General features: G+C 44.0%; 2 protein-coding genes across 5 annotated transcripts; both read right to left on the bottom strand.

Annotated features, from left to right (window-relative positions):
- Positions 1-65,564: 65,564 nt before the first annotated feature.
- Positions 65,565-149,295, bottom strand: CDK5RAP2 (CDK5 regulatory subunit associated protein 2). 4 transcript variants are annotated; one of them, XM_026059597.1, is made up of 39 exons: positions 149,014-149,295; positions 148,741-148,808; positions 146,691-146,758; positions 141,943-142,053; positions 140,278-140,354; positions 138,645-138,768; positions 136,719-136,870; positions 134,469-134,631; positions 133,792-133,845; positions 133,252-133,371; positions 132,973-133,093; positions 132,569-132,684; positions 130,593-130,811; positions 124,681-124,851; positions 121,902-122,075; positions 115,062-115,159; positions 112,009-112,139; positions 110,289-110,404; positions 108,686-108,814; positions 103,294-103,389; positions 102,492-102,551; positions 101,669-101,859; positions 99,022-99,487; positions 96,582-96,849; positions 94,977-95,093; positions 91,820-92,429; positions 89,650-89,882; positions 87,121-87,169; positions 86,119-86,306; positions 84,824-84,949; positions 80,460-80,576; positions 78,401-78,590; positions 78,061-78,182; positions 76,449-76,697; positions 74,259-74,518; positions 71,775-71,921; positions 69,638-69,776; positions 67,110-67,156; positions 65,565-66,236 (listed from the first exon to the last, which is right to left on the bottom strand). In XM_026059597.1, exons 1-39 carry the CDS (start codon positions 149,064-149,066, stop codon positions 66,177-66,179), a joined length of 6,000 nt encoding a protein of 1,999 aa, XP_025915382.1. In that variant the 5' UTR covers positions 149,067-149,295; the 3' UTR covers positions 65,565-66,176. The 4 variants fall into 4 exon arrangements, with proteins under 4 accessions (XP_025915382.1, XP_025915383.1, XP_025915385.1 ...); XM_026059598.1 differs by lacking the exon at positions 132,973-133,093 and adding an exon at positions 120,079-120,123 and having other exon boundaries at positions 132,569-132,661; positions 149,014-149,294; XM_026059600.1 differs by lacking the exon at positions 121,902-122,075.
- A 9,226-nt stretch (positions 149,296-158,521) lies between these two features.
- Positions 158,522-185,635, bottom strand: MEGF9 (multiple EGF like domains 9). Its single transcript, XM_026059781.1, has 6 exons — positions 185,530-185,635; positions 178,920-179,115; positions 169,115-169,254; positions 165,097-165,240; positions 163,870-164,142; positions 158,522-159,455 (listed from the first exon to the last, which is right to left on the bottom strand). Exons 1-6 carry the CDS (start codon positions 185,633-185,635, stop codon positions 159,001-159,003), a joined length of 1,314 nt encoding a protein of 437 aa, XP_025915566.1. The 3' UTR covers positions 158,522-159,000.
- Positions 185,636-209,627: the final 23,992 nt, after the last annotated feature.

The following is a 209,627-nucleotide window of genomic DNA, read 5'->3' as shown; positions in this document are numbered from 1 at the left end:
GTGCATGGGGTTATTCCTCCCCAGGTGCAGGACCCTGCACTTCCCTTTGTTGAATTTCATGAGGTTCCTCTCTGCCCACCTCTCCAGCCTGTCCAGGTCTCTTTGAATGGCAGCACAGCCCTCTGGTGTATCGGCCACTCCTCCCAGTTTTGTATCATCAGCAAACTTGCTGAGTGTGCACTCTGTGCCTTCATCCAGGTCATTGATGAAGAAGTTGAACAAGACTGGACCCAGTACTGACCCCACAGGCCTTTGTTAATTTGTTCTAAGAAGTTTCTCTCCGTGCTTCTCTCCAGAATGTGACTTCTCTCCTTGTTTCTTTTGTCAAACATCACCATAACTATATTTCATTTTTAGACCCCCTCCACGTGGTTTTACAGATGCCAGTATCACCTGTGCTATCTTCACAGATGGAAAAACAGGCAAAATTTACACTAAATTTGCCTAGTGCCACTCAGCAAGCCCACAGGAGATGTAAAGTAGAAACAGGTCTTTGGTTTGCTATGCCCAGGCAGTGGTGAGATGAAGCAAATGCGTTTTGAATCGAATAAAGTCTGAACAGGTGGGTGAATTTCCTTGTAGGAACCAACCGCCAGCGGCTCACCTGTATCTTCCCCCAGCAGCCAGATACACTTCGGTTGAGCAGGAATAGCGAGGAACAATATAACTCAACTGTGCTTGCAGCCATTTTCTGCCAATCTTGCTCTCAAACCTGAGCACGGCACACTTGGCTTACCCTGCTGCCCGGTCAGGCACACGGAGCTGGAATAACAGGAGGGGGGAAAGCACAGGTAGTGCATCTAAATGGCAAATTGCTTCTGAGCTGTTGAACGTGCTGTCACTCAGGCGTCTTGCCGTGACGGCTGCCTCAGGCCTGTGCACTGCCTGCGGCGCTGAGCCGAGAGCCCATGGGGACTCTGCAATGTGTCTTCTGTCCTTGAGCAGGAAGGAGGGTTGGCTTTACAGGTGGGGACCGAGGCAGGAGAATAAGTTGACTAATAACAAGTAGAGCCAAAAATGTTGTTTAAAGGAGCACTCTGGAAATTATGGTACAGTCAGACCATCACAAGGCGTAGCGTGTTGAAGGCGTTACTGCCTCTATAGCTGGAAGCTGCCACTTCTTGGCTGGAAGGGTAATGGCTGTCTATGTGTCATCTTCACCGGCACCTTGTAGGAACATGGGCAAAGAGTGCTTGTGCAGACAGTTATCACTTCTCACCTGAGAAGGGCCATAACTGTTTTTAACTACTCTCATTTGATTGCTCTTGAAGGTCTGTCTATCTCCTTAGGGCAGAGCTCAGGAATGGCAGCCCAGCACAGCAGGGTCAATAGAGGACTCTACCTCTAAAGTGGCTTCAAGCGGGATGTAGGAAGCGCATTGTCCTTATGTACACGAAGTTTCATTTTGTGCAAGTTCTCTGAACCTTGCATTTATTCAGTTTGATTGGAAATCCTGTGAGAACAGGCCATCTTTGCGAGATGTTGAGCACCCCTCCCATCCTTGCCTGCATGATGTCTTTTTAAGTGTGGTATTCTACCATGCCAGGATGAGATTTGAAGGGCGTACTTCCAAATGGCCTCACAACTGGGAAATGTTCATGTAGCCGGAGTATGTTACAAGCTAATCTTTCTCTTCCAACAGGAGCCTTCTGTCTGAAACTAGTCCCCTCTGTGTTATGTCTGGCCCCACTACGTGACAGCGTTATGCAACAGATCTAGTAGCTATTTATTGTTTGTGACTGAATCCGGCTGCCCTGGTGCCACTGTCTTGCATGTTGCTGGGCTGGAATTTGTTTTTTTGCTGATGCTAGGAAACCATGATACTTTGTTCTAGTATTTTACTTCTCAGCCTGTCTCCATTGCTCAGCCTGCCCTTTACCGTGTATTCCCCTTGTTGCCTAAGGGTCGCCAAGGCACGGTGAGAAGGCCAGAAGTTTTGTACAATTTAAAATGTCACATCAAAGCAAGGAGTTCGTCCTAGCCCAAAGACACAGGCTTGGGACTGCTTATACCTCACTCTTGATTATCTCTGAGGTCAAGGTCACTGCTTGCAGGAATAGCATTTACAGGCTTTAGAAAGCTCCTTGGGTTCTGCCTCTGCCACTGACCTTCTCTGCAGCCTGAGGCAAGTCACTTCATTCCTCAAGATTTTTGCTTCCCCTTGCACCTTTCCTTCATTTGTTTGAATAGCATGTGCTTGAGGCCAGGCAATATTTCTAAGCATGTATATCTTGCCTAGAGCAACAGACCCCTGATTTCATCTGGGGCCTGAGCTACTGTAACACAAAGAAGAAGGAACTCATTCCTGCCTCTGTTGCTTTGTCAAGCGCTTTGACATCAGAATTAAATGCCATTTAATGAGCAGATGACACTGTCTTGCAGTCAGTGTAACAGGAGAATAAGGGACATGGTGTGCCTCCTTAGCAGGTGTGCCTTTCAGTTAATGTGCATGAAGTCTATATTTTTGGAAGAAAAGAAGGAGGGCTCTAGTCCAGAGTCCCCAGGTGTTCATATAGCAGCAGAGCCTGTAGTCCATGGGTCTGTTTGAGCACCCTGCAATAATAGTTTGAGCAGTAATAGGCATGAGAGCATGCTGGGAAAAGCAGGATTAATGGAACCCGGTGGGAGAGAAGTTGCATCGTTATCTGTTGATGACATGATCAGGACTTTTCAGCAGAGGCATAGGCATGTTCCAAGGGGGCTCATCATCTGGTTTAGGTTCTAACCAGTGTTCAATAATAAAATATCTTGGGGTGTTGCCTGGTAGAAAATAGAAGTTTTTTAAGGAAAGATTTTAAAATAGTTTGAGCACTCTTAGAGGACAGTGAATACAGAGGAAGGTCATGCTAATTGTTGAAATCGAGCTGATCTCAAGCCATTTGGAAAAAAGCTCACAGTCCCATTCTGCAGTCCCTTTTATCACAGCAAGACCCAGAAGTCCTGCTCACAAAGCATTAAACCATGCACCAGTTCATGTAGCCATCTCTAAAAAGGATGCTTCAAGACACACGCTGCATTATAAATTGATGCCCACAGGAACATGCATTACCACTCCCTGCAGTAAATGCAAACCTGTTTTGTTAATGATTCCTGGCAACATTCTTCTCTTTCCTTTCTGAAACCAAGGAAGAAATCGGGTTATGTATAATAGGGAAAAAACCAAAAGTTAGATTTAGCCTTAATACAGTGTTTCCTTGAACCCATATGCTTCGTATCACCTAATGCTGAGAGGGTGAATGATACACATTTACCTAATAGAATTTGTGATACTTGCACATTTTAATAGGTAGTGAAGTGTGAATGGGAGTTGTGCAAAGAAAGACCTATTTTATCAGAAGGTTAAATACTGTGATAGCTTAACCAAAACAGCACTGRCAAAACCCAGACTTTCTGACCTGCAACTTGTGACTGAATTAATTCAACAGACTGGAACAAGCCTAGGTTTGGTGTGTTTGTTGTGKTTTTTTTCTCTCCTCTTGCAGCAGTACAATTTGTAAGTAAAGACCAGGGCAGTTCTCTGGAAGAGTGACCACTCTTTTCCCTCCATGGAAGATAATGGCTCATCTACCAATTCAGCAGGAGTCAGGAGATAGTCATCTTACTGTAATCTCTTTTGTCTTTCTCCCCGGACACCTCAYTGATGGGCAATTTTTCTAAACAACAGCAAAATTGCAGTGCCTGCTTCTCTGTCAATAAATTCCATTATTTCACATGGAGGTTGGTAGCACAGCTAGAAAATGCCAAAGTGATTACATTGAGGAACTACAGATCTGTGGTCTGAGCACTCTATAAATCTATGGACAAAGTTTGATAAAGCACATTGATACTTTATCTGACAAGAGCCTGTCTAGATTTACAGGGCTCAAAGCTGTTAGCACTGTCATCCTTGATTCAATTAATGCAACTGCAGTTCTCATGCTCACACTTCTTTCTTGTTGGATGAAATGTGATCTTGACGCTCCCTCCCCCCTTAATGAGTAAAATATAATGTGATGGAATCAGCCAAAGAATAATAGCATAACTCTGGAGCTGGTAGGATAATGCAATCAAGCTCTTTCAGGTTAATGTGCAGAGTGATCCACGGAGGATTTGCTTCAGTGTTGGGGTACCATCAGTTTTTCACTTAATCTTTTGTAGTCTTAATGATGAGCAGCAAAATCAGATGAAACTGTGGCAGGTTTAAATAATGCTGTACTTTACTTTTTCATCTGTTTTAAAGTTGCTGGGATTGAGACACAGATGCAGAGAGAAAGAGCAGAGTTCACTCTGTTTTAGTACAACCAGGATGAAGCTTGGGGGAGAGGATCTTGTGTTACAGTACCCGGGAAAAATTATGTTGTTATTTTGCTTTTGTTTTCTGGGAATGATAATATGATGGAAGAATAAGTTTGCTTCAAAGGTCATCCTGGGTGCATTTTTTGAGGAAATACTGGTAAAACCTTGATTTGTGAGGACAAAGGACTTTTGTATGAGAGGCATGTTGCCGTGTGGTTTGGCAAAGTGTAGGGTTATCGCAGCCTCTGCATCTTGCCATCTCTTTACCACAGATAGCTGCAATAAGATACTCCTGTAATTTGCTCTAGTTTTAATTATCTTGATTTGCTTTATTACAGGAAAGGCATGTGTTTAATTCTTGCTGTTGCCCTGATGTCTCAGATCCGCTTTTATTTAAAGCCCCAAAATCAGGACTGTTGCCTTGTATTCCAGTTGGGCTACAGTTTAGGAAGTGTTGGAGTTGGACAGGATATTTGGCATTGGAGTACACAGTAGTTTTGTGCAGAAGTAATATCGTGGCATGGAGAAATCATGTAAAGCAATTGACCTGGTGGATTAGAATGGTGTGTTGTGATTTCTGTCCCAGAACAGCTTCTCCTGACTGGGCCTCACTGGAGACCGAGGACCAAAGTGAGACCTCAGAAGTGCATGGGCTTCATGCTGACCCTTGGGACAGGGACAGATTCACCCTGCAGTGTCTCTGCCATACTGTGGAGRTTGCTTGCTTTCCCTTGACATCGTGTAACTCCTCTCTGCTCCCTGACAGGAATACAATTTACTGCAATTTACTATAAATCCTCATAAAAACCCTTCTCTTGTGACACACTCAGTCAGAAACCCTAAAAATGACTGACAGGCTCTTCATAAATATTTATGATCTCTAAAAAAAGCTGTTGGAAGAAAGAGAAGTTGCCTTCTTCCCTTAGCAAAGTTTGCTGGCGGAGATTTTTCTGCCGTGGCCAGGTCTGCCCTTGCCCTGGCGTGAGCTCCGGGAGCAGGGACTGGTGCAGGAGGGATTCCTGTTGCCAAAAGTAGGCAAAGCTCCTTTCGTGAGTGCCTTTGCAGAGGGCTGCTACTCTTAGTCACTTCTACTCTTTTCACCATGGGGAAGGCAATCATGATCCAAACATGGTCCTTCAAGGACACATCTCCCAGGAGAAATTAGCTATGTGCATTTGAGCCCGTCCATTAAATCCTATGGGGCTGATTAAGAGTTTATATCCATTTTATTTTGCCACTTTGACTTCTGCTCTTTTTTAGTTTATAAATAGTTTTGACATTTTACTGCTTTTAGTTTGGGAGGAAAAAGACAGGATAGGTTTGAACCAAGCAAAATATCGGTCTTTGCGATGCAGAGTCAAGCCAGGAAAGAAAATGTGAATACGGTAAATTAAGAGAATGTTCCTCAGATGAAACTGTCTCCCAATCATAAGTCATGTGACAATAAATTTCAGCTGAGTGACAACAATATTAACAAACTGAAAATAAGATTGATGTACATCACAGGTCCATGAATGCAAAATAAAAGGGAAAGGCTTGCTAGCCTGTGATAGGCAAAGTATAAATATGTATCGCTTGGTTCTAAAGTGAGTTATGATTACATTTTCCTACTTGTACCTGAAATCTGTAGAGGTTATTCATCTTATCCCTATATCAGCCATGACAGTTATAGCCATGCAGTGCATACGGTATAGATACCTGCTCAACAGATAAATCAGCAAGCATGAAGGGACCTGTTGTTATCAATTTGATCTTCAGAATAAATATACAAATATGTGTACAGTATTGTTGTCACTGAGAACAATTTCCTTTCTTCTTGCCGATACATTTTTAAGACGCTGTTCCAAGAGCCACTTTCCAACAATGCCAGAGGGAGATGGAGGAAAGCAATGATCAAGCAGGAGAACCAGATTTATGGACTGTTGTCTGTTTTCTTAAATAAAAAAAAAAAAAAACTTCCTTCYAGCACCGCTTCTCCTCCAAGCACAGTGCTGGCTACCTCGTACTGATGCAGCGGGTGAGGGCAGGGAAGAGAGAGATGACTGGGACAGTTACGGTCAGTGAGCATTTGTAAAAGGAAACCATTCCTGATGAGGCTGAGAGTGGTGTTGCCTCTCAACTGGCGCTAAAGAGCTAAAGGTTTTATGGTGCAGTGGAGACTGTAGTTTAATCCTGATTTACCACGGCAGTTCAGCACGGAGGTGAATAGCATGCAGGACTCGGGCAGCTCAGGGACCAACGGGACCTGCTTGCTGCGTGCAAGGCAGAGGAGCTGGGGAGAGAGRCGGGGAAGATTTCCTCCTCCTCACTTGCAAGGCAGAGCACAGCGACAGGCGCAAGGACAGGGAAACACCGGGGCCATGCGACTGTATCGCGCAGTGAAGCATCGGAGCAGGGGGGAAACAAGGTCACGTTCAACTCTGAGTGCAGCAGTAGAGGAACGCTGCTCAGAGGAGTCCTCCCTCCCCAAGTGCCCCCTTCGGCCAGGCTGCTCATCCAAACCATACCCAGATGCCAGTGCTGGGGATGGGATGGGAGAAAGCACTTCACAGCCCGGCTGCTTTGGGCTGGAATGACCTTGCAGAGGTGCCACCGTGAGAGGCAATATCATGKCCTGGCATGACAGAGAGAGAAGGCAACTTCTCGCAGCATCCGGGTCCTGGAGGATCCTAGCCAAGCAAGGCAGGGAGAATAAGTCCAGTGCTGCGAAAAGACTTCTGCTGTTTGCCACGCCGCTTGTGAGCGTCTGAGCCGAGTTTTGTGGCCCAGGCTATGAAGGCACGACCAGTTAGAAATGCCGASAGGTAGGAAAATTAAGATGCTCAATTCACCTTCTGCCTTCCTTGTGAAGATCTCTAAGCRTGCATTGCTCCAGTTTTGCAGATGAGGAAATGGAGGCTCTGAACATGTGCCTGCTCGAAGTCTCACCAAGATGCAAAGGCAGGACCTGACACACAGCCAGTCCCTTGCTCTCATTTCATACATGCCACCAAATATCCGTGAAGACGATGACAATATAAAATAGCTACTGTCTTTTACAGCTGCTTTCTGCCCTCTTACTTCTTGTAAATCTGGAGGGAACGAGAGTTGCTTGGTATAGTTGCAATTTCCAGGTATGTGTGGATGCAATCTCCTGGTGGCSTCTGAGTCGGTAACCTGGGGGAAAAGGCTTGTGCCCGAACTGTTTTGTTTTCTAAATGTTGTCTCTTTTGGGGAGGGGCTTCTGTTAATTAATTAGTGTTGCTCATTTAGCTTATATTACARCTGTGCTCTAGCCTCCAGGAAAAATCGAGCCCAGGTTTGCCAGAAGGTTACAAATATTTTTTTCCAAATAAAGTATTACTTGAATAGGTCTCTGATAGTTACAAATCAYAACCTTCTGGCGCCGTCCCATCTTACAAAGCTTATCATCTTGAATTCGCTGTCAGGCAACCTTGTGTTATAAGGCTGTAACATTCATAGCAAGATGCCAGACTGTTACTGTAGATACGCTGTGGCTTGGTACACACCCAGGTTATAAAGTTTTCTGACCTTCTGTCCTTGAGCTACAAAACCAAGATTGCACTTCCATTTCTACCAGCTGTGAATATTTCTTGAAGAATGGCAGGGTTTTGGTTTTATTTCTCCTCCTGGATTTACTCAGGGAAGTCAGAGGTTCATAAAGAGGTGTCTGATTTGGAAATGAGATGACAACGTGGAAGTTTTGGGAGTCTGAGAAATGAGGAAGGCAGCAAAATTGACTCTGAAGACGTCTGAGAACATCACCTGCCAGGAGTCTGAGACGCCACATGCTGAGTATGCTTAATGACATGTAGAGAGAGTAGATGAATTGGGCTGTTTTTTTCTAAACTATGATACTTTAAGGAAAAACAACTTCTGTCCTTCAGCCTTAAGAGCTATTCCTATTCTGGAACTGTGAAGGAGGAGGAGGGAGCAGGAAAATGCCACATGAAATTGTTAAGCTAAATTCAGAGACAGTACATTCTGGCCCACAAGAAAAATGTAACCGTATATCACAGCATTCTGTTAATGAGAATTCATTTTTAGCCCAGCTTGTCTGTATCGAAAACCCCTAACATTTAATTTTCATAAAGCTAGAATTAAGGTTGACTTTAACCTTAGCGTTCTCTACTCATTAGGTTTCTGCTGTGAGGTAAATCTCTCTGCTCAAATAGCAATATGGGAGCCATCCCCTTGCCATAATAAATGTGTAATGCCGATTCATAACTCATTATACAGCGTAATTCCAAACTGCAACTGTCTGGCTTCCATTGTTGGGAATACTACGRTTAAAAAGGTATCATTGCTTTAGGAAAGGATTTGTGAAAAGAAACTATTCCTCGCAAACAAAAACTTCTGTGTTTGTAGTAAAGCAGTGGTATAAAGGACGTAGGTAAATGCAGTTGTTTCATGTACATAACAAATGGAAAAATTCCATTTTCCCCTGAATTTATTTTCAACTACATTAGCAACTTACAATGCCATGGGAATTTAGGCACCTATTTGTGTTCTTCAGTACCAAAATACCTTTGAAAATTTAGATATTACAGTGACAGATATGCAGTTTAAGCCAAAGCAGTCAACTACCAAATGAGATGTAACGTGCAAATCCTGTATCCCTCTGACATTCAAGCGTGCCAATGTCACAGGGAAAAGTCACCACTTTCGCTCATCTGTGGAGTTCTTTTGCATCGGTGCAAAAAGACCCAGAATGACTGCAAATGAAAACAGCAAAAGTTAGCATCTACTTTGCCTTGATACAAATGAGTGAAAGTTGCAGAACAACACCTTGTTAGCTGTGTCCCCCTTTCATCCCCGCCAAATGAAGACACTCTGTCCTTCAAAGGATGGTCACGAGGTTTACCTCTCAAATGTTTGTGCTCAGAGGGTCTTGGATGGGAAACGCGCTAGAATTGTAAAGTATTGTTACACTAGGGCTGCCTGGAGAAATTAGGAATCGTAATGTTAATTAGAGCTGGGTGAATAATTCATAACCGATCATTTATTAAAAGAATGTTACCAGTTTTTTGTGTTTGCAAATTGTCCACAAGCAGATGGTGATTTTTTTTTTTTGGATTGCATTCATTATTCAGACCTATTTGCTAAATTATTTGGGGGAGTAAGCTCTGCTCTGCGTCTCGTTCAGGGGCAGTTAGCTGGGCATATTTAATGGTCAAAATCCACCAAGATCATGTTAGTTTTCATTGGACGTATTGATCACCTGGCGTGTTTCTGTTCCTGCCTGGATGTGTTAACGTTTAGAATAGGGACTCCAGCATGAATCCTCATATACTGTATTACGGTACCTTGTGCTCCCCCATCTGTATGCCATATCAACCCGCTGTCTCTCTGTTTAGAACTTGCCTATGCATAGAGTTTTTCAGAAATGTTTAAATCGGAATAATTATTCTTGAATAGCTCTCTCTGTGAACTCTCGTTCTATAATAAGAGTGCTGTGTACCAGTTTAGTTTAATCTGCTCGAAAGTGAACTAAACTAAACAGGAATAAGGCATGCCAACCGCAGAAGAAAAAAACGCCACAGAATTTAAATTCACAGCCTATCTCATTTTTTAAACATAAAATGCCGTCTCTGGGTCAAAGAGGCCCCTGCACTGCAAAGCAGGGGGAGCAGGAGGGTTGTAGCAGGGGAAGGATCACTCTGTAACACCCTGTACAAAGCATTCGCTGTTAGAAGGCACTAAAAGGGACCTTGAGCCTGACCCCCAACATCTGGTCTTAGGTTATCGAAATTAATTCCCAAGTGTAGGCAAACCTTTCGGCTCAAGTTTTCCCTCTGTTTTGAGGGTGTGCAGCTCCTAGCACAACGGTGCCTGGCTCCCTGATGCACGGAGGGATTCACAAGTCAGCTGGCAAGGGCAGAATTGGGATTAGATGCCAAGATCCCACCACGTCCACCTGCAACTGTCCGTTTCTCGCCTCTGAATAATATTGCCTCTCAGTGGAGGAAAACAGAAAGAAATAGGCTATCAAAACATTGGTGGATAAATATTACTTCTCCACTGCAAGCTGTTGCTTGCAGCTAGTATTTTTTTGGTAATGAGTTGCTTTTAGATTTTCTCTGAGACGTATATTCCATCTCTTTGACACTGTCTCAGCCTTATCTCTGCTCCTTTTTTTTTTTCTTCCTTAAATCTCTTTCTTTGCCTCTGAAATGCTCTTTTCCCCAGCAGTTACAGACATATCACTGCTGTTGTGCCCTTAGCGTGCAGCTGAACAAGGCAGAAAGCAGAGGGAGGCCCCTCGGTGCCCTCTGCGTGCCAGGCACCGTCCGGGCACCGGGCACAGGTGACCCTCTGCCTGCGGCACCACTGAGCGCAGCGGCACTGCCCTCACCCATCACCGAAGTGACATGGGGCCAGAAACTAGCAGCAGGACACCACTTTTATAAAGGAGCTTAAAAATAATAATAATAATAATAATAATAAAAAGATGAGAAAGCTTATCAGAAAGAGTCTTTGTAAGTCAAAAATAAGGATTTCATTTCCTCGGACTCAGCGGGAAGGCTACCCGTGCAATCGTAGGTGGGATTTTTCACAAGTGCTTAAAGTAGTTACGTTTCGGTAGGAGCTGGGCATCTAACTTTCACAGTAATGCTGAGTGTGGTGCATCTCTCCTAGCTTTAGTTGCTTAATTTTGATATCTAGCTTCACCTGGTCAGCTAAGCTCCGTATGCAGCCAGAGGGGAGAGAGGGGAATTATCAGACGGACGCCTCAGCGAGAAGATATTAATCGCTCTCTCCTGCGGCAACAAATCTGCGTTAAATGCCCTAGCAAGGCCCACAGGAATATGGACTGCAGGAGGAAAGACATGACGAAAATGGGGAAGGCTGTACAGAAATGTGTAGAAAAAGATGCTGGACATACCCATAAATAATAGGAGATTCATCCGGCGCCTTCGGAGCGCTCGGTTTCCCAGGGGCAATGGGCAGGGTAGTGATTAAGGAGAGTAAGGAAAGCCCAGAGGAGCTCACAGATGCTTCCGAGTCAGTCTTTACTGCAGACGGGGTCGTGAAGATACGGGCGGGGGGCTGCAGTTTTAGAAATAACAGGTGTTCTCAGAGATAAGATGCCCAAAGTGATGCTGGAATTAAATAAACTTAAGAGCAACAAATCGCAAAGACCCTCGGGAGACCTTTTGCCTTCGTTTCCTCGGCGAGAAGCCGGGCAGGCTGGGCTCGAAGCGGAGCGCGGGAGCCCGGTCGTCGCTCGGGGAGGAGGAGGTGGCGAGGACCCTTGGCTAGGACGTGCCCCGGGCATCCCCTTCCCGCTGCTCCTAAAGGCTCCTCGCCCCACGCCTTTCCGCGCAGCGGGCGAACGGCTCCGAAACGCCGAAGCCCCGCGAAGGCGCCGGTGTAAAGCACCCGCATGACGCGAGGCTTCGCGCCGACGCTCCGGGCGGAGAAGGCGGCGACGTTTCACCCAGCGGCATCGCGAACGGTTGAGAAAACGCCTCCCCGCAGACCGTGGCCTTTCCCGGCGGTGCCTTTTCAGCAGGGTATTTCCAGGCTGCAACAGGGAGTTAAAAACGAAGTTGTGCAGGTCACTTGCCAGCCTTCCCACCGCCGAGTCCATAAAGAATCGCGGCTCATGTTTCTTCTGTGCTTGCATTTCCTGGGAAGGGTATCTTAATGCAGCCTGCCTTTATTATCCTATCTGAAAAGATATTTCATTTTACCCGTTTTTACTACGCAATCTCAATAACTGGAACTTGTTTAAAGGCTCACTGCTCCAGCAAAAYGCATTACGTCCTGGCTTTTAAATCCGCCAGCTCCCGTTTATTGGTATTAATAATGCATTGGGAAAGCTGTTCTTTTTATTTTATTTTGCTCCTCTGTTTTGGGATTTTGGGGGGAGGGGGAGGGGTTTGGTAGCTCTTAAATCAAATATTTAAAAAAAGAACATGTTTGCAAACAGCACTTCTGTATCCTGGAGGTTACGRCTCTCTGCAGCCCATTAAGAAGTCTTTTGCAGAGGTGGGGAAAGGGGAAGGGAAAAAGAAAGTATGAAACAAAACTGTTTCATAACCATTCACAAGCCCAAAGCATCCAGGGAAAAACTTTTTCATAATAAAGAAAATACCCAAATTAGTTTCCATTTAAAGTTTCGGCGTCTTTAATTTATAAACACCATTTAAGCAGAGAAATTTTGATGAGGGCTAGAGTAATTATTTGCATAAGTGGAAATGCAGAATTTTGATGCTTCTAAATAGTTTATTCTGCTTCTGCTAACTCCACTGAGCTTTTTTTTAAGCTCAGCTCACCCAGGGAATTGCCGTCTGCATGTTTATGTATTTACTTTAGAAGATACCTTCTTTTTTTTTTTTTTTTTTGCCAAGCTAGCATAGACTTTTTAATCTTTCACTCGTTTCAGCATTGCTTTTGTGAAGGAGGATATTAATGGTCAGACACTTCCCCCAGTTACACTGGTGTAAAATCAGAGTAAATCAGCTGAAGTCCATGGAACTGCTCCACATCTAAGCCACAGTCTGGGTAAATGACATTTGAATACAACTCCCAGGGCTCGAAGGATCTGGTAACCTCGGATCACCCAGTGTTTACCTTCATCCCTTTCCTACTACGCTAATCAAAATGGGAGAGAGAAAGTTTGGCCAATAGCAATTTTTTTCCTGTGCTGTATAAATGCAATCCCTGCATTATTATTCTGAAGCTGGGAACCTCTAAGCAATTACTTCCCAGCACACTAGTGTCCATGTACTAAATGCTAAAGTGTTTATTCAGTGCATTGCAGGATCAGGTTATTGCTGAGTCTGTCCATCATGCCAAGAAATTATTGCTATAAGTGCTTTAAGAGCCTGGCCAGTACAATGGAGATATAACCAAGCTGAAGGACTGCAATACTGCTGCTCGGCRGAGGGAGGTCAGGCACTTTATTTAGAGAAAAGAAAAAGAGAGAGAGAGAGGAAAAAAAAAAAGGAAGCTGCAAAAGTGTTCAGATGCACAAAATCTCATCATCAAATGCACATTGCAGTGGGAATCAAAAAAAAAAAAAGACACAAACAGCTTTATACTGAAATTGAGTGCAAATTGGAATAGCGAAGGAAATACGCTTTCTTTTTCAATTCCAGATACTCATGCAGTCTTTTGGCTGGGATTAAGAGGTCACTTATTGCAGCCTTAAAGGATAAGGACTGGGCTAAATAGGAGAATCAGCAGCTGTTTATTCTCTAACTGTTTGAATATGAATCAGGTCTTCCTTTTCAGTGCTTTGCTTATTACTTTTATTTACCAGGATAATATCAGAAGTCTAATTAATTCTCTCCACCTCTCTCAATTCTCAGTGTCTCAGTGCTTCAGCAAAGCTGGAACCCTTTAGAGCTTTCTATCTATTGAATGAAATATCCTTGTTTATAAGGATGGCTATGTCTTTATCTTTTCGGTTGAGATTGCCTTAAAATGTACTGGTGCAGAGCACACAGATAATGCTGGGGGAATAATCATCTCCCTTTTTTTTTGCATTTGGTTATCAACTGGTGGTTTATTTCTGTTATCGTCTTTATCAGAGTCCTTGCTGCTCTGTGGTTAATATTCAAGAATAATTCTTCTCTCTTTCAAAAGTTGAAAATATCAGCCTCTGCGAGACAAACTGAGGCATTAAGTGACTTGTCCAGAATCACACAGGGAAGGATTTTAAGGGCAGGATTCAACAGACCTGAATTTGACATTCGAAGCGTTGGTGCCTAGTCCTCGAGTACTCACACAAGCTCTTCCTGGGGTGAATCGCCGCTGTCTGGGGGCATCTCTGGAAACAGCTGCTTAGAGTAAACACGCAGCATTTACAGAGCTAAAGTTAAGTGTAATAAACCCATATCCGGACTTCTGCTCCAACGATTGAGCCAGACAACTTGATTTTAGCTAAAACGCAGGCCTGCACTGGGCAGGCCTTTGCATTTGCTTTATCTTGCCCGTTTTCAGCCCATTCCCCATCACCACCTGCCAGAGGCCAAGTGGGAGAAGAGCAGTTCCCAAGGGCACCCCGCATCCACGGCGCCCGCAGCAGACCCCGGGACCCCTGTGCCGCGCGGGGACGGCGCCGGGGGTCCCCCGGGGCTGGGCAGAGCCCCCAGGAGGAAGGGGAGGAGGAGGAGGAGGGTGGCCCGGCCGATGCTGGCGGAAGGTGCGCCCCGCTTTCCCGCGTCGGGCGGAGGGTGCCGCTGTCACCTTGAGCAAGGCGCGAGCGCTTCCCGGCGCGGCGGTGACGGCCCCTCCTCTGAGGCCGTGTCGGTTTTGACAGTAAGCTCTTTAAGCGGGTCCCTCTTGTAATACTTGCACATCCTGTCCTAGAAAGCTGCCACAGCAGAGGCCCTTATCTTGATGAGGGACTCAGTGTGCTGCTCTAGTGCATCGTAATAACAATATCGGTTAAAAAGTTCCCTCGTAGCATCCAGCCCAAGGACAAACGAGATCTCCCTCTGTGCTAATTCAAYACGGATTTTGTTTATTCTTGATTATTTCTCTTGGTGACACTCGTATTACCGGAGTTCGTTCTGTTTGCTCACAGCACTCTCTCCGCTGTTAAATCCGTTCTTCTTTTGCTTTTGACCTAAATGTTTCCAGTTTTAAAACGCTTAGGTAATTCTTCTTTGAGTAATGCCTCTTGCTTTTAAAGAAGGTTTCTTCCTTCTAATGTACCCCCAAAATACTTGTTCAGTAAAAGAGCTTGTAATAATATTGCGGCTAAATGAGGTGCACAAGGGGACCAGCCATTTCCTAAACACTTCGCTTGGAAGCTCTGTGTTGATTACGCATTCGTTATTGATAATTATTAATTATATGCTGGTTATTACTAGCTCTCTCTTGTTTTATTGGTGTGCCATGCATCTTACAGAGGCAAAAGCCATTCTAAGAGAAATGGGCGATGTTAGCTCAGCGCAATGATTAGTAACTTTGTGGTAATTATGTATATGTACTTAACATTGAGCTCTGACACACCAGAAAGTCCTATGCAAGCTTGCTCATGCACTGCACGTGACACGAGGGGATGACTCTGCTGTTGAGATGGGGCTACTTCTAGGGTCAAAAGAGGGAGCCGTTAATTAGTCCCCATTAATTAATCGAGGTTGGCTTGGCTTGAGCCTTCTGGATTTTTGCAAAGTGATTTTACACTTGGATTTTCAAGGGAATTTAAGGATGCATCTAATTATATGTACCCCACTGGGCTTCCTTGAGCAGGCCTGGTGTCCAAGAAATGTAAAATAAGGAAAATTGGGTCCCTTTCCCAGTGTCTAAAGTTTGACAACCAAAAGAGTTACCTCTGGAAATCTTGACCCCGCTGCTCCTCTCTCCCTTCGACCACTTCAGCCCTGGGAACAACGTGGGAGCAGGCAGGTCCCACAACGGCTCCAGCAGGCAGGTTCACCCTGCTTTAGCCCAACTTTGCCTCCAGCAGTCTGGACTGGGGAGGGCACAGGGACAGTCCGGATCCGCTCAGACATGCCACTGAGAGATGCCTTTAGGTGAATGGAATCGCTCAAGATTTACACCAGAGCCACCAGGATCAGCATCCTTCCCTTAACATTTCTTCAACTTTGACTCTGCTGAGCCTGTATCTGTTTTGATTTGCAACCTCAGTGTTATTTGAAGGTACAGTAGCCTCTTGCTGGCAAGCAGGAGAGGCTGATAGGTTCTGAAATCCATATTCTATCCTTGTGATAACAAAAAAACAAATTTTTTACGTCTTGGGGAAACAAAGTGACAGGCTGTTATAGGAGGAAATCAAGATATATGCAAGCACGTGTCCCTGTCCCTCCACTTGGGACACAATCATTTCTCCAAGCAGGGTGATGGAAACTTCTCATTTCCCAGAGAGAGGACAGGAGGGAGGGGGGACCTTGGCAGTGGGGATGGATTGATTTCTCTCTGCAGGAGCAATTACACGTCCAAAGGGGCAAAAAAAAAATAAAAATAAATGAGTAATAAACACTCCATTTAAATCTTTAAATGAATATCGGATTTTAATTATAAAGGTTTAATTTTCAGAATGAAAAAGCCACTTTTTGCACACATTACTGTGTGCAACTTTTAATTAACTTTCAAGAACTTTCTCTTACTTAAAAAAAATCTAATTAATAATACTTAGGGAACTATTAGCATAAAATAAGTCATGGAAAGCAGCAGAGAAATATAAAACAAATATATATTGTACAAAATTACTTGGAAAAAGAGACTTGCTAATTCTGAAAACAAAGTCAAAGCTTCTAGCTTTCCTAATTCTGACCTATAAGGAGCTTTTTGCAGAATGAAAGCATGAGAAAGACATGGGAATGATAGGATTTAGAACAGAAAGTAATGTTATGTTAATCAGCTGTTACAAAAACCTGTAAGACTAGGAGAGATGGTATGTTTTACCAGCCAAGGTTTTCCATATTTTTAGAAAATATGATGCTGGTAGATAAGGTGCTTCCAGGGAGACAGTGAATGGAGGGGGAAGGAATGGGTTGGAAACCCGCACGATTGCTACCTAAAGAGCCTTAAACCCAGCTACCAAAGAGAGCAGAGCGAGCCAGCCCCGATCAGCTGGTAGCTGGTACTCGCCCGCCTGGGAAGCGCGGAGGAGATGAGCGGGGTGCTGGGTGGCCGGGGAGGACAGGAGACCCTCTGCAGTGTGAGGAGCAGCCAAGGCTGGGCAGGAGGCTCGTAAAGCCTGGCTGAGAGAGAGCGTGGGTTTTTTGCAAGCCATCCTGAGCTTAGGAAGCAAAATCACTGGCAAGAGAGGTGGAACAGGAACCTAGCTGAGCTGACGCGCAGCCCTCCGGGAGGAAGGCTAGAGGGACGTCATATGCAAAATGGACCAAAGAAAGCAGGCGTGGAGCAGAAGGGAGAGCACTGGGGTCACGTTCTGGAGTAGAAGTATATTACTGCAGGAACCAAGAGGGAAATTAAGTCAGGAGGACACAAGGGGGGCAACCTGTAATGAAACCTGTTGCTTCACTAATGGAACAAAGCAAGTGAGAGTCACTTCCCAATAATATTTCATCCAGGCCTTGTTCCAGCTGGGTTTTAAATTAACCAGTAGATTCAGCTGTCAGCATTTCTTGTGTGAGATTGCACCAACACAAGAAATCCTCCATGGTCTAAGCAGCATGTTTTAAAATATCTGTGTTTGAGTTTTGAGTGTATAAAGGAGGTTGAAGCTGTCTAATCTAGCACTCTGCCAGCATGACTAACTCAACTAAATGTACCCTGAATTAAACTGATGCCGAAAACTCCGGGACATCAAGTCCTTTATGCTCAGTGCCACCAGAGATAGCTTCCACCTTCATCTGCTCCAGGGAGGGGAGAACGGATGTGTTACCAAAGACTTGAAGCATTTCTTTTAATGGAGGGGAGGAGAAAAAATAATGTTTCCAGCCCCTTTTCCTAATGAGGGAAATGTTCTCTGGCCAACATAACTGAAAAAGAAATCAATGAACAGGAACAAAGTACCTGCCCCCCACATCTGCAATACAGAGCTTCATGACCTCTGAAAGAGCCTCTACATGGCTTTGTGCACAGCTTTGCCACAACACCAGCCAACACTTAGCTAAATCTAGAACAGAAACAGTAAAACTTTAATTTGGGGATCTGCCTGAAAATCCCAAGGGCAGCTCAGAAATGCCCTGCTTCTTGCACGTCATTTTTGCAGCAAGCCCCCAGGCTGTGCCTAGGCTGCTCCCAGAGAGCAGCTGGGACCATGGCACGTGTTGGGTCCTCTGGCCACCCTCTTCCCTGTCGCCTGGCCAGCGGACAGCCTCTAGGCAGACTATTAACCTCTCAAGCATGCCCAACAGGATCCAAGCTGGCATACTGAGCTCAGGCAGGCCAGGTCCTGTATCAGCTGGCTGGTGGCCTCTGGGTTTGTCTGAAGCATCATTGTCACATTTTCTGGCTGGATTAGACCATGAGTCTGGTTTTGAGTATATAACCCTGTGGGTATAGAGAGAAACCCTCCATCTGTTCTGTCATATTGGTGGAAACCCATAGTTTTTGGCTACGGTTTCTTTACTGTGGTCCAGTCTACTAGGTGTTGCTATCCCAGCTCCTGTAATGCATCCCACATTAGACGATGCATTTGTTGCAGTGTCTGGGCACCAGATTTCTTCTCTTTGCTTTCCCCTGCTCTTGCAGATTAGAGGGTCTGTCTTTGAGGGCTAGTTGGAGAAATGAAAAAAGCCCCAGAGAAGGTAGCTGTAGGCATGAGGATCTGTTGTGTTACAGCCATGAGGAGAGGCCTGAGAGCACGCTGTGCTTGGCTCCTTGTGCTCACGCCAGAAGAAACCCAGAAAGCTGAAAATCCAGCAAGTCCTAAAGGCACACCTGCGGTCGCAGTAGCTCACGCGAACTTACTAGAACCAACTTTAAACCAATGTAGCTCAGGCTTTGTTGGCAGCTTTTTGGATTGTTTTGCTGCCTGTATTGAGTGCCCTAACCCAGTGTGGGGTAATTCAAAGCTTACTCAGGTGCATCTGCCCCTTTCTATGCAAGCTACAGTCAGGGAAGTGACTGTAGTGCGTGCATGCCCTACAGCCCCAAAGAAAGTTCACGTTCAAGCACAAGTTCACATTTAAGTCAGTATAAAAAAATGGCGTGATCCAGGGTCCATGAGTCCACGGTGCATGTGCTGGACCACACTTACCTCCCCGCTCTTCTGATGGTCTAGGAACTGGAAGATATGCTTTCTTCTGGAGCTATGGAAACATGTCCCAAAATCTGCTTCTTTTGTATTCCAAGTAATTTTACTTTGCGAGAAAAAAACACCCTAAGCTCTTGAAAAACAACTGCCACAACAACAACAACAAAAAACAAAAAAATGAATAACACCCAAATGAGTTTAGATTCTCACATCCCTGCTAGGATGTTCCAAATATAACCACAAAACGCAGTTCTTAAGCCCATATTTATTACTATACAAATCTAGTTTAAAAACAGCTCTACAGGGGTTTGTGTTTAGCTGTAGCACTAGATCAGAGTAAAAAGGACATCTTGTTCCAGATAAAACTGTAATGCTGCACTGACCTCCAGTGGAATTTGAAGAAATACTTCAATTGCAGAGGCTTCTTGCAGTCCTCTGGAGCCAAACCTGCTCTATTTTAAAGCTTTATTGGGAGTATCAAATTCCTTGGGAATCAGAGAACTTATAGCAGATTACCATACACTTAGGCTAAAGATATTAAAAGACTATACAATGGGTTTTTTGAAATAACATTTACAGTCTAAATCTAGCCTCAGGAAATTTAATTTTAAACATGCATGTATTAAACAAAGCTTTCCAAAATCAATTGGATTGAGGGGGGCTTAATTGATCCAAAACAATGCATGGATTTTTTTTCCCYGCTTTTCTATTGCAGAGAAGGGAAAAAAAAGGTTAATTTTGGTTTACCCGTAGAAAAACCTCATGATATTTCAGTTTGGTCACCGAACCAAGAAACTCTAATGATAGTAGCTACGTGACATTTCCTCTCAGCACTTAGTAGCTTTTCAAGGTCAGGCAGAGGTGATTAAACAACCCAGTGCCGCTTCTCAATCTGTACGTGAGTGACTGATTGCCCTGATCAGATATTAGAGTAGCACTAGGTGACATTTGGTGTCCTTTGATGTCCCGATCAAAGAAAAAAAGAAGTGTATAATATGCCCAAGATATTCTCCAGGGTGCCCTAATTGAGCCGTGCCAAGGTCGGCTGAAGGAAAACATGGCATCTTTCTGCTGGCAATGCGCAGCCGTGTGAGCACGGAGAGGCTCCCCGTCCGTCGTGCTAGGAGCTGCACGTACCCGAAATAAAAGGGCTGTCACTGACTCAAATAGCTCACGCTCTGAGTATTAGGACACCAGTTCAGCTTCAGTTTTAAAAGACAGCCTTTTCTGAAAAAGGTCCCTTTCCCCTGAAACAGCTAGAGGGCCCTTCCAAGTTGTTCAGGAGTTTTCTCTGAAGAGCAATTAGAGAACTATTGTTCAAAGTGTGCTCAACAAGGAGGCAAGGAGGACTTCAAAGAAAAGAGGCAGAGATGGATGAAGCCACTCGAGAACCAAGCGGGAGGAGTCAGACAGACAAGGGGGCCTAAAAGGAGAAGGAGAAAAAGAGAAAGGAAGACAGTGCACTGAGGGTTTTGGGTTTTTTTTTTTTTTAACAAGATGAAAATATTTCCAACCAAAATTTTCAAATTGAACTGAAACAAAACGTTTTGGCTTTGGGTTATTTAACCTTTYTAAAAGCCCTTCATTCCCAGTGTTCTTTAACCGTAGGCCACATTTTAAAGGAGAATTGCAGTTGAACAAGTTGAAGATTTTGATTTCCAAAATGTCCCGGGAGCTTAGGCCTCCCAGGTCCCTCACGGTGTTTGCTCTGTGCCCTCTGCGTACCCTGTGTGTGATGACAAGTAAGACGCAGGCGTGCAAGAGGCAGAAGGGCGCTGCATCCTTCACCCTCTCACTCCCCGTCAAACCAGCAGGATTTTGTTTGCACATAGGGTCATGTAATTTAGCATTTTCAAAAATCCCCCTCACTTTGCATGCCCTGTTCAGACTATAATTCATCTACAGCAGACACCGTTGTGTACGTGTTCATACGTTGCCTATTACAGCAGGTTTCGGCACCATAAATCACATTCCTGATTTCTACTCCAAGATTAACTTACCAGAATGCCAGGTGTATGTCTATACAATCACAAAAGTCCACACACACGCGGAAAGGCCAAAATTTCCATGCTGCAGTGGCAGAAGAAGAGCCGTATTTCCTTGTTCTGGTTCTGGGAACACACTGAACTGCATTTGTTGATATTTTAAAGCAGAAAGCAATCAGACACAAACCTTTCTCRAGAAGACTGACAGCAAGGAAAATTTCAGCCCGAGCGTTTAAAATTTGGCAAAATTGTAATCGACTATTGACAATGTTCTTATAATGGGAGGCRTCAGGCAATTTTAATAAGTATAATTGCCACTTCTCTGGATAATATATTGTGAATGCAATTCAAAATATATGCCAAACTCTATTTAAAAGCATAGTCATTCTGGTTTTGCGGAAGACACTGATCCGATGGCTTCTGCCTGTAATGGAATCTTCAGGGGATTTTTCCCCCYGCCGCTGTTCTACAAGCAATAAAAATTTCATATGAGATTTCTTGATATTAAAATATCACTGAGCAAAAGCATAATGCACAGCAGGGTGGAGAGATATTGTTTATGTAATATATTGCTTGCTTACCRGGACTTTTTTGTTTGACAGGCACTTTTTGTTATTGCAATGGGGTCAGCCCAGCAGTGGCTTTTCACAGAAATCTTTCCTGTACAGGCAGAGCATTCTGAAACACCTTCTCTTTCACTCTGGGTAGAAAAACGGCTATATTAGAARGTCCCCGTCGCTAGGTAAAGTCCTGTTGAATACTATAAAAGGGAGGTACCTGTGAATGTCTTTGGAAGCTGCCAAGTTTTAATGCCTGTGGTGTATTATTTCCTTGGGAATGAATGAAAAAATGTCAGCTAGTGAAGCAAGGAAATGGGATCTTAAGAAAAGAAAGGAAAGCAAAAGAAGAAAAAGACTTAATTTACCTTCTAACGACGATTCTTTGTGAAACTCCAGGGGTGCATAATTTCTGACTGAAGCCAAAAATGCATAAGCAACRTCTTTTGGGGTTAAGACTTAGCTCCGCGCAGAGCTGTGGTGCAAGGCAGAGGCAATCTGCCTCTTTTGAGACYCAGCACCGTTTTGGGGAGACCCGGGTGCTGGGTTGGTTTCTTTGCGGCGTGTTGGTAGCATGACTTCGTTCCGGGCTTTGCTTCTGCCCCGGCTGCGCGTGCAGCACCCACCGCGCTGGGGCTGCCGGTCTCAGGAGGGAGCAGGAATCRAAGGCATGGCTTCAGCTTCTCCCTGTTTTTCCAAAAGGAAAAAGGTTTCTGTTTTTTCTCTGTTGCTGTTCTTTTAGCTTCTACTTTCGCGCTAATTGTAATGCAGTGAGTGTAGCAGGTTTGTATAATCTATCATATCTTAATTAAAAGGTCTGCAACTTTCATTTGGACTTTGTTCATTTTGTTTTAGTATTACCAAACTGAAGTGATTGGACATTATTGAAAAAACATGTCTAGATGGCATTGAACCAAGACTCCTGACAAAAATGCTGGCAGAAAACTTCAGAAGTGTGACTGTTCATCATGCTTTGCAACAGTTATTTATTTCAAAATGTCAGAATTTTCCACAGACCAGAAATTCCAGTTCCTTTCTGTCTCTATTATAAAGTACCTTACACTACACCCAAACGCTCGATTGCCGAGTCTGTAGGAATGCATAGATCAGCAAGACATGTCAAGAACCATTGAAAGGGTAAACAAATTTGCTCAAGTAATTCTTACAAAGCAGAAAAATATGGATATAATTTTATAAAATTATTTGCTGAGTGCTGAACAATGAGACGAGTCCTCCAGCCCAAGTTTATAACATCTCAATTATGCAAACTCTGGATTCGTTATCCCCACTTTGATGTCATACTGCATAAAAGTATATTGCAGTGTAACTCTTCCTACCACATATATCATGCGGCATTACTTGCTAGTTCACTGTGGAAAACTGCATTTTTTTGGTAGAAACTCAACATGTCAATTAGAAGGACATAAGCAGGTTGTGAAAACGCGGCAGAAAACCAAGTTAAATAAATACTTTCTCCCTTCCTCAAAAGATACGTCAACTTTTGGAAAATAATTTTTCACTTGCTTTAGTTCATTAAAATCCCAGCTGTGTTTTCTTCCAGTGGCCCACTTATGTCTGTTGAATTGGGTTATAGAATACACTGTGTTCTCCACCAGTCCGTGGTCTTCAAATCCAAGGATGGGGGCGGTTTTTAAGAAATCCCTTGTTAAAGATTTGGTGTTGCTTCAGAGCTAGCTGGATGGTATTCGTACGATCTGTGTTATGCGGTYGGATGGGATTATCAGAAGAGCCCTTTGCAGTCTTAAGAGCACTTCTGGGAACTGGCAGAAGTGTTCACAGCCACAGTGACCCRTAGGAAGGCAGCAAAGACTATTTGCAGAAATGAAATTGCACAYGCATTCACATCAGAAATCTAATTCAGAGGATTAGATCGCCCAGTCAGAGCGCTAAAACAATATCCTGCCCCATAGGACCAATCAAGAGCAATCAGGGCAGCTCTGAATTTTGTGGCTGCTTATAACAAACTGCCCATAAACAAGCCACAGACCTAGCCAGGAACTTCAGATAACAAATGAATTTGAGCAAATCTCAGCAACAGCTCCTGGACAACTGGCGAACRGAGAGAGGAAACTAAATTAATCAGATAAATGATTTGCTCAGCTCTGGTAGAAAATGTCAAACACTTCAAAACTAACCTTTTGGCAGTGGGATTGCTCTTCCCGGATCTATTTAAGATTTCTGCCTTTTGCATTTGTCAACAGAGCTAGGAAGCAAGTGTATTTCAATAAGGGCAATGTGCCATTCTTAACACGTGGATACAGACGCTCTAGCTACCTTCAGCGAGCGTGCAAACACCACTGTACAGGCAGCGCTGGCTGGAAAGCCAGCTGCTGTTTCCTGGGCTAAGAGGAAAATCTTGTGAGTTAGCCTGCAGCTAGCTCTGCGTGGAATATTTCCTTTGGAATGGCTTTTTCACCCAAAAGCTTTGATTGCTGTTTTACTAAGGGATACTTCAATGAGATTTATCTGTTCTATCGAAATACTATTTTTTTTTATTTAAAAAAATAGGTGCAAAGTTAGATTTTTTTGGCTGGAAGCTGGAATGTTTTTATTCTACAAGGTTATTACAGTGCCTAGAGGAGTGACAGACAGTTCAGCTGGCGTGGTAACTGGTGTGTTACCTTTCCCGTCGGTAGTGGAGCTCCCCAGTCAAACCATAGCTCCCATCTCGCACGGCGACATGGGCCCCAGGGTACCCTGCCACCCTCTGCAGCTCTATAGGACACGTCACCCATCCAGAGACAGTCTTTCTGTTGGTGGTTCCCATTTTCCCCTAGAGCCCAACCACACTTGCTACAAACCACCATAGTAACACTTCCACCTGGAACAATTGTGGCTTTCAGCTAAAAAGAGACTACAACAAAAAAAAACCTCAGTATTGACAAATTCACTCTAAAAAAAGCTGTTTTACAAGAGGAGAAGCATTCATTAGTACACAGTCATTGCATATCTTGCTTCATTGCAAACGTCCTAATGCCCGCAGGGCAGCATCGCTCCTGAGACAGAGAATCAGCCTCRGCAGCACCAGATGCCCCTTCCTCCCGGGCGAGCGAGGGACGGGAGCGTGTGCTCAATTTTTTGCACGTGCTTAGGTTGCACTGAAGTTAGCGCTGTGCTGACTCAGAGCATTGATTCTTGCTCGCATGGTACATAGCCTCTTWCTGCTGTCTGCGCGGAGGTGGATTCACCATGACCACAGGTGAGGAGACCTCGTTACGTGCTGCACGCTGCCAAGTGTGCGCGGTATTGATTACTCGTAGGTAGGCTTGGAGTGGAGTTGTCTCCTTACTAGTTGAAGTACAGGGTGTTCAATGTTTATTGTGTTCTTAACAAAGTCTGTTATCAGCAAGTTTGAAGTTTGTTGCTATCTTCTAGCGTCTTAGACTAATCACAGTAATGAAGGCATTGAACGGAGCCCTTCTCAGGTGGCATTTACCATTGTTTGCTGCAGATAACATAAAGCTTTCTGATTACAGTTGGCTTTTATCACTTCAGAGCAAATCTACTCCACTGAAATGTGCTAATAAAACCCACGGAAGCAACAAACTGGAAAGAAGTGTTACAGCAATAAAGGAACATGAGGGAAAATGTACAGCTTTTGCCGCTGTTATCATTTTCAATTTATTAAGATCTAACCATTTTTGTAATATGGAGCTATTGCTGGGGGTTAATTTAATCTTCTCTAATACCAGGCTCAGGTCAGTTTTCAGCATCAATTTAGATGTAATGCATATTCCTAAGTTAGAATCAGAGAAACACCCTCCATGGCCCCATGACCATATGCTTTCAACAATCCAAGTGTAAATGTCCAGCACTTTACACGTCCATTTTATGAGATTAGCTCCAGCCCTTAAACACGCAAGTCCCAATAAAAATGTGTGGTTTTGTGGCTCCAAGGACAAAATGGGCTACTTGCTGCAATCAAGAAGCACTGAGTTATGACCTGTAGCAATCCATTCGCCTGCTGCCTACATTCCTCTCAGCCAACCATCTCATATTTATCCAGTGCCTTTCACTGTAAAGGGTCCCAGGAGCAGATTAGAAAACTGCTGGGCTAGATCCTGAGATCTTCATTCAATCTTTGCTGAAGACAGCAGTTGTTTTGCGTGTATAAGGACAATGTAAAATCCATTATAGATTTTATGCTGCCACCAGAGAGGCTGAAGGCAGCAGCCAGCCCAGCACCTGACATAAAATACAGACAAGGGAAAAGTGGATCCAAATATTTGGAGCAAGACATTAGTAGGACAATCAACATCTTCCTTGTCTGCRTACAGGAGACAGGATGACGGCTATTAAAACCTCATCTTTAAAATCACACAATGTAAATATCATCAAACTCCGTTTATCTGTTTTGCATGAGATAAGCTGAAYGGGCTAGGATTTCAGTATGTATCTTTCTGTTCAAGTTATCCCTTGCAAATCAAGGACATCAAGCCTCTTTCCATATCCTGCCTCCCTGATGGATACCCTCTTTAATTCAGTCCTGCTGTTCTATGACCTCTTTTGTTGTTGTCCTTAATGAAAGAATCAGCTCCTACTTTTTCTCTTTTGATGTGCTTTCATGTAGCTAATGCTTTCATCTCATAATAGGAGTTAGAGTAGAAAATCATGTTACTAGAATACTATTTCCTTCTTTGGAGCCTTGTAGACCTCTAGATTTCATCAAAAATTATACAAGCCTCATGGGCAGAGACTGCACACACTTGGACCAGCTAACATCTACATGCCTGTTGTGAGGGACATGTCTCACAACCTACCAGGGGTGAGACAAGTGAGTGAGAAATTCAGTGCCTCCTCCTGACCCACAATGGCCTCCTGTCTCTATTTTTCCACTCTTCTTTTTTCATTCATGCGGAGGGGATGCTTTAAAGAAGGGGAATGGACTGGGCATTAAAGAGGAGACAGTGGATCTCATAGAGATATAGGAATGTCAGAAAGAGCACGTCTCTCAAGAGACATTGGAGGGCTTAAGAAGAGGACTAAGAAAGAAGTGCTGGGCAGTAGGAAACACCAAGCCCAGGGACTTGACCTGTCGCAGCGCTGCCCTGCGTGCCTACTGATATTCAAAGAACAGAGTGCTCATGCTGTCCCAGTCCTCATTCAATCCTCACTCTGCCTGTGTCCAAGCACCTCGTGAACTTCAGTACGCTCAGCCTGACGTAACTTCCTCTCTCTTTCCTTATGGAGAAATTGAATCCTCAAAGGATCTGGTGATTTAACCAGAGCACATAAGTTTGAGTTTTTGTCTTTGAGTTTAAGTCTAAAGGATTCCCGTTCTTCTCTTACTCTCTCAGGACTCTGATGGGAGCCTCAAATGTGGAGCCGAGGATGTCAGAGCTACTAAGTGGAATCACAGAATCACCGAGATTGGAAGGGACCTCTGGAGATCATCTAGTCCAACCCCCCTGCTCAAGCAGGGTAACATATGGAAGGGCAACATATCTTCAGTATTTTGCCAAAATCCTTGCTCAGAGGTCACAAGAGGTTCTGATAACTCAGAGAGAGGCCATGAAGATCTAGCAGGCAATTAATGAGACTTTGAAGTCAGAGGGTAAATTAGGTGCCAGCAGAGAGCTCCGTGATCCAAAGAGAGCTTGGTGTGAATGAGAAGGCTGGCTGCAGGATTGCATGCTACTTCCCCTCGCCCCCTTCCTCACCACCACAGCTCCCAAAGCAAGCATCTACGGCCCTGTATTATTTAATCCCAGGAAATGCTGTAAGAAGCAGTTTGTATGGCTGGTGTGATAGCAAATAATGTACTGTGCGGGGTTGAACCGAATTACATTGGATTGTATTACACTGAAGTATGGTGAGGAAAACACCAATCATCCACGAATCACAATGATTGAGGTTGAGAGCAACCACAGAACGGCAGAGACTTTGAATGCCCTGCCTGTGAGGTTTTGTGCCTTGTTTAGAGCACGCTACAAGGTACTGCTTGTTGCTAAATCAAGATTTCCTCTTAAAGCCAGATATGGACTTAATTAACTCACCCTCAACATTTGTGTTACAAAACACAGGCCAGGAAGGCACACAGGGACTGGGCACAGTTGACCAAGCAGACGAAGCAGAAGAGTCCGTTCGCTCTTGTACCCTCTGAGTTCCCCAGCACGGGGTGGTTCAGAAGTTGCATCGTGAGCAACTAATGAGATTAATGCAAATGGGTATACTGAGTTATACAACATATATATGTCCTTCACACAATGACGGACACCTTCTGCTACAGTTTATTTTTCTAGCAATCATCAGTAGCACTAATAATAATTAAATCTCAGAGGCTGTGATGAATAATACATAGCAGCTTCTGTTAGAAAAATAAAAACACTTTAAAAGATTTTCTCCTAAGCTAACTTCAGTGCTTTTTTTTTTTGGAGTGATTTATTCTTTCTTTAACGTATTAGGCACCTTTAAAATTTGTAGTCTTGAAACATAGATAGTATTGAGTCATTGATGAAAAAAATTCCTGCATACAGTTTAAAGAAACACAGAAGCCACTAAGCTGATCATTTTTATTTGCATGTAAGCAGCAGAGAAGAGCAGCAGACACAGTTCAAGCTGAAACAATGGACAGGAACTTGGGGGGCTGCTGGGAGACTGAATAAAGCAGGAGACTGAATCCTTCTATCTGACCTTGGACAGATTGCTTAGGGGAGAAATTAATTTTTTCSCAAAGTTAGGCATCCAGTCTAGGCTAATCATCTAGGCTTCTCAACAGCCAAGGGAGAGGACAGCACCAGAGAACGGTTCCTTCCACTTTGAGTAGATACCCAGGACAGGCTCGGTGGTGCTTGGTGGCTAAGGTTAGGTGAAGTGATTCTAGGCCTTAGTTCTCCTGGGCCAGTGTTACCTACTTCGGCATCTAGAGGCATCAGTCAGGGTCCTGTATCCGCTGTTTGGCACAAGCCCTACTGCAGCTGCCGTCCCGCAAGCAAATAAAAGTCTTTTTGCCAAGATAGCATCCCCTGTTCCTGGAACTGCAAATGACATTGTGTTCCTTCTTACTGCTGCGTTTGCAGAGCTGCAGGAGAAAAATGTCCATGTCGAATGTCCCTAGTTACACCCTTGTGTAATGATTTGGTCACTCTCACAGGCCTCCAAAGAACCGTCACTTACAAAGTGGCTCTGTAATGCAGTCATTACTCAAGGACTAGAGTATCTGATGGCTGAGCCTATGGTAGATCTGGCCCTGAAAGGGTGTGAGCATCTGTCCCCCAACTGCACAGGTCACTCAGGCATTGCAAAATCCTGTGACAATGTGCATGGTACAGCTGGATTCACTCAGATTTAAATATCTTGTCTCTAGTATGCCATATAAGTAGGTACTGTGGGATGTAAGACAAGTAGGTACTGTGGGATGTAAGACACTCGGTAAACGAAGAGGTGAAAATGCCTGGCTGTATTTTCTTTTCAAGCACTGGAGGGGTTAATGCATTGCATACCTTTGTTGCGTGTGGATGTGCTACTATTTTACAAGTTGAAATTATCATGGTTCTCATAACCCACTAGATTCAAGTCCTATGAGGGTGACAGGTCTTGTCCTGTGGTATGCACGAGTACCAACGGGCAAAAGATCCACAGGCAAGGTTCAGAAATGGTTGGTTTCCTCCCTGAACTATAGCTGCGCTCTGCAGAAGACAGCAATGCCATTCAGATCACCATGGATGGATTTGGAGCTGGCAGCAAATGAATTTCAAAAATTCATGGCCTTAAATAACATATTCAGAAATCTCTGAGAAGAGGAAAGGCAGTGGCGAAAGAATAGCTAGCATGAGTCCTGATGCCAAAGAACACCAAAATAACGATAAATCTAATGCAGAATTGAAGAAAAGAAGAAAATGGTCAGAACCAGTGAGACCCAGCTCATAACTTCCACTATAGAAAGGCCAGTTCCGAGATGGAGATGGTACACGAGAGGCAGACCTCAACAGCACTGACAGGTCTTCACTGCTTATTCAACCACGTAGAAACTCTAAACCAGACTTCTTTGGTGGAATTACACTACCAGAGCATTTCACAGAATGTCAACCAAAAGAAAATATTAATGTGAATCTGATCTGAAGAGCAGAGCAGGGAGAGTTTTGTTTCTCTGATACTAGCTCAGACAATGAAACAGCCTACCAAAAGCAGCAATAGGAGCAACTAGTTTAATCAGTATGATCAGATATCACAGGGATAAGCACGAGATAAATAACCCGATACCACAGCTACGAGCACAGCATGAATAACGCAATACCCTAGCAATGAGCTCAACATAAATAACCCAATACCACGGCAGTGAGCTCAGTATAAATAATCCAATACCATGGTGATTAGCTTAGCATGAACACTGCGATACCACAGCAATTAGCCTGGCATAAATAACCCAAAATCCCGGCAATCAGCATGGCATGAATAATTGTATCCCATACCAACAAGCACGGCATAAATAAGGCAGAGAGAAGACAGGTAGGAAAGCAGTGAGAGGTGTTTATTAATACAGTTAGAGGTTTATATAGCAATATCAAGCTTTGGAGCGCTCTTCAGTTCCTCCCCATGACTATGCCTGCATGCCAGCTAAATTAACCCCTGCAGCCACCCTCAAGACCAGATCTGCAGGCCATGCACGCCATCTTTCTGGAGTGAAGGAAAACCAGTGAAGGAAATGAGGCAGCTTTTAGGAACCAATAGTAAAGGGAGGTCATTCCAGATGTGCACTATATCTTGAAGAGAGGAGGAAGAAGTAGAAACTGAGCCTAGGTGGAGACCTCCTATTTACATTTATCTACGTAAATAAGGAGGGCTCAAGAGCTTCTGGAGTTTCCATTAAATAGGGAGCTTAGAGCGACCGTTTCCTAACTTGGGTGTTTTAGAGCAGGTGGGATTCTCAAAAGCACTTGCTATATCTCTAATTCGGCTCCCAACAAAGTCAACGACAGGGCAACTAAATGACCCTGGTGAGAGCCATCACACCAGAGCTGAGCACTCTTGAGATATTGCCAGCAGCCCAACAGCATCAACGCTACTCTCTGAAGAGAGGGATGCAGCACGACGCAAGGGAACAAGCGGAGGAAAAGGAGGGACGGAGAGGAGCTGGGGCTGGCATCGCCTGCTCAGCAAGTTTTCAATCCATTCACGAACCAAGTCTGGGAAGCTCAGGTCTTTCTTATGGGGGGTCCATACTGCCACAAATCCTGCTGGCACTGCCAAGTCCTCCTCTGATTATGAATTTGGCAGTGTTACCACCAGGAGTCCACTTAATGTATGAATGTTCAATTTATATGTGAGTCACAAATACATCTTTTTATGCACTCTTAAATACCAGAAGCATAATTGCTAAGGTCAATATATAATGTTTATTTCCTTTATAATAGACATTATAATTTCACTTTAGGGAAAAGAAACTGTATGCATAAAAATAATGACAAATATTAAAGTCACCAAAATAATGGAACCAGATCACTCTACTAATCCTAAATTTAAATGCATTAACAATCCCTGTAACATTAAAGGTCTGATAAGCCAAATTAGGTTTCTTGTAAGCATAATTAATCTTCTTTTTCAATGAAGATATTACAAGGGAGTTAATTTGAATCCCAAAGGCATTTCTAAAATTGAATTATACAGATAAAGCAAATATTTGACCTTTTACTGATAATTACTATAAAAAAATCAACATGCAAATGAAGCTTATGGAAACCTCTTTTGAAAATAGTACTGGGGTAGTGAAATCCTCTATAGCCAAAAATAATAATTTACTGACTTAAAAGACAGACAGCCCCTACCCTCATTTATAATTTGGGAGCACTAAATTACAATAGTGGGGCCTGTGTTTATTAACAAATAATTGAACGGAATAAGACATAGATGATTATGCCAATTGCACAGATTATCTGATTTTATTCATAGGTCACTAAATTTAAAAGACTGCTAGTTTTGGTTCACCTTCTCTTCTGAAATGATTTTTTTCCTGTCATTAAATGATGGTAACATTTATTGAATTAAATTACCCTCTGATTGGAAGGTGGTTTTTCATACCACTGAAGCAGGATATTTTTTAAGAAATTTCCATTCGATTCAGTGAAAACTGCACTCACTCCTTTGTCACAAAGTGTAGCTCCTAAAATCTCACGCAGCTGGAGACTTGCTGCCAGACTAGTTTAGGCAGGATTCAGGCTCTTCTGAGGTGCCAGAGTATCGCTGATGGGGAGCCCGGTGCCCGCAGGCAGGACGGATTTGCAGAGCGAGGCAGGCTGGTGAGGGTCTGTAGGATTAAACTGCAGATCATCAAACAAGTGACAAGGTGACCTGGGGAAAGCTTTTTTTTTTTTGCCAAGCTCTTGCATTATAATGGAAGTTGCCAATGATCCCAGGCTCCACTTTCCAAGTGTTTGTACAGCACCTTGCACAGTGGCACCGGGTGCCGGGTGTTGGTCTAATGATTATTGCTACTGATAGTCAGTCACACATGCGTGTGTGGACCCTGAAGTGCAATAGTATAAATCCAGGGTAGGTTCTCTGAAGTCTCTGACATTCAGTCTAAATTCTGCTCCCAGGGGATTTACTGGCAATTCTGCTCTGAACCTTAAAAGCACGGTGGTGCGGCCCTGCTTTGGGCCTTTCGCTGGTGAAATTGAAATGACAAAACCTTGGCTGTGTGTCTCCTGGCACTTTTTCCCAGGGCTGAGCTTACATGACAGACAAGAATATTTCAAACAGTGGCAAACAAAGGCACCAAGACTGGGCAGGAGCAGCCGTAGGGAAACTCTGGGAGCTTTGGGACGATACTCCATCAAGGGTGCTGCCCCGCCGCTTGCTTTACACAGTGATATCACCCTTTTAGGCCCGATTTTAGTGTATTTAAGCCTCATTTGTACTGAGTCAAGACCAGTGGAGGATCCCACTGATTCCAGTGAGAGCTGTGCTCTCTGCCTTACCACCCTGGCTTTGCTCTTATCCTTAGCTAGGAAAGAGGTGGAGCAACAACATTTTTTCCTTAGTCTATCTGGACCACATATATCTGCATCCAGCATAGTGGACTAAAAGGCAGAGATTTATATCTACTCCCGTGGGTGCTGCTGTGCCCATGAAGTGCCTGTGGCATACCATAGCCCACCGCAAGGCTTCTGTCACCCAGAGTTGCCAGAGCAACTTAGAAACTCATTATATAATACCCATGAAAACTGGCACAAAGCATCAGTTTGGAAGGCCCTGTCATTTAGGACCAAACAGGACTTCAAATGGAAATATTTGTTAACTTCATCAGAAAGGCTGGCATGGGGGGGGAAAAAAAGTTGATGGCTCCAGAGTCTGAGCTCCCTGCATTCAGTGGGAAAGGGATGCATTCGGCGTTACTCATTTTTCATTCTTGAGCCCAGCTGCTTCTTGCCAGTAGGAGAATTTTTGTGCAAGGGCCAGGATCTTCTCTCTTCCTCTCCCTGGCAGATTTACACACTTCGGCTTGACAGTCATCATGTATAATGGCTTTGCCCTCTTGTCCTTGCTGGTGCATAAGCAAGACAGCCTCCCCTGCACGGCTCCTTAAGACATGGTGCTTGGGGAGCTGTCACGAGGAAAGGCTGGACAGGGAGAGGCGACAACGGGACTTCGTTGGGCGGCAGCAGAGAAGAAGCACGGAGCTTCTCACAGCAGGGTCACTAGTGTTGGCAGAGGTTTTTATTAGCTGCAAAAAGAAAGTACCAGAATAGCTCTTTGGTCATTAAAGAACCAGCTGATAACAACTGGGTTAAAATCAAACCTCTGTGACACCAGTAAAACCAGTAAGCTTCCTATTCGCCAACTTTTTGGTTCTTGGACAGCCCAGGAGGTAAAGGGAAATCTTTCCCACCCTTAAAGTTGCTCCATTCAGCCCAAATTTGAGCTCAGCAAAACGCTGGAATGGAACTAACTCTTGCACTGTAACTATTCTGCACCTGTTTTGCTGCTAAATTAAGGACGTCAGTCTCCAGCGCTATCAATCCAGGACCTCTCACAAGCAGAAAATTCTCTTTAAAAATGTATAAAGGGAGAGAAATGCTTCACTGACCCTGGCTGCACACGAGCGCAAGACGATGCATATTGTTATGAGTGTGGAAGTATTTCCAGTTGACGCTGAGGTGTGTTGTGATGAAACCGCTCCGAAGCGAGGCCGGCCCATTCGGGCTGCGTGCGCTGTGGGTAAACAAGCCGCTCTTCCCAAGGCCAACAACATGAATTTTACAGCTCAAACAGTAAGTGGTGTTACATCAAGGGAAAAGAGTGGTTGTGGAGCCGTGACTCCCAGAGTCTATTTCCAGCTGTGCCGCTGATTCATCAGCCAGCTCTGAGTCACTTAAATGTTCTGTTTCTCTGGGTTTCTCCGATCATTACAAATGATCCGGTAATTTGGCCCCTCCTGGATTTTTATTGTTGTTGAGTCAAACACAAGTACCCAGCAAGACACCCCTGGAGCTCTCAGCGTACATGCTGCTCTGCTGACACGGCATTTGGTGTGAATTTCTTTGTACTTCCAGAAGAGCAGCTAGACTGAACTGGTTGCTTTTACAAAACTTTGCCTCCAGACAGATCCTCTTTATGCTTGTGTGGCTCTAAGAGCCTGATCCCTGCTCAGAAACTCCAGGCACTAATGTAATACCAACAGAAACATTTCCAAAAAGGTCAGCACGCTTTGAGCGTCTGAGTACCGTCTTCAAACTTTTTGAACAGTTCAGTGTTAGGATTGAGTTATCATGAAATTCAAAGGAACGAGTGAAGCTCATGTAGATATACCTCAGCTCTCTTTAAACTAGCAAGGTTAGGTGCCCGCAGAAGTCTACCCAGTGCAGCGTGGTTTTCAGCACAGGCTCTAAAAGCCCCCTACACCCTTGCAGCAGCTTCATGTTGTCTCTGTCACACTGCTGCCAGCACCAAACAGGCTACCGATAGCAAGCCAAGAGATGTTGCAGACATGCTGGGATGGAAGGTTAGCCATGCTATCAAGCACTTCAGAGCCTGGGAGCCGACAAGGCTCCTCAATCATTTAGGCTCTTTTGAAACGTGCACCTAGGAATACATAATAATCTGCTCTTGTTCAGATCTGGGTCTGACTTAAGTAGCGCTGATGGAAGACACTCTCCACTACCACTTTTAATCTGTTCAAGGTCATCGGAAGCCCGCAGAGAAGGCGTCATTCCTTTATCAAGAGACTTTTCTGAGATGACATTAGCCAGTCTATTCTATCTCAGGCCCCTAGCCTTTAGATATAATTGCTTTATTAAATGTCACAAATGCTCATTTGACTTAGATGGTGTCTCTCGCTCTCTCTCAAAAAGAGAGAATGTTAATTTAGACACAGAAAATGGTCCATTTGCTGCCGAATTCAAAGCAAATACCCTGCCTCTGACTCTAAATGCAGTCTCTTCTGCTGGAGTGTTTGCAGTAAGGGACATTTAAATGGCCTGAAACAAAGTCATTTTCTTTGTCATTATTACACTGGAGTTTCTATCTCTCTGATTAGATTAGAATTGAATCTGGTTGAAAGAAATTGAATTTGTACATTTCCCTAATCATACAATCTTCAAACACTGAACCTTCTAGTGCCAATTAGTCTGTCCTGATCAGAACGAACCTTCAGAGATGTCCCTATTGATGGGAACAAGGAATGAAAAGCTGTTGATGAAAGTGATGATCAATTGATAAACTTCCACCTGCATAAACACTTTCATGCTCTTCTTTTCAGATGATTGCTTTTGTGGCATCTTCAGAGCCTCTCTGAAGTTGGTGACTACTGAAAAACACACTGCTCAACTCTACTGCTCTACTCTACTGCAGAGAAAATCTGCATCCTTCAGTCTCATGGTCATGATGGGCACAGACTTGCTGTGTCGTAATATCCCTAACTAGCCCATGGGTTGAATCTGGGTATTTTCTGCTGGCTGGTCTGGGCGGTAGGAATCTTGTTTAGCATGCTGGGTTTTGTAAATCCCTTTTGTAAACAGGTAACTGTCCCCATGCCTTGTGTATCTACCAATGCTTCATCCAGGATTCTCCTGGAATCTTACATTTAAGCACTGCAATACACATTTGTTACAATGCTTCTTTTCTGGACTTAGACCATGGTTTCCATCTGTCCCTGTTTCCAGCCTGAAAAAAACAACTTTTTTGTGTCCCCATGTATGCCAATTGTCTGTTTAGCCTGAGAGCTCTTTGCAGCAGGAACCATTTCTAATTTCAGATGCATACAATGGCTAGCAAAAATATATCAGCAAAGTTTTGGAAGACACAGCCAACTAAAGATGACAAGGACGATTCAGTCATGTGTCATCCCACAAGAAGCAGTGGTTACACGTGTGTCTGCATATGTGGACAGGTCAGCAACACACATGATAAAATTATCTTGAAAGACCTTTACTCAGTCTGTGGCCATCATCAGCTGTGACTCCACAACTGTGGGCGTCATCCAGAGTAGGAGAATGGACTGGGGAGGGCTGATGAAAGGACYAGGGTGGGGGGGGACTGCAAGATTGTTAGAGATTAGGGAGTTATCGATGGGAAGTTAATGGCAAGTATTCAAGGCAAAGGAGATGGTTTCTGACAGCCAACCAGAGTTAAATGACTCCCGAAGTGACATTAAATTAAGCTGTTTTTGACACAGATGCATTTACCTATATGTGAGCAGAGAATCACCTCACCGGGGCAGGGTTTTTTCAAGTGAAGAGTGGAGACATTAAGACAGTTTTAGTGACTGCTCAAATGGAATGTGTTTTTATATTGAGAATGGTTGTTTCAAGGAAACATCTATCAAAAGGGAAAAAAGAGATTTCAGCAAGCAGAAGCACTGTTAGAACCTGAGAGATGAAGTGCAGGATCATTGTTAGTGGAAGAGTAAAAATAAAATTGGAGAACTTCAGCTTTGAAACATTTGGTTTCATTACTCTTCATTTCCCAAACAATCAGAAGTGCCTCAGGTCATCTTCACACAGGTTTCCCCCCCCCCCCCCATTTTAAGGATTATTCTGCCATGGGAATCTCAACACTAACTCACATTTGTGCTGCCTTGTAAACCTTCCTGTAGATGTGAAGGCTGTATTTTAACTGTGTTTATCACCCTGCATCCTCTGTTTGCAAAACACTCCTGTGGCATACTGTGAGAAAATTATTCTAGATTCTCCTTTCCCCAGCAATGAGATGTAGCCCTGTCTGACCTGGCTTTTTGGCAGTGTATACAGTATTAAAAACAAAACGAAAAAAAAATTAGTTGTTCCAAGTAAAATCAGCAGTTAGAATCAACAGAAAGAGGGAAAGGCATTTCAAGGGAGTGACTCACCATGAGGTATGTCTAAGACAGGAGCGCTAAATGGACATGCCCCTGTCTCCACAGACCGTAGAGGAGCCTCGATCAGTGGCATAGCGGTAGATCACAAAAATGAGGTGAGATGGGTCCATTCAAAGTGGCTAATGACAGCATCTTTTCTAGATGGCTTGGGGCCATGAAAGTCCATGAAATTAGAGTTTGAGCAAGAAATCAGTGAGAGTGGTGAAGACCCTTTAGCTGCACAGCTCATGGAGGACAAGTGGCCCTCAGAGCAAAGCAGGGAGATGTGGGCTTCATAACAATTCGGGGGGCAGAAGGAGCCTCTGCTTCTCATGGAAGTCCCAGCACAGCCTTGGACAACGGCTAAGGTCTGCCTGGAGACTGCTAACGCAGATCACACCACAGCATCCAGCAGCAGACCTGCTGCTTTCTGCTGGTGAGCCCAGGCTCACCACCACGCCATGGGCTCCTCCTGTGGGTTTTACACAGAAGATCAAAGTTTCCAGCATCTGCTCCGGCTGATGCAGCAATGCAGTGTTCAGGCACCGAGAGTGGGTTTTGCCCGGCTCTCTGTGAAATGGCTTCTCACGTTCCTTGTCCGTCCTGCCCTTTCTTGGAGGGGATGTGACAGTACCCTCCTAAGGGAAGGTGAGGACAGCCTGTCCCATGTTGAACCTCGGTCACGTCTCTGCCTTGAGGCAAATGATCCCCATGAAGAGCACTCAGAGATGACAGGCAGCTCAGGGACGCCCCCCTCATAAGAAAATTACTGTGACATTCATTTTTAGCATCGAACGATGGCTTTTCAGAGCTCCATCTTGGAAGGTAATGAGTGCCCAGCCATAGGCAGTGGCTGTTTAAGGAAGTTATTTTGTGCCATCTGTTGGCAGTAGTTATTTTGTCTTTAATTGTGCATTCACATCCCTGTGTCTCACAACAATGGCTGCTGTGGAAATATGCAGAGTTTCTTGAATAATAAATGGTCCCTTAACAACCCTCTGCTCAGTTTTAGCAACCAGAAACCCCCTGATCTACTGTTGTCAGCTTTGGAAAATCTGGTACCTACCAACACATTCAGCATCCTTCTGAATAATGATAATTCATCTGTGTTCACTTCACTAAGCTATCATATTTTATGGAAGAAGTTAATTAAATGGTGATTTGCACTTCCGCTGAACGTTAAACATTTAATGCAGATGCTCCAGTCATTGCCTGAGCTCTAAACTGGGAAATGGCTTCAAAACTTCATATTTCCTTTAAAAGTTTAATGATGCTAGATCAGGCTATTTGCATACATACATATACAGGCATATTTTATACCAGCATTTATTGCAAACAAAACCAGCTTTCTTCTTATCATGTCTTCAAGAATATAAGGCAGGACGTCAAGATTGCAACTGAAGGGTTCTCTCTGGATGATTTGCCCCAGCCGCCATTAAATTAATGGGCTCATTAATGAGAGATTTTCTAGGAAGGCATTAGAAAGGAACAGTTATCTACAGCAGGTCGCCTCTCCTACAATTCAGAAGAAATTAACTGGTAATAAATTAAGAATTCTAAAAATTAATTCTTGTATAGCGGGAGTGGGGCTTATATACATTGCCTTCCGCGGAAGTGTCACACAGTAAATCCTTTCACAAAGTAAATAATTGTTGGGATGGGGGAGGAAGAAGAAATTCATATTGATGTGCATTGGAGGGGATGCCACAGAGGTGAAATGTAAGGCAGCCGTTGGATGGTGTGCAATGAATGTTCTTTCTTTCTGAAATATGAATCTTTGTAGGAGGTAGTAACATAAAACACAAGATACTGCTGGGTGTCTTCCATCCTTCATGCTCTGGGTGGCCCTGATAAATTACACCGCTCTTGTCCAGATGGTCCTGTCTGCGTAACAGGTCACACTGAGGGTCAGGCTTTTGCTTGCTAAGCAAATGGATGACAGTCAAACCTCATCTGGGTTTGTTTATGCAGGACTGCAATGGTTGTTTTTTCTTCCCTATTCCCCCCCTCCAAAAAAAATAAAATAAAAAACAAAACCCACATACACAACCTTATAAATGTTTCAGTTTTGGAATGAAATGAATGAAAATGGAATTGTTTTTCTGACTTTCTTTTTCATTCTTGCGGTTCCTTGTGAGGGAGAGCTGGGGAGGGATTGGAGATTTCAGTTCATCTTCAAAAACAAAGAAGTTTCATTTTCTCCATTCACCATAATCATTTCAAAAAGTAAAAGGCAAACATTTGCTTCAAGTTGTTCCATTTATACCACTGAAGCTTGTAATTGCCAAATTGCTTGGGTGTTTCCCACCCAAATTTGCCCAACCTCAGTTTGAAATATAAGAAGCTCTGATTTACCATTCTAACCAGGGATTTTCAGATCTAAACTTCTTTCAGCTACTGCACGATAATCTCTCTCTCTCTCTCAAAAAAAAAAAAAAAAACTTAAAGCAGTTATTGTTGCATATAATAAATGCACTTAGAGTACCAGCTATGCTTTAATGTACATTAATTTTAGATTTGCTGGCCCTCTTCCAACTAAGCCTGTGTCTAGAATTTTTTCAGACTATGAAAAATTATTCACAGATATGCCATGCATTAAGTTAGTAAATGAATATAGGTTTGAATTCAATTTGTTTTAGCAAACTACTGTTATAAAGAGTCTAGTGTAGCGTGAATTATTATCCAGATTTATGCTTAGCATCTGACAAAATGTTACGCTACTGTTTCAAGTATCCGCTAATTCTAAATAGAGGCGGGACCATGCCGTTCCTGCGTGGCAGTTCTCAATGCCAGCTTCATACTTCATCGCATTTTTAACTCAGTGCTGTTCCTGCCACTGATATCTCCCACTTCCAGGTGCTCCAGCACAGGCAGGATTTATTCAGAGACTGATCCGTACTGGSTAGTTGGTTTGGATAGAGGTAAGTGACTTTCAGTGTCAAATCAACTCATGGGCAAATTTTCCTCCACTCCTCCCACTTCCCACGCCAGTGTCGGGGCAAAGGGCCTGATCCCAAGTAGTGCTGAGCACACAGAAATCTCTGTAAAGGCACAGCATTTCTCAAAATAAAATGCTCTGCGGCATTTCGGCTGGGGGAATCGACCAGCTCTGGCTCTCGGATAGCATATGGGTATCGTATCAGACTGGACCACGACAGCGGATTACCTCAAAAGACACCAGGAGGAGCAAAGGAATAGATGGATGTTCCCCGGCATTTAGGGAGGGTAGGAGAGAGCGATACAACAGCTACCTCATTTCCACGGAAGTTATTCAGTGCTAAAAATTATTGTGTCTTACCAGACYCTTCCTCCACAGCAGGCGACAAAAGGAAAATGTCCGAGGAGGAAGATGGCCCCTTCCCAGCTAGGGGGGATGCTGCTGCCCCATAGCCACACAGCGACACCCAGCAGTCTGGTACCATCCTAAAACCAGGCAGGCTTAGGTGAACTTTGCTTCGAAAGTAGGGTTTTATCCCATTATACATGCATCTGCACTGTAAAATTTATGCTTGAATGTGAGTTTTAAGCTCTCCCAAATTGGAACTGGATGTGTCAGATGCAGGGATGGGGACAGGGTTGCCATCCATCCCCAGCTTTGAAAGGGGTGACTAGGCTCTTAGACACGTCTTTGCCGCATGAAGAGCAGGCATCTGACATGAGATGCCAGAAGAACTTTGTAAAGTGATGGCTAAGGTCCATATTCCCTTCCAGAGTTCAAGCTGTATGAGCAAAACTGGTTTACTATCCTACGTGTCCTGGCACCTAGGCAGTAGAAGACAGCCTTCATGGTTAATAGCTTCAATCCCTGCTTGTGACCCGTGAAGAGGACAGAAGCAGCCTTGCAATAGAGTTGTACTCTGGCCCTATACACGAGCCCATATCTTCATCTCCAGAAGTAAGCCAGACAGCAGCATAACACTACTCATGCACAATTCACACCATTAAACTGCTCCTATAGTGGGCCTGACATCTGATTAAACATTTGCCAGGCTCAGCTCCAGCCTCACCCTGGAAAGAAGCCACCAGCACATCACCCCAGCGCTGCAAGATTTACAAGGAGCAGATGAAGTCTGGTCCTACAATAGTTCATTATAATTAACAAAGCTGGAATTGCACTGGGCTTTGAGCTGTATATCAATGCTAAATATCTCATTACCAGTGTAAAATATTTATGTCTTATGGTCTTTATCACAAATGCAGGCTCGCAGTTAGTGTGGCATGGTCCAGAAGATGAATTCCAAGGAGAAAATGAACTGCTTGGATTAAAAGGCTGGCAGCCCCGCAGGATAAAATTCCTTACTGCATGTGGCCTCAGTGATGGAGTCAGAAAAGACAGCAATGAATGCACAGCCTGGGGCTGCAGAGTTATGGCCCACGTAGGAGAACACTCTTCACTTTTCCCCTTTGCTGTCTCCTTAGGGCCAGATCAATCCTGGGATTGGCACGGTTGATGGCAGTGTGTGCTTTTACTTTAGCAAGGGCTGACAAGCGCTTCTGGGTGCAGCTCAGGCTGCAGCGGCAATGGCTTGTGCACATGCGTCCGGGAGTCTGAAGACTTTGCCATAGCACATCCTGCTCTTCCCCCCCACAGCCGTAGCATGGTTCAGGGGACTTCCAGGTAGAGGAGAAATGGGACTGGGAAATGGGACTGGGAAATGGGACTGAACCACTTTTTCCCCAGCTAGAGAGAACTGCAGGGTGGTGGGGGTTTGCTGCACCCGGGGCTTCAGTGGCAGCTCCCTTTGGTTCTCCATTCGGTTCTCTGCTGGGAAGGATGCACCTCTGAGAGCATGGCTTTTGCTGGTCCCATCAGTACCCCATGTTCTCATTCCAGACTAGAGCAAGTCTTTAGAAGCACCGCTACCATATGTAAGGGAGAGATAAAAGTTAACTTTTGTTATTCTTTTTAATCTATTCATTAGGGAGCTAGGGTCAAGTCCTGGGCAAAGGCCCTAACAAATTTGTGTTGGCTCAGCAGTGCTTCACTGAGGACTTTTAAATAATTTCGGGGTGTAAATACTCACTGAGGACCTGGAAGAGCTGTTTCTCTCTCTGCCGCAGGGTGTCTGTGATCTTAGGCAAGTCTCTTAGCCTTGACTCAGTACCCCTCCTGCGAACGGAGGCTAATGAACCTCCTTTTCCCTCTTTGTAGCCTGGCCATCGGCACTGAGCTGCAGCAGGGCTGAGCAGGTACTGCCTTGTGCTCTGCATATGTTCAACAAAAAGAGCAGGCGAGCCCTGATCTCCACTGGGACCTCTGGGCTCCTCTGTAGTATGAATAACAATTTTCCTCTCTACTGCCTGTTACTCTAAATGTGTAAGTAACAGCCTGTGTCTGGGAAGCTCGGGCACGAAGGCTGAGCCACTCCAGAGACATAGCGCCAGCGTAGCATGCTGGCCAGAGTCTGAAACAGGGAGCCCCTGTTCCTCCCCTTGCCCATCTACCCAACAGGCAGAGCCAGGTTCGGTCTCATGCTGTCCCTGGTCCCCTCCAGCCTGCAGGTCCCTGTGCACCTTGCAAAGCTCACGGCTGAGCCAGTGGCCTCGCAGGACACTAAGTGAGCGCCACACCAGTGAGCGCTGGCTGGGAAGCTGCCAAGGAGGGGAATCAGCAGAAACACCAGGCTCATGTAGTCACATTGACATCTGCTAGTGGGCATAACTGGGTGGCATGAGCCAAGGTGGCACCTGCTGACGCAGAAGATGGAAGAAACCAGCTGAAGGGTCCTGACCTGGCTATGGCATCCTGCGAAGGAGGAGGGCAGGGTGAATGGGTGGCTTTGCCCGGACAAGCTTCCAAAAGCGAGTTGCTAAACTGTTCACCTCAGCTGCATTTTCATTTGCAAAAGCCAGCAGAGCTGTTGCCAATGTACTCCTAAAAATGGGGCAATTTTTTAAATTCCAATTAGCAGGTGAATGGTTTTTGATAGAGGGAAGCAGGGAGCAGGGAGGAACGTTTTGTATACTTATGACATTTATTTGTATACTTATGACATTTATTTGGGAGATTAGCACGTCCTAGTAAATAGGTATTAACTAAAATCTCTCTGAATTATGTTCCTAATTACTATTTCATTTACAGTGGTGTTGTATTTATTACAATAAGCTTCTTGTGTATTTACTGTATTATGTACTGGAGTGAGACTCAGGATGCTGAATGTATGTGCTAAATACAAAGGCTGATAAGTATTATAATAAGTATAACTGCAAAACCCTTGATAGAAGTCATTTTTTTCAAACCTTGGAACTTTTCTTCTGCATTAAATGCAAGAAATATTTTCGGTGCTCACCTGCAGTCCCATCTTTTCATGTGCTGCTCAGTCCCCTTGGCTTATTCTTTCTTTCTCTCATTTTCTAGCCTGTTGCCCCAAATGCCAATCCCAACTTTTTTTTGCCCAGTAAACTCTCTCTGTTGGAGGTGCAGTTAGAAGTTAGATTGCCGTATGCTTCTGCTGGAAGTCCTGGAGGACAGCTTTGCCCCTATTGTGTGAGGTGGACATTTCCTTCCACTGTTTGCAGGCTCAGGTAGGCTGTATTAATCCATGTTTCTAGTTTTGGTCACTGTTTTTAATGGTGGTATGATCCTCCAAAGCGGCTTGAGATACAGCTCTGGTTGGAGGTCTAACTCTAAGCAGCCCATTCCAGATTTAATGCTACAATACATTCCCTCATTACACAAAATTCACAGAACAAAGACAGCTATGAATTGTAGTTAGATGCTTGTGCATTTACTGTTTTTCATAAATGTATAAAGTTTGTCTTCAGAAGACTGTAATGAAGGAAAACAGACTGAAGGCAGGACATGTCTCCTTAACAGGTGATAGAAATGCTAATCAGGAGGATGTAACTAATTTCCCGTAAAGCTGAGTGAAGTTCTTGGAGCCAATCAGGAAGCAAAGGGCAAATTACTTAAAGGAGGAGGTGGGGAGAGCTCATTTTTCTCTGAGAGAGGGGCTGTTTGGGTGCTCTTGATGTCTTAGTTGCTCTAGGCATTTCCATCTGGTCTCCAGCTTTTGCTGTTGGCCTGGAGCATGGACCTGCCTGAAACCTGGCCTCAGCTCATGAAAACAGGTAATTCATGTCATGATTCTATGCTTCCTCATCAGAAAATTGAAGGTATCCATGCCCCCTCAGTCGGTGAAACTCTGCAAGAAATACTGATAAAACAAATAAAATATTTGAGAGCTCTTACTCAAGCAACTTCTGCTGAATACCCAGTCCCTCCTCTTCCTTTCTCTCCCAAGTCCTTCTCATTTCTGCTGTAATACAAAATAAAATTTTGACCTGTTYGTATGTTCTGCCCTATGTTGGCTACACTCTTTCTGGGTCAGATTGTGTGCCTGATCCTTGTTTGCAGAGTGCCAGCTAAGCTCATGGTGCTATAGAAGTGCTTTACAATAATAATAATGCTCTATGCCATTGACTCATTCTCACAGTATGTCTTTTAAGTTTCCATCACAGTGCCTGCCAAGTTCTCTGCGCTGCAGGAACTGCAGCACCCTCAACATGTAGCAGTGGCTAGGAGTGGTGTGTGCAGCTGCAGGGATACCTGTAACCCTCTGTGTCCTGCAAGTGGCCCTGCTATCTGCAGAGAAAGTGGATTGAGGACTCTGATTTCATTCCCTACCTCTAGGAATGGATAGAGTAGCACCAGCTGGTTTCTGCTTGATCTYGCAGAAGAGCTGCAAATGCATGCAACTACTCCAGGGATCCCAGTTAGAGCTTGCCTTGGTCTGAGTCCCCCTTTTAGGCTCTGAGCTAACAGGCTGCTGTGCGTTTCCCTGAATGGTCTTCTAACCTACTAAAAACAACCCAATGAAAGCTTCAAATTTTACACGGAAAATACCATCACTGTGTTTTAAACTTCCCTTTGTACAGAACTTTTTGTTTTGTCTTGTTTTTTTCCAGTGCAAAGAGTTTTTAGAGTTGTCTAAGTGGAATAGAAAGTTTGAGTTTAATCCCATTGGACTTAAGCACTTTCATTAACTATCACGTCTGGTTTGGATGCAAATTTCATCCTTGTTATTGTGCTCCGCATTCTGCACCTGAGACCTCAGCATTAGAGCGGACCAAAAATTTCCAGTCCATAGGGTTTTCTATTGAATATCACTCTTTTGACATCTGGGACTCTTTCACCTCAACAGGTTTGCAAGTATGAAGAGTTTTACTGGCTGATATTGCAGAAAAGAAGAAAATCTGCAAAATGGTGAGTCTGCAAACCAAACCTATCAAACCTGATTATTGCTAATTTGTGCCCAGAACCTGCGGCTTGTGGAAAGTTCTTGCTGTGGTTTGCTAGCAATTGTTGTTGTTTGTGTTTATTAGCTTGTATGCAACATAAGCTTAATGGCTCTTGTGCTCAATTTTTGCTGTAATTTTTTTTGTAAAAGGTTGTGGCCACAGCAGCTGCAGCCTATCTCTTCTTCTGCATGTTCTACTGACCTTCTTAGAAGAGGTCCCTTTTGTGACAGACTTTGAACTTCTGTCCTCCTTTCTGCTTCTTTATGCCTTTGTCCTCCAGACTGCTTTTGYCTGAATTACAAGGAAAAATATGGTAGTGAGGARAATGGTTACAGGGTGTCCTGACTCRGGGCTGATGGRATCAAGGCCAGATTTTTTTAAAGGAGGTCACTAGATATGATCAAGATTTGAGCAAGCAGGGAAAATATTCTAGCTAATCTAGAGCCAATGTAGAGGCTACTGCTCCCCATACTGGTGAAGACTGAGTTTGGGGTTGTTTTTTAACCTGGATCTCCTAGCAGGACTGGACTAGAGAACAGGCTAAGAGGTAGATGAACTGGAGAGATGTTGAGCTCTCAACCTGTCAAACTATAGCAGCTGGAACAGTTTGTATRATGAAACTCTGGATGTGGGACTGCAGAARGGAAGACATGCCCTTCAGGGATGATTTGGGAGGAATTCAGATACCCGCCTCCACACACAGATGCCTGAAAACCCTGTCCAGCTGCCCCCTATGCCTAGAGGTGCCTGAACTCCTTGATTGGGGCCTTGGCATTCCCATATCTCTCCTTCTCTAGAGAAATATAACTGCTTCCTTAGTCCTTGCACCCAATTGTAATCCAGAAACTACGTCTCTGTTTAAGTCTCTGAGGAGTCCAAGCTGGCTGGCATTTTTAGAGCATGCCTAACAAATTTAYGAGGAATTGGTGTTCCACAAAATGTGGTCTTTGTAGCCAGAGAAAAAGCTTATGGTGTGGCTCTCTTGGGAGAACCCGTGTCATAATGCAAGGGAGGACTTGAGGATTCACTGTGCAAAGGTGGCAAAGGAACTGGTGCCTTGCAAACCAGAACCTGGCTAAAGGCAGGACTCCTGCTCCCAGGACTGTCCATGTACCTTATCCGTTGACTGTTTCATACAAAGTGCAAAGAAAAAACTGGGGGTGGAAAACTAAATCGCTCCTCTTGTGTACCTTCTGACTCCCCTCCCAGTCATCCGGATTCCACCYGGGAGACTGGGTGCCTAGAAACTAGCTCTTATGCTTCTTAAACTGCRGGACTTTATTTGCAAAGAAGCAGAGCTGGTCAGGTTTCACCAGAGTGCTAGTTTAAAACGGTTTTGTCTTTGGGTGCACACTAGGTTCCCTCTACCTTATTCTTCATTTCTCCAGCACTTCTAATGCTRATTAGAGAGACCTCTCCTGTAATTCTGCTTGGCTGGTGCATCAGCTCTTCATGAGCGCTGACCATTTACAAACCCACCTGGAGTTGCTGACTGTATCTGACACTCAGGCCTAAAGGTTTGTCTCTAGTTGCGTTCCCAATAACAGAGTTGTCAAAACTCAGGCCCCTCACTCCTGAACACTGGCTGCCGCTTGACTCTGCTCTTACCAGGCTGGAGAAGAGCGATGCTCTCTGGCCTGGCCAGCTAGACCCGCAGGGACCCAAACTCCTCTGTCAGCGAGCCTTTCATGGCAATTGCAATAGCTGCTCTGTTCTCAACCAGAAAGCTGGTGTTTCTGCTCACGTTTTAAACTGAATCAGAAAGAAATGCAAACTATTGTTTCAGTGACTGYGTTTCTCTTACGGGGCTGGAGGAACGTTACCCTTGCTTAGCTGGTAGAATAGATATAGTCCATAAATCTTCGGGGAATTAATATTTGTGTTATTAACTTTAACATATTGCTCTCTGTTCCACATCTTTTTGGTTTAACAAGCAATTGCAGACTCAAAAATGATGAGCTGGGTTGAAAATGCTGTACCTCTCTTAGGGGTCTGGGGATTGGGTTTTACCAATTAAAGTGGAAATATGTTTGAACTGCACAGTGGAAAATCAACATCCAAATTAGTAGCATATAAGATTAAAAATACTGCGATAGGAGGATGTCATTGTGGAGGCAAGTGCCACCCCCCGCAAGGAGGCTGCCCAAGGGAAGGGGTGCTGCCTCAGGGGAGTTTGCTTTACCCCCGTCACGTAAGGCTTGTCCTCGGGGAAGCTTGTCACTCTGGGCCAGAGCGTTCCCTGGGCAGTGCTGCTGCCAGGGCAGCCCCGGTAGCCCTGGAGGAGAAGTTCTCCTATGGGATTGGTGTAGTGGGTCCATAGGTCAGCCTGGAACCACCACGCAGGATCAGGTCTAGGGGAAAGATAAACATCCCTGATCAGAGCGAGCTGAGCCGGTGGACAGAAATAGCAGCCCTCCAGCATCTCTTGCCAATACCTGCAGCCCATCCTGTGTGGTTTGTGTGTTGGGGTTTTTTTGTTTTGTTTTCCCTCCTGGTGAGCAAGAATGTTTTGGGACAGAGGTCCTGCAGGTGTGGTGACAGTCCCATAGTTTTGGGGGGGCCAAAGATACAGCTGCTCACTTTGCTGTGGGGTCGTTGCTGAAGGCTCCTGCCAGAGGCATTCACGAGAAACCACTCCTGAAACGGCTTTCCAACCTTCCAGCCCAACAGGTCACTCGGTGCCTCCTGTCCGCTGCTAGAAATGCAGCGTGTGATGTGCTGGGAACAGCCTTTAAACTGAAAGTGGTGATTAGAAAATGAGTCCCACACCTGTGCTGGGAGAGACCTGTGTGTGTGGGTGATCCTTTCCTGCCGCTCAAGTCCTCCCTCCCCGGGGTGGTCACCTCCTTGGAAGGATGCACTGCCCAGCGGGATGTAAGAATATACCTCTGACTTATTCCTCTTCTAAAGTTATTTGCACATGCTAATGCAGTTGCACGTTTTCCAGYCCTCTGTCCCTGTATGGAGTAATTTTTTCATGAACGTAGTACACAGTTAAGCTCTGGAAAGCTGTGGAGGCATCAGGCTTAAATATTGATGGGTTATTTATTAGAAGCATGCCATAAGCAATCAGGGATGAGTTAGAAGAACTTTTAAGCCTTTTAACGAGGAACCTATCAGGAATCTGCTTCTGGAATGTATTTGCTTGGATTTTCTACCTTAATCCCAAGTACTGCTAGCTTTTTCTTAATCTCTGGAAAGTGTGCTGGTATCAGTGATCTGAGCGTGATATGAATACCCAAGCACAAAGTGCTTTATTGAAATAAAAAATGGCCTAGCCTTTGAGCAAAGTATCCTGTTAGYCTTTGTAATAAAGGCGAATTTGTTTTGCCCTGGGTTGTCACGCAGCACTGCGTTCCGCAGCTATAGTCCACGTTGCATTTTTAAAACGTTTTCCCATCTATGAGCATGAAGTTGTAACTCTTCAGTCTCCTGGTGTCAGCACTGCTGTGAGCTTTTCTGTCCTGCTTTTATTAACCTTGAATGACTTTCACTTCAGAAGCCAATGTGCAGTCCCTTCTATCTCACCACCCATATGTATGCAATTGCATAAATAAAGAAATAATAAGCCTCTACACCATTAAATTCAGGGAACTGATGCATTTCAAATGCAGAAAACAGAAGCAACCGAGAGTCTTGCTAATTTTTACACTAATTTACACCAGAGGGAATAAGAAGTCTCTTAAATCAGATGCTAATTTTGTTTACTTAACTTCCTAGTCAGCACAATGACCTTTCATCCATGAGTACGAACAAATTAGTGCAGAAGTTCTTTGTGGGAGACTGGAGAACTTGCCTCAACCTGATACTGAATAATACCCAATTAAATCTACTTCTAAACAACTCTGCCTTCCCTCCTAGAAGGAAGTTTCAGATAAAAGAACAAAATGATATACTTTTTATTTGCCACTTTATAAAATCTCTTCACGTAATGCAAACAACCCTAACCCTAGTGTGTCTGATATAGGATTTGCAATGCTCTCGGTTATTGGTAAGAGGATAAGAAGCTTATTGCTGTTTATCAGGGAGAGGATAAAAGAGTCCCTGTTCCCCATGCTAGAAGGAGGATGGATTTCCATGTTTATCAACAATCAGGTAAAGCTGGGTGGGAGGGAGACATTTGGGTGACAAAGCCGTAAACACTAAAAAATATCTTTCTGGTTGGTTGAAAGAACAAGAGTTCTTCATATTTGGTAACAGGATAAGAGACACTGAGCATGCTCTTTGGTAAGATAAGAAGCTTATAGTGAAGAGAAAATGCTTCTTGGTATCAATATAGAGATTCAGAGGCCTCCTGATGATTAGGAAGCAGTTAAGCGGCTACCTGGGGATTTGTGAAGGGAGCAGAGGGGTTCTTGAGGCTTGGCGACGGCTCCGAGCCCGCGTGGCTGCGGCAGGGGTGGCTGGCCACCCGTGTCTCTCTGTGCTTGGACAGAGTCGGGTGTCCCCATGGGATGGGGACGGGAGCACCCGGGAACCCTGAGCCAAGGAGCTGCGGCTGTGGGAAAGCAAAGGAGAGGGCAGATACCAGCCGTGGCCTCTGGCAGCATGGACGTGGCACTGGTCAGCGTCTTGGCAATGTGGGAGAGGGAGGATTCACCATCTTCCTGGGGTCCTTCAGCAGGCCTGAGCCTTCCCGGGGCTAAGACGCTTCTTTAAACCTCCACCCGCATTTCCGAGGCACCGCTAATYCCCCATGCAATAGCTCAGGCGATGAAACGCGGCTCCCAAGGCCCCATGAGAACGCGAGGGCGGCCGTGAGGCGGCGGGTAGCAAACATCTGCAGATGTGGAGACATCTCTGACGTCAGCCGCGTTGCCACCTCCTGCTCTGCCCAGGCCCGCAAGGTCTTTTCCCCGGGACGAAATCGGGATTTTGGCATTCAGCATGGGAAACGAGGCGGGAGGGAAGGCAGCGATCCCAACCTGGTGCCAGGCCTGCAGAGGGAAGCTGGTCCCTTCCTCGCGCTGGAGCACGCCCTGCGCCGTGCTGTCATTGTTGGTTTGATGTAAATTTAATATCCCTGGGTTATAATGACAGAAAACCAAACAATTTCCCAGCATTTGTCACACAGTAAATGAAAGAGAGAATGCCGCCGAGCGCAGGACATTTGATTCAGCGAGCTGTAAAGGAAGGTGCCTGCAACACCCTGTTCGAGCACTTGTCTGGAAGAAAATTGAGTGAAGCAGCTGGCGGGAGGAGGAGTGTGATTACAGGCCTCTGACAGGGCTCGGTGCACCAGGTGTTGGCACGCTCGCAGGGGTGGTGGGTGTCAGAGGAAGGTTAAAAGCCAAGCGCGTTGAAACGTTAAGTCCGAAGCACGGGGAGCTGTGAAATGCCACGGCGGGGGGCCTGTGAGCAAGCCTGCCTGCCCCGCTCGGGTCCAGCACGGATTTATTTTTTCCGTAAATGCAGATGTAGGCATCACTCCCAGGTTGAGCCAGATGTGCAGTCAGCGGGGTCTCCTCCAGCTTGGCTGCACCTCCTTCTTCTGCATCTGGGCACAGCTGGTGTGAAATGCCATCGACCTCCTTTGGCGCGGCCGGGACTGTGCTCCCGGCTGCGCGGGCAGCCAGCAGAAAGGTGCTTCTCCTGCCCACCCCATGCCTTGCACTGAAATAGGAACTGCTGGCACCGGCTGGGAGCAAGAGTTCGGATTTTCAAAGAAACTGAGGCTATTAGCTCAACAGTCCTTTTGGCATTTAATGGGAGTGGGTGTCTAGTTCCTCTTTTGGCGCTTTTGTAAATCTCCGTCCAGGAGTCGGTCTCCGTTGCCTCTCTCTCCGACAGCCGCAGCATCCTCAGTCCATCTCTTCCCATCCCCGGAGCAATGAAGGGCCCCAGGTCGCAGTGGCAACGCAGGCTTTGGTTCACGCCAGGAGGGGGGGACCCGAGCAGAGCCGACGGTCAGGTCAGCTCCCGTTTCCCCTTCAAAGCAACTTTATCCGTGAACGTGTACATCGATAGCAATGCAAGTATCGTAGCGGTGGTGGTCTAACGACAGAAGTGAGACAAGGCTAGTGAGGAAGTTAATACTCTTTTTTTAATATCCACTAATGCCRTCGAGGGGAAGGAAAACAAGCTATCCGCTGCACAAACCTGTCGTCAAATGCACGGCGCGAGGCAGAGCAGCCTGTGCCACTTCTCCCCAAGCTCTACCAGAGACTCCCTCTTTTAGGGCTTTGTGTCGATCTACTTATACCCCTGCCGTGCTGTGCYGACATGGACAGGGTGTCTGCCTCCAGCTAAAATATCCCAGGAGGCTTCAGGGAAAAACAGTGCAGGGAGGGAGCGCCTGCTTTAATTTTTAATCAGCAGTTCAGCCAAGTGATTCTAATATCTCCTCTTTTGAGCAAGGGCTTTCAAGGTAGCAATAGCTGTCTTGGACTTTTTTGTGAAGGGGGGAAAAAAAACAGCCAGACTACCATCACTTTTAAAAAGTCAGGTTTTCACATACTTGTTAGTTTGGCAGCTTTACAGTCTGTCACTTACATTAAACTTTCACAGGTAGCCACTAACTGTGCCTTTATTTTCGGGCGTCCCTGGGGTCTAGCGCTCAGCAGAGCTGAGCACTTTGCAGCTGGCAGCAACTTGCGTTTCCCAGCGGAAGAGGCATAGGCTGGCTTGCGACTTAGGGGGAAAAGGCAAACAAAAGACCCCCAGGCGCGAGGGCTGTGGGGGGGCTGGTTCAGCTCGTGGGTAGTCACAGCTTCAGGCCCTCCCTGCAAAACAAAACTGGGCTTAAATCAGTCGCAGAGGAGGGGGGAAAAAAAAATCACGGTGAATTGTGTGGCAGAGATAAGAATGAGCAAAACTGGGGTCTCGTAGTCAGCATTCAGCATAATGTGACCGCTTGCAGAGCTCCTTTTTGGTCCCGGGGCAGAAGGCAGCGGCCAGGTGAGCTGTCCTCTCTCCAGGCTGCTTCTCCATCAGGACCTGGGCACCACCTGGAGAAGGGAGTTACGGTAAAGAGGAGGCTATTTTGCAGCAGGTGCAAGCTGCTCCTATCGCATTTTTATCTCCTTGCGGTTGTCTTTCTCCCGTGTCTGCGTGAGGAGCTTAGGAGCCGTCTGTCCACGCGCTGCACAGGCCACCGCGTTTCTTCCCTGCAGAAATATCCGCTTAATCCTTCCCGTTGCGGTAGGGCCAAGCAGCCAGCAGAGCCCGGCCCCCGTCGCGTGCATCCGATGAGCGGCCGCGCTCAGCCCAAAGAGCTCGGACTGAGGAGCTAAATCCGTCCTCGCGGCGCTGCCTCCCGCCGCGCTGCGGATCCGGGGCTCGGGCTGCCTCCGCTGCAGATGGGCAGGCCAGCAGGACGCTGCCGGGACGCGGAGCCAGCGCCCGGGTCTCCGCAGATAAGGATTTAGGTCTGGGCTCCTCTCCAGTCCGTGCGGGGAGCAGATTCGTGCCTCGCTCATCCTCCCCTTAGCAGCCCCTCCAGCGCGGCGGATAAGCGCGAAACGCAACCCGTTATCAAAGGCATCCAGATGCCAGCTAGCGGAGCGCGTCATCCGGCCAGGGCTGGCACCGCCGTTTGGCCTCGCCGAAGGATTTCGGAGCGGAGCGGCCGTCGTGGGATGCTCCTGGGGCTGGCGGGGGACCAGGCTGCCGGTGGGTTTATTCAGCGGCGGTGGAAACTTGTGCACCGAGCCTGTTGCAGAGCGCAGGCTCTTTCTCGTGGCTATTGCTGTGTGGATCAGGTGGGGGTGTTTATTATTTTTAGAGGCAGAAAATGCTCATCGTTGGTTTTAGGTAGTAGGGGAGAAAGAGGCTGTTCCCCTCGGAGTCAGTTCCCTGTTGCTGCACGCCAGCATTTTACTGTAAAACCCCCAAATCTTTAGGTTCTTGGTCTCCACATTAGAGCCTGAGGCCCTGCGGTGGGCTCCGTGCTGAAACAACACGGGGAAATCTGCTGCCCCAGCAAAGGGAGCAGGAGAAGGGAAAGGGAAAGGACTTTATACTGCTTTTTTCAAAAAAATAAGGGCAGTGTTTCCCTCCCACGCACACACCGTTGAATGCACCCACCAAGGCGCGTGCAGGGAAGGGAAACGGGAAGGTGCCCCGGGTCCAGCCCTTCGGCGAAGCCGTATCGCGCACGCGAGCCCTTCGCGGAGGCTTAAAAACTGCGGGTGAATTTTCCCCGCCTGCAGATCCTTGCAAGGGGCCGAGGTTCAGCCTCCCCGTCGCGCTTTGCAGCTGCCCGGCCGCTCGCCGGACCGTGATCGGCTGCGGGTGCAACTGGGGCTCGCCCGCGGGAGCGGGGCGAAAAATCACTGCGAGCCACTGCTCCGACCCCGCTCGCCGCGGCGGGTTTCCCTGCCCTCGCGCCGGCGGGCGGCCAGGGAGTTCGCGCATCCCGCTGCCAGCTGAATCGTTCTCTCCGGAGTTTAACTCCAGCAAAGGAATGATTTGCTCTTACAGCCTGTTAATGAATTTCTGAAATAAGGAATTAATTACCGTCTGTCTAAATTAGAGTTGTCCTATCCTTTGAGATCCATCTTTTTGATTCTAATTAATTTTAAAAATTACTTGTAGAGTCTTCAGTAGAGATTCTAATTTATTTTACTTTAATATTATTTCTCTGATAAGCAATTTAATTTTTAGATCGGAATCCACCTAATCTCAGATTTGTCACACAAACTCTGCTCTCTAAGATACTGTTTACTGCTTTTTGGAGATGACAGATCATGATGCAGAAATCGTTCTTTCTTCTTTTTCCTTTTTAAATACCTGAATGCGTGTGCTCAAAGGAGATTAATTGAAACCCTCTACTGTGCCTTCTTTAGGAAAAATGCTTGATATTTTAGAACCAAAACCAAATATTAGTTATAAAGCTTCTCTAATTGCACTTTTTTTTATGGAGAAAAATGCCTGTCTAACTTTCTTTTTTAAAAGAACATTTGCTTTATGGGTATTTGCTGGTGTTTGACACTTATTTAACTGGCTGTTTTTTATTAACTCGTGTTCCCCGCATCAAGTGCACTGGCAGGCGGGGAAAATTCAAATATCAGTTTTATGTTCTTATCAAAGCTGCCATCTCCCAGGCTGCAATAAACGGCACGGCAAGCTTCCTTCTGACTCCCGGATTCGTCCGTCCTGTTTTAGACTTCAGCGCATTATTTTTCCTTTCTTTTTTCGGCGATTACCGTGCCCCAGCTGAGCTCCCGGCCCCCCCCTCTGCCCACCGCTTCCTCCGCAGCGCCTTCGGGCAAAAGGCGGCCGAGGGCGAGCGCCGGGGCTCGTCCGCCACCGCCGGGCAGCGGTGCCCGCCTGGTCCCCGGCGAGGACGCGGGCAGGCGCTTGGTGCTTCGGAGGCGGTGGGGGGAAGCCGGTGCGAAGGCTGGGTCTCCGTCGCGCCGGGCTGCGCGTGGGCACGCGGCCCCTCCTCGGCGCAGGAGAGGATCGAGCCGGGCGGAGGGGGGAGCAGACGCGCGGCTTCGCCCTCCCTGCAGGTGTTTCTACCTCTTTCTGCCAAACGGGACTGCAGTTTGGTAAAAGGTTTAAAAAAAAGTTAGCGAGGAACAAAGACTTAGCGAAAATCTTGCAGTATCTGCAAAAATGCTTGCAAACGAAGCCCTGGAGAGTCGCGGAAGCCTTGCTGGTGGCTGCAGCGCAGTTTGGATCGTCCCATTGGATCCTGTTTGTGCAAAGGGGAAAGCACCCCGCTCCGCCGCTTCCCCGCCCGCTTCCGCGCGCCCCTTTCAGGCGTGTTCACAGGCCGCTTTCGGTCCTGGCACGTGCTGAAGAGCTCTGGTGGGACCAAGCTGAAGCCGTTGCTCGGCTGTGCGTCAGCTCACCACGCGGAGCGGCTCTCCTCCGCCAGGACCTCGCTTCCCTGAGCCGCGTTTGCATGCAAGCTACATATGAAACGCCTTAGTCATTTTGGACGATTTTGTATTATAGTTTGTTTGGGTTCTTAAGCTCCTTCTATTTGTATTTTTTAATTCCCACCTGTGTATGGTATGGATCTTGGATTCTAAGAATCCCAGATGCTTAGCAGATGGTTAGCTTGAAAAAATAATCAAAGAGGCAGCAAAATTTTGTGTTCATGAGCTCCTATTTATTTCAATCTGGTGTTTTGCCTCACAACAAGACTAATAAGCAATTACTCTAGCATCTCAAATGCTTATGCAGTGTAAATGCATCTGTCAACCAGATTCAACATCATCAATAAAGCTGCCAAAGCTGTTCATAATTCAATGATATATGCTTTGAGCATCTTTTTTGAATATAATTTAAAGATTGCAGTCCTATGATTCCGGCATTATTTTGTATGTGTTTAAAATACCTCCAGCTGGAAAGATCCCTGCCTTGCATCACATAATCACCTCTGCCTATGTGGACTAGTGGAGACTGTGCCATTTGGCTCGCGTGCCGCTCTTGCTTTCTGGCTAGTCTCTGACACGATTCCCACTAGGACTGCTGCGGCCGCAAAAGTCTTTCTGGGATTTGCAGCGTTTCTTTACCTCCTTTCTATTCTGGTGAAATTCACCCCTGTGCAAAACGCCATCAAAACGCTTCTGCGTCGGCAAGGTCTGCTAAAGCTGTAAGTGCTGCATGCGAGGAGAACTTTTGAATAGGGAAGGTGTGCTCAGCAATAGCTTTGTGCAGTAATATTTGTTTTAAACATCTTTTACGGCCTGATACCTTTAGGAAACAGGTTGATGCGATCGTTCTCTGCATGTATGTGCATACATATCTATCCCCTCTTAATTGCTTTTCTGGACTTCAACCCAATTTGGCAGAGAAGATGTCCCAAACATGACATTTTCATTAACACACATCAGCAAATTATGATGCCTTTCTGCAAACTGGCACCTTGCCTGCATTTTGAAATGACTTAGCACCAGGGTCCAGCATGGGCCGCGTTGCCCCGTGCTGCTCTCCTGCCCCCTTACACCCCCCTCCTCCCCCAAGTCCTTCACTCTGCACGGCTGCAAGCGTCGTGTACCATTGCACCCCACCAGAGCCCGCGGAAAAAAAGCAGAAAGATACAATATTTGTGCCTCAGCTGAAGGAAAAGCAGCCCCACAAGGTCAGCGGTTTATTGGATCCCAAAGTATCCACCTGGGAAAGCCCTTGTGGACGTTCCAGCTGCTGGAAAAGCTTCGCTTGGCCCTAGGACACAAATCCGTAGGCCAACAGCCTTCGCTAGCATCAGCGCTCATGACCAGTGCGGGTGGATTGTTGCCGTTTCCTTGTTTCCCAGCTCTGCTCCAGATGTCCGTGCCCGGCATCGTGCCGTCAGGGCGCTCTGGGTGACCTGCGTCTTCCCACCGGGCCGCCGGCGCGGGGCACGTCGCTCGCCAGCTTCGAGCGGAGCAGCTGCTCGGAGCAAAGCGGCGCTCGCGGCCGTTTGGCTCCTGCCTATCTCCGCTGCTGAGCTCACCCGGACCTTCCCGGGCACCTGCTTTTATTCCGGCTCTGCGGAGGGCTTGGCTCTTCCTCCCATCAGGATCATTTGGGGCGAGCCAAAGTCCTCCGGGTGCCTTGCCGCTGTTTGGGCTAATTTACTCCGCCGCTGCTGCCTAGCTGCCCGCCGGCGCGCGTCTCTCCTCGGCTCGGTTCTCGTTGTGCCTTATGCCCCAGTTAACGACGTACGGGTTTCCGAGCAAACAGATCCCAGTGATTTTTTAATTCCTTTTTAAGCCTCTGTGTGAATAAGGAGCCGAGGCCATCAATGCGGGAGGCAATCCTCCGCGGCTTGGTTTCTCTGCTCTCAGCCGTGTCCGTTCCCAAAGGAAAAAGAAAAAAAGAAAAGATGATAGTTAGGGCAACGCGCTAGGAGCAGTAGTCCGAGGTTAGAAAAAGGAAGCGTCGTAAAACCGGCTGTTTGGGAAAGATACGTCTCAGCTTCAGGCAGGATCAGCTGGTCCGGGCAGCGACRGCGGGAAGGGAGGAAGGGGGAACCGGACGCGGGGCACCGGGATCGCTCCCGCCGGCGAACGATGCTCCGCGCGAGCCTGGTCGCGTTGTACAAGCGCTACGTGTCTGTGCGTCCGTCCTGACGCCAGGGCCTCGGCGACCCGAAACCCGGGGGCGAATCGGTGGGACAGGGCAGGTTTTGTTATCCTCCCTGTAACATTTCCCTTTTTTGTGAGCTTTTGGAGCGGTTCAAGGCCCGAACACGAACCGGCAGCTCCGCGGAGGGGGCGCGCGGCTCCTTCCCGTTCCGGGCAAGGGAGCGTGGGCCTTTCGCCAAATAACTGGGGGAGCGAAACGCGCAAAGCGTGCGGTTTCCGTGGTTCGTCAGGTCGTTTCCGCCTCCCGGCAGGACCCGCTCCATCGGGCTCCCGGCTGTTCGGCCAACCTGGTTTTATAGCCGAGGCGCGCAGGGAAAAGAGATGGAAAAAATTAAAGCGTGCTCAAGTATTTTACAGGGAGCGATGTGGCATACCCGGGCTGGTTAACAGTGTGGTTTAAGTGTTTTACTGGCGCTTTTAAGGACTGCAATCGCCCCGCAAGCGCACGCTAATAAAACCAGTAATTGGCACCGCGTTACTCTGGTCTCTTGAGCCACCTCCGGCCGCCGTCTCTCAAGTGACCGGTTCCCGCAGCGGGGCTCCCTCGGGGACGGGGACGAGCCAAAGCCCCCCCGGCTGCCAGGGGCCTCCCGGGCACGGGCAGCAGGCGGAGCATCGCCCCTAAAACCGGGCAAGAGCCGCTGAATCGCTCCCGAAAAGCGGAGCCCGGCGGGAGAATCGGCACCGCGCAGGAGCCCTCCAGGGTTCACGAGGAGCAGATCGTTGCAAAGCTGCTCCGGGTGTATGAAGTTTTCATGCTGTCGCCTCGTTCCCTTGCGTCAAGTCTCAGCGCGAGTTCTGCGCCGTTTGCGGAGGTTTCCAGGCCAACGGATGTCGTGTTGGTCTTTCCAGCCGTGTTATCCTCAAACACAAGCAAAAGCAAGCGCGGAGCATGGGCGTGCAAGCCGGCGCGCAAGTGGACACAACTGCAAATACCCTTCCAGTTCTGCAGGGTGAATTCCATCAAACGTAATGTTTCGGAGGTGGAAGCGAGCTCGCATTTTTCCAAGGAGACGAGGTAGAAATGTCAGGTTTCGGGACCATATACATCTCTGCCTTGGCGCCAACGAAAACCAATCAGGCTCCAATCAAAACCTGTCCCCTGTTATCTTGACAGTTGCTGACGATGACGGATGGAGACAGGCTTGGGAGATCAAACGCGAGACAATCTGCATGGCGTTGCAAACCACCTTAGGCTTTTAAGTGCCAATATGACATCTGGTGGACTCAGCAGCACGAGGCACGTTTTCAAACACCTCCGCCGTCCCCAGCCCCCCCTATTTGCCATTGTTCTAAATTAATAGCTTTCTCCAAGATATTTTACCCTATTATTCCCACACGCTCGTTTTGTGTGTTTCTCTGTTAGGGATAGGCCATTGAGCGAAATTATAACTGCGTGATTCTTTTTTTTTTTTTTCTTCCCTGAACCACCAGTGGCTTGCTGGTTTTTATTATCTTTTACAATAGTTAAAATCAGCTCTCTGCCTGGAGGAGTTTTAGAACAAAGTCACTTTTGAAACGGCAGCGTTTCTGTAATACAATGCCTGGCGATCAGTTTATAAGATTATAAGTTTATTATGCTTTTGGAGGATATGAGTAAACCCATTTCTTAAAGATATTCCCGTCCGCAGCAAACATCCTAGCGGGGGCATTAGGCAGGCAGAGAAGTGATGGGGCTGGTCAGAGCGTCGGTGACAGCTCCTGGCCCGGGCAAGGCGGGTGCAAGGGGCGCAGCCTCTCCCGCGGTCCCTTCCATGCCTCGAGGGCAGGAGGACGCGAAAGGGCTGCAGGACCTGGCGGTTAATACTGAGCCATAGGAGGATCCTGTTGTATTTGTCAAATCGTGCCTTGGGATCGCAATGTGGATTTCACAGCAAGGGACACCGGAGCGAAATCGGGAGCAAATGGGCTCAGATTACGCTCAGGGGAGCAAAGCGCTTGCCTTTCCCGTGCCCAGCGAGAGCGGCGCACAACGGGGTTATTTCATTTCGTATTACGCGACTTTGGTAGGATGCGTAATTTGCTCCGATGACCGGAGGCAACGCGGGTTGGGTTTTCACCTCGCTGACGTCGTTCTCCGGAGGCTGCTGGCATCGCCGGCTGCCTCGAGGGTCGACGCGGAGCGGAGCAGGGGGCTGCGTGCGGGGCCCATGGGTGCAACGGGAGCCGTGGGCACCGGGGGCAGGGGAAGGGGCACCGGACATGGGCAAGCTGGAGCAAAAAAAAGGTCAATCAAGCATTTTTTTTTAAGTATTTATGAGCAGAAGGCAGTTTGCTGGCATTTGCTTCCACCTCCGGTGGAAAATCGGGCCAGGTAGGAACAAGCTCTCTAAAGGCAAATGCATCCCTAAGACTGGTGCAAAACAGGGCAAGGCATTGGGGTTTAAGCACGGAGGGAAATGGGTTTAATTTAGCTGATTTAGGGCCATGGAGAGGGTGGCTTCTATCCTGAAGTACTAACTGCCTTCCTGCACTTTGGGGCTCGCAGCACCTCCCTTGGGGCTTCACGTGCAAGGCTGAGGCTTTTGCAGAGCTTTATTTCTACATTTTAGAAACCCAACGCCAATCCCACGCCTTTCCGAGAAGCTTTTTTTACCCTCGTGTGAAAGCTGCCCCCGTCCCCAGGAAAACGCAATATTCCTCTGTGCTGCGCAGAGGGCAGTGAGAAGGGAGACGTGGCCTGCAGGCAGTTAACATTTTCCACTTTTCTGAGCATTAATATCATGATTACTCTGTCTAAATAATGTCCAGGCTCTGGCCTCCGTATTACCTAGCTTAAGTATGATTTACTGCCATAATAAATTAGCCCTTAAGGCAAAGAATTAAAAATAATTGGCCTTATGTCTTGGTCTCCATTTTATCCTCTGTTCCTTTTCACTTTCCATGTGTCCTTCCCTTTCTTTCTCTCCTTATTCATTCCCTGGCTTTTTTTTTCCCCCTTATTCCTCCTCAGCGGCCACCTTCTGATTCTTTTCCGCTCCTTCTGTTCTTCTTCGGATAAGCGGACCCGGTTTCTTGTCCTTCACTTTCTCCTCCCCAAAAAGCGCTCCACCAGCTGCTCCCGGCTGCCGGCCCATGAATTTAACCCCAAGGCTTTGAAGCAATGCTTAGCAGTATATGTCCTTACTCATTCGACCTTTCAATGTCACTAGCTCCCGTCGCGTCCCCACCGTGTCCCAAACCATCGGCTCCCACTGCAGTTGGCCAAGGACCCGGGCGACCTGCCCTTGGGAGGAGAAGGTGAAGGTGTTTGGGAGGGAGGATTAAGAAGGGTAGATCGGGCTAAAGGTCTCAAAGACATAGAAAATGTGGCCTTTGGGGCTGCCCCGTTTTTCACCCGTGCCCTGGCCAGGAGGTGCTGTGAAAGCTATTGCAGCACAAAGCGTGTGGAGAGGAGAGGCCAGGAAAGGCCTTATGCATCTCCTGACGTAAGGATGGGCTCAAAAATATATGGGCGCGTGCATTTGTATGGGTATGTACATACCCACACGTGCCCATACGGTATAAACGGGAGCAACCTGACTGCTCTTGCTGTTTAGCTGCTCCGCATAATCCCAAACAGAACAGCTTGAAAGAGTGGAAGTTTGGTGGTGTTTTTTTTTCCCTCGGTCCTTTAAATAAATGGGCAGCGCTTTTTTTTTGCCTTTTTTTTTTTTTTTTTTTTTTTTTTTTTTTTTTTTTTTTTTTTTTTTTTTTTGGAGTCGCTAATGCTCATTTTGCGTGCAGGCATGCGATTCCGATGCTGCCGGAGAGCGCACGCGGCGGAGTGCAAAAATAAAGATTGCATCTCATGCATGATGCATGCCCCAGCAAACGCTTTAATAAATCACCCAAGTAGCTCCCTCATCAGACGGGTTGGGGGGAGAAGGAGGAAAAAAATATATATGTATATAGGAACAAGTATCTTTCTTGAAGAAATGACAGGATAAACACATAGAAAACAGGCCCGCAGAGCTTTTTGCAAGAGGGGTTGACTCAAAACGAAAGCGAGAGGCTGAGCGGGAGCGCGGCACGGGGCGTCGCGGGCGCGCGGTGCTCTGCCCCGGGGGCGGCCGGGGAGCGCCCAGCGCTGCCTGCCCACACGTCCGCGGGCTTTATTTTGTCCTGGTGGGAACTTATTCCTGGAGTGACTTCCTGTATTGATCGATAGCCAGGAAAAGGGGGTATTTGCTTTGTGCGTTCACCGCTTTTTATCTGCTGGTTCGGAAAGACCCGTTGCAAGGCTGCGCTGGTGCTTCCAGCCAGATTTTTGTGCGTCTCCTCTGGCGACTGGAGTGAGCCGTGCGAAATGTCCATTTGATGTGCGGGAGGAAAGGTGGGAACGGGCCACTAAGATGTGAGTTTTTTATTTATTTTTATTTTTTTTTCCATTCGAGTAAATAAGCGAAGACCGAGGTCAGTAGGCCTTGCCTCCAAATCTCATCTTTTTTTTTAATGCTATTCACGCTAACGAGCCCAGGCCTTATCCGGCAGGGTTTGCTGGGGTTTATTGTAGTTTGGGGCAAGCAGGAGAGGCACGGGGCTGGCAGGAGGGTCCGGGCACGAGGGTTTTCGCGAGCGCAGCGCTGGGTTTTTTTCCCCCCCCTCTCCGGCAAGCGCAACTTGCTTTTGCCATCTAGTGGCTGTCCGAAAAAGGCTCAGAAATAGACCCAGGAAGCCAAGGTGGAGCAGGAGGAGGTCAGTAAGGGCGGGGGGGGACGGTCTGTGCTATTCAAGCACCTTGTTCCTAGCATTGCGGGTGAGGAAGGGGAGCGCGTCGTGCCTTGAAACCGAACTGCTGAGCACGGCTGCGCGGCGCTGGTGCACGTCCCAGGGCTTCGACGAGAGCAGAGCACAGGCTCGTTTTACCAGGGCTTGCTTTGGTGTCGGGTGGTCTTGGTCACGGCAGCGCCGTGAAGCTGCTTCCAGCAGCCGCTCGTGTCCGCAGGCGCCGGGGCTCGGCGAGCCCCAAGCCTTAACAGCAGCGGTCGCAGCGCGGCCGCTCTTAAATCAGGCGTTTGGTGTCAGCGGAGTTGCAAACAGCATTGCAGCTTTTTTTTTTTTAGTCTTTCTTTTCGCGGTGTCATTTCTGGTTGACTCGGAAAGTGAGGGCGGGATTTGCTTTCCTTCGAGGTCAGGAGTTTAAAACAGACCCCCAAAACGCAGCTCCGCTTTCCGGCACGCTGCGGTCAGCCGCTCCGGCGTGCTCGGCCGCATCCCGCCGCAGCCACGGCCCTGCTCCGAGGAGCCACGGGGCGAGAAAGCCCCCCCCCAAACCCCCCCCCGAACCCTGCTGCAAAGCGTCGCCGGAGCGCTCGCAAAAACGGAGTCGGCAGCCTCCTGTCTGCACTGAAATACCACCCAAATCATCTCCTGCGCTTTTGTTTCAAAATGCTTGCATGCATTAGCATTGATTGATTTTTTAATACAAGCAGCCACCTGTGATTTTGAATATCACTTTTATCTGTTTCCCTTTGGCAGCCGTAATTGCACCGTCACTCGCGGGCCGCGGCGCAGCCTCACGGTTCGGGGCTGCCGGCAGCCGTAAGCGCTTGGGGCAGCGAAGGGGCCGGGCTGTACGTGCAACGCGCCGCTCTGCCCCCGATGGCAGCAACCGATTCCCTTTATTCCGTGCTCACGCGTAGCTGCACGTGCTGCAAGGTCCTAGAGAGAAGGAAAAGGCTTTTTTTTCTTTTCCTTTTTTTCCTTTAACCGCAACAATCATGATTTTTCTATTGAGTGGACACCAAGCCTCCCTCACCCTACATGAGGGACGCAGAGGAGCCCGGCCTGCTGCCGAGTGCCTGCAGGCCTGGGAAAAGCGAGCGGGGAAGTTCAAGGTCGCCGGGAGAGACGGCGGAGCGCAGCTCTCCTGGTGCTTGCTCTGGCGCTCGTTCCTCCGAACCGCGCTCGCACCCGCGGTTCGAATCACCTTGCACGTAAAATGAACATACGGGCAGGAACTCGCTGAGCAAACGAGCCCCTCCTTTAATTCCATTTGCTTACGCAGCTTATTTTCCCCCTGCATAATTATTTCTGGTGGAAAATTTAATTTTGTTCAATGGCAACAAAGTTTAACACTCCATAAGCTTTGTCTTTTGCAGCCCTCCATCTGGTAAGCTTTTTTTTTTTTTCCTTCTTCCGTTAATTATTTTTAAACCAGCCCAGTAAATTGTGTGTGTTTAAGAGGCACTTCTCATTAAGATGAAATACTCTGATCTCACAGGATCATCTCTTTTTAAAGAGGTAATGATATATTACGATTTTTTCATCTGTTCCCCCCCCGGTGCACGCTCACACACCGGAGGAGATGCACACGTTACTGTAACGTGGATGCAGCTCGCACAGCTGATCAGAAAGAAAAAGGGGTCAGGAGAAGAGCTCTGAGAGGGCACAGCAGGGAACATTAAGAAATAAGTGGCAAATCATCCCAGGAAAGGGAAATATTTAATTTTTTTTTTTTTTTTTTTTTTTTTTTTTTAAGTACAGATGGTGTGGAAATAAAAAAAGGCTGTAAGAAGACCAAGAGACTTGGGTGCCTATATATAGATGTACAGCTGTTTCCTTCAGGTGTTATAACTCAAAAACGTAGGATGATTAATTTTGAAAGTTGAAATGTATAGCAGATTCTGATTACATCTGAGTGTCTATAATTTAGCTACTTAGTAAAATTAACTTGACGTCTTTAGTGAGCTATGAGGACAATAACGTGTGAAGAGACTGAAGTGCAAGTTTGACTGCATGCTCTTTCCTTACCTCCCCCCTTTTCAATTTGCAAAGTTTATTTTTAACTTTTTCATTTTTTCCAGCATCTTTCCTCTAATCTAGACAAATGAATTTGCTTCCCCCTGCTGCCAGCAAAGACGACAACATTTCATTTCTGAGCTTTCATTTCCCTTGATGGACTAGAGTTGCAAGTACTCAGCAGCCGTAATCTGGGACGGAGGCGCAGGACAGCTCAGGTGGGGACCGGAGGTTGGGGTTTCCAAGGCACCTAACATTTATCAGAGCACGAGACCCGTGGGAAGGCAGTGGGACCTCAGACTAAATCCATTTTCATACCGTTAAAGCCCATTTTTGTGAACCTCTGAAAAGCTGGCTGTACAAGGGATCATGGAAAGAGGCACCCTAAAAGTACACTGCCTTCATGTTGTTTTTCTTTAATAAAAATTCATTTACATGCACAACAGTTGCAGGGAAAACTTGTAGGAGTATGGAAAGGACAGGCCATCCTGCTAATCAGTACACACCAGATTATCTGCGACTCGTGCTGTACCTAGGTATTGCGCTGGCGATCACCCCAAGCTGGGCGTGCAGATCTGCCCCCAAGGAGAAAGGAACAGCCCCAACCAGTTAGCATCAGCTTCAAACAGAGAAGCAAAGGGATTAAGAGCGTCTTTGCAGTGTCCGGAGAATACTATATTTGAATATCAACAACCGTTTTGGAGATGTGCATAGAGGAGATGATAGTGGCTCTTACTATCTGTTGAAACCCAGGAACTGATTTGAACTAATCAAAGCTTCAGGGGGAAGAGGGGAGCTCCTAGGACTTGTCTTAGCCTCTGCATGGTGTGCACGGATTCAGCTGACTGTGCATCACCGGACCTGTCAGAATGACTCGTGGCTCTCAGCCAGCTCAATGGGTGTACGAGCTATCTATCTCCCCAACCACATTTCAAGAAACATAAATTCCTCTTCTACGAGGGAGGCTACGAGGCAGGTTGGTTATTCTCTAGAGAGCGATAGCCAAGAAGCCGATACAACTGCAACCCCGGGCTGAGATTTCCCAGACCTGGTGCAAATCTTCTTGGATGACTAGTGTATGTTATCTTGTATAACGGGGACATCATCAACTTGAAAAATCATGTTTTGTGTGAAATTCATTTATTTCAAGAGCGCCATGATTGCGCCATGAAGTCTACCTTTGTATCCAATAACCGCTTTCAGTTATGGTAGTCTTAGGGTTAAATGAGCCTGTTTTCCCAGTTCACTTTGTGCCACTGACAGCCCATTGCATACAGTCAGGTCTGACTGCGCCAGCAGCCAAGATTGAAGGTAAAACTGAAAAGGCCTGAGGCAGGACGAGCGGAGCAGACAGGGAGCACAACTAAGCATTTTTTATAATAATGTTCTCTGGCCTGGCCAAAATATTCCTATTATGTATATCAGCATGGGACATAAAAACCCATAATAAAAAGATTTCCTTAAATTCAAGAAACATTTTTACGTGTTTTTAGCAGAAAAATGGATTGCAGAACTGTCTGTGTCCCTCAAAATGATCTCCTTCCTAGCTGTACGGATCTCAGCAGGGTCTAACGTTTTGCCAATAGCAAAATACCTTTGGATCGTGACTTCTGGAAAGTAAGTTTCCAACACCCGCACTGAGTCATGACAAGCCCTTCTACCATACCTTAGAGATACTGCAGCGATGGGCCGGACTAACTGCAGTCACTCTCAGGAAACAAATGATCCACGCCAACCATTGCGAACATTGCAATCACTTGGCTGCTTTGTTCAGCAAGTGCTCAAATTTCAGAAGTTTTGAACAAAATAACACAAACAGATTTGTGGTTGTTTTTAATTTTAATTAATTGCCTGATTCTAAGTACCATTTTCAGACCTAGCATCAAATCTAAGCTTCTAAGAGGGTAATAAGAAAGCTCAGCATCAGGTTGCTTCCAGAAAAAATCTTCCAGGTCTATGTTTAAAATGCTTTAAAATACTGAACATTTCTCACAGTGCTACAAAACAATGACAATTGGCAGAACTAAGTATTTTTTTTAACTACATTCTTTGATTTCAGCAATATAGAAACAGTTGAGAGGTGGATCATGCTCTTGATTCTTTCATGACCTGTTTGACTATAACAAGAAAAGGTTTTCTAACACAAGTACAAATATAAAATTTTAAATGAGCCAACTCTAAAAAAAATCTCAATTTTTCTTCAATACTTCCAGTACCTGTTTCTGTAATAAATATTAAAAACCATCTTTTACATTACAGAAAATGTTAAATAAGTTATTTACCAAAAGGGTTTTTTTTGTTTTTTGTTTGTTTTTTTTAGACAAAGGCTGACTCCAATAAAAGAGCTAAATGAACGTTTTTACATCAATAAATAGTAAGGCACGAAGAAGCAAACAACAGGACCAGTCTTTATTAACGGACCTTTCTCCTTCAGAGAATCCTTTTTTTGTTGGTATAGGAAGCTGCTTTTTGATTCTCAGCTGGTTGAACCTGGTTAGAAAAGCAATAATTATTACTATTTTGCAGTACTTCAAATGCACACAATTTGTTCCTAGTGCTGGGCCATAATCCTGCAATAGGATCTGCAAATATGAACTGCTATGTTCAGCAGATCTTCAAATTAAAGTGATAATGTTTCTGTAAGCATAAAGACCTTTTTATGTCATCAACTTATAACTCAGGGAGGGATGAGACAAGAGTATAGCAGGTGCTTAAGGAAGAGTTTTGAGAAGGCACTGCTGACAAAGATAATGAAGGAAAGATTCACCGAAAATTTAAGGGGGAGCCGGGAAACGTACAATCATTCAGGGTGGAATGGTGCAAGGAGAAGGATGGGATTTAGGAGACAAGAAGTTTAGTACATCCTTCAGGAAGTAAAGTCTGAACCCTCTGGGAGAGATCAAATCTGAACAGTGAATCCTTAAACACTCAAACTAATTTAATACACTGCATTAGCAAATAGCTGTTTACAGAAGCTTTGCCTATTGGGTCTATGTTTAAAAAAGCAGCACCGGTTATTAACACATACAGAAGCTTTAAATAAGGATTCTTTTCGCAAGCTTAGTCAGTAGACAGTTTATTGGACCGTGACCTGCTGAAAATAAACTACTAGAAGAAGACGACAGACATATGAATATTAATCTAGGAAAGCATCAGAAAAGTTACTTGGTTACTTAACTAGTTACCTGTTCAGTCATAAAACTCTAATTTAAACGTCAAATATTATGGAATATTTATCAAGCTAAACTGCTATCACCTAGACTTGATCATAACATCATGCCTCAGTAGCAATCCCAAAGCAAATAGACTAACTCTAATGAATATATGCCACCAGCTTTAAATGCAAGCAGAAATTTTACTTACTTCCAGGTTTCCTCTAGCCTTCTTCAAGACATCATGAGTTAAAACCACTGGAAAGAAAGAGCAGATTAAACGGAATACTGCACAGTTTTTCTATAAACTTCTCTGTATTGCAGTCTTATGACCAAATATTAAATAACATATGCACTTTTTAAAGTGTTTCTCCCATAACAAGAACTATATATGTGAAAGTACGCATATCTCACCTCTACACTTAACATCACAGATGTGCACAGCCCCATGTGATACTGATGACCTGGATCCTTTGATCCAAGGTTATCAAAGGGAGACTTTCTGTCCATTTTAAGGAGAGATTGCGAATGATCTAACTACAATTTGATGTATTAGGTAGATTATTGACGGCGGGGGAGGAAGAGGGAAATGGTGGGATGGAGAGGTTTAGGAAAAGGATGGGATGGGAAGATGAGGACAGATGGCAAAACAAGTCAGCCAGCTCCTCCAGCAGTTCAAGGACAAAGCAACCTATGTATGCTTAGAGGAAAGCAGGAGTGGCTTGCTCTGAAGAGTTCCAAGTTTTCTTTATTCATGCAGCTAGTTAGCCTCTGTGGGGAGAGAAAGAGACCTGTGAATGGAGGAGGGATGCTTCTAAACAAAACTGATATTTAGAAATGTCAGGTTAAATATGTGATTCTCTAATCTGTGTCAGCTCCATAACCGCTGAAAAATACCATTCACAAGTACCAATTTAATATTCCAGTCTCAAAAATAAACAATTTAGCCACAATAAAGATTTTTCATTACAATAATAAGAACCCAACAACTCCAAGGGTATAGCTGTCATGAGATAATTATACCCTTGGCAGATTACTGCAATTTGGCACTGCATTGTTACATGTTCAGAGGTTCAGATGAGGTTTATAAGCAATGAGTTCTCTCTCCCGAAGAAAGCATACGGAAAACTCAGAGCCACAAGAATGTTCCAGTCTCTGCCTCTAAACAAATTTAGGAATGCTCAAGTAAATAACAGTGGGAGCCTGATTGTACTCCGTGGAGCTGCCCAGCTAACAGGAGGTTTGGAGAACGAAGGCAGGCAAGGTCACCTCCTGGGATGCCTGTGGTTTCTTACTAGCAAAAGGAGAAAGAAAGAAGGAAAAAGAAGTGTATGCATCGTAATAAAATTCAGCAGCTTCCTATGATTCACCAGTTTTGTTGTACACTTGGTCAGGAATTTGTGTACAGATGCAATTTAGAAACATTTCTGAAATTGGTCTTTAAGGCAAAGGTAACTTGACATCCATAATTCCCATAATCAATGAAACTTAAAGAAAATTGTAGCTAGGTCTTTCTGGGTAGCAGAGTGCTCTCTGCTCATAAAGATCTCTGCTAGTAAATTCATTTCACCTGGCAAACTAGATATTTCTAAATCAAAAATATCAAATTCAGTACACGAAGAGAATTCAGAGTATGTGACGCTAATAGTGAAGCTGCTACTAGCCAGGTAGTACTTTGCATTAAGAAGACTTCAGAAAAGGCAGGCTTCATTTTATTAGGACCTAATTACAAAGAGGTTGAATGTGCTGAAAAAGAGTGAGCAAAGTAAGAGGGAGATGTCCTGTTTTTGAAAGTGTGGGGGAGAGAGGGTGGGGTAGTGGCTGTGGGGATAAGATATTGGCCATTACGCCAAAATCTCTACCTATTTATGCTCTGCACAGCCTTACGGAAATTACCCAGCAAGTCTCCAAGAGATGTCACTGGAACATAAGAACTAACCAAACTAAATCAGTAAATCTATCCCAGGGATATTATTTGGGCAGACATATTAAAATAGCTTTGATTTTGATATGATAACTCCAAACTGAGCTATTTAACATTAAAACCTGAACAAAATATAACTTTGTATTTAATAAAAGTAACTTTTATGTCACTTGATACAACACCTCTGAAAGAAGTGACCAAAACCAGCCAATAAATACTAAATCAACAATCTTCAGGCAGAAGATACATGTAACATATATATAAAAATTGTAAGCTATGGAACAAGATAACATTAATAGCTCTATGTTTCATTTAAATGACTTGAGTAACTTATAGTATTATGGCCATTTTCTTTAATTTGTATGTTGTATAACACCTTACATTCCAAATTAATTACTCATGAGAACATGAATGCTATGCTTGCATAGACCAATGAGTCATTCAGTCCTATCTCTAAGAGAAGTTAATGATAGATTTTTTAAGAAGAAAAAGAAATCCACCTCTAGCAGTACACATATTGCCACAGCAATTGGGAAGGCAGAGGAAAGGTGTAGCTCCATTCAAATCTCTGCTGATGAACAGATCAAACTCTACAGCAGAAGCCTTCTATCTCAAGATTTTCATGTGTCTAGCACAACTAGAATATAGCCCACGTCATGCTTGTTTTCCTGTTTCCATATAATCTTTCAGATATGGCTGTTAAGAGTAAAACATCACGTCACAGCCTACAGTCATTTCCTTGCTTCTGATTTTAGCTAGGTAGCCATGAAGTACAAAATAATAAAATAAAAACCAGGAATGCAGCAATCACTAACATTGATCAATGATGACTTTCTCCATGTTTTCCTTCAGCTGGTTTGTGGAATGCAAACGTTTCACTGTGCTATGCAACTTCTTCTCTTGCTCAGACAGTTTCTTACGCAACCTAAATATTTCTGCTTTCATTCCTTCATCCTAAATTGAAAGAAGAAAATATTATATCAGAATTATTATAAAAACTACATTGTACATGGTTAATTGCTATATACTTTTGTACAAGAGCCCTCAAACTTCTACAGGGTACGGACAGCTCCTTAAAGGAGTGCCACATCACTCACTGCCTGTCCTCCAGCTTCACTTCCTCCTGCCATCTGCCACGAGGCAACCATCGTTTACAGAGAAAAGTGTTATAATGAATGAACTGATGTATTCTTAGCTGACTTTTATCACAATTAATTGTTATGATATTCTGAGAAAAGACTTAACACCAGTGTTTATTTTTGCTTTTAATCTTCCATTCCTTTCATTTCTTTTGCTTTCAGCTAGAAAACATAATGAAGGCCAGTGCTGTGGGACCAGCAAGTATCCCGTATGCCAGGTTCAAAACTTCCAGCTTCCTTCTCTAAGGCGCCTTTAACAGTGGATGCTAACTTAATCAAAGGGCTGAAAGGCATCTTACAAGTGACAGGAACAGTTTTATTGCAAAATTACTTGATAGCATCATTATTTAAGGTTCAGTTTTCACCACCACTTCCATCCAAGTTATGGTCAGTAGCTTGTGGAAAAGGACTACTAGTAGCCCTGACATAGTCTGCCAGTATTGCTGATCTGATCCTCATGCAAATTTAAACTTGTACATTTTTCTTGCTGTTGTGCCACTTGTTAAATAATAATGTCTTCTGGAATTCTCCCCTAGCATTTAGCTCTTCAGAAGAACTGATTACTCACAACTGCTGTGGGGCTGAACAGACGGCAGTGAATACTCAGTATCTTTTAGAATCAAACTTCAAGAGACATTCTTTCATAAACTGCATTTAAGACATCAGAAGCAATCAAATGTCCTTAAGATCTCAGCACATTGGGTAAGAAACTCTAGAAAAGATGCTATTAGCTTCTGATTAGGTTTGGTCTTGGAAACTGAGATCTCCAGCACTGGGTCAGATTTTCAGGGGTGACCGATCCAGATCAAGGTTTAGATCAGTAAGAATTAGATGCATCAGAGATATACTGAATCATATTTGTGCATCTGCGTGCTATGTTCAGATACTGCAATCCAGGCCAGCATATAGCTGTCTATATAAATTTTATATATATAAGGGTAGAAATGGAAGTGTACACACTTCTCAAGACATCCGAAATATGGAATTGAAATATGAGTGATCTGTATTAAACAGTACAGTTTATTCTTACTACTTTTGTGATTTTACACATTTAAGACCACTAGAAAATATTAACAAAAAATGTTATTAAAATGATATATTAAATGTTTGCTTTCCTAAACCTTTATTTTTTCAGCAATGTCCTGCTTCCCTGAAGAAATACACACAAAAACCTCAGGGAAAACATTTCAGATTTATTTTAAAGCCAGAGTTTGAAACAGTTTCATTGTTGAGTGGTAGTATTATGACAGTATAGATAATTCATTCCTCATTCGGTTTACTTTCATTCATTTGCATAGTGCAATCCTTTTTAGTTAAAATGTTATAAAACTTGTCTTGAGTTTTTGTCGCACTTTTAAAAAAACTTGCTATTTTACAGCTTACACATCAAAAACATAAAAGTAAAATGTAACTCAGATTATATCAAAGTTGCTGAAGTTTCTGTTGTCACCGGCATGTACATAATCAAATTGAGTTTGGTTTTTTTATAACAAGGGAGACCAACCCTTTTTTTGTTAAAATTGAATGGTTGCCACCTGCCTATGTCTTTTGACTATCACAAACCAGGCGTTACAGACTGCATCTTTACTATGAAGTCTGTTGTGAATAACTCCCCCAGCACACACTATGATCAGGACAGAAAACCAGCATGTGTTTGGCCTTAGTCCTCAGGGACTAGAGCTACCTAAATCTGGGTATCCTGGGTTCACGATCTTCAAAAGATTTCCCCAAGTGCCATGTTCCTAACTCACGCACCTTCCTCGACACGTTACAACAGTTCAAAAAACCCAAACAAAATAAAACGTAATAGTACCTGAGCGCCGTGAATAGTATTGTGTGCAGCTTTCAGTGGAAGGGAAACTCTCCAGAGAAGTTTCAATAAACGCGCAGCCTCTTCTAAAATCTGCTGTACTGTGTGAACATTTGCAGAAAAGCTATGCAGTGATGCCTGGTCTGGAACCTATATTGTAGGATTACAGATATGTTATATTTTGCCTTTAAAATATTATGAAATTGTCATCTTAATTAATAGTGTAAATCCAGTTAGTAAGATTTCATATTTAAGATGATGTACACAGCTAGTGGATGCCACAAAAAAACTAATTTATTAGTTTAAAAAGACTGTTGAATTATACATTATGTGAAAATTTGAGGGAGGAATAAGATTTATCCTAATCAATAACCATGATTAATAATAGGTTACATTTACTAGATTTGCTATGGAAATAGTTGGCAACTCTCTTCTTTCTCCATTTGCATTTTGTGTCATGGTATTTGAAAGTCAAATGACTACAGACATCAATTTAAGCAATATAGATGTTTCTTCCTTAGCAGACCCTTTAAACTGTTCCATTTAATGCTAAAATAACTATCAGGACACACATAAAATGTTTTCCTCTGCTGACAGATGAGAAAACCAAACTGAAGAAATTGCATAAATGTGAAATAAAAGAGAAAAAGGAGGGAAAGAATGCAAGGGGAGCAAATAAATTACAAATGCAATTTTGATAGAGAAGGGGGAGGGTAGTGAAAGAAAAGCATTCACGCTTCCTGCCCCCATCCAACATATCATCTGAATACTTATTTCGCATTCTTATCTAACCAGAATCCTCCTGTCACGTAAAACGTCCCATTTGCTAAGTAATCTAAAACTTCAGTGATGCAAAAGCTTCGTAGGAAACCGCAAATTGTGAAACTTACTGCTTTTATCTTTACACCAACAAAAAAAAAAGTTAAAATCTTACAGGGAGATGACTTTTTCAGGCATTATTAGTATTTTAACTAGGTCATTTGAATACGATACTTCAGAGAGTCTTAACTGTCATCCAGACGTCGTTTTACTGTGTGAGTACATGTGATACCACAAAAAGAATTTCAGAATAGTTGTAAACTGCATCTTCAATAGCTTTACTAATTATAACAATGAAAGGGAAACAGTGAAAATTTAACCATGCAGTTATCACCTTCTGGTTTTTAAAGACTCACGGGCACGGTTTTTACAATATTTATATGATCATAAAATTGTAAGGGTGAAAGGGACCTTAGTCGCCTAGTTCACCTTCCTGCTCCAAGGCAGGAAAACTCTATATGCAGTTTTTCAAAAACATTAATGTAACCTTTTCTTAAAAGAGTGTCTCCAGTGGTAGTTATTCAACAGTGTCCCTGAGCAGTCCCCATTCCAGCATTTCACTGTTTTTACCACTGACATATTTTTCAAATGTCTGATCTCAGCCTTCCCTGTTGCAATATAAGTTTCTTAGTTCGTTATTATCTGCCATAGACATGCACAAATCATTCCTTCCCTTTTGCTGAAGCTTGTAGTTAGATTTGTCTTATTCCATCCAACCCAAATACATTGCCAGGCCACTTACTGTATTCGGGAATTAACAGTAATAAGTAATAAAAGAATAACATAAGTGAATGTTATTTTTTCCTCTTCATTTTACAGGAAAAAATAAGTATCTGTTATATACTTCCTTTCGTATATTAGTCAATACGAGGCAAACATTTAATTGCTTTAAGAATTATTATGTTTAAGACTATAGCAGGAACAACATGACTTGATATTACTGTGTCACGTGTGATGCAGAAAGGAGCATACACTACGTCTAAAAGACAAGATTTGATCATTAATAAGATATTCAAATTGCCAGACTAGCTAAGATACTGCTAAAGTATTCAACCAATACCAGGAGGTAGAAAAATATGATACAGCCCTCATTACATCATACACGTACATCAATCATTAATGTACAGTTATTACACGGTGTTGCTAGAGGGCAGAATATAGGTAAGTGGGGTACTTATCAGCTGCATATTTTCAGCTGCATATTAGCTTTCCTCTAATTGTCTCGTATTTCCCAGGCTTATCCAAAACCTTCATTATAACAAGATTGCCTTAATTATTTTTATCCTTAGGTTACTGATACACACCCTCAGTTTAAACCCCTTCTAAGCATTTTAGAGGTTTATCTGTTTGGGGGGAGGGGGGGGTTAATCATTTTCAGTGTAACAACTACCGGTTTCCATAGTAAAAGCAAGTTGTTCCACCTTATTTTAAGTTGCAAGTGAGATTGCTTATTAAAGAACCAGAATGAACCGATCTACCCATAGCTTCATTAGCCCAAAATTACAAATAGGTGCCTGCATCTAGATGAGACTTGGACTGTCAAGGTTGAGGTGCCCTGACAGTTATTCAGAGAAGCCTGCTGCACCATTTGCCCGGTTCTTTGTGTAATCTATACACCTTGCATCTCTAGGCAAAATTCACCATCCTCTAACAGCTTTCGCTGTTTACCTTTGTTCCAGGCTCCTGCAGTTTCATACCAGTGACCTCTCTTAAAGAAATCTCCATTTCTGCTAAAACCTGCTGCCCTTCTGAAATCTGTTTCCGCAGAGCATTATAATCCTCAATCAAGCCAAGAACGTGGCGTCCATTTTTGTCTGCCCACATACGATGTCCAGGCACAAGACGAGGGATACACGCGGTACTAGAAGACGATGTGCTACTGCAGTGTGAAGTGCTGTCTAAGTCATCTTTAGATGCTAAGTGTGTGCCTAGGACAGAAAAAAAGTTGTTTTAACTTTTTCTAACCTTACATGAAGAGCAGATCAACACTAGACTTCTCTCAAACAGAAAGTCTGGGATAAAGAAGATATGCATGTTTAAGAGGCTTTTGGATGTACTTGTTTTTGCTAGTGACACGCACTGTCCACCAATATTTCTGCGAGCAGCAGGGCATCTGCAAAGATTTTCTATACATCAAAATGGGAAAGAGAAGAGTATCAGCAGAAGTGAACTTAAAGAATTAAAAAAAAAAAAAAAAAATCTTCCAAGCCCTGCTTCTGTTCCTTTTTTTTTGCTGATGTTACACTTGGGGTCAGGAAGCAGGGAGACACAGCTGGTTTTCTAGTACTGAGGGCATGTATCTGGCAGCATTTACTTACATTTATGTTTTTAGCATCTATCCAAAGCCCTAGATTTCTCTCAAAATCAGATTGTACTCAGAAAATCTAAAATACACCCTGAATGAAGATGATATAATCAACAAATATAAGCTTCCCATTAAGTCTCGACAAAAAGTATGACATTCTCCTCAGCTATACCATCCGTAAGACCGTAACTATAACCTCTCTCTTCGTCACTGTATCTATATCCTCTGCACCTTCCAAATTCCCAAAATACCTGTGAGAAAAAACACAGGGTAGGAAAAGTATCACAGTACATCTAGAAAGCTAACAAATTTGACTGTGGTGTTCCAAGGAGTCTTCCTGGTCCGTATCAAACCAAGCTATCAAACCTGTATCTCAATTTTCTCAAGGAAATAACTAGCTTCTCCAGCTCTTAACTACTTAACTTGATGTAGGTCAAGAGCAACATCTAGGACTCTATCTAGAAACTTATCAGGAACAAATGCAATTTGGGGATATTGGTGGTATATATTCCTTGCCTGATAGTCACTCCATATCTACTTGATCATGACTGGCCCTAAAGAAACACCTCCATATGAAGCACATGATTGTAGTTTAGTGTTCAAGTAGTAAGGGCACAGAGAATGATAGCAATCTTTACAATTTATCTGCCACGGTCAGCATCTCCCTTACTCGTACAGAGTGGCATGGAGTAGGTTCATTATATTTTTCACCTGAAGTATGATTCTGATCAGGCATGGTGGACCCTCCAGAGAAGTAAGGTGGTAAGAAACCCTGCTGTGTCTCATGAGCTCTCACACTGCTCCTCTGATTAGTGCAGCTTGCTCCGAGTGGTGCATTTGCTTAGATAGGCATATGTGGGCAAAGTGTACGGACACAAAAAGCTCCACTATTATTCCTTCACATAACATGACGTATACCTGTGCAGGCAGGAGGGCTGGCTTTATGCTCTAAGTACAGGAAGCTGTTACTATGCAGGGTACATTAGCTGCAAGGAAGAACATTTTTGTGCCCTTTGTATCCCATACACATCTATACTGGGGCCACAGTCTAACCCTGAGTGTAAACATCACATTTTCCCCGATTTGCTAAAATGATACCGCTTAACAGTGATTGAAATAAAGATAAAATATTCCTCAAGGGCATTGAGGGGACAACTGATTTATACAGAGACCATCTTGTGCACTTATTGATCATTCCTGAGTAATACATAGTCACCCCTAACAAATGCTGTAGAGCTGTGCATTAAAAAGAAGAATCCCCAGGTAAGCAAAATTTATGGCAATTTAATGTAGGCATCCTTCCATCCCAGATACTGTCTGCAAATGCCTTTCTTGAATGAAAAGCACCTGATAGTTGGAGACTATAACACAGCACAGTGTGCATTTCACCTCCAGATGCACTAATAGCTCTAACAGGAAAGCAATTTGAGAGGCTGATAGACAGCTCCCGAATCGCGCAGTTGATGTTGTATGAGGCTTTAAGAGAAAAGAAGCATCTTTAAAGAACAAGGCATAGGCTCAACAGTATAATAAAAGCATGTATGGCACAGTACCATTCATTCCTGCATAATGCTGAGATTCTTGTTTGAAAAGGTAGTTGATATTTGCAGCTGACATTGAGCCCACTTCCTCTCTCTTTTCTTTTGAAAGCTGTTCCTCTAATTTCTCATGCAAAGTCTTGTTTGTCTCTATGCTTCTTTCAAGCTGTATTCGCAAACTCTGTATTTCAGTCAATAGTTCATGTAAGTCAAGTGGATTATTTTGATCTTTTCGAAATTCTTCTGATGCATCATGTCTGGGATCTGAAAAAATTTTAACAGAAACACTTAACATCTTTAACAATTAAAATAATATTAGCCATTATCGGAATGCTGAGCAAGTAAATTATAGCCAGCTTTATCCTCAATATTAAGAATTAACTACAAACAGTATTGAGATAATGGTTTGACAAAAAAGCAAGCCTTAATTGCTTCTACCCTCAAAAGACTTAAAGAGCTGAAAATTATTTTCACTTTGTCCATAAAAGCTAGTAAGTCTCATGCCAAAAGCAAAATTATAATAATAAGAGAATGAAGAGGATTTACAAAATTTGAAGTGCATTAATACACAGTCTGGGGAAAGAAAAAGGAACAGGTAATCTTGGAGTGAGGAGGAGGGATTGAGTACATCTGGGAGTTTAATTTTATACACTGAAGGAAAAAGAGAACAGTGATCACTTGGCAACCAGAGGAACCAATCTGCTCAGAAAAGCAAGAGCTGTGTTCATCTTTTCATAGAAGGGAGTCAGTACAGAAACAATTGCATGTATTCTTTCACACTGAAATCAAACTGTTCTCCAGAGAGCAGGAAGAGGCTCACAACAGCAGAGGACGGTGCTGCTACTCTCTAATTATGTTATGAGTTCCGCAAGGAAACTTGCTTCTATCCCTGAGACAGCTTTGGCTTAAAGCCCTATGCCAACAAGTAGGAAGAAAAATTAGTTTCTACATGAACTCCTAATTGGAAATTTGCTGGATCCTATAGAAAGCATGCAGTAAAGACCATCTTTCTGGTCTGGTAAAGATGACACTTCTACCTAACCATAACACCAACTATGCGGTGGTGTAACTTCCTTAAAGGGGTAGGAAGAGTAGGAAGAACTCATATAAGTCTCATTTCTACCCCTCACCTTTAGTGAGGAAAACCACATGGGAAATGATTAAATGTCTCATTTAGAAAGCAGTGCCAGCACTTCTCTCCAGCCCTAAAGAGAAGACACTACTCCCATATTCAGTCTTAAGAGAAAGCACAAGCTAGCTGAGTAAGCACCAGCTGCGGGAATGGAACAGCATGTGTTTAGATGACAAGTAAATACTCAGTATCCCCATGAAGCTTATTCAACCTGAGCCACTGCCTCTTCAATACTGGCAGTTAGCTTAGCTAACAAGATAAAAGAAACGTTGGTGTGCCTACTCAGAACATAATTGCACAGCTCAACCTCACAGCTATACTCTTATGTAAAAAATAGCATTCTGTCCTCAACTTGTCACTTATACTTTCTCTAGCAGATATAGGTAGAAGCAAAGAAATACTGACCCAGCCCTACTGTCCTTTGACAAGATCATATTCAGAGAGGGAAGGGTTGCAAGGGCCAAGAACTGTATAGAAACAATCGTGCATTTATACCTGTCTTCCTTCTCCTTGCTTCTTCCAACTTTTCATAGACCTTGAGCTCAATTCGGAGTGACTGCAGTAATTTGTCATTCTCAGAGAGCTGATGTTGCTTTACATTCGCTTCTGTTTGCAACCTGTAATGTTCCAATGAACCACTAAGTTAAAAGTTAAATTCTTCTTATTCTTCATTTCAAAATCTAAAATCCATTCCCCTTTCTTCCATAATTTTTCCTTTGCCTTTTGAATATAGCTATGCACCTCATTAATGTTAATGGCCATGGCTAAGCACATGCATGTCACACTGACAATTTTCTTCTCTAAATGAATGTCTAAATGCGGACCGAATCAATACCTGTTTAATTCATTACGACTGCTGTAAATCTCACGCGTCAGATATCTGGTTTCATCCTCCTTTTTGCCAATTTGTTTTTGCAATCTTTCATTTTCTTTCTTGATGCATTCATAATCCTTGTGAAGATGCTCAATGACTGCATTCTTCTTAGAAAGGGATTCTCTTAACTTTTCATTTTCCTTTTGTTTATCTGCAACAAGAATAAATACAAGGTATTTGCAATGCCCACAACACACTGAAGCCATGCTTTTAAACAAAATCAGCTTTCTTAGAGATGGACAAAGTAACAGCTGCTCTTGTGAGCACAGGATTTCAGTATTTTGATTTTTTAACTATTTTTGGTAGATGCATTTTCTGTAACAGTACAACATTCAACCCCCAGGACTTCCAAAGGATTCAATAAACAAGCTCAATAAAAACCTGTGTACAACCTGATAAGGCAAATGCCCCCAACACCTCTTGAAATTGTTCAGAAGGACAGCATTCAAAAACTTGTGGCAGCATGTTCCCAAAGAGGTACATGAATTTTGCCTAGCCTCACCAAATAACAAATTCGACTTCTTTTTAGGAAGGAAAGAGCTGACTGGGGTTTTTCCCATCTCTTTGTCCCATAGCAACCCCTCCATCCTCTCCTTCCTTACCTGCTAACTCTGTCATACCAGTCCTTCTTTCCTTAGAAAAAGAGATTCCCCCAAACTGATTCAGTGGCAAAGAACTGTTGATAGGGACAACTGATGATATTGAGATATCTACTACCAGAGAGGCTTAAGGGACAAATAACCAAGTTTGTGACCCTAGGTTTAACACTGGAAAAGGAGGCGGCAACCTTGGCAAAGAAACAACAGAGAGGAATTGTTCCATTTCCTGACAGCTAGAAATTCACTCATCTTCAGCAGACTCGTCAAAAGTGTATGAACATGGTAATTCCCATGTGCTATTAAACATGTGCATCCCCAGCCTTTCACTACTGAAGAGGTCAAAGCTAAGACCAGACAGAAAGCACTTGAGACTAAAGCAAGCGGGAGATACTTAAGAGGCTTTTCTTTCTCCAGTGGGTCCAGGAAAAAAAAAAGGAAAAGAAGCCCACAAACTCCAGAGACACTGGCATTATTTTAAAACACAAGGGCAAGAATGCTTTATTCATCATGGTTCTTACACAAAGAAACCCTGATATTATCATATCATACATATCATATTGTCAAACATGAAAACAAACAAAAGCATTAACATCTTGTATTAATAAAAAAGTAGAACTTGAACAAACTGTTAAGCACCAAGAAGTGCTAAACAGATGAGAAAATGCATGACTCGAAGAAGCACAAGTACTTTTATGCAAATTGACTCTACATTGCCCTGAAAATATAGATACTTATAATCTAATTTTAGCTTAAGCTGCCTTTAAGAACTGCTAGTTGCTGGTTTTCTTGGGGGAAAAGAATAGGATAGACTTGTAATGATCTCTCTTCACAGTTGTGAAGATAAGGAAAGTTTAATGTTAATCTAAGAGATTACAAATACTTCTGAATTGTTTCCCTCAGTTCTGTTCTCTTGTAAAGTGCTTCCAAAAAGAAGATACTTAATCTGTCCAGTCAACCCTCTGCAGCAGACTCCTGAGCCTAGGAGTAATTAGTTTGTTTCCCTTTGCAAGTCTTCTGTATTGAATGGTTGCATTAACAAAAATAATTCTAGTCTATTTTCCATGTCTTTTTTTTTTTTTTTTTAAAGGACTTCAGGACAGAGGCATGGGGAAAAGGAAGCAGGAAAACAGTACTAAAAAGCACAGAGAGAAGAAAAAAAAGAACATATAAAGAGAAAGCAATGCAAAAAGAATGAAGAAATGAAAGCACATATAAAATTGAAAATGCTATGAATAAACAGAAAGAAGGAACATTGCTCCATCTCCTTCACTGTTAAACCCGTTTGAATGCTTTAAGTATGGAATTTCAGACGTGGGAAGAATAGGGAGGCCAATTTAATAAATGGACTCTAAATACATCACTGTTTGCTAATTTGGAATGAGTTGCAGTCTACTCTTGTAAAGCATAGTTTTACATTTTACCTCTGGATCCTTTTGCTAGCATTGCATTCAGAACTTGATTTTGCTTCCTCAGGAAATGAATTTCAGAAGTCAGGGAATTATGTTGCTCTGAGCCATGGATAAAAATGTTTGCTGAACCTATAAATATATACATAAAAATGATTTATGAGTCATCTCTAGGTCATTAAATATTAAACTTTCCAGACAAGAACAATTTAAAAAATTAAAGAAAAAACATGCTATGGAAGATATTTATCCCCTATATATTTTGAAGGTTATCACCACAAACTGAGAGGCAATTCAGGTTAATGCCAAGTGACTCAAAGCTCTGCATCAAAATACCTCCCATCACTGGTCAATCATTAAAAAATTGCAAAATCACCCCTAGTAGTTTTTACCTATCAGGCAAAAATGCAACAGGACAAAATGCAGGAGTATTTTCTAACACTGCTGTTCTTTTAAAATGATGTAAACTGTACAAAGGCCTACGGTATTCCATAAAATTCTTATTTCAGTATTCTGCTGTTCATACTCTGTTGTATTTAATGCTACCATTATAGAGGATAGCTAGATGATACAAACTAATCCACAGTGGGTAATGTAGGAATTAAAGGTAGTAAATCTGAGAACACATTTGCTACCATGCCAGTCTAGAACATAAAGCTGGAATCACGGTACTTGCCTCTGATTACCAACTGAGAACACATTTATGATCGCAGGGATGGAGGCTCATCAGTCTTAAATTTAGGTAACTAGGGCTTCTATCAATAGTCAATGGGAGAAACAGGCACGTCCAGAGAGTGACCCATCTGATGTAACCTCTGCACGCCTCTCTGCGGATGAGTTGCGCTGTCCTCTGAAGAGGCATGCTCCTCTCCAGTGCCACCAAGAGGAGCTCTGGGGAACCAGCACAGGTTTAGATGTCTGACTTCTTGAAATTTAAGGTGGATAAATCCTATTCTGAGGATCTTGTGGCACTAGTCACATGAATTTAACTGCTAAATTGAGTGTCCAGCTGGTCAAATTCCAGTCTGGGTATTGTATTTACGCTGTTCATCCCACAGCAATGTGTAATGTCACAGTGCATTCTGGAAACTGCCTTATTCCACTCTCAAGGTAGCTGCCTCTGAAATGCAAGTGCAGTAATTGTTATTGCCCCTTATAACCTATTTGTAGTCAGTAAAACACTTCAGGACCCACAGGAATTAACATTACTATTAAAAGTATTTTTCAGTTGATTGGTTGTCCCAGTACCTGCTATGCTTTAAAGCTTCAGATAACTATAAGTGTGTCAACTATTTGGTTGATAGAGAAGTAACTGGTTGGCAAAAAATTAGCTGAATATATGAGGAGGATGCCTTTCAGCTCTGGCAGTTCAGCTCAATTTGATGTGCTGCACTTCCTCTGAGTAATCTCATTTTATTGTAATCCCAATTGAGGCTTTTACTCACTACCTAACTGGGATGTAGTGTGCCATGATACGCACCTCTTGTCGTTACTGAAAGACTCAAAGGCTCTAGAAGCCTGGCACTAATGGCATTTTACTATCTATATGTTAAAGAGTTGAGGTAGCTACGTGAACTCAAAAGGTTTTTTCCTTTCAGTTTTTAACAAAGCAATTCAACTTGAAGTGGCAAAGCTTGATGGTCTCATCTTGATTCTAATTTAATTTATTGCCCATCACCCAGCTTTATCCTATTTGAAAAGTTATGCTATCACAGTCCTACTGAAAAGCTTTAGAATATAACTATTAGTTATCTTACATAATAAGGGATAATGTAGATCCAGTGGTAATAAGGCCACAATCCTGCAATCTGACCCACTACTGGGACTACTACTTCTGTGCAGAACCCTGCTGACATCAATTATACTCTCCATAGATGCAAAGGTCCAACTAACCAGAGCATCAGGACCTACAATTGCAGTACCCTGAGTTTCCATTATGTTACGTGCTGAAAAAGTGAGTGCTAAGGAAGTGTACCTTGAAGGTTTCAAAGGAAACACTGACTGAAGGACAGACACTGTAGAAAATCACAGCAAAGGGGAAGGAAATAAATATTCATTCCCAGATAAAGTAAAATAAAAAGGTACTAAAGCTGAAGATAAGTCTGAGTATATACATTAGTTACTTATGGGTTATAAAAAGCAAACAAAAAACCTTTTTAATGTTAACTGCTGTTAATAACATTTGAAACCAAGGAAACTCAAAATTAAACCTTTGATTTTATTTTGAAGTCTAACATTTGAAATGATTGAAGCAATTATTTTAGTTCTACTTGCACTTCAAATCTCAGCTCTATAGTAATGATGTAGTCATTACCAGCACTTTTGTCATTTATAGAATACTAGAAGCCAAGAGGCATTTAAATACTTAGAAAATCTAAACACCAGAAGCAGCATGGCAAAAATAGTGGGCAGATGTGTGCGTAGACATACAACATATAACAGAGAGACGGGAATAATTCTCTGTATTAAATTTTGTTGAACAAACAACTCAAAAGAAAATGAATTTAAGAGGCTCTCATTAACAATTAAGTATGTTACAACTCTGTTTTGCTTTTTAAAGGAAAACAAAGTAAGGATATTAAGTAAAAAGTAAAAAATTGTTTTTAAAGGTTATGTCTCAAGGCTAAGATCTGCTTCAGTATCACATAGGAGTTTCTTTTTACACTGGAAGTCAGTAACATTTAGCTACTTTTTCCCTTCTCCAAATTTTTCCTCCATGCATTGGTAGGTGTACTAAGGCAGCAAGAAGACAGATGGAAGGCTTAAGACAGTTTATAAAGAAAATATACTTTCACTGGATTAATGGATGCCCTTGCCAGAATCTTTACGAAGCTGTAAAAGAGTTGGAACTGTTTCAGTGTGGTTATTTCATGAGAACAGCATGCCCTTCCAGCAGCGTAAATACTTCATGAATGAAATGGATGCTTTTTATACACCTTTCCATCAGTGTAAATTATTCTTGAAAGCAAGCTGCCATTTGTAGGTAGTATCCATTTAAACAACAAGAGAAATGGATCGTGGAGATGATGTAAAACATAATGAATCTAATGTCAATATTAGTGAAATTGAGTAAGAGGAAAGCATGTATGTCTTTATTGCCTGCTTCCATTGTGAGTAATATTGCATATTAATCAATTGTCCTATGGGGGAGAGTGTGGGAAGGAGAACAAGAACAAAGCAAAGTGTGGGAAAGCAGGCCTGGTACTGTGTGCTTGAAAAGGTGCTGCGAAAGCCCCCTTAGTGAGAGCCTGGCTACCTTCTTGTGAAAAGTTTTAAATGTACCACAGAGCTTGGCTTTCAAAGATGTTAAATACCAACAACAGAGAGCAGTGACTCTGAATTTGCATTCCTATTTTTAGTCTTTTTCATCCACTGATGTATATTAGAGTTTGGAATGAAAACCATCTATGTTAAAATTTTCATCAGTTTCTGTCAGGTATTTTCATTAAAAAACTCACAGTGTTGTTTTGTGTAGCACACATTTATCACACCAATCAATTCAAATGACAAGCTGAATACCATGGCCTAGACTCTGTGTTCCATTAAGGCTATTTTGTCCCAGCATGTAAGCACCTATTTGCTTTAAAGCAGTCAGAAAATTCCAGAGGAGGAATCTCCAACAGGCCTGTTAGCAGCGGCAGTGTACTGATCATGCCTGATATAAAAGCAGAAGAGGTAAGAAAGCTAATTCCACAACATTCAAACTTTGTTTCAATAGTAACAATGTAATTTAGAGCAAAGCAACTTCTCCTCTACTTATACCAGGCCCAGGCCACACTGAAATTATCCTGATACCACTGGCTTCCTCACCTGCAACTGCCCCTGACCGGACATAGCAGAGAATTAAAATAAAACGACATCCTAAAAATCAGAACGCAAAACCTAAAATCAAAGTCTATTGTGATCTAATGAAATCCAAAAGACAAAAAATACATGCTGTTAGCTGATAACAGGACTAGAAGGATCTTTCAATTTTCTGGATGAAATTCAACCGTGGTATCATCAAATGGCATAAAACTACCTGATAACACTCAAGTCCTGCTCTCTAGGCAACCTGTGCAACTACAGGTGTGAGGGCACCTGGTGTACCTGTATCCCATAGAAGATTTGTGCATCAAAACTGGACACACTTCAAGCAATGGAGCCAAGGAAGGGGCACGTTAGATCTGTGTTTATGACACTCCACAGGCAGCGTGGAAAAGCTGCGCCTGCTGCCAGAACTCAAGATACAGCAGTATTCAGAGGAAAGCACCTCATTTTCCAACTGTAAAGGCGTGGGGTTTACTCAAAAAAAGCATACAAAGATTTCCAACAGATTTTGATCCTTTAGACTTCAAGCAGAAAAGGTAGATTTCATTCACAATGAAATAACTTCTTACCTTGATCTAGTTCTTTGTCTGTTACTTGTCTTTCAAGCTGCTTCCTCAGTCTCTCATTAGTTTTTATGGAGTCTTCTAAACGTTGTCTCAGGATTCGAATTTCTTGCAGATGCTCCATTAATAGCTCTAAATAAACCAAGAGACCACTTTTTATGTAGAGCGAATGACTGTATTCCTATCCACTGTGTACTCCCATCATACCTGATGTGTATTAGGACTAAAAAATGATACAGAACTGTTAAAAATGGCAGACATTAAATATCTGGCTCCACAACAGTATTTTTTCATATACTACACAAACCATGCCTTTAGTGAAATACGATGAAACAGTCTTGAAACTCCTGTTCTATGTTTTAACTTACATGAATGTCCTGTTTTAAGATTTTTTTTTTATTATTTCTTCTTCCTACAAAACTGTAGCAGATTATAATTTTGCTTAGTTAAAATTTTCCCTGTATCTGGAAGTGAATTCAAAGTTCTGAAATACAGCTTCGCATTTAGACTCAACGCACCAACTGCATACATTTTTCATTATAACAATGGGAAGCTTACTAGGGTAACTCAGATATAAATTTAACTTTGACTTACACAACGCACACCTTAATAAATAAATCTGTTCTATCAAGTTTCATTACAGTACCTTTTCCTTCTTGCTTTGCTGTTCCATGATTTTTGTTCCATCGGCTGTAAGTTTCGGCTTTACTCAGGAACTTATCTGTTCTAACTGTCACTACCTTATTTGTCAGTTTATCCATGTCATACACTCCTGGTTTAGTCTGCAATATTTTTCTCCTGAACAGTACGTGCTATCTCAGCTATTAAATTTTCATCACTGCCTATAACAAACTACCGCAAGCATCACTTGTGCTTAGCGAAACTATCCAGGTCAAACATGACACCACTTATTAATTATGCAGCACTTACAATTCTCAAGGAAACACAACACTGGCTTTTATAAAATTAGAAAAATTCTCTTTTTCAATGTAATAATCTCTTGACAATTGTCTATTTTCCCTCATAACTTGTCTGTTTAAAGACCGTCTGGAGTACTGTAAAAGATGATAGTCTAAAACAACAAAGATGCAAAATATCATAGTTAATTTTGTTTCAAACAGGAGGTAGTTCTAATCATTGTCATCTTTGTCTGCCTTATTACTGAAAATTGCAATGATTATGCAAAATAATGGAAAGCTGAAAAAGACAAACATTCCTCATTATTTCTTAATTAGTTCCCTTGTGTCTTATTTATCACATTTCCCCAATATCTAGTCAGTCTTCAGGGGGAAAAAAATTACCTGGAGGGAACTTGTTTGGCAGAAGTGCCAGTATGCCATGCTGTCCTTCTGCTAGGTCATGCTTGTGCTCCGGTGATCCAAGAGATGACTTTTCTGACATATCAAAGTCAGACAAGCTATGAAAAGCAGACGGGATAGGTGATTCATCCTTAAGTTGCTGGTACACTGTGGTGTTCTCCTCCTTACCCCTGTGTGCCAAACAAAACATTTTTAAACACAAAAATGATTTAATTACTTTGGAAGTACGATAAACAGAAAGAGCATGGTGTCAAATTTACAGGACACGGGTAAAGCAAGAGATTTATGAGACAGAGCATGAAAATCCTCTGTGCATCAGAGGTATGTATCGAGACTGAAATTCAGACCTCAATGAAGTCAGCAGGAATAATCAACGGACCTCAAGCCTAGCATTCACAATCCAGCCCTAGCCTATCTTAAGTCACCTTTGTGTCAAGGGGAGTGAAAGCTGCCTTGAACGGGCAGCTGAGGATTTCTGTAGCACCAGAGAATCCCAGGCTGGCATAAAACCAACACAGAGCAGCATAACAACACCTGCTCTCTTCACCTTCAGCATAAGGGGGTTTTGAGAAGGAAGCTAGACAGCACTGTACTTCAGCAATCCTGAGCCAGCTCCAAGGTCATGGAAACAGAAAGGTAGCTGACTGTCCCTTCTAGCAGCTGCAATTAGGATAAAGCCTAAATATACACACCAGTGTATCACAGCACACTAGTGAATGCTTTAGGTGCGCTAACGAAAGGAACAATCTTGGTAGCATGATGCCTCACTTCAGTATCTCAGTCGTTTGCCGAGATGTAGGGAAAAAAGCCTGAGTTTGTTTTCTATGAATATTTCATTAAAAAACGGATATTAATGAAACAGGCAACATATGAAAAAGCCCTCCCAAAAAGTAATACAGTTGAAGTTGTGCTACAGAACGTGGAGCATCCTTACCAACTTATCAAACAATAGTATATTTAACAAACATTCGGTAGTGCTCTTACCTTTGAGATAATTCATAAAGTTTAGTAACTTCAGTACCTATTGATTCTCCTGCAAAACAGAAATATCTGATTAAAAACAGATATTGAAATTAATATTTTTTCTCTTCCATCTTAAAAATTTTATTGAAATATATAGAGTAGTAAATAAAAGAGAATTTAGAGAAGTCAACAGATATTCAACGCAGCGTGTGTATTAATGCCAAATGCTGTACATGAGCAAAGCCATTTATAGCACAGTAACGAAGCAATAACTTGCCCTGGAGTTCAAAAAAATGATTAAGGATGACTATGTACCACATGTGCCAGATTTTACAGCCTTACTGTTTTAGTTAACATACAAATGTAAAACATTGTGCTGCATCATGAAAGAAGAATTAGGGGTACATACCATTACTTCTTCATTAAAACATACATAAAAAAACCAATTCCATCTCACTTGGATTTTGCCCACCTGCAGTCAGGCTAACCAACTGTCCTTAATAAACAGGCACACACGGGCGTTTGCCTGCAATACTCTCAGAGGCATAGCATGTGACCATAAGCACGATTCAGTGCTAGAGACCTGAACTCAGACACTAATTTGAATAAGGAAATAAGAATTTTGTGGTGTCACCTTCGTTCCCCGTACTGTAAAATTTTTCTGCAATTAAGCAAAAGTGGTAGGTAAGAGCTGCACAGCTGAAATTTCAGGGGAATGAACTGAAGGTCAGGATGGAAATGCAGAGACAGACGGTTGTTTATGCTTCTTCTTTACAGTCAATTCTTAGCAAGCTGAATGTTCTTTATAACCCTACAAACATCATTTTATTTTAATGTGTGATTCAATGCAACACCATTGTGTTAGATATATTGAATTGTCTCAGTTGTCAGTGACTTTTCATAGTATATAGGATACCATCTGTTGGTTTGGGGTTTTTTAAAGGCATTTAATGTTTATTCACTACACAATCTTCTTATTTGTAATGCAAAGAATCTCTGCAGCCACTGAAATCATTGAATAGACTCAATCTTTTATTATACTGCTATGACACACTAGCCATAATACCTTTTCCTCATATACAGCTCCTTTATATGAGCCAATCAAAACTGCAACATGCTGCCACTCTCTTTAAAGAAAGGCAGAATACGGACCACTGTATGCTGGGCCCTGAATGTTTCTGAACAAAGTGATCTTCTAGAACCAATTGCCGGAAGATATAGGAGTCAGGGTCCCTAAGTGTTTGACTGAAGATGTCAATTTTGCAGCTGACATCTGTGGAAGTATTGCCAGTAGTTTGGGTCAGAAAAGGTCACCCTTGTGAAAATAAGAAAAGGGTTTTCTTGCTGCATTTTACTTACGTTAGCATTTCTTTTCCATCGCTTTGCCACTAATTTTCTTCAAAATAAGGGGTGAAGGTAATATGCATGACCCTCTTTTTCCTCAGGGGAGAAATGTCAATTTTGATGACTATTTTATGACATATGGTGACATTTTAACTCTCTATTATGAAGGACATAAACCTCCCTTTTCTTAACCAGACAAGCCATTTGACAGCAAGGTCCAGGTCTCAGACAAAATAATTAAAAATGTAAGGAATAATAAAGCTCCTGAGATGGCTTCTTAGATATTTAAGGCTCTGCTATTCCAACTTAATGTTTTGCCCAGCAATAGGTACAAATTGCATTAAACAGTCAACAGGACAAGAGCATTTTCAGGTGTGTAAACTCCCATTTTCCAGACAATATGCAAATTCTCACTGATCGCTAAAAGGGCTTTACTTACTGACACGCATTACAATATGTCCCTTCTGGTGTATAGACTCCATTTAGCACTGGTAATTCTCTCCCACCAAGACAACACTTCCCGTGTTGGCTTCTCCTAGAACACCTGCTCATGAGGCTCCCATTCTATTATTTTGCCCTGCAGAAAGCCTCAGATAGACACTGATTTTCAGTACAACAGTTTCTTAATTTTATGAGCTGTTCAAAATTCTGAAAGGAAGTATTCTCCTCTGCCTCCAGACCAAACAGATTTTCCTCACTCCTACTCTGATCTTCTAGAGTGAGCAACTTGGGTGGGGTTCTCCATGAAGCCTAAGCCTCTTTTTCTTGGTGCATGCAGTGACAGATGATTTTCTACCTGCATACAATTCACTTCTGTTTTTTCTATGAGAATATCAAATAACATAGAAATCAGTACAGTATTGTCTTCATAACTGATCCTCCATAACTGTCCAGTGTAAGATTCCTGGTGGATTCTTCCAAAGCACTGGCCACAGAAAATTGGCTAGATGGACTACAATATGATAATTTCGTCTTTTGTTGGAAAAACGTAGCTCAGCTCTCTGCAGCATATTCACCTTTCTTGCAAGTGCCTGAACTACAGGGGAAAAACCTTCAGAAACCTGCAATTTTTCTTTTTAGTTAAACACAGATTGTGTTAAATACCAACTGTGAATTAAGCTAATGGAAAGACTTCAGTGGAAATACCTTGAAATTTTGAGACTGTTAATATACCTCAGACAAGAAGCCCAAAATACTGTTACTTACCATACAGGAATTTCCTTTCTAGCTTCTCAAACAATAGTACACTTTGATTCAGCTGTTCACGGAAGCCTTCAGCAACATAATAATCTACATCACTGGCTTGAAGCAGTTCCTCAAAAGCTTTAATAAGGCTGGTCAGATGTTGATGGTAAGTGACACAACTGCTGCGGATCTCTTTAATTTGTTGGCGTTGAAAGGAGAGTTCTCGAGCTTGTGAATGAACTAACGAATCATATCTGAGAAAAAGAAATTATCTTTGAAAGCAATTTTCTGACCATAAATAACATTTAAATATAAAGTGAATTAAAATTGTATTTCTAAGCTCTAATTTTATGTTACTCAATTTTCATTCAGAACGCTCTTACAGCCACAATGACAAATGTATTGTCTCTAACTGCTGAGTTTTCTATTTATGGGCATAACCTGTGGGTTATTATTCTTTACCTAACTGCTTCATTTATAAGATGGGCAGAAACTAGAATGATGAACTTGTTTGTTTGCCTGGAAATAACCTGGATGGCATGTAAAAGTGCTAAAGTAAAACAAATGAAAGTGAATACATGAAAAGAATTTTTAAGATTATACTTGTTCTTCCTAACTGGTTCTTTTGATTCATTACAGAAGAGCAGATGGAGCTGTCCATTCTTCTGAAACTTTATATACTGGCTACCAGGAGCCCACTATTGGACTTTCTGAGCTGATGGTTCATCCAGTCTGACAAATTCTAGACCTCTCTGTATGTTTATTACCAGAGACATGACCATGACATAGTATAGTCTTGTCTTTCACAAGCCAGGATATAAATTTCAACTCAAATCAACTGAATTCATTCTGCACTTGTGAACATACAGGTCCTCTTTATATTGCAACTGTCTGTGTCACTGATACACTTCTTTCTACAGAAGCATACACATTAGCGGAGGGAGAGAAAAAGGCAGAGGGTCTGAAAAAAGTGTGTGTGTGGGGGGAATTAAACAAAATATGGGGCATAAACAAGAACTACCACAGTGTGGGTTGTTATGGAATTCTTATTCTCATTTGTATAGGAAGAGATACATAACTCCTTTTTCAGTCAGTCACTTATGACTTATGCAGTTATCCCAGACAGTGGCAATAGAAACTTTGCAGCAATCCCTACTGTCTCATTCCTTAATTTATACAATTAGATCTTCTTTTGTAACACAGATGAGGTATATTTTCAAAGTATGTAAATTTATATGAACTACATATCAGGAGTGTACTTTACAATAGCAATACTAAAAGAGATATTGTTGTCCCTGGTGGTGGTTGCTCAATGTCTCCAAATATTTCTACTCAAGCATTCTGAAGAAAGCCAACGGGCTGAATACCATTCTCTTCCATTGTAAAGACCCTCAGGAAAGCAATGATACCAGAGCCAGAAAAGAAGTTTGGTACTATGCGACCACATTTAATGTCTGTGATTTATATATATGCTATCCAAATTGCTGCTCTCAGTCTTTCCATATGAAAAGCAAGACTGATACTTTCCAGCCTCACATGAATGATTTTCCAGCTTATGAATTTATGCTATAAAACTTCATTCATTAATTTCAATACATATCTACCTTCACATCCTTCAAAGGAAGGTACTACTTCACACAATGCAAAATAAATTATAACCAGAGTCTAAAATTCTTATTTTACACATAAAGTGTGGTCACACAAACAGAGGGGATAGCATGAATCTGTCAGTCAGTTGTCCACAGAAGTATTTCTGGTTTAGAATTGATGTTGAATTTTCTTATTTTTGTCACTAGCAAAAATAAATCTGAGTGATGCAAAACTGTAATGGACCGATTTTAGAGGTCATCCCTTCTCAGCCAGTAACCTGAAGAGAGCTGACTCAAGCTCAAGAGACCACATCTTGCAGCAAAGAAAGTTGTGGGTTTGGGGTGTGGGGAGAGACACATAAGTCTGGCATAGAATCATTATAGAGCAGGGGAGGACTTCTGTAGTAAGAAAAATAGTATTTTTTATTTCAAGGCATCTTTTAACTAAACATTTCAGTTGCTTTATGTTAATGTTAGTGAAATTTAGCCTTTACCGTAACAATGTGCTTGTATGTGAATAAAATGATCTTCACATTACCTTCCTATATTATTGCTGTTGCTGTTTACAAAAAGGAACCTGAAACAGTAATGACATTACTCACTTGGATGGTGATGCTTCTCTAAGTTTGTTTTGAAGACGATACACCTCATCAAGAAGATGCATATTTGCAATTTGCTCTTTTTCGAGTTCTGCCTCATTTGCTGATAGTACATCCTTAAGATTTTGTGTTGTCCATGTATCAGGTGTTTCTGAGGTCTGCGAATTCCTATTTTCTGTGTGGATCTCATAACCCATCTGCTGATGTACACTAGAATATGTTTTAGTTTCTTGCATAGCAGTAGCAGTATCTTGCAATTGTATAACTTGTTCTTCCACAGGCAAGGCTGTGTCACTCAGAACTATATTGGACATATCACTTGACAAAAGCTGGTTAGAGGTCTGTAAATGAACCACGAACATTTTGTACTTTTCAAGCTCAGACTTCATATTCTTAATTCTTTGTTTCAGTTCTTCTATATCATCTATGACTTCACAGTCATCAAGTGCATCTGTACTTGTTACACTTAATTTGAGAGAAAGCAGGCTCTTGGAACCTGAGTAAGTTGTGGCTGAGTCAATGTCCTCATGTTCCTTGGAATAAAACTCTTCATTTATCTCTTTTAATGAATGCTGGATATTCATGTTGCTTAGGTTATGATGATTTTCAATTTCTGAAAAACAGGAGGCTTGTGTGTGAACATTAATATTTATCTATCTGCCATTCTGTTCTTAACAGCACTAGAATGAACTCATTTGCTTCTATAATAACAGAGTAAAAATGTGGAATAATTATGAACTATACTATACTTGTTTTGGACTTCCAACCTCTTTCTATGATCTGCCCATTAATTCAACTTGTGCATCAAATGTTCCAACCCCCGATCAGCTTTCAAATAACCAATATTCAAAATATATCTCCTTTCCTTTCCTAAAAGATTTAAACTTACATTTGCTATATTCAGTCCTGAATCAGAGACACTGATGAAGTCCAGTCCTTTCCAGCCACAAAGATGAGAACCTCAAACATAAGGCATTGAGATTTAAAAGTAGACTCTATGACTTCAAATAGCTCTTCCTAAAAATTCTAATTAAATATTCTTTTTCTCCTCACTTCAAAAATCTGTACAAAACCAACTGGAACATAAAGCCAGCAGAAGTTTAAAAAGATTATCAACAAAAGAGTAAAACTTGAAAAAGAAGCTCTAATGGCTTCTTTTTAAAAAGTGTCCTAAACAAAATCCATAAAAAAGTTTGGTGTTAAAGGTTTTCCTGGCACTCACTTGGCACACACAGGACAGCTCCTAGTTGACTTTGCCATTCATAAGTAATGCAATCAACCCAGACTCAGACCAATAAAAGTTATATATTCCTACATATATTCTATGCTTATAGTTCTGTGTAAGTTGAGAGCTGTATGTGTAAGCATCTAAGAAAATGGTATTTTCTGGTTACCAGTAAATTAAATTCTCCTCTTCTCCTAACTCTGCAAGAGATCACTATGACTTAGAACCTCCCTTTTGGGATACTGCATTTTACATTTTGGGTCGATCAGCCATTTTGATGCTTTCATACGATGTATCTGTCTGCCCAGAAGTGCTGTACAAATTTATATATACTATTCTAAGATGGGAGTGCTCATTTCAAAGCAGCTTGAAGTAAGAAACTCTTTTGTAGAAAAATAACGTGACAAGAAATAAATTCTTGACAGATATAATGCCGTGTCTAGCCCCAATTACCCTAAAAACAAGACAGTCCAAAATATAGCTTCAGGGGAAAAAAAAGAAAAAAAATCTAAATCCTGAATTTTCTAACAGTAAAGAATTCTGAAAAGAAAAGGAAAAGATCAATTCTATTCATATGTAACAGTTTGTATCATGCTTAGAAGTCAATCTCAAACAATGCGATGTAAAGACCTAAACCTAATAACAAAATTAAAATAGTTTCATCTATTGTGAGGTAGCTTGGCAGTCACTGTTACTGATTTGGGGTTTTCTGCTCTTGAGTAAATATAGCCTAAAAGCAAGAAAAGATCGAAGTTGCGATACTGGGATATCAACATATTTGAAATTAAGGCAGGATGCTGTTCTATGCAATATATGGATTGCTGAATACCATTTTTCATGTCATTACGTCATTTCTGTTATGATAGAATCACAGGACAGAAATGCTTCCAAGCAAACTCCCCTGCATCAGAAATCAAGAAGATACACTGAATAAGAAAACATAACATTTAAGTTCATTATCTTCTCCTGCTTCTTCTCTATCTGAAAGGCATAATACTTTGACTTTGCAGCAGGTTGCTGCAGTAGAACAGATGTCACAGGTGGTTGTAGATTCAGATGAAAAAAGAAAAAAAAGAGAAAAAAAACAGATACTAGATGAACTCCTAAACTCCAGAATCCTGATTTCATGCAAATGTTCCTGATAAAACAAACAGAAAATAAAAACAGATACTAGGGAAGCAATGTTTCTGATTAGAATACTGGTTTAGTTTTTAATGAGACATTGCTCTTAATTAAAGAAGAACTAATAAGCTCTCTATGAATATATGTTTGCACACACACAAAGCGCACACATAAAACATGACTCTGCAAACCAAGTGACTGGCTTCAATGAAACTACTCACATGAGTAAAATTACTCATGTGACCAAGAACTACAAAATTGGCCGATTACTTTGTACTCCATATACATCAGCTTAACTACAAGATTCAAGCCATCCTAAAAAAGACTAATAGAAATGTAGAAACACATAACACAGTTCTAAGCCTATTTACATTTTCATTAAATGATTCCATTAGGTTTCAACCTAGTTCAATGCCTTCAAATAATTCAGATAAGCAAAATTCCATCATTCAATTGCTTCAGTCCAATAGTTCATAACTAGATGCAGAAGCATAAAGTAACAAAGATCTAATTCAGAGAAGAGTTCAGAAGTTAGGGCATTTGCAGTCTGGATCGGGGTTAGGCACAAAACTCATTATTTTTACTGGAAACAAGCCTCATAAATCCCTTTGATCCTTCTGAAAGCAAAACCTTTAAATGACTAACATTGGATACTTAGAGTAATTAATCTGCACTAGCTAAGTAAATGAGATTTAACACCCAGAAATAATGGTAAAGGAGACAATTACCCACACTAAATTATGTTTTTGCACAACTTAGAAGAAACCATAGTTTTAAAATCCTGTTTTATATTACACCATATAAATGCTCTACCTTGACAGTTTTGCTGATTTTTGCCCATCGCATATTCATTTTTGCCCCCGGTATCAGATGCAACATCTTGTGACTCCACCTGGACCTCACTGTTATCTGGTTTGATCAATGCATCAGCTGGAGAAAAAGGGGGGAACAGAAGGGTTCAGTAAGTGACTGAAAAAAGTAAGTGGGGATACTAAGAAAAAAAAACAAAACCTGATTCTGTGACAACTCAGAACAGGAAAATTATCTAAGGAAGAACAACTACATAAAAATAACACAAACAGTTCTGGTGGTGTCAAACAGCTTTTTCACTTATTTTTTAAATACATGAACTCCCTACAAGTATAACTGCTAAGAATGAGAATGGCAAAGGCTTCCTATCCAAAAGGAAGATCTTGCCACAAAATTTTAGTGTTGTGGCATCACTTGGTGAACATACGCAAGCCCCCTTTGTAATGTAACAGCTAATCAATTTTTAGTGCATTTTTAAAACCCTCGTGTTAAGCTAAGAGTAAAGACTAAAAAGTTTCGCCAGTGTTAGCAATGATCATAAACTAATCCTCTGCAATCCTCCATGGCGTCAAGTCTTGAAATTATTATATGTGCAGTACAGCTGTTTTCAACTTTGGGGTAGAGAAAGCAGTATGGAGAGGAAACGGCAGGGCTGCAGTCCTAAGGGCTTCCAGATCATTTCAGGATCCAGGTCAGAAGTACTTTCCCTCTCAGAATTCGCCATGGATTTTGCAACTACCAAAATTAATTGCTATAATCCTATCAACTTTAGTATTTACAATTAAGCGCTTGCCACATCTGCCCCTTACCACGAAGATGTTGCTGTTGAGAGCAAAACCTCTGCAACTGCTGCTTTTGACACTGGCTCACTCGATACTTGACTGCAACTTATTTCTTTACACCTCCTCTCTCCCCCACCTCTTCTTTACATCTCTACTCAGCTTTTAATCGTACTGCTAAACGCATTTTTTCACCACTCTGAATCTTTATGTAACACACATTGTTCTCTGCCTTGCAATTTGTCATACTTTGCTGATCCATATATTTTGACAACAACTGAGTTTAAATTAACCCAGTCGCACTGCAAACAGACATGGATGACTTGACTGATCAATGGATTATTGGAAAAACTTATTTATGCAGCATAAACAAATACAGTATTTCAATACTCTCCTGTCTCCATTAGAGGCAGTTTTCCATTAGACTTAGAATCCTATAAAGGAAATTTTTCATTTACCTAAACATTGATACACACACACACATATATATATATATACACATATGTGTGTGTGTGTTTATGTGTGTGCACGCGTGCACTGTGAAACTGTCATTTATTACACAATTTATGCAATGTATCCAATGTACTTTCAAATTCATACCAAGCTGTGTTATATTTTAGCTGGAAAGATATATTTGGCTAACAGGAAAAAAATCACTAAGTTTTTCAAGCTCGGTATATATTTGCCTCCCCAAGAAAATCGTAAGATTAAGCAGCATTGTACCTACGTAAAAGCGATCTGTTTTTACTTTCTACAAGAAAGGGAGCTAATATTTCAAGCAGCACTACAAGTTGTTATGCCTGCTCTTTAAATGAAATTGTTTATTTACCTCTCACCAATGTGCTTTCCTGTTCAGGCTCTTCTTGAAGGTTTTCAGCTACCAGCTCATTCACTAATAACTCTCCATTTGTTTGTGGCTGAAATTGTTTGTTTTGTACTTCACACGCTTTCAGACCTTCACAACGTGCCACCGTACGATGCCGCATTTGCGAATCTGACTTCTGCGTACAGGAGGTCAAAGGCGCGATTCCTAACGGTCTAGATGATTTTAACAGAACGGGCAGACGGGATTTCTTGGGCCGGTGTGTAGAATCAGTCTGAAAAAAGCATGGAATAAAATATGGGGCTGGTAGGTGGTACGCATTCAGGTTAAGGTAGTATGAAAAAGCATCCCAGGAAAAACAAAAATAAAAAATTTTCCAGTCAAATCAGTCAGCTGTCATATTACATAGTTTTGAAAATTAGATTGCAATACCCTTGTAACATGCAAAACAAACATTCAGAGAGGAAAACAGCTATCCCACTGGTTCAATTTTCTGGGAGTAAATAAATGCTGTTTATGTATCCACAGCCACACAGTTGTATGGTTTCCAGCCCATGAACTGAGACAGCAAATTCACCACCTAATAGCAAAGGCTTTAATCACTAGGTGTATCAGTCCAGCCTGAATTTGTGTGTGCCTTAGGAAAATATTTTCTTACCCAAACTGACTCATGAGTTATATCATAAAGGTTTGAGAGCTCGGTAGCTTTTATTATTATTATTATTACACGAGGATCCTCTTATCTCTTCACAAACTCCTGAATGTGTTTGCCTTGCTTCCGACAGGCCTTACTTCCTACCTGTCCTCCTTAATATCTCTGAGCAAATCAACACAGCTTTGCATCAACCACAGAGGAATTTTTTTTTACCATAGAGAGGTTGAATAAGAATAGCTTCTTCACTCATATACTCTATACATTGCTTCCACAGGGTTCCTATTTCCTACTGTAATCACAGAAGCACAGAGCAGTTGGGGTGGGCAAGGAGCTCTGGAGATCACCTGGTCCAACCCCTGCTCCAGCAGGGTCAGCTGGAGCAGGTTGCCCAGGGCCGCGTCCAGTCCGGTTTTGAGTATCTCCAAGGATGGAGACTCCACAGCCTCTCTGGGCAACCGGTTCCAATGTTCAACCACTCTCACAGGGAAGAAGTGTTTTCTTATGCTCAGGTGGAATTGCCTGTGTAATGGACAGCCCATCACTGGAGTTGGGGAGAGAAGTTAAATTTCTCTGTGGTAATCAGCACATTTTAGCCTCTCACCTTTTGAAGCCTTCACATAAAATAAATGTGTCCTTGTTTAAACCATACAGCATAAAACAGTGCTATCTCCAAAAACATAAAAAGTATGCTATATGTTGATGAGAGTTATGAAATTGTGTGTAATGATAATAAAAATCAATAATGGCGTGTTCAAATAGATTTCGTCTGCTCCTCTGCTGTTCATTTGCTCCACCAGTGTCATAAGTCCTGTAATTTCTTTTACCACCCAATGTATTCTGAAATACCTTTCCACATCCATTTCTTAGCAATTATAGTCTTTACACAATTTAAAATAATAAAATAGCAAGTTCCATTTTCCTAATGACATACTCAATTCCTTTTGTACATACATGAATACAATACCATTTGGAGGCTGAAAAATAAATCCAGTTGGGATGAACTTCCTCCTAGTGTTACTAAGAGGCACTAATAATGTTGAACAATTTCCAGCTCTCTTAGGACTGTTGTATAAACATACATGTTGTCCAGATTACCCAAAGTCCAGTTCAGCTAGCTATCTAAAATTATTTATAATAGCTATTCAGAAATAAAAGATTGACTGGATTTTTCCAAATAAGAAGGCAACTAGGAGATTGCATTGAGGTTGCATTTGGTAAAACTAGAGAGGAATCTGGAAAATAATGAATCAAAAGGGTATACTGAACCTTAACAAAATAGGTGAAAAACAAAAGGACAGGTGTGATTCTACTTTTTTTTTTTGAAGAATTAAAATTCAAGTTTGTTGAAATCTATTGTTAACTCTTCACCAGCATGCTGTGAGACGTTATGCAAGTCTTCAAATTTCTAGACCTCATTTGCCATTTAGACTTAATAAGTTATCAATTCAGAATGCTCTGATTCTACATTTTCCAAGCATCTATGCAGAGATATAAGGCAGTATAGAATCAGGCCATTAGGCTACAATTTATCCCTCTTTCCAATAGCCATAATATTTACCAGTATCTAAGTCCCAGTGAGGATTGAAACTCAATTAATTAATGTTCTAAGGCATACTGAAGTATGGGATGAAAAGCTCTGAACACTAAGAACAATTATCTTAAATATATTTGACACAAACCTCTTCTATTTTTAAAAATTACACAAAGATTTAATATTAGAAATGAAACAAATTTTTCTCTTCTGTACATCTATCCCCTAAGCACTAAAAAGAGAATCTTAAATAAACTTACTTCATTTGTTCTACTTGTAAAAAAAAGTCTTTCATGCTGCTCGCCCTTCTTATACACATTTTCTTGCTGATGTTCTTTTTCAGCATTTAATCTTGAATATTTTGCTGTTTCTTTTGAGGCTCCTTTTTTGCCTTCACATTTGAATCTCATGACATTACCCTCTAAAGTCATTGTTTGTGTAGCTGCATCTTTCAATTCCACTTTCAAGAACTCAATATCTTTATTAATTTGTGGCGTTGTATCTGGATAAAGCTTCTCTTTCCCATCAAAAGTTGTTTTCAATTCTACTTGCTGCTTTAAGAATTTATTGACCTGCTTGAAATGTTTGAGTTCAGTTCTTAGTTGAATAATCATTTGCCTAAGATCTTTTTCATCCTTTTCCTCTATGTCTTCACTTGAACATTCTTGCTCAGTTGTGTTCAGATGATCTAACAGTTCATTTACAATTTTCATTTGTTCTTGTCCGCTATACTCAGGAAGGAAGAAAGAAAAGGCATGAATTTTGATTTTTATTTAAGCAAACAAGAACACCTTCTAAGAAACACGTTTGCAGTGTCTTGACATACTTGAAATTCCTAGGAGATTCTATTTTACGCACTAATCAATTAGACCAGAGTTTTGGAAACCTTTTCACAGCGTGAGTTATATCATAAATTATCTCATCAGTGCTTTTTTCCTATTCATAACCATATGTACTCTACAGCCCCTTCTCCCATTCATGAACAGACAGTAAATCCCTGGCAACTAAATCAAGTGCTTATATAATATAGCAATATCAGGAATAGGAATGGATTTTCAAAAAAGCTTACTCACTGATTTAACTACCTTAAAAACAAAATTCTACGGAAAACAGATGTTGAGTTCTTCTGAAAATCTGTCCCTTCATGTATTTCTAATACAATGTGGAAGTTGGAAACTGAGAAAGCAGCCTGCAGAAGCAGCTCACTACAGACCAAACTGCCCCACAGATAACCAGTGGTCTGCGGACAACAGTTTGGAAATCAATGTCTTAAATGAAACAGAAGCTAAAAGAATAGAAATTAAAACATAAGCAAGTGCTCAAATTCCACAGATGATTTCATGTGTCCAGCAAGAGCTGTTTGTGCCACCAAACTTACAAACTGGCATTTAAAACAAATGCATTTATATAGCTAGCATTTGAAACAGTAGATGCTAACAAGGCTTTTTATGCATTTTTCTGGCATTTAATGTCGTTAATGAGAATTAAGTTACCCAACAGCACAAGCTCATCATCAGTCAATCTGGTCATTTATACTCGAACATAGAAAAGATGATGAGTGCTGGAATGACGGTGCTAAAGCTGATGGTGCTGGAATCACTCATTAACAGACTTTTAAGTCAAGTCAACAAATAAAACAACATTATATATTCATTTTCTAAGAGAGTAATATCTCCTCATTTACCACTAACTAGTGCTTTGATGACTAAAACCATTCATGCCTCTTGGAGAGTTTTAAATAGTAATATACAAATACAGAATTGGTTGAGTAAAGTCAATTGCAGTATATGTTGAACACAGAAGACAGGATTTGACTTGTGCAACTCCACCAGATATTCTGCTAATAGCATTGCCGCATGCACTATATATGGAAGTCATTCCCAAAGCTCTCCAGAAACCACTGTAGCTAGCTGAAGGAACAATACTGAGGGGCACTGAAAGAAGTCCCCCAGTGCAGTCATCACAATCCGGAGAGAAGCAGGAATGGAAAAATGAGAGTGAACTTCAGCAAAGCAGTGATTCAGTACTGTCAGCCAGGAGATTAGGTGGTTTAAGCATGAAATTGGAGGAAAAAAAGTAGTCAGGGTGCGATGTCCCTATAGGCCTTTTCTTCCTTGGCATTGCCCAGTTCCTAAGAAAATGAGCAGTGGAGCTGGGAATTGATTAAGCCACAGTGTAACACACACACACACACACACGTTTGTTACGCTAAGGCTTGTACACAAATATTTTTTCCTGCAGAAAAATTGATCAGAGTACTTACAACATGGATCATCTTAGCACAGTCCCACAAGGGGTTACACTGAAATAACCAATTGCTCAATGGTGTGCATGGCCCCAACTCCCTAAATTGCTGACTGACAGCACACCTCTGTCCAGGCAGGTCAGATAGGAGGACTGAGGCCACAAAGTGTACCAGTGATGTCCACTCAAAATTAACACTGTAAAACAGTCATTGTAACTCCTTTTCCTCCATCCTCAGTTGCATACACATATCCTTTTTACAGCAATAGTGTCCCCCCCACACATACACCATTTACTGGCCTGTGCTTTCAGATATTTTAATATTAAAAAAAAATTCAATAACATGTATTATCATTTTAGCCTTTTAACATTGCTAGTCCCCATGCTGAGAACAATCAGTTCCTACAGTAAAGCTCTGTATATCTGTATACCAATATCTTTGGAGAGTTTTTTCTTGTAATGTTTTTTTCATAAGGATTTCTACTAATAGTATGTTTCCTAATTACTTAATTGCATGATAGACTAAAATGGCTCTGAAGGCGCCTTGCCAATCTCTCAGGTAAATTAGACAGTGCCATTATCTAAATTCACTTTAGCAAAATTACTTTATTCTCTTCTCAAATAGAAATACTGTCAAAAGCAGTGCATATTCCTCATGCTTACCTGGATTCAAGTACAGATGTTCTATTTTCTCTTAAAAGAGATGTGAGCAAGTTTTTCTCTTCTGTTTCATGTTCGCTCATCCCTATTCTGCCAAAGTGTTTGCCAGCTGCATCATGTTCAAACTGAGGCTTATTTGGATTCCTATAATGTCTATCTTTGCAGAAACTCTCTGAACAGCCTGATGGAGTTATCTGTTAAAAAATTGCAAATATTTTCTTACTAGTCAGGTATGTTCTACTATATGCAGGGCTATAATTTTTTTGTAACCAGGTTTTGTAATTTCTGATGCCCTTTATCTACATCATGAAGCATATACAGACATTTCACTTCCTATTTATTAATATAAAAATAATGAACATCTATTTGATATGGTTAATTCATAGTGATCACTTGCTTAGTAGTAAGTACTTTTCCCTGAAGATATTTATCTGTGAATACTCTCCCAGGTACGAAGCTTCTGGAATGCTGCCTGCAAGTTGCAGCTAATTTTTTTATTAGTTCATGTTTGAATCATCTGTCTTTAAAGAACTAATTTTTTTCCCAGGATCTCCATATCCAAGGCCTGATGATGAGGACAGGATGTGCCTCAAAGTATTTAAAAACTGCCAACTTTTTGCATGTTAAACTGGAGAGCTGCCCTAGGAAGTTTCTGCATGTGTTAGCTCCAATATTTCAATCATCATTTGAATCAATGAAAGACTTCTGTATCAATTACAGTAGAACTTAGACTGGGTCCATTTGGATACAGTTTACTCAGTAGACATTAGCAATGAGAGATTAAGATGAATAAAAATTAGGAGGGTCTTTACATTGCATCATTTACCTGTTTATCCAGATCATGAGGACAACCTTTGAGTCCCTCGACAAATACTTGAGGGCATACCTTGTAAACAGAAGCACAGAAGTTACAAATTTCAAAGAACAGATCATTATCCTTTAATGTTACTAAGCAAAATGTGCCATTAGCACATTACCATTTTTAAACAATCAGAGATGTCCAACTTCAATTGTGTTTTATGATATTCTTAGGCCACTGGCAACCTGAATTATTTTGATTCTGTGATGCTTTATGCTCCATTACTTTTGAATGATAGGAGTATGCAGACTTCTTTAACAAGCTACCATGACATTAAGTATTTCAACCACAAAGAAGGATTTACAATAATTTTTCATCACTGACAGCAGCAAGTGAATCTTATACAATTTGTGCCATAGCCTGACTGCCACGGAAGCAAAGATTAGTGTGTGCGTGTGTGTGTGTGTGTGTGTGCATGTGTGTAAATAAATACAATTTCAAGGGACTTTCTATCAGCCCCATTAAGGAAGTCTGGGAATCCTAGAGCAGGAGAAAATAAGGAACAGGACAGAAGCTCTCCTAACTGAAAAACCCTAGCAGAAGAAAAATATAGGGAAAAGCTTTCAGAAACTCTTTATGATAACAGTTAGTTGAAAGCAAAATCAGATAGCAAGAAGAGCATGCTTTGTTTGTGAAAGACTTTGTGTTCTAGGAAAATGAGAATTTGTAAAAGCTATACAGAGAAAAGAAATCAATCTGTAACATAAGGTACCCAGAGTATGAAACATGGTGGTAAAAACATTTTATAATTATTTTGAAACAGTCCTACCTCACTGACCCTCTCAGAAAATTGACTGTTCTGCATCTTCCTGTCATTGTCGCCATCTTCAGTCTGCATCACAGTTCCTTCTGTTATTTCAAGAAACTACACAAAGTATGGAATGATGTGAAAATGTAGCACAAAAAAAATACTGTGATATGAAACATGCATAAATAAGTCAGTGACATGTCTTAAAAGAAAAATAAAAAATGCCTGTAATACAAAGTAACAAACACTGAATTAGATTTCTTCAATAAGATCAAAGGAAATTAATATAAAACCAGGAATGATTCATATTAAATACAGTAAAACCGTATCTTACGCATTTCTTCATTTTTATTTAACCCTCTCTCCTCTCTTCTCAAATTTTACAAAACAAATCATTTAACCGCTTCTGGTAAAGGACTGCCATCCTCAGGACATGGTCTCATTGTGCCTACTTTATTCTCCCATTTTCAGAATTTATTTTCATATCCTACACATTTTAGGCTCTTCTCCAGCATCCAAGAAATAGACACTTTCTAAAGAAAGCACATTTAGCCTGCTCTACAATGAAGAGACTTACTGTCACACTGAAGGTTACACTCTGCTTTATCTTGTCTAAATTTACCATAGGAAAGGAAATGGTGCCAAATCATCTTTTTTCCTTATTTGCCACAGAACCCAGTCCATCTCCTATAACTAATATTTCCTATGCAAAGAAAAGGAGGAAGATGTAGCTTTTTTAATAGCAAACCTGTTCAGTTCCTGACAACAGGGTAACTGAAAGCAAGACCAGAATCCACTTTGCTTGATGTCACCTCTCCGCGACAGAACTGAAAGCAAGGGATGAGATGCACGTGTTGCTCGTTTCTGAAGCAAAGACCACTGCTGCGTGAGCTTCATTTACGCACAGGTCATGGAGAATATTTGTACCGCTCACACGACTTACCTCCTTCTCCCAGTTTGCTTCTGGCAACAGAGGACAGAATTTAACCTTTGCCTATACTTACTTAATAGCAGTGATAAGAAAACCTCTTATTTACAAAGAATTATTATTATCTCCAGTAGTCACATTCTGGCAAAGCCTCTCAGACAGCAACTTGAGAATGAAGAAAGTCTTTCATCCCACTTTGGCTTCCATCGCAAATGACCTGCAGTTACTACATTCCACTATTCCCCTGTGGACAAGGCCCTCGGAGTTGCATTTCACAAATAAGCTTTAGTCTTCTTGGTTTTGCTCAGATATAACTAAGTATACAGTCAATGCAGAAACATGCACATAGTTTACTCACATCCTGGTTACATTCTGGTAGTGTACAAAGAAAGACTGGTGCTTTGGGGGGAGTCCATATATGCATTGTAGTATGTCTTTGTGCAATACATAATATTTTAGGAACACGTTGATTGTAAATTGAAACAAAGGTTCCCAAACTGCTGCTGACCTGAGCCACAGCGTAAAGTCCAACCGTACAGGCAGTTGCTACTTATCAAGCTGAGAGAAATGAGTAAGGGAATCACACTGTGCAACACTTCTGGGAGGCAGGAAAGGCCAGAGCATGGAATCGGGGTTCTCGTGTGACAGTGTGCAGTAAAAGGAAAGAGAGAGGGAGAAGGCATGAGACTGCATAAAGGCATACAAAACCACAGCACAGGCAGGCCTCTGCAGCACCACAGATGGCATCCAAACAACTAAATTTAGGAACCTCTGAAATAGAATCTCAACCAGATTGGACATTTATATCATCTTGTTTTATAGCAACATTTCTTAATCTAATAGAAAAAGATAGTTGTTAAAGATCTCTGCTGCTAGAATCTCCTTAACAGTAGAAACGCGTAAGCATGATGCTAAATATCAGTGATGCCGTGCCTAATATATCTAAACCACAGACAGGACACAGCACTGGCACAGTGCGTTCAAACTTGCGTTAGATAAAATTTTTAATTTTAAAGCACTAAGGCAGTAATATAGCACTGTTGTGTATAACACTAATATTTTGGCTGACTTGGGCTAAAGAAAAATTACCCTAAGACAAGAAAAACAGAATCTTGAGCATAGTTACAGAAAAAGCCGTAAATCGAGATTATAGGTACAGAGAGTTTTAGACGATGCACAGGAAGGAAAGAAACCGGTGTCTGGAGGTCACTGATGTGATATTTATAGCTTCGATGGATATACAGTGCAGTGCTAAAACTTATGACATGAAAAGAGAAACCTGCTTCCCCGGTATCACATGCTGGAAAGTCTTAGCTCACAGCACGTCAACCCAATTGCAAACAGAGTTCTGCAGGGAGTGTTATTTTTACCTCCTAAGAACACTGGGAGAATGTACCAGTGGGTTGGTCGTTTGTTTGTTTTTTAATTGAGCGTGCATAAAATGTGCGTGCATATGTAGGTATGCATATATATGTACATATATAGGGAAAAAATGAGAAAAGCCATTTCATCTTCCAATCACTAGCAGTATAAACAACTCCAAAGGTTTTATATGTGAATTTAAAAATGTAGAAACTGTCTGGTGCAGCATATTAATATACTTGACTTTTAGTATTAGAAATGTATATTCCAAACTAGCTCATGACTCATGTTTGAATTATTTTTCTGTTTTCACTCAGAACTTGGTTTTCTAGGACAACACAAAGTAAAGATAATCTGAAAGCTGGAGGAAGACATGGAAAGAACTGCGGTACATAGCAAGGATACGCATGACAAAAGAATACAATTTGGCTGTAACCACTGGACTTCAAAAGCACCACATTTACTCACAGGTTTTTTAGGCAGAAAAGAAAGGAAAATATTAGCTACTCTAAAAAAATTGTTAAGGTTTAATCTTCAACATGAAGCTTCAGGTCAAGCCCTACCTTTGTGTATTAAAATTAAACTTATTTGTGCTTATAACTTATCCACTCAATGCAACCATTTTTTATGACTCAACATTTTCTAATGTATGCCTTTCCCAGGCCAATATTCAGCTTAATAACTGATGTTTCTTACAATGAAACTATTACTTAAGACCGACAGATTATAGTACACTATTACAGCAACTGACTGCAGTTTGAATCTTATGGTCTTATGTCTGAGGGGCTGAAAGGAAACTTTCTGTGCTCCAAGGAATACAACCTAATGTTCAACAAAATATTAAAAGAAAATAAGGGGCTTAAGGCTAGAAAAAAGTCTTCTGAGAATAAGCTGCCTGTTTAAAATACTTCCTTGGAGACTGAAAACCTTGAGAATGTTTTTCCTAAATGAGCCACTGATATGCTTGGTTTGCAAAGATCCCTGGAGCCCCGAAGGCTGAAATCAGTGAGGCTGCTTCTTTCGGAGAAAGCAGATGTTCAGAGGACAGCGCAAAAACAACCTTTTTCTCTCCTCCTTCTTCCTCCCTCCCAACCTGAAGCCAAGAAATAGACTCCTAAGGGCTGTCAGACCTTTAGGAGGTGCCCCGCAGAGGAGCCAACACGCACGCTTATCTGATTTGCACTTCAGCTTCACCAAGAAAGATGGGCTCATTTTAAGAAGGACCCGAGAAGGAGACGTCCTTCTGTGTCTGTTCAAATGCCTCTCCTAGCACATATGTTAATGTCACCTCAGCACTACCTGCCAAATTCTAACCCAAAATACACACACAAAATCAGATCTTAGTCTTTTTCACGTTGGTTATTTGCGTGCAAAATACGCTGTTTCACAATCCCATAGCCCCGAAACTACATTGCCATTTATTGACAGACTAATAAAATGGTCCCTTTTAAACTAAAAGCATTTAAATGCAGATCATTTAATTTTTGAGCCAGATAATCATTCTGGCACAGGCTTAAATACCATATTTTACTTTTCTCCTTCCTTTACCCGAAGTCTGAGTTTTTAATGTATGGGTCATTTCACCAGCTTCACTCTTGATTATTCTAACTAATCTCATGTAGACAACTACGAGTACAGAGCCTATATGTTCTTTTCATGCTGAGACAAATGCAGGAGGGCGCAACATCTTGTCATGATACTCTTCGAACAGGACACCAATTCCTTCGGTATTAAATAGCCAATCAGTGGGGGTACAGCACCCTCTGCAGGATGACAAGGTAAATTACTAGGAATATCAGGATATGGAAAAGGGCATGCGCTCCGAAACAAATTGCCCGCAAGCTTTTCAATGCAAATCTATTACAATAACATGTAAATTTATTATTTTAATAAAATCCATGCCACCCCTAAAGGTCAATCTATAATTTACAACATACTTCAATTAAAGGTAACATGAGTATGTATTAAATCTGAAAAGGCAAGAATATTTTGTGACTTTTGACAATTGGTCCCAGGGTATCTGCAGCACTTATGAAAAAGGTCATTGCCCTTTTTCCAGATGCCTGCAGAATAACCTGTCCTGAAGAAAAAACATCAATACAGTATTCACGGTTCTAAAATTAGTCAAACCCTGCACATAACAGAATCAAACTAGTCAAAATTTTTTTCTTGTTCTTTCCAGTTTAATTCAAGATAGAAAATAAAAACATCACCATTATCCCTTTTATTTTTTTTACCTTCCTATTCAATATGTGCTGTACAAGAATGATGTAATTGAACGCAAAAACTGCAACATAATATAAAGAGAAGTACTATCAGCCACATTTCAAGTAATATCTTACAAGCTAGAACGTTCACTAGATGTCTACCATAGCCTGCTGATTATTAATCACACATAACAAGACACACAGGGAACCAGCACCCCAAATTCTTCTCAGTAGAACTATTTTGCAAAGACCTCTTCTTCCTTACAGCTTAAGTAGTCTTAGCTTTGGGCAAAAGAATGAAACACCCAGCAACAGGACTACTTCCTTGCATCTCTCAGCAATCCACCGCAACGCTGGCTACTCCTTCATACACTTCTATACTGTACATGGAAGCACAGACATGCTTTAACGTGACCCAAAGTGCTATTCTTTGTTGTTTGGCCATTGTGAGCCCTAACTCTTTTGTGGAGGTAGGAGGAGAGGTGTGCAGAGGAGGTAAGATTTAAACTCGTACAGAATTGGACACAGCATGAGAATGACTCCTGAACAGAAGACAAGTAGATATTTAGTAACAGCTAAAATGTCATGGAAGATATTACTTTCTTTGTAAAATAAAATTAACTCCTTCCTCCCATTTCAGTTTACAAAACAAATACATCACAGACCCAATTAATATTTTAATGTGAATGTTGTTACCTTAAATTCAACTAAACACATCACTGAACACTTACACTGAGTCTGATTCTCTGCTGTGCTAACCTCTTATAGTCATTTACATAGTTAATTTTTAAAGTTATTATAAGGAATTAGCAAGTTAAGCTCCTAGGGTTTTACACATTCTGCATTGGCGTGAGTGATTCCACAAGGCATATTAGAAATGACAGTCAGATTCAATACTTTATCACAGAAAACATACCTCGCTCCAGTTTAAAATTTTTAGTGCTTCCTTCCCTTGAGAACATGTTGTACAGAGTCCAAGTTGTTTTTTCTTAAGCTCTTGATTAATTGATTGCAGATCCTTAACCATCAAAAGAAGATCAGTAACCTAAATAAGCAAAGAAAAAACAATGAAAACTAGTAAAATCCATCCTAGTATGAAAAAAATGGTGATGTATAAATCTCTAGGTAAATCTAAACTGCAGAACTTGGAAAGTTTGGCCTTTTCACAAAATTCTTTTAATGTTACCATATATGCTCATGAGACAATCTCTCTATATATGAAAACATGATCATATATTTGGGAGTTAGCATTCAAGAAATCTGAACTTGAATGACTGTAGTTTCAGCCTTCTTATTAAGTTGAGGTGTCAAGTTTCTTAATTCAGCAGCAAGAAGAAACTTCAGGGCACCTCACACAAACAGGCTGATTTGAGAAGAAACATTTTGGTGCAAGGGAAATTTGAATTACAGGGACAGAGTAACATTCAAAAACATTCTGTCCTTGTATCTGTAACTCCCTTTATAAGCTGCTATCACTCTGTGGAGTTTCACAGACATAAAATATGTACCAGAGTAGAGAATCATGAGCAAGGCTCTTGAACAGTCATTAGTGTCACAGACTAACATAGTAAATCAAGAAGGCAATGTTTGCAGAAGGAGGTAAAATCTTTTTATTAGACCGATTAATATATTTGGAAAAAACAGACCAGCTTTCAGGCATACAAACCCTTTTTCAGTTAAGAAATGGTTCATTGACTTCTTTTGCTAAGGAGCATTCCCAAAACCACTAAAGGGAATATATTTAGAGATAAAAGGGGCATAGGCCAAGCATGGGACTGAGACAAAAATCTGGATTTTTTTTTTTTTTTAAATCAACACCTGTTTGGTGTAAGGCAAACTGATCTTCTTTCCTTAAGATTATCCATCTCAAGAGTTTGAATACCTGCCTACAGTTCAGCTGGCCATGAAAATGAATCAGAGGTCAATGCACAGGATGAGCAGTCAGGAGAAAGAGTTTCTGAACTCCAGTGCTGACCCACTGTATGACAATAGTCTGCTCATTTCATCTCTGTGAGTTTCAATTCTCCTTCTGCAGAATGGTGACAATATTAATATACCTCAGGGGTATTTTATAGCATGACACATTTATCAAAAGATCTGTAAATCCTGAGATGTAGTGTGCTGTACAGAAGTATAAATTATATTCACCACTACCACCTTCATGATTGATAGAGGGGCATGAAATATGCTTTTTAGGTTACTTAATGAAAAAACTTTTATTTGGAGTTGGTATACTTCATGATGACAGAAATATGTTATTGGGTCTGAAACTTGAATCCTGATGTCTAACAATCCTAAAAATTTTGTAGTAACCCAGCTTTCCTTCAGTTGACTCTGAAGCTCATGTATTGTAACAAAAAATAGTTAATAAAAAGAGGATCACAAACCAGAGATGAGAATTTCCAATCCTTTCAGAATAACCCAACCATACCTAAATGATCAAAATTTTATAAGACACAAACTATAAATGAAGCAGAATTAGGCCATTAAAAACAGTAAAGAATAAAACAGATGAGTACCTTTTTCTTAAGTTCTTCAAGAGACAGATGGTCTATCTGTAGGCCTAAATGATCTTGCTCTCCTAAACAAATACTCATATAAGATGTTTGATCTCCACAAAAAGATAGCGTTTCATCTGTCAATAAAACCAAGGATAGGAATTGTTTCAGAAACTCTGTTTGTTTGCAGGGAAACACAGCATAAAATGCAAAGATACAACTTTTCAAGTAAGTGCATACTAGTAAGTCTAGGGGAAGCCAGTTAAAATTTTCATTCCCCAAAATAAGCTTTCTGTTTAGTTGAAATAATTTTGTCCTTATGTTTCTTTCCATTTCTGACACCTAGACATGCCTTATTTTTTGTGGTTATCAGCATGAATTGTGAATGCAATTTTGAGTTATAATTTGCATATTTAGCATTACAATTAGAAATATTTTTAGGAAGGAGAAATAAGGCATGAATAGTTATTCTGTTTTAGTCATATTTTCACGAACATGAACTCAAAGTCTCAGAGGAAAGAGCCTGGTTAGACAAAGTTACTGACTTTATTTTGCTTCTGGGTCAAAAGATGGTATTTGTTGAATAGAAAATAGCTACTTATTCATTTCCTTTATAACAATATGAATGACTTGTTACTTGTTTCAATAAGCACCTGTTCATTTACAATTTGGATGGCAATTAGTTCCATAAATATATCTCATTAGGTAGGGAGAAAGCATATTAGAACAAAGAAGAGACATCCAAATTTTACTCCCAGCTCTGACACTGATCCCATGGCAGCTGCAAGGCCCAAAGCTTCACAAATGATGAATAATTTTCAGAGCCTCCATTCCTAGGTGTTTCACCTACAACCCAAGTGCCCTTGAGAACTGGACCCAGGAATATTCACAAGTCCCTTTGGCTTCCCCTGGCTGATCATCATCTCTGTGCCTTTGAGGTTGGAAACTCTGAAATGGCAGAAGTCTACCTTCTGTCCTTTATGATCCCTGTAAAGGGAGCGATGCTAAAATTGAAAATCTAAGTTGAAAGGGGTAGGTGAACAGGCTTTATTGCTATTATACCTCCCCTAGAGAAGAAAACAGGTACATCTGTACAGATGCAGAATACCACCTTTAATGGTGTCCACTTACATTCTGCTTTTCTACATCTAAGTATATACTAAAAACACCTCCAAAGAAATACAATAAAGAAGCTAAAAGGTAAGTTATATTTAAAAGCTCTATTATTTCTGAATAAATTACAAAATAAAAAAAACTTCTGGCTAATTTTTCCTTCTCTGAAAATACTTCTTGTGCTAGAAGGAGTCTAGCCATTTCCTGAGATGCAAGCTCTTCATCAAAGTATTGCAAGATAATTAAATTCCATGGTCAGGAAGTGATCCCACGGCCACAGACTTATTCAAAACTAGGAATTTCTGACTTCTGCAGAAAACGGTAAATTCTATGGGTACAAAATTGTAGGCAGCTCGAAACGACCCCTGGAGTAGAATTGCCATAGAATTACTAGCATCTGCTGCAGGGAAAGAGAAAAGCTGTCCCTCTGTATACGTCCTGATTGCTCAAAGACATTGTTACAAATACCTCCAATGATTTTCAGTACAGAAAGCAGACAAGAAGTCTTTTCACACCTCTATCTACTCTCAAACATTTCTTCTCCATCACAGCAAACTGACTGTAATAAAACCAGTCATTTTTGTGCAAAAAGTTCAAGAAAGGGGCTGAGCTACACATATATACAGACCTTGTCGGTTTTTAACATCCTTAATTTGATCTTCTAAGACCTTCTGCAGATTCCGATTAGCTAAAATATCTTCTTCTAGTTGTTTTCGCAACAAGAAAATGTTGTTTAGTTCTGTTTGCAAGCTATTTATACTAAAGAAAAGCAGAAAATCAGAAATTAAAAAAAATAGATTTCAACTGAAAACATTTTGTTCCGCACCTCAGCATCTTTTATACATCCAGGTTTCCATAAAGAGCCCATTTCACACTAGCCATCACTCTTTTCCGTCACAGTTTCATCATTTTGATGCACAAAATAAACAAATCCCTATATGGCCTTTACATATATACCCCTTCCTTGCTGTTTTGAGCCGTGTTGCTTGTAAATCAGCTTAAACACAATACATACATTCTACTGGCCAACTTCCGTATAACTCTCTTTAAGGAAAATCAAAATGACTAACTTCTCAAAAGTATGCCAGAAAAAATATCACTATCACATAATACCATGGCTCTGTGTAATATTTTTCAGTTTGCAGACAGCCTGCAAAAATTATCTTTTAAGATCGAAATTGTCTCAGTGATCTCAAAGGGGTGTTAAACTCCAAAACTTACACATGACAATTTGTCAACATGAATTAAATCTGTAAGCAGCTCTTTTTCCAAGGTAGCCACTGAATGTGCTTACTTGAGCATTACACACTGCCCTGCAATTCTCACAGTGTCAACACATCTAGCTGTCCCCTACCTAGGGCTTGCCCACAAGCTTCAACAACATCTACAAGACAGTTATGGGCAGTCCATAAAAAGACCTAAGTATATGAAAAAAAATGAAATTTTAATAATATGAAATAAATTGGTTTTGATATCAAATAAGTAACAAGGTGTTACTGAACTGATTGCATTACTTATTTTCACATTTAATTCACTCAGAACGTCAGTATTTTAATATAAACTAAGCTGCTGTAGAATTTCCAATCCACTGCGCTGAAATGCCTGAGCATTCAGAAATCTTTCAACAAACTTCAAACCCATCTTACAAGAGACTACATGGGAGCACACGTCATACTTGCATAAGAATAACAGCATGCTGTAGAAACACATTAATTAAAAGCCAGCATGTATGAAAAGATTCTCAGTCTGTCTTCTGACAAGTATGCTGTTGTCAGTGTTGCTTGCACAAGAAACTATTGCTTTAACCAACTCTCCCTCACTCAAGAATATCTTCAAAGAGAGAGAGATCTCTTAAATGCTCAGCAAAAATTAAGAAGAAAAACAAAGTAACACATTACTAGAAGTGAAGTAAGCACATTTTCTCCTCTTCACGAATTAAAGCTTTCATGACAAAAAGCATTGATTCCCTGCTTGGAGAGACAAGAAATGTCTCAGTCCTGACATCAAGCAGGTTATTTTGAAAAATAACCGTTCAGTTTGCTTAAAATAAATAATGCCTAAAAAAAGACATGTCAACAAGAAAACAGATGTTTGCCTAAAATGCATTTCACTGCTGATGGCATTTACACAAATAAGAAAGCTGAACTTCTCTGCAGGCTTGGTTTATCAGCTCCCCAGAACTTTAGGCTGAGGGTCCAAGTCTGCCCTGATGATTTAATGGCATGTCTCAGTCCATAAAACTACGCGGAGGAGAAATACGAAGACTTGCCTACAACTTCCAGCTCTATTATTGAATCACTGTGCATCCGCTGCAAGTCGCTGCACCCTGTGTAATTCACAGTTCATCCTATAATTCCCTATCTGGAAAACAGAACTAATTGCCCTGCTCCTGCTCCCACTGAAGCTAATTGGAAAACTCCTGTTACCCTGAGGAGGCACAGTCAACTTTGGTTATATTTTGAAAGACATTTTAAAATCTATGGAGAAAAACTGTGATATCCGTAGTAAGTTATTTTGTTGTTGTCATTATTATACAGAGTCTTGACATAATCACCTTACCCACAGAATGTGTTTCAGTGATAGAGGACTCTTTCTATGAAATCTCAAATCAAAACTGGCTTCTTCCTTTGTTTGGTGATTGTTCAACAGAAAGCAGTGAAAACAGCCATTGCTCTTTTCCTGGAGGTAAGAAATAATCTCCATATTCTGACCTCTATTGCTATTTCTAATGAAACAGATCCTATTATCTAAAATAGCTTCTGAGCTGTGGCCAAGCACAAGATGGCATTACTATTAATGCGCTTAATTCAAATACCAGCTCTTTTCTACTTTAGTGCTACTCACTTTATGGTTTCCAACTATAATGGTCTGCACACTGACTGCAAAAAACAAACACATTCCCACAAAGTTGGCAGGTATGAACCATTGCCTTCAGGCAGGAAGAGTTAGGAGCTGCCTCCCAAATGCTCCCAATACCTAATTAAAATATTTATAATTATAACAGTAAAAGTACATTTTTATATAACAATTATATTTCTTCTACCTAAAGGCTAAGAATTTTATTTATCTTACCATAACGTTCCCCCCTCAACTGCCAAGCAATAATAGGATACAAAGTAGGCCACAGATTTCTGTGTGTTCTTTGATTTAAAAAGGCTGAAAAACACTAGCTCCTGCCTCCTAATACACTTCTGAATGCTGTACATTGAAAATACACTATGCAAACTTCAATTATTCTGTTTTGTTTAATCTTCTCCAAAACCATACTTGCTTATATTATCATCATCATTCTCACACTGCCATTCTTAAGGTATAAAAGGATTATCTGTATTTTTAAAAGGAAGAAACTACGGAAAATGGAGTTACTTTTTCAAAATGTTTCAGCACCCAACAGTTCACTGTGGTTCAACCCTTTCCTATGTTCCATTGAACAAGTCCCAATCTCGATAGTCTCCTTCCATTTCCAATTGCTAAAGGAGAGGAGAGAAAACACTGAAAATAATTTGTCGACGTACAAAAATATTTCGTCTCTTTTAAGGAGACTACTATGGCTAGTTTACACCTTATTAACAATCGCCCCATATCAAATAATTACCACGCCAGTTAAATTGCACCTTTTTAACAACTTCTGACTCAGCCCTTTGTGTTTAAAATATCCAGCAAAATAGAAAAAGCACTTACCTATCTGATTCTTTGAAGGTCTTTACTAGAGTAGAATAAATATTTTGCTCCTTTCTTAAAGCAAGGATCAGCTTTTCATATTCAGATTCTTTTTTTTCCTACATTAAAAAGAATATATATTAAACCAGCAATGTAATTTTTTAAGTTCGCTGTCTACAATGATATGCACATCTGTGTCCTAAAGCAAAGGTGAAAGAAGTAGAAGTTCAGACGTCGCTGAACCACCTCAAAAGTCACTCAAGTAGTTGCTGCCCACCTCAAGAGCCCAACATGAATCTGGAAAATATCCATGCTACTTCAAAAAGCTGTTATTAAAGGAGGTTAATAGTGCTCCATTATTTACCTACCATAAGAAAGTAACATATCTAAACAGTGGTTCATTATTTTTATCACAGTCTAAAAAGAATTTTTTGCCCCAGCATTTTCACTTTTAAAGTTTACAAATTAATGACCCAAGAACAACCTGGAAAATAGGTATTTCAGAGAAGAGGAAGGAAGGGAAGGAGAAAGGAAGGAGAAAAGACCAAGCTCCAAGCACACGCTTTAGAACACTGTCCTAACAGTCCCCTCCGTACTTTGGATAAAATTAACTTTCTTTAGGGGAGCGGTTTCTGCAAATTCTGTCCCATTTCTGAACAAAAAGGATTGTAATGAGCCAACAAATAAAGGATGAGCATGTCAGATACATATTCATTGAGTCAGCTTTCTAAATAATCAGCTGGGTCACAACAAGTCACGTCACTTGTGCCAAGAAAAGAAAATCATTTACCTGCAGTCTTGCTCTCAAAAGGTATATTATTATTATAACAAACCAAGACTCCTCACTAAGTGACCACTGAAAGAACCCAAGACTTTTTTCATTCCAAAACAAACAGTCAGCCAGTTTTTCAGTAGGAGGCAAAACTGCAGCTTTTTAAATGAGTATTTGCTTGCAGCCATTACAAAGAAATATCAAAGATATGTTCTGCTCAGAAGAGAAAATAAGTGGAGCATCTTCCAGATATCTATAGGAAATTTAGATTTATTAATGTCAGACACTATCTTCTGCCTCTGTTCAAGAAGAGTAATAGACCCTGCTGCTCCTCTCAGTTTTCTTTTCTGACCAAAAACTGAAAGAAAGAACAAAAAAAGTTCCGTAGCTTAGGGGGAATGTGTATGGATCTAGTGTGACAAGATAACTCTAGAGAACAAAGATGAAGTAATTCTATTTTCTCCATATTACAACTTCAAGATTGGAAACTAAACTCTCAAGAGATACTGAATCATTAGTAAACAGATCTTTAACAGGGAAGAAATCTATACCCAGGAGTTTCAAGCAGCTGTTATTACAGCAATTGCAATTCCTAAGCAAGGAATTGCAACAAAAATTCAGCTACGGTAGAATCTTGCTAATTCACACTAATGATGCAAAGACTCTATTAGTTTGAAAAATTCAGTAATCTGCAAAGTAAGCCCTACAAAAGCACAGACAACTGTTGTTTACTTTTAATTATTTATGCTCATCCTTCAACAGTGCTAGCGAACATATTAGGTAATATTTTGCAAATGCAATCAAGCTTTGATCAAATTATTCCTATTAAAGTAATCTGTATATCAGATCTTACTACAGAAAGAGTAGCTTCTACCACCTAATACTACAGATTCTTTGAGGAAGTGACCCTGTCTTTGTACACATTCATCATGTTCCCAACCATAATCGTAGCTGTACTCTAACAAATGTTTCCAGGCTCTAGTGCAATTTATATATTAAATGCTATCTTACATACGGCAAAACACTGAGCTTAATACCAAGGTTTTTATCAAGATGAGCATAGAAGGAGCTCACAGTGATGAGTTCTGTTGACTGAGTACTGAGAAACACAAAGGCAAACTTAGACTTACATAGGTGATCCAGAGTCCATTAACAAAATATCTCATAAAAACTTTGTAAAAAAGCAAATATTACAGCCTGAGTTAAAGAATCTTATCAAAGTACTGGAATCTCAGCCTTTCAATAGTCACTAAACATAAACTACAGAGATTGCAATTTAATTTGAAAAAGCTTGATCACTGACTGTGACACTGATCAATGACATAGAAAGCAACAGAAAGAGGCAAATCTTGACTTACATTAGATGGTTAACAGTCTGCTAAAAGTTCTGCTGAACTTTTCCATATGTCTGATATAAGCTTTGCAATTATTACTGAAGGCACTACAAAACTGTATCCTAATTAAAAGCTCTTTCTGAGCCACCGGCAAAGTAATGTCACCCTGAAGACTGTATGGTACATAAATTAGATAACAGTTGCCACCAATTTTTCAGGGTCTATGGCTGCTGTATTAGCAAAGCAGTGCTACACAGAATCATGCTCTGGTTTCTTATGTTTCTTTTGGAATTCACATGTTAATTTAGTTTTACATTTGCACCAAAATCTCTGTAACCTCACAAAATCCTCCCAACTCTTTATTTTCTGCACTAGGAGAAAAAAGAGCTTTTTCTGAAATCCAGATGTGACAGGAGCACAAATCAGGACTACGGACAAATTGTTATGACCTCTAAATTCAACTAGCTAGGTAGAGGTTAGCAAAATCATGAAGTGTTCTGATTTTTCAGAATGTTTCACGAATAATAAGGATGAGAAGAGGAACATCTCTTTTTTTTTGGTACATTATTACTGTCACTTCTAAATAAAGTGTAGGACTGAATTATTCCAACCAACTCCCCAAAGGGACACAAAACATAAGCCAGCTCTGTAACTTACATAAACCATAATGCTGTGGGAGTTAATGAAACATTAAACCTCTTGACACATGGTGTGAGGGTAAATGTGTTAGAGGAGATAGCTGCAAGACAAGCAGGACCATACTGCAGTGAAAGATTTATATTCCCATGACAGGAGGTAATCCAACGCATTAAAGTGCAATATACTACTGCAAAACAGCAGTGATAGAAACCTAAGTTATTTTCATTAAAAGGTTTCTCAAATTGTAAGCAATGGAAATAAAAGGTTTATAGCTCCACAATAGGTAACTTTTTGGCAAAGTCACAAGAATATCCTGTTGTTTCACCGAATACTCTCCTGCTTGCAACAACCATCTGGGTGATATCAAAATCTCTGAAGATGAGTGGATGAATGACTGACAGAAGGCTATAACCGATTCAGCCACCCATCCATCAGCACCAGAACCTGGCAGTTTCTTCTAACACTGCACTGAACTACACGTATGTTCTCTCATAAACGAAACAGACTCACTAACAACATTCAGATTGTCACAGGTCACCGAGTCATAAACCTAGAAACCACAGAAACGTCACAAAGCTGATGGGTCTGAGCAACTTATGGCCCTTCTGCTAATACAGAAATGGTGAGATACACCAACCACATCCCTTCCCATCACCAGGCCATGTTCATTGTAACAGGTAAAAAGCATCACGTTTAAAGTGTGTGAAGACACAGGTAGCAACAAAAAAAGATTATCATTTTCAGCTATAAACTCCCCTCATCAAATCAGAAATTGAACTACCTCCCTGTTTATATGTTCACAACATCAGTTTCAAGAGATGAAAGGAACAACTGCAATATACTGATCACAATTTAATAGATAGGACACTTGTATTAAAAGTAAGTAGTCACCTACATCACTTTCCATAGTAACGACGACTCGGCAACAACGTTCACACTACCTCAATTCCAACAGTTAAGACATGTCTTCAGTACTGCAACAATTGCATCAGTTCCAATTCTCAGGACCCACATCAACTGCAACGCTCTGGCTACATCAATAACTTTGGTGCATTGACTATAATTCTCCAACTGCAGCAAATTAAATCACAATTGTATGCACACAGTATTCTACAATTCCCTGATCGCACAGTATTAACTCCCTAACTACTGGAGTAATTATAACCAAAGTCAAATAATGGGCTGATCATACAGGAATTACAAAGTGCCTTGTGTCTGCAGAAGCATCAGATTTGCCTTGTAGTCTATCAGCTAAATACGCTTCCTATTCCAGCCTCAAGTGGTATATAAGCTCACTTGCTCAGACAGAGACATCACAGAAAGGCTATATTACAGCAATTATAATCATTTTGTTTACACTTACAAAAATCAATTTAGAATTAAAACTCTCACCACTGTGGCTCTTTACTGCAGCATATGCTCTGCGCAAGATTACATGTAGAGTATAACAGAGCCCAGAAGCACAACTAAAGGATTGAGCAAGAGCTGCTTTTCCAAATATTGCTGCTTTTCTAGATATTAAAGTGAACAGCACAGGTCTAAAAAACTGTGTTAGAAATACACTTGCCTAACAAATGTTTTGTGGGTAAAGGAGTATTGGCAGTGAGAGAAGGGCATTAGGTGCAAAACAAACAAAAGTTTTCAAAATTACATGAAGTCTGCTGCACTTCTAAATTCATCGGCTGTAAAGCCCAGAATATTTCATTCGAGACTTCATAGATACCCGAGTCAGCAGTTGCATGACTAACCTAATTATCAGTCTCTTGCACTCTCTCTTTTCCTCTCTAGCCCATGACTGTGGCTCAAGAATCCAAACTTTAATTAGAAACTGTCATTTATCTTCCCCAGCCTGGCCAAGGCACCCAGCAGAGCTTTGGATGTTGGTTGCTTTAAAATTTATCTTTACATTAAAATAAAGTAAAAAGGTATCATGAAAGAGAGAAAGTTCTGCATCTCTCAATTCAGTTTCTTCAACTTTAAAGATCAGTGAGGCCAGAAGAGCTTGGTTTCTGTTCTCTCTGGTGGGGAGGACCCAGCTGTGCGTTTGTTGAGAGTTGGTGCAGCACTGTAAAGTCATCAAAGAGTCCAAGGCAGCCAATGAGAGCACAGCTCCGGATAATCTGTGTCCAAAAACTTATGATTAATATGCTGAAGTGGGTTCTTACAGGAGGTGATCTTATACAGAGGTTGAGCTGGGAGGACAATGGGTTGTGATTAGGTATTGTTCACAACCACTAAGTGAACCAGCAACAGAGAATGGATTGTGATTAGAAGGTGGATATTGGGTCATTACCATGCATGGCTTCGCTTGCCACTGTTCTCTTTTCTGGTTATATACCTGGATTGGAAGTGGGGTGAAGAGAGGAAAGTTAGCGTTTGATTTTCATTAATTCTATATGATTTTCCATCACTCTCAGGTTCCCTTCCTCACAGAAGTTATATGAATGCACTGCAGTTTGTTTTATGGAGGTAAAATTTCTACCTAACCTTTCGCAGACCTTATTTTCTCTGTAAGTACATTAACATATACTTTGATATACTTTGCGCTAGATCCGTGGCAAACAGCGATGCAGTTCCTTTGTTCTGAGCTTGCCAAACAAGCTCTGTGTCTCAAAGAGGTCTTGCATCTACCTTTTTGTAATAATAGTGTCCATAACATATTAAGCGGCTCATCACAAGCGTTCATAATGTGACACAAGATACAGTACTCACATTCCCTTTGCCATTGCCACTTCATTTTAAATTTCCTTGAGAAAAATCTCATTAATGACTGACATATTATTAAGCAAATGAAATAGCTCCCTTCACCACTAGGAAGTGCTATTCTAATTCATGTTACTTTGCCTGACACTCTTAGAGATCTTAATATACTAGGTTGCAAACAACAGGGGAAAAAAAAAAGAAATGTAACATATCTTCAAAAGTCCTTATTTGTTCTCTAATCTGTACACACTAATAAAAAATACACTGATGGACTCAGCAACTGATTCAAATCCTTCTCACCATTACATCACCTTTTTTTTTGCTGGTATAAAAGTAGAAAAAAAGGAAATAAATCTATATATTAGGACTTCATACTTTGACCTCAGGTTTTGAATACTAACCGTTCTTTTCAATTTGTGCCACCCAATAAAATAATGGGCATGCAGTATCCACAATTTTTTATATTTATATAGTATTTTATTTCTTCTCTTGCTTTAAAGTACAGTTTTGTTCTTGCCCTAGAAACATACTCATTTCTCTATATTTTCTATTCCCAAGCTCCATTTACCTCCTGTGGTCACTAGCTCAGTGCAATCTTTCCTCTTACCTATCAGAAGTACACAAACTCTTCTGCACCTCTCTTCAGAAGCAGATGCTCTCCCATTTGGGAAAATATTTCTATCATAATGACTACAAACTCTACCTCTTTACGGTAGGCAGGCAATATATTTTACATGCTTTCTGACAGTAAACAATGCATCGATGCCATGTAAACTCAGAGCACAGTATCATGCACTCTCACGATGCCACATAATACTACCCTTGTACCCTTTTAAAACATTTGAAGCCAATTAAAAATATAGGACAAAATTAATAATATTTATTATAATTTTGATAATACAGAATATTTTTGTATAGGAGAAAGAAAACAGTCCTGACTTGATTTAATTTCAGTGTTTTAAGACTGGTTTATACTGGTTAATTGAGTTACAGTCAGATTAGATTACTATAGATTAAGTCTTGGGCTACGAATCCACTGGGGGTGGGGATAGAAGAGACAGATCAGTGATGAAACATTTAAAATTTCACTGACTTTTAAAGAAAGAAAACATTTATCCCCTCAGTCCTCTGTCCTTCATGATCCGGCATTTTCTGGCAAACTTTCAAAACACATAATACACAGAGTTTCTGCTAGCAATACTGAGGTCTTTGTGCTTATATCTATTGTAAGAGAAGCCATGAAAAAGCTTTATTTCAAATGAGATGGTACTAACCTGAAGGAAAAACTGCCCCTTGCCACGCGGATGAACTATGATGAATCTGAACTCACATCTTTGAAGCCAAAGTCAAAATTCTCACCAATTTCAAGTCAAAATATTTCTCTGCAAATAGTCACAAATATGTCAAACTCACCTCTAACTCTCTGACTATCTTGATGACTGACTGCTGAGACTGTACAGCATATTTTTCCTTTATTAAGCCCTCATTTTTCAACTCAAGTTCTTCATTGGCTTTTAGAAGGTTCTTGTACTTATTAAGAAGATCCTGCAATTCTACATCCTTTTCTTTAATTGCTCCATCAAGTTTCTAACAAAAGAAAACAGTGAGACAAATTTACAAAATTTGCCCTAGTTTTATACTGCACAATAAACAAACAAAAGACGGAGAATATCCAGTGATGACCCTGCACATGCTCTTTATATACTTTGCAAAAGAAGAGCCCAACTTAACATAATAGGAATAAAAAAAGACCAAAATAAGATCTGGCCACCATCCAACACTTCTAATACAAAGAAAAAAAAACAAAAAAGAAAAAACATTCACAGAATCACAGAATCACAGAATCACTGAGGTTGGAAGGGACCTCTGGAGATCATCTAGTCCAACCCCCCTGCTCAAGCAGGGTCACCTAGAGCACATTGCACAGGATTGCATCCAGGCGCATTTTGAATATCTCCAGAGAAGGAGACTCCACCACCTCTCGGGGCAACCTGTTCCAGTGCTCTGTCACCCTCACAGTGAAAAAGTTTTTCCTCATGTTAAGATGGAAGTGTCTGTGTTTCAGTTTGTGCCCGTTGCCTCGCGTCCTGTCGCTCGGCACCACTGAAAAGAGCTGGTCCCATCCTCTCAACACCCTCCCTTCAGATACTTGTACACGTTGATAAGATCCCCTCTCAGCCTTCTCTTCTCCAGGCTAAACAGGCCCAGCTCTCTCAGCCTTTCCTCATAAGAGAGATGCTCCAGTCCCCTAATCATCTTTGTAGCCCTTCGCTGGACTTGCTCCAGTAGTGCCACATCCCTCTTGTACTGGGGAGCCCAGAACTGGACGCAGTACTCCAGATGTGGCCTCACCAGGGCTGAGTAGAGGGGGAGAATCACCTCCCTCGACCTGCTGGCAACACTCTTTCTGATGCACCCCAGGATACCATTGGCCTTCTTGGCCACAAGGGCACATTGCTGCCTCATGCTTAACTTGGTGTCCACCAGCACTCCCAGGTCCTTCTCCGCAGAGCTGCTTTCCAGCAGGTCAACCCCCAGCCTGTACTGCTGCATGGGGTTATTCCTCCCCAGGTGCAGGACCCTGCACTTCCCTTTGTTGAACTCCATGAGGTTCCTCTCTGCCCACCTCTCCAGCCTGTCCAGGTCTCTCTGAACGGCAGCACAGCCCTCTGGCGTATCGGCCACTCCTCCCAGTTTTGTATCGTCAGCAAACTTGCTGAGGGGGCACTCTGTGCCTTCATCCAGGTCATTGATGAAGAAGTTGAACAAGACTGGACCCAGGACTGACCCCTGGGGGACACCGCTAGCTACAGGCCTCCAACTAGACTCTGTGCCACTGAGCACAACTCTCTGAGCTCTGCCATTCAGCCAGTTCTCAATCCACCTCACTGTCCACTCATCTAACCCACACTTCCTGAGCTTGTCTATGAGGATGCTATGGGAGACAGTGTCAAAAGCCTTGCTGAAGTCTAGGTAGACAACATCCACTGCTCTCCCCTCATCTACCCAGCCAGTCATTCCATCATAGAAGGCTATCAGATTGGTTAGGCATGATTTCCCCTTGGTGAAGCCATGCTGACTACTCCTGATCACCTTCTTTTCCTCCACATGCGTGGAGATGGCTTCCAGGATGAGCTGCTCCATCACCTTTCCAGGGATGGAGGTGAGGCTGACTGGCCTGTAGTTGCCTAGGTCCTCCTTCTTGCCCTTTTTGAAGACTGGGGTGACATTGGCTTTCTTCCAGTCCTCGGGCACCTCTCCTGTTCTCCATGACCTTTCAAAGATGATGGAGAGTGGCTTAGCAATAATGTCCGCCAGCTCCCTCAGCACTCGTGGGTGCATCCCATCAGGGCCCATGGATTTGTGGGTGTCAAGTTTGCTTAAATGATCTCTAACCCACTCCTCCTCCACCAAGGGAAAGTCTTCCTCTCTCCAGACTTTCTCTCTTGCCTCCAGGGTCTGGGGTTCCTGAGGGCTGGCCTGACCAGTAAAGACTGAAGCAAAGAAGGCATTCAGTAACTCTGCCTTCTCTGCATCCTTCGTCACCAGGGCACCCACCCCATTCAGCAAAGGGCCCACATTTTCAACTGTTAAATCTGAGGTTATGAAAAATTAAGCAGCATTTATGCATTAAATCAAGGAACTCACTTGGTCTCCAGGTACACAGAGCAACCTCAACTACTACTACTTTTTGCATGGCTAGTTGAATGCCTCTGTACACTTCAGGATTTTATCTCCCTCTATAGAAGAATGTTTGGGCAGGAGTTTGTTAGCATTCAGGCAGCTCCTTTCTCATATATCTCACTTTGAAGGGGCTTTTTCCAAAAAATGAGAAAATATTCCAGTATCTACACCTATTCCTCAACATCTAGTTTCTGCAGAACAAACTGAAAATCATAGATACTTCAGAGCTTTTAAAGTATCTTGCCACAACAGTGAAAATTCTAAATAAGCATTAGGAAAGCTTTCTTCCCCCTCTGTCCACGTTTCATAAAACCCTAATAAGAAATCTGTTGACTGCCACACATCTCTATAATTATATATCTATTCTGCAAATACAGTATTATAAAATGCAAAGGATTATCATCAAAATCAACAGTAATTCCAAATATAAATGGGATTTTGTAATCATTCCTCACACAAAAATCAAATGATAACTTTTCATTTTTCATTTCAACTTAAGTCTACCTACCTGAAGCAATAGATCCTTTTGATTGACATTGTCTGTTAGCTGCTTGATAACTAGTTCTTGGCTCTGCAACTTCTGATTGCTTTCACTCAAAAGAATATTGTAATGATGTTCAACCGCTTTTTCTTTCTCAGTCATTTCACCGTGTAATTTCTCTAGCTGATTTCTAAGGTCCTAAAAAAAATGAAATTGATTATTTAGCAAATCAACTTAAAAAAAAAAAGAAGAACTTAAGAGTGACAACCCATGTTATTAGTTTAACTTTCCATTGTTTTAAATTACTTATATCACTGAATGGTCTGGAGAATGTATTTAAGCCAGTGCCTTCCTCTTGGCATCCCATGAATACAGATAAAGAAAGAGAACTTTTGGATGAGGTGTCAGCACTGTCTTCTATAAATCTAAGCTGTTATTGTTTAAATGCTTTTCATACAGAATGACTGGACTCCAAAGCTGCGGAGAATACCATGCACGTACGTGTTGTCACATCAGAATGAACACACGCTTCTGAATCAATTTACTCCTTTGCTAGAAATAAGAGAAAATTGGTTAGGGGTAATTCAGTATGTCATTTGTGCTTTTTCTCATCACATCATGGAAATTTTTGCACTAACACTGCATTACTAGTTACTCTTACGTCCAAAAAAAAGTCAGAAATGGTAAAACATTTTGAGAAAAGCACAAACTTCAAACTACCAATCATGAGCGAAAGATCAGTCTGGTGATCAGAAGTTGTGAACAAAACTTAGATCTTGTGTTCAATTTCCGACTCTGCTAATTACTTCCCGCATCCCCAAGATTAGGTGCATCATGTCTGCGCCTTAGTTCCCCATCAGGGCATTGTGCATTTCTCATCCCTTTCATTTCTAAAAGATATGAACAATCTCTTTCAATATCCATATGAAGCAGCAAGTCCAAAGGACCCTAATGGTTGTAGGATCAACTACGACTGCTTCAAGGTAAAAAGCAGTTGCTTCCTATTTTGCAAGTCATGCACCTCACATGGATTATAATTATATCTTTCTTCTTCTATGTATTCCTACAGATCCTGTCTCATTTCACTTGAATATCCTCCATCGGAAAATGTGGCCATCTGTGGGGTTTGAAAGGCTGACTACCTGAAAAAGCCTTGGGTTCCAAGCAAATATTAAATAAGTCCTGTTCCTTACATTTTGCTACTAACTGGGACAATTATTAAATAAATGGAAGTATACAAGAAATTGTTAGCATATGTTATTAATAGACAAATTCTGGTTGCAGAGTAGAAAAGCACAGAAGCACAGAGCAGTAGAAAAGTTCAAAATAGTAGATGTGGTTTGTCAGAGCTCTACCCTTCCAGCTTCTCTGCCACCCCCCCCCTTTGTGTCAATACAAACTTGCCCTTTTTTTCCTGATTTGCTAGAAATCTCAACACTACAAAGTGAAGGAGGCATAGATCACATATAAAATGAAATCACTGTATAAAATTTTACTTTTCAAGAAGATCTGGAATATTTGCTGCAAGGATTGTGCAGAAAAAGAGAAGTAGAAACCTACAGCAGAAGAGCTGTTGTCTAAAATTAAAACATACAGAAGACTTTGTAATATTTAGATTCTTTGGGTCTGAAGAGAAGTTTAATAGAGCCTACATCTTAAAATACATTTGTTTTCATTTTATTTCCAAAAGGGCCCACTTGTGAAGTATTGTTAGCCTTTTAAATAGTTTGCGCATATGTTAGTCACTTATTACATTTACCTCCACTGGGATTTCAAATGCCATTGTTGTTTGCTATTCAAAGTACAGGGAAATACTATTAGTGACACTTTAATTGCAATCTCTTTACAAACTGTTTTATGTCCTTTTCTTAATTGCTTTGCTTCATGCAGGTTCACATCAAATTCTAATACTATTTAACTATTCAGTGTTTTACTTCTGTTCATTTTGCACGTTAAATACAAATTGTTGTTTATACTACCTTCTTGTTTATTTTCTTAATTTTAGCTTTGTTATCAGGATTCAGCTAAGAAAACAGTGACAGCTCCCAAAAACACCATCAAATGTTATTCAATTTCAAAGAACAAATAAGCTTTGACCCTCAGTTCTGCAAACTAATAAAGGTCTTTTTTTTTTTTTTAAATAATCAGTAGGACTATTTGCTTGCCTAAGAAAACTGAAGAACTGCAGAATCAGACCCAAATTTTGTCCATATATACACACTCTCAAATGTATTTCTATTTCTACCCAGTTACTAACTATAAATACAGACTTCAGTGTAGAGCAACTCCTTTAGGAGATAGCATAAGATCTGATAACTGCAAAGGCTTTGGGCTTCAAGTTACAGAGCTCTTCTAGTGGGTCACATCAAGTCTATTCACATACAGCGCTTGAACTGGAACTGAAAGACCAACTGCAGTGTTATGATTTTCACGCTTTTTATTTTTACATTATGTTTTGATACTTTTACTTCTCTGAGAGGCTTTCAGTGAATCCATCACCTATTAGTAGATAACTAGACTTTCAAGAACCACTTGTGATCTGTCCTATAATTTCAAGTGACCAATACTCTGTGGCTTCTCTTTATGAAAGCCATAAACAGCCTTGAGAAGCAAAGATGTAGGCACATATACCTAGAAAAGAGATCACTGCAGTAACAGCCCTGCACCCCTATTACCTAATCTCAGAACAGGTCTAGATGTAAAATAATAGCACTTCTTAGTGTGCACTGCCTGTCAAGTACAGAGACTATGCTTCTGCCTTTAAGCAGCACAAACATTACGGTTGGGTTTAGGGGACAAACTGGACTGACAAAGCATATGAATTCAGACAATGTCAGAGAGCCTGCGAGAGACTTGCATTTTGCAGATACTTTGCTTCTACTACTTCTGCCCCTAAAGTTCCCCAAATCCTTGCCAAAACAAGCTAGTGTTGAAACTGATAATTATTTTCTTTGTGTGAGCCAGAATTCTGTAACACACAAAACTATCTATCACTGTAGCAGGTTGCTTGAACTTATTGACCATTCAAATTGTCTGGGAGAAAAACTATTGCTTTCTATACATTGAGTTGCAAGCAAAATATAGTACCTACAGTTCTCAGAGCATAAACTTTGCAATTCTTTCTGCCAACCTTTCTCCCAAGAGACTTTCCTATGATTAATGATAGTTGAACTAAGAAAAATGAATGTGAAGTACTATAATGCAGAAGATTGGAGCAGATGCCTCCCCCTCCTTGTCAGATGGAAAACAGGTTGGTGAATAATTAAGGCATGAAGTTCCAAAACCTCCCTCTCAGGCTAAACTACGAGTAGGAAGACTAAGTAATAAATTCTGCCTAATGAGTTTTTCTGCATTTCCCCAACCAACTGATCAAATATGAATACCTAGTAAGTACACTTTAATTGTCTACATTTATGCCTTGATAGAGAAGAGTTACTAAAAGTATGTAATCAACTGAATTTGAACACATTCTTTGATCTCAAGTTTCACTTAAGAAATCTCTTATAGACACAGCAATATGGTGGATGCAAGCAGCATTAAGGATGCTTATTCCTCCTCCGCTGTATGTAAGAATGTATGCCTTAAGTCTGCTGTTTCAAAGTACAAAACCATCCAGAGCCAAATGATGCTGAACTACTGTTTAACAACAGCTTCTAGAAAGTACAGGACAGAGAGAAAGAGTTTTTGCTTTTTAAGGCAGGGCACCCACCCATCCCTGGGCAGGGGCACTAGACCAAGAACATCTATTCCTGTTGTTCCAGGAGATTCATAATACTTCAGCATGGGTAGTGATTTGGATGAACAGCTCCTCTGCAACAGTCTTAAGTAACTTAGTTTAGTCTTCTGCCACTCCAGGACTGTGGTGCCCAGTCCTGCTCCAGACAAGACAGGTTCACAGCACAGCAGCTGTACTTTTTCTGGATCTCGAAGTTTGTTTTCAAATAGTAATTTTGGTCTCAAATTTTTTATATACCTATCTATGAGATGTCATTAACAATGTCCTTCTAAGTGAGGGAAGACTCCTAGGACATGTTCATTACAGATATAGGCAGAAATTTCTAAAGATCAGGTACATTAGTCAGCTTTATTCTAACAAAATAGATACACTGATAAAGAGGTGCCTGAAAACATAAGTAGAACAGAATTTTGAAGGCTGTCTCATAAAGAGGTTGCATCAGAGCACTGCAGAGGTTTTCTATTTGTCAAAGAGCAAAATACCATAGCATATTTTTTACTCCCACACATCTACTACTTAATGGGCAACATTTCACAGGCAAATGTTGCTATATCGAAATGTACTTGCAACTCTGAAATTGAAGCAGCTGTTCTGCAAGGAGTAGGAAATAGGTTAGGGATATAATTTCTGTAAGACTGCTCATCTTTTGGCAGGAATGCTTTTCCCCGAGGAACTAGTCATTTACATGAAAAACTTGGACATAATAGAGTCAAATAGGCTTCTGCAATGCAAGTAACTTTGAATCCCTTGGCAAAGCCCTACTCAAACCTATTTTTCCTGCTTTTCCTATACACATGTATATTCTAGCTCCCCTGAAAGGGGAAAAAAAGGTTCTTAATAGAGAAGACAGTTAAAGATAAAAATACTTTAAATCAATAAAATACGTTCTTTGTAGCTGTTTTACTGACAGGAGCTATCTGTTCTTTCTCCCCTTAACCTCAACACCCAGAAAAAATTTCAAAGCAGAGCAAAGATTTTGTGACAGCAGCCTAACCACAGTTGACAACCAACCAGAACTGTTAGTTAAATAACTATTTTTTATTTTTTTTAAGGGGAGGGGGGAGCAGGGGTTGAGGGAAACTTGTTTGTAGGTAAAGAGATCCCTCTACTGGATTTAACTGATATTGCAGTGACAGAAATTTTCATGCATACCTGCTTTATTGAGGCCCCTTTTTAATTGGAGCAAAACATTCACTGAAGGGATACAAGCCCATTTAATCTTTTACATTATTTAATATAGCTCCCGGCTAGTTCCTAGCTAAGGGTGGCAGCCTTTGCAAGCAGACAGGAGTCCACTCCTTCCACAGATGCTGTTTTGCGGAAATGTATAATCTGCCCTAATGCAAGCGGTTTTGAGAAGATTTAAGGGGTGGGGCGGAAACCACACACATGTGACAAGACATACAAGCAAGAAGCATGTTTTATGCCAAGCACTCAGCAGGAGCTGTAACCTTGTCTCAGAAAGTGAAAGAGGAAACCTGATCTTTCACTTTGTTGCACAAGCTGTGCTTGCTGGAAGCAAGTGTGCTTGTCTAGGTATCTACAGCAAGGTGAAAACCCTAAACGGAATATGAAGCAAACAAATTAATGAAGAGATACAGCACATCATTTTTGGTAAATTGTGATCAACTAATCCTGTGCTTTTGAGATTTTGCAAGCAGAAATTGCTATTAAACACACAGCCTTCACAGTGACCAAGTTACGATAGCAAAAAGCATGCAGAAGTTTGGCTTAGGGTCGTAACAATGAACTCCTCACTCTTGTACTGCATTAGAACTGAAAAGAAAAAGAGTTAAATTAGCATAGTGCAATTTAAGACAACTTACAGACATGTAACCTGACAGATACAGTAGAATTATAAAATACACATTATCATGCATGTTAGGCTCTACTATCAGGAAAACTGAAACCAATGTTTACCATTTACCACTTATACACACTAATGATTTTATCTAGGATTAAAGTAAATCTCATTTTGATAATCCTTTAGTTAAGTCATTTGTGTGTGCAGACCACATGTCAAAATTTTCTTCAATCTCCTTGGCCACATTCTTTTGAACACTGATTCTAGGCAAATGTATTTACCTTTCCAGAAAGCATTCAAATTAGTTTAAAGAAGTTAAATTTGTTAAAAGAGGACATACTAGAAATAGGATCAATTATCTTTTAACTTTATGAAATAAAAGAAAAAAATGATAATAACATTAATGGTTTTGTCACTTCTGCTCTTCTGTAATTGTGCTTCATCCAGCTCCCTTTCCATCTTCTCTCTTTCTAAATTCAAGTCATTTAGCTCTTGATCCGTCCTTTTAATCCTCTTCTGTAGTTTACGGTTCTCAGTATCCTTTATAAGGTTTTCTGAACGCAGCTCAGCTAGGAGGGTTTCTTTTTCCATCAAGAGAGCTTGATAATCCTCAGCACCCTAAAACAGAAAGCAGCATCCAAGGTCTACAGAGGTACTTCATACAGGCTGGAAGTCTTTACATCTGTCTGCTTCCCCACCCACCCTGTCCCATTTCACCCTTTTCAGTACCTAAGGCACTAAGGTGCAAAAATACAGTGAAATGACAGTTAACCAAATGACACAGGAAATGTTATATTAGTCAGCTGAGAGAATTTCCAGTGTAACCAAAAGCCTTCAGCGACATCCTGGGTACAATAACAGAGTTTTAGGTAACTAAGAGTTACATAAAGGCTGGTCTGCAAAGGAGACTGCAGTGAAAGTGAGACCATTTTATGAGCCATGGGAACCAATGCTAATATATTAAGGTCTTTTCTTTTGAGTCAGTTTGAATCCAGACTAGGTCAAGTAGCTACTAAGTCATAAGCATATTTCATATAGAAAAAAGCAAGGGCTACTTCTGTTCACCTCTGTGTTCTGGCTGGCCTTCTCCTTGGTGCTTACAACATAGATAATGCAAGTAGTGAGCTAGGCAGCCTGATCTACTCACATAAAGAGAACCATCTTCAGCTCAAAGCTGAAGCTAATTAGCAGAGTAACGAGGAGAAATGCTTGCTGTGTTATCCAACATGCAATACAGTTTCTATGGATAGGAAGGATTAGTTGCAGACTCTTTAATATAGCACTTTCCAAAATAATCGAACTTGCATAAAAATGAAAGGGTTATAATGATTGGGTAATATTTCAATAAGCAGGACTTCCTTGGTATGAAGCTGCAAAGAGATTCTTTTTCAAGTAATTTTGGCCCGTGTGTGATATAGGGTACGCTTTTCTTAATAAAGTACAGTAAAATTTGGTGTGAAGTGAAACAGGGCATCTCCATTTCTTCAACTGCCATTTATAAGAATGGAACACTACTATTTCATTAAACTCTGAAATCCAAAACACAGTGCAGTCAAAGCTTTAGGCCAGTGTACCTTGGAAGCAAGCATATTAGCCTCTTCCATTTCTGCTGAGCTAAGAGACCAAGTGAATGAACAAACACCGTAACAGAAAAGTCAGTGTATTTGATCAGTGTTATTTTAGTTAAAGCTGAAAATCCACTTTTACTAGATCTGAGTTCAAGACAAGTCTGCAAACATTAGAAGAGCCATTATGTGGTCTGTTTTAAAGTCAAATTCTCATCTTCTCCCATCTTACATATTAAGACCTTTAGAATGCATAAATTACTATCATAAAGTCCTTTCTCCCCTGCACACATGAAAGCATTACTAAATCACATTTTTACAAACGCTCCACTACTTTATAAACAGATGTTTCGCATTTATTACACACAAAAAAATTCAAAACAAGTCTCATATATCCAATTCAACTCCACTAATACAGAAGAGTGTGTGCTGTTACCACATTTACAGAAGAGAAACCAAAGTGTTCTCAGGCTAACAAAGTAAGCTCAATATCAACTCAGCAACTATTTCAGTATCTTTGTCACATTTTTTTCCTTAATTTGCATTTATACATTTCTCCCTTAAATCTCAGTTGCTACAGGAGAAAAAAATTTGAGAAACATAAGAAATCTGTCATTTTAATGCTCCATCATTTAAACAGAATTGTTCTAGGCAACTCATTTCATAAGAACAATTAGCTATTTTAAACAACATATTAAAATAATTTCCATTCCTTCACTTTCAGTGATACGGAACAATACTTCCTGTGTGGAATTATGGAGAAGGGAGGGAGAGAAAGGAGAAAGCCACATTTAATTGCTCATTTCTTACCTTGAATTTTTGGATGTGTGCTTTGTGAGTTGCCTCTCTTGCCTTTGCCAACGAAACATTTAAATCCTCAATTTCAGAACTAAGTTCTTCATTCTTTAAATAAAGTAAAATGAATCCTATGTAGAAAGAGTTATTTCCAAGGGATGATGATTTTGTAATAGCTATCATGTCTCATTATCCTTTTATCCAACTCCACAAAACATACTTTAAAGAACAAAAACACTAGATACATCATACTAAGTCTTGTATAAGAAACTGTTAATCCTACACATATCACACAACACTCAATAGACTAAGAATTTCCCACTATTCCACAAAATCTCAATTTGAAGTTGACCTCTCCTATTGTAGCTTACTTTATATGCCAGCTCCACTTACTCAACGACGTGAAATACTTCTCATACCTTTTAAGTGATGTTCAGAGCCAATGAAAAAGTGTGCAACTGAAGACATTCTCCAAGTTCTTAAGGGAGAACGTATCAGTTCAGCATCTTTTTCTTCCCCCACAGTCCAAGACTCAAAGCTCTAGATAACAAATGTGACAGTTTTCCACAGATCTGCTTACAGCTGTATGACAACAGTGATTCAGGACCTATTAGAAGCCTCCTAACAGTCAGTGGGATCAGTCAGCCCCTAACACACACACACGATAGTTCTGCAAAGCAAGTTCATAGTCATCATACCTCTTTTTCTTTTCCTTTTAACGCAACAGTTAGCCCTTGAATGGTTTTATCCCTTTTCAAGCCATTTTTCTTTTCAACAGCAAGCTCATTTTCTCTCTCTCGTAGCTCTTCTTGAAGAGACTAAATTAGATTACGTGAAAGTTGCATTAACTTCCTACTAAGAGATACTGTAACTGCACATTAATAAGCATTTTGTCTCAGAGTTCTTGTATCTTTTTACTCAAATTACTAATATATAGTCCCAAAATGTGAATCATCTTCTTAAAGATGTGCCTGAAATATAGTAAAAGAAGCTTAATCTCATGGGCTGGCCATGAGTATCAGCCATACAGCTTAAATATTTGATAACAATGCCTGTCAACTTCAGTGCAAATTGTTTCAAAATAAGATGAGCTTTCTCATCATCTAACAAAGGATTTACCGAAGGATGACTCTGCTCCTTTTTGAGCCAAGGCCTCTCTGTATCTATGAATGCACAATAGAAGAGATCCCAACACATGCTCTAAGTGGTCAAGGAACAAAAACAAGACCAGAACTTACCTGAATCTTTTTTTCAAAGGAATTTCGCTCATTTTTAAGCTCCATTCTGATTGCCTATAAGAAAAAAAAAAAGAAAAAATACACACACAAACAGTTGTTACCACCAAGTAAATTCACTCTAAGCACAAAGGTACCTCATTAAGCATTAAAGGGGGCAAACAATAATTAAAATAAGAGGCTGAATCTTAGACAGCACCTACTGTAGACTACAGAGGTTATACCTTGACTTTTCCATGAGAATTTGTTATGCCTGCTTCTCTTACCAAAGCTTTTCTCCAGACTATAACAGTGGGAAGACTTTTTAAAAATAAACTCTCAAATTACATTCTTCTCTTCTACAGAAGCTATGTCATCTTTAAATGCTCTATTAACATCTAGCATTTTTTTACATAAACATCACTAGAACAACTGCACAGTATCTATAATAAAAGAGGTGTAAAGTCAATGAAAAACATGACTTGTCAATAAAAGAATGATAAGCATGGATAATAAGGATGAATATCAACAGCCTAACCACAATATAACCAATCCATATTAATGGAATGGAGAAAGGATAACCATAAAGAAAGATATTTAAAAAATTGGCTTAAGTCACTTATATACTGTCGTGCACAAGACCTTTAAAATCCAGGCCACATGAAATTTATAATGTATAACTGTTCAGTCAGTTATCTCACCTCTATCTCACTATTGTTTTCATGCCTCAAAGCAATGGTAAGTTCTCTGATTTTTTCTGCTGGTAAGTTCCCATCATAAGATCCACTCTGAGACTTTTCTTCTTCAAGGTGTTGAATTATAGCTTCTTTATTTTTCAAAGACAGATTCAGTTGCTCTATAAGTCTAAAATTGTAAGATTTTTAATATTAATCTTGCATCATCTACCACTATTACTACCCTCCAGTCATTGCAATAAATCCTATAGACAACTTTCCTAAGCAGAGACTCCAGACAAAACTTGTTTTATTTCGGGAATTACTTTCAACAACAGCCCCTTCTCCCTCCAAAGAAAGGAAAAAAGGTGCCATAACTTCAAGCAACAAATAAGGTTGAGCTATCTGCAAGGTGCTCATTTTTGTTCTCCTCCAGTACCATTTCAAAAGTAAACACTCAAGGTTTTTTTCATACTACAGAAAGCACAGTGTAGCTAAAAATAATGACGGTTATCAATATGTTCCACTTCCTAGCACATGCAACACTATCCTTAACGTGCCATCAGTGTCCCTCAAGTACTTACTTTCACTTATATTTGTACGCTAAAGTAGCCTTCCAGTGTCTCACATATACAAAATAAAACCACACACACAAAGAAACTTGGTCATTGCTTGGTCATACTCATCTTGGCACCCAAATCGCAATGCTCAAGTTTCCTGAGACCCCCAATGGACTTGAAAACTTTCCAGCATTAGATGCCAGCTGTGATTCTCTTGGTATTTTGTAGCCTAGGTGGTGAAAGTGTCTTTACTGACAATGTAAATTCCAAACGTGCTATTCCCAAACAAGTTCAAGTGTTTAGTGCGCACTAATATTCTGTTCACTTCAAGGAGTCAAGTATTCTCTTCTTCCATTAGCACTCTGGTTTTCTAGTCCTGAAAATCTTTACATTGACCTATCAGCATGTAATTACAAAAAGTCCTGCCAACACAGGATCACCAAAAAAAGAAGAGATGTTCTTGGACTCAGCCTTCACTCTAGTGATCCAGTACCAACAATTTCTTTCCACACTTTAAGCACTGTTTTCACACAGACTACAGAGCCGGAACTTAAGTATCTCCGAAAGGAGCAGGTTTTATAATGCATTCCTCCCAAGCTCAAGTCAATCAGGAGAGCAACTGCCATCATGTACATGAGTTTAACAGATAGAAAAGGTAAAGTGGAAGGGAGGGAGCTGACCTTGGAGGAGGTTGTAATTACTATGGTGTCACTTAAGGTACAGTATCAAAACTAGTTACAATTTCATAATTTTATGCTGCTGAGGAGTTCAGATTTGCAATTACCAATCTGTATGCTTTTATAAAAACTGTCTGGAAAACACTGCAAACTTATCTTTGGTCCTACCCCAAAATAAAAACTATGAAATCAAAGCCTCAGACCAATGTAATTTTCTTTTACCTGGATAGACCAATTATGCAGTTAGCCATACACTGCATAACTGTAGGATTCATGCAACAACAGGAAAGAATACCCCAAAGTTTAAGGAATCATGAATACCCCAAAGTTTAAGGAATCATAACAATCTTAATTGCATCTTTTCATCTCTCTTCTAGGCTAACACCCCTGAAATAACTAAGCTTTACTGGATTGCTAACCAGACATGCATTTTACCCTAAATATCTAAGAGTCAACCCTCTGAAATTGAGGTTTAACCGTGCGCATTTTCCCCCACTTGACATTACTAAACAACTCAAGCCCCTTTTCAGCTACCTGCCAAACAACGCAAAGTCAGTGTTTTGTAAAGGGCAATCAAAACCACGAAGCCTGAACTACTGCACGTTCTCTTTCTCTTCCCATTTAGATTTATCAACAGATACATCACTGGAACTGAATAGTATGTGAACACTATGAAAGTATTAAATGAAAACTAATGTAAGAGTTGTAATTTCTACTCAGCAATGGCTCAAAAAGCAGCTAGAAGAAAAGTCAGTGAAGCTACAAATATGTTTTAAAGCAGCACATGCTCATGTCACGTGCATACAGATTCTTTCATGCTTTCAGACCACAATGAAAGATGATTCTGCTAACACACAGCTTGTAAGCTGATTGCTGTGTTTATTTAACAGTTGATTGGATCAGATACCCAGTAATATTCACTCATGTATCTGAGGATAGGATCAAACCCTTAAAACCACTATTAACATTGACTCTGAGAATTTTTTTAAACAGTAAACAATTTCCACTGGTTAAAAACCATCACCAGCAAGAGTTCTGACCTGTCCTTCTCAGCTCCCATAATCACATCTAGATCCTTTGGATGTGTATTTGTAAGCGAAGCAAGTTTCTGCTCAGCCGCCATTCTCAGAACTTGCTCCTTTGTTGTCACTGCAACGGCTTTTTCCACCTCCTCTTGGGCAGCTTTAAGATTCTGTAATCAAAACAGATAATCCTAATGCTTATAAGAATAAAGAGGTCACAAAATTTTTCACATATTGAAATCCTCTACCAAACATAGGTTGGTATGTTTAATTTAGCAACTTTAAGTATTTCAAGCCCTTTGCAAATGCTTCTGAACTCTGTGTCTGGCTCTATCCCACTGTTCCCTCCTGAACAGCAATGGAAACAGAGGTAACACCCAGATATTCTGGTCAAGCTCTTCAAGGGACCTCAATCATGGAGACAGGGAACACCAAAAGCCTCATACACTACATAAAATTTCAGACCTTCATTTTTATATTGTAAGCTTCCTTGCTGTGCTCAGTGAATTTTGCCTTCTATGACCTAAAAGCCTCCTTTTAGCCTAACAGGTAACTCCCTCTCTCCTTCAAGTCTATCCTAAAAATCTCAGTGGGGCAGCGGGAGATAAAAAGTCCTTTATTACTAAATTTCACCACTCCCTCCCTCTCCTAAAGGGCTGTTCTGTCTGCATTTATCTTTGAATGAAAAGCTCCTAAAGAAAAGTAATCTTTATGTTCCCTGGATCTGTATATTTATATGGCTCTACGTAAACAAGCAACTAATACTACTTTGCAGTGTTTACATTTACAAGAAAATTCACTTGAGGCCAACATTATCTTCAGGAAACAGAGAATACCAATACCACCCTGAGATTAGATTATTTTCCCTTCTACCAGTCAGATCTGGGAAACACCAGTCCAACTCACTGTTTTGGTATCCAAGTAAGCAGTTCAGGATCTTCTGTGCCTACCCAATAGCACAGGGAATGCTTGAGAAATCCTAATCCTATCCAACTGAAGAAAAGCTCATGGAGATTTTGCCCCCTCTCTCTCTGAGGGCTCACTGCTTTAGGAATACCACTAAATCATCCTGACAAAATAGCATCATGAGATTTGTACCATCATCTTCCATGATGAATTCATTCTTTAGAGGTGGGAAAGCAAATATTGGAACATACCTCCTTGCACTATTTCTCTTCTTCCACAAACACAGTTAAGTCCCTTACTTACAGATAAATGTACACAGTCAATGACACAAAATAATCATTAGCTTATATATTTCCAGAACGAGTATTTCCAGCACAGGCCGTTCAATAGCAAACTTGTTCTCTAAATGAAACTGGACTTCTTGCTTCTGAGGAAGCACATTATTCATATGGAGAAAAGACTTTTCCTCATTGTGTCTTTCCACAACCAAATGAGAACTATCTAAGCCACAGACAAGGAATTCAAGAAAACATTGTTAAAAAATATCCTCCGAAACAGGCCTATAGTAAGCCCATGAGCATAAGCCACAGAATCTCAGATTTATACTGGGATACTGAGGTCCCCTATGAAAGATAGGAAGTGGCAGGAGTTCTTACAGAGTGGTTTCAGCTACTCTGGAAGCTGAGACTATCAGCGGAAACGTTCAGAATCAAGCCCCTCTCCCGCTCAATAGAAGGTATTATAGTTCTAGAAATATAGCCTCCTGATCAGAATTCAGGAATCAAAGAATTGTGCTGCACGTACCTAGACACCAAAAATGTACAAATTTGCTGAAGACCAGCTATCCTCTCATATTCGAGATTTCTAGAGCAATTAACATTTTCCCTTTCAATGTATTTTTTTTTTTTTGTACTGACTATTTTTCCAGGAAAGCTGAAACAACTCTGGAATAACTTATAGGCAGATCATGGTATCAAATCTCAGCCACAATACAAAAAATAATGCTTTCTAATTTCTCTTTCAGTTTTAGACACTTGCCTCTTCCAGAAGGTTTATTCTGCTAGTCAGGACTTCTTCCACTTCTTGTACCTTCTTTTGTGCCTCTTCTTTCACACGCTGTATTTCAGCATCACCGCCCTGGGCCAGACTTTCAACTGCCTTACTGAAAGACCATAATATAGGTAGAAATCCAGCATTTAAACAAAAATGTCTACCAGAAAAATACTACTGTTCATTCTTATATGTTCCCACTCTGGAGAAAAGGTAATGATGAAACATTTTTTATGCTCACCCAAAAAGCACTTTACATATCAGAGCAGGAAACATTTGAAGTGTGAAAGTCTGATAGATTACACACAAGCAAATGGCTTCCACTTTATCTGTACTCGCATGTCACTATAGGATTAAATACAAACATCTACAGGTTATATAGCAATTGTTGGAGTATAGCCTCCGCTTGATATAAAGCGATAAGAGTTCCACACACAAGCCTTGTCGCAGTGGATAAGCAAGCACCTTTTACATGTAATGAAAAAGAAATAATTGCAGTATTTCCTTCATATTTTTAAAGCTTTGAAATACAGTATCAAGCCTTTGGTAAAGTTGTATTTTCTCCAGACAGCAGCACTGAAATAAACAGAAGATATGAAGCTCCTGAGACCTCTCCAACTGCATGTTCAGTAACTGTTAATTCCTTTAAGAAAGAGTATTTCCTTACAAAGCAAAGAGTTGTTTGTAATCTCCCCCTTAATTTTGCTTCGTATTATGAACTTTCAGCAGTGGAAGGTTCCCTACAAAGCCTGTCAATACACTGACAGCTACCTGGAGAGACCAAACAAAAGTTAATTTGGTCCTCAGGATCCACTTGAAACTACACTTCTCTAGACTACTGAGAAAAAGACTAATTAGTAACAACTCAGTGCCTTGTGAGGTAGGTCACACAAAGAAAAATCCATCGAAACAGAGACCCATGCAGCAGTCAGTGGCTATCAGTCATTGCCAGCTTAGACTTGTTTTGAAGCAGACATCTATGAGGAAACAGTTTAATGGCCAATTGTCAGCCCCACAGCCATGCAGGCCCTCCACAGACCATATTCCATCTTGCTCATACCATAAGACAATGCAGCACTACACAATTTTTAAATAAGTAACACCAGTTTAGAAAAAAAAAAGGCTCTCACAGGAAAAACAGGGTTTTTAACTGTGTTCCTAGTATTATATAAAAATGAATGCACTTATGCGATTCATTCTAGATTAGTTCTGAACTACTCTTACAGCCCCTATTGTTAACAGGGTTTTGTGTCCCATCTTTCCAATTCAGTAAAAAAGTCCATCTGTTGAGACAATTGAGATCTTAGCTTAACTTCTACAAGAACAGGAATGTTAACCCATTCCCAACTAGACAGCCACATTGATTTACCTGAAAAATACCATGTAATGAAGGATATCATATCAAAGTCACACTGGCTGATGTAACTACATAACATCACTGTGTATTGAGACTAAATGCCAACTGAATGAAGCAACTTTAGATAAAATCCTCTAAAATATTACTTTGGGACCCTCACAGTCTTAAAGCACCAGGAAAAAAAAACTCATTTAGAAGAAAGATCTTGGAAGTCTCAAGTAAGAGACTGCAATAACTGACACTTAGAAATATACTGGTACTTACGAGGCTTTGATGAGTAGTTTCTCTCTCTCCTGCAGGTCACGCTTCAGACTTTCTATCTCAACTTTCAGCTCAATATTCTAAAATACAAAAATGAAATTGCCTGAAGACAATTCAGAAGTCACCATACTCAAAAGTTACTGCAGTATATAGGTTACCTTTTGCTTGGACAACCAAATTAAAAGGGTGGGTCTTTGGGGGGAGCACAGCAGGGTGCAGGAAGGAAGGGTTAAAGTGATTTTTAGTTTTTAAAGGAAATATCTTGGAAGGTTCAAAACTTTCGAGAATCTCAAAGAGCTTTTAGGACTGTTGTATTCAAGCAATAGAAATCCCCAAACACACACACACATGCACACTTAGTTATAGTGGGAAGCAGTACGAAACAATTTGGAGTTTCTAGAGCTCGTGTGCTTGATTTTTTCTTTGAGCTACAGGATTTGTTTTTCTTTCTTTTTTTAAACTTGACTATCAAAAACCAGTTACCAAGGTTATTAAGTTTTAAACTGGTTTTGTCATAGCCTGGGAAGACTACTCATAACTTTGGCACACATTGTACAAAGTAGTACCTGGTCCACAAGTTGACAGACAACGTTTCAGTATATTAGAAATTAGAAGACACCAGCATGGAGGACCAAGACAGAAGACCAACTAGCAATATTTAGTTGAAACCATGACCTAACAGAGCATCGATCTATATACTTAACTACTGTGGCAATCATCAAGAGAGTTAAGTTTTCATCCTAATATGGGAAACTGAAGAGAGACATGTGCAGCATCTGTTACTAATATAACATACTGCTGGATTAGTAAGGGACTTCTTTTCCCTTATAGGATGCAGAGGCCACCAAAAGGCCTAAGAAATGCTTCTCACCACCTGTAAACCTGAAATAACAAGGACACCAGACTCAAATCTTTCTTCCAACTTAAAAAACACCAGTTGGTTCTACAACCTGACATACAAAAAAAAAATTAACAACTTCCCAAATCCTGTAGGAACCTGCATTCTTTCAATTCAGAACAATAAAACTGGCAGCTAGACTCAACCCTAATACAGCTTTATCTATATGCAATCAAAACAATGCCAGCTCCACAGGGACTGGAAGATCTACTACTTTAATCAACAGGCAGCCATAAAGGTGGTGAAACACCTTTCAAGAACAGCTAGAATGAAGTGGACCCCCTCAGTGAACAGTCAGAGGTCAAGCAGCTAACCACGCAACCTCCAAGTAGCTTTAATGACATCTGATAAACCCATGAAAGAATAGAGGAGTGAACCAAGCTCCCCAATAACAGCAAGCAGAATCACTACGTACTCAAATCAGAAGGGAACATGCTGCTTCTTCTACTCCCCATTTCATATATGATTTCAGTAGCACAGCTCAAAAGATTCATAACCACGTACTTGAAACGTAACATCTCTTAACCTGTCCCACAGCTATGGACACTAACACGGCATTTTTACTGAGAACTCTAACCTGATCTTTCCACATGTCATACAGATTATTTTAATTCCCTTATTACTGAAAAGGATTAGGTTGGAATAAAATAAAATTATACTAAAATTTCCAATGCCAAAAATACTCCAATAAAAGTTGAGTAAAACAGGTAACTTTCACATAGAACAAATGCTTAAAAAAAGCCTTCTATTATATTATTCTAAATGCATACGATTTTGTAGATTTCTTCAGTGGGGCCATCAAACTTCTGCTGCATTCGCTCCTCCAGAAAATATATACGAAGTTTCAGGTTGAAGTTCTCTTTTTTCAGATCAGTGATTTGCTGTAAAATAAGAAAAGAAAAAAAAAAAAAAGAGGAAAAAAAGCAAACTACATCTTGTTTTTCAAGCCAAGTAGAATAACCACTGAAAACTGCTGCCATATTTGTTTTTGGTCTTCACAGTGCAAGACAAACACAAAGATTAGAATTCAACCAACCATTGGACTCTAAAAAAAATCCCAATTATGAAGCTCTTAATAATAACAGCCTACGACACTCAGGCCAAAAAGGAGCATTCTTCCCTTCAAGACAGAATATTTACATTTCCCTGGGGGACACTAAGCCCTTGAACAGGTTTATATCATCTGCTCCAATGTCAGTACACATCCCAGAACTTACTTTTCCTCTAGCACCCCAGACATAACACAGTTTTTCCATCTCCATTCTTCTCTTGAAGTAGAAATCACATTCTAGCCTTATCATCCTGAATATATTCTTTAAAAAGATATAGACACACACACACCTTATTTATATACGATATAGACACATACATGCTTTTAAATATATATTATATGCATATAATTATATTTAAGTGTGTGCACATGTTAATTGTGTGGTTAATTACGTTTATTTTTAGGCCTGCCAAACTCTGAGACTCTAGCACTTAAGTCAAACAACTACAATAATATTAAAAAATATGTAATAGCTTGTCAGCATGCTCTTGCATGGACAATGCTCTTTAGTATATTCCTTCTCTAAGTACTAAGGGTATCTGACTTGACACAAAGAATCCAAGACTTTATACCTCTTGGTTTGCAATACTAGAGTAGTTATTTCTTCTAAAAGATACAACTTGAACAAAATACAAGAAGATACCTTGAAACAAACATTTTCTTGGCAAAGCTTTGGACAGTAGCATTATTCATGGCAGAAAAAGGCAGCCTGTAAGGCATGTGAACCCAATTCAGCACCAATAAAACCTTTGCTCCATCCCACATTTTATAGTGCAATTCTCTGGAAAAAAATTGCTTCTTGTACATCTGTCCTTCAAGACATATGATTTTTAACCTTCCAAGTAGAAGCAGCAACGTAGTTGATGATTTCATTAAAGAGTTTCCTTCTAAAATTTTTAAGAGACTAAGTGTAAAACATTCATTCAAATAAAACTAGTGTCCCCTGCCAGACGCCTTCAGCAAAAGGAAATCTAATATGTTAGAGAGCTACTAATAAAATATTTATGTAGCTTTTCCAGAACAGCAGCATGGCACCACTTGCAAAAGTTATTAGCAATACAAATTTTAAAGTACTCGGCATGGGAAAACCACAGAAAACTATTTTCTGTAACTGCACTCAGAACCCACATCTGCAAGCGATTCCTCAGTTTAAACAAGCTTTGCTCAGCAAGCAGTCTCATCATTATTCACACAAGTAAAGATCAGCCTAAGACCTGCATATTTTCAGGTACACACAAGCTTGTGGCCTATTCTCACATCTTGACACAGCCTGTCTTTCGAAGCAGTAGCAATGCATATATTTAATCCATTATTTTATCATTATTTCCCTACAATTCCAATTGGATGATCAAAGAGTAGTGGATATAAACTTGATCTGTCCAAGTTGTAACTGCTTAAAACACAGTATCACACTAGCTTAAACTGGAACAGCTTGTGCAGAATATTCAAATGGATGCAAGCATTAAGTTAATGCAACTCTGATACAAGTCAGAGCACAGTGCAGGATGTTGCTCAAAACCCAAATCCTTATTTGGAATAAATCTAAGAATTAAAGTTTTCTTAATGAGATAAGGTCGCAACATTGAACCCCCAAGGGCTAGATCCTGTACATCTTATTCTGCTGTGTCCTGCTGAGTTCAGCACGACTACGCTCAACTAGTGAGAACAGGCCACAGAGCTTATCTTTTAAGCTGGCAATGATCATTTCAAATCATACTCCAAAGTCATACGAGCTGAACTTCTAGTCAGTCTTCACACCTTGAATATGTTTCTCAGTTAAAAGGAAAAACAGTCTCATAACAACACATCATTACCTTAATTCTATTTCCACATATTTCAGTGGCAATAGAATTAAACCAGAGAGCTTAAGGGTACTATTTTCAAAGCGCAAACAAAACATACTGCTAAACCAAGAAGTGAAACAAATGTATTCTCCGACATTCGGTGTCTCAGAGCAAAGTTAATTCAGGCAGACTACAGTTTAAAGTTATAGCTTAATAAAAGACAATGTGTAAAAAGGGAACAAGTTAACACTGCAGAAAAATTTTAATGACAATCCTCTTGACTTCTGCATTTAAAAGCTCAGTCTTAACTCCTTTTCACATTTTGGTTTCTGTATTAAAAAACAGGGGGGAAGAAAATATTGAAGAGAAACAGCAGAGACCTCTTAAAAACCAGAACAATGCAAGTACTCTCCACACAGAAAATTCCACACCACTGCATGATAGCAAATACCACTTGTCTAGATCAATTTAGTTCCTTTCCATGTCTGCATAGTCACTTTTATGCAAAATGGCATCTGTCAGCAGAGGCTGTGGTTTCACAGTACAACACAGTTTTTGCTTGCCAGCAGAGGCCATTTTAAAAGATTGCAAAACTGTAATTAAGTGGGTTTGGGGAGACAAGAAAAAAAGAAAACCCACAAGTATCACTTAGTTCCCCGACTGGATACCATTTGTCCTTTTGTTCAAAAGCATCTAAGAAACCATGACAAAGTCCTCAGTTACAGATGTCTTTCATTTTGCTCGTGTAATCACATTTCTAACTGCACATGGTATTTATAATGCATCCTGCTTTCTGGCAACAGGAAAAATAATAAAATCTACACTTCTAATATTATCTAGCTCAGCAAGTTCACCATAAAAACATAAAAGGAACTTTTTTTTACATGGATCTACCCACTATATCATTCAAGGGTCATTACATCACACTCTTCTGAGCTGCAAGGTGAGGAGCCCACTCTTGTTATTATTTCCTTCTTATGTCCCATATATATAACAGCCACAAAGAACAGCAAACTCATGCAGTAGTATAGAACATGCCATCTCCAAGCAGGAATTACCTACAACCTTTACCTTCTTCTAAAGCACTATTCAGACTGTTTTAACATAGGATAAGAACAGCTTTACTATGTGAATCCAAAAGAGCTACTACTGAATGCTCCCTTTCCCAGGTTTAGCCTTCCAGCTACCAGCAAACTGAATCTTAAAGACTCAGAAGAGTTATAGAAGCCCATGAGAAATGCTACAGCTTTGATGCAAGAAGGAGTTTGCACATACCAGAAAAAAACAGAGGTCTGTGGGGGGACCCCCTTCTTCTCTAAGTCAGTACAGAGGCCCAGGCTGACTAGCACTCATCTCCAGCATACCTCAACAGTATAGCCTCTAGACCAGAGGTCAAAGACAAGGCATAAAATCTTATGCTTATTCCAAAAGGAAAACAAACTCCTTCATCAGAAAGAATGAACCACAATGGATTTTCTCCTCCCTTCTACAGCTTTTTCCCTATGAAAATAGGTACTGTAGATATTAAACCACTTGCAGAATGCATATTCTACACTGAGGTCTTTGGCACATGTCATAGTCAAGATCTCAGGCACATAATAATACCAAGGCATGTCATTTTACCCCCATCCAATACACGAAAACAAAAGAGAAAGTGAAATAGGTAGCGTCCGCAAAAACATCCTTCACCAAAGCTTTCCAAAACAAGCTTTAAATTCTAAATGAAGAACATAACTTTCTCCTCAGAGGGATATAAGAAGGCTACAAGAAACTGGAAGAAAAAAAATTTAGAATGGAATGTTATTTCATACATAACCCTACAAAATTTAACAGCAGCTACAGAACCACAGTAAAACCTGCAGACACTTGAATATATCCTAAACAGATAGCAAGCCACAGCCACTACCTAAAGTAAAGAAGCCTTCTCCAAGAGATTTTCAATTGAGGAAACTTTAGAGGAGAAAGCAAACAATAGGATTTGATTTAAACAATTTAAAACTCTTTACAGACTATTTGTTCTGTAACACAGCCATAACCCAAACAAATCATTATTCAGCAGTAAGAAACAATTGGTTTATTACTTAAATAGTTCATTCAATTGAAATAACCAGTACAGCTGGTATTTAAGAAATGTCTAATGTTTTTGTCTATATTCTAGTATGCTCCAAACCTAATCTTATCTACAGAACTGTGTTATAATGAATAAGATACTAGACCTTTATAACAAAAGCATTCCAAACACTTGTGAACAAATACAAAACAATAACAGATATAAAAGGAATTATAGAGCAGTCAATTAATTAAAAAGGCAAATCCTCCACTAGCCTAAATGAAGATAATCTTGATATTTCCTTAAAATAAAAGGAATCAATTGCAGACTTGCAAATCAAATTCTTGTTTTTCTAGTGGTTACATGCAGTTTTGCATAGAGGGTGCCGATTTCCATTCCACAGCTTAAGAGCAGCAGTTTAGTCTCAACAACAAAAACTTGTCTCCATTTTTGGAAGCAATACTTGAAAAAAGGAGATTCAAACACAGGTGGCTAGCTGATCACACCTTCAACAGATCTATACTTATTGAAACAACTAAGAACCTGACCCAGAAAGTCAGCACTTCAGTCAGCACACTAGACATACCATCACCATGATTCTATCATGGAATCTTATGTTAGAAGTCTACTCACATTTTCATAGTCCTTCATGGTCCGAGCTCTGGTTGGTGAGACTGTATCTTCTGCCACATCTGGTAACACTAGGCATTTGAGAAGACAGAATGAATTCAGACAGAGGAATCTAAGCTAGGCTTCAGTTTGGAAGCAGCAAAGGCTTACTTTAATCTAAACACAAAAATACAACACCTTTTGGGAAGGCAGGCAGGCATTTTTTGCCCCTTGTTTACTTTGTGTGTTAGTGGTACTACATAGTGTCTAGATTTCTCTCTGATCACAATAACTTGGCTATCAAATAAACTCTCAAATCTCAACATCATCCTTTTAAACCAAGGGATACACTGAAATTAAGCCATACAAGGTTCAGTTTTTAGAGACAAGTCATCAGAGCAACTCCAAGGGACTCTCATTTTAGAATGAAGTCTCAATAAACTATTTGAAAGCAGTTCAAACCACTCTGTATCTTAGTGGCCACAGGACAGGCCTCCACCTTAGACTCAGGGAAACCATGGACAGAAGAAGTTACCAGTATCTATATTCATGAAATGTAATCCCTTCTGAATATATATGTACTAAAAATTTCTTCTGTTTACGCACCTGTTCTGTAACAGCTACATTTAATAGGAGCACATAACTATTCCCATTCAAAGCTTCTGTGAGAGTCAACTTAGAATAACAAGATTGCATAAACACATTGTATTCACATCTCAAAATATAAAGAAGGTGAGGTCTCAGACTGACCCTCATTCTAAAGAAAATATTTCCTTTAAAGTACTTTCTAAATTGTTATGCGATAATGTAAATCAGTCTTTAAAATATGCCAAAGAATGCCATCAGGTGGTTTTTAAATCTTGAAGCTCCAATCAGTCTCACAAGACACCATTCCTTAAGCACAAGCAGAATATAGTCACGCTATGTTGCGGCCTTGGTATGTTTCTTTTATTTGCTTGCTTTCATGAACAAGTGGGTCTTCCTGGGAAGCATATCCAAATGGCCCCCTAGTTTGTACTACCTACTTCTTCTAGACAATGAAGTCTGCAGAGTTATTTGCTAGATAAATGCATAAATAAAAAGAAATCAAAGACATACCCCTCAGAAATGTACATAACAGAACACAGTGCAGTTAGCCAGACTAATAGTAGCTTTCAGAATAATACCATTCAACCATTTTACTTTAAAATAACTGCTCCAAGTTATTTTCTTCCAAACCTGAAGAGGAGCATAATTATATGGTCATCATATAGAAAAACAAACTGAATTACAGTCCCCATTTAACAGGGATCAGTAAATTAGACAGGGAGGCTTCTTATTGAAAGAATAAGCAAAAAGTTAGGGTAATGGGTACTAGCTTAGCCACTTAGATAGAAAGGGAGCAACTCCTCATAACTGAATTGAAACTGGAAAGCCTAATGATACATGGCATGCAATTTCCCTAGGATCAGGCACTATATGAAAAAACAATATTGCCTTACTGGATATTTTGAGTATTGTAGCACATAATCCACAAAACTGCTGATCATCTTACAAGATTCACAGACTTAATGACCGCAGACAACACACTGTACAATAGCAATTGCAGCAGCTGCTGGCGTTTTATAGTCTTAAGAAGACACAACTTACAGAAAGCTGCCTCACTTAAAAGATACTTTCTACCTTTTTTTAAGCAAGATTTCTTAGAACAATTACAGATCTGAACCTCCTGTTCAGAGCAGTAATGTTTTGTTAACCCATAACATTTTTCCCAGATGGGACAGTGCATTTGACTCTTTTTGCCTGCAGAGCTTTTCACGCCCAAGACCACGGCTGCAACATTCGGCGTTTCACGAAACAACGAGCAACTCAGAAAAGGCAAGTTGCGGGAGGGAATTTTTTCTAGAAACACGGAAGGAGCCTTTCACTGGGCTTCGACGGCGCCACAACGAGCCCAGCTGCGCTACAATGAAGTTTCTGGCCAAGCTCTCCGCGCCCACAGAGCCTGACGGCCCGCGGCCCCCCGTGCCCGCGCCTCGCCGCCCCCTACCTCGGCGTGGGGCCCCGCGCCAAGGCGCTTGCTCTCCGGCCTTACCTCCGCTGCCGGCCGGGCCAGGCTGGGGGTCACCTCGGGAGACGTCTGGCAGCTGGGAAATGCTGACGCTGGGGAAGGGGAGACATCGCTGAGGAGAGGGAGGCTGAGGAGAGCAGCCGCCATCCCCGCCGGCTCGGCCCGCACCCGCGGAGGGGAGCGGCGGGCCTGGCGCCGCGCCTCGCCTCACCTCACCTCACCTCACCTCAGCGCCCGCGACGACCCCCCGGCCCCCAGCCGCCACCCCCGCCGCGCTCGCGGACCCTGCCCGCCTACCTGCCCTCCAGCGCCACGGGCAGCGTAAGGTCCTCCCCCGGCGGCGAGTCCATGGCAGCGCCGCGAGCCCCGCGAACGGCCGCCGCCGGGGGCCGCGGCTCTTTTGTGCGCGGCTTTGGCGGCTCCGTTGGAATTCAAACGGCCGCAACCGCTTCCGCCATCTTTACGTCGACGGAGATGAAGCCGCTGAAGCTACCGCGGCGGAGCGCACGGCGCGGGCACAATGGAAGTTGAGGGGGCGCCGCCATGTTTACTACGGGTACCGGCCGAGGTCGCGCTGGCAGCCGCCATGTTGGCTGAGGGCAGAGTGGGGCGGAGGACCGTGGCAATTGCCAGCTGGGCAAAGCGGAGGAAAAAAAAGGTCGGGCGCCATCTTGAGTGAGGGAAGCAGCAACGCTGTCGAGGGCCGCCATCTTTTTCAAAGCAAGACAGGGAGGGGACGAAGCAGCTGCCATCTTTGCTGAGGGCAGCCTGGGCGCGCCCCTAGGTCTGAGCGGAGGACGCTGAGGGCTGCGTGTGAGCGGCCCCTAGCGGGCGTGGAGCGGCTCTTGCGGTGCCTAAAGACCCTGAATTTCGGAGTTGTGTAGCCCCTCGCCAGGGTCTGCGGTTTTTATGAAGGCTCTCGGAGCTGCGCACAAAGGGGCAGCATTGACGCATCCCCCTGCCGCTCTCCTGTCCCTCCGCAGCAGGAGGCGGCGCAGGAGGTGGCGGCTGCCCGGCGCTGCGGGGTCAGCGGCACTGCCAGCCTCCGTGCCGCGGCTGTCACGAGGCCTCGATGGGGCGAGTGGCGGGGCACCCGGATGACCCCAGCTTAGGGCAAGCGCCTCCTGCCCCCGAGCACTGCTGCCCTCGCGTCACCCCCTGGCTCTGAGCAGCTCAAGGGGACGAGGGACAGTGCTGCACGGGGCGATGGCCTGGGTGACAGTGAGGGAAACGGGCCTCCCCACCTTCCCCTGGGGTGGTTTCAGGCCCTGTTCCAGAAACCAGGAGTTTGGGAAGAGGCTTTTGTCGGGCTCGGCTGGGCCCCAGGCTCCTGCCAGGCCAGGCGGATCCACTTGAGCTAATTGTTTCCATGTCCTCGACTGGGGCCAAGCCAACATCAGGCCCTCTGGGAAGCAGGGGCAGAGGGAAGGGGGGGGCGAGCACAGGGGTGGAGGGAAGGGGGCTGGGGCTCGTCCGAGGGGCGCGGGGGGTGGCAAGCCAGCACCAAGGCAGGGGCAGGACAGATCCCCTTCCCCAGGAGCCCACTCACGTCGGAGCGCAGAGCGCTGATGCAGGATCGGACCCCGTTGTGTCCCCTGGGGAGGGAAGAACAAAACCCACCGTTAGTCTGTGAGAGACCCCCCCGCCACGGGATGGTGCTTGGGATCCCTCGCTGCAGGGACTCTGGGACGTGGAGCCAGGGGATGCAGCTCCTGCGCCCTAACGCTGCACGTTCAAGGTGCAAGTATGGAAATCCAACACCTGGCGGTGCACGCTGCAGGCTGATCCGGGCCTGCAACGGTCTCACTAACAAATGAGGGATGATAGATAAGGTGGGGAGAGGCAAATGGACACCACTAGCTAATATTTCATGCAAGAGAGGCGTACAAGTCAGTGGAAATGGCAAAGATAGCCAAGATATACATCAAAAGTAGAATAGAAAACCAATTATTATTGCAACATAGCCATAAATGGAATAAGATAGTGCTTGTCAAAGGTGAAAATATAGACATAAGAAAGCATCTCAGTTAAAAGAAGTCAGGTTATTTTTACTTTTTTAAAAGATAAGGCTTTATTAGAAGCTTAAGCCAATCAAGTGAATGCACTGAGAAATAAGAGATATCAGAGAACTCATCAGTACTAAATGAAGTCACATTTCTAAAGAATGAAAAGAAAAGGGTAAAGCAAATATTGGGAGATATGTATGAAAAAACAAAGAAAGGTGCCAAGAGATTAGCAGAAGCACTACTGATTAGTAAAATAAATGTTGTAAAGCAGTAATCCAGATTACATTAATATTAAAGACTAAGAAAAAAATACTTATGCTTTAGTCTCAAATTTTATTCACTATTATTTTTAACTGGCAAGGGTAAAAATCACAGCAACCAACTGCTGTCAGAATCTGTCATGTATTGAAGCAGTTTGATTAGTAAAAATAAAAATAGCCACAACTATTGCAACACTCCTGCTTTTTTCAAAAGATATTGCAAATATTTTCCCATGTTGACATTTGAACATTTCAGAACACTGACATTCAAAAATGCTAGATTAAATACTGTCATCATTTCTCCAATTTTTCCATATGCCCTAATACATATTACTATCTCTGACCTTTTGTTTAGTGGAGAGCACTTTCTGTCAGTCACTCGCATATGGCAACATGCCCCTAATGTGGTATAAGCTGTAACTGCACAGAACAAGTAGGTGGAACACCAGACCCAGGGTTTGCTTTGCTTTTCAAAATGTGACACATATCCCCATCTTTTTAATTCATTATTTGAAACTTTGTGCGGGATGGAGATCCTCTTCTGCAGTGTTTACAACCCAAACACCAGGGCATTGTGCAGAGAACACAGCTGATCCTCAGCAAAAAGGACATGGATTCTTCTGCTTCTGCCGGGCCAACCAAATAAAGAGCAGGAAAATCCACACTGCTACCGCTACCTCCCACCGCTCTGAGCATTAATAATAAGTACATGCTTTCAGTTTCTTATTCTCAGTGTTACCTGTAACATAAAGAAGCTCCATTTCGGAGGGAGACAATTGCCTGGCTCACACACGCAGGATTGACCAGGTGTTTGAGCGTTAGATCCGGTTTCCCTTTCAGGACTGTGTGTGTCAGATTTCATTCACAGTCGTTGTCTGGGATATCTCAAGGGAGTTCTTACCTGGCCAAGAAACAGGCCACTGATAAGGGCTGGCATGTGACCATGGACCAAGGTAATTTTACAACTTTGTTATTCCGAATTGTCATATTGTCCTGTTAACTCCATTCTCTCTGCGTACCTGCAACATGGCTCTAATCTTTATTCAAAAGAGATGAAGGTTGGAGGCCTATAAAATGCCACAGATGGGTGGTGGCAGGCATTGGGCTGTGGTTTGCAACCACTAGATATGTATGGTCACCATGGGCTTCCCAGCCCTACTTCCGTCTTTCAATTTAATGTGTACAAGAGCATGATGGAGCAGCTGGTAGTGTCCTAAATTGAAAGGAAACACCAGGCGCTACTTAGTACAGCTAAGCTCTTAATCTCTTCTCCTGTCTAGCTGGACATGTCTGATGCTTTGCATTTGGGGCCTAAGAGATGCTCAGTCCCTTCAACTTCCCCATGGCCTTTGACAGACATTTGTCACCTCGTGTGACTGAGCCCCCTTTTGCAGTGGCCTCACCTTCTGCCGAGCTGAAATTAAGTTTCCAAAATCAGGTCTGCCATATGGTGCCAGGATCTGATCAGCCAGGCTGAGACAGAAGCTTGTGACTTCACATGTTTACAAAGGAGACCTTCTTAAAAAGAGTGACCGTCCACTTAGTGAAAGGAGGATACCAGTTCGTTATTGGTTAGTGTTCCTGTAAGGTATTACATATTTGACGTGTGCCATTAAATCAGCATCAGGCAGCCGTAAGTACAGCGCAAATTATTTACTGTAGGCTATGGGCTGGTACAGCATCTCTGTCTCTGCAGAGCCAGGCAGCAAGTCCCAACGTGCTACCTAAAGGAAAGCAGCCGGACCCTCACTGTGGAGTTCATCGCTTTGTGAAATGGCTGTCTGCTGGACCAAAGGCTTATATATATGTGTAAATATATATGTATATATAATATACACACACACACACATTTGTGTGTGTGTATACATACATCTGTAAACCACACATACATATATCTGTAAACCACACATACATATATATGTAAACCACACATACATATAAAACTTCCACGTCCTACCCCACAGCCCAGTTTGTTAAAACCTACAGCAGCACCAAGGAGCTGTGAGGGGCGGGAAGGGTAGGGAAACATACTGTTTTGAAGCAGTTAACAACTTGCCTTCTGATAATCAGATTACTGTTGTTTAACCTTATCTTAATTAGTGATATATTCGGGGAGATTATGCTAAATCCTCGTACCAGCAAGCCATACTGGAGTGGCTCTTTACAAGGCAGCCTGAGATCCTTACCACGTCAGAGACAAAATGCTAAAGGGGGCCTAGGAAAGAAATACTCGTGGTGTGTGCGGTGGTATGGATGAGCTGACCCCAACCTGCCAGGCAGGGCGATGGAAGCCCGCTGCCTGCTCCGCTGGGGCTGAAGCGTGACGGTGGCACTAGGAGGATGGTTCTCACAATCTGCCAAGCCTGGGTCCTCCTTGCTGTCCTGTCCTCTAGTCCCTGTGCTGGGGCCTGATTCAGAAACCGCCTGCTCCTGTTACAGTTCAGAGCAAAATTCCTCCTAATGGAAGTGATATACTGTCAAACTGCTCTGCTAATGCAAATCGGGTCTCAAAAAAACCCTGGAATTTCACTAGTGTGGCCCTTGCTTTTACAAAATGCTTAGTTTTAGCACCCACTTTATTTATGCTGACTTACCTGTCTTTAAGCGCTTTGCTTATAGGAGCCAAAAGAGTTACACGTAACATTCAGCAGGAAAGAAACCTTAGCATTTGGAATTTACTTCTGCACCAAGAATTCAAATTAACCTCCTAACCCTGACAAGTGAGAAAGAAATGCAAATTTTTTCAGAGGTAGATGTTACCATAACTTTCAAAACGACTGATGCCACAGATATGGATTTCAGAGGATCTGATGAACATAAATTTCCTTTGAAAGACCAATTGTGGTCATGAAGAAAAATACAATACAATATCCCTTTCCACTTTCGAGCTTTGCTCTGTAGGTTTCGTTTTTAATGATTGCATACATCTCTGACAAAATATGTCTATGTGAATATTACACACAATAATGGGAAAAAACCCATTGACTGTCTAGCTACCAAACATACTGCTGAAACTAGCTGAAAGCTGGAATGGTTAATAAGCAGACACAAGAGATCATAGGGCTCATTTTTGAGATGGATTATCTGACACAATGTAAGCTGTACTAATGAATATCTGATGTTAAAAAACATTTCTAGGCCATGGTTCTCATCTCACGTACATGGGTATAATGAGGGAATAATTCTCTTGGAACAAATGTCATTACTGGGATGAGATCAGATTCAATGCTTTAGGTCTCAATCCAGCTCTGATTGCTATTAATGCACAGACTTCTACTGAACTTTAACGAACAAAAAAACAAACACAAAAATCCATGTGGCATAGATACAAATTATATACATTTATTTTTATTCATTTTAAATAACATTCTTCTGTATAAATTCTGACATATATTCAAATCATACACTTTTTTTTAGAAATGCATTTGTAAGCATAGCATATGCTTAGGAGACGCCTTATTTGGATGTGTAGTAAGACTGATGGGTTTCAATTGGGAGCAAGTACGATTTTAAGGCCCACATTTTTCTTATTTTAATCTATTCCTCTGACACATAAATAGCAGAGTCCTGTGGGAGCTCATTTTAAAACTTCACTTTAAAGAGAAATTATTTTTAGGATTCAGTTTTATATCCTTTATTTAAAGGAGACTGCAGAAACTTTCTGCCACATATACACTGCATGTAACATTTGGGATAAAAATGCTGTATATCAGTGGTTAACTGGCCCAGGATGCCCGAAGGATGCTGAACACATCCCTTCCTATTTCATAAATAGCGTCCAATGTGCTAAGTTTGTTCAGTCTGATCCAAGGGAATTACCATTCCAATGGATGACATCTCACGACAACTCCCCAGGGCCAGTGCTCCACACGGTTATTTCTAGCTACAGTGGTTCGTAAGATTTAAAATCATCTATTCACATGAACCCAATCATATTTTTGCATGTCTGTTGCACTTTGTGCTTACCAAATGCTCTCCTTAGTTGTGAGCCAGCCAGGCTGCCCTATGCCTTTGCCACATCATTGCTTTTTGCCCTTTATCCATTATCCTCTTGCCTTCAGTTATTTGACTGTGGAACTTAACTCACCCCATCCAGACCAGCTGGGTCTGCACAGCTCCCACGACCCTAAGGATCGTGCCTTGCAGGCTGGTTTCCCACCCTCATCCAGCCCTAACCTACCTTATCGTACTTTCTCTATGCTCTACAGCTACGGTGCCCTGCCATCGAGTGCCTTACCCCAGGACAGCCACATTGCTCCAGCCAGACAGCAGTATGCCCTTTCAGAAGGTGATGTGTGGTGGCCCTTTCAGGAAAGCTATCAGTATTGCCACATCAGCCCTACGAGTGACCTAGGTGTCTTCCCCTTCTCTTGATAGTTTCCGAGATGGGCCCCAGTGGAGCTCTGCAAGCCTGCTTCCGCTTTACCCATGCGTATCCCAGCCTGGCATGGGGCAAACCTCAGCATCTGGGAAGCTTCACGACAAGTTATAACACGTGGCAGGTCAGCGGTCCTGGCGGAACAGCCACAGCCTTTGGTACCCTGGCTCCACACCCCAAAGTGCGATGCCAGCCTAAGCTGATCAGGACATATAACTAGTTCAGCTTCTTCCTCACTTCCTGCGATGCCCAGGGGATGGCTGCATGAATGATGGAAGGAGCAAGCAGGGTTTAATCTCAGATCACCAGACAAGGTCAAACATACAGCTGTTTATTCTTTCTTTGCTGAGGCATTCATCTCCTTTTGCAAGTGTTCTTTAAGCAAAAGGCCTGGTTGGCTGGAGATGCTTGTGCTTTTCCGGCTGAGTCATTCTGCCAGCTGAGAAGGATTGTCCCAGTGCAATATCTTTGCAATAGCTCCAGTGCCTGCTAAAGAACATCCTGCACTTTCCTCTGCTGTGCAGATCAGGGCAATCTGGGCACCTGGGCCTGTCTGAGCTTTCCATCATTGATTCCTCCATCCAGATGCGCAACCAGTTGACAACAGCATGGCCTTATCACCCTCCCTTGCAGACTGACTGTAAGACATCCTGGCCTCCTCCTCTTTTCAAATCCAGGGCTCAAACATGAAGCGTTTGCAATAATTTGGAGGTTATAGTTCAGAAGCAGCCCAGACGCGAGAACGTCCCTTTCTGCTTTAAGCACGGAACAGGAGGGCTCAGCATCTGAACTCACGCTCCGGTTTTGCAGAGAGTCAACGTTTCCGCAGTGAGAGAATCCAAGCCTATTCCCGTTACAAAGTAGCCTACAGTCTTTCCAAAATTTGAGGAAGTGTATTGTTGCAGAGATGAAAAGCCCTACTAAAGTATTTTGGAAACAGAGTGAACAATCTGTCCTTCACTTTTCCCACTAGCATTATCCCCTGAAGCTAACAGTTTCTAAATTACCCTTCCTTGCCCCATGGAGGGACCCAGTGCACGTGTATCACTAAACGAACACTGCCAAACAATTACAATTTTTAGGAAATTTGCTATATTGTCATCAGTCTGCTCTTTGAAAGCTTGATGAGTAACTCAAGGAATAGCAATATCCCGATTCTCTCCTCCATTCCTCCCCCATTTTATAACTAACATTGCTCTGAATGACTTCAGCCCAATTAATTACCTACAACCATGGGACCATACCATGGGACCAATCCAGGCCCACAGCAAGCAATGGGAATCTTTCCACTGGGTCTAATAGCATCTGGCTCAGGCCTATATGCAATATCACATCCTGCTCTCACCGTCTCCCTTGCCCTTCCTCGGCTATTTTCCTTCTTACTTGCTGTGCCTCCTCTTTAAATCAGGCAGCAACTTCTTTGAGGCAGAAATGGTATCTTCTGCATGTGTTTACAGCACTTATTCCCCTTTCCCCCAAAGTCTCCAATCATAAGAAATGCCTCCACGCAGCACTGGAAAGCAAATAAATAATCGCCACATTCTTCCTACCGTTTCTCATCTTTCACTTGAGAAATATTTACTTGTGCCTGGCTCTGAGGATGCATCAGTCAGCTCCTGCTGACCTTTAGCAGGTACTTCATTTATCCTCAGCATTAATCGCTTGCAAAGCACCAACACACAGAGCAACACAGAGGTTGGTCATGAGTTAGGCAAAGTATGTGTTTCACACCCTGCTTAAGTGTAACAGTATGATTTTCATGGGACTGACTCTCCGAGACTGTGCCGCCCTGGCGGCTCCCCAGCACAGGGAGGACACGGCATCCTCCTCGAGGCCCCACGCAGGCGCCGGGTGCCAGCAAGGCGCCCCGCGGCCCAGGAGCACCCTCCCTTGTGCTGTGCTGCCTTTAGCTGTTCTCCCTTTGCTAACAGTCCACCAGCCTCCCACAAAAGCCAGGGGATTTCGTAAAACCTATAGTCCCCAGTATGGTTTTTTGACAGCTGATTTCCCACCACACTGTCTTGTGCTACATGAACTTTTAAGCATAAATTTCCTGACAGCATCCACGCACTTTTAGCTTTTAAGCTTAGAAATCTGAAAGCGCAGATCGGCTCCTGCAAGCTGTGCTCTGAAACCCCAGTTCCACCAAAATGCAGGAGATTTTTGCCTTTGCAAAAATTTTTGCCTCCGAGGGAGGCCACGAGGCCACACTCAGCCCTCCGGCAAGTCTCCCCGTCACCGTGTAAGCGCAGAAGAGATGGCAATGACATTCACTCGTGTCAGGAGCAGCCGCTTCGGAAAAGCCCGGGCATCAAGATCAGGACCTCAATAAGAATGCATTCATGACAGCGTATCTGCATTTTTTTTTTAGGATTTAAAAGCAAACAACAGAACAGTACATCCGATTGTTGGACACCTAGTAGGGCCTCATCATGGCGAGACTGGCTATTTACTGTGTATTTAACGGAATGGGGAAAGTTGACAGATGCAAGTAGGGAGCACTCACATTTTCTCTAAAAAAGAAAATTATTCAGTGAGACAAGAAGAAGAGCTTCAAGCAGTGGGTGTTTGCCAGAGTCCCAGCTCCAACAATATTGCCATCTAATTTACAGTATTTTAAACAATCCTCATTTTTTCGTTTTAAACAATGCCACTAACCGCTGTACAATTAAAATCTAGATGATAAAATATGACTTGGGGAATAAGGAGTTGGAGGGGGTCATGATTTTGTTGTTGGGTTTTTTTGGTTGTTTGTCTTTTTTACAAATAATTACAAATACAATTCCAAGAAGATATATTACATTCTATATACAGAACACACCATTTCTATCAGGGTAGGATATTAAGCCTAGCTTTTATTTTTACATGGCAACCCTGAGATGTCTTGTCGTCTTCCCTTGCACAGAAACTATACAAGTTCATCAACCCCTACTAGAAAAAAATGGATTCCTACGTTTTCATAGCATCATCACCCTGTAAAAGTACTCAGAAAGGGAAAAGCATAGCCGCCTCCCTAACTCCATTATTTTCATGGTATTTTTTTCCTGTTTCCCAGCTCAGTGGAAACTGATAATGGTGACTTTTGTTCAAGTGTGTAACTTACTCCTCTACTTGCCTCTTGGTAGTACAGTGAACAATGATTTCCCTTCCTCCCCCCTCCCTTTTCAAGCAAGTTCATATCAGGAACTAATATGAAGTCTTTACAAAAGTCTATTTCCTGAAAATCCACCGTGAAATCACAAGCTACTTCTCAAAATAAAGGATGCAGGCATAAGTGTTAGGTTGGCTGGAAGTCAAGTAGCTTCTGATTAATCATGGGGTATTGCTTTCTCCACCCCACCACCTCGTCATAAAAAAATATATTTTAAGATCAGCATAATTTTAAATCCTTAGCAACAGTGAATTCTATGGGTCTTTACGGAGAACAAGAAACCGAACACATTTCACCACATTACCTGAAATTCGGATGTACTACACTTTTTTTTTTTTCTGTTCACCTGCAAGCTACAGCATGCCCAGCGTAAGAGTATCTGAAGAGCAAATTCCTTTGCTTGGAGCCTTGGCACGGATCCTGATACCCCTTCAACAAGCCCTGCAATTTTTTTAAGCCAACTTTGGAACAGCTGGATTGCTTCTTCTTTTAAGCTTTATAATTATGCATGGGAGTTGTCAGTGTTAGCTGTCCGTTCGGTGCAACTTCGTTCCCATCGTCTTCCAACAGGCCTGAAACATCAGCGTTGGGTATGCTGTCGTGGTAACTGCTGAAACTGATGTTGTCCTCTTTGAGTTCAATGGTCCAAAAAGGAGCGTTAAGTTTTCTGTTTTGATACTCACGGTACATGTAGACAGCTCCCACAAAGCCCATTAGTAGGACAACGACTATGATGATAACTGTCAAAATAATTATGTTAAACTGAGTCCATGAAACATCTGCAAAAGCAGAAGTGCTATTGTCAGAGGAACTTATAGGAAATATAGTCTGTATAGTTGTTGGTGACAACGTACTGTTTATCACTGCAGTTGAAAATGACGTTGCCCTGCTGGCATTCGGAGCAGAGGTTCTAAACTCTGTTGTTTCTGGGCCAAGAGTGACTTCTACAAAATAAACAAACAAACATCATGATCAATAAAAAATACAATGAGCCAGAACCAAACACAGAAATATGAGATTTGGCATTTATATCTCAGTTATTATGGCAATTAAGCCTACGCTGTTAAAGGTGGAATTTTTTCAAAATAATTAAAAAAAATAGTTAGCCTTTTTTTTTTTTTCAAGATAATTCTGCAGGCTAAGTGCTCACTGACTGCAGAGTTCCTGTGAAAACCTAGTGATGGACAGGTAAGTGTATTATCCAAAATCTGGTGATGGGTGGATAGGTGCACTAGCCAAGGTTCAGAGATGCATACATGAGCTCATGATGAATGCAAGTCACCCAGTCCAGCTCCTATTCAGTACATGAAAACTGGGCTCCATGAGCTCAGCAAGAGTTTGGACTTTGAGTCTAATGAAGCCAGGGCTTCGCTTGTTGTCCACATGGGCTGCACAGTCAGGCCAGGAGGGTACTGCGACACCAGGAGCTTACACCTTTCACACTGCGTTAGACATAGGATTTACAGTCACAACACAGGATTGTTTCTGCCTTACTTGTACGATAAGATCAAAAGTCAAGTTATGAACAATGAGCCATTAGCATTCTGCCATCACAGTGTTTATTACTGGCTTTCAAAATTTACACTGCTGTAGAAAGAAGGGCAAAATAATCCCAGTTCTGCTTTCGAATGAAGTCATGCACAAAACTCACGGAAACCCCAAGTCTGCATAACCAGAGGCAGAAGGTAGCTGCATCACAGCAAAAAAGACTATGGTTGTTCTTTCTCATGGAACATTTGAAAACAGCAGAAGGTAGATTGGATCCTGTTTTGGTTTCAGCCGATGGTACACATCTGCACATAAGGGACGAGAACATCGAAACTGCCAGACTGCATCACCAGCTCTTTCTTCAGCAACCTGTTCCCCACCACAGTATAACCAAGAATCTCCCTCTCTTCCAGCAGACATGGGATAACTCCCTTCTCAGATCTAGGAGTCAGCAACTAGTTAACCCATGTGAACCCATGTGTTTCCAAAGCATCATTATGTGACTTTTAATACTCTTTATGAGTGCAAAATGACTAACCCTTCTTCAAACCTGTTGAGCTCTAGGCCTCAGAAAGCTGGATATTTTCAAATATGCACTTATAATACAGTGTTTTCTTCACAGGAATAACCTGATCTATTTTAGATTCGCAATTTAATGCAGCAGGAGCCCTCTAGAAGTTGAATCTACAATTGACCAATATGTACTTGACACCCATTGCTCCACACAACTCTCTATACCACCTTTCCCACTATCTTCCATTTCTCGTTCTGCTATCAGAAATGCACCTTCATTTTAGACCCACCTACAGCTGTAGCAGTTACAGTTGATGGTGCCATGCTGTATCGATCCAGCTCTCCTGGAGAAAACTTCTGCTAATTATGACCAAAGAAGAGAGTCACTTCTGAAGGATTCATTTTGCACAGTTGCATCTCCAATGGCAACAGGAGCTGTGAATATTCAGCTGCCTCTTGCCACAAGCCCTCAGGGGGAACTCACGCACGTTAGCTTTGGGCTGTTGGGTTCCTAGTTCAGGCAATGGAGAAAGTGACTTCTCCGGAGGAGGTGTCACACACCTAATTAAGGCTCCTGCTCTGAGTCCCTCCCTGGAGCAACTTCTCTTTTCTCTGCATGTCCTGAATTAGGTTGATAAGGATACTCAGGATGCTGAGTGCCAGAAGGCGTTTCTCTGTGTGATAACAGGCAGAATTTAACAGTAGGAAGCAACATGACAGGAGCAAGAGATTCCTGGATATCACTCTTGGAGAAGGGCATGAGGAATTCAGTCATTCTTTCCAAATTCCTTCATCAGTACTGAATTCCTGGCAAACCCTACCAGTAGCTATAATTAGAAAAAAAAAAGAACAGAGACAATGCCTGATTCACCAGCAAGGAAACAGGACTGTTCTGGGCTTTATTTATGAGTCAGCATCAGCAAAGTTCTGGCAAGGGGAACAAGGGTGAAAACATTTCCTGGAACGGAGCATAGCGTCATAGGGAACCAGTGCCGCATCCTGACTGCGGACCATCGCTTTTGTGCCATGATACAACGATGCCTATTGCTTCTCACCAGAGCTCTGCCAGCTCTCCAGATGTCCCAGAACAGCTCCTTGAGTGCAGCAGCTGTTCCTTCAATGGCTTGCTTTGGCAGCTTTGACATGAGCCTCATCTCCAGCTGCTTGATTAAAACTGAGTCTCTGCATCACTTCTTATATCTCATGTAACGAATGAGCACTGGTAGGAGCCAGGCTACCTCCAGCAGCCACACAGCAGCACTCGGGGAAGGCTGCAATGCTCTGCTGGGCGGCACAGCGCCACGCTGCAACACTAAGTCCATCTCCATTATGCCTCACCATTGGGGTGGGAATACCATCCAACTGGGTCATGCTGCATGTCTGTTCAGTATTCTGTCAACCAGCTTTGAAAGCATCAAAATCTTGGTCAGCTTTGACCCTAAACAATCCCTGTGGATACTTGAGGTTGGCTTTAACTTTGCCTGGGCTATACAAAACATGCTTTCTTTTATGAACCGCTACTACTTAGTGGAGTCTTAAACCCTAACATTTCCATCTGCAGATCTGGTAATGATCTCACTCTAGAAGCCACTCAGAACTAGGCTACTCAAATGCACTAGTGGTTTATGAAAATCTTAACCTAAAATTAGCTAATATATAGTACCAGCAGCATCTAAATTTTTAGACCAACCACATGTAAGAAACTGGAAAGAAACTGAAAGTCTTTCTAATTGCTTAATAAGAAAGAGAAAAAGCAGGTGTCAAGGAAACAAGAAATCTAGAGGAGCACATGTCCCAGTCCCTGTGAAAGAGGAGAGAGTCTTTTCCCATATCAGAAAATGGCTGTAACAATGTCATTAAGATAAAACAAGTGGTGAAAACTGCAAGCATACAAGCAAAGTTGTGCATATGGATTTTAATGGAGCAAGGTCGTATAGTTCTTCGCTCAGACAGAGCTGTGCAGAGGGAGGTAATGGATGAGCCAAAGCAAAAATGCCATTTCCAGCCCTGTAACTGTAAAGTTACAGCTAATAAGCATTCAACTTTTTTATATTGATCATCTCCCTGCACAGAGAAGGACTCTGATTACACCTCCAGAGAGCAGCATGGGAGTGAAAACCACATTAGCTCCTAATGGAAGATCTGAATTAAATCTCTGTTGGTGACAAGGATGAATTTGGGCCCAGGTACTTTCCTGAACTCTGTGTTCTCTTACCTAATACATAGCAATGTCCGCAATGTTTCTATGCATGGAGCTGGAGATCCACCTTGTGGAACAACTTCCTGATAACCAGTGAAGTGACAATGTAAGACCTATTTTCTATTTTCTCCCATTTTACTATGAGTCAACCTGCTATACATTAGACTCTCTAAGTGTCAGAGCGAGCTTGCATCTGAGAATCCTACATGCCATGTCTCAGATGTGGCTTGAAGACTGATGAGTGACCCCCAGAGCAGGTTCTGGTGCTGACTTGCCACACGAGTTTGCATCTCACCTCTCTGAGCTTTGGCTCCCCTATTTAGAAAGCAAAAATGAGAATACCTAAGCTTGTTCCGAGTAGCTGGTTATTGCTTGCACACTATGAGAAGTGACATACGTTATTAAAAACATCCTTTCTAGGGAGCTAAACAGTGCTATTGAATGGACTCGTCAATAAGTACAATTCACTGGGCACTAAGAGAACAAATATATCAAGCAATGGAAATCTGAAAACCTACATTTAAAATTATAGCAAATACTTTTTATTTTTTAGCTCATTCCCCAGAGTTGCCTGCCACAGTTTGGGAAGCAGGGTAGGTACTGAGCTGAATCTCTCAATCACAGATTTCAAGGCCAGAAGGCACCAACATGTCATTATGGTCTAGTTTTGCTTCCTGTACCGCAGGCCAAATGAATACAAAACCTGTTTGTGCCAGCATGGAAAAGTTCTCCGAAAGAAAGGACGTTTCCCAGGTACTTTCCCATGTCAAGACAGTGGAGATTTCTCCACAGTGCACTGTCTTGACCTGTATAAGAAACTGTCTGTCAAGAGGTATTCGCCAAGGGCAAACAGCATGTCAGAAGTATCGCTGCTGCTCATTTCAATGTAGGCCACGCTCAGCTTCTGGTAAGAGAAGACAAAGCTTTACAAGTATAAGAAATTGCCTACGGGGAAGTCTTTCCTGAGCACCATCTTGAACTGGCCCTTTCGGAGGACTAAGTCTCTCCATTTACCTTGGCAGAATTGAAAGCTGCTTCACCTTCAACTGCTAAATGCTCCTCAAACAGTTAACCACATTCCTTCCCCAGCCTCCAGGCAGCTTGTGCCCATCTGATCCGCGCAGCAAGCTCCGACATGGGTTTGAAGAGCGTTTTACCTTTCTTGGTGCAGTTGGTTCCCTCGGGGTCCCTGCTGTAGCCCTCCTGACACTCCTCGCAGTGGAAGCCGGCAGTGTGGTAGAGGCAGCCGATGCACTCCCCGCTGTCCGGCTCGCACACCCTGGGTGACTGGGCCGGGTCCACATTCCCATTGCATTGACATCTCACGCAGATGCTGTCCGAGTTGTAGTAGCCGTTGTCGCACTGGTTGCAGTTGGGGCCCGTGTACCCAGCTTTGCATTTGTCACACGTCGGGGCAGCGTCACCGGGTCCTAAACACCATGGAAAACACAACGGTTACCTGCCGGAGCCCCTTGCAGAAAAAAAACCACCGCAGGATTTGCTCTGTGGAACCTGACCATAAGTCAGTGTGACAAAATCAGCCACCACAGGGTATTAATCAAGCTAAAAGATGAATCCGAAAGTACAGATTTTTAAACTGCAGTATTTTCCGTTTCTAGGGAAAAAAAGGTTTGGAGGTTTCTAATTCCCAGTACCAGCATCACAGAGCAGGCTTAGCACGTTGCTAGGCAAACGGATTATGATTCCGGAACATTTCTATCTCAAACAGCCAGTTTTAGCAAACAGCTGGAACTGTATCAGGGATGTCAGCAACCTACAAAAACTTTATGGATTATATGAAGCCAGAGAAGGCTCAACTGCAAAACTGATCAAGAGATTATCAAAAAAAAATCTTACATATGTTTATTCCAGATACAATTTCTCCTCTTGGTTATATCAAAATATAGCTGGAAGATGGGATGGATCCCTGTTTGAGTCCTGTGCAGATGTTCAGAGCAGGGCTCATAGAGGCATGAAAGGCCACACGGAGCTGTTGGGCATCTCCTGAATCTCCTGGTTGCCCCAAGCCCAGCCAGGCTGCCTGCAGCCCAGCATCTGCCTTTGCAAAAGTTTTGCAAAGGTGACAGATCTGCCTCAGCAAGCGGCCACAGCCTTTAGCGAGGCACTTCCACTGCTCTCCACTGCATGGCTCCTCTCACTAGCACCAACGCAAGCACCAGCAAAACACTACAAATTACAAATGCATATGCTCCTCGTGGCATGCGTTGCTTCCAGTGAGATGCCCCAGTGCCCATGAAAGGCAGATTCACGGACTGCAGATTGACTCACTGGAATGACCCACTCTGAACAGAATTTACTTTTGAAACGCGTTGAAAAGAGCTACTTTAATTAGGTGAAGAATTAAACCAAAACGAAAGCCTTACTTATTTGGCAGGTGCCGGTAGATGCTACAGTTGAACACGGGCAGTGACGGCAGGCCGGGCCAGGACGGGCGCTGCTGTAGAAGCCCTCCTTGCACTGCTCGCAGTGCTTTCCCTGGGTGTTTTCCTGGCAATTCAGGCAGGTGCCTAGGGAAGAGGACACGGAGCACAAGCAGTCCATTCGGCAGCAGTAACTGGAGCAGAACATTTGGAGCAAGAATACACCTGCAGTGCTCTCAATTAGTAGAGTTCACTGGTGATTTTGGATAGCCCCCGGCTAAGATGCAATGCTGGCCACAGTCCTGGCCTCTTATGACCTTCTGATGGTCGCTCCCCACCTCCCCATGCACATGTAACGTGAAAAAGTAGGTGGCCCCAGCAGCACTACCCGCAGCTCATCACTTTAAAGGGCAGCACAGGTAAACACATATTATCAACATTAAACTGTCTTCAAATAAAAGAGCTCTAGTTCGTATTTGTGCTGGTGAAAGGGGATCCCGATTCCTTCAAATTCCCCACCCAAAGAGCGTTCCTTCCAATTTACGCCTTTGAAACACTGATGGCGAGCAGGCAGGACGATGGACTGAACCCCACAAGGATCACCCCAGGGGCACACGGGCAAGTCCTAGTTCCTCCCCTGCGTCCGTCCTAGCGGTGCAGCACGTGTCGCTGAAGCAGCTACTTCCGCTCCATGGAGGCTTCCCACCACACTATGCTGCAGCCTTGACCCCTCCGCCAGAGCAAGACTGAGCAGTTTTCAAAATAAAGAGAAAGCAGAGCTCCTTCCTGAAGGCAATCAGCACAGTTTGGGGAATAGCTTATAACCACACTAGCACGCAAGCAGTAAAAATACTCTGTCCCTTTTTGTGGGCAACCTACTCCTACACCACAGATCTGGTGTTCAGGGGGAGATAAATGTCACCGTGCTGCTCTGGGGGCAGACGGCTCCATCCCACACAGCACGGCTCCAGCTCCACTACACCCATCGCAGGAGAGACATTTGCTGCAGGCACAGGCCAGCAGCATTTACTGACCTTCCCGGAGAAACAGAGGAGAAATGGGGTTCCCGTGAGCCACATCCCCTTCCGAGGGAAGCCCCTGAATCAGAAAACTGACGGGCTGTGTCTTAGCAGAGGCTGCGTCCTAATGGACCTCTAAATTGCATTTTGATATTACTGCGAACAAAGAAAGAAAAATCTTCCCAGTTATCGAAACGCAGCCTCTACCAAAAGCTCATCCATCAAGAGGAACATCCTGTAATTCAGCCGCCTTCTCGCCGAGGTGGCGGTGACCTGAGGGAAGCTTATTTGATTAAATCCCAAGTACAAGACTCTGGAAAGGCAACAGCCACCTTATAACAAACCAGGGTGGCACAGAGCAGTTTATTTACTGCACACAGAAGCCCAGAGAGGAGATTCGCAGAGCTAAGCTGGCAGTCCTACGGAGCATGGAAAAGTCTCATTCAACATTAACCACACGTATAAAATCCCGAACCGGGTTAATGCCGAGACTGTTAACTAAACACAGCAGATTTCCTTCTTAATGCCGGAACAGGTTGAACACCAGGCGCATCCACCACGCTGCAGAGCTCCCACTCGTCTTTTCACGGCGGTGACTCTGCAGCTGAACAAGCCTGGCACGTCCTCGCCGCCGACCCTCGCGCCAACGGAAGACAGAAAACCCTGGCGACGGCGGCGGCAGCTTCTGGGAGGCTGCTGGTTCCCCCGTGCAGAGGGTGACCGAGGACACGTGCACGGCTTCAGCTCCCACGCACCGTTTGCTCTTCCCTCAACAGCCCGTCAGACATGAGCTGGTAGTTTTGGGGCAGAGAGGGCCGTGTTGCAGGGAAAAAATTATCTTCCAGCCTCCGTTTCTCAAATTGCAATCTTCTATCAGCTACTTCGCCGGGAGGCCCCGGACTGACGCGCTCGGGGAGAGCCAACGTGCCTGCTCAGCGCTAAGGGCCTCTTAATCATGCTCTGCAGATGTAAATCTGGAATCACACCTGCGCTCTTCCGTGCAGTCCCGATCATTTCAGGACCACCGTCTCTCCCATCAGCGGAAATTGCTTGCATCCGTCCACCCCAGCCCTGCAAATGGCTGCGTTTCCAGTGAGTCAGCAAGCCGCTCGGCCATGCACAGCATGCTCCGGGCTTGAATCAGGTATCGCTGTGGAAAGCCTTAATAATTAATAGCACTTCCCATCCCGATAATGCCATCGGGAACGATGAAACCTCGTGGTACCCCAGCTAGGCAGAGGCGCCCGTGCTTCCTGCACGGATACGACGCCGGGTACGGGAGGAGAAGGGAGCGCTATTGCCTGGGAAGCTCCTGGCTGCCCAGTTTCCAGCCCAGTGATTTTAACTATTCCTCCCGGACGCAGCTACAGCTGAGGGAGGTCAGGCAGAGATGGTCACGAAGCCGCCAGAGGGAGCCCAAAGTACAGCAGTGATGCAGAAGAAACCTTGAAAATCTGACAAAGACGGCACAGTCGGTACGAGCCTGGAGAGGTCACACACAGCGCGGTCTCCAGATCAGGCCGAGAGCCCTGTGCTGCTTATTAGACGTCGGATCTAGTTTTTATTGACTGTTCTCTGGTTTGGGTTTTTTTTTTGTTTTTTTCTGGCAGCAACAAAACAGATGGAGGAAAAGGGTGGAGGGGGGGAAAAAAAAAGGATTTTTCTCAAATCAACAATAGGTCATTAACCGGAAAGGGGTTTGTTTCGCGATGCCGCAGCCGGCGCTGGACAGTCCCAGCAGAAGGGCTGCCTGAAGGGCCTCATCGCGGAGGCAAGCTCTTGGCTGGTATTTTCTCAAGAGAGGGAGGAAGATTGAGGGAGAAAAGGGAAGAGCAGATTATCTTACACCTTCACAAAAACCCACACACCCAGCTCCAAATCAACCAAACAGTTGCTGTGTACATAGCTTTAGGCACAATCTTATCTCCTTTGATATTAGTGGGAAATGAGCACATACTTCGAGTTCAGCACAGGAATAAATGCAATACTTCATCCTCGAGGAGTGCAGTTTTGGCGTCTGCTGCTTCCCCAGATGTCCACAGAAACGTGCCCTGCCGGGCAGGACCAGGGCATTTGCTGGGCAAAATCTCCACCGCGGCCCCCCGTGCCGTCGCTGCAAACGCACAGGCAGCGAGGCGGCACACGCTAGTGCAGAACTTGCCCAGAAACACCATATGTGATTAGCTCTGCCTCTTTTCCAGGCATGAAAATAGCCTGCAAATTTTTTGAAGTTATTACTTCTTTCTAAGCTCCTGGATAAAATATTACAGAATTGCATTTCACCCTCTACGCTTTGATGAGAATTTGAATTTTAAAGTGCGAGTTTTGTCGCTAAGTGGGGATGGGCCAGGCAGTCACCTAACATCGCTCCTCCGGGGTTTCTCCCATCAGCGGAGATGGGAAAGCAATTTTCTTTTCTCCCTGCCTTCCCGTGAGCTATTCAAGCACGGGCGCTTCGACGTTTGCGCTCCCTCAACGTCTGCGCGAGCGAAAACCAGTCGAAGAAACGTTCAACGAATCGAATGAGGCAAATTTGTAGAGATTGGGGAACGTTAATGAGGGACCGCAGGTTTTCCCCAGCACTGATCGTGTTGTCTGTGGCAACAGCAGTCACCTTACAGCTGCGCCAGTACGGTACATGTTTCCAGGTAAACAGCAGCTAAACAAAAGCTCCTTAAGAGCCGTGTTGTGGGTTTGGGCAAGGGCAGAGAACAACGGCGCACTCATCTCCGAGAGCCGCCGTAGGGCGAGGGCTCAGCGCCACCACCTGCAAACTCAATAACGAAGCCTCTGCTGACTTGATTGAGAAGAGGACTAGCCCCAGCCTTGCCCTGCTTTTTATCTTACGTCTCGAAGGCAACGATTTGGAGCACTCGAGGCACAAAGCTGTGGATAAACAGGGCGGGAGCGGAGGTCTGCTGAAGGAAACCGGCAGAAACCAGAGACGGGGGGAGACGGGCAAAGTTTGCCCCCACCAAAGTCACGAGCGGGGAGGTTGTTACCTGTTACCGCATCGCAGATTTGGGACCGGTTATTGCACTGGCACGGCTCGCAGGTGGTGTCGTTAAACCTGTAGTATCCATCACTGCACCGGTCGCACTTCAGGTCCGTCACACCAACTTTACACTGGCATTTCCCATCTCTGCACAGAGAAAAACACACGATGAAACGGGAGCGTGCTCTGCGGCATCCGAAGTAAAAACCTGCGGTTGCTGCTTCGGTCTCACTCTCCGGGGAGGGAACCTTTTGCCGGGAGCGCGACGTGCAACACGCGGGCAACGATTCCCCAAAAGCGACAGGGAATCGTGGGGGGCTGAGCCGCTGTCCCTCAAAAACCAGCTGGGCAGCAGAAAGCGCCAGGTGCTTCCGAAAGCCGTGGCCTGAAGCCACCGCCATCCTCCAGCCCTTGGCAGCTACTCCCGACAGCCCTGCCCGGCTCCAGGTCCCGCGAGCACCTGCGGCGGTCGCAGGGCCCCGCGGGAGGCTCGGACGCCTGAACGACGGAAGAGCAGCCGCGTGGAGAACCACCTCGCCTCTGGCGCGGCGCTGAGCGGCACCTCCCAATTTTTCGGGCGAGCGGACGATTTCCAGCCTGCCACCTGCTTTCCCGGCCGGCCGCGGCTCTCCCGGGAGCTGGCGCAGCGGCTCAGGTGCCGCCGAGCCTGCCTGCGCCGTGGTGGAGCTCTGCAACGTTCACACCGCGCGTATTCACGTTAGCTGACACGATCAAACACCAGGAGTCTGCAAGAAGCCAAGGATGCCCTTGGCTTTCCATGCCAGCCTCTCTGCAGAGGCTTAGGAGCCTATCGCTTTCCTAAGGAGCTATAAACACGAGCAGTATTTAGGCCTAAATCTCAGAGAAATCACGGGGACGGATAAAACACTCTTTGCCATCAACCCTCCAGCACTTCCCTAGAAAACACCCCGCTTTCCCCCCCGGGCCACCTACCCTGGACGACCGACCAGCCAGGGAGACGGCGGCGAGACAGGCAGGGCGACGGCCCCCCGGCTCACCCCGGCGAGCACCCACCAGCCCAGCCTAACCTCACGCGCTTTTTTAATTCAGTATTTCAGCGTTCGGCGTGCCCGCAGCGGCGACAGTCCGTGGTTCCGCGCCGCTCCTCCCGGCGAAGAGCGTGCAAGGCACCATTTGCTTCCGAAAGCTCCTGGAAAAATCTGTCGATTAAAACTAATAGAGGCTGAGGCTCCAAATGGCTTGACGCGCTGTTTATGTGTTGTTTTTAATTAAAATGCAATAGTTTGCAATGTTTGGGGAAAGAGATTGCTTCTGTTAAAAATCAGCATAATTTAGTATTTCTGTTGTTCGCTTGTTTGCCAAAGAAAGAGGAAATACTCAAAGGCACACCAAAATACAAAACTTTGCCCAAGAGCCTATGCAATTAAATACATTCAGAATAAGAATTTCAGACATATTTTAAGGACTGATTACAAGAAAGAAAGAAAGATGATGTTTCATTGCTCTCCAGACCATTATCAGGAATTGCAGCAGGCAGACGCAGAATTTAAAGGGATGCTGTTAAGCAGCTCAATACGCTTGACTTTCAAAAAAGCTTTTCACAAGACCTAACAGTAATCAAAATGCTGTCATAGTGTTTAAAACTAGAGCAAACAAAAGTCGGTTTTTGTTTGCTCCTGACCACTACTGGCCAGCATTTGAAAGATGGAGCAGGGGACAGATATTCCGGTAAGCAGGAGATGGACAGAGCTAAGAAGGGAAAAACAACTAATCCTGGCACACTTGGAGCTGATGCTCTTAGGGAGAGTGGATATTTCCAGAGTGCAAACTTGGGGCACTACAAAAAGCCTCAGGTGAGGAATGCAATTCTGCCCGCGGCGAATATTTAGACTGAAAACATCTTTGGGGAATGTCCCACGAGCAGGAGTTGACAGGAGCAGGCATTAAGGCTGTGCAACCTTCACCCTCCCAGGCTTCCTCCCCGGAGTCTGGGTGCCCCCTTTTAATCTCCCTTGTGCTCTCGATCAAGCCTTAATTTTAATGACACCCTCCCGCTCTTCCCAGCTGGCATCCTTCCATCCAGACTCCCACTTTGGTTTTAAAAAAAGAGGCTTATTTCCCCAGTGACTCTGCTAGAATTCAAGGCAGCACTTTGGGGCAATGTCTCTTGATTTTACTTGTTAGCTTAAAAATAACAGGAAAGAAAGCTATTAAAAAAAAACAGTTTTGGAAAGTTTGGTTTTAATGCCTCTCAAGCAGACCTTTTCTCAACATGTTACATATGGCACAGAGCCAAGTTCTGCATGTGCAAGAATTAAATCACTCAGCAAATATAAAGCTTTGCCTGTGGTCACTGCTTCTATAGAAATAAGCCCCCTTACAACATCCCTTTTCATAGCTCCAGTCCAGTAAAGACTGTCAGACACTTTTTAAAGCAAAGGTCAATGATATAAATGCATTGAAACCACAAAAAAAAGTCCTGTTAACAGACCAATTGTGCCCATAAAAATCCAGAAACTTGAAAGAAAAGACCCACAGTTTAATACTTGCAGAGCGAGAACTGAACTGCATTTTGAGTATAAGCCAGGAATTTCTTTTTTGGGGGAGGTGGGGGGGGAAGGGAGGAGGGAAACATTTTGATGCAGCAGCATCAATTGCTCAACTCCATTTCAGATGATTATTAACTCCGCTGGAGCCAGCCAATTTTTAGCTCTCACACAAGAACTGACGGAGGATGTGTTGGGACAAAAACAAGCTTCTGGTAACAGAAGTCTGCTGCCAGCCTTGGTTTCTATTACATTTTACGAATATACTTACTTTTAAGACCATGTAGGTAGTGAATAGCACCATCACGTCATCCATCAACTTTATATACGTTTCCTAATGATTAAAAAAACCAACAGGAAGAGAGATGCTGGCAGAAGGACCAGGCAGCAATTAAGCAGCCTGCTGGGATAGAGGCAGACCATGCTCGAGGCTCAGATCCGATTCATCTACACCCTTCCACAGGAAGGGCTACAGGACAGTTTTGGGACCCCAAAGGCCCCAAAAGAGCTCAGGGATCCGCTTGCCTGGCAGGACTCTGCCCTTGGGCTTCACGTGATACCCTTGGAGATGCCTTCTCGCTGCCTCCAGCCAGCAGCCCAGGACAGGCAGCACCTGCCAGCAGGCAGGATCCGGCCGCTAGGCAGCACTCCAAAGCCAGGGCACGGAGTCAGCTGTGCACTAGGGTATCCCACACAATCCTGGGCATGGGGAAGGGGTTTTCGGGATGTGCTGGGGGACAGCAAGGGACCTCCACGGAGAAGACAGGGCAGGAGAAGCAGAGGAACATAAACGGGCAAGTGGACCATCCTTAAGGGATGGGGAGGGATAAAGGAGTCAAACACCAGGAAAACAGGCACTGCGGGGGTTTGTAAATGCAACACTTGGGGGGAGCACCCTACACCCCCAAACAGATCTGTAAAAGCCAGCCTGATTTCACTTCCACCCCCTACAGCCACCTTTTATTCCACCAAAGGGGAAACAGCCATAGGATGCTGGAAATGTCGTGGTTCTCAAAACGATTCATGTCACGAATGGCAACAAAACATTCCCCGCAGTCGGATTTTCCATGGGAGTGCAGAACTGCAGCTACAAAAGTTAGGGGGAGACGACTGAGAACCCCCCTCCATGCATTACTCTTGCTACCGTTAAGCAGGAGGATTGCAGTTGGTCTTAACAACCCGACTTGGAAATCTCGCAGGAGCAGAGCATGAAGAACGGGTAACACCTCCGCAATCCTGCCTCGTCCCTGGCCTGAAGCTGCAGAGCATCACATGGATAATCTTCTGCCAGGTCTGATGGGCAGGAAAGGAAACACCGACCTGATGGGCTCTGCCTGGAGCCTCAGCTGCACCGCTCAGCACCCAGCAGCACAGGAACTGGAGGCTCTGGTGCAAGAAAAAAAGATAGCATTAAAATACCTGTCTGGTTGAGCCAGAGCACAAGGTGCAGTTGTATCTCCGGAGCAATGCTATGGGTCTCCAGTCCGGCTCTGCAGAAACATCCCTAAGTTAGAGGGGACATGACAGACACAAGATGGATGGGAAGATGGAAGACCATAGGCTTAAGGGCTGTTTGGAGGCATGCTGTGCATGGTATAATGGTGTAACAGAAAACCTTTAGAAAGCTCTAATGGCTTATTTTCTTCTTTTCTTTCTTTTTTTTTTTTTTTTCCCTTCAAGGAGGAAGGAAGGAAGGAACTCATTTTGAGTGTTCTCCCAGCTGCCAGAAGAACCTGGATGCCCAGCTGCCGTTGATGGGACAGGGGCTGCCTGATCAAGCCAGAGCTGGCCAAAATGATCCAGCACCAGGCTTTCCCCCTATCCCCTTTTTGTACAAGATTGGCAAGATTTTGCACAGAGTAAGAAAAGGAGGGATTGGGGAAAAAAAAAAAACATTTTGGCCAAAGGTGATGATTTTCATCAAACCTACTTGGCTTTTGGAAGGACAGCTCCACACGACTAGTGAGCAAGGAGAGCGCCCACGGACCCCACGCTGCAAAACGAGGAAAGCGAGGGCTGCTCTCTAAAGCCGGTGGGCGTCTCGAGCTCCAGCGGCCTGCGTGCCTTTGCCCTCGCAGCCGCTGCCTCGCCAGCGGTGACTGCAAACCTCTTATTAAAGACACGCACGTCCTTCGTCAGAGCAGGGCCCGGAGGTGTTCCTGTAACATGTACAATTAACAGCAATGACAGCGCTCCGCATGAATGAGGAGAAAATGCCTTACCGAACCAGGAACAGCTGTAAAACAACGCTTATGAAAAGGCTTTGTCACACTTTGATGGAATAAGACAAAAGGATGCTGCAAAAGCTTAGGAGGATTTTAAAGAGATGTCGCTAAAAAGGTTCGTTTTTCTAGAGAGCAAGACTCCTTTTGTGCAGCTTTTCTCTGATGTCTGACAGGAGCCGGTAGCTGGGGGAAACGTCTCTGTTACATTTTCTGGGCAAGTTCAAACCGCCCGTAGAAAAGTTACCGTTCGAAAACTAAACGCTCCAAGACATTTTCATGGAAAACCAGCACCGTTAACGCTCACCGCAAGCAAACCGAGCCGCGCGAGAACCATCATAACCCACGCCTTGATTTTTTCTTTTCCCCCCTTCTATGCCCATTAATTCGAACATTAACACGTGGGGAAATACCGAGCAGGAAAAGCGCACAGCACACGGTTCGGCGTCACAGCCTCGCTCCCCCTAAAGCCGCTGGAAGCCAAAGCGCTTTCCAAGCGGCGYTAATTTAACGGCCCTTCCCGCGGGCCGGGCCGGGCCGGGCCGTGCCGGCGGCGGGAGAAGCGCTACGCCCACGAGGCCGCCCCAGCGCGAGCGGCTTTCGTGGCGGGCAGAAGAAGCGCGGCTTTATCGCCGCGGACATTGGGCCATTGTGCGGCGCATTCCTCGCTTTGTGCCGGGGGACGCGGTCTGCGGAGACGGCGTCCCGCCACGGAGCTGCGACGCTCGGCGGCTCTGAAGGGCCATTCTGCAAATGTCAAAGGGCCGCGGTGTCCGGCCAGCGCGGTCGCCCCCGCGGCCCCGGCCCCGGCCCCATCCCCCCCCCAACCCCGGGGCCCCGCTGCAGCCCGGAGCTGCATCCCCTGGGGGTGAAGCCACCGTTATCGGCGGGGAGACGATCGCCGTCTCCCTCCGACCGCTGCTGCGCCCAGGCGGCCGCTCGCTCCCGCGGCTCCCCAGGGAGGCAGGTGCAACCCCGACCCGCTCGCGGGGCAAGAGCGACGGGCAGCTAATCGGCTGCGAAGGAGAGGAGAGGATAAAACAGAGGGGACTTGCACAGAGTTAAGGCAGGCAGAAAAATACGCTCCAGCAGGGTGTTCGACTGCTTTTGTGATGTCCACGTGTAACGACTTCCACCACAAGACCATGCTGTCCTCCGCAGAGCGACGCCGGCCGGGCGCTGCTCGGAGGTGACGAGCCGCCGCTTGCCTCAACCAACCTGCAAAAACGAGCGCTGCCCTTCCGAGACAGGAGGAAAAGCGTTTGGGGTTTTAAAGCAGCCCGGGGGGAGCTGGGCTGCCCAGGCCTGACCTCCTCAGGCGAGCAGGGCCCGGTGCGATCTACTGGAGCCAAACGGGATCCGCTGGATCTAAACCAGAGCAGGGCGGAAACACAGCTCCCACCCAGAAAAGAGATTTCAAAAGCGTAATGACAGTCTGTAACGACAAAAAAACGAAGGTTTGCTGGATGCAAAATGAGAACTTCTCCCCCCAGATAACCTCCACGAGGCAGAAGGAACGTGGGGCGTCCCATCTACGGTCGCCACCTCGAGCACCCGGGGACCCTTCCTGCCCAGGCTGGGGGAGCCCCAAGAAAAGCTTCCCCTTAATGCAGCTGCGCTGTCCGACTGCAGGAACCCGCCACGTGGCTTCAACCTGCCCGATGCCCACGGCAGGTCGGGTCTCTGACCTGCCCGGGCCGCTTCGACAGGGCGTTTGACCACAGGACACGAACCAAAACCGACGGCGCCTCCACGCATCAGCTCCCTACCGCCCATCTCCTTACGGGGAAACTGAGGCACGGGCGGATGGAGCAACTTACCCTGCTTAATCTGCAGTCCCCGCTTTAACCCAGGGGTGTTTCTGTTAGTGACAAAGCGTATTAGGTATTTAATGTAGGGCTACTTTAAGGGAATTGAAAAAAAAAAGAAATCCAACGCCGTTTAGATGGTGAACCTAGGTTGGCTAAACCAAAATTTCCCGTGGGGATGGCAACATTGGAAGGGTCCCTGGAAATCTCCTCCTGGCCAGGAACATATCACACGCCGCCGCTTTCCCGTCTGGCTATTCCTGTGCACAAGGACAGGGGGGCACCAGCAAATTATTTCAATATAAGAGGTACGCTTCAACAGCGAGCTCCTCGCACCCGCTTCTTATTTGGGCAGCAGGTTGCTGGAGCTGGAGGAGCAGCAGGAGAAGGCTTATCGCTAACACCCGCCCCAGCGCACCCCTTCGCTCCCGTCCCGCGCCTCCCCAGGAGCCCGGGGAGCTGCCGCGCCAGGGGAGGGCTCGAGCAGAGGATCCTGCTCACAAAAACGGCGGAAAAAAAAAAGGAAAAAGATAAAAAATAAAAAATAATAGCTTGCCAGCTGCAGCCTGTGCACCGCAGCATGTGAGTCACAGCCCTCATGTGACCTTGGCCAAGTCACTTCATACCTCACTTTTCTCCTCCCTTCCTCTCTGGACTATGAACGCATCCAGTCTGGCTATCTTTAGCACACCTCTGTACAGTGCACTAAACTTGGTTTCATCCGGGGTTTCCATGCTTTCTTGCAACCCGGACAACACACTCCCCCGCTCCAAAATTCTCCAGCGCTCCCTGCACAGGCCGATCCTGCACCCGGCCGAGCGCAGCAGCCGGCTGCAGCCCAGCGCAGCGGCGAGCCGGTGTCCGAACGAAGCGCGGTTCGGCATCCGCCGAGGGTCACCCCAGCTAGCCGCTCCACCAAACAGCAAAGCCACCTGCCGCGCCGGAGGGGACGCTGCGCTGATCTCCCCAGACCATCAAAGAAAAAATAAATAAATAAAAAATAAACGAGACCTTTGATTAGCGGCTGCGGAGCCCATTCGCGCTGACAGCACGTCAGGTCAATGTTCACTCCGAGAATCAACTCTCCGCCTCAGGAAAGGGATTTTTTTGTTGTTTTTTTTTTGGGGGGGGGTTAAGTTTTTATTTGATGGTCTGCATCCGAGGTCTAGCTAATAATCCGTGGATTTGGCTGGTCAGATGGCACACTGATACGGAGTTTGCTTAGAAATAATACTAATAACCATGACGTGGTGGCGCTTTAAAAAGCAGCTCTTACAAAAGCCCGTGCAAGCTGGCTGCAGCGCAGCAGGCACGCTTTGTCTGCCCGAGAGCTCAGCCCTCGGGCCGGCCGGCCCTCCAACCAGCTGCTGTCCAAGCTGGTTCGAGTCCAAAAATTACGCTACTGTTTTGCTCAGAGACTCTTCCGAATAGCAGTGACTTTTCTCCCCAAGCCAGCGCGCAGGAATTAAGTTGTGCAAGTAAATGTTTGGTTGGTGCTTTAAAAAGAAAAGGAAAAAAAAAAATACAGCTTAAGGTATTTTTAATGTAAGCAAAATAGAAATTGTTTGCTGGCGTCGGGCAATGCTCGCATGCCTCATCTCCGGCGGGGACTGCACGGTGCTGGGTGCCGCGAGCGCTCCAGGCAAGATGCATTCCTCGCCCTGGAGATCATCACATCGATCGTCCCCCTGCTCCCGCGAGGTTCCCTCTGGCGCCTGCCGCATTCACGGCACCGGTCCCTGCCCCAGGCTTCTAGCTACTTCTTATTTAACTCGAGATTTTTTTTCTTTTAACTCACTCTTTTTTTTTTTTTTAAACGCTGTTTTTGACCAGCCCCTACTGCTGCAGGAACAACACCAAAGCTCCAAGACTGCAGCAGCCCAACCTGGCATGCCGGTCCCGGATCCCGCTCCTCGCCCATCCCGGCACAGGTAACGGCAGAGGGGGCCAGCGCGGTCCCGCCGCGAGCCAAAGCCACCCCGCTCCAACGCCGGCGAAACGACGAGCGCGTTTGCCCCGCTGGGTTGCGCTTCCCACCTCATTTCTCGCGCGCGCCGCCCGGCACGAGGCGGCCCATCTGCCTCGCTCGGAGCAATGCCGATGCCCCCGGTTCTGCAGCACAGACGACTGACCTAGTTTTTCCCCCTCTTTAAATCCCTAGAGGTCGTTTCAGGCTGTGGAAATAGAGAGCAGCGCTCTGGGAGCCCCGTTCCCCTTCTCTCCTCCTGCCCAAAGCTTTCTCCAAATTTTGCTGCGCTCCCTCTTCGAAATGCCTGATGATCCATAGCTTCCCGCTTCCTCCGGGCTGTAAAATGGTGCTGCCAGGAGAGGAAAAGCTAGAGGAGTCCCTTCCCGTCTTCAGGGTCTAGATGCACACAGGCACACGGAGTGCAATTTAAGTAGGCAAACTCCCCTTGGATCTCCTTCACGACTCGGAGCATCTCACCCGAAGTTTCCAAAGACGTTTCTCAGCTCGTTCCACACAATCAGATGTGGGGAGACACCATTTCTCCAGCTCTCTCCGATGACTCAGGGTTGGGCCAAGAACATGTCCCTTCTGTTAACCCGGGCACGCCGGGAGCCCCTCTCCCCACTCCCTGCCTTCAAAGATCAAATTCGCCCAATCTGCCTTTCTGGCCAACATGCCAGATGAGATCTTTGGATTAGATCTGACCAAACGCAGATTTTCCTACCCTGTGGCAAATTCGGATGCTTCCAGACATATTTTTCTATACCTGAAACACCCGGCGAGGCAGGAGCCCGACGTTCCCGTCAGGCAGCTGCTTCTTCCACAACACTCGGCAAAGGCGAACCACGAAGCTTCGCCTGTCCTTGGTGCGATGAATATCCCTTTGGAAAAAACCCTCTGAAAAACCCCCGTGCATCCCTCCCTAAGCTAAAAGCCCGAAGGAAATCGCGTCCGACAGGGACTAATGGAGGCACAAGGCATTAACAGAGAGCTTCTGCTTACGTACAAGTAAGAAACGAGAGTTAACTCCCTTGTGGGCTGCTGGGTCTTTTGCCACGGCTACGGATATTTTTATAATCCAGCTCTTGAAAGAGAGGAAGAACATGCTTCATGAATTTTTATAAGGCCAGCTTCCTTCCTGCTTTTTTTTTTGGGGCTTTTTTTTTTTTGGGCTTTCTTTTTAAATGCCAGCACCAGACGACAAGACGCAGTCGTGCCCGCCGCGCATCCTCCATCCCCGAAAAGCCCGCCTGAACCGCGCGGCCCCGCGCGCCGCCGTACTCACGTGTCGCAGCGGGAATCCAGGGAGCCGGCGGGGCTGCAGCCGCAGGGCCGGCACAGCTCGCCGTCGGGGTGGTAGCCCTCGGCGCAGCTCTCGCACCGCGGCCCCGCGTAGCCCTGGCGGCAGGCGCACCGGCCCGTCGCGCCGTCGCACTCGCTGCCGCTGGCGCTGCCGGCCGCGCTGCAGTTGCACGGAGAGCCTGCAAGAGGAAAAGCCGAGGTCAAGCTCCCGGGCTCCGCTCCGGAGCGCTGCCGCCCCGCGCGGGCTCGCTTTAATATATTGAAATGATTGGTAAATAAATAAATAAATAAATAAATGGAGTAGCCTGGGGTTTGCACCCCCATAGTTTGCACCCCCATAGTTTGCACCTCAAACCTCTCTCCAAAACCGAGCTAGAAGATTGTGGGCATAACTCCATAAGTTGTCAGCTCCTGGAGTCATGTAGCTAGACAAATAATAACCTGTAATATTAAGATAAAACCAGCAACAGGCGGCAAAACTGAAAGGCGCTGAGCATCCCTTTTTTTTTCTTTCTTTTTTTAAAAGAGGAACGAATCTTCTGATCGAGCTCCCCAGTTACGAATTCCCAGTGCCCCCGTGCATTATTCCCGATAACACTTGAAAGAATGAAAACATACAGAAAAAGAGAGATCTCTGCCCAGCAATTTGTATCTGACGGGAGTTTCATCTCCATTTGCTTCCTTGCAGAATGCTTGGTGCTTCAATAATTTAAAGTATTTTTCTGCCAAGGGTGAGTTATAAACAAGGGTTATTTTCAGAAATAGCACGTAAATCCTCAGGGCCTGTACGCGACTGCTGTTATATAATATTCACTGGGAAAAGTGAGTATTCGGGGCACGACACGGAAGGGGCAAGAGGCCGGGCCCCCACCCCAGAAAACCTGAACAAAGCTCAAATCATTTCACGAGGACCCAACACTAACGCTCCACTTCAGCACTAGTATTTAACATTATTTAACATCTCTATTGCACACTTGTGCCCCAGTCCAACGCTTTTCTGGTCCAGAACGGACTTAAGCAGATGCCTGGATTGCAGCTCATTTAAAACCCAGTGGCTGAATAAGCATTAAATGGAGGTAAAAAATAATTTATATCAACAAGGAACGAAGGAGCCCCCTCTTCCCCAAAAGGGACCGTGCAGATGCAGCGGGAGCTGCCTCGCCAGCACCTCTCCCGAGAAGGACCCCTTGCTGTTAAACGTCGTGGGTGCTTTCGCTTTTTGCCTTTGTTCTCTTCTAACGCGAATCAGAGCGGGGAGCACCAGTTCCTAGGCACCGGCGAAACCGCAGCCTGAACCGGGCCTGTATGTTCTTCGATTCACACCAGCAAATAGCACAAACACCTAGAGACTTGCAATTATCCACTCACTTAATAAACCAAGCTCCCGTCTCAATTACCCTCGCGGACCCTTATCGATCCGGGCGCTCGGGCTTCTGTCAACGCAAACTCGCCGGGGGAAAGCAGCCCCTGCTTTTTAGCTTTTTAAAACATGCATCAAAACAAGTTACGCTCGTTCGGTGCAATTAGTCCCCGAAATCTCGACTTAAGCAAAAAGCATTACAGCAGTGCCAACAATCTCAAGTGCTTGGAGGCCAGGTCCGGCCGGCAGCAGCAATAATGAATAACCTCGTCCGCCCCCAAACCCGAAAGCCCTTCGGTGCCATGGGGCCGTGCCGCGGCGGGCGGCTGAACCTGGGCTTGGGGCCGTGCTTGCACGAGGGAGAGGGAGCGGTGCCCCCAAAGACGCTATGCTGATGGCACGAGAACAACGGATTTTGGGTCTCAAAACTGAAACACCAAACCTTCAGAAAAAACTAGCCCTGGCAAGGAAGAAAATAGAGAGTCATAGAAGAGGGGCTGCAGGCACTGGCAAAGGCCTTGCGTTTCTTCCACCCTCTATCGGAGGGCCTGAATCGCCTCTCCGAAAGCATCCGGCCACGGGCTGACCTCAGCAACGCTGCAGTCCTTCCCTGGGCTTTGCCGTTTGCGGGGCTTTGCCACGAAGCCGGCTCAAAAGCGGATTGGGACAGCCAAACGCAACGCTGTGCATGTGCGCCCCGAGCTCCGCGGAGCCGGCAGAGTGAGAAATACTGCAATAATCCAGAATAACCTGGGCAAAAGGAGCGCTTTGCTGCCCGGCTGGCGGAGCCACGGCTCCAGCTGTCTCGGCAGCAAGGACGGAGGCTGCTTCTGCGCCGAGAGGCAGCGGGAGCTGCCATGGAGCCTGTTTCGGCTCCCGTTCAGGGAGCAGCAGCAGTCGGGAAGCCCACCAAACCATGCTACTGCCACGGAGGTCTCCCAAAAGCTCTGTCCCCCGGCCTGCCGCCCCGGCACAGCTCGTGCCGCCGTCTCGCCAAGACGCCCTAAAGCCCCCGGGGCCGGGAAGCGAGATGCAAGCTGACAGCAGCGCCGGCATCCGCTGGCTGGTTCGGTGGCGGAGGCTTGACGCAATGATGCACCAGACTGCGCAAACCTGAGGCTGAATTTGAAAAACCCTGTTGTGGTCCTCGTGGCAGAGCTGGGCTGGAGAAGGCGAGAACGTTCCACAGCCAGAAAAGGGAAGCCGTAAGGAAGCACCACCTCAGGCGCCCGGGAACACATCCGAGAAGATGAGGACTAGAGAAAGCTGCGGGAACACGATCCTGGCTTCCAGCCAGACCCCGGGTACTCGGAGCCTTTATTCCATTTTTGCCAAGCGAGTGTGTTGCTTTTCAAGGTAACCTTCAAAAACACCTTAGCAGGAGGTTTTGTAAACTTAAAGGAGCGAACAAGGGTGGAAGAGCCCAGGGCATCAAAGCCACGGTCCTGATGCCGGGAGAGAGGGAACCCAGGAGCTGCCCAGCACGGGGATGCTCAGCCTCTGCTCCAAGCCTCAGCTCCAAGGTCTCGTATTTGGGTTGGAATCACGCCAAGGCGATGCTCCCTCAGGGCCGTGGCACCAGCCTGCTCCTCCCTGGCTTGCTATAGCTGCTTCCCCTCCCTCTGCCTCAGTTTCCCCATCCGCCGCACCGAGCGGAGGGGACCGCTCAGCTCCACCCCACGGCGCGAACGAGGGGCCACGGGAATAAAATCCACCCAGTCGAGACCCCCACCTCTGCAGGTAAATTCACGCCTAAAAAGTTGCCGTTAATCAGCTTCTCAGAACTAGAGGGACGCAGGGACCGGACCGCCGGCACCTCCGCCGGGTGCTGCGCCCGCGCCGGCCTTGGCGAGGCAGCTCGCCCCCGTGCCCCCGCTTCCCCAGCTGTGAAACACGGAGATTCCCTGCGTGCCGTCCCCAAAGCATCGCACGGCAGCTCAGAGCACTTATCCGTGAGTGATAAAAACCACCACCTTTGCTCACGAAGGCGTCATCAGGTTCTAATTAATTAACAGCCCGACGACATCTGGAGACCCCTGGATAAGGCGGCACTACACAAGCGCTCACCCATCCGACGCGTTACTCCTTCAACCAAGAAGAGGGTTCGGTTTTCACTGCTGGCTCTTTAGAGGAAGGTGGAGCAACCGAAAGGGTTCGCGACGCGCTGGAGGAAGGGCGCCGCTGCTTCGGGTACCGCTGGAAGGAAGGCACAGATTTAATGAGCAATTTCAGCTTGCGCCAACCCTGAATTGAATAATTATTATGCAAAAGCCATAAGTTATTAATAAAGCAGAGAACGGTTGTAACTCCTATTTTTTATTATTTTGGATACATGCCAATGCTGGAAGACTATAAAAAATTCCACTTAGCAGCACCAATACAATTAAGAATCTGCGAAGATTCGCAGGGCTGCTGTTTTCGGTGTCGCGGGGACGCCCAACGAGAGCCTCTCCGTGCCGCAGCGCCGGGTGTCAGCATGCCAGTCCCCACCATGCTCCCGCGCACGGGAACCACCAGTCCCGAGCATCCAGCTGTCTGTGTCTTGCCCGGGACGGACCTGCACCCATCACGTCCCACAAGCCATGACGCAGCCCCGTCACCCACTCGGGGTCACGTCTAGCACCGGACGAGGGAAAAAGTCCTCTTCTGCCGCACAAAGGCGCTTGCAGGGTTGACCTAGGAGTGTCTCCGAAGCCAAAAGCCCAGGCAAACACACCCGAGCCGAGTTTTGCTTCCAGCAAGGGCTTGCGAATATGCTAATAGCACAGTCCACAGTTCAAAGTGCCTAGAAAATGGCTCATTCGAGAATAAAAATAAAATAAAAAGAATAAAAAAGTGGCTGAAAAAATTTGCAAACGGCAAAAAGAAGAAATCACTATGAAACCCATGACGATGCCCATGTCAAAAACATATTTGCTGGGGACATTCTAGAACAGCTTAAATCCTGAACAAAAGCGTCTGCTCATTGGGAGCCGATATCTAAAGCTTGAAATGCTCTTTTTTTTGTTAAAAGACCATGCAGGTGAAGCAGCAAGCTGCGAGATACCAGGGAAGCCAAAAGTCTGGCGGGAGCTGCTTGAACCCAGAGCCCAGCACCAACCTCACCGCTCCGATGCCCAGGCACCTGCCAAAGGAAAAATCCTGCTGGATTTAAAATAGGGGTGACGATGCCAGGATTGGGGCATTTCTTGGCTTTCCTTGGCAGAGACGGAGCCAGACGCGCCTCGGTCCCTCCCCTGCACGCACACAGCTCAGCGGGCAGCCCGAGCGCTGCGGGCAGTCACTTTTTGACGACCGAACGCTTGGGTTTACACCAACGTAGTCTCACTTTACACCAGCGTTGAAGTGTAAAACAGCACTAACGCAAACTGCCATTCATTTGCGTGGAAAGGATCAAGCACATGCCGCACGCGACGCATCCCGTCCCTGGGAAGGCTCCATTTCAGTGTTCATTTACTGCACCTTCTCCGCGCATCGAGTTCAAGCCCTACCTTCTCTCCCCTTGCTCCCCTCTCTCATCCCCCTCCAGGCAACACAAATAAAAGGATCAGGCAGCCGGTTTAAACCCCCATCCAAGGCCGTTTCCTTTCCCCTTATAATTAAATTGTGGAACTCAATCGTCAGGGGATGCTCCGCAAGCCAAAAATGCATGTGGTTCAAAGGAGGGCTGGATAAGCTCGCGGAGGATAGGTCCATTGGTAACTATTAAACTCAGCGATCGGGTTGAAACTTCCTGCTCGCAAAGTCCCCGAACAGCCGGCTGCAGCGGCTGCGGCCAGCGGCCGTCCTCTGCCCTGCCTTGGCTAGTCCCTGAGCATCTTCTGCCGGCCGGTCCTGGAAAGGGGACACGAGGCTTGGCCGCAACCAGCCTGGCAGCGTCGATCATCTCGCCAGCTCGGTGGCATTTCTGCTCCAGTCCTTCCCACGGCACACGCACGTCCCCCTTGAAACAAACACTGCTATTTCCATTGGGGATTTTTCCTTATTACGGCCAAAGACGCAGCTGTGCTGCAGCACCGTTCCTTCCCCTCGCCTCTGAACAGGCTTTTTCTTACCCTCCTAGAAGATATTTAATCCCCTTAACATGAGTTGCTGGTGTGCTGAACCTCCCGCTAGGGAAGGGGACGCGGGTCAGGATGGTGCCGTCCCAGCATGAGATCCCAGATAACGAGAGCAGCTGTGAACATTGTGAACATGCAAACATCGTGGTCCATTGGAAGAGAAGGTCCTATTTAACCCAGCATTTCTAGATTTATTCACTGAGCTCCCGCCGTTCCCTTCCACGTCTCTGGCACCACCGCTTCCATTTGGGTCTCACCCTGGACTTGCGGCATTCAGCTTTGAGACCCAGCGTAGCCGGGTGCTACCAAACAGATAGAGCAAACTGCAGAGCAGGGACTGCTCATTTCTAGGAGTCATTTTTATTCCTTTTCCTTCCAGTATAAAGCTGCTTCTGCCTCCAGCCGTTCCAGGCAACGTGCCTTCGCTCCGGCCATATTCAGCCCAAACATCTGCAGCAAGTTACCACGCATCAGCTTGATCCACAGCTATTAGCTTTCACCGAATATGAAACGATATAAGCTATTTTAGCTCTCTTTCCCAGGGAGCTGAGCTAACTGATATTACCTAATATCCGCCATGGGTCTAAGAGCTTCTGCAAGGATGGTATCAGCGATTCGCTGATGCACTGCAACTTCTTCAAGAGGGAGAGGCGTGCAGCCAAATCCTGGCATTCATATGCATCTAACCGACGCTCAGTACAAAATAATAGTCACATCTTTTGCATTATAAAGGCGCATTAATGTGCTTAGGCCTGTAATTTACTCTCACTTGAGCCAACAGTGCAATGCCCAAGTGGTAGAAAAAGGACCTCTGAGTACCAAAGGGGGGAGAAAAAAAAAATCTCTATCTAATAAGAGTCTTCTGCTATTTTGCACTCGCTTTGTTACTGACTACGTGAAACTCAGGGCACCCGAGTCAGGCACTTGATGGTAAAGAGAACAACATCATTCACATTAATGTTAAGAGCTTTACAGAAATCACTTGTGTTGTTCCTTAAAAGGATTGCATGGGTCAACGGGGGAGAGCAGACAAGGACTTCTCGGGGCTAATACATTGTTTGTAATACCGTTAAAAGATTAAACACGTTTGTTCAGGAAAATTAAATCAGATAAATCTGTTTTTTATCACTTGAAGAGAAATATGGAGTCAAGGGCCCAACTCTCCAGGTCACCGGAAATCACAGGAGCGCTTTTCACTAGCGTAAAGCTGCCAGTCTCGGCGTCCCAGCCAAACTCCAGCTCGGCCAAGAGCAGGTCACTTCTCCGCGTTTCCTCCATGTTTGCGGACACCCGCCGGGTGGATGCGGAAGCGTTGGAAAAGCAGAAGCGGTCCGGTAGTGAATACGGACCGGCCGGTAACGCAGAGGACCGTGCGGGGGGGATCGCGTGGCTGTAGCAGATGAGTTGTCCCCACGCAACAGGAAACGTCCCCGAGCAGACAAACCTGCTGGGGCTCTTGCACCGCAGCAGCCGTAGTATAAAGAAGAACGTGGCCCCAAAACGTTTACAGCGCAAGGAGCTACAGTAATTTAAAATAGACCACAAACGCTCCAGGATTGAAACAGCAACAGTCAGAAATGGAACCAGTCCTGTAAATTCAGAAATAGTTTGCTGGCATTTTACTTTAGTTGGTTATATTTTCCCCCACTAATATTTTCACAAGCGTCGGCAACCACATAAATATTCTGTGTGTTTCTATTTAAAAAAAATCTCTGTACTTCAGCCACCCAGCGTGTGACATCGCTAACCAAACTCTCCAAGTTTAGAGATAAACAAGATGAAATGCAACATTGGCAAATACCTGCCAAAACAGCACGCAGCAGCCCCAAACTTGCTGCCTCCTGGAAATTCAAACCCTCCTTCCAAACATTTCTCCACCACCTCTCAGGAAATTTAATCATTTTGTCAGCAAAATTCTTCTGATAGAAGATCAAGACGCCTCGCATGGAACGGGGCTGAGGATTTATTAGCATATTTCAATTTTAGTATCTATCCACCACGTCCTAGCAGAGAAAGGGATTCAAAAAATTACATGAATAATATGAACCATAATCATCTGTTGAAGTCTCTGCGCGCTTAGATCCCTGCAAAAAGTAATTAAAATCACAAACTTTGCTCAGTGCTTTGGGGAGTTGCAGCTAATGAATGACTGCGTTAATTTATACAGAGACTTTAAATGAGCTACAAAGAATAACCTAGAGCAAGAACGATCCTTTCAATCATTTGTGTTTGGGCTATAACGTTCTGTTGCATAAATAGACAGCAAAAAACATGAGTTAGGAGATGAGTCAAAGAAAAAGAAGAAAATTGTTCAAAACACCCTTCTTTCTCCTTCTTCCATCTTACAACAAATAAATGGTCAACCGGGAAGGGGTATGTACAGATGTAATGAAGTTGTGGGCATTCCACCAAGGCCTTCTCTAACTGGTACTGCATACCCCCGTTAGGGACAATGCCAACACTTTGCTCAAAACACTTCAGGAATATTCAAGATTAATATTTGGAATAATTAGAGACTGGGGCGAACCCTGCAAAGGACGATTCGGGTCCAAACTAAAGGAGAGCCGGAGCTGGGGGTGAGTGTAGATTGCAGCAGATCGCCCAGGAGGTCCCCGCTGATGTGCGGGTCCCTCTGCAGCCTCCAAACTCAAGGCCCATCGCCGAAAAGCAGCAGAAGTTGGCGCAGCTGAACTTCTTGCATGTCAACAAATGGCAGAAATTAGGGGCCAAATTGACCCACTTCTACGCTGCCACTGCAGTTACACCAATACAATTTAACATTGGTTTTCAGGCTCCTGGCTGCAATCTAGCCCCAATAAACTCCGAAAGGAGTCACTATGTGTTTAAGGTAACTGTGAGGGAGCAGAGAGATGACTTCTGGGGCTCCAAATAGGAGTAAGATCATCTCAGCCAGGAACCTGTCTGCCATCCATTCCCACCACCCTTGGGAAACGAGGGGCCAGGGGGACATCCGTGGGGCAGGGGAGGATGTGCAATAGGTAAGCCCGGGATAAAAGCTTCAGGCTGGGAACTGAAGAGGGATTTCTAAACCAGCTGAAGAATGAAGTGGTAGAACAGCCTTCCCAAAAGATTACAGGAGAAAAGACACGCAGACAGCTTTAAAAGGAAGACAGACACTTATGAACAGGATTATGTGATGTGGTTACCTGGGAACATGCAGAAACTGGACACACGACCTTGAGGGATCCCTTCTAGTCTCATATTCCAAAATAATCATGATGGGTCCAATTCCCAGGCAAAGATAAACACCTCATACAAAGCACAGCAAGCGCATCTACTGCCAACCCAGCCAAGTGCCTAGGGGATTAGCTAGCACATAGGGGGAACCCCCTTTTACAGCTTCCAGATGCTTCAAAGAAAGGCCTGCTCTTCACCCAGGCTGGCTAATAAGACCATAGCCACTGCTAGTACCTGACTTGTCTTGGCAAAGGAAGCGTGTTGGGTTTTAACTCCAATTAGCTCTTCCAGTTCAACTCCAGGCTCCTACGCAGGCTTGCAATTGAGCTAAAACCCAAGTTACTTTGCCTTCACTGCCACTTCTAGCCCTAAAAGCACAACTGCAATGCAGGCATCTCCAGAGGATGGTGCCTGCAGGCCAGGATTTTTGTACATTAATAGGATTAGACAGGGAAGTTAGGCTGTATTCACTCCATGGCTCAGGGAAGCCACGGGTCTCTGAAGCTGTCAGGCTGGCATCTCTCAGGCAACTCAATTCGCCCATATGAAGGTTATAGCAATGTCAGCAATGAAGGAGCAGGTTCTTGTCTTGAGCCAGGACAGATCTCCCCAAATTCCTTGGATCACTGGGCAGTCTCAGATCCTCTTTTAACTAGCCCGGAGAAGCACAGCATGAAAGGTCTCCTACATTCGTCAGGTCTCAAGCCCAAGCTGTGCTCCAGCTGATTTGAGGGACGAAGGAGAGGAAGCCAAGAGCTCAGCGTTTACGTGCACACCACCTCGGGAACCCAAAAGCAGCCTAGGAATTGAGCTATTAACTCCCACTCATCTGCCATCTTCTCCATACTGATCTCAAAAGAGCAAATACTTTCCCGGCAAAGATAACCCTAAGTGGTTCAGGTGTCCCTGCAGGGCATTGAGTACTGTGGACTTCTAATAGCCTGATAAACGCTGGACCCTGAGTCTGCTGCAACTACCAGGCCTCCATCATTCTCATTCCAGTCACTTTAGAGGATTTGCTCCTACTTCTACAAACGAGTGAAATCACGAGAACCAGGCCCTCCCAGTTATCGAACCTGCTCTATCAGGGGAGCTGGCAAGGATAAATTAGCCTATCAAGGAGAAATCACTCTTGCCTTAATTTTTGCCTAGAAATGGCTGGAGCGTAAGACAGGGGAAAAATCTACCCACTTATGTTTACATTTCAAGTAGGACAGTAATGCAGAAGCCAAGCCACTATGATGACATTAGATTTTTAAACAGAAAGCTAACATGGGAAGCTATATGCCCAAAAAGGCCTTATTAAAAGAATTAATCCAATTTTTTTCCTTCAACATGGTATAAAGCAGTTCGAGTCCCACAGTAGTTAGTGGTCATGCTGAGAGAAAATGGGAAGGGGACATCAAGATAGGGAAAGAGCCATGCACAAGTAGGTTCATCCCTGGTCCACCGGACATACCTGGCTCCTCGCTCAGTTTTCAAAACCCACAAGTTTTTAGATGTTTCTCTGCAGTGCATGCCCAAACCTCGTGAGAGGCGCCTGCCTGCAGCTCCAAGATCTGCTGACGTGTCATGACTTCCCCAGTGGAGAAGACGCTGAATCACCATAAGTTAGGCAAAGAAAACGAACAGTACGTCTTCCTTGCTTAGCTGACAAGCTACGAACTCCTGTGCGTGACATCTTGGTGAGGACACGGCACAGCCTGTAGTTCAAGTAATGGTTGTGTCCCCTATTAGAAATTGCCGCACTAGAGGTAAAGCAAAACTTCCTATTCCAAGTGCACTTGACAACACACATTTACAGCAGCTGCTGTCAGAGGCACCGCCTGTCAAATACCCTCAACCTCAGCCTGCAGCCACAGCTCCCCGGCTCAGAACAGACGCTATAGCAGAAAAAAATCTGCACAGCCCTCTCCCCAAAATAAGCCGACGCAGATGTGTCTCCTGAGCAATTCACACCTCTACAGTATCAGCACTCCCCCTGACACCTTTTGCAGAGTCCCAAGGTCAGGAAGCAGCAACCTCCCGGGTCGGCAGGTTTAAGCCTCCCCAAATCCCCTTTCCCTAGGATTAGCTGCCCCAGGTGCAGGTCGGCGATCCGCCTTCCAGGTGCACGCAGGCACAAACTCCCAGCTCCATCAAAGAGGGTCACCAAGAACAAGCTGGCGCAATGAGCTTCTCTGGGATTGCAGCCAGTACCACTGAAAGGAGACCGGTGTGCGATGAAACAGCTGAACATGAGCAAGCTAACCAGAAATGAAAGGAAATATGAAAGCAAAGGGGGAACGGGGGGGCGGGGGGCGGAAATGGCACTGCTGCAAAAGCCAGAAGGCTGGTGGTACAAGCAGGAGTCCTGCGATTACAGGAAAATGGAAACCAACTCTGTAACACCCATCTTCAGTCAATACAAAAGAAAACGCGCAAGCCCCAGTCTGATCTCTCCAGTCAAATAAATCAGAAAGTTCAGCTCAGCATTTGTCAGGCCACATTATCCTTTGTGCCCAAATATGCTAACGGCTGAAAAATCATGAAAACGTTTGCAACTGCAACTGCCGAAAGTCCCATTGATGCATTCTTATCTACATGATAATGCTTTGTCCTTTAGCCTTCTTCTAGCACAAAATTGTTGTAAACAACTCAGACAATATTTATGTAGGTACAGCCTCGTGCAAAACATTGAGATGATTTCAGCTGAGCCTCCCGAGGGCTCTGGCTTGTTAGAAGCAGCTTAACAAGTTACCATATATCAGCTGCCCACTGATGAAGGTGGGTTTAGCCACCAGCCTTATTCCAAAGCAAGTGCAACATGCAGGCACATGTCTCCTGCTGAAAGACAGGAACCTTCAGCAAAATGGAGAATGGGCAATGGTAACTTCTGCAACCATCACAGCTGGTCCTGCTATAGATTATTCCTGGAGAGGATAAGACCTTCCCACTGCCAAGAGGTGTTCAGAGATAAATCTTCATGCAGGTGGCCACACAAGAACCAGGACACATGACTTCTGACCACTTAAGTAGAAATAGAAAAAAAAACGAAGGCTGCATTGTCTGTCTTTGTTCTCAGCTCCCTTTCATCATTTCAAGCCTCCTCCGCTAGCTGGGACATCTTCTGCCACTCATGGGAAGTTGCTGCTCAAATCTCACCCTCATTTGGCAAGTTTAATATTAGCTCAACCACAGATCATTGCTTTGGTGGGGAGGGAAGAGGAGATGATGTCACTCCACAGGATGAAGAGCCCTTTCATGCCCACTGGCTCCCAGTCTCTGAGTTCATCCCTGGTCCACAGGCTGCCAGCTTGCTCCTTCTCCAGCAGATTTGTCCAAGAAAACGATGGAATCTCTTATTGGATCACTTTAGCACAAGTGGCTTGTCCAACTCTCTCTACGCAACAGCCTTTTCTACACCAGGATTTCTGCCACTGAAAGAAACTTAACCAACGAGACCCTCCAGGAGACCTGGGATTTCTTTTTGAAACCAACCAAGGCCAAAAGATGGCAGCCTTTTTCTCAATTTGATGTGGGCTGTAAATCCGACAGATTTATAGGTTGGCATGGTTGCATGCATACATGCGTGCACAAGCAAGGCAGAGGAAGTTTCCAAGTTAAATAGTCCTAAGGCCCTCTTTTCACCCAGCATCAGAGTTGTAAATTAATGACCCGCTGAAAGCATCCATCTCCTAGATTTGTTTCGCAGAAGTTTACGGCACCAAGACAGAACGAGCCCAAAAGCAGCAACAGATAGAGCTGAAATACGTCAGTTAATGGAAGTGGAGGACAGATCAACTGAAGAGGCAAGTTTGTAACAATGTCAGATCTCACATGATGCTGTTTAGGGCAGCTTTGAGTTCTCTCATCTGCCCCAAAATCATAATCAGATGCGGCTTTTTTTTTTTTTTTTAAGCAGCGATCACTGTAAATAAGTCCACTTTAAATAACACAGTGTTACAATTGGACAAACTGCACTCAACACTTAAGGCACACTGCAAGCTCTAGCTGGACACTTCTGCCTTTGCTTGCACACCTCCTAGATCCAGCACGAGCATACCTGCAAACCCAGCACGAGCATACCTGCTCCGCTGAGGTCAGTGGACAAATCCTGGTCTGACTCACATTTATCACATTTATTTCCCTTCATTTTATCAGCTCTGAACATCACCTGATGAATATCAAGACACATTAGGACACCATCCCCACTGAAGGGAGAGCTGCATGCATGGAGGTTAAAAAACATACGTGATTTCTCCTTGCTTGAATTAATAAATAAGAATTTCCTTGCAATGAATTCCAATAAGATGCAAATCATGGCCATTAGATACCTTAAATACACAGTAATTAAGGAAGGCATTATCAGAGAAACCTGTGCTCTCCATGCCTTCATCACTACAATGGTTACAAATTATGAGTGAAGAAGGGCAAAGTGGCTTTTTTCTTCTTTCATACCAAAACCCCATGGGAAACCCTGGGCAAAAAGGGGTCTCCTTTGCTCCACTAATGAAGCTAGGGCTTGCATCCTCCTTTTTGCCCAAGAGCTTTTTTGCACAAATGCAATATTCATTGGCTGTTTGCCACCACTGCCGTCCACCTTGGGCTGCTGGGGCACGGCAGCGATCAATGAACTTCACTGACAAGGCTCTGCTCGCCGGGAAAGCACCCACCACTCGTAATGAGGGAATAAAAGCACTAATAGGTTAAATGCACAAGCTATCAAACACAGCTTCCAATTTTATTTGCCCAAGCCCTCTCCTTGTCCCTACTCACTTCACCTGTGCCTCGCAGCTCTGACAAATCAAACCCAAAGTTTCAATGATCTGCCAGAGTCACACACTAATCCTGGACTCTGGAAGGAGCCCGTTTCCCAACATTTTCACCGTTAACCCATTTATTCCCTCTCACGGAAACACATGCAGTCTACAGACTGGGTACTTTGTCCAGCTTGCCAGGAAATAATCTGGCTTGCTACAGGAGCTGCTCTCTGCCTGCACATTTGTCTGCTACAATTAAGTTTGCTTAAGACTGAAATACACTGCTGCAAGGCACAGAGCCTCTGGGAGTCTTTCCCGCTCCGGACCTCGAATGCTCACATCACCTGCAGATGCAGTAGCTCCTCTTCTACCGAGTCACTACCATTAACTCCTGACGCTTGCAAAGGCAAATTCAGCTTTAGCAGGAAAGGATGAGACCCTCGGCGACTCCCAGGGGATGCCTGCTCCCTCCAGACCACGTCAGACCCAGCTCACCTCGGTGCCCACTAAGCTACCCACGCCGAGAGCGCTGGGCAGCTGCAGAAAAGCCCTTTTTGCTGTCCCTGGGCTGTCTCTGCCCCAGGTCCACAGGTGTGTTGAGAAGAAAAGAGCAGCCAAGTTCAAGCTGCTGTAAAACAATTCTTCCTCTTAGTACAGAAATCATAATAAATTATACACAGTCACTTGTCATGGCTTAAACCTGTGCCAACAGGAGGTGAGCAGGTGGGAATCGTAACAACTTAAATGCCTCCACAGAATCACAGAATGGTTGAGGTTGGAAGGGACCTCTGGAGATCATCTAGTCCAACCCCCTGCTCAAGCAGGGTCACCTAGAGCACATTGCACAGGATCGCGTCCAGGCGGGTTTTGAATATCTCCAGAGAAGGAGACTCCACCACCTCTCTGGGCAACCTGTTCCAGTGCTCTGTCACCCTCACAGTGAAGAAGTTTTTTCTTATGTTCAGATGGAAGTGTCTGTGTTTCAGTTTGTGCCCGTTGCCTCGCGTCCTGTCGCTCGGCACCACTGAAAAGAGTCTGGTCCCATCCTCTCAACACCCTCCCTTCACATACTTGTACACGTTGATAAGATCTCCTCTCAGCCTTCTCTTCTCCAGGCTAAACAGGCCCAGCTCTCTCAGCCTTTCCTCATAAGAGAGACGTTCCAGTCCCCTAATCATCTTTGTGGCCCTTCGCTGGACTTGCTCCAGTAGTGCCACATCCCTCTTGTACTGGGGAGCCCAGAACTGGACGCAGGACTCCAGATGTGGCCTCACCAGGGCTGAGGAGAGGGGGAGGATCACCTCCCTCGACCTGCTGGCAACACTCTTCCTGATGCACCCCAGGATACCATTGGCCTTCTTGGCCACAAGGGCACACTGCTGGCTCATGGTCAACCTGGTGTCCACCAGCACTCCCAGGTCCTTCTCGGCAGAGCTGCTTTCCAGCAGGTCAGCCCCCAACCTGTACTGGTGCATGGGGTTATTCCTCCCCAGGTGCAGGACCCTGCACTTGCCTTTGTTGAACTTCATGAGGTTCCTCTCCGCCCACCTCTCCAGCCTGTCCAGGTCTCTCTGAATGGCAGCACAGCCCTCTGGCGTATCAGCCACTCCTCCCAGTTTTGTATCGTCAGCAAACTTGCTGAGGGTGCACTCTGTGCCTTCATCCAGGTCATTGATGAAGAAGTTGAACAAGACTGGACCCAGTACTGACCCCTGGGGGACACCGCTAGCTACAGGCCACCAGCTAGACTCTGCACCGCTGATCACAACTCTCTGAGCTCTGCCATTCAGCCAGTTCCTGAGCGACTTTCCCTTATCATTGACATTGGGTATCGTCACAAAAGCTCAGCCCACTGCAGGGTGGATACGAGCCACAGCACGGTAAAAAGTCATCTTTTTGCCTTTCTCTCCTGTTTCAAGCAGTCCTTCTTGCACCGGGAGGAAGCACAGAACAAAACCATGGAGAAGCTAAAAGCAACGGCACGACGTTGCAATCAATGCACAATTCAACGTGGAAACACTGGGAACCACATCTTCCCCCAGCGAGCTGTCAGCGAGGCTCGGGAAAGGGCTGCGCGTCCCCCGAGAGCAGCAGCCGCTCTCTAGGACTGCTGCCACCGCCAGGCTGCCGATTTTGCGGGGGGGGAATAAGACCTCTGGGAAAAGGCCTTCACCTTTCGGGGCAGTGCAAACAGCGTGCCCAGGTTTTTCTCCAAGCAAAATTTGGAAATGCTCTAGTAACTCTCAAGGCGAGGCGCAGGTTCAAAGCAAGATTTTTGGGCATCCCTGAGAATCGGAAGATGGATCGAGCGGTTTAGGTCTCTGCAAGGGCAGGCACCACTTGCAAACAGCCAGCCGCGGTTCCGACTCTGAAGACCCCCGAAATTCAGAGGCACTGCTATCCCACAGGGCCACGGAGGACCACCTTCCCCTGTGAAATCCCCAGGGTTAAGTTCAGCCAATGCAACTCCATGGTCTTCCCAAGGAGAGCCGGCACGGTGCTACCGTCTTGGTCATGCCTCCCACATCGGCTTCAAAACACCCTCCCTCCCGTCACCGTGGGAGCGGCCAAAGCCAAGATTTTGGACTAGATTTTTCTCCCTTTTTCAGGGAGGCCGCTGGGTGCGGGCCAGCATCGTCCTCTGGGCAGACACACGCGCGTCGGTGAGCCCGTTTCCGCTGCCGGCCCCGCGCTGGTGCTGCCCGCCGCAGCGCTCCCCTTTGGAGACGAAAGCCCCGGGGATTTATCCCAGTAAGTCTCGGCAGCGCTTGCTTGATAGCGGTTACGATGAACAAAGGCTAACGACTGCGAGAGCAAGTGGCTGCGCAGTTTCCTTAGGCACTTTCGAGAGAAAATTGCTGAAAGGGTTTATATGCATTTGGGAGCGGGCACTTTTTTAGCATAAACTGATGCCTTCTGCAGCAGCAGAGCAAGGGCTTTGGGGCTGGGTTTTTTTCCCCTCCCTTTTTTCACAAAGTGAGCTTGTGCCTGCTTTTGCTTTCTCAAGGAAAAAGGGGAGGACAGACCATTTGCTTTTGGGGGGGGGGGTTAGGCTATTTTATGTTTAAGGCTGTGGAGAAAATCTGGAATGAAAACTTTCATCAGCATCTCCAGCAGGTGCCTAGGGCATTTCCTTTCAAGCTTCGGCTCCTTTGCTGGAGGAGGAAGGGGCCTGATCCTGTAACAAAGGCTTCCTTTATCCCTAGTGTTAATAAACTGTTACTGAAAGTGTTAATAAAAAAGCGCTTTACAGAGCCCGATTTAAGACCCCCATCCATCTCAGCTCATTGCATTTTAAAGCTCGGAGACAAGTGAAGTCACGACATCGCGGGGTTCGTTTGCCATATTTAAATGCAGGGGTTTGCTCCTCACAGCAAAACAGCAAAGTGTCTTTCTTCATCTCTCGTTTGCTTTAAGGCCGGGCAGAGGGAGGGAGGGGGATCTCACTCACTTTAAAGGCAGTGCAGAGCAAGGGAGAGGAGACTTCTGAAGAGCAAAGAAAATATTTTGATGGTCCCAAGCGAGCGAGTCCTTGTTCTGCTATTGCTTGCAAGCTTACTTCCAAGTTCAATAAAGGTGTTTTGTCTTATTGCTCAATAAGTGGAATTACCATAGCAGAAATTCCACCGGGGGGACAGGGATAGCAAGAAGCATGAGTAATCAGAACTGGTTTCAGGCAGGTTTTGCCATTTGGGTCTGGTTTCAAGGGTATGATGACATAATGCTACAGGCTAATTTGGACTTACCCTTGCCAGACAAAGAGTTACAAGTTATAATGTGCTGCAAGCACGAAGAGCTGCCGGGATAGCACAAGGAAAACGCTGAGGAGCCGGGATAGAGGCGGTTTCCTGCTCTGTAACTCACGCCTCTGGTTTATAATGCAAGCTTTGTGCCTGCCCTGCCGCGCTTCGCATGGCGCCCAGCTGGGCAGCTACTCCCGATTCGCATTTGGCAATTTTCATTCCCTGCTCCAGGAGCTGCCAAGCCTTTGCTTTCCTCCAGCACCGCCAGGCCTGAGCTGCCGTGCTGCTGGGAGACGAAAGCCGACCGATCCGAGGAAGAAGTGTTGAGGTTTCAAAGAGGGAACCGATACGGGCCTGGGTACACCACAGGGGGAAAAACAAAACAACCCACGCTACACACTGGGATGGAGAAGACCTTCGCTTGTCACTGAAAATGGGGAGCTGCAGCAGCAGATCCACTGTCTTCTTCTAGAGACCCGTTGCCTAAGGACGCGGGGATGAACCTTTGCATTTGCAGAGGCGGCGGCTGCAGGGGGTCTCTCAGAGCACCTAGGCTATGTTGCAAACTTTTCTCCATCAACTGCAGAGAAGGCACAAAGTCGGGACAAATGCCCCGCGTGCACCCGAAGCGGGAGGGCAGAGGCAGGTTTCCGCCCCCGGTGTCTTCCGCGGCTCTCGCCCGGCGAGCAGGAGCGAAGGGCCCCTGCCTCCTGCGTACCTCCGCTTCAAACCCCGGAGCCCTGCAGCCGATTAATGACTTCTGTCAGGACTGCTCATCGGCTTTTAATTTCTCTCCTTAGTCACTGCGGCTGCTACTGATGCTGATGGATGCCGTAACTACGTTCAGTCCTGGTTACTGCCTCGACCAGGAATTATTGCCTGTATTTATTTCTAGCAATAGTTCGCCTTCAAAAGGAAAATGTTTTCATTAAACAGCCAGTTCAGCAACCACAAATAAATGCTGTGACTTAAAGCCCAAGCCAAGTCCCCAAAACCTGCACAGTAAACACCAGGCCATCCATTGCAGGGCTGCATCCGAGCTGTCCAGAAAGTGCCAAAAAACCCACCTAAGCACTGAGACAAAAACGATCAAGCTATCACACAGCAGTATATGCCATGCTCCGAGATGGCGGACTCTCGAGCACCCCGTCCCTCCCTCCCCATGGTGTCAGGCCCCCGACCGAGCGTTTGTCCCCTCTGCTTGGGGGAGCCATCGGTTGTCCCTTCTGAACCGTCCCAAGAAGCACAGATGAAACGCAGGGGTGCTCGCTCCTCCCAGATTTTCTGGCCTCCTTGCTTTACTGACCACATCCAGACGTGGGACAAACGGACGCAAATCTGCTAAAGCTCAGCACCAAGGGGACAACTCGGCCCATAGCCACCAAGATAGTCTCATGCCAGGGCGCTGAAGCTCGGTAGCTCAAGGTGAGAAGGAGATGCTTTGTGGCACCCTCAGCACGGGCTGGTGTAAATCAGCACCGCGCTACCCAGGCACAGCAACGGGGCTGCGCTGCCGGGGAGAATCGCCCTCCTCGGTGGAAGCCAGCTCAATTCAGTTCTGAATTGGCATAAACAGGGGATCCTAAAGCAAGGAGGTGCTCAAAACCACAGAGCTTCCTTTGAAGCCAACGGGTCAGCCCTAAGAGGCTTGTTTACATTTCCATCCTGACCATTTCCCAATTTTTGAGGGCTTTATAATGAGCACTTTAGCATTGCAACAGCCCTGCAGGGGGGGACCGGAAGAGGACGGAGCGTCCTCCAAATGACGGATGAGGCAACCACGACGTTTCCTCTTGCACCGGCTCTGCTGGGGAACCAGCAACCTCTCCAGAAACCAGCACTCGAGCCTGATCCACAGCGGGACGGAGCATCCAAAATCCCAGCCAAACCTAGGGGAGCTGCAGGGACTCAATGCAACCTTGGCCAGACACAGACACTAGCTTGATCTGGCCAACGTCACCCATTATTTAATATATTACCTAGTGCTCCGTGTATTTAGGGGAGAGCTGTTGGCTCTAAGGCCAGGACCACCTAGCTCACGTACGCACACAAGGGAGCCCTGAAGGAGGTTTTGGGCCAGTGGTTTCAGGCTAAAAGGGCCCATGTGGAGCGGTGGGTGGAGGAAAGCAGAGAGAAAAGGACCGATTCTCCGGTCCACAATCCTGCGGACTGTGGGATATTCGCTCTGTTTGACCCCAAAGCCGGGCTCCTTCTGCAGGGAAGCCAGCACTTGAGCCTGCATCTCACTGGCCCTTAAGAAGTGTTTCAATGACTCGTTTATTTTTCATTTTAAACGGAAGAGTCTCCCAGAAGAGATCCCCCAAAAGAAGCGACCGAGATGTGAAAAGGAGCAGAGGATGCAACCGCAGGGCTTGGGCGATAACGAACACCGCACGGCACGTTGTTGACAACTTCGGATAAACTTCCAGGAGGAAGAAAAACAGAGTAAGATAGTTAAGTCCGGACAACTGTTTATCTGGAGTCGAGCTTGGATTTCTCAGCAATGCATCCAAGCCAAAGCAAGCACGGTGGTAATAAAACGTGTTTCACAGGGAGCCGCGCTCCGGGCGCGCAGCCTGCCCTTGGAGGGAGGCAGGGGGAGACGCTGGAGGCAGGTGCGTGCTTGGCTTGCTTTTCTCTGATAACAGGTATTTAGTTTTCTACGTCACTTCGCTTTATCAGGCCCTGAAACTCGTCAGAGAAACCCAGCTCCACCTCCCCAGCTGGTCCCCGGAGCCGGCTGGAAATATCGCGGAGGCGACACCGTGCAAGGCGCAGCCCCGCCGGCCCCCAGGCTCCCACGGCGGGACGGGACACCCCGCCTGCTGGGGACGGCACCGCGGGAAGAGGAGAGGCGCGAGGGTGCTGCAGTGAGGCCACCCCGCGGGAACCGAGAGGGCTCCCGGGGGGGAAAGGCAAAGCCACTGGGCGCTGGCACCGCGGGGACTTCATCCAAGCAACCGTGCCGAGAAAAACAAGGCAAACCCTCCCAGAAAAGCCCAAAACGAAAGGCCTCCTCTCAAAAATAAATAAATAAATAAATAAAAAATAAAAATTAAGAGAAAAAAACAGCATCACAAAGGGGGGGGCTGGGAAAAAGCCAGCTGAGAAGACGATGGAGAAAGGCGCCGGAAGCAGGGGCTGCTGCTAGTAGCAGGGCGAGCGTGGGGAAGACACCCAATACGTCAGAACAAAGCGAGCAAGACTCCGGCCCGGACAAGAGCCAACAGGTCTGCGCGCTCCCGTCGCTCTGAATAACTCCTTTGTGCCGATAAAGAACCCGGAGCGTGGTCGCCGCCCATCGCTCCACGCGCCGGGCTCCCCGCGCCGCCTCGGCCCGGCTCCCCTTGCCTCTCCGGCGGCGGATCCGGGGAGGGCCGCGGGAGCGCAGCCCCTCACCGGGGCTTCCCGGCGGCTCGGCGTTACGCCGCGCACTTTGGCCCCTTTCCTCGTACGCCGAGGTGCCACAAATCAACAGCGCCGCAGAGGCGTGGAGGGACGCTCGCGTTCCTTTGCCCCGTGACGCAGGCATCGTGCCGGCGAGCCGCGCTCGGAAGGGGGAACCCACAGGTTTGGGGGAGTCGTCTTTTTATTATTTTTTTTTTCTTTTTTCTTTTTGGAATCATACCCCCAAATCCTGCCCCCGAAGCCCTCTCCGACGCCGTGGCAAGGCATCCCTCCCGACTTCCCCCCTTTCTTTGCAGGGTTTCCATGAGCCTCCGTTCTGGGGCAGGGGAGGACCACCAGAAAAAGCAGCCTATAATGTTTTCTTTGTTCCCGGTGACAAAAGGTAAGAGTTATAGCTGAGAGAAAAATGGATTTGCTATCCCACAGGAAGTCTGGGCCTAAAGAAAAATATATATGTATTTATACATATACATACGTATATATACTTTGAAATAAAGGGCAGGAGGAAAACAAGTTATTGACATTTTTCATGGGATGAGAAGCTTTGAAGAATTTGGTGGGAAGAAAATGTCAAGTTTAAACCGCTTTCAATGGAAAATTCCATTTAGCAAGGAAAAAAAAGATCTTTTTCAGAAGGATATATATTTTACTGCTCTTGACAACAAGCCTGTTTCAGAGGAAGAATAAAAAAGCCTCATATAAAGGTTTCCAACTTGCGTTCCTGCCATCGCTTTGCATTTCTATTGCACTTTTCACGAAAGCGCTTCCCAGCATCCTTGCAAAGCTGTTATTTATCGAGCACGGGGTGCCCAAACCAGGTGTGCCCTGCGCCCGTTGCACACGGGCAGCGTTTTGGGGACAGCCCTTGCGTTTATGCTGAAAACGAGCCAGTGGAGAGAAAAACTACTTTTCCAGCCTCTATCTCCCCAGACCTTCAAGCAAGCATGCAACCACAAGTTTAGAGTAATGCCACCTATGAAACACTCAAATTAATGGCAATAAAATATAAATGCTCCATGTGATAGCGGTAGAGCGGTACTTGGAAAAAGGGCCTGTGAAAGGTAAAAACATGGCAAGACTAGACCGCTGGTGGGAAAAAAGCCGCCAAACAAACAGTCCATTCCAATATGCTTTCCATAAATAACCAGAATGAACCCAGGAACACATCAGAGGATAATCATTTAGCACAGATCAAACAGGAGAACCAGCACATTAAAGATACATGCAGCATTAATCAGCCACGCAGAGTTATATGCCATCATTTCCATAAATAACACCGGATCAAAGCAGCCCAAGCAGCGCTATCAGTTAATATAGGCAGCCAGTCAATCAAAAGAGAGTAAAGCTGCCCGAAAACGGCTGCAGTTTAATTTGCCAGGGATAAAGCAGATTCATTTGAGAAGTAGCATGACCAGTTAAACGAGTAAAGGTTAGAGGCAGCCTGTTAATTATGCAGAGGTGATGCCATGGCAAGAAAGAGGAAATGAAGAGTTAATGTAGCTCCAAAAAAAAAAAAAAAAAAAAGGAGATTTGAGAAGGTTGGGGAGTATCACTGTGACCACCTGGATATCCAGTCTGGTAATAACCGCCCCGAGGAGCAGAGGGGCAGTGGGATGCCTGACCCCGCATGGGAGCTGCATCTCCACGGGTACCAGTCCGTTCCAGGGACCGCTGGTGGCCAGCGTTGAAGCAGCCCTGTCTGAGCAGAAACAGCCCATCCGGGGGCCTGGATGCTCCTACTTGGAGATTAAATCTCAACCCCTTTGCTCCCACTAGGGAATTAAACCTCAACCCCTTTCGGGCAGCCTGGAAGCTCAGCACCTCCCATCTTTGCCGGGTCTGTCCGCAGAAGCGGGATGGAGACAGCGGGACCCGGCGAGACGCAGGGTCACCAGAGGAGCTGATGCCTCCTCGCCTCCCGAAAACGAGGCCATCGCTCCTCCTCTTCTGCTAGAGAGAAATATTTCCGCTGCGGGAAGCCCAGCACGAGCGCGATGGCGGCACGCGGGGCAGCGCAGGCAGGAGCGGTGCTGGGAGAGCCGGAGGAGACGGTAATACCTGCTGGGGGTGAAGGCTTGCCACGAAGCGCCGGGGCACGCTGAAGAAATTAAATACATGCATATATGTGTACACACACACACACACATGTAAAATGCCTGTGTCATTAAGGCTTCTGCTGCGAGGCTGCAGAGCCATTTAACTAGCTGATTTTCCAGCAGGCTTGCGGAGCAGCGCGAGCTATAAATAGCTGAGATGCTTGCCTTGTCATGCTTCTGCTGGCATATTTATAAGGACAAGGGGCAAGTGATTTAAAAACGGTAAAAAAATCGACTTGGACTTCCCACTGGTTTCAACCCTGGCCCGCGCCAAGAGAAGAGGAAAAGCCTTACGGAGGTTTTGCTTTTTTTTTGCTCTTTTTCCAGGGGAAAAGCAAACGCTCGTCTTTCATGCTCAGGCTTTGAATTGTTTACATTTACAAGGCAAATTTTAATTCATAGAGCAGGTGTTCAGAAAAACCCAACGCTAAGCACAGGGCTAAACCAAGACTTAGCATAAGCTCATGCAGCTCCTGGGAGGTTCCTCGTTATGCCTGCTCCAAAATAGGAGCCACATGTGTACGAAACAGAGAGCAGAGACCCCAAACCCACCTACTGCCCCTTCTCTGGCGCAGGGGGGAACCACACACAAAAAAAACAGAACCAAAGGGGGGGGGGGGTCAGTGGAGCCACCCGCGAGCACGAGGGCTGGCAGACCCTCTCGTGCCACCGCCCTGCGGTATTTCACGTGACGAACGCCGGGAGGCATTTTGCACGGGAACATCCAGGAGAGCATCAACCAGAAGAGGAATCCGGCCTCCGAACAATAGCCTGGCTTTGGGGAGATCAACCCTCCCCGCAGAGCCGCGCCACGGCGGCGTGTTTGGACGGTCTCTTCTCCGCAGGCAGCTCTGCGCGATGCAGAAAAGCCGCGTGAACCAAGCGCCCCCGTCGCTTTTTGCTGCCTTTTCAAAAACGTGGTGAAAACAACTGATGACGGTGAGATTGTCACAGACCCGCTCGGCTACAGGAGCCCGTCAGTGGTGGGACGGGCTTTGCTCTCGCTCTAGGAAGACCAAGGTTGTTTCACTTCTCCAGCATCCCCAGCTGCAAACAAGCAGGGAAAGGGGAAGGGAAAGGCAAGAGGAGAAGCAAGAGACCTGCCGGAGGAGAAGTCACTCGCCTCCTCCAGAAGACAAGGCCAGCAGAGGAACCGAGACTGGAGCCGACTAAAAGTTTCCTATTGCATTAAAAAAAAAGTTCTGCCAAAACACATGAGAGATTTGATTACTCCCAGTCCAGAGGGCTTTCTTCAAAACATTTCCAGATTGACAAGCTTTAATCAAATAAAATACCCTTCCAGAGAAACCCTGCCAGGGGTTCAGGTGCATTTTCCCGCAGCAGGGAGCGCGGGCAGCAACCCTCCAGCTCGACACGGGGGATATTAGCAGCAAGTACAACAAGAGCATCAGTTTTACCAGGCAGTCTCAAGGTGCAGGACCTTCGAGCTCATTGGGAGCATACCCAAGAGCGAAGCAAGAACTACCATTCGATTTTAGTCTGACCCAGACTAAAAGCCAAATTAAAAGAAAAGAAGAAATAATTTCCTGTGAACCAGAAACCTCTTTTTTCAGCCGGTTTAATGAGACCGCAATGCAACCAGTTCTGCTTTCCTGGAGCAGTGCAAAGACACAGGACCGCCCCCCGAGGCAGGGCAGATGGCTAGCTTTCCATCTAGCCTTTAGGTAGTAAAACATATTAATATCCCCAGCTAACGATGAAGCGCCGGAGCCTGCCCCCCCCCAGCCCCCCGCGCATGCTGAGCGGGACCTCGCTGCACAAGGCAGCCCTGTCGAGCGCAACGGACGCTCAGCACGAGCTGGGGAAAAGAAAAACCTGCGGGCTCCCAGGACCTCTGAAGCAGATCACAGCCCCTGCTGCAACCTCATTTACAGGCTCAGCGGAGTCCTTGTTGCAGTTGAGGTGCTGCACAGCAATTCAGTTCCTCTAAAAAAAAAAAAAAAAAATACTATATATATATAGAGAGAGAGAGGTTTTTTTTTAATTTATTTATTTGTCAAAGGTAAGCAGAAAGAACGTTGCTTTCCAGCCACACGGCTGCAGGAGCAATCCCTGCCTTCGGCTCCCAGCACAGGCCCGAGTTTATTTCTAATGGCAGCAGACGCATCGTGCCGCTCGCGAGACCTCCCCGGCTTCTTGGAAGCACCAGAGACCACATCAGACCCGCAGCGGCGCTTCCCGCCGGGCGGCTGGCGCTAACAGCGCAAGCATCGGAAGCGGCGCGATGACTTATCTTTGGGTATTTATAGACCATGGGCTCTCATCAAAAACTTCCCGAAACGCTTCCCCCGGCTCAGGCAGGCTCGCGTTCAGGGCCACCGTTCGTCCAGGACGGCCCGCTCCGTGCCGTGGGGCCACCAGAGCCCCTCGGCGCTCGCCGTCGGGACGCCGCAGCCGTTCCCTGCCTGCCAGGCGCCGTCCTCCGCAGGCTTTTAGCCGCGCGGGTGGTTTCCTCTCCGTCCCGGCTCAGCGGGACGAGGAGTCAGGTCTCCCCCTCTCCAGCCCGGGCTGCCTTTCCCAAAATAGCCAGGGTCAAATCACACCAACTGGCTACCCGCCGGGAACTCCCGCTCGCTCCCGCGGGAGGAATGTGGCCCTCCGGAGCTGCCACGCCGCCTTTGGCACCGGCATCCGAAAGCAAGGACGGACGGAGCTGGCGCGGGCTCGGTGCTGCCCTCGGCACCGGGGGGACATCCGGAAGGTCATCCCAGCCGGGGCCACGCGCGCCCTCCCCGACCTTCGCATCCCATCCGGAACCTCTCAGGGCCACCAGCCACGTGGGACCACGCAGCCGTCCCGAGCATCCCGAGGGGCGCGCGCAGGGCTGCCGGCATTGCGGCACGGCGCAGATCCTCGCGCTGCACCGGCTTCTCGGGCGACATCCAGCGAACCCCTCTCCGGCTGTGTTTCAGGTCCGCGGCCGCATCCTCCGTGCGGACGGGGCCAGGAGACCGCGAGGCGCTTGGATGCTGTTGGGGCAGCAGCCAGACGAGTCGCACCGATACGCGACGCGGCGACGCTGCCGGTGTCGGCCACCTCTTGCCGTCTCACATCCGGTGTTTTCCACGTCGCAGCTCGGTTGCGTGATCGTGCCAGAATCTCAGCTATCAACAAAACCTCCCAGCATTGCTCCCTGCAGAGGAAAGCTAGCAAATGGGACTTGGGATACACTGTGGTCTGCCCCAAAATATCCCGATTTGCATCGGTATCGATAAGCCCAAGTATCCCAAGCTCTTGAGGCAGGGGAGTCCGATGCACCCGCGATTTCAGAACGGCTCAGACACGAGAGCCCGGGGGGAGGCAAGGCAGCAGGGAGGAAGGCAAGGAGTGACATTTTCTGCTGAGGGCAGCATCGCTGTGTTTTAAGCTCAAGGTACAAAACCCACAATTTACTACTTGATCCAAAAAAGAAAAAAAAAAACACCACACACACGCACACACGCTCTGCCCTGGCTGCTCCCATACTGATCCCAAAGTAACACAATCGTTCCTTATACTCAGCCTTCACATCTGTAACTTAATTTCCATTTCTTAAAATAAATAAATTTAAATCCCACTGACATCTTGAAACCGAGATATCTCAGTAACCACACTGAACCGCAACCCCGAGCCCTCGCACGACGAGAGCTTGAGCCGCATTCCCAAGCGGCGAGGCGGTGGCAGGCCCGGCGTGCCCCCCCCGCGGCTCCCGGCGCGCGCTCCGGACGCCCCTTGGCGCAGCATTTTCCACCCGCTTGGTCGGAGGCGAAACGGATGGTGCTGAGGCAGGGGGTCTCCACGCGCAACGCCAGCACCAAGGCGACCGCAGGTGCCACCGGGCAGGACCCGGCTCACTGCTTGCCACTGGGCAAGTCCCACGAGGGACCGCTGCGGTCCTCGGTGTCACACGGAGATGCAGCAAGCCCAGCAGCACGCAGAAGAGTGGGTCACGAGGCACAGCAGGGCAGGAGGACACCCAAAGGGAGTAGGGGCCACACGGAGAGGCACGGACGAGGAGTCACCGAGCGCTGCAAGAGGGACAGGCACTGGAAACACTTCCCAAAACAGCTTGTGGCAACTTGGGCGTTTCTGTTCTCCTGGGATTTGAGCGTCACAAACCCAGACAAGGGGCACAGCTCAGGCGTGACAGCAAGGGCCTCCACTGGAGGACATCGGGGGCTGGACACTGCCCAGCTCCATGGCTTGGGCTGGATCTTTTCACCTGTAAAGCGGTGTCAGAGCTGAAGGCACCCTCCTGCGAGACCGGTCCACACGTGGGGATACAGGGCACAGGGACCTGAGCCCAGCGTGGGCACACAGACCAGCACAAAAGCAGAAGCTTCCACCTTGAGATGGACGGAGCACCAACCCCAGCTCTGCCGGCTGGCTCCGCTCCTTCTTGCCCCACTGCCCGCATGGCCATTGCGGCTCAAAACTGGCAGCTCCCACCCCCTCGTGGCGATACAGCAATGGAAACGGAGCCGCACGAGCTCCCGCACCCAGCTGATAAGCCAGGTTGTGCCAAACCCCTGCCAGGGCCAAGCACTCCCGGGGATTTGCCCGGTCTCCTGTCCACGAGCTGTCTATCAGCTAATGTCCCCTGAGACTGCAGACACCATCGGTTTGGCTCTGCCTTCCCCATCTGGGCTAGGAGAGCCCCAGTAAGAGAAGCTGCCCATGCAGAAGGCTCAAGATTCATCCAGACATTTCATGCATCTTTTGCACCTTGACCCACGCTCAGCGCAGCACAGGACGCTTGGAGCCCACACGATGACGCTGCCCACGTTTGCTGCCCTGCGGCTGCAGCCGAAGTGGGATTTTATCCCCTCCCACTGCAAGGCACAAGGTGCAGAGCCAGGCTCTGACCGCTCGGTTTGAGATCTGATGACCTAGAAATGCAGGTGAATTACTACCAAACAGTGGAGAGGAGAGAAGGTGAGGTGGATCTGAAACTCTTACTATGGTCTAAGGATATCTAAGCCTGGGTTTGGGGTGCAGGTCTTCTCTGCTGACCCAGCCGTGCCATGGGGACAGTAATTCTGTGTAAGGAGGCTTTGGCTTTTCAGCCCACCCACCTGCTGCGCGTGGGGCTGGGACTGAGAAGAAGAAAGGTCCTTGAAAGAGCCCCACGTGCTGGCCCTGCTCTCCTGATCGGCTTGTGCCCGCTGCCCTTTGCGGTTCAGCACCACGCCACAGAAGCGGCAGGACTAGAGAGGGTTTGCTCCTCACGCAGGGGAAGTCCAGCCAGGAGCGTGCCGATGGCAGAAGTGGTGCATCTGGTCCAGCACCGCCACGCCAAGCATTCAGACAGTGCTCACTCACAAGTCGCTTCCCCAGCGAAGCATCAACGTTTGCCTTAAAACGAGATTATTTCATACAAAAGGAAAAAGAAAAGTCCCCACTTCAGGTGTTAGAGGCTTTGGGGATAAGGCAGGGGAGACTTCTAAGCTTGTTTCCACAAACATGAGGATTAGCAATTTCCTTCTCTTAAAAATGAAATCTGGGATTTTAAAATGATCACTGGACTGGAAAGAAAAATAAACATCATGAAATTGCAAAAGAAAAAAAGAATGAGAAGGAAAAAGTAGGCAACTCTGCACCTATTGCTGAAGCACTTCTTAAATCAGGATGGGAAAAAATGTATTCAAATCTGAATTTAAATCTTGGTAGTGCTGAACAAATGCTGAATCTGAGGACCCTTTCACAGCAATTTCTAACCAGTATAACTCTATTAGCATTAAAGGAATTCTCTCTCACACACAAGAAAAGGCCCATTTGTTTCATGCAATAAAGCATCTAATGTGTTAATTCCCCATTATGGGTTGAAACAGTAATGTGGAAAGCATGCTTGAATCGGAGAAAAAGGAGGGTTGTAGTCAAACACATGGTGCCCATTGACCTCACTGTTCATTCAGTGGTCAAAGCTCCACTCTTTGAAAACGAGCTTCCTTACAGGACTCTGAGTGACACTTGCTCGACTGGGTCAGCATGGGGGGAAAAAAAACACGGAAAAGAACTCCCATGCGGACCACGGCTGCACATACCACACATACCAACTCTGCAAGCCAAGCAGGTTTTCCCCCAAACCAAGTAGATGCCACCAGTGCCCCTTATCGTGCCGCGGGGAGAGCTGTTATTACAGGGGAGCACTGCCAGCTCATCCTTTCTGGACTCCTTCCTCTCAAGGTGCCCTAAACCCCATCCTATCCACGAGCACGCCGGAAATCCTGCATCAATCAGGCTTAATCTCAGTCTGCCATGTTAACAAATGGAGAATCAGTGTTGGAGAAGGAGCGTAATCTCTCCGTGCTTTTCTGCCCTGTCCGTCACTGCAGTAAAAGGCACCAGAGGAGAACAACTCGGAGACCAACTGCAGCCATTAATAATTAGCACTTCAGAACTTCAGAGGGTTTTTGTAGGCCTCAACAACAGAAACTCAGCACAGCCCGGGTAGGTAGGGAACTATTATCCTCATCATCCCCATTTTACAAATGAGAAAGATGAAATATGGAGAGGTGAGGGCAGCCTGCCCAGAGGAGCAGAGGGCAACCAGTGGTGGCAATGGGATTAGCCACAAAACCTCCTGACTTGCATTCCTGAAACCTCATATAGCAGCAAGTGTTATGCATTATGCAAGAATTTTAAGAATTTATGAAAAGATGATCATCAAGAATGCAAGAACATTATGCAACAATCACAGATGGACATCCAAGAGCATCCTGAAGTAGCTGCTACATTAACCACCTCTCTTCTTTCAATACCCTCACATGATACTTGTAATTTGGCCCGTATGAGATGGATGCTCTCAGTAAAAACCTAAGAGCAAGGGAACGAAGAGATGATACTTTCTGGCAACAATTCATCAGGACTGACTTCCAGAGGCAGCAGCAGCATCCTGTGACACTGTGACCCACGTCCAAGAGAAGCTCCATGGCTTCTAATAACGACATTTCCAGGGCACACAACGCTCCCTTTCCTTAACTCAAGCCAGCGTGTCTCTTGCTTTATTTTGACAAACACGAAATACAAAGTCAGATGGGAAACAAATATTTCCCTATGACTCAGTGCAAGAGGTCCGTTCCCCTTTCTCGCACAAGGACCGCTGGGTTCACGCTGCACACACTGGGAACAGCAGGTAAGCTGCTCCGTTTGTTGACTGAGCCAAGGAAGCCTGATCACAGTAGGACAGGGAAAATTGCTTTCACTTTAAGAGAACTCAACCCCTCCTATCTTTATCAGGAATTTCCAATCTTAAACCATCCTCTTTCGTCCTAAGAAAATAAAGACACAGAACTCGACAGAAAAAGAAAAGGAAATAAATTGTGGAAACAAGAAAGCCCAGGTTTTCAACTGATTATACGTCTAGCCAAATAAAACAGGTTGATTAATGCTTCTTGGTCAGGCTGCTAAAGCTACAAGGAACAGCGGGATATCTCCTTCTCACGTTAGAGGAAGCTCAACACACTTTTACTGAATCCAACATCTTCCAGGCAAGGAAAAAAAAATAAATACAAAAAAGGAAAGAATCAGGGCCACAGTATTTGCATGTGTCCAAAAATAAAACTGCAGAAACACAAACTGAAGCCAAGTTCTCTGGTGAAATAAATGGACAAAGCTTCATCCATTGCCTTCAGCAGAGTTTTGTCTGCTTAACCTGCAAGTAAACTGGGTCTCAGTTCCCAAGACCATCGGTGTTTTCACCTCCCTAGCGAGTGAGCAGCACTGTCACTTAGACCTACACCTGCAGTGAAATCTTCAGCTGAGGACACAGCTCTTCACATTGGCTTTTATCTCCTTCTCTCACTCTTTGTTAAGATTTGTATTTATTCATATCACCATAGTATTTTCCTCGGGTCTCTAAGGTACCTCGGGAGACGCCGTGCGGATCCCCACGGACGGCAGCATCGGGCCTCGAGCAAGCTGCACCGAGACGTGCGCTTCTTCCCAGGACAGAAAAAGCCAAAAGCCCTTTTCTTCTAAACTCACACGGGGCCCTAGCAGAGGTTCCCCCCACGCCGGCCCAGCCCGTGCCCCGCAAAGGCCCGGTACCCGAGGCGGGTGGCGGCGGCACGGGCGGCGTCCC

The sequence above is a fragment of the Apteryx rowi genome, unplaced genomic scaffold (genome assembly GCF_003343035.1).
Source record: "Apteryx rowi isolate R43461 unplaced genomic scaffold, aptRow1 scaffold_16, whole genome shotgun sequence".
Taxonomy (NCBI): Eukaryota; Metazoa; Chordata; class Aves; order Apterygiformes; family Apterygidae; genus Apteryx; species Apteryx rowi.
The sequence above is the reverse complement of the archived record's forward strand: the minus strand, read 5'-3'. Positions and strand labels throughout refer to the sequence as shown.

Coding starts and splice junctions, on each gene's coding strand:
- CDK5RAP2 (XM_026059597.1), bottom strand. CDS start 149,066: ATGGACTCGCCGCCGGGGGAGGACCTTACGCTGCCCGTGGCGCTGGAG. Junction 138,769..140,277: donor AAACTACTCATCAAAGCCTC/GTAAGTACCAGT, acceptor ATGGTCTTTCAG/TAAGGCAGTTGAAAGTCTGG. Junction 132,685..132,972: donor CTCTGAACATCACTTAAAAG/GTATGAGAAGTA, acceptor CTTTCTACATAG/GATTCATTTTACTTTATTTA.
- MEGF9 (XM_026059781.1), bottom strand. CDS start 185,635: ATGGAGGAAACGCGGAGAAGTGACCTGCTCTTGGCCGAGCTGGAGTTT. Junction 165,241..169,114: donor AATCTGCGATGCGGTAACAG/GTAACAACCTCC, acceptor CCTCTTCCCTAG/GCACCTGCCTGAATTGCCAG. Junction 159,456..163,869: donor AACCAACTGCACCAAGAAAG/GTAAAACGCTCT, acceptor TTTATTTTGTAG/AAGTCACTCTTGGCCCAGAA.